The sequence below is a fragment of the Euleptes europaea genome, chromosome 5, assembly GCF_029931775.1.
Source record: "Euleptes europaea isolate rEulEur1 chromosome 5, rEulEur1.hap1, whole genome shotgun sequence".
Classification (NCBI taxonomy): domain Eukaryota; kingdom Metazoa; phylum Chordata; class Lepidosauria; order Squamata; family Sphaerodactylidae; genus Euleptes; species Euleptes europaea.
This window is the reverse complement of record NC_079316.1, coordinates 75973699-76262056: the sequence shown is the minus strand read 5'-3', so window position 1 is coordinate 76262056 and position 288358 is coordinate 75973699. Positions and strand designations below refer to the sequence as shown.

General features: G+C 43.3%; 1 protein-coding gene across 1 annotated transcript; it reads left to right on the top strand.

Moving 5' to 3' along the window:
- The first annotated feature begins 52942 nt into the window (after positions 1–52942).
- TCERG1L (transcription elongation regulator 1 like) lies at positions 52943–264886 on the top strand. Its single transcript, XM_056849627.1, has 13 exons — positions 52943–53242; positions 56868–57014; positions 60779–60959; positions 101063–101230; positions 200638–200763; positions 223690–223784; positions 228652–228740; positions 236009–236163; positions 241802–241871; positions 245939–246065; positions 249190–249279; positions 257549–257667; positions 264286–264886. Exons 1-13 carry the CDS (start codon positions 52943–52945, stop codon positions 264440–264442), a joined length of 1824 nt encoding a protein of 607 aa, XP_056705605.1. The 3' UTR covers positions 264443–264886.
- Positions 264887–288358: the final 23472 nt, after the last annotated feature.

Genomic DNA, 288358 nt, shown 5'->3' with positions numbered 1-288358 from the left:
TTTTTGACAAAGAGTCATTGATTTTGCAAAGGCTCCTACAACCTGCTTTATCTCTAGATGACTGATAAATAGTTTTAATTCTGGTTAAGATTGCAATTGTAGAGTCCAAATAACTCCCACCTGAGTAGGATTAATGTGGAATTAAATGTTTTTGGATACAGAAAGACTAGAAGTTGGAAACCAATGAACTGGTTGGTTAATTCAAGTCATATAGGAAACTCAGCTCCTTCCTAATATCCTTAGCCCTCATTGATCCCTTAGGGTTGCCAGGTAACAATGCTTTTGGGATGGTAGAAGCCACTACTGGAATGATTCTTAAAGGTATAGTAAACCCGTCAGGTCTGATCTCTTCATCTAGCAGTCCATCCCTTTCTTAATAGCGCAGTCCTTGGCTTTTCCTTTCTTTGTGGCTCTTCCACCCATTTTCAGGTTACTGCTTTTCAGTCCCGCGGTTTTGGCACCCCATCTCTTGGCATGCCTCTCTAGTACTCTTACTGCCCACCTAAACATGCAGCCCTTTCTGACCATAATGTTCACACCTTTGTCCCACAAGAAATTGGAATGTTCTGAGACATCCCATAGTCAAGCCTGTTTAGCCAATGTGTGTCAGAGGCTGAGATGATGTCCCGGATTGGCTTCATAATAAATTATAATCAGTATTATCATTCAGAGGACCTATCAGGGGGAAAAAGTTAATTTGACTCCTTTCTATCAGGTCCAGCCTCTTGACTAGAAATCACATCTCTGCAATCTACTTATTCACAATCAATGGTTATGCAAATCACAGAAAGTCTGCTATCCACTTGGGATTGGGCAATGCATTGTAAAATGAAGTGTGAGCCCATCTGCATTTAGGTAGGAAAAATCAAATGCATAATTATAGGATGGGAGAGATTTGTCTTGGCAGGAGTATGTGCGAAAAGGATCTAGGGGTCTTAGTAGACCATACATTGAACATGAGTCAGCAGTGTGATGTGGTAGCTAAAAAAAACAAATGCAATTTTGGGCTGCTTCAACAGGAGTATAGTGTCCAGATTCCGCAAAGTGATGGTATTGCTTTACTCTGCTCTAGTTAGACCTCATCTAGAGTATTGTGTTCAGTTTGAGGCACCACAGTTTAAGGATGATATAGAAAAGCTGGAACATGTCCAGAAGAAGGCAACAAAGATGGCGAGGGGTCTGGAGACCAAGTCATATGAAGAAAGGTTGAAGAAGCTGGGTATGTTCAGCCTGGAGAGGAGATGACTGAGAGGTGAACCATCTTCAAGTACTTAAAGGGCTGTCATATAGAGCAATTTTCCTCCAGGCCAGACTCGCCAGGGATCCTGGAGGATTTTTTTTTTTTTTGCCATCTTCTAGGCATGGAGTAGGGAGTCACTGGGGGTGTGGGTGGAAGGTAGTTGTGAATTTCCTGCATTGTGCAGGGGGTTGGACAGGATGACCGTGGTGGTCCCTTCCAAGTCCAACTCTGTGATTCTACGATTTGAGTAGGCTTGCTCTAGAATTTGTGGTCTGTGTATTCTTCAGCTGTAACTTACATTGCTTTCCGGCTACCATCCAGGTACATTTCTGCTTATGAGCAAATGATGCAGGCAGCCATGTGAAGCAGAGATGTCATGCAGGATAATTTGTCTTCTATAAAACAAAATATATAGTCTGGGAATTTGGCTCAGCTGCAAATAAGCACTGTTAGGCCCATTTGGATTTGCCTGGAGCTTGTAGTGGCATTCAGTATGAATAAAGCGGCAGGTTTGGAAGTCATGATTAGCAGAAATACTTTTGAAGAGACTGTCTTATCCCTGAATTAGAGGCTTCTATCTGGGAAAAAAAACTTTAGAAATAATACAACCTGGTGCCAAAAGACAACTGGACTATGTAAATATCACATTAGCATAGAAAAATTAAGCTGCAGCATTGAGCAGGAATATATTTGTACAACCAGCTCTGGAAGGATCTTATTTGTACATAATCTCTTGCTCATGATTAAATCTTAATATTGAATATAAGCCACCATTACCTCATTTTGCAAAACCTCCAAACAAGCAGAAGCAGTGCTATTTTAAAAAGTGCATTTGCCTGGAGGGCTCTTTTCCTGTTATTCTATTCCAGCCAGAGATAAGTAGATCAAACTAAACCACAATAAATTTGCTGGGTGGGCAGTCAGGGAAAACCATATGCAGTCCTATGATTGTTTACTCAGAAGTAAGTGTAAGAGTGTGAGCTCAGTTTTTAAGTCTATGTGTCTAGGACTGCAGTCGGAGATTAGCAGCAACTGGTTCTGCATAACAGCCCAACCCTAAAGACATTTTCCTGGGAGTAAGCGTCATTGAATAAACCTGAGTAGGATTCTGAGTAGAACTGCTTAGGATTGCTCTCCAAATACTTTCCAAAAAGGCATACTTTCAGTCAAAAAGAAAATATTAACTTCTGCTGGGATTCTGTATTTTAGAGCACACTATACAATGGTAGAAGGGGAATCCTGACCTATTCCACATTAAGGACTTCATTGTATGATCTAGGGGTGCCAACTCTGGGTGGGGAAATTCCTTTTAGATATTTGGGCTGGAGCCTGTTGAGGGTGGGGTTTGAGGAGGGGAGGGAGCAGAGTATAATACCATAGAGTTCACCTTCCCAAGCAACCGGTTTTCTCCAAAGGAACTGATCTCTGTTGTCTGGAGATCAGTTGTAATCCCAGGAGATCTCCAGCCACCAGCTGGAGGTTGGCAAGCCTACTCTTATCTGGTGTTAGTTGTATTAGTATTAGGACCAATAGGTGGCATTGTGCAAGGAGGGTAGAAAAAGCTGGAGAAAAGTTAGTTTCACTGTTAGGTCAATCTGGTGTCTAGACCCTGTGGTAAGAGAAATGATTAACTGGAGTCTCGTCAGGCTACAAAAAGCCTGATAAGAGAGTCAGGAAAGGGGATAGATAAACACACAAAGAAAAGCAAAGACAAAAAGACAAAAGGTGAGGCCTTGACTTGAGAAAGACCAGCCTTCAAGTAACTAAGGTTAAGTCCAAACTAGCTTAAAGTATCTTGAACTGCAGACATGGCTATCCCACTTTCTAAGTAGTTTCGCCAGTAGAAGTAGAATCCCAGAACCCCGATCACTCTGTAGAAACAGACTCTCACCAACCTCGGCTGTGTCATTTTTAAATGAACACTGTTTTATCAGCTCAGCAGCAGAGCATATTATCCTCTTTAAGGGGCTCTTAGAAGTCCAGCAGAAGCGGTTCAAAACAGTCCAACAGGAGATAGATAAGCACATCTCTATGCAATATTTAAATGGGCTTGACTTAATTCTTGCCAGCAGGAGAATCAGTGTCTCATTTAATTATCACTACATATGCCCTAGTCCAATATTGCAGGTGGGGGGACATGGGTGAGAAATGCATCAGGAACAGGCTGGTAGTAGGGCTTGAAGAAAGTTGCCTATATCTGCAAAATGAACCTGACCTTTTACAGTCTATTGCAATTTTACAGTCTGCAGAGTATAGAAAAAAAAATCCTGTTTAATATATTGGTTGTGTGTTTAGTTGTCATTCTTCCTTAGAAAGGGGGTTGCGGTATTAGCTGTGTAAATATCAGGACTGCAAGATGGCAATATGCAAGAAAGCTAAAGGGAAATGGGTGAAATTTGAAATACTGTGTATGGTTCTGGCCACGGACTCTTCAAGAAGGTATTGCAGAGCTGGAAAAAAGTGCAGGCAAAGATGCTTCAGGTGTCGGAGCACCTTTCTTGTGAGGAAAGGTGATAAAGTCTGTTAAAGATGAATGTGGGGACATAGAGGTTTCTAACATTCTGCATGGGGCAATGAAAGTGGATAGAGATAACTTCTGCTCCCTCTCCTATAATACTAGAACTTGGGAGCACCCAATGAACTTGATTTGTGATGCATTCAGGACTGAAGAAAGAAGTTTTGTTTGTTTGTTTATTCCTCATATTTATAGCCCTCCCTCATTCCCACAAGCCAGGATCAGAGCGGGTTACTTAATCAAATAAGTAATTAAATTGCAGAATTAGTTGCCAGTGGATGTAGTGATGGCCATGAGCGTACATGGCTTTGAATGGGGATAAGCCTATTCCTGTAAGATATGTCGACCAATGGCTACTAGCCGTGTTCACTAAAGAGAATATATACATCCATAGCTGTAACCCGTTGTATACCAACGCGAGGAGGCAACTTCCAGACTGGCCTTAGCCTCTATGCTTTGTCGAAGGCTTTCACGGTCAGAGTTCATTGGTTCTTGTAGGTTATCCGGGCTGTGTGACCGTGGTCTTGGTATTTTCTTTCCTGACTTTTTTTTTGCCAGCAGCTGTGGCAGGCATCTTCAGAGGAGTAACACTGAAGGACAGTGTCTCTCAGTGTCAAGTGTGTAGGAAGAGTAATATATAGTCAGAAAGGGGTTGGGTTTGAGCTGAATCACTGTCTTGCAAAAAGTATCAAAGGTAATGTGCTAATCATTGTCCTGTAAGTATCATGATAATGTGCTAATGAGGGTGTGGTATGTTAATATGGAACCATTGTATCCTGAAGTGATCTGTTAACATGTGGAATCCAAAGCTAATCTGCATGGCTATTGTGGACTGTAGTCTTTGTTAGTCTGGAGGTTTTCAGGACAGGAAGCCAAGCCTTATTCATTCTTTAACTCTCTTCTTTTCTGTTAAAGTTGTGCTGATGTTTATGAATTTCAATGGCTTCCCTGTGCAATCTGACAAAATAGTTGGTAGAATTGTCCAGTATTTCAGTGTCTTGGAATAAGACCCTGTGTCCTGTTTGGGTCAGTCCATGTTCAGCCATTGCTGATTTCTCAGGTTGGCCAAGTCTGCAGTATCTTTCATGAAACCCAACCCCTTTCTGACTATATATTACTCTTCCTACGCACTTGACACTGAGAGACACTGTCCTTCAGTGTTACTCCTCTGAAGATGCCTGCCACAGCTGCTGGCGAAACGTCAGGAAAGAAAATACCAAGACAACGGTCACACAGCCAGGATAGCCTACAAGAACCTCTATGCTTCGTCTATTGGCCTTTCAGGGCAACCAGCTGCTGTGTAAAATACTGGATCTGGACGAGATGGGCTAATGGTCTGATCCAGCAGAGGTCTTCTTATGTTCTCATGGGGAAAATGTTGTCTTAGTTTCAATATGGTGTCTGCATACTCTGTTAATTCAGCACTACAGTCATGTGGCTGTGCACCATTTGGCTGTTTGGTACAGGCCTCATATTTGGCAACTAATAATGCTTCAGTAAAGGGGAGACATTCCTCAGGGCGAAATTGTCAGTTTGTTTAGGTGACCTCAAAGAACGGACACTGTAGTTCCAATGCTGGATCAACTCCATTGTTTGCCTATTGGTTTTTTTAACTCAGTTCAGAGTCCTGTTCTTTAAATCCAACCCCACCCACCATATTGTACAACTTTTTGAAGTGGAATCTATGAAGTATGTGTGTATGCAAAGCTTTAAGTGAACCTGCAAAGGTAGTTTCTGTTTCTTCATTCAAGATGTGTAGGAGAGACCCTTCACTTTAGTCTTGTGTTTAAGTCTGTGGTCTCTCAGTGTGTGTGTTGAGGTTCTCCATTAGTCATTGTCCTCTTCCAGATTAAAGCAATATAGAGGCTTGTTGTTGAAGCTACCAGAGTCTTCTGTGTGTTGAACGGACTGAGGTGTGGATTGAAAATACTGCACCTCCAAACCACCAAGACTAGGGTTGCCAGCTCCGTGTTGGGAAATACCTGGGATTTGGGGGGCAGAGCCAGAGGAGGGCAGGTTTTGGAGAGGGGAGGGACTTCAATGCCATAGAGTCAAATTGCCAAAGGGGCCATTTTCTCCCGGTGAACTGATCTCTATCGGCTGGAGATCTGTTGTAATAGCAGGAGATCTCCAGCCATAGGGTTGCCAGGTACCTCTTCACCACAGGCGGGTGGTTTTTGGGGTGCAGCCTGAGAAGGGCAGGGTTTGGGTAGGGGAGGGATTTCAATGCCATAGAGTCCAACTGGCAAAGCGGCCATTTGGTCCAGGTGAACTGATGTCTGTCAGCTGGAGATCAGTTGTAATAGCAGGAGATATCTAGCCATAGGGTTGCCAGGTCCCTCTTTGCCACCGACAGGAGTTTTTTGAGGTGGAGCCTGAGGAGGGTTTTGTTTGGGGAGGGACTTCAATGCCATAGAGTCCAATTGCCGAAGTGGCCATTTTCTCCAGGTGAACTGATTTCTATCATCTGGAGACCAGTTGTAATAGCAGGAGATCTCCAGCTAGTACCTGGAGGTTGGCAACCCTATTCAATCACCACCTAGAGGTTGGCAATCCTAACCAGGACTCAAAGAGTACTGGTACTATAGGATCAATGTGGGATAGAGATTAGAGTGTTGGACTAAGATTTGGGAGACCCAGGTCTGAATTCCAATTTGCCATGAAAGATTGCTAGGTGATCCTGGGCCAGCTGCACACTCTCAGCTTGATCTACCTCACAGGGTTATAGTGAGGATAAAATGGAAGGTGAGGAGAATTATGGGAAGAATTCCCCATTGGGGAAGAAAGTCAGACTATAAATGAAGTGAGTAAATAAATAAATAAATAAATAAAAACACTAAAACGTAACATGCTTTTTAGGACACCCTGGCAAAATAACTCCATGCTACTGTTCTTTTCCCCAGTATAGCAAAGCAAGAATGTCATATCACTTTACAATTTTATTTATTGTTTATATTTTGCATTTACAAATATATAGCTGTATGACATGACCATTTTATACATTCTACTAGGGAAAACCCAAATTTATATATACATCAACTAAGGGAAGGAAGCAAAAATTGCATTTCTGCTATAGTAGAATAGTTGGCACAGTGGCAATGGCCAGGTTTCCCCCCCCCCTGTTATTTTATCAGCCAAGAAGAAAAATAAATCACTTGTGTTGAATTACGTGGTTTCCAGTTAAGTGAAACAAAAACCGAAATGCAACTGCTTTCTGAATTCTTGCTTAACAGCAGTTGGGGAAACTTATGCAGGTGGTATACTACTGTCTACCCTGACCTGCATGGCCCAGCCCAGCCCAATCTTGTCAGATCTCATAAGCTAAGGAGGGATGGCCCTAGTTAGCATTTGAATGGGAAACCACCAAAGAATTCCAGGGTTGCTACACATAGGCAGGTAATATCATACCACCTCTTAGCATAACCTAGGGTTGCCAGGTCCCTCTTCGCCACCAGTGGGATGTTTGGGGGGCAGAGCCAGAGGAGGGCAAGGTTTGGGGAGGGACTTCAATGTCATAGAGTCTAATTGCCAACCTCCAGGTACTATCTGGAGATCTCCTGCTGTTACAACTGATCTCCAGCTGATAGAGATCAGTCCACCTGGAGGAAATGGCCACTTTGCCAATTGGACTCTATGGCATTGAAGTCCCTCCCCTCTCCAAACCCTGCCCTCCTCAGGCTCCACCCCCAAAATCTCCAGATATTTCCCAACCCGGATGTGACAACTCTAATAGAAGCAGACAGCATTTTGAAGTGATCCTCTCTCAGGAAGACTTATCTCATATCTGAACTGACTTTAAGGGGACAATACACTCTTCCAATTTGGTACAGGGCACAAATGTCTGAGTAGAAACTGCATGTATGTCTTGTCAATAATGAAGAGTATGCTCATGTAAAATTAAATGCATGAAAATTTGAAGTGTAGTACCTGGAAACAAAGGACCTGCCCTTCCCCATATGTGGAGTCTGAAAATTTTAAAGGACCGTGCCCCAAATGTTAGGCAAGTGGACCTTTCATATTTGATTAATGGCATCTGTATTTTGCAGCCAGGTATCGGTACCCACATACAAAAGTGTAAAGTGAGAATTTCCCTGTAAAATATCCAGAAGCAAATTGATGTTGATATTAGTAACACCTTCTCAAACTAGTTGTTAGTCAAACAAAAATGTCAATTCTTCCTCTTAAGAATTTACTAGAAGCTGGGAATTTACCATTTGACTGATTTTCAGAAGGTAAGGGGTGAGTGTATTTGAAAGCATGGGCACATAGACTACAATGTCTACAAAAGATTTCTCCTAACAGGCAACTTGGGACTGTATTGTATTCCATGTTCATAGAGAAAATATGCACGAAAGGCGGCAAGGATAATAACCAAATTCCTTTGTCACTTTGTGCATGCGCTTTCATATTGTCTTACCCTTTGAAAGCTGTTTACAAATTCAGGAAGAAATGCATTTGAAATGCCTCCCCTGGAGGGATGCTCAGCCACTCTCTTTGGCTTCTTGGTTTTAAAGAATGAAACAAGGAAGAAAGTTATTATGGAAAGCATAGGAACGGAACATGGGGGTGGAATCCTGTTGTTCAAGGTATGAGGTACAGAAGATGTGAGAAGAATAGCTTCTTTTTCACAGCTGACATAAACAAGGCATATGTGTGTGTGTGTGTGTGTGTGTGTGTATAAAATATATATATATGAATACCTAGTGAAATAGTGGAACAGAGGAATATACAGAAGAATTCCTAATGATACAGCCCGATAACTCATGATCATCCACCATAATTCGGATAATACATGAAGCTGCCTTATACTGAATCAGACCCTTGGTCCATCAAAGTCAGTATTGTCTACTCAGACAGGCAGCGGCTCTCCAAGGTCTCAGGCAAGGGTTTTTCACATCACCTCCTTGCAAGGTCCAGCAGGATCATGAGTAGTGTTGCCAGCTCTGGGTTGGAAAATACCTGGTAAGTTTGGGGGTGGAGCCTTAGGAGGGTGAGGTTTGGAGAGGGGAGGGACTTCAATGAGGTATAATGCCGTAGAGTCCACCTTCCAAAGCGGCCCTTACCCCAAAAATCTCCAGGTATTTCCCAACCTGGAGCTGGCAACCCTAGGGGGCACCATCTTTAGAAGGGGTAAGGAGAAACTGAGAGCTTGATTAGTTTAGTAGGGCTTTTAGTGGGATGTAGGCTGCAGAATTACACAACTTTAAGATTGACAATGAGGAAATTGAAATTGTTCAAGAGTTTCTATTCCTTGGCTCCACCATCAACCAAAAGGGAGACTGCAGCCAAGAAATCAGAAGGAGATTGAGACTGGGAAGGGCAGCCATGAAGGAGCTAGAAAAGATTCTGAAGTGTAAGGATGTGTCACTGGCCACCAAGACTAGATTAATTCATGCCATCATATTCCCTATTACTATGTATGGGTATGAAAGCTGGACAGTGAAGAAAGTTGATAGGGAGAAAATAGATTCCTTTGAAATGTGGTGTTGGAGGAGAGTGTTACGGATTCCGTGGACTGCCAAAAAAACAAATCAGTGGGTTATAGATCAAATCAAGCCTGAACTGACCCTAGAAGCTAAAATGACTAAACTGAGGCTGTCGTATTTTGGTCACGTCATGAGACGACAAGAATCACTGGAAAAGACAGTCATGCTAGGAAAAGTTGAGGGCAGCAGGAAAAGAGGAAGACCCAACAAGAGATGGATTGACTCAATAAAGGAAGCCACAGCCTTCAATTTGCAAGATCTGAGAAAGGCTGTCAAAGATAGGACATTTTGGAGGACTTTCATTCATAGGGTTGCCATGAGTCGGAAGCGACTTGACGGCACTTAACACAGGCTGCAGGTATTTTTAAAGGGTAAAGGGGGATCTACTGAATGCTGTATGTTTTAAATTAGAATTTCCTTTTAGCCATAGGTATTTCCCAAACTGGAGCTGGCAGCCCTATCTTTTTGGCACCTTTCCTGTCTAACAACACATAGAGGGATTCCAGTGAACCACAAACCGTTTAGTGTCAGGGAAACTGGAAACCAACAAATTCTTCCCTCTGGGGGGAACCAAATATTGCTTGCACGTATTTGTGCTGTTACCAGCATTATGTGAACTTGCAGTTGCAGACTTTTATTTTGGAAAGAAAACGAAATAAAAAAAATATTACATTTTGGTTTATCTTTCCACTCTCAGGCCTTGATTACTTGGCTTTATGAGTCACACAGCTAACTGGCATTAATCCTACAATGTTACATATGCATGCTGAGGGATAAACAGCTTCTTAATTATACTTCTGTTTAGGTGGAAGTGTGGAAGCTGAGAGGAATTTGAATGTATAGTCCTGAGAAGAAGGCCTAGGTTTCTCCATGGCTTTGCACACCCAGTTCTGGACACTTCTTTTCACTTCAGCTGGTAAGGGCAGGTACATGGCTCAGAAAAATATTCATAGTTGCCATTGAAAAAGGGGAGCAGTCAAGATCAGCCAGCCTGTTGACATACTGAAGAGCTGCAAGAAATTGATTTTTAAGGTACTTGGGAAATTTCTTCTCATGCTGACTTTCCTAACTCTGCCCCTTAAAATTGAGAGGCTGGACGCACCAGCTTGCCTGCCTGTGATGGCAGGTTATAAACGGGACACAAGTTGACTTCTATTGCAGGGTTGTCACCTGACAGGGAGATGAAGGCAAGGAGATGACAAGGTGTTTCTGAGCCACCGGATGATTTCACGGTTCTTAAGACCTAAGGGAAGCTAGCACCTGGCAAGAGAAGATAAGGTTGGGACCAATGTTGACTGGGGGTAAGGGTAAGACAGACTACAGGGAAAGTACAAATTCATTTGAGCAAAGGACTTAAGGTAATCACTGCTAGCACTGCAAGGTGGAGTCCAAGCTGAAGCGATCGTATGATCCATGCTGCCTGGAATATAAATACTCAGAGATCTCCATTCCTACTCATATCTGATGAAGGGAGCTTTATACCCTGAAAATCTTGTTGATCTCTAAGGATCTACTGGAGTCAAATCTAACTTTTCAACTGCAGACCAACATGGCTCCCCTCTGGAAATATTATCCGTTCTGTATTTGCCAGGCAATGTTTTGATCCATTCAGTCCAGATGCACCTTATGCCTATTTGTTTATTTAAATTAGTGCTCTGCTGAATATTCATAAGGTGCTGTACTCCTCCAACAGTGGCTATGTCTATCTTTTGCACATTTTGGCATCGATTTTCGCCATTATTCCTCCAATCAGCAGGTACTGGAGATAGCTGAAGTTGGAAGGAGCCAGGCTTCTCTCTCATATTTGGAAGAGATGCCCATCCAGATGCTTTTTGGAAGTGATAAACTGCAGGGGGGTTACATCCACCCTGAAATGTACATTCAAATGCATGGGAGAATCAGCCCGTATGCCTCAGCAATCTGCCTGTCCAATGTTTATCTTTCCTTGTTCCAAGGATCTTAGAGCAGTGTTTTTCCCCTCTTCTGTTTTATCAGGTTAAGAGACAAGGCCACACTCCCCGGCTGCAGTCCCAACGTTGCCACCAGCTAGTTGTTCTTCCTCTTAGGATAACTTACTTGGCAACAACTACAACCTGTGCTTTCTCCATCATGGCTGCCACATTAGAATGGGCTCCATGAGGAGATGAATGGGGCATAGGGTTGCCAACCTCCAAGTACTAGCTGGCGATCTCCTGCTGTTACAACTGATCTCCAGCCAAGAGAGATCAGTTCACCTGGAGAAAATGGCCTCTTTGGCAATTGGACTCTATGGCCTTGAAGTCCCTTCCCTCCCCAAACCCCACCCTCCTCAGGCTCCACCCCAAAAATCTCCAGGTATTTCCCAACCTGGAGCTGGCAACCCTAGGCGGGTCACCATCCTTAGGAGGGGTAAGAAGACATTGTGAGCCTGCTCAGCTTAGTAAAGCTTTTTGTAGAGTGTAGGCTGCAGGCATTTTTAAAGGGGAAAGAGGGTTCTACTGTATGCTGTATGTTTTAAATTTGAATTTGTAAGCTGCCTTTAGCTGTAGGGAAGGTGGGCTATATATATTTTAAATAAATAAACAAAAGGTGACATAGTAAGCTTTGTGGTCAAGCAGGGATGCAATCCCAAGTATCAAGTACACTGGGAAAATATTCCCTTTTCTACTTGTTTCTACCCTTTGCAAAAATGTTTTGTACTGTTTCACTGAGTGTTAAGGAAAATGCCAAAAAAATGAAAGACTCATTTTGCAAGGGGCAAACCTGATCATGAAATATCTCTCTTGCTCAGGAAGCAGCACCATGGTCTGGGAAACATTTGACCTAGCAAGAATCTTATACATTCTATTGTATGTCAGTTGTGAAAGAACCTTGAAATGCCTGTTTAATATCAAATTCATTTTTTGCCCTGGTCCTCTTCCATTAAAGTGATGCAAGTTATGCATGATGATCCTCATTTGGGCGAGCCCTTTGTATCTTGTTCCATCAAAGAGTTGTATTATATTCACTGTAAACTAGTACATAAAAGTAAACTATAGCATCTCCAAAGCCCTTTTGCAGCCATAAAAAGCCGGGAACGTATAGCTGGATTGAGAATCAATATTTCAATGCATAGGGGGGAAAAAATGAAAGGTGTAATTCGGGATTTGCCAGAGCTCTTTGTAGCGCTATTTTTCACTTTGAATAGGAGAAATACTCCTTTAAGAGGATTTTGCTGTATGAACTCACAATATGCTTTCATTATGTTCACCTTCTAACACGAGCAGCTTTGCTTCCTTCAGTACCTGACAGCTGACTTTTGCCTTGAAAATCTCGCCTTCTGCCAAAGAAGCAAACTGGAGAAGGTGCCTGATGTCAGTTAATAGCCTGTAGGAAGGCTCATTAAGAGACGGGCTGCTTCACAAGCTGCTTTAAAAACAGAATTGTTCACATAAGCAAAGTTTTTTTTTTAATTTGCTCAACCAACAGAAGCAAAATTGTAATGCACAATGCTGGAGACGCAACATCAAACAGAAACCCAGGATCAAGACGCCTTGGATTAGAATCTAAATGGCTCTGCATATGACCCTGCATAGGCAGCTGCTGTAATTGTACTTGTTTTCTTCTTCCTTTCCTCACCCTGGTGAGCTGCAGAATCATCCCCCATGCATATCAGGTGGGTATGTCATTTCCACAAGCACAAATGTTGGAAACCCAGGGTTTGAGTATTAAATCGGCCGCGGCGATGCGGCGCTTCCGGAAGTAAAACTGGAAGTTATGTCATTGCTCCAGCCACCGCCTGGAGGTTGGCAACCCTAACTGTTGAGCTACTGCACCTGGATGGTGTTAATGGTGGTACAGTGCTCAGCGCCATGACTTCATTTTGGTCAAAGGTCCTAATTCTATCCAACGCTTGCCTTGCACAGCAGACCCTAGATCAGGCCATAAACGGTATGAATTCAACCGGTGAATCTAACACTCCGTCATTTACAAATCTGAGAACGCCAAGATAATTTTTAAAGATCATTTCCTCCCAGTAATGTTTGAACAATGAAAACAGAAAGATTCTCTGCCTTTGGATGTATTCTTTCCAAATGGTGTGCATTTGTCTTATTTTACTTCCTGAGAAGTTCACAGAAATATTTTTCCCAATTTTGAATTACTTGTGAACCACTGTCTGTCTCACATTTCTTTTAGTACCAGATAGATCAGTATTAGAAGAGCTTACATGATCATTCTCACAGGTAGCATTTCCGGTGGCCTTGTCTATTAATTAAAAACAACAACTCAATATTGCTCATGGCTGGTGCAGAACATAGGAGTGAATTAATTTCTCTCCTTTTCCCTTTCAAATTTGAAAATCACATTAGCAAAGACTAATGAATCGGTCTGGTGTATGAAATATCAACTTTATTACGAGCAATAACTTTAAATGACGATTGCAATAGAAGCCTATGAGTGGCCACTCAGTCATTTCCTGGACCCAAGGACCACTTTTATTAGTGATTCCAAGTGAATAGTATTTAACTTCTGCAGTCATTAATGCTGCCACTACGAAAGTCACATGCTCAGTCTCCATGATGTTATGGGTAGCTGATCCTACTGGAGCCTGCAAATAGCTGCTTCTATGTTAGGGTTGCCAGGTCCCCCCTCTCCTTCGGTGAGAGATTTGGGAGGCAGGGATCACACGTGCATGGCCGCACCGCAATCCCATCGCTTCTGGTTTACTTCCGGAAGTGCTGCAGCACAATAGGACGATTCACCACTCAAGCCCCCATTTGAGTGGTAAATCATCCCGTCACACTGCAGCTTTCCGGAAGTAAACCAGAAATGAGGGGATCGTGTTGTTCGCAGCCGAGCACACATGCGATCCTTGCTGACAGTCAGCAGATGCATTGGCAGGCAATTGCCCACCAGTCCAAGCCACCTGGCAACCTGGGTCATCAATCACGCTCATTACAAACTAGCTGGCCCTCAGTGGACTCCAGTATGCTGGTGTTTGCTGTGTAGTCCCTTATTCATTGTTCTTGCTCATCCATTTCTTGTGTTCATTTGTTGTTGTGATTCTGGAACATCATAGAACCTAGACATGGAGGTAACATTAAGGTTGAGGTATGAGTCTTGACATTTGCCCATATTTTTTTCCCCAGTGTTGCTAGCAGAGTGAAATTCCCTTGCCTTGCTGACTGTGAGAGAAATATACTTTATGTTACCTTTAACTTCCATCCTGCCCCTTTACACAACTGGCTTAAGCAGTGTCCTGGGACCAACACAGTAGAGCCAGCGAGGTGTGGTGGTTAAGAGCAGTGGTTAGGAGTGGTGGACTCTAATCTGGAGAACCAGGTTTGATTCTCCACTCCTTCACATGAGTGGCAGACTCTAATCTGGTGAACTGGGTTGGTTTCCCCACTCCTCCATAGGAAGCCAGCTGGGTGATCTTGGGCTAGTCACACTCTTCTCAGCCCCACCTACCTCACAGGGTGTTTGTTGTGGGGAGGGGAAGGGAAGGTGATTGCAAGCCTGCTTGAGTCTTCCTTAATTGTAGAGAAAGTTGGCATATAAAAACCAATTCTTCTTCTTCTTAGTCTGTGTTGCGTTGATGTAACAGTTCTGCCATTTTGTCATATTCACTTTGCCTTGTGTAGGAGACTGTAGGATCAGACTGTAGTGATATCTCATTCAAACTGCATTTCCCCCAGTAAAACTGTATAATTTTTGTCATTCCCTAGTTCTTTTCGGGTGGGGAGGTGTTGCTTTTGTTTGTTAGAGGGATGGCAGATGAGACTGAGGGGAAGGCTGCAAAACAGGCAGTCAAAGGCAGACATGGCTAATCTTATTTAAAGTGGTCATTGCTCCCTTCATTACAGTTCCCAGCTACAATGGTAACATCCCATTCACCTTGAATTAGAGGTGTCTGACAGCACAGAGCTAACCTAAGGGGGCAGTAGAAAATATAGATTGCCCTAAATTGGATTGAAACATTTCCCACCTAATCTGTACTGAGATGTTGCATGGAATATTTAATGTTGGCACTGTCTTGCCCCATAGAATTAGGTCACGACAGGCCCCTTCAATATGAAGTGACTGGAAAATTAGATGTAGAGAACAGCGGGAACCTCGTGATAAGGGAGTGATAGAGGGAGATTCACTGAAGCTGACCTCTTGTTACTTACTGACTTGAATGGATCTGGAAGGATTCATGATATCTGGGCTTACCTTGAGTGGGCTAATGGCACTGGCATAGCCTGTGCATATTTATTGTGTGGGTAATAAAGGGCAAAAGAAAATGAGAGCTTAAGTGAAATCTTTAAGCTTGAGTGAAGTCACCTAAACAAGGTGGGCAGTAGGAGAGGAATATGTCTCAGTTGGAAACTATGGTTGTGCAATTTTTTTTTTGGTAAATTTCTGATTTGGGGTTTTTTGGCCCAATTTATTTTTGTATACCCAAAATAAGCTGAATACCCATACCAGTAAATATGGGTGTTTAGCTTATTTTTGGGTTTTTTGAAAAATTCAGGGCCATTATAGTCAATGGGAATATTTTACAAAGCTCCTGGGGGGGGGGCAAAATCTGAGGTCTGCCTTTGTTTCTGGGTCACTTTGCATGATGTCCACGCAAATGAGCTTCCAAACAGAGGGAAAAGGCTTCAATGCAAGAGAAATAAGGCACGGAAAACATTCCTTTTGGTGGCAAATGACATCCTGTGAGCAGTACTTTAATTTGGTCATGAAAAATCTGATTCCAAGAGATGGTCACAGTGCTGGGAAATGAAGCCTCTACTCGGGGGACCTTCAGTTTGACAGCAGGTTTTTTTTGGGGGGGGGTGAGATTGGAGCCAGCCAAAGTCTTGACCATGGGGGCTGTCTGAAGGAGATAGCTCATCCAAGTAGATGAAGAAATCTTTGGAAGCCTGGTGGTGTGAGCAGCTGTTGAAGCTTGCTCTTTTTATTTGGAGGGTATATCCAGGGTGAGCCCCATCTTTTAATGACTCTTCTGCTTGCAGACTACTCTTCTGTTGGGTGATATACCTGGAAAGTTGGTCAGACCATCTCAACAAGGCCCCCATCTCAAAAAGGCTCCTACTATGGGGCCCTAACAAAACCAGTCAGAAAGAAAGAGAGAAAAAGAGAAAGAGTAGAAATCACAGAGCAATGCCTCTAAGCAAAGGTGAATATCCAAACCCAAAAAGCCGAATACCTATACAGCTTTTTTGGGAATCACCTATTCGGCTTGGGCTTTAACCCCAGGTTTTGGCATTCGGTATACCCAAATCCTGAAATTTACCGAAACGGCTAATTTCGGGTTTATCTTTTGCTTGGGTTTATCAATATGCACAACCCTATTCGAAACTACTTTTTCTAAGGGATACCAGCCCTAATCTGAAGGAAGTCTGCTTAAAATAGCTCAGTGTGTTGCAGATGAGACATGTCAAGTTGTGATCCTGGATTCAGCTGTACACTGTGCCTTGTGCCTTTTTTTGGGGGATGTGAGGGCAGCTTCCCAATACTTAGCTCCAAAGTTGTCTAAGGAAACATTTAATGCATGAGTGCTTCGCAATGCTCACCTTTCTGAAACTTTTATCAAAACGACTTTTAAAGATCCTCTTCAAAATCTATTATTTGTACAGAAATAAAAAATTGATAGTGTAACTTCAATTAATACACCATTGCAGAGAGTGTAAAAGTTTAACGAGGAGAGCATGTGTAATACTTGAATGACTTATGTAGTTAAGTGCTAAATTTTGAACGTTGATGAGGCGGAGAGATCCAGCGCAAAACTGCTTTCGTTTGGGGAGAGAAAGGGAGGATATCAATATTTTAAATGTTTAAAAAACCTTGTGAAGTGGAAGAGTTTTATCTAAATGGCTTCATTTTACTTCCTACCCTTACCTTCTGTTAACTCCAAAGAGAATGAATATTATTAATACATGGTAGGTTAGTGCAAAAAAAAAATTGTGTGTGTGTGGAGAGGGTAAGTTCAGCTTGAAGAATTTCAGACAGGATGACTTGAATGGCTGGTGGTTTGGTGGAGTTCTCCAATATATAGGGAGAACTGTATAAAGCAGGGGTGTTGAATGCAATTGTTATGAGGGGCGGATATGACATAAATGTCACTCGGTCAGGCTGGGCTATGCCTTGCCAGTCCAGATCAAGGGTGTGTGTGTGTGTGTGGGGGTGCCTTGGCTGGCTTGCGGGCCACATAACAGCTCTCAAGAGGCTGGATCCAGTCCCTGGGCCTTATGTTTGCCATCCCTGGTATACAGTGAACTGGGCTGTAGAGAGCTGTGTATGCAGGAATGGTCCTAGGCAAAAGAGACACATAACTGGATGGCATTCTAAGGTGATCCTTAGGAGGTTCACCCCAAAGGCAAAAGTGGTAGTGTTGTAAGCAAAAGAAATGGAACTGAGAAATTTGTCTGGAAGGCAGCATGAATGAGAAAGCAATCAGGTAGCAGGGCAGGCAAAGAAACAGGAATGTGGACAGAATGGACAGGGGGGAAAGACAAGGGGAGAATGGACACTGTAAACCTGACAGACAAAAATACTTGTTCCAGCACTGAGAAGGCATTCAAACAAGGCCACAATCTGGCTGTTGCCAAGGACTGATCTGGATTAATTACTTATGTTATCCCACTTTTTTCTATCACTAAAGTGGGTGATGGTAAAAACATGGTGGGCAAAAACAATAATACAATAATGAAACAAAAACAGCAAAACCAGGAAAATAAAACCCAGTTACAACTGAGCCCTCTCCTCTAAATGTACTTTCATTGCTTTCATGCCCAACAGCTATACATCATTTCAGAGACACCCCCCCCCCAAAAAAAACCCTCTCCTACAGATCTGTTTTACAGCCTCTCTGAAACACAGGCAGATTGGAAGCCTTCCATACTTGCTCTTGGAAGCTCTTCCATAACACAAGGGCCATTTCCAGAATGAGTCTGGTATACGCAGCAGCTGTGGCTCAGTTTGTAGAGCATCTGCTTGGCATGCAGAAGGTCCCAGGTTCAATCCCCGGTATCTCCAGTTAAAGGGAATAGGCAAGTAGGTGATGTGAAAGACCTCCGCCTGAGACCCTGGAGAGCTGCTGCCGGTCTGAGTAGACAATATCGGCTTTGACGACCAAGAGTCTGATTCAGTATAAGGCAGCTTCATGTGTTCATATGCATCAGGGACAAGGAGCTGGCTAGAAGAATGGAGCTGTCACTTGGATATTTATACATCAGGAATATACTGCTGTATGGCTTATATTTTCTTTCTCAAACTTACTACTATTGAAGAGCTTATTGTTATGTTACCCAAAATAAGGTGTTGGCTATAATAAATTTTCTTATGCCAAAGTCTTTTATATAATGTTGTAAATCAAAACAATTTTATACAACAATTTTATCTTCCAGGTGGTGGCTGGAAAACTTCTGGAATACCATTGATCTCCAAGTGACAGAGATCAGTTCACCTGGATAAATGGCTGCTTTGGAAGGTGGGCTCTATGGCATTATACCCCATTGAAGTCCCTCCTCTCCCTAAACTCTGCTCTCCTCAGGCTCCACCCCCCAATTCTCAAGGTGTTTCCCAATTCAAAGTTCCCATGCCAACCCTAAGGCCACATCGGGTCCTGGGACAGCAATAGAATGATGCCCCTTCTTCCTCCACTCTGTAGCTTTGAGCAAGGGTCACTGACATACATTTTGGAAGACTCCCAGTTCAAAGTCTGCTAATCTTGAGATAAGAAAAAGTCCTGTGGTTTAGGGAGAGAGGTAACATTATTAATTATTATATAAAAAGGCCTGCCCAAATCTTGTTGGGTTTTCATTAGAAGTTGGACACATTTGAGAACTTGGTTCATTTGAGAACAATTTCAGACTTTATCACATTTAGACTTAGAGCTGGAAAAATGCCCTTTTCTTTTGCAAATTATTGCAAAACATTGGCCTTTTATGCATTCTCAATTTCCTCGCATTAAACCTCCTGTTTCTTCGGGGTGGGCCAGTTATGCATGCATTTTGCTCCTTCTGATGGTCAATTCGACATCACACAGCTTTAAAAGAAGCTTTTCTCCCTTTATTTTAAATCAGCAGCTTTTTATGCTTCATTAAATTTGGTGTTATATCAAATTGACCACTAGAAGGAGCAAAATGCATGCATTACTGGACCCCCCCCCCCCAAGAAACAGGAAGTTAGACATGAGGAAACTAAGAATGCATAAAAGGCCATTGTTTTAATTGCCTCTCATTTTGGTACAAACATGGGCGAGGAGAGAGAGAAGAAGGCCCTCTCTTCCATCTCCATAATATATTCCAAAATTTGGTGCATCTGCTTTTCTCTTAATGCCAATGGCCTCTTTACGTAAGCAATTTATTAAATACACACAATAATTTGGGCAGGAAGTAGGGTTGCCAGCTCTGGGTTGGGAAATACCTGGAGATTTTAGGAGTGGGGTTTGGTGAGGGGAAGGGACTTCAATGCCATATAGTCCAATTGCCAAAGTGGCCATTTTCTCCAGGTGAACTGATCTCTATCTGCCAGAGATCAGTTATAATCGCAGGAGATCTCCAGCCACCACCTGGAGGTTGGCAACACTAGCAGGAAGTAGTTAAAATGCTTTTGGGGGAACCTGTTATGGCTATGAAATACTGTTTCTGCATCATTAATAGATGTGGCAGGAGGGGCTTTTATAGATAACAGAAATATCATGAGTGCACAAGAAGAGCCTTACTTGGTGAAGCCGAACGTTGGTCTACTGAAGCATCCTATTTCATGCATTGGCCAACCGGATGCTTCCAGGACTACAGCATGAAGGTCCAGTCCGGAACTCAGCATCTTAGAGCAATTTTCAGTTAGATGATTTGAGAAGTCCCCAAAATGAATCCTGTCAGCAGGAGATACTTTGCTCTGTGTCCCATCCATTTCTGAGCAGAGGTTGGTACAGAACAGGGCTTTCTCATTGGTGGCACCCGCAATATCAAACATATTTCCTTGTGTGATGGCAGGAACAATCAGAATTATTGGAAGCAAATTGTGTATGCATGTGAGTTAATTTCCAGTGGTTTGCTACACATACTAATTTGGAAAATCAGCACATCACCCTAACTTATATGTTCGTCCATGCAAGGAATACCAATGTGTGAAATGAAATGGAAAGATGGGCTCTAATGTTCTCCCACCTACGGAGTACAGAAGATTGTTCTTCTCAGCGTGTGTCTTGACAGTGTAGCATGTCACTTTTACGCACAGCTGGAACGAGACACGGGCCTCTGTTGCTAACAGAAAGAGGCATCACTTAAATCAGATTTGCCGCCCTTTAACATCCTTTAACCATCCTTTTTATCCGTACCACCAGAGTATCTCGAGTGAGGAGTGGAGAAGAGTCGTGCGCAGATATGATTGAAATCTAGCACTTCATGCTAATTACTTCAAAAGAGAGAGGCTTATTAACATAGAAAGAGAGCACTCCCATTAGCAGTGCTTTTACTACCTTGTTTGTGTTGGTCAAAGATATAGTTAAAATGCAATAAAGATGAACTAATTCAGAAGTCTTCCAACTATTCAGACCTGGGAAACATTTTTAATCCCAACCTGCTATTTGGTCCCATTTGAGAATTTATTTATTTTTTTTAAAAAAAAGGATCAGCAAAGGGACTAAATCAAAGGTACTTGTGAATTATGAAAATGTATGGTTAAGCATCCAATGCATTTCAAACCTCAAGAGGCTCTTCCTCAACAAACTACAAAAGTAGAGAAATCTTTTTATTTTATTTTTTAAAAAACCCTCATTGGTCCTTTCTGCATGGGTACTTTCACTCACGTTTGCCCCTGGTCTGTCTCGGTTGTTCTTTGGAGTTATGCATGAGTTTTCTGTCCAGTAGAGATGACCTTGCTACCAGCCTTCACAAATCCCAGGACTTCCTGATCCTCTGTTAACCCGATTCTTCCCTCTCCCCTGAGCTCAGTCCTGGTGAAACCTCCGTGCATACGGCAAAGCGTGGGACACCCAAGCTTGGTTTCTCTCACAGCCAATTACAAAGCAGAGTGTAAAGAGGTGGGCATTCAAATGCTTCATGCTTCCTGGGAGCTCTTTCAGAGCAGAAGAAAGCCTTTTTAAAACTGAGGTTTGGATTCCCCCCTTTTCAGATTGCCCAGTTTTTTGTTTTTTGTTCTTAAAATGCCTTTTTATGCTGTAATTTAGATTTGGGGGGAGATTTTCTCTCACAGTAAGCTCTACAAAGTAAGCCAATTACAAAGCAGCATTTAAAGGGGTGGAGACTTGATTTGAGCATGGAGACTGCTGGTGCATAGATTCCCAACAAGAGTGAATCCAGTGAGCAATGAACCTCAGGTAAAACTCCCATGCATAAACGGCCATTATCTACTACTATGAAAATACTCCATATTGTATTTAAATATCATAGGCAATACTTAATATTTATTATTAGAGATACCACAGAGATTATTCAAATCCTATCTTCAGTGAGATAATTTAAAAAGAAATGTGTTATGTCCACTGCACAGTTTCTCTACTGAGTTCCAAAATAATACCCTGATTATTTTTTTTAAAAGCCCTTGCTCCTGGTAGATTCCAGCCTTGCTTCTAACTAGGGTTGCCAGCCTCCAGGTGATGGCTGGAGATCTCCCTCTATTACAACTGATCTCCAGGAGACAAAGATCAGTTCACCTGGAGAAAATTGCCACTTTGGAAGGTGGACTCTATGGCATTATACTCCATTGAGGTCACTCCCCAAACCCCGCCCTCCTCAGGCTCCACCCACAAATATCTAGATAATTCCCAACCTGGAGCGGGCAACCTTACTTCTACTCTGGATGAAATCTGTAATAAGGTCTTGTTGGCAGATCTGCATGAAGACACCATGCTGTGCATATATTTTTGAATGCTTCTAGTCCTTTGTATGCCTCTATAGATTATAAGTCTAGAGGCAAGAATGCTCTGTAATGTATGTCAGTGTTTTACTGATACTCTGTCTTAAAGACATACTTGCACTATCATAATACGAGACAGCGTGATATTTTGTCTAGATTTTCATTTTTTCCTTCAAGAAGAAAAATGTCCTCTCTTCGTTTCTCTGAAGCCAAAATTCATGCGCTGTTGCTAACTTCCTTGGAATAGCATCCATACCTCACAATGTTATCAGCAGAGCACATATTTTGATTTTGAGAAAAAGGGAGGACAATGGAGGGGGGAGGCTTAGAAAGAAGAAAAGAGTTTGCAATTTCTCTGTCAGATATAGAATAAACAAGGACTGCGTATAGATAAATGTTGTTACAGGAATCAGGGATATGTACATATGGATCAGGAATGCTGACTTCCCCTGCCGCCGCTGTTGGGTTGCCAGGTCCCTCGTCGCCACCGGCAGGAGGTTTTTTGGGCAAAACCTGAGGGTTTGGGGATGGGGAGGGACTTCAATGTCATGGAGTCCAATTGCCAAAGCGGCCATTTTCTCCAGGTGAACTGATCTCTCTCGGCTGGAGATCAGTTGTAATAGCAGGAGATCTCCAGCTAGTACCTGGAGGTTGGCAACCTTACCCCACTGAGTGTAATTAATCTGATAAAAACTCTTTGTTGATGTTGATGTTCTCACTTGGGATTCTTCAGGAGTCTCACTGAAGAAGGGAGTGCTCCTTACTTCACAGCAAAATATCAGTTGTAATACCGGGAGATCTCCAGCTAGTACCTGGAGGCTGGCAACCCTAAATCAAAACGTATGCCCTGTCTTTGAGAAACTATTTTAGCTCTTTCACTGGCTAATTTATAAAGTTTATCCTTTTCGTATCATAACTGTTTTTCCTACGTATATTGATGCATGGCTGATTTCTTCTGCCTGCCCCCATTTTTCAAATGCATAATAAGTATTTGAGTTCTTTTACCTTTGAGTCCTATTAGGGGCCCCCACCCAGTTAAGACTGGGACCGTACTGTTTGGTAAATGCCTCTGTAAAACATCTGGTTAATACATATGTATGTTTTCCATTTTAATAATTTAAGAGTCTCTCCCCCTTCCTTGTTATTATGCCCCTTGCCATTTCTTTCTTTAACTACCTTAATTTGAATAACTTAACCCAACAGGACTTCGAACATGCAAAACAGCATGGCGCTCTGTTCTAGATTGCATACGCAATTGGGGGGGGGAAAGTAGTCTTGAAATAGAACAAGCACACTTGACTCTGCAATTCGATATGATTAGCCTGAGCTATGGATTTTAATAAACAGACTCGGTAGTCAGTCTAATATGGGGAGGTAATGGCTGTTTGCTTCCCTCCTCCATCTCCCTTCATTAGGATTACAACAAAATTGAAATGTCGTAACAGCCAGATTCTCTCTCCCGCGCTTAAATGATCAGTGTGATCTTGTGTACATTGTGCATTTGCTCCCGGAGCAACGCCTAGTCACTCGCACATTTCTGATGGTCTTATTATTCTATAAACCACTGGGGGGGGGGCGGTTTAGCTGACAGGCAAGTTAAGCATTCCTCAAAAGCTTTGGAAATTACCGTTAAGATCAGAGTTGCATCCCATTTGGTTCGGTTTTCCCAAGTGGCCCTGGGCTCAGTATGAGCTACACCTGTGATGTGGACTATGCATGAAATGTGCATTCAATCCCATCATTTTAAATAAGAGAAGCTGCAAGGTGGGCCTCCATAAACCCCTTTTCATATTAACCCATTGTGTGATGTGGGCTACACCACCACATTTCTTTACCCGCTCTGTTAATTTCAGCTGGCCATATGGAGAAATTGGCATGTGTTTGTTTTAGGATAATCCTAGGCCTTATGGTCATCCAAGTTTCATGTTTGGAGGAGGACAGTCTGGCTGCATGTAGTAGTAGGGTTGCCAGGTCCCTCTTTGCCACTGGTGAGAGGTTTTGGGGCGGAGCCTGAGGAGGGCAGGGTTTGGGGAAGGACTTCAATGTCATACAGTCCAATTGCCAAAGCAGCCATTTTATCCAGGTGAACTGATCTCTATCGGCTGGAGAGCAGTTGTAATAGCAGGAGATCTCCAGCTAGTACCTGGCGGTTGGGAAGCCTAATGTGTAGGTTTGTTTGTGGGAGGGCAGAGCCCACGTCTCTTTCTCTGTGTGTTGTTGTGTGATTGTGGAGCTGTGCTCATTTGTGTGTGTGTATGTGTGTGAATCTGTTTCTCCCATGCTACCATCTTTTTCTCACTTTACTGTTCCACACACGATATCACAGCTGGACTGCTGTGAGTTTGAAATGGTGGGGATAATTGTGGGTGATTTTGAAAGACATCTAGCCTTGAAGTTGACCCCTTACTCTTTGTAATTATCCTGCCACTCATAAGATTCTAAGGACACTTTCCTGGGAGAAAGCTCCAATGAATAATATGAAAATGATCACAAACTCACTAACTGAACAGATGCATCTGCCTGTACTAGTCTGTTCACAAATTACAGTGATACATGCACAGTGTACAATTGATTTTTCTTTAAAAGAAGAGTTGGTTTTTATATGTTGTCTTTCTCTACATTTTAAGGAGAATCAAACCAGTTTACAATCGCCTTCTCTTCCTCTCCCCACAACAGACACCTTGTGAGGTAGGTAGGACTGAAAGAGTTCAGAGAATTGTGACTGGCCTGAGGTCACTGAGCAGCTTTCATGTGGAGGAGTGGGGAAACCAACCCGGTTCACCAGATTAGAGTCCACTGCTCATGTGGAGGAGCGGGGGATCAAACCCGGTTCTCCAGATCAGAGGCCACCACTCTTAACCATTACACCACCCTGGCTTTTATATACTAGTGTTGAATAATTCTGTTGTTACATTCAACACACATACAGCTGTATGTGTGATTGAACCCCCAGGTACTGGTTCCTGCTTTCATTTGTGAAGTGAATGCACATTGGCTGTTTCTTATGAACAGGAGTATGCACATACAGGCAGGTTGCACATGAGTGTTCACTGTAACATGTGAACATAGCTACTGAATCAGGCCACTGGTCCATCAAGGTCTGTATTGTCTACTCAGACTGGCAGCAGCTGTCCAGGGTCTCAGGCGAAGGTCTTTCACATCACTTCCTACCTGATCCTTTTAACTGGAGATGCCAAGGATTGAACCTGAGACCTTCTGCGTACCAAACAGATGCTCTCTATCGCTTAGTCGCAGCCCTTTCCCTAGAAAGAAGTCGTCTAAAAGTAGTCACTATTATTTCAGTTGTAACTCCTCATCTGAAGTCTGGCCAATAATAATAATAATCTAGATTACAGCTTGGTTGGTATGAAGTACCTTGAAAAATGCTATATAAATAGTATTATAATAGACACTTAAGAAGAGGAATATCTGGATAAATTAACCCAGAGTTAAGTTAAGATGGAACATTTTGTCTGCATCAGTACACGCGGATTTCCGAAAGGAAGGGGAGTGGTGTGATCAGCTCTAATAGTCTGGAGGTATGTGAAACATTCAATTATAAATTATATTAGGAAGATGAATTGCTTAAAAGCAATTGAACCTTCTGCTAGAGCCTATGAGCTAAAATCAGAATGTTTTCCCCCGCGTCACAGCTCTTCACAATTAAGGATTTTGTTGGTTTATTTTATGCCGATTTATGAAGCAGCTTGTGTTTGCCATTGTTGGGAACAAATTGCTGTAATTCAGCAGACTAGACTAATTGTCTCTTTCCTTGTGGTTATTCCCAGGCGCTTATTAGAAAAGCATCAAAATATTCAAACAATGGGAGTTTGTTTAGTTCGCAGAATGTTGCCGTCCCTTTTTAAGGAGGAAAAACACAGCTGGCGTACTGGGATAGACTAACTGTACGAGTGGGGAAGAAAAGAGAGATTGGATTAGCAAAGATTGTGTTTTTTCTGACCAGAGGCGGATCTACTGTGAAACTAATGAAGCTGAAGCTTCAGGGCCCCTAATCCCAGAGGGTCCCCCTGAAGCAACATTTTTTTTTAATGAGTGAATTTCTCAGCAAAATTGATGGAGTTTTTTAGTGATCGAATCATAAGCCAATGGATGGAAGTACTTAATATTGACCTTAGAGTATGCTCTAATACCCATTTCATATGGCCTCAAAATGTCCCTGTAATTGGTCAAATTTCAAAATTTCCTTGGGGGATTGCAGCGCCCGAACCCCCAGCTGTATGGGTTTGCCGAGCTCACCAGAAGCTATGCATAGCCTAAATTTGGGCAGCTGGATCCTCAAATCCTTTGTTGGTGCACGGCTTAATAGTTCTATAGTTTTATTTCGCCACTGTATGGTCCATTTTCAAGGACTCCACCCCACCACCCTGTTCTCTGCCATTTCGGCCTCGAGGTCCTTGCAAGGTCAGCAATGCCCTTTGGACCTTGTTGGATGTTGCCCTATTGTTGCTGGTTGTGAAGGGCCCCCCATAACAGTTCAAGCTTCAGGGTCCAAAAAATGTAGGTCCGCCACTGTTTCTGACCAGGTTTTAATTAGGGATAGACTTTCTGGCTCTTCCTTGACGGGTGGGATCCGGAGCTGCCATGCCCTCTAGGTCCTCTTGTTTGTTGGCTGTGGCCATTTATGCAGGGTCAATTTTGATGCTCGCTCAAAGCTCTCTTTTTAAATGCAACCTTTAAAATGCCTATTCACAGTCCCGATGCAAAAGGAGAAATTCCACACACACACACTCGCCTGCTCCTTAATAATTTCCATAGCCATTAGCAATCACTGTTTGCATAGCTAACGCGCAGCTGTGATTTTGCATGCTTCCTTGAGGGGATTCTTTGAGGTGGGGGCAGAGCAAACACAAAAGGTCGTGTTAAAGGGGCTCTTAAGAAATGTAAAGCAGGTATGCGCTGGCTTCACAGTCTCTTCCTGAAGGACAGTTCAGTGTGAAAAACTCAAAAAAATATGTGAGGCATTTCAGCCTGGAACGTGCTGCTAATTACCAAGCATAAATGGCCTGTGAATTCAGAGAGAAGGGGAGTTGGCAACAGCCTTGGGACCTCTCTCTCTATTCAGAATCCTCTCCCTGACTGACATGGGAGAGGTCTGGCCCTTGGTAGGGTTGCTAGTTCCAGGTTGGGAAATTCCTGGAGATTTGGGGGTGGAGCCTGGAGAAGGTAGGGTTTGGGGAAAGTCCTCAGCAGGGTGGAATGCCCTATAGAGTCTCCCCCCAAAGCTGCCATTTATTCCAGAGAACTGACTTATGTAGGGTTGCCAACCTCCAGGTAGTGGCTGGAGATCTCCCTCTATTACAACTGATATCCACCCGATAGAGCTCACTTCCCCTGGAGAAAATGGCCGCTTTGGCAATTGGACTCTATGACTTTGAAGTCCCTCCCTTCCCCAAACTGCACCCTCCTCAGGCTCTGCCCCAAAAGTCTCCAGGTATTTCTCAACCTGGAGCTGGCAACCCTATGCACAGATATGGCATTTTTAAGTACAGTGTATAACATTGATTTATTGATGCACAAATCATGTAGAAGTCAATGTGTGCATTGTACAGGAAAAGTTTGGTGCAAAAATAAGGATTGATGGGGGCTTGGGTTCAACTCACACAAGGGAGAAGTGAAATCATCTTGGCGGTTTGGGGTTGAAATACCAGCAATTAGCCCTCTGTTTAAATGTTAGCTTCTGAGCTGCTGTTGGATTTGGCAGCAGGGATTCACATGGACTGTCACTCAGGATTTCACATTGACCTGAATGCAGACACATGCTTCATATACACGTAGAAAAAACATTAGGTGGGAAATTCAATATTTATTGTAAACTTCAGTCAGAATTAGACAAAAAATCCACGATGTCAATAGCATCCCGTGCAGACTTCTGACTTCCTCATACTGTGGAAACATTAGATGAGAAAGTAAATACTTTTGCAAGCTTCAGGAAACTATGAGTCTCACATAGCTCAAATGCTGTGTTATACAGGGATATCGATAACTCATCCTTCATATCCATTTAATAAAACAGGCTTCTTGTGATATCTCCTCTGCTAAATCTGAAAGACAAACTGAATGATGATGTTCGTCTTTCTGGCGAGGCTGAGAAAGATGGAGTCTCTACAGGCATTGACACAGCACTGGGTTTTGCAGGCAAAGGGCCCTGGGGTCAATCCCTTGTGATTCCAATGAAAGGATCAGCGGAGATCCACTTCCAGACATAGCAGTCAGTAGAAGTCTAGATCAGCCAGTGGTCTGACTCAGTTTATGGGAGCTTCAGGTGTTCAAAAATCTCTTTTTGCCAGTCCAAGGGGCTTTAACAAAATAATACCCTTTGTACTTCTTATTGCAGTATGTGTGTGTGTTAAGTGCCGTCAAGTCGCTTCCGACTCATGGCGACCCTATGAATGAAAGTCCTCCAAATGTCCTATCTTTGACAGCCTTCTCAGGTCTTGCAAATTGAGGGCTGTGGCTTCCTTTATTGAGTCAATCCATATCTTGTTGGGTCTTCCTCTTTTCCTGCTGCCCTCAACTTTTCCTAGCATGACTGTCTTTTCTAGTGACTCTTGCCTTCTCATAATGTGACCAAAGTACGATAGCCTCAGTTTAGTCATTTTAGCTTCTAGTGTCATTTCTTGCTTGATTTGATCTGTAACCCACTGATTTGTGTGTGTGTGTGTGTGTGTGTGTTTTTTTTGGCAGTCCACGGTATCTGTAACACTCTCCTCCAACACCACATTTCAAAGGAGTCTACTTTCTTCCTGTTAGCTTTCTTCATTGTCCAGCTTTCACACCCATACATAGTAATAGGGAATATGATGGCATGAATTAACTCAATCTTGGTGGGTTGTATTCTTTCATCCCATCTCAGAGTACTGCCACCCAGCTGACAGGGTTGCCAACCTCCAGGTATTAGCTGGCAATCTCCTGCTGTTACAACTGATCTCCAACCGATAGAGATCAGTTCCCCTGGAAAAAATGGCCACTCTGGCAACTGGACTCTATGGCATTGAAGTCTTTCCCATGCCCAAACCCCACACTTCTCAAGCTCCGCCCCAAAAACCTCCCGCCGGTGGTGAAGAGGAGCCTGGCAACCCTACTGACTGCCCAGGAAGAGCAAATTTCTCCCAAAGCAAATTTTTGTTGTCTTGTTGTTTCTGCAACTGTCTTATACGCCACTGCTCTGTAGTGTCAAAACTGAGCTTATTTGTTTGTTTGTTTGTTTGTTTATATATAGCCCACCTTCCTTGCTGAGACTCGAGGCCGATTATACAGTGCAAAACCAATGCAGTCGAATAGCATGAGACGTCAAACAACCATGAAATAGTAGCACTAGCATCCCCAAAATTAGAAACGATGCAAGAACTAACAAACACCCCATAAACAATGCCCCCAAATCGAGTTTCAAAAGTAGAAAATGGTGCAGTAAGAGCAAGATAATACGCACAATAAACAGTGGAATAGACTACAAGCTTGTATAAAACTGCCTTCCATTCCTTTATACTACAGCCTTATCCCCTGTATAGAAATGCCACTCGGAACAATTCTGTTTTATCAGTTTGCAGAATTATTTCTTAATTTAATTTATATCCCGCCTTCCTTCCCAGTGGGGACTCATAGTAGCTTACATCAGCTACTATGAGTCCCCACTGGGAAGGAAGGAGGGATATAAATTAAATTAAGAAATAATTCTGCAAACTGATAAAACAGAATTGTTCCGAGTGGCATTTCTATACAGGGGGTAAGGCTGTAGTATAAAGGAATGGAAGGCAGTTTTATACAAGCTGATCTCCAGCCGATTCAGATCAGTTACCCTGGAGAAAATGGCCGCTTTGCCAATTGGACTCTATGGCAATGAAATCCCTCCCCTCCCCAAACCTTGCCCTCCTCAGACTCTGCCACAAAAACCTCCCACTGGTGGTGAAGCAGGACCTGGCAACCCTAATCATTCTCCTCTTTTCCATTTTATCCTCACAGCATCCTGGAGAGGTAGGTTAGGCTGAGTACGTGTGCCTGGCCCCAGGTTGCCCAGCAAGCTCTGTAGAAGAGTGGAAATTCAGACCTGGGTCTCCCAGATCCTACTCTGATGCTCAAACCATTACACCGTGCCTGAATAACAGAAGCATGGGGCCTTCCTGACTTCCTCAGGAAGTCAATTATGTCAAATTTTGGCTACAATGCTGCAATTAAATAGAATCCCAACTGCAGGTTCCCCAGGTGTATAGAGAAAAGGCATTTAAACATTTTTTAGAACCACAATACAATATTCAGTAATAGAATGGACATTTGTATTTGAAGTTGCCTTGTACTGTACTGAGTTGCAGCATTGATCTTAGGGTTGCCAGGTCCCTCTTTGCCACCTGCGGGAGGTTTTGGGGCCAGAGCCTGAGGCGGGCGAGGTTTGGGGAGTGGAGGGACTTCAATGCCATATAGAGTCCAATTGCCAAAGTAGACATTTTCTCCAGGTGAATTGATCTCTATCGGCTGGAGATGAGTTGTAATCCCAGGAGATCTCCAGCTAGTACCTGAGGGCTGGCAACCCTAATTGATCCATCTGTGCTGGAAATACCTCCCCAGGGTCACAGGCTCTTTCCCAGCCTTAGTGTCTGACACCCTTTTACTTGGAGATCTTGGGATCTTCTATGTGTAAAGCATGTGTTGTGCCACTGAGCTGAGCATTTGAATGGCATCATGGGTTTGAGATTTAGAAGGCACCTTTTGACATCAGCATGCAAGTTTATTGAGCTCTGGTTAGCTTCCTCGATGTTTGATGATGTACGAGAAAAGAAAGAAGACTTTATTTATTATGCCTCATTTTGCACTAATTTATAAATGGATAACATTTCTGGAAAAAGTGTTAGCTGTGTAGCAAAAACTGTGGTGAACTTTCCAGCAAAACAGAAGGACTTCTAGTGCGTAATTCAAGTCCCAGAAATGACCACAAATATCTTAATAATGATGACTTTAGGCTGTAATACAAAACACAAAAATGGATGCAAAATGACACTGGAAAATGCCTAATTAAGGCTTCCTAGCCATTTAAAAAGCAAGATAATACTGTGACCTGGTAATATGACAATAGTTGGCATGTGACAAAATCCTAATTTGAAGCCTGTTTTCCGATGCTAAAAATTTGAATTTACTGGTACTCAGCCATTATTGCTGGTCAATTACTGGCTATCAGCTCTGTCCCCCCACTTTCTCTCACACTCTCTCTTTGCATCCACACACACAAATTCATAGTTCAGTTCAGTTTTTATTGCATATGGCCAATGGCCATTACAAAAAACAAACAGAAAATAAAACACCACAAAACTGGGTGACAATCGTTAATAAAAGTTACATTTTAGTAACTAATTAAAAGCTCTATAACTGTTTCTCTAACCCTCTGGATCTTATCAAAATAAAGCAGATAAAGCATTATTAAATAGTTAGCCTTCGGCGTTATCTTGGTCTTATCTAACATGAAAAAAGCAACAAAACTATTCAAGCCAAGAATTGACTCTGTAAGACGAGGGAAACTCTGTAAAATGGGGAACACAAATTCATAGGTAAGGAGGAAAGAAGAAGAAAAGTTGGTTTTTATATGCCGACTTTCTCTACCACTTTAAGGAAGAATCAAACTGACTTACAATCGCCTTCCCTTCCCCTCCCCTCAACAGACACCCTGTGAGGTAGGTGGAGCTGAGAGAGTGTGACTAGCCCAAGGTCACCCAGCTGGCTTCATGTGTAGGAGTGGGGAAGCAAGTTCAGTTCACCAGATTAGCATCTGCCCCTCATGTGGAGGAGTGGGGAATCAAACCCGGTTCTCCAGATTAGAGTCCACTGCTCCAAACCACCGCTCTTAACCACTATACCACGCTGGCTCTCAATGTGTTAATGTTTCACATTGGTGTTCTATTAGGTGATAATGTACAGATATCAGTAGCCGAAATACTCAAAGGAATATTTTGTAAAGCTGATCAGTATATGTACAATTTGAAAAACGAGATTGTAGTAGGAAGGCTGTGTACCCCACTCCCTTCTGTCTTTTCACACAATGCCAGCAGTTCTCCACATCTTCAATGGCAATGCATCTCAGCTGGGAAATCTGATTTATGTAGTAATTTGACCGCTGCATGTGTCTGAACAGGGATGAAGGAAGAGTGCTTGGATCCTATTTAGTGCATGCACAGCAGTTTTCATGGAAGTGATCTTTGGAGCCTCCCCAATCCAGCTGCAGCCTACTGGGTCCCTCAAAAGTCATGCTGGGGGAGGGGAGGATTCCCAAGAACAACCAGGGGGGCAAAGTGGGAGGTGTCAGAAGTAGGAAAGGGAAATCAACAAAGATGACCCCTTCCCCATGATAGAAGTGGCTTCCATCAGCAGGAAACATGGTTAAGAGCCAAACGTGTAAACGTGTATTCCCCTGGATGGTCATGAGCATGGGTGTCAAACATAAGGCCCAAGGGGCCGGATCAGGCCCCTTGAGGGCTCTCATCCGGCCCGCGAGCCAGCTGAGGCAGCCGTCTCCTCCACTCCCAAACTGGGCTGGCGAGTCTACTGCGGGCTTCCCCAGTTCCAAGATGTCAATTATCAAAGATTGTTAAATAAAAGAAAATACTGTAATTGTAAAACACTGTAAAATAATTATCATTAATTGGCTTTGCCTGTGTCTTCTATAAAGTTTATCTCTCCGGTACCTGGCATTAAATTTTACGGTAGACATGGCCCGGCCCAACCAAGTGACATTTATGTCATATCCGGTCCTCGCAATAAATGAGTTCGACACCCCCGGTCATGAGGGTGGGTTCCAAAAGATTTTCGAGGTATAAGCCCTCAAGAGTCAAAGCTCCCCTTGTCAGATACTTGATGAAGGAGTTTTGATTCTCTAAAGCCCATACCCCGAAGGAACCAAACCACTGTTCTGTTCAAGGACGCTTTCACATATGCTGAATAATGCACTTCCAATCCCCTTTAACCAGTGTTTGCAAGTGGGTTTCGCCATTTCACACAGTAAAAGCCAGCTGCAAAGTTCATGGAAAGTGGATTGAAAATGCATTCTTTGGCATGTGTGAACACACTGCAAATGTCTTCTCTCTATCTGTCTTTCTGTCCCACTTTTACTGCTCTTCTCAGTGCTACTCCATGTGCTTGCAGTAGCCGCTCCCCCATGCTATTCATTATTAGAGTGTGGGCAAAGCATGGAGTCAAGCCATCTCTCTCTTTCTTCAAGTGGTCTTTCAAGCGTTCACGTTTTCTTCCTAACCCTATGCTCTTGGCCTGCTTTCAATGTGATCATGGAGGAAAATGCCATCTTACATGTGCCCAGCATCGTTTTTAGCATTTATTAATCTCTGTGCATAGCCTGAGCGGCTACATGTATAGCTACACAAGTTAAATGATGCATTCCCCCAGTGAGGGCCATATCCAGCATTTTTTTTTTCATGAGGAGCATAAGTAGGGTTGCCAGCTCCAGGTTGGGAAATACCTGGCAATTTTGAGGGTGGAGCCTGAGGAGGGCAGGTTTTGGAGAGGGGACTTCAATGCCATGGAGTCCAATTGCCAAAATGGGAACTGACCTCTGTCGGCTGGAGATCAGTTGCAATGGCAGGAAGTCTCCAGCCACCATCTGGAGGTTGGCAACTCTAAGCGTAAGGGTGGTGAGGTAGGATTGCCTGGCCCCAATTATCCCAAACTCTGAGACTCATTTGGAGTCCTGAGAGAAGTCCAGGTAAGTTGCGGCGAGGAGATTTACGAACAGACACTAGGCTGAGTAAAAGTGGACAGTCCTTTTTTCTGCCCTGCCCCTCCTCCCATGGCAAATTCCCCACTGCAAACATTGGAGGCAACTACAAAACAGTACAGATCTCATTCAGGCTTTCTCCCTGTTGTTGTTTGTCACTGGAGACGATAAAGAGAAGATAGGGTGTCCAAAGCAGGGTGTCCAAAGGGAGGAAAAGAAATGAAGCAAAGCAAATGGATTTAGTCAGGAATAGGGTTGCCCAGTCCTCTTCGCTTCCGGTGGGAGGTTTTTGGGGCGGAGCCTGAAGAGGGCGCGGTTTGGGAAAGGGAGGGACTTCAATGCCATAGATTCCAAGTGCCACAACAGCCATTTTCTCCAGGTGAACTGATCTCTGTCAGCTGGAGATCAGCTGTAACAGTGGGAGATCTCCAGCTAGTACCTGGAGGTTGCAACCCAAGAGGCAGCACAAGACTCCAATGTAAACAAACTACAACTCAAGAAAAATATTTGTATGCTTATGCCAATTCAAACTGTATTGTTAAATAACAATATGAGCATTAATATATATCCTTCTACAATATTCAATATGACAATAAATATTCCTATGTCTAATACAATAAGGTTACTATACTAAGCCACTATATCCTGACAAAATAATATTAACAGCTATAATGTTAATGTCTACAACCCATACTATACTACAACTAAAGTCTCCCACCAAAATGAAAAAATCATGAATGACTGCCAAGAATAATATTACAATGGTGCACCGTACTATATAAAGAACTGGAAATAAGTTCACGTTCCTTAAGAGTAATGGAACGTTGGCCTCCTTCACACTGCGCGTGCACACTTTGAATTGATATCAAAATATCAGCCTCTTTCTCAATAATATGCAGCACGTGCCGTTCTAATGCTGTGTATGCTCTGGATGTGTTGTTTGAAACTCAAAATCATGCGCTCTATGCCGGCAGAAGCCGTGCGTGCTCTCCGTATCAACCCGCTGAGAAGCGGTGAAAGGGAGGTGTAGAATGACGTCAGCTGGGTGACACAGTACGGCGAGAGGACGGAGAGCTCCCTCAAAGAGGTAGCTTTCTGTATTGGAAGGCAGCCTATGGTATTACAGGGGGAGAAAACCTCGCGGGAGGGAGGGATTCGCAAAAAGAAAGCAGCGGCTCTTCCACGAGTGGTCTGCTGGTGTAATGCGATGAGAGTCCTGGCGTGGCCGGGAGCCCCAGAAGGGCTCCGGGAAGATCCCGGAATCCCTGAGGGGGAGTAGAGGAAACGCTTTTCCGGACTAAATTGCGTTTTCGCTATCTAAAATAGCTTTGTCAGCCAATAAATCAGTCAACTTCTGTTTAGAGGATGTGAATCCTTCTGTAACGTGGCCAGATCTGTCGGCTGGAGATCAGTTGTAACAGTGGGAGATCTCCAGCTAGTACCTGGAGGTTGGCAACTCTAGCCAGGAAGGGGTTAACTGACTCAGCTCTCACCCTCTTGCAGTCCCCACTTCTTCCCATGGAATCCAGACGAAACATAAACTTGCATATTTTCACTTCTAGCTTTATAATGGAAAGAGCTCGAGGTGTCCTTTTTAGGAAATGAAAGCTGAGAATTCAGAGAGGGGCTTGGACACTATTCACCTCCCCCTGTTGCTATGGGCTGGAGGCCTTTGGCTGCCAACACCACATTTAAATCTGGCCTTCCTCTGCCCCTTATGCAGTTTGCCTCTTTCCCGTCTTTCATCGGTCCCACTGCCACTGCACTAGCCGCCTTCTCTCATCCCTTTATCCCCATGTTTAACAAAGAGTCTAAGCCCTGTGGACCTGGCCCCTTTTTACGTGCTGTAAAAATGCCTAGAACATTGCCAGTACGTGCTGAATAGATGTTGTAGCACACTGACGCCGTCAGGCATGGCAAATTTATCTTGTTATCATGCCACTTAAAGGTTACACTTGAAACCTGGCATCGTTTCCCTCAGTCCCCAAAAAGGGGTAATTCATGCTGTCAGGTTCCTCCGTGCGAGCTATGTATGCAACTCAGTGCAGAGAAAGTGTGAGTCAGGATGTCGATTCAAAGAAGCTGGAAGCCATCGCCTGGATAGCAGCTGCTGGAAAATGGGCAGCCATTAGTATGGATAGGGTTGCCAGGTCCCTCTCTGCCAGTGGCGGGAGGTTTGGGGGCAGAGCCTGAAGAGGGCGTGGTTTGGAGAGGAGAGGGACTTTGATGCCATAGAGTCCAATTGCCAAAGCGGCCATTTTCTCCAGGGGAACTGATCTATATCAGCTGGAGATCAGTTGAAATAGCAGGAGATCTCCAGCTGTTACCTGGAGGTTGGCAACCCTAAGTATGGAAGTGATTTCCAGCTCCCTGCATGTGCATGTGTAGCCCAGTTTCCAGTAACCTTTCTTTACATGGACATTTCTTTTCATTTTTTAAATTTTTTATTTTTTTCCAGGAATGGGGTACAAAAGGTAAAAAAGAAGGGGGGTGTCTACAATCAATTATTACTCAAACAAAGCCTTTGGTTGATACAATAACGGATATATAAATTGATTATACATTCAGAAAGTTATCAAACATACTGTTTTTAGTTCTGTACTAACCTTTAAAAATATAACTAATCATTTTCAATGATAATTGAATACCTAATTCAGTAATTAAAAAATATTCTATAACAAGCTTATAGTCGTAATAAAAAGGTAAAGATCCCCTGTGCAAGCACCGGGTCATTCCTGACCCATGGGGAGACGTCACATCCCGACGTTTTCTAGGCAGACTTTGTTTGCGGGGTGGTTTGCCAGTGCCTTCCCCAGTCATCTTCCCTTTACCCCCAGTAAGCTGGGTACTCATTTTACCAACCTCGGAAGGATGGAAGGCTGAGTCAACCTTGAGCCGGCTACCTGAAACCAACTTCCGTCGGGATCGAACTCAGGTCGTGAGCAGAGCTTTTGATTGCAGTACTGCAGCTTAACACTCTGCGCCACGGGGCCCCTTTTTAGTCGTAATAGCTACTTATTATTTTTTTAACTCACTGGTGACATATATCTATAAAATGGTTGCCATTTTTCATTAAACTGGTCCATAGTTTTATCCTCAGTTTTATTAATCATAAAAGTCCTTTTTGCCATGTTTGCATATTCTAACATCTCATCTTTCCATTCGTCTATATCTGGCGTGCTTGTTTCTTTCCATCTTCTTGCAAGCACAACTCTCACCACCGTTGTGGCATATTTGAATATATAGGATAGGTCAAGTGCATTATACTAAGCAGGAAACATTTCGGATGGATATTAAAGTCTTCATGAAACATGTCCTGGAACATTTCTTCATGTATGTGTGGGTCTATCCACCAGGCGCATCTTCCTAAGTTTCTCCAGTTCCATTTTAAACCCCACTTTTCATCTTGAACGGCATATGCAGCTTGCTCCTAAGGGCTGCGGCTGTGACTTACGCATCTAATTGTTTTAATTACTTTGAAGAATCCTCTGCTTTGAGTATGACTCCATCTAAGAGGAAGCCGTTGGAGCACTCTTGACTGTTCAAGCTATTAGGCATCTTTCTGGACAAGCTTTGATCTATCCCTTTCGGATTTAAAGGCTTTTCACCCTGCCCCTCAACACCATACTCACCTGAAGTACTGCTCTATTTTTGTCTGAAGCATGATCAAAAATGGAATGGGTAACCAAGGCTTTGTAAGCCAATGTAAGTGAATATATGACTCAGTTGCGCAAGAAAAAGCTCAAATTTATCACCAAATGGGAGATCTATGTCAGGGCATACATGTGTGAGTGTCCCATGTGCCTATCCTGGATCCTAAATCCAAGGGGACATTTTAGTCTTTGCATATACACAGATGTGGCTGGGCTTGTTATACCACTATAGATGAAAGTGAAGGAGTCAAATACTTACCAAGACGGTAACTTTATTGTCATACCAAGAATATAGAGTTGTAGAGAAGAGTCAGAAACAATTTTCAATAAGGTTGTGAAAACATTTTAAAAAAATTGGTACATTTCAGGTTTGGGTTTATTGGGCCTGTTTTTTTGTGTTTTTTTTTTAATAATCCCAGAATAAGCAGAATGCCCATACTGGTAAATTTGTATTTCAGCTTTATTTCTAGGTTTACCGAAAAATTCGGGCCAATTATGTAATATTGGGATTTTTTTGAAGTTCCTGTAGGGCATTTTTGGGGGTAGTCCCCATATTGGGAATCTATGCATTCCCATCACCCCACCTTCCCGCAATGGTGAGTTTAACTTTCTGTAGTGTACTCTTATGTTTTGGAAGGAACTGTGTAGGAAGGCATGACTCCCCACCCCCCTTGGCGTGTATGCACAGTCAGAGCTGTGTTTCTGAAGGTGGGTGATATTCATACCTAGAAGCTAGTTTTCTTTGGGAAGGGGCTGTGGCTCAGTGGTAGAGCATCTGCTTGGCATGCAGAAGGTCCCAGGTTCAATCCCCAGCATCTCCAGTTAAAGGGACTAGGCAGTGAGTGATTGCAGAATGGATGTAATATAAATACACTAGCTAGCTCCTGATAATTACCAAGCTGTGGCATTCTACACCAACTGGAGTCTCTGAGTTGACATAGAGGGGAGACCTATGTAGAGTACATTACAGTAGTCTAGTTTTGATGCTACTGTGGCATGGGTACAGGTAACCAGATCAGCTGAATCAAGGTAGGAGGCCCATTCAAGCTAAACTAATTTGAAAAAAAACACATTTTTTTGTGACTTCACTGACTTGCTCCTCCAGCTGTAATGCTGGGTCTAGTATAATCCACTAGGCTCTTAACTGAGTCAGCAAGGGCCATTGAAAGTGGGGAGCACCATGTCCTTCATGACCTCAGGGTGCCCAGACAGCATTATCTCCATCTTGTCAGGATTCAGTTTGAATTTACCCACATGCAACTGTTAACCACGGCCGGCAGGCAGTGGCTCAAGACCTCTACCGCATCACCAGGAAATTTCATGAGAGACATTGAGTTGAGTGTCATCATCCTAGTGAAGGTGCTCAAGAACTCTACCGCATCACCAGGAAATTTCATGAGAGACATTGAGTTGAGTGTTACCATCCTAGTGAAGGTGCCCAATTCCAAAACTACAAAGGATTTCTCCTAAGGGCTTTACAAAGTCAGTCTGTCAATCTTTATTACAGCACATAAGCCACACAGAAGCAGAAAAAAACACCGTTATTGAGTTAATTACCTACATAAAATCTTGGCGTACATCATTCACCTAGTATATCTAACAGTTTAAGGGTTATAATCTGAGTATACACAGGACGTTATCTCAGCCCATATTCTCATCGCAGAGAACAGAACCATTGCTACAGATACAATAGTTCTTTGCCTTTACAGGCATATTAAATACAACTGTATCCTATTGTACCTCACAGGATAAATCCCACACTGATGATAATGGGTCTCCAATGGCAACACTTTGAGTTCCCTCTGTAAGGAATGATTTAAACCAAGTCCCTTGATACTACTTCTGCCTCCGAATATTTCAATAAGATGGCATGGCCTTATGTGTTGAAGGCAGCAGCTAAATCCAGCAGGAATGGCAAAAAGGCATGATGTTTACATTCATGTCTATGTTCAAACAGAATTCATCAGCTAAAGCCACCAGGACTGCCTCTGTCCCATAGCTTGGCTTGAAACCAGACTGAAATGGACCCAGAGCACAAGAGTTATCCAAGAAAACATGGGCGTGATCTGTTAGGGCTCTCTCTCAGTCCCTTTGCCTAAAAAGGTCAGATTAGAGACTTTGCAATAATTGGCCACATTATTTTTCTGTAAGAATGGCTTGTGAGTATCGGATGGATAACTGCCTCTTTGAGTGGCCTAGCAAAGGCACCCGGAGCCAGTAACTGATTTATAGTGGAGATAAATGACTTGTCAATGTCATCCTTGTATTCATGCTGACACCTGCTTTTTAATCCTTTGTAGAGAAATGGCATAAAAGAAACAGATGAATTAGTAGTAGAAAAGAGTAGGAGTCCAGTATCACCTTAAAGACTAACAAAAGTTCCAGCAGGGTATGAGCTTTCGTGAGCCACCTCTCACTTCTTCAGATATAGCTAGATGAATTAGTAATGCCACAAGAATGGAACCAACAAAATGGCTCATTAAGTCAACATATGAACACGAAAAATAAAGGAAGATGAGAATATCTGTACCTCCCTAGGCAAAAATTAGGAGCATACAACACAAATCGTGTAATGCAAGTCCTCCTATACATCAAGCAAAGCATACTTTGTCCCCAGGTTGAGGGAACAGCCTTATTAACCTGTTTTATTTATAGGCCTCCTGAATAGCAGGTTTTCCTTTTGTAGATTACTATTATTAGGTTGCCAAATCAGGTAGTAATCAGGTTGCCTCCTTTCTTCTCCCTCCTTCCCACTTCCTCTGCCATGAGTTAATTTCTAAAGAAAAATGTGGATCCCCAAGATAAAAAAGAAACAACAAATGCACACAATTAGGAGTGGAACAGCATCCTTCACAGACAGACAGAAAATAGCATTTCTCTGAAGTAAAAAAAAAATCTCCTTCGGGCATAAAAGAAAAATATATGTTCAAAGACTATTATGGTTCTTTTAAACTTTTCTTTCCCTTTGCTGCTCGTGTAAGAAAACAACTTTGAGTACTGTCAACAGTTCTGCTTGGCTTTAATAATAATAAAAAATGCCAGAAACATTAAAGCTCAAGAGCCTTGTAATTATTTTATCCTTATTCACCAAGTACAAATTGGCAAGGAGCAAGTGCAAGCAGGAAAAACAAACATCCTCCACCAACTGCAACTAGGCTGGGGGGACTCTCCATGACGTGCCCCAACTAGTCTCTATGTTTACCTTTTAATCGTTGTTATAGTGAGGATAAGGGACATGGTAGGAGCCCCGTGGTGCAGAGTGGTAAGCTGCAGTGCTGCAGTCAGAAGCTCTGCTCACAACCTGAGTTCGATCCCAATGGAAGTCAGTTTCAGGTAGCCGGCTCAAGGTTGACTCAGCCTTCCATCCTTCCGAGGTCGGTAAAATGAGTACCCAGCTTGCTGGGGGTAAAGTGTAGATGACTGGGGAAGGTAATGACAAACCATCCTGTTAACATAGTCTGCCAAGTAAACGTTGGGATGTGACATCACCCCATGGGTCAGGAATGACCCGGTGCTTGCACAGGAGACTACCTTCACCTTTTAAACAACGTGGAGTTCTGACCTTCCAAGCCAGTAGATCACTGTGAGAAAGTGTGGTTCAGTGGGTCACATTTCACTGGTAGAGCTGTAGAAGGCCTGTGAATCAGTCTCTGTTGTGTGTGTGTGTGAAGTGCCGACAAGTCACAGCCAACTTACACCGATCCCTGGTGGGGTTTTCAAGGCAAGTGATTAAACCGAGGTGATTGGCCATTGCCTTCCTCTGCAGAGCCTTCCTTGGAGGTGTCCTTTCCAAGTACTGGCCCAGCTTAGCTTCTGAGATCTGATGAGATTGCGCTTCACTGTACCATTCCACATCCCTTCATCCCTGTTGTGTGTGTGTTAAGTGCCATCAAGTCGCTTCCGACTCATGGCGACCCTATGAATGAAAGTCCTCCAAAATGTCCTATCTTTGACAGCCCTGCTCAGATCTTGCAAATTGAAGGCTGTGGCTTCCTTTATTGAGTCAATCCACCTCTTGTTGGGTCTTCCTCTTTTCCTGCTGCCCTCAACTTTTCCTAGCATGAATGTCTTTTCCAGTGACTCTTGTCCTCTCATGATGTGACCAAAATACGACAGCCTCAGTTTAGTCATTTTAGCTTCTAGGGTCAGTTCAGGCTTGATTTGATCTATAACCCACTGATTTTTTTTTTTTGGCAGTCCACAGAATCCGTAACACTCTCCTCCAACACCACATTTCAAAGGAATCTATTTTCTTCCTATCAGCTTTCTTCACTGTCCCGCTTTCACACCCATACATAGTAATAGGGAATATGATGGCATGAATTAATCTAGTCTTGGTGGCCAGTGACACATCCTTACACTTCAGAATCTTTTCTAGCTCCTTCATGGCTGCCCTTCCCAGTCTCAATCTCCTTCTGATTTCTTGGCTGCAGTCTCCCTTTTGGTTGATGGTGGAGCCAAGGAATAGAAAATCTTGAACAATTTCAATTTCCTCATTGTCATCCCTGTTACTCCCAGTTAAAAGGTCTCTGGAAACAAGTGCTGGGAAATACCTTTTCTTGAGAGTTTTGAGTAACTCTGCCACTCAGACTAGATAATATCGAGCTCCCTGCCCCAGGATGTAGTGGTGGCTGCCAACTTGGAAGGCTTTAAGAGCGGAGTGGACATGTTAATGGAAGAGAGGGGTATTCATGACTACTAGTAAAAATGAATACTAGTCATGATGCATACCTATTCTCTCCAGGATGAACCAAAAAACAGCCGAATTTCCCCCGATTCGGCAGTTTTTCGGTTCGGATTGAACCGAACTCAAAAAAGGGGAGAAAAAGGGGAGCCAAATTTCGTGAGTTCGGGGTGTTCCCAAATAAATTCAGCGAATTCAGGCCCTTTAAACAGATCTGCGCCTTCCAGAGTCCCGGCAGGGCTGGGGGGGGGGTCTGGAAGCCCTCTGCGCTGCCTGCGCAGACAGCGCAGAGGGTCTTGCCAGCCCCCCGCCAGCCCTGCTGGGAGTCCCGCCAGGGCTGGGGGGGGGCTTTAAATAGATCTGTGCCTCTCGGCCGGGAGGCGCAGATCTGTTTGAAGACCCCCCTGTGCGCCTCCAGGGAGCTTCTCTGGAAGTGCGCAGCAGGCCCTTTAAACAGATTTGCACCTCCCGGCCAGGAGGCACAGATCTGTTTAAAGACCCCACCCCGCGCGCCTCCAGGGAGCTTCCCTGGTGTCGCGCGGCAGGCCCTTTAAATAGATTTGTGCCTCCCGGCTGGGATCTGTTTGAAGCCCCCCCACGCGCGCCTCCAGGGAAGCTCCATGGAGGCGCGCGGGGGGTCTTCAAACCCCTCTGCACTCTCTGCGCAGAGAGTGCAGAGGCGCTTGACAGCCCCCCGCCTGCCTTCCTGGGAGTCCTGGGAGGGGGGAGGGGGTCTTTAAACCCCTCTGCGCTGCCTGCGCAGACAGCACAGAGGGGCTTGTTTAAAGGGCCCCCGCGGGCCTTCAGGGGGCTTCCCTGAAGGCGTGTGGGGGGCCCTTTAAACAGATCTGCGCCTCCCAGCTGGGAGGCGCAGATCTGTTTAAAGGCTCCCCCCGCACGCCTTCAGGAAATCCCCCTGAAGGCACGAGGGGGGGCGAATTTTCCCCCGAAATCCGGATCCCCCCAAATTTCCGGGGATCCGAAGTGGGGGAGTTCGGACTTCGGCACGGCCCAAATAAAAACGGGCCGTATTTTGCCGAACTATACCGAATTTTTTTTTCAACAGCCCTAGTAGTAACACCTTAAAGACCAACAAAATTTTCCAAGGTATAACCTTTCATGAGTCAAAGCTCACTTGGTGAGATGAGAGAGTTTGTTATTTATAGAGTGCTGCACAAAGGGCACAAGTAGACTGGTGAGCCAGCATGGTGTAGTGGTTAAGAGAGGTGGTTTGGGGCGGTGGACTCTAATTTGGAGAACCGGTTTTGAATCCCTACTCCTACACATGAGCGGCGGAGGCTAATCTGGTAAACTGGGTTTGTTTCCCCACTCCTACACATGAAGGGTGACCTTGGGCTAGTCACACTCTCTCAGTCCCACCTACCTCACAGGTTGTCTGTGGTGGGGAGGGGAAAGGAAGGTGATTGTAAGCCTGTTTGATTCTTCCTTAAGTGGTAGAGAAAGTTGGCATATAAAACGCTTCTTCATTTTCTTTCTTTGGGAAATGGTACTGCAGCTTCTGACATTACTTTCAAGGTAAAATCCCCATTTTCTCATTCTGTATTCCAACTGTTGTATACTTGATACAGTCCTGACCTGGATGGCCCAGGCTAGCCTGATCTCGTCAGATCCTGGAAGCTAGGCAGGGTTGGCCCTGGTTAGTACTTGGATCGGAGACCACCAAGGAATTCCAGGGTCACTATGCAGACAAAGGCAATGGCAAACCACCTCTTCTAGTACCTTGCCTTGAAAACTGCATGGGGTCGCCATAAGCTAGCTGCGACTTGATGGCACTTTATACACTCATACTAGATACTACTTTGTTCACACTTGTTGGCATCTATCCCACTGTGAAAACTGGGATTGTCCCAACATGAGAAGATTATGTGAAGTACAACCAAAGTTTATCAGGGGTCATTTGGCACATGACGGAAGGTATGAGCCCTTGATTTATGTCAGTCTGGAGGCTGCATCTCTGAGCCTTCAGACTGATTGTCTGTTGTGTTCCAGCATTTGGTTCTGGGTGCCTGACAGAGATGCATGCATAATAGAAAGTAAAGTGGAAATGGTGCTGCCATCCATCCTTCATTTGACATCTCCTCCCTCCCCCCTCCATCTTGGCACCAAGACAAGCTCCTCTCTGCCAGTCATCGCATGAGGCCCAGAAACAAGTTTTGGGCCATCTCCAAGATACAGGTTGAGAGCCAGCAGAGAGAGGGCATGATTAGAAATCACTCCAATTCATACCCACTGGGTAACATATTAGTTCAGAGAGAAACTGCACCTTGCACCCAGGCCTTAGATAGCTAATCAATTAATCAGAATACATCTAGTAAAAATGATCCAGGCATCATAGCACTCAAACCCTTATAAAGAGCTAAAATCATATTAGCAGGCATGATAACTACCTGTCTGTTTAGGTTCTTCCATTGCCAAATAGGATCCAGTGTGATGTAGTGGTTAAGAGCAATGGACCCTAATCTGAAGAACCAGGTTTGATTCCCCTCTCCTCCACATAAACAACAGACTAATCTGGTGAACTGGGTTGGTTTCACCACTCCTACACATGAAGTCAGATGGGTGACTTTGGGCTAGTCACAGTTCTCTCTGAAATCTCTCAGCCCCACCTACCTCACAAGGTGTCTGTTGTGGGGAGAGGAAGGGAAGGCGATTGTAAGCCGGTTTGATTCTCCTTAAAATTTGGAGAATTTGGAACCAGAATTCAAACCAAGGTGGGCTTCTTTTTTTAATTAATTTTCCCCCCAATTATACAAAACACGTAACACCAAAACAAAAACCAAGCATACCTTACATTACATTAAGGTAAAGGTCCTCTGTGCATTACATTACAAACACCTAAACTAGCATAAACAAAATAGGCTTTAACAGGATGAGCATGTACAGTTTTACTACCCTGTTACCATCTTCCCTGTAATACACTGTTACAACTTTCTGCCATAAATTTTACTGCTTTTTGATAATGAATTAATTGCTTTATATTCAAATCATTCTATCTCTCAAGATAAGTGCTTTAAACTAAGCTAAAACGTAAAGGTAAAGGTCCCCTGTGCAAGCACCGGGTCATTCCTGACCCATGGGGTGACGCCACATCCCGACGTTTCCTAGGCAGACTTTGTTTACGGGGTGGTTTGCCAGTGCCTTCCCCAGTCATCTTCCCTTTAACCCCAGCAAGCTGGGTACTCATTTCACCGACCTTGGAAGGATGGAAGGCTGAGACAATCTTGAGCCGGCTACCTGAAACCGACTTCCGTCAGGATCAAACTCAGGTTGTGAGCAGAGCTTTTGACTGCAGTGCTGCAACCTACCACTCTGCGCCACAGGACTCCTGTTAAACTAAGCTATCCATTATTAATTCATACTGAATACCATATAGTGTTATATAGACTTGTTCATATTCACTAGATTCTATTGTATGCTATTTCTGTATATTAACTTGATGGTTAGCCCATTCCTTCGGCGGCCGGGGACCGTGTGGCAGAGGCGCCGCCATGGTGCCTCCAAAGTTGTTCCCCAGCCACCGAAAGGCTTTGAAAAGCCCTTTGAAGGTTTTGTTTTTTGGGGGGAATGGGGTATTTTGCCCCACTGAAACAACGAGGCTGCACCAGGAAAAAGCTGGCGCAGCCACTCTTTCTTTCTGTCAGCATACCCAGGGTGAAAGGGGGCAGGAAGCTGCCTACTGGCAGCTCCGCCCTCTGGCATGCCCCGGGAATGCCCCCAGGATGCTGGCATGGGGCTTTGCACTGGTGGGAAGCTGGAAGAAGGCCCAGCCAGTGTCCCAGGGTGGTGCTGCTGCATCCGGACATAAGAAAAGCCATGCAGGGTCAGACCAAGGCCCATCAAGTCCAGCAGTCTGTTCACAGTGGACAAGGAGGAGCCTTTAGGAAGCCCACAAACAAGACGACTGCAACAGCATTATCTTGCCTGTGTTAGATAGCACCTAATATAATAGGCATGCTCCTTTGATACTAGAGAGTTCCATATCTCTGCTGGTCAGCACTCTGGTTTCCTTCTGAGAACCCTTACTGCACTTTGTAGGCTTTTCCTCCCTGCTGTGCTGGTTCCTCGCTCTGCTCCTCAAACCTCCACTGTGTCTATCCCTGGACCTCTCTAGACCTTTAAGGTTGTATATCTTTTCCCTAAAACTTCCCAATTTCCTCCTTTCTACCTGTTATAAGTGTGCCCTCTGGCTGATATGGGTGTGTGTGTGTGTGAATACTTAGGGAAGTTCTCAGGTGCTTCGTGCTCGTTCTTTATTATTATTTTATTTTGTCTACAATGGAGCTATTTGTGTTTGTCTCGTCATAGGGTTTTCAAAGTAAAGGTTGGTCAGAAGTGGTTTACCATTGGCCTTCTGCGCAGTGCTAACCAGGGTTAGCTGTAGTGGCACTGCTGTTGTCTATGAAAGATCCTCCGCCATTGTCACCTTCCACTACTGCTGCTGCCCAGAAGCTAACCTTCAAATATTCCTCTGCCCCCATCAGCTTTGGAACTGTCTGTTCTCTTCTGCGGATGTGGCCATTGATCCCTTAAGGAGGCGGTGAATGCATCTTCGTCTGGTGTCTCAGCTGAGACCATTCCGTCTTGAGTGACTCTGCTATGAGTCACTCAAGAGGATCATTCCACATGCTGAAGAAGGGTTCCAGTGTTTAATCAAGCAACAGCAGTGCTAGGCATGTGCCCCCCCCCAATTAATTAATAGGATTGCAGTATTGCGATATTCTACAGCAGTTATGCATGCAGTCCCCCCAATGGGGTGGGGGGAGAATCATGACAGCATGGCAGCAGCACGGGAGAATGGATGCAGTCTGCATCTTATATGAAAGGACAACCACACCAGGACAAGAAAAATGCGGGGGAGAAGGAAAAAAAAGAAAATGGTGCAGTGGGGGAAATCATGTGTTCAATTTGACAATCCCTGCACGTTTTATCTATGCTTTGTCAAGGGGATAAACTATGCAAATATAACAAATTCTAACAAATGATAGACACATGTATTGTCTAAAACACATTTAAAAACAATTTTTAAAAGGCAGTAGCAGCTGACCATCTAAAAATATAGTTGATATATTGATGTCCCAATAGCCAGAAGTCAGTGTAGTGGGACATCAATGTAGCAACTAGATTCTTTCATAGTCAGCTACCACTGCCTTTTAAAAATTATTTTTAAATATGTTCAATTTAGATGATACATGTGTCTATCATTCTGGGAACTTTTTATATTTGTATGCTTTTAGAGATCCCCGATGACGCATAGATGAAATGCAAAAAGATTGTCAAGTTGAATAAATTATTTTTTAGCCAGTACACCAATGGTTTCATTGCTTTTTCTTCTTCTAGTTACTGGTGTGTGGGCCAGCATATCGTAGTGGTTAAGGTGTCAGACGAAGACCTGGGAAACCCAGATTCAAATCCCCACTGGAGCCATGGAAGCTTGCTGGGAGACCTTGGGCCAGTCACACATTCTCAGCCCTGACCCTGGCTAGTATTTGGATGGGTGACCTCGAAGGAATACCATGAGACCTCCAAGGAATACCATGAGGCAGAGGCAAGCAATGGCAAGCCACCTCCAAACCTCTCTTGCCTTGAAAACCTGTAAGTCAGCTGTGACTTGAGGGCCCAAAAAAAAGTTATTGGCGTGCTGTGTGAAACCATCATTGCAAATATTAATGGACCAACAATTGCACGGGCAACTTGGCCAACACATAAAATCTTTTCCATGTGGAACTTCCCAGTCTGTGCAGCCAGCGTGGTGTAGTGGTTAAGAGCGATGGTTAGGAGCGGCTAATCTGGAGAAGCGGGTTTGATTCCCCACTCCTCCACATGAGCGGTGGTCGCTAATCTGGTGAACCGGGTTGATATCCCCACTCCTACACATGAAGCCAGCTGGGTGGCCTTCGGCTACTCACAGTTCTCACTGAACTCTCTCAGCCTCTCCTACCTCACAGGGTGACTGTTGTGGGGAAGAGACCGGAAGATGATTGTAAGCCGGTTTTATTCTTCCTTAAGTGGTACAGAAAGTCGGCATATAAAAACCAACTCTCCTCCTCCTCTTAACTTAGTCATAAAACAGGCTAGCAGCTACCAGGAAAGAGAAGCAGCGGAAGAAAGGTCTTCTTCATTCTGCTCAGGCTGCCCTATTGTGAATTTTGAATTAAACTAGAAAGTGCCCTATTCACATACACATGTACCTGATCATACATGGTAATTATGGGCACTTCCATCTCATCACAGCCAATTTCCCTTTCCCCATGTTATCTGTCCCCTGCCTAAGGTGCCAGGGGCCAATATGACCTTCCCTTTCCTGGGGTGTCCTGAAAGGCGGGGAGCCTCAACGATATGACCCAGCTCTGCATTCTCTAATGGCTTGATAAAAGAGGTCAGAAGTTAAGAAGTCCATTTTTAAAAAGAAGAAGTTCAAAGCAGAAAGCAAAGAGGGAAGTCAGAAGTAATAAACCCAATGTAACAGAAAAGATAATCCTCCCAATCATATTCAATGTCGTATTCTGAATTAGATATTGTAGCTGAGAAAAGAAGTCCCCTGGCAAGTGTCAGTTAAGGTTAGCTGTCTCTGACCTTTTGAGCCGCCTGCCCAGAATGGTTTGCTGGAGGGAAGAGAGGGGAAGCCTGTAGTGCGGCTCTCTTATATGCCCTCGTTAAGTTAAACATCCAAAAGGAAGTTTATCTTACAATTAAATAGATTATCGAATAAGAAATATTGGTTTATGTTCTTATGTTAGAAGGGGATGGCTATTTTCTTTTTTTTCTAAAAATGTGAAATAGATGGGAAGTACAATCTGAGAGTGTTCAAATCTTAATGTCAAAGACTTGGACTGGTATTCCTTGCCAATGAACAGTAGATTGTGTTAAGGGAACAGTGCGCTCAGTCTTCCTCCTGCATCGTCACCATTAAAACAAATGGGAACACAAGGGTGCATTGGCAGAATTTGCATTCATTTCTCAATAATCTTTGTTTCTATTCTGGCTGGGGTTTTTTAATGATGGATTGTAATGAACAATTTTTAATGTTTTATATTTTTAATCTTTTATTTTATAAGCTACTTTGGGCAGGTTCCCCAGAGAAGCAGCATGCTTCCCCCCCTTTCTAAATACATAAATTTCAGTGAATGTCCCGATTTGGATTGTGCCCACAGGTTTCATCTTGAATTGGAACTACAGCTGAAATCTTATGCATGCTTACTCGGGTGTGCATTCCATTTAGGGTTGCCAACCTCCAGGTACTGGCTGGAGATCTCCTGCTGTTACAACTGATCTCCAGCCAGTAAAGATCAGTTCACCTGGAGAAAATGCCCACTTTGGCAATTGGGTTCTATGGCATTGAAGGCCCTCCCCTCCCCAAACTCCGCCCTTCTCAGGCTCCACCCCAAAAATCTCCAGGTATTTCCCAACTCAGACCTGGCAACCCTAATTCCATTGGATTTAGTAGGATTTAGAAGTAAAAAATTAAAAATATTGTGCTGCAAGTCCTACTGGAAGCAGTGATACAACTAGAGCTCACAGGGACAACTGTAATGTGTGAATATGAGATAACGGATATAGACAGAAGTGTTGGTGCTAATGGCTGGCCTTTCCTCACTGCCATGTTCTTTGCAACTGGGTTATATACAAGATTGTCTATTTCACATGTTATGAACATGCACCTGAGGGGGGTAGTTGGGACTCTTTTATGTGGAATGCAATTTATTTTGTGTGTGTGAATCAATCCTTGGTGACATGCTTATTATCCCAACACAAGTTAAAACGGGTATCACTGAACTAGAACTTGGACACAGAAATGGAATAATGGCAGTTAAGCCAAGGCCTCACTATATAGTCTTCAGTCAGAGAGTATTCCTCAGTTCTGCAGCTTTGGAATGGAAGGCATAGAATCATACAGTTGGAAGGGACCACCACGGTCATCTAGTCCACCCCCTGCACAATGCAGGAAATTCACGACTACCTCCCCCACACACTCCCAGTGGCCCCTACTCCATGCCCAGAAGATAGCTAAGATGTCCTCCTTCTCATCATCTGCCTAAGGTTATAGAATCAGCATTGCTGACAGATGGCCATCTAGCCTCTGCTTAAAAACCTCCAGGGAAGGAGAGCTCACCACCTCCCAAGTAAGCCTGTTCCACTGAGGAACCAAGCATGTCCATGGCCTACCTTATGTCGCTCCTCTATAGTTGACTGTGATGAGGCTTTTAAATTGCTTTGCATACAGAAAATGATCTAGAAGTTATTAGTAATGCTTGTCACTCCACTCCTACCCCAGCGGGGTTGCCTCCATGGAGATGCATTCATGTGACAATATCTGCTCTTGTATTTTAATGTTTCTATGATAACTCAGACAGAAGCAGGGACATCATCTCACTTCCCACACACACCCTTCCTACCCACTGTATGACAACTGTGCCTGTCCAACCTTCATTTTGTTTGAACACGTGAAGCTGCCCGATACTGTATCAGACCCTTGGTCCATCAAAGTCATTGTTGTCTACTCAGACTGGCAACGTCTCTCCAGGGTCTCAGACACAGGTCTTTCACATCATCTACTTGCCTAATCCCTTTAACTGGAGATGCAGGGGACTGAACCTGGGACCTTCTGCATGCCAAGCAGATGCTCTACCACTGAGCCACAGCCCATCCCCTAACAGGAGTAATCCCTCAGTTTTCCTACCTCATCCTCACCACTTGGGTGCTGGTGAGAAATCCAAAAGGATGCAAAGAAGAATGAGGACCTGCCATAGGTGAAACACAATGCATCACTCTTGTCAAAGACTGGACATCTCAAAATATAATGTGTAAAAGCTGTGCGTAATTGAAAATAAGTGGCGGCAGAGCTTTGATGATAGGGAGAGGCTGTAAATGTCTGTCACGCTTTTGCTATAACATCTGAATGGTAAAGTGACTCTTCCCTTTGCAGGGATATGTGCCAGCCCCAGAAAGGAGGGCAGCACACACACGTTCGTGTGAGGGCAGGAGAAATTAATGCCCCCATCCAGCATTTTGGGCTTCCTGTAGTTTCTTCTCAGTGGTGTCCAAAACTACCCCATGAGATCAGTTTATGCGGCAGTGTTGGGTCTTTTATGCATGGCTGTTTCCCACGCAGTCACCCCTCCGATTACTTTGGGTCTATGTGTTGATTATGCATGCTGTTTCTGACCATCAGAGGTCGCCTTGCTCTCCCCCTGCATTTCCTCGTGTTTTGAAATTTGAGATAAGACAGGTCTCTGAAAAACCGAGGCAAAATTGAGGGGAAATGCAGGGGGAGAGCGAGGCCACCCCTGACGGTCAGAAACAGCATGCATAATCAACACATAGACCCAAAGTAATTGGAGGGGTGACCGTGAGGGAAACAGCCATGCATAAAAGACTGTAATCATCTGCCTAAATCAAAGGAAGCATGCTTACATTTGTCCTCCTTGAACATCCTTCCTCACAGTTCCCCACCCCTTTGTAATTGCTGTTTTCTCTTCGGTCCTCTCTTGCTTCTCTCTCTTTCCTCCCCCCCTTCTCTTCTGATGACTTTGGGACTGGGTGTAGTAAAGGGGCTCTGCACATGTTCAGAGGCACTTCGAGACTGAACCTTGGTAAATTCAAGCTCACACGTGGACACATGATGCTGCCTTATACAGAATGAGTCCCTTGGCCCATCAAAGTCAGTGTTATCTACTCAGACAGGCAGCGGCTCTCCAGGGTCTCAGGCTGAGGTCTTTGGCATCACCTACTTGCCTGGTCCCTTGAACTGGAGACGCCGGGGATCAGACCCTTGGCCCATCAGAGTCAGTGTTATCTACTCAGACCGGCAGCGGCTCTCCAGGGTCTCAGGCTGAGGTCTTTGACATCACCTACTTGCCTGGTCCTTTGAACTGGAGACGCCGGGGATCGGACCCTTGGTCCTCAAAGTAAGTATTGACTACTCAGACCAGCAGCGGCTCTCTAGGGTCTCAGGCTGAGGTCTTTGACATCACCTACTTGCCTACTTGCCTGTCCCTTGAACTAGAGATGCCCGGGATTGAACCTGGGACCTTCTGCCTGCCAAGCAGTCTAACACTGAGCCACAGCCCCTCCCTGGCTCAAATGAAGCCTGCTGGCGCCCCATTATTATTCTTGCTCACTTTCCTTTTTCCCCCATTCCTCCCTCCCAAGCCCCCCCCCCCCCCGCCCGTATCTTTGCTGGCGCCCCATTATTTGTACTCGTTCACTTTCCCCGATTGTTCTGTCGCCCCGCCATTCATGCAGATCGTCTTCCCGGCCCTGGCCGGTTCTGCGGGGCGCTCCTTCCACCCCCGCCTGCGCGCCGGGCCAGGCTGCGTCGGGCTCTGGGCTGGCCGCGAGAAGCCGGAGGGGCTCCACCACCTCCCCTCCTCGCCTAGTCCCTCTCAACTGGGATTGAACCCGGGACCGTCAGCACGCCAGGCAGAGGCCCTACCAACTGAGCCACAGCCCCTCCCCTCCAAGTCCCAAGCTCCCTGCAACCACCCCACCATCGCCAGCCCCGCCGGCAGCGGCGGCGGCGGGGGGGGGGCGTGGCCAGGCGGGAGGGGCCGCGAGGGGGCGGCGCTTTCGGCCGCGCCGGAGAACGAAGCGGAGCCCCAGCCGGCTCGGGAGCCTCTGCCGCCGCCGCCGCCGCCTCGGAGAGTGGAGGCGGGGGGGGGGGGACCGATGGGCATCGCGGTCCCGCCGCAGCCGCCCCGGAGCCCAGCCGCCCGCCCGCCCGCCTTGTGGCCGTCGGCTGCCTTGCCCCCTGCGAGCGGTGGGGTCGCCCCGTAAGATGTAGGATGCTCCCGGGGCCGAGAGCCCAGCGGCGGCAGCCTCGCCTGTGGCCCGCCGGCGCCGAGCCCCCGGCGCCTCCCTGGATTTGGATGGCCCCGAGCCCGGCGGGGCTCTTTCGGATCGGGGGGGCCGGCGGCGGCGTGGTGCCCCCTCCTCCCCTGCTGCTCTCCTCGCCGCCCCCTCCTCCCCCTGCCCCGCTGCTCCAGGGGGTCTCGGGCTGGCAACTTCCCTGCGATCCTTTCCTGCCTTTGATGGCCCCGGAGCGCCGTTCCGCCGTCCACCAGCTCCCCTTTCTGAACGGGCAGGTAAGGAGGCGCCCTTTTTTCTTTCATTCCCCCCCCCCCCGTTTCTTTCTTTACCGTTTTATCGGTGCTTGAGGAGGACCCTGTTGCAAAAAGCGTAGGAGATATCTATTTAATAGGCGTATAGGCATGGATCGACTTCGTGGCCCTTTATGCACGGGATGTTTTGCCTCGGATGTGCCGCTCTGTAGAGGCGCATTTTCCCCCATCCGCATTCTCCGAACTCCACAATCGGCCCCCAGGCAGAGTTTTGAGAATTCAGGTGGGGGAAATGTGCATCGAGAGAGCGGCAAACCCAAGGCAAAACCTCCCGTGCATAAAGGGCCCGTGATTCCCCGTTTGCCCCCCGTTCTTCCCGTGATCTCTAAAAAACGACGCCGATGGGGGAAGAGGACTTTTCCCTGCGAGGAAGCCTTAGCAAAGGCGGCGGCCGAGCGAGAGCGAAGGGAGAGCAACTTCGGTCGCTGTCCGGCGCGCCGTGGTGCTGAAGTTCGCCTGCAGATCTCCCTGCCGGCGGACGTGTTGTCTGCGCCTCCGGTCCGGGACTGCGCCGCAGCTCCCCCAGACTTTAAGGCCATTTATGCACGGGAGGCTTTGCCTTGGATTGGCCGCTCTCTGCATGCACATTTCGCCCCTCTGAATCCTCAGAACTCTGCATGGGGGCTTGTTGTTGAGTTTGGAGCATTTGGATGGGGGAAATGGGCATCTAAAGAGTGGCAAGTCCGAGGCAAAACCTCCCCGGGCATAATTGGCCCTCAAGGACGAGGCGAGAGAGAAAGACAGAGGCCACATTAACAATTAATGCGAGTCTACCCCTAACGCCGGGGTCTTTCCTTCTCACTCGTAAGCGGCGTTCAATTTTTTGAGCTAAACACACGCAGATGTCTACAAAATACTCCCCCCCCCCTCCACAACAACACTGCTTCTGTAACAAGGTTGCAGTTTTCGGATGTGTCAGAGGCTATCCTCTGCTCATTTACCCTATTGCAATCCATCGACTCCGCTGGACTGCACTTGTGAGCTCTTCTTTTCCCTTACTGCTCATTCCTGTTGATATCTTGATATTGGTATGAAAAGTGGGGTCACGTATGTTACAGTAGCAGCGTGATGTTCGTTTTGAACATTCAGGGCACATTTGGAAGTGTTTACCGTGGGAAAGTCAAAAGAGCTGCGTGGCAGGAACCTACTGCAGATGAATCCCAATACACACACTGGCCAGTGATCTAAAGGCTGTTTTTTTTTTTTTTTTTAATCCACAGTGAAGTGTTTATTCCATACAGCAAATAACCTTCTGTGTAACTGGGAGCCTTTGATAGAGCTTGTTGAAATAAAAGCTACACAAAACTGTTCTGATATTGCAACCAATTGTCATTACCATCTGAAGACAAAAAAAACCCCTTCTCTTTTAAAATATTGGTGCTTTGGACGAACCAATGTGTTCATTAAATCCATGTCACTTTTTACAGTATTTGTGCATGCACCATCAGAATTTCTCAAGGTGTGTAATAGGGTTGTTTTAAAACAAGATGCATTGCAACATCCCTCTCCCCCCCTCCAAGGTGTTGTGTCAGGATGCTGCCACTAGAGGTATTTAGCATCTAAGAACTTGGGTTTCCCTTCATGTTTGGAAATGTACAGAATATTTATTTTAATTATGGAAGAAGCTGGCTGGCTGTTGACGATTCTGCTCATTAGGATTACCCCCCTTCTCATCGTTTTGAATTTGTCGTGATGATGTCTGCTAAATACATAAGGAAAATGCTAACATAAGCCATTACATTCGGTGTCTTCTGCTGTGATAGTCTTCGTTGTTCCTTAACAGACATTAACTGTTCTTGTCACATATTCATTTAAGCAATAAATGTCATCAGCACTTCTGATATGAACATTTCAATTATTTATCAGGATTGTAAGGCAAATGGTAAAAAAAAATAACAGTGGATGTTCAGCTTGGAAATGAGCCTTGAGTATTTTAACACATGCATTATTTTTCACGGACTATGCTAATTTTGATGTTAGAAATGGATGGTGTTTAATTCTTCAACAGAGATTGAATATTGTTTTATTTGAAATTTTGGGCTCTAAGTTCTTTGGATGATTTCCAGCTTTTTTATTGAAATGTCAAAGTGAGAAGCGTTTCCTGGCACTCAGTAGTCTGTGGGAATAAATCCTGATGGTGGGTGAAAGCACACACTCCAGTAGTGAACGAAAATTAATCCATTTGCAGAACTGTGAAATTAGGGAAAAATGCAGGGATGTTCTCCTAGCATGGATGTACATGTGTGTTTTAAAACAACAAGGATTGTGGGGGAGTGATTAGTATGTTTTGCTACGCTAAAAAATTTTGCTTGTTGAAAGTGAGATTTCTTGGAATCTTAAAAAAAAAAAAGTTACAGTCTGTTGGTGTTACCTGTCATTTGCCTGGATGCGTTTAAGAATATAAGATTAATCGGAGGGACTGGTTTATAACAGTCTTGTGCTATGAGTCACTGTGCAGGCAAACAACAAGTTTAGGATGTGATGCTACCCCTGTGAAGGAAAAGGACCTGTAGATCCCTCCTGTCACTGAGATCGAACGGTTTTAGGACATCACACCAGCACTACTGTCATGACTATAGTCACGGCATCTAATATTGTCAGATGTGCCAGCATCACCAAGTAAGGTGTTAGGTAGCACAAAATGGGATGGAAAATAGGCCATGATGAAGCTAAGGCTGGATATGAATGAATGAAAATGACTCTATCTCTAGGAATTCGAATAGAATAGCTTTCTGAAGTCACTCTAAGACTCACAGTGCAATTCTATACACAGTTAAACTGGAGTAAGCCCTATTGGACAATGAAGAAAGCTGATAGGAAGAAAGTAGATTCCTTTGAAATGTGGTTTTGGAGGAGAGTGTTGCGGATTCCCTGGACCGTAAAAAAAAAAAAAAATCAGTGGGTTATAGATCAAATCAAGCCTGAACTGACACTAGAAGCTTAAATGACTAAACTGAGGCTGTCGTACTTTTGTCACATTGTGAGAAGACAAGAATCACTGGAAAAGACAATTATGCTAGGAAAAGTTGAAGGTAGCAGGAAAAGAGGAAGACCCAACAAGAGATGGATTGACTCTATAAAGGAAGCCATAGCCCTCAATTTGCAAGACCTGAGCAAGGCTGTTAAAAATAGGACATTTTGGAGGACATTGATTCATAGGGTCGCCATGAGTTGGAAGCGACTTGATGGTACTTAACACATACACACACAATCCCTATTGGATTATGGATGGATTATGGATCGGACACATTGAATTATTTCTGAATACCTTTTCTTATCATTGCACTGTCATTTATATCCACGCCAGTTTAGCAAGGCTTTTGGCTCTATTGACCTACAATGTTTGCTATATTTAATATAATGTGTTAGATTTTGTGCATCTTTATTTGATCCACAGACATGCCGTATTATGGGTATTCTAGCACAGATCTGATGTATAAACAGTAAATTAGCATGCAGGGCAATTCCGTATAGTGCACTTGCAGGTACAGATTGGCAATATAAATTAGAACTTGATCAATAAAAAGGCAACATTTTATGGACTGATTTATTGGAGCATACTCTTGATATTTACAAATTTTTCTTTTAGTGGATGTTTGGAACTCATTCCCCAGTCATTGGATTTTCACCCTCGTCGAACTTGGAGTTTGTTCCTCTGTTTCCCCATGTGTATACAGCTACTGGGCCACCTCATTCTGGGAAAAGTTGGATAGAAAAGAGGTTACCAAATTGCAAAGTAAGTTTAAAGGTTTCCTCATTCTTTTTTTTTAATTTTTACAGCGAAGTTTGGGAAATATACCTTCTAAAAATCAAACCTTAGTATGCTATAGCTACAGTGATGCAAGCAGCTGCACTAATCACACACACACACACACACACACACACACACAAACAAGATATTTTGCTTATCTCCTCAAAGGGACCCAAAGCGGCTCACAAGAACAATGAAAAATACAATATAAATTAACCAGACAAAAACAATAAATAGAATCATAGAGTAGGAAGGGGCCATACAGGCCATCCTAGTCCAACTCCCTGCTTAATGCAGGATCAGACTAGTGTCTGTCCAGCCTCTGCTTAAAGACTGCCATTTGTAAAGAGAACAAGACATGTAGGACTGATAGGGACTCCATAGTTGACTCATCCAGGGGACGCTGGCTGTAACTTGAGGGACAAAAGTCAAGAACCCTTTTACTCTTGACCTTTGACTCGCACCCAAGGGATTGTGTCTCTGTCCATGCCCAAGTCATATAGTACATTATAAGAAGCCAAACGTAGCCCAGATGGAACTTGGCTGCTGGTAGCTCATTGGCCAGAAAGTCATCCAGATTTTCCAGCCACCCCTGCTAGAATATTTTATTCTGCTTTTCAGGTATAAAATGGCTTCAAAATGGCTCATAAGAGTCAAACTCCAATACAAATTACATGAGAAGTTAAAGCTGAGGATGAGCAACAGAGGGAAGCTTGGCTGCCATTTCCTCTTACTCTGAAGGCCTCAGCGATGGCAACTTATCTGGAGTTGAACATAGGCCTAGGTGGACTCTAATAACACTTCTGAGGTTATGAGAGGATTATATTCCAGCCCTGTCCGGGTATTAGAACCAATTCAGGCTTATTTGTACAGTCCTCTCACAGTTCTCTGCCATCTTGGGATGTATGTGGCAAATTGCTTCTTTCAAGCACTTGTACATGGAAGGCTAGCTTCTTTCCTGCCTATTTCTGACTCTGTTCTTCAGTTATGTATGGGTAGCAAGCTTGTGAAATAGGGATGGCTTCAAGCTAGCAATCCTCCATGTGTAGAGTCAGCTGAGTCCCATGAAGGTAGTACTGTGTGTCCACCTGCACATTAGTTTTCATTTTCTGACATACCACAATTGACTGAGACAATGTCAGGGTTTTATAGGCTTTGTCTCACTATGAAAGGTCTGATATTAAGATCCAGACAGATGCATAATCCTGTTCCCAAAATAAAATGTTCCTGAAGATTCTATGGATTATGGATGGGACACAATGAACTTGGATCCAGAGCTGGGGCATGCCTAGTGGAGTTTTAGATTTTTCATCTTCAATCAGTAGACCTTTGTGTCTTATTACAAATAGCTTTTGAATGTGCTCCTCCCCGCATTGTGATAAAAACAGTTTGGCATGAAAGGCTGCGATTGGAGTAACACTAGCTGAGACTCTGTCTGGTACATGTAACCAGTTGTACAGTTCTTTAGATATATCAGCAGTTCCCTAAGAGTTTCTTTACATGTTACCAGGTTATATTCCCCACTCCTCCACATGAGCGGCGGATGCTAATTGGGAGAACCGGCTTGGTTTCCCTACTTTTACACATGAGCGACAGAGGCTAATCTGGTGAACTGGATTTGTTCCCCACTGCTACGCATGAAGCCAGCTGGGTGACCTTTGGGCTAGTTACACTCTTTCAGCCCCACCTACCTCCTAGGTTGTCTGCTGTGGGGAGGGGAAGGGAAGGTGATTGTAAGCTGGTTTGATTCTCCCTTAAGTGGTAGAGAAAGTCAGCATATAAAAACCAATGCTGCTGCTGCTGCTTCTTCTTCTTCTTCTTCTTCTTCTTCTTCTTCTTCTTCTTCTTCTTCTTCTTCTTCTTCTTCTTCTTCTTCTTCTTCTTCCAAAACCCATGTGTTTGCTGAGCAACAACACAAAGGTTTTGAAGCAGACATTCAAAGGGAGTTTTGTGCCTCCCAGCCTCACATGGGCCCTTTTCTCTAAATGACTGGGGAGCAGGGGCAGAAGAGGCTGCAGCATTCCCCTCGGGGCTGTTTTCTCCTCCTAATATCTCCCTATGGAACAGCTGCTGGTTCCACTGCAGAACTGATGTGCCGCTACATAAGCAATTTGATTTCACAAAAAGGAGCCAATAGTGGTTCCATTGGGTGATTTGAGAAGGAGAAAACAGCATGGAGGGTTAGGATGTAGCCACCTGTTCATTTGCCTGTCACAAGGAGAAAAGGGCATATGTGAGTCTGGAGACTCAAAAGCTCCCACCATTGGCCATTTGCTTCTAAGTCCTTGTAGTGGTACTTGAGAAATACAAGGACTTTGGAACGTGCAAAGAGGACACTTACAGTGCATTCCTAAGGAGAGTTACTTCAGTCTTAAGACCATTGAAATGAATGGACTGAAGTGACTCTCCTTAGGAATGCACTGTTAGCCAGCATGGCATAGTGGTTAAGAGCGGTGGACTCTAATCTGGAGAACCGGATTTGATTCCCTACTCCTCCACATGAGCGGCGGACTCTAATCTGGTGAACTGGATTTGTTTCCCCGCTTGACCACATGAAGCCAGCTGGGTGACCTTGGGCTAGTCACAGTTCTCTCCGAACTCTCTCAGACCCACCTATCTCGCAAGGTGTATGTTGTAGGGAGAGGAAGGGAAGGAGATTGTTAAGCCAGTTTGAGACACCTTAAAAGCTTGAGAAAGTCAGTATATAAAAACCAACTCTTCTTCAAGGAGGCGGGCTCGCTTCAACAGAAGGCTGTAGCAAAATTCAGTCGGTTTTAACAGAGCAGCTGTGCAGCCAAATACATTTAACTCTTGTTTGTATTAAACAAGATTAAACATTGCTTTGATTGCTCTATATAATGGGCTGGATCCAACCATTCTCCAAGGAGCCTTCCTCCAGTCTAAGGAGCCTCTCTCCAACTAAAGTGTCTCTTCCTCCAACAAAAGTACCACCTCAATACCAACACCAACACTAGAACAAATTACAATTTAGTTGAAAACTATCCTGAGTTCAAAAATGTTCCCCATAGTGCTTTCGAACCTTGCAAATTGCTTCTTACAAGTGAGTAGTTTTATTTCATTTAAGGGAAACAATATGGGCCTTTTATGCATGGCTGTTTCCCTCGTGGTCACCCTCTCACGACTGCCAGAGGTTGTCTCGCTCTCCCCTTGTGTCTCTCCATGTTTTCAAATTTGAGATAAAACAGGTCCCTGAAAATGTGGGCAAAACATGCAGAAACGCAGGGGGAGAGTGAGGTGACCTCTGATGGTCGGAAACAGCATGCATAATCAAAACAAAGACCTGAAGTTCTCAGTGGGGTGACCGTGAGGGAAACAGCCATGCATAAAAGGCCATAGTCTAAAAAGGTAAGCCACTGTCCCTGGGTCCTTCATGTATAAAACTCACTGGAATCAAACAGATTTTCCCGTGCATTACTAAAGCCAGGCAGGCACTCACCAAAAACTGTACCCCAGCTTTATCCCCCTCAAAAAAAAAAAAACTATCACTGCAGTTATTTTCTACTCTGTAGTATGTAAGATACATTTGTCTTGACAGTGTTATTGACGATGGCTTGTACTGACATCAGATAACTTGGGGAGACACAGAGAATTCAGATAATTAGGCAGCCAAGGGCAATCTGATAATGGGAGGGTCTAATGAATATTAAAGAAACTAACTGCAGTCAGTGGAATTGTGTTATGCCTCATAAATATATTTCTGCCCCCCCTCCTTCTCCCATTCTGGACAGATCTACTTAAACAATGCATTTGGTCTGGATTCAGCATGGATACATCCTGAGGAAGTACGGATCTACCAAGGACACGAGAAGCCTCTTGTTATGACAAATCAAGTTGCCGTGGCTTTATCTAGGCCAGCTGCTGCCCCCAGGCCTCTTCCTGCAATGGTGTTAACCCCCCAGCCTATTCCAGGTTAGTTATAAATAAATAATTACACCCCCCCCGCTTGAGCTGTATATTTTCTGTCCTGTTTATGGTATTACTAAAACCAACTGAAAAGATGTCCGTTGTTAAGCGGGACGGCCATCTCAGATGAGTGACAGTGCTGTCATATGAAGCAGAGTTTATTATACAAGGTTTATCATAAGCAGAGTTTATCTTGCTACGCCTAGTGTTCATTGAAGTCAACAGTCTTAGACAGGAATAACTCCGTTTTACACTAGGATTACACTAACACAGTGTATCATTGTGTAATGCTTGTCTGAATGCACTCCCCATGCAAATCTCCAGGTGGAAAATGTACATATCAAGGAGAACACTTGGCTGAATATGCAAGAATGTTTTGGATGCAATCCTAAGAACGCTGGGACTTCTGCATAGACTTGCAAAGGATTGTTTCCAGTGAGGTACAGAAACTTTTCAATGATCAGTCTGTGTATTTTGAGATGCCAATGTCACTTGAGAGGATTGTACTACTGTGTCCCATGAAAGGATTGTACTACTGTGTCCCATAAAAACAAACTCAAACTTAAAAGTCTGTTACAGCTTTTTTTTAAGCATCAGAGAGATCCCTTAACACAATGTGGATGCCATGTGCCAATCCTTTGGCAAGATACAGAAATGAAGAGCTTGTAGTATCCTATGTTATAATGTCCTCAACATCTACTTCTGGGTATAGCTATATTGTTATATTGTCCTCAACATCTACTTCTTGGTATCCACATATCTGCAACAATCCATAAAGCCAATGGGATGTAGTGTGCACAGTGCTGATCTAGACAGGAAAGATCTGAGTTCAAATCCCCCCTCAGCCTTTGGGCATATCACTAGCTCTTTATGCGCATTCCAGGCTGAAGTGCCCCACATATTTTTTTGTTTTCCACGCTGAACCATCATTCAGGAAGTGACTGTGAAGCCGGCGCATACCTGCTTCGCATTTCTTAAGAGCCTCTTTAACGCGACCTTTTGTATTTGCTCCACCCCCACACCGAAGCATTTACTGAAAGAACCATGAAAAATCACAAACGCGGCTTAACTATGCAAACGACCATTGCCAATGCCTATGCAAACGAAGGAGCGAAGGAGCAGGCGAGTGGGGGGTGGAATTTCTCCTTTTGCATCGGGACCTTGAATAGGCATTTTAAAGGTACCGTTTAAAAAAAGAACTTTGAGCGAGCATCAAAATTGACCCTGCATTAATGGCCGCTGTCTTTCTGGAAAAACAATAACACAATGCCACACAGGCTGTAATAGGACAAACTGTGGTACTGTGTATGCTAATCCGAGGTCCTTTGCGTAAGGAAGAGATACGAGTATGGCAAGTAAGAAATAATAATGCCACCTGGCTTTTAGGGGGCAGGGGGAATTTGCACCACATGAGCTGCAGAGGCTGATCTGGTGAACTGGAATTGTTTCCCCACTCCTATGCATGAAGCCAGCTGGGTGACCTTGGGCTAGTCACACTCTCTCAGCCCCACCTACCTCTCAGGGTGTCTGTTGTGGGGAGGGGAAAGTAAGGTGATTGTAAGCCGGTTTGATTCTCCCTTAAGTGGTAGAGAAAGTCGGCATATAAAAACCAACTCTTCTCCTCCTCCTCCTCCTCCTCCTCCTCCTCCTCCTCCTCCTCCTCCTTCTTCTTCTCCTCCTCCTCCTCCTCCTCCTCCTCCTCCTTCTCCTTCTCCTCCTCCTCCTCCTCCTCCTCCTCCTCCTCCTCCTCCTCCTCCTCCTCCTCCTCCTTCTTCAACAGATTTCTATGCCACTTTTCCTAAAATGCTTTCAGCAGTTTCTGGACATTAAAAGGTGCCATATATGATAAATAGCTGAAAGGTCACCCACTACTGTTGTGAAACCAATATTCAGCCCAAGGGATCTTCTGAAAAGCTGTTTTGCTTTCCAGAGATATTGGAAACCATGTGAAATTAGCTCCCACAATCCTACATAAAACAAATCCTCGTTGGATTTCAAAAATCTGACGACTGGGATCGAACAGAAATTTGCTGATTTCCCCACCTCTGTCACAGGCATCTGACTCCCCCCATACTTTTCATGAGTTTTCTCTGTCCCCTAGTATTGTGGGGAGAGGCTGCAGCAGGAGAGGAAGTCCTGTTCCCCTGATAGAAATCTCTTCCATCAGTAGAGATTTTCTGCAGGATTTAAGCCATTATCCCCACCACCACCACCACCCTTATAGAGAAATCATTTGCTATGGCACATTTTATGTACATTGAGCTGAAAACTGGGGTCATAATGTGGCTCTTTTGCCACATGCCAAACTCAGCATCACTTATGGTAACCGATGGTTTATGCACAGTAGACCTGAGCTTCAAACTCGGCTTGGGTTCACTGAACGGCTTAGCTTGCTGTTAAAAATTGTGCTGAAGTGCTGACCTGATTTTCTGCATAATGTTAATGACATACACTTATTTTTAGAAGTCCAGTTAGCCTGGGCAGATAATTATTAACAGGGACTGTTAATTAATCCATCAACTCATTAAAGCTAACTGACTCGCCACAAAATGCATGAAATAAATTCCATAAATCTGCATATCTCAGGTACAGTATGAATCCATGCTAGGTGGAACTGGTTTCTTTATAAGCTCTTTCCACTTTTTGTATCTGGAAAGTACTAGAAGATATATCATTCAGAACACTGAGTTTGTAATTGTATTTTATTGATCTCCAAAGTGTATTAATTGGCAATTCTAATAAAAGGCATCTGAACAAAGGTAAGTATGGGAAATAATGCATAGCAAGCCTCTTGGATTTTAAAAGATTTTACAGCTTCTTTTACTCTTTGGTATGATCAAAAATTATTGTATTTCAAACAATAACCAGATGGTAATTGCCCTGTCTGGGTTTTACAACTTTTTTTCTTAATTAAAAAACGTATTGTGCTATTACACTGTTCTTGTATTTTCTCTGGGTAGTTTTATACAATGAGATCAGATAATTTTCTCATGCAGCCCAGGATTTCATTGTTGGGGAATATTCAGTTCTTTGGCAGTTAGCGAGACATACTTATTTTAATTAGCTACAATTCTTATTTTTTGCATTGATACATGTAGAACAAGCCAGATAATTCTTGGAGTTTAATGGCTTTTTCAGATAGCTACAATAAACTGCCTTCTCTTCTTTCCATTATTGACTACTGATCTGCTATTGTGCTGTCCAGCCTTCTACTGTGGATTATAAAAACCATAAACTAGCATGCTGATGGACAGGATTGCATATATATCCCTGTCTGGTGAGAAAGAGAATTGTGGTCTATACCTCAGTGACAATCCATTATTACTAGTTATTCCAGCAAACTGGCAGATTTCACAAGAACACTGGACTGAAATCTATTGTGGCATGTGCAAAGTAACATTTCACTCCTATGTGCATTTTTGTTTTCTTGGACTAATAGGTGTGATTGATCTTACATTCTCTTTTTATATATAACAAAGAAACCCAACATAGAAGTTAAGAGGAGGGGGTGATTATTTTGGCACTAATTCTTGAGGACACCCACTAAGTCCACACCTTATCTGGGCATGTTACTAAATAGGGGACATCTCTTAGAGTAATTTGGGGAGTATCTTAGGGCATTTTAGAGTAGGATAGTTTGTGGAGGACCTTAGGGGAATTGTGGATGGTGTAACACCAGCATCCTCGCTTGAAATTCAGGTGTTGACATTAAGGCATTAAGATTACTGCATTTGAGATATTGGCTGATCTGATATAAAGTTCCTGTGGATTGAAGTACTGGAAGAGAAATTAAAGGGAGGGACAAGACAAGGGCTAGTTCCATGTTTCTCCTCATTTGATTTGTCCCTGGTTTGGGGATATTGACTTACTTGGCTCCTTTTTGAATTGGAAATGACGCATTAAGAATTCTCCCATGTTTGGTCTTTGATCTCCAGAGTTCATGAAGAGTGCCACATATTGGCGGTTTACTGAAGCTTTCATGAGTGTCTTTTCCTTTGCTGTGTTACCAGAGCATATGTATGCATTGCTGAAACACTTCGAAAAGACAATTTTGATGTGATTGTACACACACTTGTCTGTATAGCTTGCTGTTGTATGATCTGCCATTATGCAGGAACACATCTGCACACCAGGAAAACATTGTATAAAGTCAGTTTCGCTGCATTCACATCCAAGTTGCTCTTTTTTTTTGCAGTGTTTTATCAGTTCACACATGTGTATTGGTGATGTAGAAGGAGGGATACAAATGGACAGAAGGAATGGAAAGATCTGTGCATAATCCAGTTTTGGAATCCCCCCTCCCATTCCTCTAGTTAAATTGGAATTAGGGAAGAGTGGAATACAGTGCAGAGAAAACAGCGGCTTTCAGATTACAACTGTTTTATCTTTGACCTAGACAGTCAAACGGAGGAAGATCCAGTCTCATTGGATGGACTTCCTATATATGATGCCGGAGTTAGCTCATGTTTCATTGAGCAGCTCCTCATGCATTCTTATGTGTATTCTTTTGAACTCTGAAGAACATCAAGGTTTGAACATCAAGAAAAGAGAAAGAAGTGGAGGTTGAGGACTATCACAATAAATGTATAAATCTTAGAGAAGCCAAAGGTTTTGAGTGGTTCACATCAATGAGGGTTTTCTAGGAGGAGAAACACAGGTTCAAGGCTTCTGCTTGCACACTCAAGTTGGTATAAACTGGCACACTTCTATCAGTTGCTGCTGTTTCTGAGCCCATGTTTCTGTAGGTTTTGTGCAACTCCACTGTGACAAACCTTTTTTTTTTCCTTCTGAGGGGACGCACACAGCCTCCTAAGTTTTTTTGGGATCTAAGTTCATTTTGAACTATAAGCTTTCCCCTCAATTTCCAGTAGGGTTGTGCAAAAACAAACAAAAAAAAAAAAACCAGAAATTTTGGGTTTGGGTTTATTGGGCCTGATTTGGGGGGGGGGGGTAAACCCAGAATAAGCCAAATGTCCATACTGATAAGTATGGTATTTGGCTTTAAATTCGGGCCCATTATAGTCTATGGGGATTTTTTCAGAGAATTTTAAAAGTACTCACATTTCACAGTTTGAAATGGCTGCCTACTTCATCATCCAAGAATTACGGGAAAAATCAGTTTCCCATGAATTCTTGCAATGGGCTGGCGCAATTGTAAGCATTCATGGGAAACTGGGTTTTCCCATGACTCTTGGGTACGGATGGGCCATTACAGACTGTGAAAAGTAAGTACTTTTAAAGTTCTCCTGGGGGGGGGGGGCATTTTTTGACATAGAGTCACCAAATTCACAGTGTAGCTTCAAGGGACTCTCCCTACATGAACACCAAAGTTGGCTGAGGCACAAAAATTTAAACTGGTTATGACTTCAGAGAGCAGTTAGGCTTTTTTACAATGTTTTCAGGCACAAACAGACATTTATTGACTAGCCACTAGGTTGGATCTCACACACAGGATCCCACCCATATCTTTCCCCAGAGTCTTTCCCCAGAGTCAGACTAAATCATACAAAGTCTGCTCATCTGCTCAGAGAGCCAGTATGGTGTAGTTAAGAGTGATGGACTCTAATCTGGTGAACCGGGTAGGTTTTCCCACTCCTCCACATGCAAGCAGCTGGGTGACCTTGGGCTAGTCGCAGATCTCCAAACTCTCTCCAACCTGCCTACCTCACAAGGTGTCTGTTGTGGGGAGAGGAAGGGAAGGAGATTGTAAGCCGGTTTGCTTCTCCTTAAAAGGTAGAAAAAGTTGGCATATAAAAACCAACTCCTCCTCCTCCTTCTTCTTCTTCTTCTTCTTCTTCTTCTTCTTCTTCTTCTTCTTCTTCTTCTTCTTCTTCTTCTTCTTCTTCTTCTTCTTCTTCTTCTTCACAGGCCTAACAATCTAGCACTCTCTTCTCTCCCAGAGACAGAGCTACACTGCTCTGCCACACTACTAGACAGAGCTACTCTTCACTCTGCTCTTTTTCCTGAGTCAGATCTGAGCTGTGACTGCTCTCTCCCTGAGGCAGAACTTAATTCCCGTTTCTTGTGTGTTCCTTCCAACATCTCATCCCGCTTCTTGACGGTGAATGGATGCTGGAGCAGCACTCCTATGGGCTTATTTGAGTGGCTGATTTTCCCTTCAGGGGCAGGACAGCCTCCTGTCCATCACATCCACCAATTAAACCCACTTGCTCCATCAAAGATGACCAGTGTGAGCAGTGGAAGATGGCTGTGAGAAAGTGTGCATGAGGTACAGAGGCTGAGAAAATGTTTGTAGTAGTGTTTTCTGTAGAGCAGTGATGCTCTGCAATGGCTAAAAGAAGATGAATGGCTGAGTTCTAGTTTTTATAGGTGAACACATGAACACACATAACCCTGCCTTATACTGAATCAGTAGGGTTGCCAACTGCCAGGTAGTAGCAGGAGATCTCCTGCTAATTCAACTGATGTCCAGCTGATAGATATCAGATCACCTGGAGAAAAATGGCTGCTTTGGCAATTTGACTCTATGGCATTGAAGTCCCTCCCCTCCCCAAAGCCCTCCCTCTTCAGGCTCCGCCCCCAAAATCTCCCACCGGTTGTGAAGAGGGACCTGGCAACCCTATGAATCAGACCCTTGGTCCATCAAAGTCAATATTGTCTTCTCAGTCTGGCAGCGGCTCTGCAGGGTCTCAGGCAGGGGTCTTTCACATCACCTACCTGCCTAGTCCCTTTAAGTGGAGATGCCGGGGATTGAACCTGGGAACTTCTGCATGCCAAGCAGATGCTCTACCACTGAGCCACAGCCCCCTCCCCCTCAAGGTGGCTTGAATTGTTTTATGCATAAAACCACACAATCCACTAAGAACTGTTGGTGTGCAGCTTCTGTTCCTTTCATTTGGCCTTCTAGACTGGGTAGATTTGAAATCTATAATTTCTGTATATTGCTGTGGATTAATACAGATACTGAGATAATACCATTTATTTATTTTTAATGTGACATCTTTCATCATAACGATTGTGGTTCTGTTTATATAGATTCATGGCAAGAAACTGAGAATATTGATATAAAGAGTATCACTGTCCATAATTAGCATTTTTTCCCCACTGGAGTGGCAGCCGAGTGAATGAGAAAAGACTGCTCATTCATTATAAGCCATTGAAGGTTGGCAAATACTAACATGCCTGATTTGGCAGTTGCAAACACCCAGGAACAGAAAGTTGTATTCACTGTAAGAAGGAATAATGGGTCATTATATCTTGGAAGGTAAAAGTGGATTGCAAAACCTGGATTATATATCCTTAGAATTTTGTTTATCTAAAATAATGATAGAAGAATAATAACTGTTTTTATCACCCAGAAGTTATGGTTTGTTTTCTCCTAGTCGCAACCAAGGCATCTTTTCTGTATAAGGGAGAGATTGTTTAAAAAAGTGGGGGGGTAGGGTATGCTACTACATCTGGCAGAAAATAGTGAAGACTTGAAATGACTACTGCTGAAACTTAAAAGAGAAAGTGCCAAAGCAGGACTGCAGCTGAACGTCAAGAAGAAAAAAAGTAATGACTACAGGAGAATTACTCAACTTTAAGGATGACAATGAGGAAATTGAAATTGTTCAAGACTTTCTATTCCTTGGCTCCATCATCAACCAAAAGGGAGACTGCAACCAAGAAATCAGAAGGAGATTGAGACTGGGAAGGGCAGCCATGAAGGAGCTAGAAAAGGTTGTTGTGTAAGGATGTGTCACTGGCAATCAAGATCTATTTATCGGTTCTTGCAGGTTATCCAGGCTGTGTGACCATGGTCTTGGCATTTCTTTCCTGACGTTTCGCCAGCAGCTGTGGCAGGCATCTTCAGATAAACTCCAGAAAGCCATCTGGCGAAACGTCAGGAAAGAAAATACCAAGACCACGGTCACACAGCCCAGATAACCTACAAGAACCGATGAACTCTGACCGTGAAAGCCTTTGACAAAGATCAATTTAATTCATGCCATCATATTCCCTATTACTATGTATGGGTGTGAAAGCTGAACAATGAAGAAAGCTGATAGGAAGAAAGTAGATTCCTTTGAAATGTGGTGTTGGAGGAGAGTGCTATGGATACCATGGACTGCCCAAAAACAAGTCAGTGTGTTATAGATGAAATCAAGCCTGAACTGACCTTAGAAGCTAAAATGCCTAAACTGAGGCTATCATACTTTGGCCACATTATGAGAAGACAAGAGTCACTGGAAAAGACAATCATGCTGAGAAAAGTTGAAGGCAGCAGGAAAAGAGGAAGCCCCAACAAGAGATGGATTGACTCTATAAAAAAAGCCCTCAATTTGCAAGACCTGAGCAAGGTTGTTAAAGATAGGACATTTTGAAGGATTCATAGGATCACCATGAGTCAGAAGTGACTTGACCGCACTTAACACACACACGGGGTATGCTTAGAACTGCAGAGTGCAATATGGAGCCAAATTATTGAACGATGAGTTTGATGTCTTTTCTATTACACTTCTTTTATCTGCTCATAAAAAGGGCATGCCCAGAAGAACAGCTCACCATCCATTAGATAACTCTTTATTGGTCATGGCCTACAGGGTTACTTTGGAATTCCACCCAACTCTATAAAGTGGGATTTTTTTTTGGTTTTTTTTGGCTTTCTGGAGTTTATCTTTAATTTTCAAGTAAAGCTATATTTAATTGAATGTTTCAAGATGAGTGACTACCGCTAGTGTTATTCTTTCCTTCCTTGGAAGCTTTACAAGTTTATTCCGTTTCTCCAAATCTCATTTATTTTAAAGTTGAAGTGAATAGTAACATGGCAGAGAATCAAAGGGAATGGGAGAGCCCAAGGAAGCAGGAAGGATTAGAGTGTAAGATCTTTCAAGGAGTATTTTGGTAGCATTGGTCTGTTAAATCTTGATTGCTTAACGGATCATAATCTCTGAATAGATTATGTAGGATTTGGGTCCCTAACATGAAACCTTTACTGAACATTACAGAACTGGTATAATTTAGGTGCTAGAGAGTTGGAGCTGCATCTGTGAGTCTGGATTTAATCTGGCTTTGCCATTCTCTGTCTGCACACGGGGGAAAAGCTGTGATCTGTCACAGTTTTAATCCAGCCCATTTTCTATGGTAGTGAAAAAGGATTTTAGAAAACATGTTGGAAGCAACTTGCAAAAATCAATTTAAAACATTTGTTTTTAATATTGAGAAATCAGAGAAAACAGTGCAAAACACGAAGCTGCAAGAATAATGTAGCAAAAAGGGGATATGATAGGAACAATTCAGCAGGAGGTGATAAGAACAATTCAGTGGTGTATTCTATGTACACATAGAAAATTCAGGAACTAATGTTAACCCAGTGCCCAGACACATAAAAAGTCTTTCCTTTGCACTTAAAACTTAACTTAGTACAACAGGCAACCCATCATGAAGACGACAATACAATACACAGCTGAGGCATTCCTGCTGGCATTCAAAGTCAACATGCTACCCTATTGTGGGCTGCCGCTCACCTTACTTCAGTGGGTGGGGCTCACACAGTATGGCCTCTGATGGTGATCTTTATTGACAGGCAGGTTCATATGGAATAGGCAGTTTTTCAAGTACCCTGGTCCCAGGTTGCTTAGGGCAGGGATGTCGAACTAATTTGTTATGAGGGCCGAATATGACATACATGCCATTGCGGGCTCACCAGGCCAGATCAGGACTGGGGGTGTGTGGCTCCCACAGTGGGCTTGTCAGCCCAGATTGAGAGTGGGGGAGTGGCTGCCTAGGGTTGCCAGGTCCCTCTTTACCACCGGTGGGAGGTTTTGGGGGCAGAGCCTGAGGAGGGCAGGTTTTGTGGCAGGGAGGCTTCAATGCCAAAGGAGGCTTCAATTGCCAAAGCGGCCATTTTCTCCAGGGGAACTGATCTCTGTCGGCTGGAAATCAGTTGTAATAGCAGGAGATCACTAGCTAGTACCTGGAGGTTGGCAACCCTACTCCTGCTTCTTGTGTCTTGGGGAGAAAATCCAAAACAAAAACAGGGAGCTTCAGGTGGTTCCCTACCAGTTGACTGAGGAGCAAAGCAAAGCACCAAGATTATCCTGTGCAGCCCTGACAAAGCCGTGTGGCCTCAGTCTGGCTGCTGAAAAAAGCCTACTGCTTCCCTTTCCTTTGGAACCTGAAAACAAAACAGCATCTCTTCCCCAAAACAAAGAGCCAAGCCTGGTTTTCTTCCACTAACTTGTTTGTTTGTTTGTTTGTTTTGCCATGCATGTGCGATTCTGACTGCCCGTTTGGAAGGAGCTACCTCAGTTGTGGGAGAATGCTTGGCTTGGAACCTCTCATCATGTTTCTGAGGCTCCCAATATTTTGTGATGAGCTCTACCCCCTAAAGCAGCCATTTCACAATTTGACATGCTCTGGGGCAGCTAGGGTTGCCAACCTCCAGGTGGTGACTGGAGCTCTCCTGGGATTAGTGCTGATCTCAAGGCTACAGAGATCAACTGCCTCGGCCTGAGGGCTGGATAAGAGCTCCCAAGGGGTCGGATCCGGTCCCGGGGTCATATGCTTGGCACTCCTGGTTTAGGGCTTTAAATGAAAGAAACAGCAGCACTTCTGTGTGGAAATGAACTGGCAACCAATCAGGTTCTTTAAGTATCAGCGGGATATGATCTCTGCAGGATGGTTTCCACATTCTGAGTCGCAACAGACGTTTCTGAATATTTCTCAAAGGCAGCCCCTATGACGCACCCCCTTTCAACCGCTTCAATATCCCACTCTCTCAGCCCGGCCGTATATGCTGAGGGAAAAGCGTTGGCCTGAGTATATTTGTGAGGAGATTATTTTCCTTCTCCTCCAGTCCCACACCAGTGTTTACCTCAGAGAGAAATATGGCACAAGAGGCTTTTTAACTTAAACAGACAAAACCGGGAAGTTTATTGAAGTGAACTCACAGATTGATTTTCAAGGAAAATGCAGAATTGGAGGGAAAACTCACAGTCAGATTTAACTACACAAGAGTACTTCAGAGAGATAGCTTAGATGTTTTCTTCTCTCAAATTACTTCAGTTCTTAGTTTCAAGCTTAGCTCTGTCCCTCAGAACTGTTACTCAGATTCAGACTCTCAGACTCTGTCCCCAGCCTAGCTCACAGGAGCAAAGGAAGTTTGAGTTCCTTTCCCTCCTCAGAGATCTCACAGAAGTTTGGGGAAGTATCCAAAATCCCTCTTCCAGTTCTCTCCCTGATTACCCCACACCAGTGGCTGTAATCCTCCACACCTCCCTGCTACCGGAATAGCTCTACCTCAGAAACTTAATTCCCCTTCGTGACCTGAGAATGGACCCTCTCTAACGCAGTCCTCTCACTCCTGTCACTCCCACAGGTTGTGTGTTTCAATAGCTTTGGCTTTAACAGAACCCCTCAGGTTCACAGAGTACAGTCTGGCGTCTTCTCCATCTCCTCACCCAGCTCTGAATCTATCACAGCCTTCTCTGGCTGGTTCCAATCTTAGGACTCCTTTCACAGCCTCCTCTCAGGCTGGTTCCTAAGCTTCCAATCTATCACAGCCTTCTATCCAGGCTGGGTCCCAAGCTTCAAATGTTTCTGTCTCTCAGAGCTCAGAGTATCATCTCTCTGGCTCCGCCCGCTCTTGGTCTGTCAGCTCTTGCTGCAGATTAACCCCTTATCCGTCACAGCCCCACATAGAGTGCATACAGTTGTCTAACTGGGCTGTGATCGATGCTGGGATCATTATTGAGTGATCTTACTTTTCAAACAAAGAGTATGGCTGTCATGCCAACTTGAGCCTATACCTGTAAGCATTGATCTAAGAGCAACATCACATTATGAATATTTTTCTTTGGGGAGAGTGAAACCCTATCCAAAGCAGATGAACCCCTTAAACTCGGATTGGCTGCATAATTGATCAACATTACTTGAGTCTTGCCTGGATTTTGTTGACCCTTATTCAGCCCATTACTGCCTCCAGACACTTGTTCAACAGGTTTGATTGGCTCACCACACTGCTGGGAAGGCAAAAGAGATTAGTACAATCTTTATTCTAATGCTGCCTTTCTCCAAACCCCTGGATAATGTCTCCCAGACATTTCTTGTAGAGGTTAGATAATTCTCTGTGCATTGGACGTGACCCGTAGTATAAACTGACTTTTCTTTGGGAGTCAGTGGTTACACTATGATTGATTAAATGCAGGTAGGCAGTATATATTTTAATAAAATAGATTATGGGTCAGATCCAAAGGATCATGAATAGAAGGAAAAGGGATGCTAGCTCTGCTCTACTAATGCTTGTGGAAGACTTCACTCAGTGCTATAATCGGTAGTTCTGTCGCAGTTCTTAGGCTTTTGCTGGATCAAGAAACTGTATGGCACAACTGTATTGCACAACCACTTGCACAAACAAAACTACAAATGTGGATTTAGTTTCACTAGAGCAGTGCTCTAGTTCTCTGTTAAAGCCATCATTCAGTGATTAGCAGTCACTTGCACATATGGAAGGGCACCTTTGGATCCAACTTATAAGAACCAGGTTCTTATGAATAGACTCAGACTTCCTTCCCTCCTCCTTCATATGCTAGTGTTCAAAATGATGGAATGTTGTTGTTGTTTTTAATTTCTAACATCCAATCTTGTTTACATGTAGAAACAATTATATGATACAGTCCCAATAGAACTTTACCATGTAACTATTCGGACAGTGTAGACTGGCACTAAGGGTGTCCTCTTCTCCACTATGAGCCCATACGTCTTTCAGTTTTTAAATGTTTCCGGCTTAAAGTCCAGTGTTTATGTTTGTAGAATACATGATCCAAGGTTTAAAACTCTATGTGTGCATGTTAAGTGCTGTCAAGTCACTTCTGACTCATGGTGACCCTATGAACCAATGACCTCCAAAACGCCCTATCCTTAACAGCCTTGCTCAGATCTTGCAAATTGAGGGCCGTGACTTCCTTAATACAGTCAATCCATCTCTTGTTGGGTCTTCCTCTTTTCCTGCTGCCCTCAACTTTTCCTAGCATGATTGTCTTTTCCAATGACTCTTGTCTTCTCATAATGTGAGCAAAGTATGATATCCTCAATGTAGTCATTTTAAGCTTCAAGGGAGAGTTCAGGCTTGATTTGATCTATAACCCACTTGTTTATTTTTTGGCAGTCCACGCTATCCGTAACACTCTCCTCCAACACCACATTTCAAAGGAATCTGCTTTCTCCCTGCCAGCTTTCTTTATTGTCCAGCTTTTACACCCATACATAGTAACAGGGAATATGATGGCATGAATTAATTTGATCTTGGTTGCCAGTGACACAGCCTTACACTTCAGAATCTTTTCTGGCTCCTTCATGGCTGCCCTACCCAGTCTCAATCTCCTTCCGATTTCTTGGCTGCAGTCTCCTTTTTGGTTGATGAAGGAGCCAAGGAATAGAAAGTATTGAACAATTTCAGTTTCCTCATTATCAACCTTAAAGGTGGGCAATTCTCCTGTAGTCCTGTTTGGCACATTCTCCTTTAACTTTCAACAGTAGTCATTTCAAGTCTTCGCTATTTTCTGCCAGTAAAACTCTACTGATGGCATTTTTGTTGTGCTACTCCTCAGATTTAGAGTTCCATAAGTAAGTTATTGGCTGGATCAAAATGACACCAGAAAACTTTTTTCCACCTTAATGATCCTGCCTCGGCTATCAAATATAGATGCTTCTGCCTCCCACAGCTTAGAACCATAAAAGGCATCTGCAGTGTTCATTGATCTTTTGGAGGAGAAGGTTTTTTTTTTTTCTGATGAAGACTGATAGATTTTCTTTATGATGGCGTGTGTTGCTGTGGTATTGCTGGCTGGAAAATACCTTCAGTGATCGTGATAGAGAGCCATAACCTTATCTTGTAGGTATCACCAATGATCAAGAGCAAGGTTTTTTTTTCTTCCAGAATGTCACATATGCTGGTTAAATCCAGAAACAATTTGACTTGCCACCCAGAGATTTCAGTTAGTTACCTCTTGATTTTGTTTAAAGCAAACATCGAGGTACATCTGGCCTCCTTCCACATTAAAAAAAAACAATATCAGGAAATCCACAAGAAACAAAAGAAGTTTTGATAAAATTGGTGACATTTCTCAGGTGGGTTCTACACATCACTAATGTCAGTTATCCCATTGGATAGAGTGGAAGACAAATAAACAAATACATGCTGCAGATACACCATTTCTTGCTGTCAGTTTCACTTGAACCATCAACATATACTTAAAGTGGTGGTGATCTTTGTATGATTTTTGTACTTCTGGCCTGTGAGTTAGTCCATAGCCTCTCAGTCCATTCCTAGACAACTTTATTCAGAAAGAAGAGCCATTGATGCTGGGAGGTGTGTATTTCCAACTAAGTGTGCTTAGAATTAAGCCTAGAATGGAATTTATTTCTTTGAAGTCAATGGGAAATAAAGAAGAAGAAGAGTTGGTTTTTATATGCCAACTTTCCCTACCTTTTAAGGAGAATCAGACCACTTACAATCTCCTTCCCTTCCTCTCTCCACAATAGACACCTTGTGAGGTAGGTGAGGCTGAGAGAGTTCTGTAAGAACTGTGTCTAGCCCAAGGTCACCCAGCAGGCTTCATGCGTGGAAGTGGGGAATCAAACCCTGTTCTCCAGATTAGAGTGCACCGCTCCAAACCACCACACCACACCACACTGGCTCTCTGGCACCATGGTGGCTGAATGAACTATGTAAATTGAAATGCTTTCACCGACTTCAATAGAGCAAAGCTGGTTTAAATGCATGTACTCTAGTTTAAGTAGATCTCAGTATGAACTGCTTTGTAGAGCAAGGATGCCAATTTAAATGATTTGTAGATTCAGATGTGCTAGATCAGAGTAACTGTGGGGCAATGTCAGCTTTGGCACAGAATCATCGTATATTTGTATCAGGTGGAAATAAGTTCCATGCTTTGCAGTGAGTTCTTAACACTATCAATCCACAAGAGGTTAGAACACATTGTGTGTAGAATTTCAGCATTGGGCTATTACTAGAAGGTACTTGGTCTGCATGCAAAATTACAGCAGAAAATAGAGCTAGGAAACAAGAGATGAAGCATAAAGAGGGCTAGAGGGGAAAATGCTTTGATCCATTTGTTTACTTAACCTGAGGAATGGGTGGAGAGACAGGAACACAATCCAAAGTGGTCAGTATTATTCACTGTTTTCCTGGGGAAGGCACTGGCAAACCACCCCGCAAACAAAGTCTGCCTAGAAAACGTCAGGATGTGACGTCACCCCATGGGTCAGTAATGAGCCGGTGCTTGCAAAGGGGACCTTTACCTTTTACTTTCAGTATTTATGAAGGACAGAAAGAGAATGTGGATACATAATTGCCCCTAGCTTTTGACGTGTAAAAAAGTCTGATAATTCATGGTCTCTACAATGAGTTGCCAACCTCCAGGTGGTGGCTGGCGATCTCCCGCTATCACAACTGATCTCCAGGTGATAGAAATCAGTTCCCCTGGAGAAAATGGCTGCTTTGCCAATTGGACTCCATGGCATTAAAGTCCTTCCCCTCCCAGACCCTGCCCTCCTCAGGCTCTGTCCCCAAACTCTCCAGGTATTTCCCTACCCAGAGCTGTCAACCCTATCCACAACTCCCAATAATTTCCAATGGTAAATGAATTCTGAGGAATGGAGGGTATAATGTACAACAAATGTGTCTGTTAGAATAAACCAGGAGTAAATAGTCCATAATGCTGTCTTGCATATTCATATGAATACAACATTTCTATTGTTGTCATTATGTACTGATTATCTACTTTGGAAATGCACTATTGATAATGCCTCTAAAATACTTCAAAAAATCTGATTGTAGAAAGAACTACTGGTTGCTGCAAAGTATTGACCGACGATTCTGAAATGAATGCAGTTTCAGAAAGGTGATTCATAACTATATCAGATTAGTAACTCATACAACATTAAGCTCTTTGTTTGCATATACTTGCGCGTTGTTGTTAAAACTGTGCTCAGGGAGATCTGGGAGATCTGGGTTCAAGTTTCTGGGAATTAAGTGGCTTGGATCCCACCAATACTCTCCACTGACAGAAAGGTTTTCATCCATGGAGGCTGGTTTTTTCGCCTCTGCCCTCATGCTGCCGCACAAAATGTTGCCAGAAATGTTGTTTGAAGAGAGGTGACCCCCAGGAACAGCATGAGGAGGGAGTAGAAGCTCTGCCGTGGGAGGAAATATCAGCAAAAAGTACCCCCACACCCCTTGTCCATGCAAAAACAATCAGTGGATTCCAATCCATTATGTGACAGTCAGCTATCTCTTAGTTTCCATCACCTCTGTGCAAAATGAAAAGACTAATAGGGCTGTTGAATTAAAAAAAAATCGGTATAGTTCGGATTCGGCTGAATTTGGCCCGTTTAGATTCAGGATATGCCGAAGTCCGAACTCCCCCACTTCGGGTCCGTGCAATTCGGCGGGAATTCAAAGTTCGGGGAAAAATTCGGCCGAATAAAGCCATTAAAAACACAACCGAGGCTTTCTGCGGCTCTGGGGGGACATTTTTGGGGGTAGAGGTCCCAAACTTTCAGGACCCTTCTTGCCAGACCCCCCAAGTTTTGTAAAGATTGGGTCAGGGGGGGCTGAGATATGGGCCCCGAAAGGGGTCCCCCCACCCTTAATGTGCATCTCTCAGCAGAGCTTGCCGCCCAGGCACAAAGCTCCCAGCCCCGACAAACAGCTGATGAGAGCAAGGGCGGGGCAGGTGCTAAGAAGTTTGCAAAGCAACACAACTGCAAAGCAACACTGCAAAGCAACACAACTGCAAAGCAACACCTTTGCAAACATGCAAAGGGCGGGGCAGGTGCTAAGAAGTTTGCAAAGCAACACAACTGCAAAGCAACACTGCAAAGCAACATAACTGCAAAGCAACATCTTTGCAAACATGCAAAGGGCAGGGCAGGTGCTAAGAAGTTTGCAAAGCAGCACAACTGCAAAGCAACACAACTGCAAAGCAACACCTTTGCAACCGTGCAAAGCATGCAAAGGGACAGAGGCAGCTAGCTATGCATAAGGAGCAGGAGGGGGTGGAATTTCCCCTTTTGCATCGGACTGGGACCAGGCAAATGCATTATTTAAGTCACCATTTGAAAACCAGTTTTGAGCAAGTATCAAAATAGACCTAACCGATCTTATGAATGAGGGAAAACCTGAGGACACACTGAAGCCCCCCCTCAAACCAGGGAGAGAGAGACTCTAGGGGGCACACACACCCCAGGCAGAATGGGCAAAAGCCCCCTTTGGCTTCCCCCCCCACCCACAGAAACTGCTCCCTCCCCCCACACACACAGACTCTGCTTTCCCCATACACACACACACAAGAGAAAAAGTATAGATTAAAGCCCCCAAAGGGGTCTTACTGTGGCTGTCTTCTGTTCCATTAGGAGGGGCTGGGAGGAGGACTGGGTAATCCAAGACGATTCCATTTAAGCACAGGACGTTTTGCTCTGGAGATGCATACAGGATCCCATTCATCCCAATAGGGAAAAGGGAAAAGGGGAAAGCCCATATCTCGGGGGGCCCTGACCCAATGTTTACAAAACTTGGGGGGTCTCTTAAGAAGGCTTGTCTGAAGCTCTGCTGAAAGTTTGGGGTCTTTACCCCCCAAATGCACCCCCTGCAGCCACGGAAAGGAGCAAATGTGCACAAGCACACACACCCCCACACACACACGAGGATTTCTCTCACTCTCTCTCTCTCCCCGGCCCGGCTGTGCATCAGCTGATTCCTCCAGTACTCAATCCTGACTGATTGGCCAGAAGAAGACCCAGCTGGCCACTGATTGGTCTCACCATGAGTCGACATCCTTAGTTGTTATTATTATTTTGCCATCAAGTCACTACCAATTTATGCCAATTCGGTAGGTTTTTCAAGGCAAGAGACGTTCAGAGGTAGTTTGCCATTTCCTGCCTCTGTGTAGCAACCATAGCCTTCCTTGGTGGTCTTTCATCCAAGTACTAATCAGGGCTGATCCTGCTTTGTTTCCAAGATCAGGCTATCCAAGTCAGGGCAATTTTGGGATTGTAGTATCTGCTTTGCATGGAGACAGTCCACAGTTCAGTCCTTGAACCATCAGTTGAAAGGGTGTTGGGTGAGAGAAGACTTCTCCTTGAGTCTTTGGAGAGGAGTCAGAGTACCAGCACACTAATTTCATTCAGCGTAAAGCACTGTGTGTTTACATTTCTCAAGCACTGGTACGCTTGTTGCAGAATTTGATTTGTGGTATGGTGTCAGAAGTGCTAGAAGGTGTACAAATCATGACCTCTCCCAATGTCTTTACTCACAGATCATGCCACAACCACAGTAGGTTGAAAGGGTGTTGGGTGAAGGAGGACTTCTCCTTGAGTCTTTGGAGAAGAGTCAAACATAGTATCAACACACTAATTTCATTCAGTGTAAGGCATTGGTAAGTTTCTCAAGCACTGGTACATTCGTTGGAGAGTTTGATTTGTGGTATGGCATCAGAAGTGCGAGAAGGTGTCCAAACCATGTCCTCTCACCATGTCTTTGCTCACAGATCAGGCCACCATCCCACTTACCTCAGATCAGGGAGGAAGGGCATTTGTGAGCACCCCTGTCCTCTTCTTCTTGCCAGCTCCTCTCCTGTATAGCTTGGGGCAGGTAGCTGAGAACATTTTCCTTGGCTACCTCCCAGGGCCTTTGAAAGAGAGCACAGCAAGCCATGCACACCCACTTCAGGCTCCCAGCCGCTTATGAGAGTTTCCTCTCTTTGGAGTGGTCAAGATCTATCCTGGTTGCTGCCACATCACTGACCAGCAATTTGTGTCCCACTCAGTGGCTCACCCAGCCCCATGATGGGATAGGACGATGCATCTCCTGCTTACTTATTGTTTGATATAACTAAATTAGGAAGTATCAAATTAGGGATTTACCAAATAATGATCAATGTTGATCCATTTTGAATCAAATATTGTAATCATCTGCTCTGCAAAGTGATACGAAATTAAAAATTCAAGAATCCTAAATGGAAGCTTACAGACTCATTCATCATGCTAAAAAGACTTGCAATCTATAAAGTTGAGTATTTCTTTCATTTCCTAGCCATATTCATTTTTATGATTCCTTTATAGTATGTTGGAAATGATAGTGGTATTAATTATACATTGGTTTACCTGAAACTGTACTTTAAATCTTTCCAGACATTTTGATTCCTTGTGCAAAGATTGTCTTTCGGCAAACTGACATTTGCGTGAATAATCCGTAAATGTACTTCTAAATACCAGTGGTTTGCAAAGTGTTCATAACTGATTGGTCATGATGAGGCCATGGGGAGGCCAATGGTAGAGTAAAAATGGATACTAGTCATGATGCATACCTATTATCTCCAGGATCAGAGGTGCATGCCTGTTATATTAGGTGCTGTGGAACACAGGCAAGACAATGCTGCTGCAGTTGTTTGTAGGCTTCCTAGAGGCACCTAGTTGGCCACTGTGTGAACAGACTGCTGGACTAGATGGACCTTGGTCTGATCCAGCATGGCCTTTCTTATGTTCTTATGACTCACTTTTCCGACAGAGGGCTCCATATTCAATTCTTTTCATTTAAATAAATCTGTATGTTTATGTTACATATGAACCTGTGGAATTACTTAATACATTGTCCATTCAGTTAGAGCTTTTGACTACTCTGATTAACAGCAGCACTTCAAGTTCTCTTGGAGCAATCTTTTTCATCCATACTATCGAGAACCATTTTTAAATGGAGATATGAACCTGGCACATGCTAAAGGCAAAGGGTTGTTCTGTTATGGAGCAGTAGCCTCTCTTCAGAAATATACAACTAAATACCTGACTAGTATCAGATGTGCCATGTACCCTTTGTTGGGTGGAAAGTGCCATCAAGTTGCAGGCAACTTACAGCAACCCCATAGGGTTTCCAAGGCAAGCGACGAACAGAGGTGGCTTGCCATTGCCTGCCTCTGCAGAGCAACCTTGAATTACATCAGTGGTCTCCCATATAAGTACAAACCAGAGCTGAAACTGCTTAGCTTCTGAGATCTGACAAGATTGGGCTAGCCTGAACCATCAGGGTGCCTTCTCTTGGGGGCAGAAAATTCCCAGCCCCCAACTGGTGGCTTCGTCAAGCAGGGTCTGAGTAGCTGGCATGGGAGAGGGAGACTCTACGGTTTCAGGGTACTGTGGAGAGCAATTATTATTGCTTTATAGTGATGTCAATTAAAATGCAATTGGGAATAATGCCCTTGACTTTCCCTGGTTACTTCTCTCTCCCCCTGATCACCTTTGCTGAAAAAATTCCGCCTACTGATAGGATGATCTGGACTAAAGGGGCGCAGTTGGGATGTGGATGTAGCAGCTGTAGTGATGCTTGAACTAACAATCAGTTTAAAGGCATATCTATCTATCTATCTATCTATCTATCTATCTATCTATCTATCTATCTATCTATCTATCTATCTATATATATATATATACACACACACACATATATATATATACACACATATATATATACACATATATATATATACACACATATATATATATATATACATATATATATACACACACACACCAACACTGCACGCAACTGTGGGTGCTGCTTCATGGATATGCCACATTCTTTACCCAGTACATATTTGATTTCTCGCTTAATGAGACCAATTGCCAGGCTCCATTAACTGTTAAGTTTTGGGATTTGTATTTGTGTTGCTTTGGCTTCAGGGATATTTCTGGCTAGAATGAAAGAACTTCTAAAGACACATGAACACATGAAGTTGCCTTATGCTGAATCAGACCCTTGGTCTGTCAAAGTCAGTATTGTCAACTCAGACTGGTAGCGGTTCTCCAGGGTCTCAGGCAGAGGGCTTTCACATCACCTACTTGCTTAGTCCCTTTAACTGGCAATGCCAGGTCTTGAACCTGGGACCTTCTGCATGCCAAGCAGAGGCTCTACCTCAGCCCCTCCCCTGATACATTTTTGCCATAGCTCAAATGACATGTTCTACAAAGCCAGATTATTTTTGAATCTAACTTCTGAAAGCAGTCTCTCCTTACAAAGGGATTTGAACTGATCTGAGCAAGACAGCTGCTCCCTTCTTACCACAGACACTTACTTCCTCTCTGTTTATTGCCTACCCGCATTCAGACTACAGTCAGCCATGTTAGAAGCTGGGAAAGGTCAGGCCAAGTACGGAGAGGAGAGTTCAACAAGGAGTCATAGTAGAGACCACTGCGGCCAGAGTTGACAGAGCCCTCTTAAGCTTAGCACAGCAACTTCCAGCAGTGATAGTACAAGATAACTAGAATGTCTGGACAAGAGAAGAAAAATTGCAAAACCATGTCCTCCCAGTTCATGCAGCGGGCATGCCCGAAAGGTCATCTTCTGTACAAGCTCTGCGTGCATAAGAAAGTTATGTGAGCAAAGTGACAACTTTTAGAAGGAGAAGCCTGCTGGTGGGTGAGCTGTCCTTGGCAGGCATCCTGGAGAATTGTCTGCAGGCTACCACCAATTCCATTGATCGCTTTAATTGTTTCCATTGACAGTGAGGCGGTGGTGGTGGTGGTGGTGCTTTTTTGAAGGGAAAAAAGGCTAATACTCACATATAAAGTTTGTGCTGATTTCTACCCATTCCCCCTCCCTCTGCAGAACCCCATTAGGTTGTTCGGGGGGGGGGGTCTGCTCTCTCTTTCTCTGGCTGAGTGCTGGTACTTATTCACACACACAAAACCCCCACAAACCTGTGTTGGTAAAGTTGGTCAGGAATATAGAAGGCTGCTACCGGGGGGGGGGGGGAGATTCTTAAAGATGGGGTCTTTAAGGCTGTACATATGCAGCAGGCTTTTAAAAGAGGTCGTAAGCTCATTCATTTGAACAATGGGACTGCCTTATGAGGATTTTTTGAAAAGAAAGAAATAAGAGAAATACTGCTCTTCCAATAAATATGTAGATGTTAGGGATATAACTTTTGAACATACACACGTATAGATGATCCATAAATTTTGCTGTGCGCGAAGTATACATGATGCCTTTACATTTATTATTTAAAAGCTCCAAATACTGATCTTCCCTGGTGTGTAAAACTGTATCAATGCAGGAAAAAGGTATAGGAGATATACTGTACGGGCACTAAATAAGAATCGATTCAACATTATTGTGTAGTTTATTTTAAGATTAGAAGTGTCCTATATTTTGGATTCCTACAAGTATTTTACATTTGAGTTTTGCATCACTTTGGTCAAGGCTGTCTTAAATCCAACTACTTCAACTCAGCAAGGACTCAGTTCAGTGCCAGAGCTTGTAGTAATACTAGGGTTACCAACCTCGAGGTACTAGCTGGGGATCTCCTGCTATTACAACTGATCTCCAACTGATAGAGATCAGTTCAACTGGAGAAAATGGCTACTTTGGCAACTGGACTCTATGGCCTTGAAGTCCCTCCCCTCCCCAAACCCTCCCCTCCTCAGGCTCTTCCCCAAAAATTTCCAGGTATTTTCCAACCTGGAGCTGGCAACCCTAGGTAATAGCCTTCATGTAGTAGGAGCTCTGACCAGGCCTCAGGAATGTGTTCACAACGCCTTATGAATTGTATGCTCCCCATGACTGCACTACTCCCCATTACAAAGGAGAGCACACCCCAAAGCCCTGTGTAGCACCCCTTAGCCTGCCCAACAGGATGCCAAACATGCAGCCACCATCTGTTAGGGCAGGGGCTAGTGGCAGAGCTAGTGGTAAAACCGTCTACTCTACCATATAAGCCTGCCATGGAGTTAGGTGGCATGACAAGACAGCAGAAGAAGAGTTGGGTTTTTTATGCCGACTTTCTCTACCACTTAAGGAAGAACCAAACCAGCTTACAATCACCTTCCCTTCCCCTCCCCACAACAAACACCCTGTGAGGTAGGTGAGGCTGAAAGAGCTCTGAGAGAGCTATGACTAGACCAAGGTCACCCAGATGGTTTCATGTGTAGGAGTGGGGAAACCAACCCGGTTCACCTGGTTACAGTCTGCTGCTCATGTGGAGTAAGGAATCAAACCCGGTTCTCCAGATTAGAGCCTATCACTCCAAACCACTCCTCTTAGCCACAGCACCACACTGGTTACAACATAACCAGTCTGCTGGATCAGACCAAGACCCATCAAGACCAAGACCCATCAAGACCAAGACCCATCAAGTCCAGCAGTCTGTTCACAAAGTGGCCAACCAGGTGCCTCCAGGAAGCCACAAACAAGACGACTGCAGCAGCACCATCCTGCCTGTGTTCCACAGGTATTGATTGCCTGTTTGCTTGGGACAGCCAGGTGGAAAAGGTGTTTTATTATTTCTATCTTCTGTTTTTCCAACTGAAACCACCCCCTCTTAAATTGCTCTTTGCCCTTTGAGTTGGTATGCATTTTTCCTTCTGCAGGACAGATAACAGGTTGGGGAGAAGGCTATTAAAAAAAATTAAACAAAAAAAGAAGCAATAAACAATGATACATACATAGGCATGCTCCTCTGATACTAGAGAGAATAGGTATGCAGCATGACTAATATCCATACTAACTAATTGCCATGAATAGCCCTCTCCTCCATGCATTTGTCCACTCCCCTCTTAAAGCCCTCCAAGCTGGCAGCCATCACCACATCCTGGGGCAGGGAGTTCCACAATTTAACTATGCGTTGTGTGAAAAAAATACTTCCTTTTATCTGTTTTGAATCTCTCACCCTCCAGCTTTAGCAGATGACCCCGTGTTCTAGTATTATGGGAGAGGGAGAAAAACGTCTCCCTGTCCACTCTCTCCAAACCATGCATAATTTTATAGACCTCTATCATGTCTCCCCTCAGCCGCCTTCTTTCCAAGCTAAACAGCCCTAAACGTCTTAACCGCTCCCCATAGGACAGTTGCTCTAGTCCCCTAATCATTTTGGTTGCTCTTTTCTGCGCTTCTCAAGCTCTGTAATATCCTTTTTTAGGTGTGGTGACCAGAACTGTACACAGTATTCCAAGTGTGGTCTCACCATAGATTTGTACAAGGGCAGTATGATATCAGCAGTTTTATTCTCTGTTCCTCGTCTAATTATGGCCATCATGGAATATACCTTTTTTACAGCAGCCGCACACTGGGTTGACACCTTCATTGAGCTATCTACTACCACCCCAAGATCCCTTTCTTGGTCTGTTGCTGCCAGCACAGATCCCATCACTGTATATGTGAAGTTGGGATTTTTTGCCCCAATATGCATCACTTTACACTTACTCACATTGAATCTCATTTGCCATTTTAATGCCCATTCTTCCAGTATGCAGAGATCCTTCTGGAGCTCTTCACAGTCCGATTTTGTTTTAACCACCCTAAATAATTTGGTGTCATCTGCAAATTTGGCTACTTCACTGTTTAACCCCAACTCCAGGTCATTGATGAACTGGTTGAAAAGCTCCGGTCCCAACACAGATCCCTGAGGCACCCCACTGCTCACATCCCGCCATTGTGAGAACTGACCATTGATTCCTACTCTCTGCTTCCTATTTTTCAGCCAGCTCTCAATCCATAAGAGGACTTGTCCTCTTATAAGATTGTCCTCTTATAAGACTTGTGCTCTTATCCCATGACTATGAAGTTTGCTTAGCAGTCTTTGGTGGGGGACTTTGTCAAAAGTTTTCACACAGGGTGGGTGGGGCCTAAATGGGGTAGGACTCGTAAATGCCAGCTTTATCTCTTAGTCGTTGGCCAGGATAGAGGGAGAGAATAGTCCAGCAAAGGAGAAAAATGCACTACTCAGCAAGCATTTAGTTGTAGTGGAAGAAGGGAAATGGAGGATTCAGGACACTGGCTGCTTAAAAGAAACAGCATTCTCCAGCTTAAATACATGGGCAGGACCCGTTGTGTAGGGGTAGTTGGAACAGGTCTGTATATAAGCTGATAGGGATCCCAGAGGTGGTGCCCTGGACATCCTGGCTTTTCTTTTTGAAGGGAATGGGGTGATTAATTGTAACTCCAGCCCACACATTTCTCTGCTTAATGCCATTCTATGTGGTCCACATGCCAAGAACCAGATATGTGAGTAGGATATTTGCACTTAGATGTGTATGTGGAATTCCTTCCATCTCTCAGGAAGGGAGCAAGACACAGTTATTTCTAAATCTGTCGGGTTTGATTTGAGCATCTTGTCCCTTGTGAGAAGTGACCCTTAGTCTATTTTTGCACTGGTTTCTCTTTTCTTACGGAGATGATATGAGAGAGGAATCTTGTCCTCCTGTCAAGCTAAAGGGTGAAAAGAGGGAGCTGGGACTCCAACAACCATGGGGAGGGGGATAAAAAGTGTGCTACTGCCACCAGCCAAGACATTACTTATAATCCATTCAGGTGTTTTTTGTTGTGGGCAAGGGATCTGGCACCTCATTTATGATAGGTTTCTTTTTTTTTCCCCTCTGTAAAAATGTAGTGACACATGAATGTTTTTAAATGGTCCCATTAGTTCATCCTTAGAAGGATAATGCATAGCCTTAAAAGAGCGTAACTGCTTGGGATAGTACTGTAGGCTTCAGAGTATTATGTCTAGCATTTGATATTGAAGACGGGATAAATGAGTTGAGTTAATAAAATACCTCACTCTGGAAAAGAAAGAAGCACCTCTAGCTGAAAAGAAGCAGAAACATACATGTCTAATAGAGAACTGATTTCTATCGTTTCATGTCCCTCAAATAATTCAGCGATGCAGATGAATATGGATGACTCGGAGAGAACTGGGCACTGCTAGTGGGGTTCTCTTTCCCTGTTTTAAAAACATTGATTGATGGCCAAGTGGAGCAAAAGCGAGCAGCCCTAGCTGGATCTCCATCTGAAGTTAATGGTTGTCAGGATTATGCATGTTGTTATTTTGCAATATAAGTATTGCCATGTGGCTCTTAACTGTTGTTGCTGCTATTGCTGGTGCCATATGGATATTGATTGCTGTTACTGTTCTGCTGTCACTTCGGCAGTTTGTCGGCTGCCAATGTTTTAGGAGGCTCCCGCAAATATGAACGCCAGAACTGATGAATTTAAGAGAAATCTGGATATTGAAAACAATCTCCTCCCAGTCTGTTGATAACCACTTTGTTAATTGGAGAGTAATCTACCAAGAGCCCTGACCTGGATGGCCCAGGCTAGCCTGATCTCATCAGATCTCAGAAGCTAAGCAGGGTCAGCCCTGGTTAGTATTTGGATGGGAGACCACCAAGGAATACCAGGGTTGCTGTGCAGAGGAAGGCACTGGCAAACCACCTCTGTTAGTCTCTTGCCATGAAAACCCCAAAAGGGGTCGCCATAAGTCGGCTGCGACTTGACGGCACTTTATACACACACACACAATCTACCAAGAGGTTGTTTCAGAGTAGTGCAGTCAGACACATTGTGACAATATCCAGAATAAATACAGATTCATATTTTGAGAATAATCACTGGGTGCCATTCTGTTGGAAGTGATATAATTCCTATTGCACATGCATGACTGGGTACATTTAAAAAATCCTCCCTGCATATGGAAACATAACATATCAAAGATTATGCTAGGCTACAACCTTTCTCCTTGATAGGCTAGTTTTCTGAATAAAGGAAAGCTTTATGTTGGAACATGGTTAATAATGCAGTGCCCCAATGTACATCTCTCAAAAGGGGTGCAGCACAGGATATTTTTCCAGTATGTCCTAGGAGTAGGGTTGCCAGCTCCAGGTTGGGAAATACCTGGAGATTTTGGGGGGTGGAGCCTGAGGAGGGTGGGGATTGGGGAGGGGAGGGACTTTAATGCCATAGAGTCCAATTGCCAAAATGGCCATTTTCTCCAGGGGAACTGATCCCTGTTGGCTGGAGATCAGTTGTAAAAGCAGATAGTCAGCTCATACCTGGAAATTGGCAACCCTACCTAGGAGCCTAATTCAGAAGATCTCAGAATGGCCTCGTTTCCTTTGGCTTATGCTCTCCACCACGCAGGAGGTGATCATGGAAAGTATAATATAACATTTCCCCTCCATGTTCCAATTTTCAGTGCTAGAGAGAAAAGGCTAAGGAACCCCTAATCTCTCTGGTGCTGCAAACTGAAAGTGTGCTGTAAATCAAGGAGTGATGTTGTACTTGGCACAATCATCTTTATGTGTGCTGGACAGCAACTACATAGAAGAGAAACAGCCTTTGGAGAGGATCCAAATAGCCTTGAGCTGGGTTATTAAAGGAGGCCTTCAGCCATTCTCCAGTTGGTTGAAAAGTATTGGTGTTAAAACAATTGAATAATTTATTTTTGCATTACTAGATATTACTAGAAGAAGAAGAGTTGGTTTTTATATGCCAACTTTCTCTGCCACTTAAGGGAGAATCAAACCGGCTTACAATCACCTTCCCTTCCCCACAACAGACACCCTGTGAGGTAGGTGAGGCTGAGAGAGAATGACTTGCCCAAGGTCACCCAGCTGGTTTCATGTGTAGGAGTGAGGAAACAAATCCAGTTTACCAGATTAGTCTCCAGCGCTCCAAACCACCGTTCTTAACCGCTACTAGATAATTTATCTTTGCATTACTAGATATTACTAGATGCTAGAGAGCCAGCATGGTGTAGAGGTTAAGAGCGGTGGACTCTGATCTGGAGAACCAGGTTTGATTCCCCACTCCTCCACATGAGCAGCAGTTTTTAATCTGGTGAACCAGGTCTGATTCCCCACTCTTCCACATGAGTGATGATGCTAATATGGTGAACCGGGTTGGTTTCCCCATTCTACACATGAAACCATCTGGGTGACTTTGGGCAAGTTACAGCTCTGTTAGAGCTCTCTCAGTCTCACCTACCTCATAGGGTGTCTGTTGTGGGGAGGGGAAGAGAAGGTGATTGTAAGCAGTTTGATTCTTCCTTAAGTGGTAGAGAAAGTTGACATATAAAAACCCACGCTGGCTTCATGTGTAGGAGTGGGGAAACAAATCCAGTTCACCAGATTAGCCTCTGCCACTCATGTGGAGGTGTGGGGAATCAAACCCGGTTCTCCAGATCAGAGTCCACCGCTCCAAACCACCGCTCTTAACCACTACACCACGCTGGCCCTACATGAATATTTGCACTGGGTTGTTACCAATATGTGGATGATACACAGCACTAATCTCGTGTTTCCACCAGATCCCAAAGAGGTTGTGGAAATCTTGAACTGGTGCCTTTGGGATGGATGACAACAAATAAACTGAAGTTTAATCCACATTGACTCCCAATTTGCTTCCTGGCCCAAATTGAAGTACTGTTATTGACTGTTAAATAGGGCTGTCAATTCGGTTCGGCCCGAACTGAAAATCAGCCGAATTTCCCTTGATTCGGCGGTTTTTAGTTCGGACGGATCCGAACTCAAAACTGGCGGGCAACCGGGGGGGCCGAATTCAGCGAGTTCGGGAGTTCGGCGAATAAATTCGGCCAATTCGGCCGTCAGTAAGCAGCATAACCGTCAGTAAGCAGCATTCTCCTCCCCCGGCCAATCGGTGGCCAAGCTGGGTCTTCTTCTGGCCAATCAGTCAGGATTGAGTGCTGGAGGAATCAGCTGATGTGCGGCCGGCCGGGGAAAGAGAGAGAGAGAGGGAAATCCTCATGTGTGTGTGAGGGGGTGCTTATGCACATTCGCTCCTTTCCGTGGCTGCAGGGGGCGCATTTTTTGGGGTACCGACCCCAAACTTTCAGGGGATATTCAGTCAAGGCTTTTTAAGAGACCACCCAAGTTTTGTAAACATTGGGTCAGGGCCCCCCGAGATATGGGCTTTCCCCTTTCCCCTATTGGGATGAATGGATCACCCTCAAGAGATGCATACATATGGATCTTATATTGGATACAAATGGAATCATATTGGATTACCCAGCCTCCCAGCCCCTCCTGCTGGAACAGAAGACAGCCACAGTAAGACCCCTTTGGGGGCTTTAATCTATATTTTTTTCTTTTCTCTGTGTGTGTGGGGGGGAAAGCAGAGTCTGTGTGTGTGTGTGGGGAGGGAGCAGTTTCTGTGGGTGGGGGGGGGAAGCCAAAGGGGGCTTTTGCCGGTTCTGCCTGGGGTGTGTGTTCCCCCTCCAGTCTCTCTCTCCCTGGTTTGAGGGGGGGCTTCATTTTTACTCTTCAGGTTTTTCCTCATTCATAAGATCAGTTAGGTTATTGATGCTTGCTCAAAACTGGTTTTCAAATGGTGCATCTGCCTGGTCCCAAGTCCAATGCAAAAGGAGACATTCCACCCCCTCCTGCTCATTATGCATAGCTAGCTGCCTCTGTCCCTTTCCATGGTATGCAGACTCCCAGGTGTCAGGTGTTGCTATGCACTGTTGCAAAGGTTTTGCATTGCGTGCTTGTGTTGCTTTGCAGTTGTATTGTTTTGCAAAATTCTTCACACCTGCCCCGCCCTTTGCATATTTGCAAAGGGGTTGCTCTGCAGTTGTGTTGCTTTGCAAAGTTCTTAGCACCTGCCCCGCCCTTGCTCTCATCAGCTGTTTGTCGGGCCGGGAGCTTTGTGCGTGGGCGGCAAGCTCTGCGGAGAGATCCACATTAAGGGTGGGGGGGACCCCTTTCAGGGCCCATATCTCAGCCCCCCCTGACCCAATCTTTACAAAACTTGGGGAGTCTTTCAATATACGTCCTTTGAAGCTCTGCTGAAAGTTTGGGACCTCTAAGCCCAAAAATGCCCCCCCCCAGAGCCGCGGAAAGGCGCGGTTGTGTTTTTAATGGCTTTATTCGGCCGAATTTTTTTCCCGAACTTTGAATTCCCGCCGAATTGAACGGATCCGAAGTGGGGGAGTTCGGACTTCGGCACGTACCGAACCCACAAGGGCCAAATTCGGCCGAATCCGAACTGTACCGAATTTTTTTTTTTTGACAGCCCTACTGTTAAAGCCTGGGACCAGCCTTCCTTAAGGACCACCTACTCCCATATGAACCTACCTGACCACTACAATCATCATTGGGGGTTTCAGCCCCACCCTCAACTGAGGATAGATGGGTGGCTACTTGAGAAAAATACTTCTTAATTGTGGCACCAAAATGTAGAATTCTCTCTCCAATATTTGTGTGTCTTTTTCTCTCATTACTTCTACGAGCAGGTGAAGACCATTGGGTATCATTTCCCTTCCCTTCCTCCCCTCCGTCCTGTTTATGTTTTTAACTGTTGTATGTATGTATTGTTCTTAAGGCCAGTTTTTAATTGTTACAACTTGTTGCTGCCTTGAGGACCCTAACTGGGTGGCAAGGTGGAATACAGAATTCTAAATAAATAAAATAAATAGATTACAGTTGTGTTTTAATTTATAGGGTAAATTGGCAGGCAGTAGAATAGGGTCACAGCTTTCTGCACTCTGGTGACTTATCTGATATACTGTGATAAGTAAGAATGAATGATGGCAATCCAGCAGGGAAACATCTACACCAAAAATAGATGGAGGAGGAGGAGAAGAAGAAGAAGAACAAGAAGAGTTGTTTTTTATATGCCGACTTTCTCTACCACTTAAGGAAGAATCAAAACAGCTTACAATCTCCCCTCCCTCTCACCACAACAGACATCATGTGAGGTAGGTGGGGCTCAGAGAGCTCTACAAGATATGTGACTAGCCCAAGGTCACCCAGCTGGCTTCATGTGTAGGAGTGGCAAGCCAACCCAGTTCACCAGATTAGTGTCCACTGCTCATGTGGAGTAGTGGAGAATCGAACCTGGTTCTCCAGATTAGAGTCCACCGCTCCAAACCACCGCTCTTAACCACTACAACCATGCTGGCTACAAATGATTGCTGCCACTCCTGCTCTGCCCCCTCCAGTGTATTGGAGGACAGCCATTTCACCAAATCAGAAGCCAATAATGATCCAGTATACAATGGAGAACAGTTCATATTCCAAGATGTGTGAGATGGGTCTACAAGACCATCATTGTGCCTAAAGCCACAAATACATATTTGATGGGAAAGTGCACATTTGTTCAAACCACAAAAAGCAAAAGAGAACAACAAAAGTAAGAAGGCAGGTAAGAATAGTCTAAGACTAAGACTATTCAGAAAATAGTGAAGATTTGAAACAACTACTGCTGAAAGTTAAAAGAGAAAGTGCCAAAGCAGGACTGCAGCTGAACATCAAGAAAACAAAAGTAATGACTACAGGAGAATTACACAACTTTAAGGTTGACAATGAGGAAATTGAAATTGTTCAAGACTTTCTATTCCTTGGCTCCACCATCAACCAAAAGGGAGACTGCAGCCAAGAAATTAGAAGGAGATTGAGACTGGGAAGGGCAGCCATGAAGGAGCTAGAAAAGATTTTGAAGTGTAAGGATGTGACTCTGGCCACCAAGACTAGATTAATTCATGCCATCATATTCCCTATTACTATGTATGGGTGTGAAAGCTGGACAATGAAGAAAGCTGATAGGAAGAAAATAGATTCCTTTGAAATGTGGTGTTGGAGGAAAGTGTTGCGGATTCCGTGGACTGCCAAAAAAACAAATCAGTGGGTTATAGATCAAATCAAGCCTGAACTGACCCTAGAAGCTAAAATGACTAAACTGAGGCTGTCGTATTTTGGTCACGTCATGAGACGACAAGAGTCACTGGAAAAGACCGTCATGATAGGAAAAGTTGAGGGCAGCAGGAAAAGAGGAAGACCCAACAAGAGATGGATTGACTCAATAAAGGAAGCCACAGCCTTCAATTTGCAAGATCTGAGCAAGGCTGTCAAAGATAGGACATTTTGGAGGACTTTCATAGGGTCGCCATGAGTCGGAAGCGACTTGACGGCACTTAACACACACACACAAGACTATTCATAGTTGCTGTACTCCATGACTTCAGGCCCAGAATCCAACAGAAGCCTCAACTCTGTTCCAATGGACACTCCGAGGAGAAGACACCCCATAGAGGTAAGCAAAAGGAAACCCACCAGGGTGGGGGAATCCAATACATTACTCCCAGGCATCTTCCACACCTCCCCAAGGCATTTAGAGCACTCAGAATGGCAACTGTATTATCCCCCCCTCCCCCAATCTAGTATGCATTTGCGCACTGGCTAGAAAACCCTCTACGCAGCAGGCTATAGCCATGTCTCCAACAACAGGACACAGGATAATGCAGTTTGTATGTACTGATTGTCCCTGCTTGGCTACAAATCCCCAAGTCCCTGTGAGATTCTGCCATTCTTGGAGAAGCACAGGTTCCTGTAAAAAAAAAGAAAAGAAATCTTATGATGCATTTTTCTTTATATGATTTGATCCAGCCCTTAGGGGAGCAGAAATATACCTGGAGAGTTCCCATGCAAGCTCCTAAAATGAAGAGATTAGGATTTTTTCAGTGACTACATCATCTCCCCAACCATTTGACTTCTCAAACATAGACATCAGGGGACTACCAAACAAATGGTGGCTCGCTGAAAAAGCAGCCTGGTTAAAGCTTGTTGAATAGGTAAGGGAAGCGTCCCTTCCCAATGAGCCATTCAATGCATGCCCAGCATATGGCACTGTTCTCATGTTTCTCTTGTTTTTCCACAGGTAGTCGGGAAGCAATGCAACATTCATGGTGCCAGCAACGTTTCCTTCAGTGCCATGCAGCCCGCAAGTGAACGTCTCAGCAGCAGTGACCATGGAGAAGCCAGTTGTTTCCTTGTATGGTTTCCACCTTGTTGTTTTGACAAGAAATGCCTTAGAAAGCCACACAATAGATAGAATGGCAACGGTGGTAGCTTTACCTGCCATGGTGGTGGAGTGATGGGGAAATCTACACCTTTACCTTTCTCTCCATTATGTGGCTTTCAGGGGGAGGGCTAGAGGAAGAAAAAGGGGAAACTTCATTCCTTTGTGATAGATCCACCATCTACCACTGATGTTGTTGAATAAAAGCAGTGTCCATTTTGGCTGTGTTTCTGTTTTTATGATGGCTAGCTGGGCAACCTCCCCCTCCCATTTGTCACCATAAATGGCTTCATATGGCAGAGCAAAGCATTGGGAAAGGGACTGGGAGCCAGCGTAGTGTAGAGTGGCGGATGGCTCTGGAGAACCAGGTTCAATTTCCCCCTCCTCCCCATGAAGTCTGCTGGGTGACCTTGGGCTAGTCACAGTTCTCTCAGAACTCTCTCAGCTGCCTCACAAGGTGCCTGTTGTGGGGAGAGGAAGGGAATGTGATTGTAAGCCACTTTGAGACTCCTTCAGGTAGAGAAAGGTGGGGTATAAAAACCTGCTGTTCTTCTTCTTCAGAAATGGTTGGTGTTGGATTAGGACCAGAGACACCGTTGTTCAAATTCCAACTCAACCACGAATCACACTGGGAAGGCAATCCTGAACAGAGTAATACCTTTGACTGGGCTGAGAAGGACATGACTGTGTTTAAGACTTCACTGTTGGTGACTAGGGGCTGTGGCTCAGTTTGTAGAGCATCTGCTTGGCATGCAGATAGTCCCAGGTTCAATCCCTGGCATCTCCAGTTAAAGGGACTAGGCAAGTAGGTGATGTGAAAGACCTCTGCCTGAGACCTTGGAGAGCCGCTGCCGGTCTGAGTAGACAATACTGACTTTGATGGACCAAGGGTCTTATTCAGTATAAGGCAGCTTCATGTGTTCATGTGTGTACCTCTTAGCCTAACATACCACAAAAGATTGTTGTGAGGATGAAATGGAGGAGAAAGAACTACCGTACATACTGTGCCCTGAGCTCCTTGGAAGAAGAGTGGGGTAAAAATGGGTAGACAAATACCATTGCCATAGCTTGGATTGAAACTGGGCTTAGTTATTTCTCTCATTTTATCTCACCCTTGGTCCAGAGAGCGTTTGTACCTTCCATACTACTGAAAGAGCATCAGACACAACATGGAGTTGACCAGCCCTCCCCATATTTATTCCACTTGAGTGATCCATCTCAATGCAGAATCATTTCTCTGGCCAGATTTAATGTTTTGCCATCTGCACTACTTGAAGGCAGATTTTGGAAAATCCCTCTGTCTGACAAGCTTTGCCCTTGTGACAATAATGGTATCGAAACAGTTGCTCACATCCTATTTTATTGTAGTTTTTATACAGAATCTCGTAATGAACCACTAAGCCCTCTGTTGGTAAATAGACTGAATGTCTCAGACTCTCTTAATGTTTCCTATTTATTGAACAGTCCTTCGCCTCAAATATTGGAGATGGTGGCACAGTTTTTAAAGCTTGCTTTAAAAGCCCGCCAAACAGTTAATTAGATGGCAGCCTCAACAAACAGTATTACTCGATTTAACTGTCTTTTAAAGGTAAAAAAGGTAAAGGTCCCCTGTGCAAGCACCGAGTCATCTTTGACCCATGGGGTGATGTCACATCCTGACATTTTCTAGGCAGACTTTGTTTGCCAGTGCCTTCCCCAGTCATCTTCCCTTTACCCCCAGCAAGCTGGGTACTCATTTTACCAACCGTGGAAGGATGGAAGGCTGAGTCAACCTTGAGCCGGATACCTGAAACCAACTTCCATTGGGATCGAACTCAGGTTGTGAGCAGAGCTTTGGGCTGCAATACTGCAGCTTACCACTCTGTGCCACGGGGCTCCTGTCTTTTAACCTTACTATAAAGGGCACCTTTTAATATTTCCATTCCTTTTGTAATCTTTTGTATTGTTTTTGTTTTATGCCCATAAAGGAATGATGATGATGACGACATAACATGGAGTGAGTAGAAGGTGGAGGCAAAGGGAAAGACTTCCCATTTGTCCATTATTTGTTAGGTTTGACAAACAAGTAAGTATAGTATATATTTCTAATCTGAGGAAAAACAGGGTCTGTTTTTCCCCCCTTTTGATTTCAATGTTTCTCAAGACTGTGCATCTCTGTCTGTGATCAGACCTGAATGCTCCCACGAAAGAACACTGAGTTAGCCAGCAAAAGGGGCAAGGCTCAGCATGAGAGACAAACCTTACAGCTTTTCATCCCCTCTCCAAGCAGAATCAGAACACCTCTTTTGTAAGTCAATAGCAGCAATATCTATTCGGCAGTTGAGGGATGGGGGGCAGCTCTGGGAGGAAGCTGTTCAAGAATGCCCATGTGGAAAGTATTTGCCATCACATCTGAATGCTCATGAATGAACATCGACTCCACCAGGGAAAATGGACAAGGCTAGAATAGGTACCTCTCTGTTCCTCCCTACCTTGTCTATATGTGTGTAAACTAGTGTCGTCAAGTCGCAGCTGACTTATGGTTACCCCTTTTGGGATTTTAATGGCAGACTAACAGAGGTGGTTTGACAGTGCCTTCCTTTGCAAGCAACCCTGGTCTTCCTTGGTGGTCTCCCATCCAAATACTAACCAGGGCTGACCCTGCTTAGCTTCTGAGATCTGACGAGATCAGGCTAGCCTGGGCCATCCAGGTCAGGGCTCCTCCCTACCTTAGTAGGATTGAAATCTCTCTCTTTATTTTATTGTGCTCCTTCAACATATAACAAATATTGGTGGGGGGAAGGTGGGATAGAAATATAATGATAAAGACAAATGATGGATGAGGGACTGAAATGGGGAAATCTGTTTAGGAATGTGCACGCTCAGAGCATTTGTGATCCAATTTCATATGCTCAGGAAAAAAGTGAACATTTTCTCTTGCAATTGCAAACTTATGGCGTTCTGATAGGAGAGGTGATCACGCATCCCTGTCTGTAACTGATTTTTGTGTTAATTTGCTAATGTTCATCCCATTTTGCATCAATGTTCAGCTGCAATTGAGAAGTCGCTTCATCAGGTGTACTAGCTCTTCCCCTTCCTTATTTCCACCAAGACTTAGCATAGACCAGTGGTTCCCAAATGTTTTGGGCCACCTCCCCCTTGGTTCCACAAACTCAATCCCATTGCCCCCTACCCTATCCTATAAAAAGTGTTATTCAAAATAGGGGTTTGCCTGACTCACTAAAGAAAACAATAAAATTTCAAAACAGTAACAATTAATTGCACATCAAAATCAAATTACAACTTTTTAGTTGAAATTTATTCAACAAAACTGATGAACCTGATCCAGTGGTACCAGCTCTTCAAAGTCTGAAAAAAATTCTGATAGTTTCCACCAAATTTGCCAGCATGGTGACATAGCTCCATCTATTGTCAATTAGTGAACAACGCAGTTGAAGGGGCCCACCTCTAGCCCCCCCTGCTTCCCCCTTGCCTCTTAGTGGCCCCCTAGGTAATCCCACCATTCCTCAGGGGGTGGTACTGCCCACTTTGGGAATCACTGGCGTAGACCAAAGACATGGCACTGTGCCAGTGGGGACCAACAAAGGATTTAATGACAACTCTTACTATGCAAACAGGGCTTTCAAATGTTCAACGCACAACACGACATTAGCTTAAATGAGCCTGTAAGGTAAGTCCAATACTCTTATTGTACATATGGCGATGAGACAAAAGGGATAAAAGGAATAGATGGAAGTTAAGGGCAACTGATAGCCCATTTTGGAGGGGCAACCCCACTATTTTGATTTACAGTGAATGTGTTATCTTTGCCTCATCTCCTATGTGCTGGTGTTGCCTACCATGTTGCTAAAGAAAGCTGAAGTGCCAAAATTCCCTTTTTATTACAAGTATGGGAATCCTGTTTGCATTCGTACACTTTTTCAGATTGATGATGGTGGTGATTTACTACCATTTCCTTGCTGAATGATACTTTAGGGTTCTATCTTTTCCCTATTATGTTAAATATCCTTAATCTGGTAACATCAATTTACACTGCCATTCTAAAAGCAGTTAAATTGAAATCGCCAAGACGTTTATTTTCAATACTGCTGTTCTGTTCTGGAGCACTGGTTTGTAGACTGCACTTATGGGCCAAAGTAGATGTGACAGTAGACAATTTCCTACAGAGTAATTTTTTAGGCTTAATAGCAGCCGGGGCAATTTGTGTTTGGGCCATGGAATGGGGGAAAGTGGGGAGTTAACCCTTTCTTACGATACCATTTTCCCAATACACCCAGTTGTTGTTTGCCATGTGGGGTGGGGACGTATTGATACAGGTGGTTTTTTTCCTTAGTTTATGTGCGTATATCCCTCACCATTTCACATCAGTGTTCGAAATATCTTTGCAGGGGAGGAAGGTTGGGAACATGGCATCTATTTTCCAGCTTAATGTGATCTGGTCTGAGTGCCTGTTCCTTCTGTGTTCTAGGTATTTAACCTGGCCTTGGCCAGAGGTGTGAGCCAAAGGGCTAGAGCCAAAGTGTTCTTGGACCTTGGCTCTTAGCCCATTGCCTTGTTGCCTGGGGCCTTGAGTGAGCTGGGCCAGTAGATCCAAAAAAGCCCAGAATGTGTTTATTGTAGCTTGTTTTCTCTTTGTTTATGTACACTGTGATTTTGTACCTTGTAAGCTGCCAAGACTAGATTAATTCATGCCATCATATTTCCTATTACTATGTATGGGTGTGAAAGCTGGACAGTGAAGAAAGTTGATAGTAAGAGAATAGATTCCTTTGAAATGTGGTGTTGGAGGAGACTGTTACTGATACCGTAGACTGCCAAAAAAGCAAATCAGTGGGTTATAGATCAAATCAAGCCTGAACTGACCCTAGAAGCTAAAATGACTAAACTGAGGCCATCGTATTTTGGTCACATCATGAGACGACAAGAGTCACTGGAAAAGACAGTCATGCTAGGAAAGGCTGAGGGCAGCAGGAAAAAAGGAAGACCCAACAAGAGATGGACTGACTCAATAAAGGAAGCCACAGCCCTCAATTTGCAAGATCTGAGCAAGGCTGTCAAAGATAGGACATTTTGGAGGACTTTCATTCATAGGGCCACCATGAGTCGGAAGCTACTTGATGGCACTTAACACATACACACAAGCTGCTTTGGGTCTTCACTAGAGAGAAAAGTGGGGTGAAATTCTTAAATAAATTAATTAAATAAACCAAATAAACAAGGTTTGTCAGAAGAGGCTCTGTCTGGGGCATGATTTTGTTTTAAACTAGATCTGGTGTGTGAGATAGCTATCTAAGGAGTCTGGGGGCATATAGAGTTATTCCCTTAGTAGTCTCTAAGCAGATAGGGGAGATTTTGTCATCCCTGGTGTTTCAACCAGAAAATCCCTCTTTGGATTATTATTTTATACATGTCCCTTGCACATATCAAAGCTGTGATTCTTTATTTTTGTGCCATTTTCTGTTTGGTCACCTTGATTTTCCCCTGTCAAATGTATGTGTTTTTGAAATTATTTTTTCAGCAATAATCAGTGTTATATGTAAGAAGTACAAATTCAAATTCAAATTTAAATAACCTTTAATGGCATAAGATAACAACAAATATATGTAAGAAGTACATTATACACATACATAGCATCTTTAATATGTCTCTCCATTATATATATATATATATATATATATATATATATATATATATATATATATGCATTACATATGTGTGTGTGTAGTATTCAATCGATTCTACAAAACCAGCAGTGTAGAAGGGCAAAGGACTGAAACTTTTGGCACAAAAATGAACGACTATAAACAAAAATGGAACAGGAAGCATGGCTCATCCTGCCTCTTCATCTAGGCCAGCTGGATTTTATCTGTCAGCTGCGGGGGGGGGTGTATTCCCAGTAGTCAAGGGTGGGCAACAAGGAGCAGACCCCAGGGTCTATTTAGCATGCAAAAGAAAACTGAACAAATATACTTGAAAGGGGGGGAGGAGCAATGCCCCCAAACGCCCAAAGTCATGACTCGGTTCAAACAGAGCTTTTTGCAGTTATTTGTTGCCTCTAGTGCCTGAAGGATTTCTGTCTGAACTGCAAACATTTGCTAAACGACATAATAAGCTAATGATTGCTTAATTTTTTGAATGCACAGCTCAGTACAGGGAGGGTAACAGCTGGTGATTGTCAAATTAGCTTTCCTTAAGATTTTTACTATCCATTTCCCTTGTTTAGTTAACATACTTAGCCATGATTGAACGCCGAAGGTCTCCCCCGAAACCCGTTTCCTGTAGAGGTGCAAGTTAGGAAGGAAGAGGTTCATTCTTCTTTATTGCGGCAACACTGTGCTCTTTTTTATAGGGCTCTCATTTCAATTAGCCATATTATTTCTGCCCCTTACAAGGTTGAAACCTGACACTACCCCTCTTTATTACAGTTCATGCTGGAGAACTGGGCTAAAGCTAAAACTAATAGAATGGATTTCAACAAAGATAAATGTAAAGTTCTGCACTTAGGTAGGAAAATCAAATGCATAATTATAGGATGGGAGAGGCTTGTCTTGGCAGTAGTGTAATCAAAAAGGTTCTAGTGGTCTTAGTAGCCCAAACACTGAACATGAGTCAGCAGTGTGATGTGGTAGCTAAAAAGGCAAATAAAATTTTGGGCTGCATCAACAGAAGTGTAGTGTAGTGTCCAGATCACACAAAGTGATGGTATCGTTTTGCTCTGCTCTGGTTAGACCTCACCTAGAGTCTCGTGTTCAGTTTTGGGCACCACAATTCAAGAAGGATGTATAGAAGCTGGAACATGTACAGAGAAGGGCAGTAAAATGGTGAGGGGTCTGGAGACCAAGTCCTATGAGGAGAGGCTGAAGGGATGCAATATAGCCTCCTTTCATTTCATTCTCAAAGCAGCTCTCTGAGGTAGACAGATACTGACTGCAGACTAAAAGTTGAAGTGCCGCGAGTGATGTCATTTGAATGAAGACAGTAACCGAGGGACAAAGAATTCTTACCTCAGTACAGATGCTAATTTTCTGCCCCCAAGTCTTCCCCCTCTGCTCTCATCAAGCTGATTACAGTATGCATTATACCTTTGCACCCTGAGTTCCTTTTTTGTAACAGCGTGGTGTAGTGGTTAAGAGCGGTGGTTTGGAGTGGTGGACTCCAATCTGGAGAACCGGGTTTGATTCCCCACTCCTCCACATGAGCGGCGGCGGCTAATCTGGTGAACTGGATTGGTTTCCCATCTCCTACACATGAAGCCAGCTGGGTGACCTTGGGCTAGTCATAGCTCTGTTAGAGCTCTCTCAGCCCCACCTATTGTGGGGAGGAGAAGGGAAGGTGATTGTTAGCCAGTTTGATTCTTCCTTAAGTGGTAGAGAAAGTCAGTATATAAAAACTAACTCTTCTTCTTCTTCTATCTGCCATCAGGTATTCGAGTAACCAACTTATGGGAATGGCAGAGTTTTCTAGTGTTCACCAAACTTAATACAAATCCTACTTGATTTTTCCATAGGTGGTTGCCTTAAACCTGCTGGCAGTAACCAGAGAATTGCATTTGCTGCAGCCATGGTGTCACTTGACGCAGAAGCCCCTCAGGGACCATCTACAGCCAACGTCCAGCCATGTCACGTCCTCACTTTGTCACCAATCAAAATACCGGTGTTGACATCACCTTTCCCAGGTAAGGGCCTGCCTTTTAAGCCATAGAACTTTACCATTTTGTCTTGGTGGTTCCCAGAGAGGGGACCAGAACAAACTGCTGCATGATAGAGTTCATGAGGTGGATTCCCAAATTAACAGTGATGGAAGCTGGGGTCAGTGAAGAAGGCTTTAAGGCAGCTTCCTTTTTGAGGTCAGGAGTTGAAAATGATAAGGACAGGACCTAAGTACAAAAAAAAAATTCTGATGTCACACATACATGAAGCAGCCTTATACTGAATCAGACCCTTGGTTCATCGAAGTCAGTATTGTCTACTCAGACCACCAACAGATCTCCAGGGTCTCAGGCAGAGGTCTTTCACATCACCTACTTGCCTAGTCCCTTTAATTGGAGATGCCAGAGATTGAACCTGGGACCTTCTGCATGCCAAGCAGATGCTCTACCACTGAGCCATGGCCCCTCCCCACATAATAAAAGATAATGTTTTTGTGCCTGTTTCATTTCTGCCCACTTCAGGGACCTGTGCTAGAGCCCTCTTTTTTCAGTATTCATTTATTCTCTTCAGTTGCTTTAACGGTGGGGCCTTCAGTGATGACTTGACAATGGTTGAAATGATACATTGGCATCATGTGACAACCAGAATGCAGTGTTGTTGTGTGCCTTCCTGGAAGTGTTGACACATGTTGTTTGAAATCCCAAAGTGTGGAGATCAGATGGGCTCTGAAAACACGCATCCTTTTGTTATGAAAGCTGCTGCCAACCACGGTGCAGAAGGAGTGCCAAGAAGTTGTGGAAAAGGATTGATTTTTGGAGGGGGAGCTGTGGAATAATTTTAAAAAGCAACTCATTTGGTGAAACATTCTTCGGCTGCAACATCACAAAATTAGGACATCGAATAAATACTCAAGGCATTGATGCATAATTCAGTGTGTTTCACAAAGAGAATGGAAGGAGTCTGTTATCTAGAGGGGAGAGAAACTGCTTAAAACCTGACAGGGTTTACTGGAGGGACAGAGATCAGAATGAGGTGGCAAGATTGATTGATGGGTGTTATGACCAGAAGGATATAACCTCTTTCTGGTTCACTCTTGAGTCTCTGCTCGAAGTACTGTTCTTTTTCTGAGGTTGGATTTATAGATGGGCAGATATATATATTTTGTTGTTTCTTTCCATTTCTGTGCATAGTCAAAAGACCATTCTGCCTACTTTCTTGGGAAATTTCCCATTTTTGTGTGTGTTTCTTTTATGGTGTTTGTATACCATTCACAGAGCGATCCTAAGGGGAGTGGTAGTTGGGACAGGCCTTGGGATGGCACTGCCACGCTACCTCCTGAGCAGCTTGCTGCCTCAGTACAGCAAGCTGAAAATGTAATTTTAGAAAACTCTGTTCAGCTGCTTCATGCAGTTTAAGGGGGACCCCACCTCCCTTTTTCATCAGTGGAAATGCTGGCTGGATCCACCCCTTCTTCTTAGCTCTTGAGCATACTAGGTATTCACCCTGGAACTCCAGGTTACAGTGATGGGTAAGGTATTTTTTACCAGCTCCGTTGGGATAAAGCATAATCTTGGGCATGTTATTTGTCATTGTAATTCATTCAGTACTACTGGTATGTCCTCTCTGTCTCACCAGCGTGGTGTAGTGCTTAAGAGCGGTGGTTTGGAACGGTGGACTCTGATCTGGAGAACTGGGTTTGATTCCCCACTTCTCCTCATGAACGGCAGACACTAATCTGGTGAACTGGAGTTGTTTCCCCACTCCTACACATGAAGCCAGCTGGGTGACCTTGGGCTAGTCACAGCTCTCTCAGCCCCACCTACCTCACAGGATGTATGTTGTGGGGAGGGAAAGGGAAGGTGGTTGTAAGCTGGTTTGATTCTTCCTTAAGTGGTAGAGAAAGTTGACATATAAAAACCAACTCTTCTTCCTTCTTCTTCTTCCTCCTCCTCCTCCTCCTCCTCCTCACCTGGGGGCCCAAGGTGAGCAAGGAGAGTCATAGGATTTGCTTTCAAATCATATTTGTCTTTGGTCTGGGTGCTGGGACAGGGCCTAGGAAGAGACCTTGGCAGTCCTTGGCAGCCCTGCAAAATGCATTTTTTGAAAATTTACAGCGACTATAACATGTACTCTGTATGAACTACCTGAGGCTCGACAGAAGATTGTAATACCAAGAGCTATTCTATTTCGATAACTGGCTTGGCTTGGCTTTGCAATGATAAACATGTCAGGTTTCGACAGCACTTGTTTTCCTTTGGAAAATAAGGCTGATAGGATATCAAATAGCATGTTAGGAGTGCCTGAGCAATAAACCCATTATCAATCATGCACAAGAAATTGCATTATTCATAGATTTTCTCTCCTGTAGAATTCACAATAAGACTTTGAAATAAGCACAACTGAAAACGGCATTTGAATTGTGCAGACACCTCTGGCAAGCGATGCCTTGTTTGTTCCTGTCCTTTGGCATGTGGCACTCTTGATGGTAATGCAGAAGGACATTAATGTCTGGCATGAATGTGGATTAGGGGTGTCTCTCCAGTCCATCGCGTGCATGTTGCCCCATTCCAAGGCTAGAAACTGTACACTCTTAACAACCCGTGGTCCAACCAGTGGGCTAATGGCTGCAGCTGGAAATTGCTGCACACTTAGGGCTTAATCTTACATGTGGCAGTGGCTGCATATGATGTGCTGGCAGAAAGCTGACAGGCACTACAGTTTTTCGCATGGCATTGCCTATGGCACATCTGTACGTGAAGCATCTGGTTCTAGGGCAGGTAGTTGGATTATGTGTTTTCAGGACTTTTCAGGCACCTTCCGTTCATGGCATTTTTTTATACGTAGACTGTGCTTGCATGCTCTTGGTCTGCCTGTTCCAGATCTCACAGTCCTGCCATCCTGTAGAGTAGCAAAAGAAATAGAACACAGAATGGGCTATGCAAACAAAGAGCTTGATTTTTGGAAGCTGGGTCTATTGGGGTCACAGGCCACAGGTATCAGGTCCACCATCCACCTTAGCTGTATCCTTGAATGCTCTGTTTTGTTTTCCTCATATGAGTGGATGGATATTTGTCACTAACTCCTGTAGAAGATGGTGGAGCTGAACTTCTGGAATTAGTTGCAATGATGGTAGGTAGTGTTGTCTGTCTTGACTCTGGGTAGACTGGATGTTGTTGACAGGGATAACAGGGGAAGGAAGAACAATGTGTGTGTGCAGAATTCAGAGAAATGTGTTGCATCCCACAGGTATCCTTGCAATACACAAGATCTTCCTCCACATGTACCCCTCCTGTGATGCTTTTGTATAGTTTTCTGGTGCAGATAATAATAATAAAAAAAAAGCAGTTCAATATCGTAAAGCATAATAATATTCTGTCTGAAGACAATCCTCTATGATCCATTACAGCTTTGAACAAAATTTTTATTTAGATTTGAATTTCTTTGCTTGTTAGTAATCTTTCTTTTATATTCTTTACTATAATTAATATACATGTTCAGATGATTTATTATACTCTTTATTTATTCCCTATGGTTTCAACTGGTGATATATTTCTGTATAAACTCCCCCCCCTTTCTACCCAACTGGGATAAAATTATCAGGGGCTCAGTGTCTCACCCATGCAATGTCACGTGCTCAACTACAAACAGATGTACAAAAATGAGATAGGAGACTTAAATGGGTGGGACTTAAATCAGCACAATACATTTTGCGTCCCAATCCCACACAACTGGGACCAAATTCTCAGAGAATCACCCCAGGAATCTTCCTCACAAATTTTAAGCAGATACGAGAGAAAAGCATTCCTACTTTAGAGGGGATTAAACTTCCTACTTGTCATGTGAATGGGTTTTGACTCATTGTGAAGATATTCTGAACAACATGTTCAAGAGTCATAATGGTCAGCCCTTCCCTAATTTGGAATTGGGCTTTTTGAATTTTTTAAATGAGCATCAACCCATTTTTAAATGGGCCTCATTCCCTACTTGTAATGAACACCCATGAAGCTGCCTTATACTGAATCAGTTCCTTGGTCCATCGAAGTCAGTATTGTCTACTCAGACCAGCAGCAGCTCTCCAGGTTTTTCACATCACCTACTTGCCCAGTCCCTTTAACTGGAGATGCCAGGGATTGAACCTGAGACCTTCTGCATGCCAAGCAGATGCTCTACCACTGAGCCACAGCCGCTGTGCTCCTGACAGTGCAATTGGGAGCACTGTGAATTTTCCAAATTCCTCTCCTTGGTTTCAAGAACTTCCTACAACAGCAGCAAAAAGGTGGGGAGGAATGTCTTCCTCTAATCTCTACCCCCCCCAATCTCCTTTAATGCTGGTACAGAAGTGTTCCAGGTGCTGGGGGGAGAATCAACTCCCACCTTGCTGTCTTTTCTACAACTGCAGCCAGGCAAGTGGGTGCAGGAGCTCAAGAAAGAAAGGAGCTCTTGGCCACCTCGAAATGGAACCCAAGCAGAGAAGCACCACTGGGAGAATGACTGTTGAATGGCTGGATGAATGTGAATTATGAGTGGGACAGAAGTTTTTTCCCCAAACTGTTTAAGAAGTCGTGGCTTTAGTGGAAATGTTTCTTATAGTAGTATATCCAATACCTATTTTATCCCACAAAGCAGCTTACGCATGATATTTTCTATTGCAAGGAAGAACATCTAACCATCAATTATTCTAAGACCAAGGTGATGGTCTATAGATAATTTCCTGGTCAACCAATGTCGAACTTGTAAATACTTGGGGATCACATTTAGTGACACACTTTCTTGGAAGGGCCACCTAGAAATTACAAAAGCAACAGCTCTCCGGACAATAGGCACCATTTTAAAACCAAAGGGGGCTACCTGATAGATCTGGTAATATATTCCAGAGTAAGGTGATTGCACAGCTCTCATATGGCATTGAGGTATGGGGCTGGAATGATGTTCTTATAGCTAACCTGAAGAGAATCCAAAATCTATTTCGGAAAAAGATTCTAGCTCTACCTCCTAATACTCCAGCTGCCTTAATGAGAGCAGAAATGGGCCTTCCTTCCTTGTGGGCACATGCTTACAAAGCCCTGTTTAATTATTGGTACAAACTGAAGAGAGCTCCAGTGAGCCAGCTCCCAGGTCCTTATTTTGCATTAAGCCTAAAAGAACCCCTATGGCCATCCAACTACAACAGAATCCTTCAATAGTTTCCTTCAGTAGAATCCTACAATAGAATCCTTCTATGATGTTCCAGATGTTGTTGAAGGGGTTTCCCAAGCAGACTTCAATTGCAGAGTCCAGATTTATAGATCATTCTAGGGAACCTTGTCTATGATTATATTCTTTAAATTACGTTCAGCTTTTACTTCAATCTGTTTTCAAACCTTGCAAATGACGATGCTCAAAGGCGATGTCCCAATGACATCGCGATGCTCAGTGGCGATGTCCCAATGACAGTTGCCCAGAGAACATATATTTGTGGAGGCTCAGAACTGGAACACCTATGCCATTCTATGCTGGTTTGCCCTTTATATCTTGCTCCAAGACCAAAATTCTTAGGGACAATCTTGGCCAAGTTGGACCACCGTACAATGAAAGAGAAGGTTCAATATCTCCTTGCAGACACGGAGCCAGCTGTCTCATATAAAGTTGCCCTCTTTGCTCTAGCAGCAAAGAAAATTCGGTCCAGGCTGGCCCAATGCATTAAAATCAATTCAAACTGAACTACAAATCCCATTTACATGAGGTTGGAATGGTAAGAAGTGAGATTCTCTATTCATAGAAGTGAGTTCTAACCAGGCAAGTGTTAAAAGCTACGACTCTAAGTTATGAGCGGCTCCTGTTTTTGGTTGGTTAAATGTTAAATAATTTTGATTGTAAACAATGTTTTATGCTCAATACTTTGATACGTTTCTGCGGTTTAGAGAATTTCCTTTTCTTTGTTTGTGTTTTAATTTGGTACTAAAATGTAAAAGTAATTGTTATCAAAGATTGTTACATGATTTTATTGTGGTTTTATTTTTTGTAACAGCCTTTGGCCACGTGCAATAAACCTGAACCTTGAACCTTGATATTTTCTATTGAACAGTTGACAAGATATTGAAGTGAAATTAAAGTTCCTTCCCTTGAAAGAAAAAAAGAATGGTCAATTGGTCAAAAGTAGTACCCTGCTGCCAAGAACAAAATTACATTTCTGTTTCTCTGCAGAACTTAATGATTGGGAAAACATCAAGAAAACAAATAATCTAATATAGAGATGAGCCCAAGTGTAGAATATATTTTACAGGCAGTCTGCCTTTCGGTGAACAAGATCACTATGTTGACATTTATAAAGCATAACTTATTTGCCCCAACTCTTACCAAAATAAATCTTTGAAAGAACACCATCTGTGAACCCTAGAGACCATTGTATATTTTTATGATCTGATTTGTTGGATAATATGATAATGAGCTCTCTTCCTGTGTTTGCCTTCCATAAAGTCGAGATTGGGCAAGCTTGTCGTAATGTGTACAAAAGTGTAAAATAGAAGAATCTGTCATATGTATCTTCAAGCTATCTATTTAATGCTATTGTTGTCTCTGTGGTTATATAATTGGGTTAGATAGAAGCTGCGGAGTCATTTATACCGAACAACCGTTTTACTGAAATACTTTCCAGTGCATTTGAAGGCATTGAGGAGAAATGTGTTTGATAGATTAGGAAACTAATTGCTCAGTCTTGCTTATCTAACTCTGTAAGAGCCATTGATAGTGCTGGGATATCAATTGCCCCAGTCTGTTGGTCACCAGGGAGAACTAGTTGTGCATGAATTGGTGGCTCCAGAATGGAATGCACATCCTGGTTCATACTAAAACGGTTCTACAGATGCACAGACCTGTTGATGATTGGTTCTTTAGTGGTGTCGTGGTTAAGAGCAGTGGACTAATCTGGAGAACTGGGTTTGTTTCCCCACGCCTACACGAGAAGCCTGGTGGGTGATCTCAGAACTCTCCCAGCCCCACCTACCTCACAAGGTGTAGGGAGGGGAAGGGAAGATGATTGTAAGCCACTTTGAGACTCCTTAAAGGTAGAGAAAACGTGGGGTATAAAAACCAACTCTTCTTTTTCTTCTTTAAGGAATCCAAGTTCTTCCTTCCTGAAGTTCTTTTCCCACAAGCATTCAGTTCAGCTTCCTTGCAGAATGTTAGCTGAAGGTTTCATTCTTGTTTACATCTGTTACTTTTAGTGTTTAGTGCTTTTCCAGTTGATTTTAATGTCTTCTGATGTATAAATTACACTAATGATTAAAAATTAAAGTTTTTTGAGGAAATGCATTGGGGGGCGGGTTCCAAGCTGACTAAACCATGTTTTCCTTTAAACCCAACATTTCCACTTGTAGACAGAATCCCTCTGCTTCCTGTAAACTGCAACTCTTCTTCCTTAATATATAGGGTTGCCAGCTCCGGGTTGGGAAATACCTGGAGATTTTTGGGGGTGGAGCCTGAGGAGGGCGGAGTTTGGGGAGGGGAGGGACTTCAATGCCATAGAGTTCACCTTCCAAAGTGGCCATTTTTTCCAGGGGAACTGATCTCTATCTGCTGGAGATCAGTTGTAATAGCAGGAGATTTCCAGCTAGTACCTGGAGGTTGGCAACCATACTTATATATAACAATTAAGTGAGTAGCAGCTGATAATTGTGAGTCATCAGCATAACAAAAGGGTGAGCAGCCAGCAAAGCCATGGATTGAGGGGAGACTTAATCTCCATACACTGAATAACTGTTATCAATGCTGATTGTCAGTTTTTTCTGTCACTGTTTGTAAATTAAATATATTCAGCAGCTACAACTTCATCCCTCAGTTTACATGGCAGCTGCAGTTTTATCTGCAGTTTAAAAGACTCCACATGAGTCACTGAAGTCTGATTTGAACTAGTGAACATACAAAATAGGAAAGCTTAGGAAGAAAGTAGATTCCTTTCAAATGTGGTGTTGGAGGAGAGTGTTACGGATACCGTGGAGTGCAAAAACAAATCAGTGGGTTATAGAACAAATCAAGCTTGAACTGCCCCCAGAAGCTACAATGACTAAACTGAGGCTGTTGTACATTATAAGAAAACAAGAGTCACTGGAAAAGATAATCATGCTAGGAAAAGTTGAAGGCAGCAGGAAAAGTGGAGGACCCAACAAGAGATGGATTGACTCTATAAAGGAAGCCACAGCCCTCAATTTGCAAGACCTGAGCAAGGCTGTTAAAAATAGGATGTTTTGGAGGACGTTGATTCATAGGGTCACCATGAGTCGGAAGTGACATGATGGCACTTAACACACACACATGCAAAATCCTTTTACATTCCCACGGCTAACCCTGAGCTGCAAATTAGAAGCTAAACTCAAAGATGCCTGCTCTTTACCTCCTCACTCTGCCTTAAGAGGGCAGCGAGATCTATTTCTGAAAGCAGCAATTCCGAAGGTGAAAAATCACATGTTGTGGAGCAAGTTAAAGTAATTTCCTTGGCTTGTGTAATATTTGTGATTCCCAAATCACTTTGTCTGTGAAATCCTTGGGCAGAATCTGCAGGCAGTCCCGAGGTGATTAACAAAGATAATAAAGCAAACATGAGTCTTTTGGCAATACAGGTTGTGAATCAATATCAATACACCTCGTTGTAGGGTCTTTTTAGTCCAGCCAGAGAAATCTGATTCTACATCACTTTGACAGCAGTATAGAACTAAGGGACTTCAGACTGTAATGCTGAAATGAACCGAGATATGTGTGTATTTGGTGAACATTTTCGCCACCCACAGAACACCTTTCTTTCTTTTTCCTTCTTTCCTAGAGTGCTTGCAGTAGAGCCCACTGCCTATTGCTTCTATTTCTACCACAGCTGCCTAATACCACCTTGCCACTGTTGCCCATTTGTCCACCATCTTGTTTCCCATATGCAGTCTTTGTTATATGTCCCTTGTCAGAGAGTTCCTTTTTACTGTGGTTTTTCATTTGTATAACTGCTGAATTTTCTCTGAATTTTTTAATAATCAGTTACTGAGAGCCAAAGTGGTGTAGTGGTTAGGAGCGGTGGACTCTAATCTGGAGAACCGGGTTTGATTCCACACTCCTACACATGAAGCCGTAGGAAGGAAGGCAGCATGGTACAGCCCGATCTCGTCAGATCTCGGAAGCTAAGCAGGGTCAGCCCTGGTTAGTATTTGGATGGGAGACCACCAAAGAATACCAGGGTTGCTCTTCAGAGGAAGGCAATGGCAAACTACCTTTGTTAGTCTCTTGGCATGAAAACCCCATAAGGGGTCGCCATAAGTCGGCTGTGACTTGACGACACTTTACACACACATACACACATGAAGCCAGCTAGGTGACGTTGAGCTAGTCACAGTTCTCTTTGAGCTCTCTCAGCCTCACCTACCTCACCAGGTGTCTGTTGTGGGAAGAAGAAGGGAAGGAGACTGTAACCCGGTTTGATTCTCCTTAAAAGGTAGAGAAAGTCAGCATATAAAAAACAACTCTTCTTCTTCTTCTTCTTCTTCTTCTTCTTCTTCTTCTTCTTCTTCTTCTTCTTGCTAAATCACATTTTCAGTTTTCTCTTCTTTTACTTGACTTAATTTTAGCTCCTGGAACAATTGATGATTCTATTTTTCTTTCTTCGTTATGGTCTTTGAGATTTGATGGAGACGTAGCTCTACCCTTAGCTTTGTTACAGCACAGTCCTATGCAGAGTTACTCACATCTAACACCATGGATATCAATAAGCTTGGCCTGGAGTAGATATGGTTGCACTGTATGAGTCCTTTTCCCCATCCTTTATTGACAATTTGACAGTTCTTCTTTCTCTCTCCATCTGGAACTCCATAAGAATGGTCTTCTCTTTGTCTCCTACCTTTAGGTCTTACCATTTTATTCATTATTTATTCATTATCACTGCCAGTGGGCAGCAGCTCTGCTTTTCTTCTTCTGATCTCTCTATGCCTTTTCGTTGTGATATCTCTGTTGTCTTACTGTTTTTTTGTAAAGGTAAAGGTCCCCTGTGCAAGCACTGGGTCGTTCCTGACCCATCGGGTGACATCACATCCCGACGTTTTCTAGGCAGACTTTGTTTGCAGGGTGGTTTGCCAGTGCCTTCCCCAGTCATCTTCCCTTTACCCCCAGCAAGCAGGGTACTCATTTTACCAACCTCGGAAGGCTGGAAGGCTGAGTCAACCTTGAGCTAGCTACCTGAAACCAACTTCTGTCGGGATCGAACTCAGGTTGTGAGCAGAGCTTTTGACTGCAGTACTGCAGCTTAACACTCTGCCCCATGGGGCTCCTACTGCTTTTTGTACTGGATGTCATTTCTGCCTTAAGTTCTATTCAACTAAAACTGAAATGTTAACCAATTTTCCTCCTTCTCTGCCAGTCCCTTTTCTCCATTATTTCCTTCTGTCCCATGTTTCCATTATTCCCCCCCCCCAGTACAAACCCTTGGAGTCCTCTATAACTCCTCCCTCTCTTTCTAGGGTTGCCAACCTCCAGGTACTGACAACTGCTACTACTAGTTGGTGATAACAATGATATATTCAGTGTAACAATCTGCTACAGTTATAACAATGTGCTACAAAGTCAATAGAGTCAAAAATGTACTATTGAAAGTACAATAGTACATTTTTGACTCTATTGACTTAGTAGCACATTGTTATAACTGTAGCAGATTGTTACACTGAATATATCATTGTTATCACCAACTAGTAGTAGCAGTTGTCTGTACTGAGTTTCTAACCTTAGGTAGAGGTGCAGAGGTGTGTAATTGGGTTGCTCAACCTCCAGGTACTAGCTGGAGATCTCCTGCTATTACAACTGATCTCCAGGTGACAGAGATCAGTTCCCCTTGAGAAAGCTGCTGCTTTGGCAATTGGACTCTATGGTTTTGAAGCCCCCCCGCTCCAAACCCTGCCCTCTTCAGGCTCTGCCCCCAAATCCCCAGGAATTTCCCACCCCAGAGCTGGCAAACCTACAGACATAGCCTTACTATACATTAGGGTTGCCAGGTCCCTCTTCACCACTGGTGGGAGGTTTTTGGGGTGAAGCCTGAGGAGGGGAGGGTTTGGGGAGGGAAAAGACTTCAATGCCATTCAAGTCCAATTGCCAAAGTGGCCATTTTCCAAAGGTGAACTGAGCTCTATCGGCTGGAGATCAATTGTAATAGCAGGAGATCCCCAGCTGGTACCTGGAGGTTGGCAACCCTACTATACATACTACATTTTCTGTAAGAAGTCACAAACGCACACAGAAGTATTGGGTTCATAGCATTATGCCATATTCCACAAAACAGTTGCCAACCTTGTTTATCTCTAGTCTTGCACTGTGAATTTAGCAGATGATAATTTTAAGCATTGGGTGGTATTTACAGAGCTATGATTGTTTCTGTTTTAATTTAGAGAAATTAATGTTGCATGCCATTGTTTCTCTCAGCTCTTTCCCCCCGCCCCGTTCTTCAGTTTTTATTTAGTCATTTGCTTACCTATCCATGGTCCAGACAAAAGGGTGGAAGATGCCAAAAAGAAGCAGGTTTTCTGGTGGCCTGCCTGTAGAAGTACGATCAAGCTATCTGATGGAAACCTTCCGTGCACCTGTCTACTATAAACTTGTTCTCACCTAGAAGGAGAAAAAAAAATCTGTTTGTTACTGTCTGCATAGTAATTTCTGGATCTTTTTTAGACAGAAACGAAAATTGGCATTGGTGTAAGCTTCTGGAACCCACCAACATTCAGATTTGATTCCCATTTGGAAGGCAAGGGACACCTGGAGTTAGAAATTGGTTATATGTTTTATGATCGTTGCATCTACATGAAGCAGGCCAAAGCGTAACGTTCCCTTTTAAGCCGAAAAATTATGGAATTTGTTTTCATACGCCCTCCTACAATTCACTAATGTCTGGAGTGAGAAAGGTAAAATACAACTTGGTAGTTATGGACTCTCGCACTGTAAATTAGCAACGAGTACAAATATTAAAAAAGACACCATCTGCCATATAAACCATTTGCCACCTGTTCTCTTGCTTTCAGACTTATTTAATGGTTTGGATTTTATGTTTTAGCTTGCCACTGAACAGCTGGGAAGTGACTAAGTATTTTTCCTATCAGTAACTTAACGGCCAAACAACATTACATGTAAAAAACGCTCCTTAATGCCAGGGAACTCACCACATGGACTTCCATACATTTGTCAGCTTGCCTCATTAGCAAATTTTGCTGACAGTAAAACAGGATTTTAATAGCAACATTATCCAAGTATCATCAGTGGTTTCTTCAGAGAGGATTGTTCATCCTCTGCAGTAAACAAAACCAGGGCTCCTTTCAGATGGGGCATAATACTTATGACCATTGAAATAATTGCCAGAGAACAAAACATATAGCCATATGATCAACAGTGGATACAATATTCTCACATTTTTGTCATTGGCCTCATTTTGTGGAACAATCATGGAATCATAACCTTTGACCCATGTACAGCCCTCTGTTTCTGACTGTCAGCGTCTGAGACACTGTCCTGTCTCCCTTTTTTGTCTATGTGGACTTATTTTCTTGGGCATGTGACAGCAAAATTTAGTCATGGAAAACATTATTTGGAATGATTCAGCTATGAGAAAAGTTAATCATTTGTGGCTAATTTGCTAATAGATGAAGAGGGGGAAATCAGCTGTTCATTTATTCACAACAGATTATTATTTTCCCACAATTAATGTGGGGCAATGAAGTGAGCAAATGAATCTTTATAGTTATTCAGTGATCATTTCCCATTCAATATATTATTGGGAATGGATCTTTCAGATTAATGTCTGTCCTTGATACTTGTGGTTGGCTTTCCGTAGATAATTTTTGCCTTAGTACATTTTTGTCAACAAACAACAAAAAACAAAAAACAAATCCTACCTTTAAAACCACCCACATATAACTGGTTTAAAAGTCTAGCTGTCATCATTTTCAAATTAAAAAAATAATAATACTGTTTCAAATTGTCAGAGTTGAAATAGAAAAAGAATTTGGCTTCAAACTGTCAGCGGCATTGTATCAAGTCCAAAAGACTATACTGTCTTAAATGCAAGTACTTAGGTCAAACTGGATCAATCTCTTTGAGGTAGGGTTGCCAGCTCTGGGTTGGGAACTACCTGGAGATGTTGGGGGCGGAGCCTAAGGAGGGCAGGGTTTGGAGAGGGGAGGGACTTCAATGCCATAGAGTACAATGGCCAAAGCGGCCATTTTCTCCAGGTGAACTGATCTCTATCAGCTGGGGATCAGTTGTAATAGCAGGAGATCTCCAGCCACTGCCTGGAGGTTGGCTACCCTACTTTGAGGGTTTAAGGTGTTGCCTAATACTAGATCAGAACAGAGGTCTAGCTTGAAGTAGCCTCTTTTATGCTAGGTGAACTCTTTGTGGAAAGCCACTATATAGAGTTAACATCTTGCTGAAGTACTATGACATCATGGTGCTCCATGAAAGAGCAAGACAGTTGAATGGCATTATTGTTACATATCATGTGGCTCTTTTCCAACATCTGCAAGATTTTCCACTAATGAGTTCTATGGCAGACTGTATAGTTTTATTTCCTGTGGATGGGCTTCACATATCTTAGGAATCACGAAAGAATGCATTGTCTGTTTCCAGAATCTCATCATAGTTTACTTTTTGTAGATTGATGGCCTTTTCTATAGCTCAAGCTAACACAAGCTAAGGAAAATGGGCCAGAACACTGATGGAGTCTCTCCCTATCTTTTCTGTAGTGTTTATCGTTGATAAAGTATTGATTTCTGCACATGAAACATAATGGCTAGAAATGCACTTGTCAGCAAATAGTAAATGTTAAGAATATTATCCTACTATAAAAGAGGAACAAATGACCTGTGAAATGGCTGATTGCCCATAGATTGGGCCACATTTAAGCTATAGGATGTTGAAGTAAAGGATGACCCAGGCTAGCCTGATCTCGTCAGATCTCAGAAGTTAAGCAGGGTCAGCCCTGGTTAGTATTTGGATGGGAGACCACCAAGGAAGACCAGGGTTGCTGTGCAGAGGAAGGCACTGGCAAACCACCTCTGTTAGTCTCTTGCCATGAAAACCCCAAAAGGGGTCGCTATAAGTCGGCTGCGACTTGAAGGCACTTTACACACACACACACACACACACACACACACACACGTTGAAGTGGTTGAATTTGCAAATGCCAATGCAAACAACAACAAAAAAAGCCACCTAAAATCATTTTTTTGAGGGAAAAAGTGTTATAGACTTCAAGAATTAAAGTCTTTCTGCTTCCAGCTGAACCAAAAGGCTCTTTTGTCATATTGGGAATTCATAAGTGTTTTTTTTTAACGTTATTAGCCATATATTGGATATCTCGAATAAGAAAACTATTATGTTAAACACTAAGATGGGGCAGTTCACTGGATATTCTCGGCTCTGCTTATTAAGCAGCAATATTTGAAAGAAAACTAGCAGAAAGGGAATACTGTTCTTGAAACAGAACAATAAAAACTGCACATGCTGGAGTTTTCTCTCCCATTTCATTTGGCATATTTATTTGTACTTTGTGTGCATTATTATATTATTCTTCAAGCAACTGTTTTGTGGAGGAAAAAGAGCTTGTCTTACTCTGTGTGAAACATCCTGCTTTAGGTCAAAGATACTGGTATATATTTTTTTAATACTGTGCTTATGAGTTCCGTTTGCAAAACCTAAACTTTTTTTGGTTAAATTTTCTATATTTTTAATATTTTGTAGTTTACAAAATGCCCCAATTACCATGTCAATTTAGTAAACCACTTGAGGAGATAAGAAACAGATCACACTAAATGTATCATGTGCCACAATTATGATATTTGCCAGGAGCAGTTTCTTCCAATTTGAATCACTGCCTCCTGGATCTACTCCTATTCAGATTTCTCCCTTCATTTTAGAATTACTGGCCTGTAGACTTAGCTAAGTTTAAAGCATTCTGCCTCTGAACCTGGAAATAATATTTAGCTCTCTTGCCTGATACTGGTGATAGCCATTCTCTCCATATATTTGTCCAGTTCATTTCTATGCAATGTGGTAGTAGGGATGCCAGCCTCCTGTTGGAACCTGGGGATCTCCCAGAATCTCCCAGAATGACAGCTCATCTCCAGAGATCAGTTACCCTGGAGAAAATTGATATTTTGAAGGATGGACTCTGTGGTATTGTACTCGACTGAGGTCCTTGCCCTCCCTAGGCTCCATTCCCAAGTCCCCAGGAGTTTCCCAGCCTGCATCTGGCAACCCTAACCCCCCATCCACAGTTGGTGGCTGGGGGGGACCTGGCAACCCTATGTGGTAGGCCTGGGGCAGAGGTCCTCTTAAGTCATCCTTCCCTTAGCTGAACATGTCAAGCATCAGCCTTGGGATTCCATACATGCAGCGTCACTGTGCTAGGGTTGCCAGGTGGGTGGTTTTGGTGGGTGATTGCTCACCAATCCACCCAGCTGCTCGAGAGCGGGATCGCACATGCGCACGGCTGCATGTGATGTGATCATGTCACTTCCGAGTTTACTGGGTACCCAAGGTTGGGTAGAAATAATATATATAAATACTGAAAATATAATTTATTAGAAGTGCTATGTAAAGGTTTAAAATATTTTAAAACATTAAAATAGCACAATGGCATTTCCTAGGGTTGATAACTGTAACCACATACCATACGCATTTCGGCCTATTGGGCCTTCATCAGTGGTTAATTAAAACACATGTTCAGCCTGCACACATTTACAGAAATAAATAAATACATATACAAACAGTTCAAACCCAACCAGGCATGTGTATAGGTTGTAAAATCTATTACCAATTACTCAAACCTGCACACATAGTATATGAGAGACATATACTAACCAGTATTACAACTAGAACCAATCCTTCCAAATGTTTGAGTAATTGATAACAGATTAATTGGTAATGCCATTGTGCTATTTTAATGTTTTAAAATATTTTTAACCTTTACATAGCGCTTCTAATAAATTATATTTTCAGTATTTATACACAAACACATATATATTTTCTTCCTACCCAACCTTGGGTACCCAGCTTCTGTTTTCAGGTTGGTTTTTATTCCCCACTTTTTTCTTCCACTTCCGGGTTTACCCCACAAAAGCAGCCGCTTTAACATTCAACCCCCCCAAATGCCAGCATTTGGGGGGTTTGAGTGCCAAAGTGGCTGTTGTGATGTGGTGCTTCTGGGGGTAAACCTGGAAGTTATGTGATTGCGTCAAACACGGCCATGCACGCGTGCAGTCGCTCCACCCTCACCCCAAAAAAACCTTCCAGTGATGGAGAGGGGGGACCTGGCAACCCTACACCGTACTCATCACTGGACTTAGTTGGGGCAGTGAAGTCCCAAACATAGCATATGTGTTTACACAAAAAATGCATGATTTTTGTAATGAACGGGTTTATGTTCAAGTAATATAATATTAGGAGCCCCGTGGCGCAGAGTGGTAAGCTGCAGTATTGTAGTTGAAAGCTTTGCTCACAACCTGAGTTCGATCCCACTGGAAGTTGGTTTCAGGTAGCCGGCTCAAGGTTGACTCAGCCTTCCATCCTTCCAAGGTCGGTAAAATGAGTACCCAGCTTGCTGGGGGTAAAGGGAAGATGACTGGGGAAGGCACTGTCAAACCATCCCGTAAACAAAGTCTGCCTAGAAAATGTCGGGATGTGACATCACCCCATGGGTCAAGAATGACCCTGTGCTTGCACAGGGGACCTTTACCTTTTTAATATAATATTGGTGCATCTACCCCAAATATTTGTGTGATTAAAATAGATAACAGAGGTGAAAGCAAAGTAGAAGTTTTCACTTCTAGCTAACTAGAAGACAGAGCTCATAGTAGCAACATGGGGACACTGGGGAAAAGTTAATTAAGTGTTTTATATGGTAGTTACACAATTGAAAACTAATTGAATTCTCTCATTCAGGCTAAGTGCCATCAATTTACATACAGAATGCCTTTGAAGCCAGAACCTATTTACTCCATAGCTAATCTAAGAAAACTATTTAAGGAGTGTTGTCTGTAAAGTTATGGTACAACAAAAAATTGGGTTAGAGCAGTATTATGGAAATAGCTGTTCCAGTGGTTCTTTGTAAAAAAATTTCATCAGTGTAAAAATTTACTGATGACATTTACTTGGAGAAATAGTGGAAGTTCATGTAAAAAAAGAAGAAGAAGAAGAGAATACTGGTATGAGAACAAAAAGAGATCCGCCTTCTGTTCCCTTTTGTAATTATCCCGATTACAGATAAAAACAGTGATCCAACTCCACTAATGAGAAGCAAAACTATATGTGCCCTTATTCCCAGATACTTTAATTAATCCCTCCTTTTCCCCCGCCTTCATTCATGTCTTTCTTCCTCCGGAGAACCCTTTTTATTTCTGCTCTCTGAATGCTTAAATCATCGCTAGAAAACCTCATTTTGTGAGAACTTATTTAACATCTCACACACATCGATTTGACCTTGATAAGAACATAAGAAAGGTCATGCTAGATCAGACCAAGGTCCATCAAGTCCTGCAGTCTGTTCACACAGTGGCCAACCAGGTGCCTTTAGGAAGCCCACAAACAAGACGACTACAGCAGCACTATCCTGCCTGTGTTTCAAAGCACCTAATATAATAGGCATGCTCTTCTGATCCTGTAGAGGACAGGTATACATCATGACTAGTAGCTATTTTTACTAGTAGCCATGAATAGCCCTCTCCTCCATGAACATGTCCACTCCTCTCTTAAAGCTTTCCAAGTTGGCAGCTATCACCACATTCTGGAGCAGGGAGTCCCACAATGTAACTATGCATTTTGTGAAGAAATGCTTCCTTTTATCTGCTTTGAATCTCTCATCCTGAAGCTTCAGCAGATGACCCCACGTTCTAGTATTATGAGCGAGGTAGAAAAGCTTCTCCCTGTCCACTCTCTCCATACCATGCATAATTTTATAGAACTCTATCATGTCTCCCCTTAACCACCTTCTTTCCAAGCTAAACAGCCTCAAGTGTTTTAACCGCTCCTCATAGGGCCGTTGCTCTAGTCCCCTGATCAAGAGAAGTATGAAATAGGATGGTTTCTAGTCACTATGATTTTAGAACTATGTTTGGAATGCAAGAGGACTATGCAAAAGGGCTGGAAACTGCAAAACAACAACAACCCAATGCTCAGATTCAAATCAGCTTTGTCTTTTCAAAATTCTGAATTGAGTTTTAATATAGGAATTAAAGCTAATCATGTATGGGAATCATCCTGAGTCATTTCCATTCATTTCCATGGGGAACACATTTCTGGATAGTAATTTCACGTACCCACTTATACCATTGTGATGTTGTTTTTAGAGACTGTACCGATTACCCAAAGGTATTGGGTCCTGATAGGAAGAAAATATGCTTCAAAGAGCAGCACCAAACAAGGTAAAGCAGGGGGCACAGAAGTAGCTCGTCATTCATGCACTTTTAAAAATGTAAAAATAGCCCCACTCCCAGTACTCTATACAAGAATAGGTAGACACGTGCATTTGGGGTGCCCCAACAACTGCTTTTGCATATAATTAACATGCTAGAAAGATCTGAGATCCAGAATCTGCAGTTGCTAGGGTTGCCAGGTCTTTCTTCGCCCTTGGCAGGATGTTTTTGGGGTGGAGCCTGAGGAGGGCAAGGTTTGGGGAGGGGAGGGACTTCAATGCCATAGAACCCAATTGCCAAAGCAGCCATTTTCTCCAGGTGAACTAATCTCTATCGGCTGGAGATCAGTTGCAATAGCAGGAGATCTCCAGCTAGTACCTGGAGGTTGGCAACCCTAGCAGTTGCCTCTCGCATAGAGAGATGATCTGAGTCTTCTTTATCACTGGCTTCTCTCTCCTAAGCTGGTGTGCATTTACTATTTACAATAACGGAGGCAGCCTTATGTCTCTGCTTTTATCCCCCACTCTCTCTGCATGTCAGGCAGTCTGCCTGAAACTAGGAAGGGGGAAAGTCTGGGCCTTTGCCTCCCATCTCAGCTTACCAGCCAGCACCCTTCTTGATGGCCGCAGCCACAGACAGCCAAACAGTTTATTCCAATGCAGGCTCTGTTCTCACTTAGAATCCAAAAGTCCTTTCAAAGTCAGTGAGACAGTGCAGCAATTGACAGAAAAGGGAGATTCTATACCCAGAAATGCTAATCAGAGTAATCCTATTTGGCAGGGAGATCAGCTGACTCTTCTGGTTGGATGGCATGCCTGGGAGGCACATGTCTGGTCAGTTACACTTTCCTCTCACTGCTCTTGGTTCTTCCCTGGCCCCGTGAAATGAAGCCAGGCAGTGAGATGTCAGAATAACAAATCAAAGCTTGCCAGTCTCACATGCCAGATGCTTCTCTTACTCCATTACCTATCGGTGCCTGCTGAGGGGCAGTATTTTGCAGCAGAGGTCTAGACTTAATGACCTTTTGATTCCTTCCAGTTACATTAAACAAGGAGGCAGATAGCAGTAAATCCCAGATCACTGGATTGAATCAAAACCAAGATATTAAATGCAAAGGTATTTTTCGTATTTCACCTGAGTGAAGAATACCTATAAATGCAATATTCAATTTCAGTGTTTAAATCTGTAAGGGTTTGAAGGGTAGAGTGATTTTTTTTTTGGGGGGGGTATTTTCAGAGTACTGACTTTCTGCATTTTCACACATGCCAAATAATGCAATTTCAATCCATTTTCAATGCACTTTGCAGCTAAATTTTACTGTATGAAATGGCAAATCCACTTGCAAACGATCATTAAAGTGCATTGAAAGTGCATTATTTGGCATGTGTGAAAGCACCCTTTGTAACAGCTATATTTTAGAATAATGGGTGGATCTAGTGCAATTTTTGCTTTTGCAATCCAAGACGCTGTTTCCTGTAAAGGTGGCTGACCCACAGGGTGACGTCACATCCCGACATTTACTAGGCAGACTTTGTTTATGCGGTGGTTTGCCAGAGCCTTCCCCAGTCATCTTCTCTTTACCCCCAGCAAGCTGGGTACTCATTTTACCGACCTCGAAAGGATGGAAGGCTGAGTCAATACTGATCCGGCTACCTGAAACAAACTTCCTTTGGAATCAAACTCAGGTCGTGAACAGAGCTTGGACTGCAGTACTGCAACTTACCACTCTGTGCCACGGGGCTCCTCAAATTATATTAATCACTTGCAAATGTGATATGCAAAGTAGCCAAGGTCACCCCCCCCCCAATAGTATAGTTCTGCTGTGTGTTGATGTGCAAAGTGAATAATTCAAAATTCATTCTCTTTCATTAAGCACCTGATCATGCATTCTTCAGTTTGTAAATCCCCAATGTAAAGAGTTTAGGTGGGTTAAAATTCTGCCTTGAAAACTTGAACAAAAATAGTTGAAATGAAATAACTGTTTCCCCCCCACACCTCATAAAATACCATATAATATTCTGCAATGCAATAGAACCAACAGTGCTTAACAGTGAATTCGGTAGAGCCTTAACTCTTGCTCCCCAGAAATTTGTATGAATCACATTTAAAAATGCACACATCTTACAGGCCATTGTTCTGCCTTTTTAGATTGAACAGTCACAACTCATTTGCTTTTTACTGAGGAATAAAAACAAGAATAGTGTCCTGATAATGCAAGGCATAAAAGAGAATTAGAAGTATATAACCTGGAAAGTGCTGTTTTCCAATGCACACCGTTTGGAAATATTGAAATATTCACAGCGACCTATTCTGCTTCAGCATCTGTACAATGTAAGAAGACAAGCAGGAATGCATTTTGTGTGCTCAGGCATGGATTCGTTTGGCTGCAGGGAATCTGTCGTTTGCCAAAACGTGCTTCATGAAGCATAAGAAACACAGGTTCAAAGCACGCGGTGTAGGTCATGTGTATGCAAGCACCGTAATTACTCAAACTTATGCATGCTCAGTCAGTCCGTGCAAAGGATCTTTATTAGCCAGCGATATTCAGCTCGCTTTCACTCCATAAATTGTTCTTGTTCAGAAAATACACAGCAGTGAATGTGCCCTGATAAGGTGACCACTAAACACAAAGGAAATAAGAAAGCAACTGGGTAAGTTGATATGTTTTCTCATGGTAGCGACAACACCTCCGCATCTAAAGGGATGTAATGTTTCTGAAAAGTTGAGCACATGGCACTCGAGATTTGGAGCCTCATGTACATTGGCAAAATCAGTTCCAGTTAGAAATATCCTGTCTTGGACACTTGGCTCATGAGCATACCCTCTTCATATGTTCATGTATGAAGGGGGAGAGAAGCAGGATAGTACCCGTGCTCTGACCTCCACACATCCTATACTCCTTGTCGAAATTAGTGAAGCCCTTGCCATTTAAGAGAGGCAGGCATTAGGGCTACTGGCTCCAGGTTTGGAAATACCTGGAGATTTTGGGGGTGGATCCTGAGGACCGTGAGGTTTGGTGAGGGGAAGGACTTCATGGAGTATACTGCCATAGAGTCCACCTTCCAAAGCGGCCATTTTCTCCAGGGGAACTGATGTTGCCTGGAGATCAGTTGTAATAGCAGGTAGGGTTGCCAGGTCACTCTTCGCCATTGGTGGGAGGTTTTTGGGGTGGAGCCTGAGGAGGGCGGGGTTTGGGGAGGGGAGGGACTTCAATGCCACAGAGTCCAATTGCCAACGTGGCCATTTTCTCCAGGTGAACTGATCTCTATTGGCTGGAGATCAGTTGTAATAGCAGGAGATCTCCATCTACCACCTAGAGGTTGGCAACCCTACAAGACATAGCTCAACATTTCTCCTCTGTTTCAGTTGGCCAGCATTTCGCCTGCCTCAAGGAGAGGCACCGATGACACCAATCAAGAAAGCATTGCTCTCACTCTAGCTTGGCTCCATTTGCCCTCAGTGACATTATCTCAGCTACCATGTTGTTCCTAGTTGGCTGGGATCCCACCCAGAAGGAGAGAGGAGAGGCAAAACATTGAGCGGGGGGGGGGGGAGGTACAGAAGTTGTTGACAGCCAGAGAAACAGCAGTCGCTCCCAAGGCACCAAAGAAAGGGAACACCAAGGGGTTCTCAGGAACTGATTTGGCTCCCGCAAAAGCACAACATTCACAGAACATTCCACACAGCCCTACTATCTTCATAAATATATTTCTCAACAGTTGTCTTGTGCTCCATCATAGCTATGCAAATTGCACTGGCCTTCCTTTTTTCCCTTTTCATTCCTGTGGAACACAATGGCTGGTTCGTCTTGTCGCACAATATTGCATGACATATTCTGTCCTTTCATTTATTATTGTCAACAGTTTCACTATATTTACTATGCACCAAGATTATTTTGCTGAAGTTGTGCTTTATTCCCCCCCCCCCTCCTTCCCAATGAATTTGCATTCTGTTTGCTTTCTGGAGGATGGTGTTTGCCTGGTTGCTTAGTCTGAGAAGGCCGCAATCGTTTTTGTGAAGGATGAAGATAGCAACCCTATTGAATTGTTCTGTGGTGAAAAGCAATAATATTGTGTGCTTTAGTTCAGTAAACATTTATTACTGACTGCACATTGCCCGTGTGTTGCGTGAATTAATTTGAATTGCCCTTATGAGCTTGCAGATGTATACAGTATTTTAGTGATGGAAATGCACAGTGGTGCTTGGGCTCCTTAGTTAAAATAGATAATGTAACTAAAAATTAGGCAAAGAGAAAAAAAACTAAATTCTCCTTTCTTACGATTACAGCTAATGAACTTTCACTGATATATCTAGGCACAAAATAGCTGTTGTCTCTTATATTTAAGAATAACAAAAAAATGATAGCAAGATGCTCTCAGTAATACAAGAAAGCAATTTACAAAGTATAACTAGATACATTTAATGAAGATGAGAATAGGTTGTTTTATGGTTTCTCCTTTCTTCTTTCTTAAACCTCAAAGCCACCCCCCCTCCCAATACAGTGCTGGTTCTATGCCTACCATTGATCCACCCACTATTTCCTTCTGCTATTAGTATTGAGCCATATCCATATTACCATCAGGCCAATTCCTTGCTATCTCTGGCCCTTTTTGCTTTGGTAACCACATGTGAAGAGACATTATGCTACTTTTACAAACATTCTCAGTTACAGGAAGGGAGCATATGTGTATTCTTCCAAGGTGCATAGACTGTGTACTCATGAGCTGGTGATTGCACATAGGTATGGGTGGAGTTGGTGAACTTATCTCTATTGGCTGGAGATCAGTTGTAATAGCGTGAGATCTCCAGCTACTACCTGGAGGTTGGCAACCCTACTAAGGCATGACATAGCATAATGAAGGAGTGTGGTATTGTGCTGACATCTCAGGCCCATCAACCAAGCCACACACTTGATGGCATCTTCTAAGCTAGCAATACTTACTCAGTGGCTCAGGAGCCATATGTGGTTCTTTGCCATGCCACCTGTGGCTTTTCTGAGCACCCTTCCCCATTGTGGCATTTTTCCATGTTCCATAAAAGAGGGCAAGGCAATTGCCCCATGGCCATGAGGCTTGTGTAAGGTTGCTAACTCTGCATTGGGAAATACCTGGAGATTTTTGGGGCAGAGCCTGAGGAGGGCAGGGTTTGGGTAGGGCAGGGACTCAATGCCATAGAGTCCAATTGCCAAAGTAGCTATTTTCTCCAGGTGAACTGATCTCTATCAGCTGGAGATAGTAAAAATGGATATTAGTCATGATGCATACCTATTCTTTCCAGGATCAGAAGAGCATGCCTATTATATAGGTGCTTTCGAACACAGGCAGGATAATGCTGCTGCAGTTGTCTTGTTCATGGGCTTCCTAGAGGCACCGGTTGGCCACTGTGTGAACAGACTGCTGGACTTGATGGACCTGGGTCTGATCCAGCATGACCTTTCTTATGTTCTCATGTTCTTGGGAGATCAGTTGTAATAGTGGGAGATCTCCAGCTACTACCTGGAGGTTGCAACCCTAGGCTTGTGGTTGGCAGGTGGATTCCACCTTGAAACAACTGCTGTTGGAGGACAGGTAGGCTGTGAGCTTCCCTGAGTGTGGCCCTTGTGCCAGGAATGGTAGCAGGGCTTTTTTTTTGTGGTGGTGCTCACTCCTGCTGAGTACCAGTGCCTCTTTAGGTCCTCAGGGGTAACTGGTAGAAATTGCTGTAACCTTATATGCAAGTACCAACACTTTTTTTTAACTTAAAAAGCACTGGGTGGAAGTAAAAGGCCTGTCCTCTTCAACAACCCTCCAACCTTCTCTGCAGCCTCCTCTTCTCTCGTGCCAGCACCTGGGCAGCAGCCAGGAGGAAAACAAGCACACTTCAGAGAAGAGAATAAAACTACGGCCATCACGGCAGCCAGCCAGGACAAGAGCAAGCAGGCCTCAGGGGGAGTGTTGTTTTTAAAACACTACACAACTAGCCCATGATGATTATATCAAGGTTTAAAATGCTGAAAGGTAGATTTTATTTCTGATCCTCCCCTCCCAATTCATGATATTTCGGAAATTAATATTCTGCGCTCAGTTGTCCACCGAGTTTTCCACATGGCTTTTCTGTCACCACAGTTTAAATGCTTAAATAACCCTAGACTACCAAGATGACCCTCAAAGGGTTTCTAGTTTTATGACAGAAAAAAACAACCTGGAGATTTTTACAAGGCTCAAAATTGCAAATGTTTTGCTTTGTCCAACTGGTTCTACAACATGTTGAGAAATGCACAAGACTTCTGAGGAAATGGTTTTGGAAGGGAGTTAGATGGAAAACCATTTGCTGCTTACCAAAGGTTTCAAAATGGGTACAAGAAGAAAGAAGGCCATAGGTGTATCATGGGAGAAAAATCCTCAATTTTCAACATAGAGTATCTAAGAAGAAGAAAAAGAAAACACATGTACTATGATTTGGGTGATAGTCATTACTTGGCTATTTCTTGCTCACAGTTCAAAAGGTGTAAGAACTTCAGTATAGCATGTATAGTGTTCCTGTTAGGACAGGTCTGAAAGATCAGAAATCCTGGGGTTGTCAAGGCCATAAAGGCGACTGTCTTCTACACGCCATGAGGAGCAAATCCTATGGAATGTAGTTCAGTTTGCTTGCAAGCTGCCTTCAGCTTATGCAAAGGCAGCCTATAAGATATATAAATAAATAAAACACAGGAAAAGCAGCTTAGCTCAGTTATGGTTTAGTAATCGATTGGACAGCAACCCCTTTGAAAGAGGCTGCACTCAGCCCTTTTGGAAGGGCAGAATAATTGACTATACCTGTATTAATTTAGCCTTGTGCTGTAAACCAGTTATGACAGAACTGCTTTTGCATTACCCTTTTAAGACTGTAATGTAGGCCACGTGAACCAGATGTATAGCAATAATGAGAGCATGGCAGGAACAGCTGAGGCTTCAGTTTTATACCTGTTTAAATACTCCGTGGATTTCCCTGCTAAAGGACTCTGTTCCCTAATAGCAGACAAGGCAAAACTGTGGCAGGAGAGCTGGAGCAAACCTGAGACTTCTCTGTCAAAGGAAGATGAGTTAATTGTCTCCCTGCTTCGTATTGGGAAAGCAAGCAAAATGCATGTCTTTGCATTTTACGCTGTAACCGGATTAATGGGATTTCTGAGTTTGCAGTGGCTCAAGGGATCTGTTCTCCGAGGGAGCTTCAGGACTTTTCATAAATCATGACACCAGGAATAGAAAGAGGTGAGCTTCAGTTCTCTTTCCCGTTTAAAATCCTTGAGTACAACTGAGTGCACAGACACACCTGTTCCAGATGCTTCCTTCACTCTGTCCAGATATTATGAAATTTTTTACCAATGGGCTAGTTATTTACAAGGCAATCTTGAGTGGGGGTGTGTGGTTATGGCAGGCTCAGGGATGGCACAGCTGCGCCGCCCCTTGAGTGGCTTGCTGCTGAGCACAGCAAGCCGAAAATGTTAGTGTAAAGAAAACCCTGTGAAACTCTCCACTGAGTTCCATGGGGCTACACTGTTACCTAAACTGCTCTTTTAGGGGGAGATTAGCATGAGCAGAAGGTATTAATTTATTAAGCGGGGATCGCCCAATGTCTACGAGGGTTGTTTTCAGTGACTCCCAAATAAAGACAGACTGAAGATTTCCAGATTAAAAGGGTGTTTATGTATATTCATTCATTCAATGTTGCAAATACATACATACAAGAAACTAGGAATAAAAATAAAGGAGGTAAGCTAGAGACATTGAGGGAGTTATTAATTAGGGGATACTTTACCAATCTCTAGAAGTGGAGATGTTCCAAAATCCGTGGCTTCTATGCAAAACAAATACAAAGGGAGATGGAAGAGGAATGCACACGGAGCCTTGAAATCAGCCAAGTCACCGGAGGGGAGGGGAAGTGTGGAGATCCATGGAACTCAACACACAAGAGAGACAGGATAGAGTTAAGGGGAAGGTCTGTACTGAGCCTTGTTGGGTAGGGCAAAATATACCCTTTTCTGGGGGTAGGGGAGGGAGTGCGATCTCCCAGATGGCTCCTTCCAACAACAAAAAGAGATCAAAAAACTTTTTCTATGGCTAAGGCTATCGGGCCAAGTGACAATTTGTTTATTAAGCTAGCCCCAATGATTTACACACATCCTGGGATGGTTCGGTTTTGATCTTCTCATGTCAGGAAGCTGTAAATCTTTACACTTCAGGGAGGCAGCAGGGGAATCCTTTAATATAGATTGCTGAGGATGCTTTCCCACAGGATACAACAGGATACAGGAGGGGGGGAATGAGCATCAGGAGGAGGCGTGATGCTTTCACTTTGCAATAATGGCTTCTACAGGATAAAGAGACAATCAGGATTATGGCAACTCTTTTGCTGGTTCTGCAGGTGACCTGGTCTCTCATCCTGGAACAGCCTGTTGTTGCAATGGAGCACTAGCCCAGGGCAACGGACTGATGGTGCTTTAGACAGTACATAGAGTTTCTGATGTGGTTGCCATAACCAGGGCTGGAGGGTCAGGCAGCGCATATCGTAACAACACCACCCTTTTTGCAGGCGTAACTTGGAGCCTGCAAAAAAAGGGGTGCTCCTGGGCTGAAATGGCTTAGGAAGCTAACTAGAGTCAGCTCCGCCACCTGGAAACACCCCCTTTGGTGCCAGTACAAGCCCCTGCGCTGGAGTCACGTTCCTGCGGTCGCTCTGCCATTGCCCAGCCAAGACACTGCTGCGCTGCACCTCCTCGCCGGCATAAGTTCCTCTTCGCTGACGTAGATGCCAGTTTAGATGGTGTTAGTGGCATCTACGCCGGCGCTGGGGTCACACCAGCTCCTATGCCCTTTCGCTCCCTCCCCCCACCCAGCTGACTTTGTAACCAGGAATATGACAGTATGGCTCAATTCAGATGTCACAAAAAGTGTCAGTTTGTTCATGACAGGCATCAACTTAGTTAACTGCATGCTCTCTGACTCCTCTTCTTCATGTGAAGATTGAAGATGGATGTCTTCAGCTAATTCATTTTGTTCATGACAGCTGAGTGAGGTTTTCTTCCTTCCTATAACTGGAAGTCTTTCTTTCTTTCTTTCTTTCTTTCTTTCTTTCTTTCTTTCTTTCTTTCTTTCTTTCTTTCTTTCTTTCTTTCTTTCTTTCTTTCTTTGCGGATTGCACAATTTAACACAATGTAATAGGAGTGCTATAATACAACCACCCAACAATGCAAACAAACAAACAAACAAACAAACAAAATACCAACAACAACTGGATAAAAACTTAGAGAACAATGCAAAAAAAATAAGTATTCAATGAACAAAGCAGTGAATACTGATGTCATGACCTCACTGAGCCAGGCTCAGGCTCATCAGAGGAAGATTCAGTTTAGCTCCAGGAAGAGAGAGGGTTCCTGTCTGAGACAGGTTAAGGGACCCCCAGCTGCTGAGGCCATGTGCCATGCTGAGCCTGCAGTTGAGACCTTGACCCCAGGAGACCTAGCAGATGTTTTAGAAGTACTGACAGCTAACCCAAGGCCAGGCCAAGCAAGTTCTAAAACCACCAGCCCTCCATGCTCTGCTACCACCTTAGGGTAAAATCTCCAGGTATTTCCCAACTCGGAGCTGGCAACCCTGTACCACCTGCAAGGAGCAGCAGAGGCAGCTTGACCTTACAGAAACAAGCCAGCAGAAATGCTGTGCTAAACTTGCAGCCTGTGCTCCAGATTTTGGGCCAGACCATGGTTCCAGTGGATGCAGTCCTTGGCAGGATTCTGGCCCCAGTTAAGCCTTGACAAGATGAGTGCCATGTGCTTCCTCCAGAACAGGTGGCTGCTTCCTTCTCAGCCTGTTTTAGCCTTAGACTGGGAGGGAATCTTGCTGAGTCAGCCTTGTGTTCCAGTGCTCTAGTCCTTGTGTTCCAGATGCAGGCTACGCAGGAAGACCTTTCTTGCTGCTATGCCAGGAATCAGGACAACTGCCGAAAACTGATGTTTGAATCCTGGTTGAAATTTCCACTTAACGGAAGTTACGGTCCTTAGTGAAGGTGCTCATACCTGGACATCTTGGCATGTTTTGTGGGGAGATAGGAGGGAGCTTACAAGCTCAACTGCATGTCCATCAAGAGAAAACCATGTTATTCTTTTTAATTTGACTATTTTTGTTATTCACCCTGTAACGGGTAGGCTACAAATCAAACATGGCTACAAAAATGGCATTAATAAAATTGAACAATGTATGATTTAATAGGTACATGTGACAACTTTTATTATTCCTGGGTTTTTTTTTTAAACCCATTTTCTTCAGTCAAAATCAAGCTAATAAGCTAAACTGTGTACCATCCGCTGCTATTGATAAACTGAGGAAGAAAGAATATAGAACTGCCTGCAAATTCCAATACCTTATGAATCACATTTCTTTCCCTGTGGCCATGAACTATCAGGCAATTAGAGTAGAGTTCTTAATAAAGAGCAAGCATAGCACTAATCCTGTTGCTAAATGTATTTTTTTGTCTAAAAATTGACTGATTTCTACAGAACGATAAATAAAAGTATACATTATTGGTGTATGTTTCATAATTTGTTCTAATTTGTTCTAATTCAATCTACTGTGTGGGGAGTCAGTTCAATATAGAGCGATTATGCAATTGAACATCTAGGGCATGGGTGTCAATCCCCCGGGCCAGATCTGGCCCCTTGAGAGCTCTTATCCGACCCACGAGCTAGCTGAGGCACCCACCACCCCCAGTCCTGAGGTGTCAATTATCAAAGACTGTTAAATAAAAGAAAGTAAGAGTGTTATTACTTTAAGCGGGTTTGTATTTTAAGTAAACAATACAGTAAAAAAAACACAATATCATTAATTGGCTTTGCCTGTGTCTTCTATAAAGTTTGTATCTCCAGTACCTGGCATTGAATTTTATGGTACCCATGGTCCGGCCCAAGTGACAAATGACAAAGTGCCAAGTGACAAATGAGTTCAACACCCCTGATCTAGGGTCTCCTTGCAGAGTGCAGAGACCTTTCCCCTCTGTTATCCCTGAGGAGACAACAGATAATCAGATGGAAACTGTCTTCTTTATTCTGCATAGGCTGCATAGAGGAGTGTATGCCTTAGTGATAGTAATACCTGCCTACCTGAGCCCATAGGCAGGCCCTACATGGTTCACCTCGTTTCCTTCATCAACCTTGGTGTTAAATTTCAACCACATGGTTAAAACATTTGCTACCTCAGGGCCTATGTAACTTCAGGACAAACTTCTTCAATGGCTTTTGTGTGCATGTGTGTGTGCCATTAAGTCATTGCTGACTTATGGAGACCCCGTAGGGTTTTCAAGGAAAGAGACATTCAGAGGTGGTTTTGCCATTGCCTGCCTCCATGGGGGCTGAGAGAGTTCTGAGAGAACTGTGACTGGCCCAAGGTCACCCAGAAGGCTTCATGTGGAAGAGTGGGGAATCGAACCCAGTTTTCCAGATTTGAGTCCATCGCTCTTAACCACCGCTCTCTCGGTGGCTTTTACATACCCTATTTATAATAATAGTCATTATTGTCTATGTTCTCCTAGGGGAGAACAATTTGACAGAAGGGAATACATTTGTGGCACTGGTTCACTTGATGTAATTGTTGAAATTCTTACCAAAATGATTGGATTGTGGAACTCCCTGCCCCAGGATGTGGTGATGGCTGCCAGCTTGGAGGGCTTTAAGAGGGGAGTGGACATATTCATGAAGGAGAGGGGTATTCATGGCTGTTAGTTAGAATGGATACTAGTCATGCTGCATACCTATTCTCTCTAGTATCAGAGGAGCATGCCTATTATTTTGGGTACGGTGGAACACAGCAGGATGGTGCTGCTGCAGTCGTCTTGTTAGTGGCTTCCTAGAGGCACCTGGTTGGCCACTGTGTGAACAGACTGCTGGACTTGACGGGCCTTGGTCTGATCCAACAGGGCCTTTCTTATGTTCTTATAATTTTAATACTGAAACATGTCAAGATTAAATTCTTTTCTGCTGTGTAAGATCAATGTGGGGACAGTTACACACATGCACTTTATCACTGGCTGGATGCATGACTGCATGCCTGATCTTCAAAGTCCTGTGGTAGCTTGAAGCAAATGGGGTTTGAACCAGATGAATGCCTTAGGGATTAGAATCTAAGAACCTTGATATGATTCATCATTAATCATCTTTCTATGAAGCCATTAGGCGCAAGCCAACTGATACTAGGACTTCTATCTTCCTTTAATATTTAATTTACAAAACACATCTTAGAAGCCTAGTTAATCACAAATCAGTGATGCCACTCATTGGTTGTGATGTTCAGTGTTTGAAAGCAGTGTTTTTTGGATGCAGAAGACATTTTTTAACCACTGAAAATGATAGCAGTGAAAAACTGGAATTGGAATATGGCTTTTAAATCTTGCGACCAAAGCTTAAAGCAGCAAGAGATAGTTATTTTTAATGGATGATTCCTGCTTTTGAAAGCAATTTGTTTGTTTCAGAATTATTTTAACCTTGATTCTTTAATGTTTATGATACAGAAACAATGAAAGCATCATTTAAACAGTATACAACCACCACAAAATGCCATGCCAATGAAACTGCCCAAAATACAACAAAAATACTTCAGCTCAGCCCAATCTGATAGTTACCCTAGAAACCTCATCCATGAATATAAAAGTGTGACTCTGAACTCAGTCCAAAGCTATATAAATCAACAGCCAACAGATAAGATCTGCTCTAATAAAGCAGATTAATGCTTTCTCAGTCTTTCCAGGGAAGCCACAGACTGTTCCACATGGTACAGGCTGTTACCGAGAAGGTGGTGACCCCATGAACCTACCTTCAATTGTGTCAAACCCTTGATCTATCAAGGTCAGTGTCTGATTGGCCGTAGCTCTCCAGGAAGAGGCTTTTCACATTGCATGATTATTTTAACTGGAGATTGACTGTTGCACCTTCTGTGTGCAAAGCCGATCTTCTACCACAGAGTCACACCCTTGGGTCGATATTACGAAGGTCAGGTGAACCTGCTGAAAGGCTGAGACCTCTAACCATAAGAAACGGGCTGACCTAGGCTTCAGTGCAGGCAATTGAGTAACAATAGAGCTAGTCCTTCAGTGAAAGATGTGACGAATGATGCTGCAGAATCTGTGGAAGGTTTGAGAACTCAAGGATGAAAACCCTATGGGGCCACCATAAGCTGGTACTTTACGTACACACATTTTGTATCCCAAATGGAAAAAATATCAACTAGGTTTGGGGGGTGGAATTCTCATATGCTGGATGCTGTAAAATATTGGGTTCCCTGTAAGCAATAAATTTGGAGATGAGATCTGGGTACATTGATTTGTTAGCAACAGACCTTTTGCTCGGCAGGCTTTGTTACCCGAAATGCTTCTTTCATTGGGGAATTAGCGGAGCACACAGTAACTTATAATATTTATATAGCAGGATGCAACCAACTATACCAGAGCCCGTAACTGTGACCTTAGAATAACGACAGAGCCAAGGGATTCCAAATTAAGAGAGTTTATGTTTTTCAAGCATTCAAATAGTGCAACACAAACATACAGAGAATCTCAGAATTAAAAGGGAGGACAGCTTACATGTTGTGTATTGCTCATACAGAGTTGCTAAAAATATATGTCAGGAGTAGGGTTGCCATCCTCCGGGTACTAGCTGGAGATCTCCCACGATTACAACTGATCTCCAGCCAATAGAGATCAGTTCACCTGGAGAAAATGGCTGCTTTGGCAATTGGACTCTATGGCATGGCCCTCCCCTCCCCAAAACCCACCCTCCTCAGGCTCCACCCCCAAAATCTCCAGGTATTTCCCAACCCAGAGCTGGCAACCCTAGTCAGGAGTCAGCCCTGTTCAGAGTATTGTTGCCTCAGGTTCTTAAATCCAGGATGTAGCAAAGCTTAACTGGATACATTGGAGCAAAAATAAATATCAAGGCAACATTGAAACGCCTTGGTCATATGACGGCACTGTGAATTCTGGTTGTGTGCATGTTTCTCTTTTCATCACAATTGTCATGGATCCATCACAAGTTTCCAAAATCACGGTTTTGATTTGGAGCTCTACACCTCCTCTTTATTTTATTAGAAAAGAAACACTGGCATACAGCAGAGAATGGGCTTGAAAGATCTGGACACTTGCTTACAAAGAGGAATGGGGACACCATTGCTTTATTGGAGTTGGTAACAAATTGTAACCTGACACATTTCGTGCTTAGTTGCAAATATTTCATCCAAGTAAAATGAGAACTGTTTGAAGGAAAGTGAAAGACTCAAGCTTGCAGGAGGGATATTACTTGAAGGGAGCACAGTGCCCTTTATTACCAAACAATAATACTTCAAAAGAAAGAAAGCATAAAAATCTTCTGGAAGGAAACTCTTAAAAGCATCTTTCAAATAATGTGCTCCCACTCTTCAGAATATAACATCCAAGCTGTTTTCTGAAAGCGAGGATACTTTTAACTGTCAACAAATATTTTTGTCTGTCTTAAAAGCAGAAGCAAATCTTCAAGACACATATTGACCAAACACTTAGCTTTGTAAATATAATGCAACAGCTCGCTCCAAATAAAACTGACAAGAGCACTTTGACTATTTGTTATTTTCCTCAATACACAGTAGAGGTGTGCAGCCCAAAATTTACTAATTAAGATCCAACCCAAACAGCTCCCACTCATAAATATTAGAAATAGTCCAAATCAGTAGAAAATTCATTTGGACATTTGGGAATGATTGACAACCTTTGCTGTCTGATTTCAATTACCTGGGCAGTGGGTAGGATTGTCAGCTCTGTGTTGGGAAATACCTGAAGATTTTGGGGGCAGAGTCTGAGCAGGGCAGGGTTTGGGGAAAGGTGGGATTTCGATGCCATAGAGTCCAATTTCCAAAGTGGCTATTTCCTCCAGATAAACTGATCTCTATTGGCTAGAGATCAGTTTTAATAATGGGAGATCTCCAGCTACTGCCTGGAGGTTAGCAACAGGTCCCTGAAAGCCCAGGCAAAACACTTGGAAACCCAGGGGGAGAGCAAGGCGACCTCTGATGGTTGGAATGGAATGCATAATCAAAACAGGGACCTGACATTGTCAGAGGGGTGACCCCAAAGGAAACAGCCAAGCATAAATGGCCTACGCTTCTGTGCACCCACCCCACCCCATGAAATGTACGTGATCAGTGGTGAGGAAGGAGCAGATAATTTAGGATCTGAGATTTTTCAACTTCTATTAGTTTCATTTTATCTGAAAACTATGGGACACATTTCTGTCTGGGTTAGTTTGGGCTGCATTTTTATACCTCTCTTTGTCTATAAAATGGTGAATTTTCCACCTGTAATGAAAATCTTCCTATTATATGAGTGATTACAATTTAGAGGTTGAAGAGAGTTCAAGGACTGCTATGCTAGTCTCACCGATTTTGTAATTGAAACTATCTTTGCAAACAAGCTCTTAATTTCACATTCATACTTGAAAGCAAATCCCTACTCCAGCTCTGCATCAAACATATTTTTACCCTCAGTGTTATTTTTGAGATTTAAATGAGATAAATAGCATAGTTTCAATTTCTCCAGTTTGCGAGGAACAGTCCCTGTTTTCTGGTATCTGTTCCTTGTAAATAATTGCCCTTGTTTTCTCTTTAGGAGACATTTCAGGGATGTATTTACTTTAAATGTGACTTGCTAGAGTTACCACTCATCAGGTTTCAGACTTCTCCCTGGTCTCTAGCAGTTAAATCTCTGAAGACAGTATAAGGTATATGTGTGTGGGTTAGGGTTGCCAGGTCTCCCCTTGCCACCCGGGGGAGATTTGGTGGAGGGTGCGATTTGCAGGCACACATATTCCTCCAAAAACTCTATGGTTTCCATAGAGTTTTTATAGGGACGTGTGATAGTGTCCCTGTCACTTCCAGGTTTCATGGGGCCACTCTAGTACATTCCTCCAAAAATGCTATGCTTTCCAGGTTTACCCCGGAAGGGACATTATTGTGTGTATGTGCTGTGCGCTCGCAAATTCCAGGTTTATTGTACAACCCTTTAGCTGGCCTGTTTCCCCTGCCAGCCAGCTGAGGGGTGGCAGGCAGGCCTGTTAATTGGCGAACAATTGCCCACTATTAACAGGCACTTGGCAACCCTAGTATCATGCATACTCTTGGTCCCCAGAATGGCGGCGGCATCTTTGGCAGCATGGGCTGTGGCCAAGGGAGCCTCCTCAGCCTCAGACCAGTCCGAGGGGGAGTCTGAGCTGGACGTTTCTCCAGGTGATACCAGGGTGCTGGACAACACAGCCTCAGTAGCCTGTGGACTCTCCACCCCGGCCTCCACTCACAACTGGCCTTAAATAGCCTGCAGGCCAGCCTAAACCTTCCCTTGGCCCTTCCCCCCGTCTCCACACACACAGAGAGAGTCCATAAAGGGCCTTCTACCATGAGCTTCACTTAGCCCTCAGCTGGCCCACGTGCAGCCGCAAGTTGTCCAGGGTCCTCGTTTCTGTCCCGCCCTCACTCTTCGGCCCATCAGATGTTTGACGGCAAGCGGGGCTCTTGCAGCCAGTGAGATGGCATGGGGGAGCTCGCTCTTCTCTGCTCCTCCCAGCTTGTTGACAGACAGAGGCAGCCACTCTCCCTTCCTTCCCAGGTCACAACCAATGCCTCCTGGGGAGAGAAGAGGACTTGGTGGGCCTCAGATAGAGGCTCCTTGGGTGGCCGACCTGGAGGTGGGATGCTGCCTGGAGGCCTCGGCAAGGCAGGTAAGGATTCCAGGGTGACGGACTATCTGTTTCCCCGAGACATCTAGTGTGGGTTCATTTTATGCATGACCGCAAACTAATAGTGTACTGCTTCTTCCACCAACAACAACCCATAATTGTCAATGTTACTGAATGTCCTTGTGTCATCGCTATTCTGCATTCAGTTCAACCAGATCTAATCGGAAGGTAAATACGCTATCAAAAAAATTTAATTCATTAAAAGAACATTCTTGTTGTTATTTTACGAATGCTCTTTCTTTGGAAGTCAGTGCAGCCTAGTTAGTTGCAGAGTAAACAAGCAGCAGACAGCAAAGGGCCTCCATTCATTTATTTAACACATTTATCTGCCAGTCTTTCTCTGAGAAAGGGGTCCTGTATTGCCTTCAGCACTATGGCTGCACATTGGTTGGAACAAGGAGACTCAGGAAATTATCCTTGGCTATGTGTAAGCAGTGGGCAGAAGAGAGGACGTTTCAAAACTCTACCTGGCCAGGGGGTACAGTGGGCAAGGCAGCCAGAGCAGGGCAAGTGGAGAGAGGCTGACATCCAATCCTGGCATGGGACTCGAATTTCTCATCCTTGCTGTTTTGATACCTAAATCCCTGTTCCAGTTCCAGTTCTCCTTGGTGAACATCAAACCCATGATTCTTTACTTGCTCGTCATTATGTTTCCTCACACCAAAATTTCTCCATAAAAAGCGCTTTCCAGCATTATTTGTGTGTCAATAGATTATCATGATACCGGGCATTGTAGTGGTTCGAGTGCTGAACTATTAGCTTGGAGATCTGGGTTCTATGTAGGGCTGCCAGGTCCCCCCTCTCCTCCGGCGGGAGGCTTTTGGGGCAGAGCTGAGGGGATCGCATGCGCACGGCCATGCCAACGTGCGTTCATGTCAGTTTCGGTTTACACCCAGAAATGCTGCATCGCAAGGGGCCTTTTGACACTCACAGTTTGAGTGGTAAAGAGTCCCTTGCGATGTGGCACTTTCAGGTGTTATCACATGGCAAGGGGCCTTTTACCACTCAAACTGGGAGTTTGAGTGGTAAAAGACCCCTTGCCATGCATTTACACCCAGAAGTGCCACATGGCAAGGGGCCCTTTACCACTCAAACTGTGAGTGTGAGTGATAAAAGGCCTCTCACAATGTAGCACTTCCGGGTGTAAACTGGAAGTGACGTGCCATGGTGCGTAGGCATGTGTGCACGTTTGCCCCCGACCCTCAGGTGGTCGGCAGGCAGGAGGGTTGATTGGCGGGGGTTTGCCTGCCACCACCAGGCACCTGGCAACCCTAGTTCTAATCTCCACTATGCTGTGAAGCTTTCTGAGAAACATTGGGCCCCTTGTCCTCTGCCAGCCTCCAGGTGGTGCCTGGGGATTTCCTGGAATGACAGCTTATTTCCAGAGTACAGAGATAAGTTCCCCTGGAGAAAATGGATGCTTTGGAGCAGGGGTGTTAAACTCATTTGTTATGAGGGCTGGATGTGACATAAATGTCACTTGCCCAGACTGGGCCATGCCTCATTAGCCCAGATCGAGAGTGAAGAGGCTGGCTCGCGGGCAGGATAAGAGCTCAAGGGGCTGAATCCAGCCCCCAGGCCTTATGTTTGACACCCCTGATTTGCAGGGCGGACTCTACAGCATTGCACCCCACTGAGCCTCTCCAGGCTCCACCCGCAAATCTCCAGGAGTTCCCCAACCTGGATCTGGCAACCCTACCCCCCTGCTCCCTGCTGGTGGCCAAGGGGACCTCTCTCAGTCTAATCGATCTTACAGGGTGGATGTGAAGATAAAATGGGGAAGAGACAATGATGCAACCCTGAGCTCTTGGAGGAAGTGTGGGACAAAAATGTGATAGACTATATGTATACCTGATGTAAAAGTATATAAAGAACATAGAGTCGGGTTCAAAGACTCTGCTCTGTTAATGGTGAGGCGTTTCTTGTACATGAGCCTTCTACTGAAGGCAGGCTTTTTGTAGCGGTGGAAGACTCTGCTATTAGCAGTACAGAAGTTTTACATCCAGCCCCTTCCAGAATGTGAATGAAATCTTTACAAGGCTTATTAGGGTTGCCAACTTCCAGGTACTAGCTGAAGATCTCCTGCTACTACAACTGATCTCCAGCCAATAGAGATCAGTTCAACTGGTGAAAATGGCCGCCTTTGGCAATTGGACTCTATGGCATTGGAAGTCCCTCCCCTCCCCAAATTCTGCCCTCCTCAGGCTCCACCCCAAAAACCTCCCGGTGGTGGTGAAGAGGGACCTGGCAACCCTAAGGCTTATGCACGACGAGAACAAAATCCAAAAACCATCAGTGGGGACACATGATCACAAAAATGAATATTTAAAAAATTGAAACATTTACTCATGCTTAGATACAACTACAGAAAAGTCCTCAATTTTTCGACATAAAAGGGTGTGTTCTCCCCCCTTGCTTTATTTACATGAGCAGACTGAAATTGTGCGTATTTTCTGTACCTGAGAAATTGCATTGTCTCTCTCGCTCTCTGTGTGTGTACTGAACAATACCATTTTGAAGTCATACCTTACAGCAAGGTTTTCTTTCTTCTGAGTTTGTGCCCGCTCATTATGTTTATCTGCAATATTCAATGGGATAGATAATAAGAACAGTTTCTAACGTGAAAGATTCAGCCAGACAATTTTGTTTTCAGCCTTAGTCTTGTCTGTACCTCCCCCCCACCCCGGAAAGTCTCCTAAAATTGCAGGAACATTCACTACATAATGAAGAAACATAGATAACAGGAATTTTTATCCAATATCATAAGTAGCTGATTAGATAGGCACTGACATTTTATTTTGGGTTTGTACATTTATAGATATGGTTGCCAGAAGAGATGTTTTTCCCCTTCTGTATGACTTCAGTTCCCACTTCAGTGAGCAATTTGGCTGCCTTGCTTATTTGCTCCCCACTTTTCTGAATAAAAGAACATTCAAGTGAAAAATTAAAAAAATCTTTCAGAAATGCCAGCGCAGAAGTTACTTCTGCTTCACAAAAAAGCAGAAAGCAATCAACAAACAAAGCTCTTAGGATTCAGTTGCACTTAAATATAATATTTAGACAATGGTTCTAAGGGAGCTGAGGAAGCAGAGTGGATGAGGGCCTGCCCTCGCCTCCCATGCGATTAAGGTGCTGAGTCTTTCCTTCCTGTGCTGCTCTGCTAACCTAGGAACCTCAGGGTTATGAGGAGGGAGTAAATTGCCCCACAACTCCATGGCAGAATGATGTTTGTGTGGGTATTGAAATTCAGCCTTGGGAGTATTTATTTCTTTGATATATTTATATTGTCTTTGGGATATATGACATTCAAATTTGGTTTACAGCGTAAAACGAGAAGATGAAACACTAGAACAACAGAAATGGTTTAAGGCCATAGGTTGTCTCCTCAACAAGTGTTGGTAGGAACCGCCTAGTCTGGGCTTGTTTTCTCTTCTTTTCCCTCTAGTCACACAGGTCTTTTAGTAGTCTCTGAGAAGAAGTGGAAAGGGGCCACTTCTACTGGTTTTCTTTGGGCCATTGGTGGTCTGTTCAAAAGCTGGTGGTATAATCTGCTTGGTCTGTGATTTTTCTCTGTATATGTATCAGCTCCTCTCAGATGGCCTCAGGTTTCCTAAATTACCAAAGTGGCACTGAGATTATATATGACCAAATCATAGGAATTGAGTTATGAGCCAAATGTCTCTGATTCAGATGTCACCTCAGTCATGACTTTGACTGTTCATTGCCTGCACTGGGAGATGGCTGTGGGGAGTGCAGCCCTGTTGACCATCTTGTACTTCTCAGCAGCTTTCATTACTATTTATCATAGTATCATCCTGGACTTCCTTTTGAGTTTAAGACCGGAGGCTCTATGCTGCAGTGCTTTCAGTTGTACCTTGAATGTAGATTTCAAACAGTAGGGCAGGGGGACTGCCACTCAGCCCCTTACTGTGGAGTCCTGTGAAGTTCCATTTTGTCCCCCATGCTTTTTAATATCTACATGAAACCACTGGGGGAGGTAATCTGGACATTTGGGCTGGGCTGGGGTTGTCACCAACATGCAGATGATAGCTCTATTGTGTGCTTTCAGAAGATTCCAGGGAGGCTAGAAAAACATGAACCCATACCTGGTTGAAGTTCTGAAATGAATGAGACCTAATAAACTCAAGCAATCCTGACAGAACAGAGGTGTTACTGGTGGGTGGTGGAAGAACTGGCCCAGGAATGGATACATTTCCTGTTCTGGGTGAGGTGTATTCCATTAAAGCCAGCGTGGTGTAGTGGTTAAGAGCAGTGGTTTGGAGTGGTGGACTCTGATCTAGAGAACCAGATTTGATTCCCTGCTCCTCCACATGAGTGGCGGAGGTTAATCTGGTGAAATGGATTTGTTTCCCCACTCCTATACATGAAGCCAACTGGGTGACCTTGGGCTAGTCACACTCTCTCAGCCCCACCTACCTCACAGGCTACCTGTTGTGAGGAGGGGAGGGGAAGGTGATTGTAAGCTGGTTTGATTATTCCTTAAGTTGTAGCGAAAGTCAACATATAAAAACCAACTCTCCTTCTCCTTCTCCTTCTTCTGGAGCAGGTTCATAGCTGTGGAGTGCTGATGGACCTTGTCTTCCTGCTGGATAAGCAGATGGCAGTGGTACCCAGAGATTCCTTCGTGAGTTTCACCTGATGAGCCAGCTGTGGCCTTTCCGGGGCATAATAGAACTCACATGCCCTGGAAACATCTAGATTAGACTACTGCAATGCATTGTGCACTGGGCTCCCTTTGAAAAATGTTTGAAAGCTACAGTTGGTACAGAATGAGGGACCCAGAATGCTGATTGGAGTGGCTTGTAGGGACCACATCATTCCAGTCTTGTTCCACCATCCCAACTGGCTCCCAGTTACTTCCCAGGACCAATTTGAGGTGTTGCTACTGACCTTTAAAAGCCCTATATGGCTAGGGATTGACATACCTCCCTTCCTATGAATTTACCTGGATACCCTCAGGGGCCCTTTTTTGGGTACCCCCACTTTTAAGGCTAAATGAGTAGCAAACCAAGATAGTGCCTTCTTGGTTATGGTACCAAAATTATGGAGCTCCTTCCCCAGGGAGGTTCATCTGTCCCCCTCTAATTATTGTCTTCAACAAGCAGGTGAAATCTTATCCATTTGGTCTGGCATTCCCTCATTGATGCTTCCCCACCCCACCCCCCGGTATGTGTGTTTTAACTGTGTATATGATCATGTTTGTTATTTTAAATTTTTTGTACCTTGTATTTTAAAAGATTGCTTTGATTGTTCACCACTTGGGGACTCTCAGCTGGGTCGAAAGATGTTATGAAAATGTTTTAAACAAACATGTTTTAAATAAACAAACTAGGTGGCCTAGTCACCAACTTCTGCCAACATAAAATAAATTATCTCACAGCTTTATCTGCTCATTTGTAATGTAGAGATAATAATTCTGGCCTGTTTGACAGAATTTTTATAAAATTATTGAAATATTGTGTGAAAAGGGCTTTTGGGTTGTGGGGAAAGCACCAGATACATATTTGTACATGGTTGGCAAGCTGAAAATAACAATATAATGCGCAGATCCAGGCTCAGCCACTACACGCACAATGTAACATGGGCATTGGAGTCAATTGCCATTCCTGCATTCCTTCCATCATTTTTTGGAGATGGAAAGATCAGGGGAGTCATTTGAGAATCAGACCATCTATATTACATAGGGCTGTCAATTCGGTTCGGTCCGAACTGAAAATCAACCGAATTTCCCCTGATTCGGTGATTTTCAGTTCGGACGGATCCGAACTCAAATCTGGCGGGCAACCGGGGGGGCCGAATTCAGCGAGTTCGGGAGTTCGCGAATAAATTCGGCCAATTCGGCCCCCCCTTCAGGGGAGCCCGCTGAAAGGCGCGGGCTGCCCTTTAAACTGATCTGCGCCTCCCAGCTGGGAGGCTCAGATCAGTTTAAAGGGCAGCCCGCCTCCCTTCAGCGGGCTCCCCTGAAGGGAGGCGGGCTGTCATTGAAACTCATCTGCGCCTCCCGCCCGGGAGACGCAGATGAGTTTCAATGACAGCCCGCCCCCCTTCAGGGTAGCCCGCAGAAGGGAGGAGGGCTGTCATTGAAACTCATCTGCGCCTCCCACCCGGGAGGCACAGATGAGTTTCAATGACAGCCCGCCCCCCTTCAGGGTAGCCCGCTGAAGGGAGGCGGGCTGTCATTGAAACTCATCTGCGCCTCCCGGAGCCCGCTGGAGAGGCGCGGCTGTCATTTAAACTCATCTGCGCCTCCCAGCTGGGAGGCTCAGATGAGTTTAAAGGGCAGCCCGCCCCCCTTCAGCGGAGCCCGCTGAAGGGGGGCGGGCTGCCCTTTAAACTGATCTGCGCCTCCCAGCTGGGAGGCTCAGGTCAGTTTAAAGGGCCCCCGCGCGCCTTCAGGGAATCCCTGAAGGCGCGCTTCGGCCGAATTTTCCCCCGAACTCCGGATCCCCCCGAATTACCGGGGATCCGAAGCGGGGGAGTTCGGACTTCGGCACGTACCGACCCCACAAGGGTCAAATTCGGCCGAATCCGAACTGTACCGATTTTTTTTTGACAGCCCTAATATTACATAATTCATCTTTCACATTCCACCCTTTTCCATATTTCCTGTCATAGTCAACATAGCAACCTAATCATAACAGCTGAGATCTGAGAGGTCTCAAGTCAGATATCACCAGGACTTAGAAACATCTTTTCCTAAGATTTTAAGAAACTAGTCAGAGGAATCTGTGCTGGAATAGGTGCACCAATGTTGTGAAGCAGTATAAGGTACTTTTATATACTGAGGTACATGTGAAGGAACAGAAGGAAATATGTCTAGCGTTATCACACTATCTTGTTTATGGGATGAGAGACAATTTAAGGATTCTCTCAAGTTACTCCAGAGGAGGAAGTTAGCTTTAGGGAGACAAATGCACAGAGAAAACAGGATAAGCCCAAGGACACTTAAACTGCCATTTGGGCCAGGACTGTTTATGTGGTAGGATGGATGGTTTGTAATTTCCGGATGTGGAATCATCAACCTTCTTTAGCACAACAGGTGAATTATTGGCTAATTGAGTCTTGGTTGGAAGACCCACGTAGTTCTGACAGAGTCCACAAAGACCCAGTTTTTGGAGGGGCTAAAAGATGGGGGGTTAAAAGGGGTTAAAACTGTCAGCTTGACTAAGAGGAATGGGGAGAACAAAGGCTGCCAGCAAGGTCTATGACTTTGTTAATTTTGTTTTTGCCGTCAAGTCACATCTGACTTATGGTGGGGTTTTCAAGGCAAGAGACATTCAGAGGTGGTTTGCCATTGCCTGCCTCCGTGGAACAATCTTGGTATTCCTTGGAGGTCTCCCGTCCACATACTTGACAGGGTCAGCCCTGCTTAGCTTCTGAGATCTGACGAGATCAGGCTACCCTGGGCTATCCAGATCAGAGTGCTAAGTTTCTACTTGAGCTCATTTCTCTGAGAGAAATGCTGAGGTAAAGGCACCTGGTTGGCCCTGTATGAACAGACTGCTGGACTTGATGGGCCTTGGTCTGATCCAGCAGGGCTTTTCTTATGTTCTTATGTAAAGCAGTGGTGAGTGTAGAATTAGCAAGATTTTAGGTTTTATTTCTTTTTAGTAATCAGCATCATCTCTAGCTGTGGTCTGATGAATTCCCATTTACCTGTGTTCAATTAATATAGAATTTATGTTTACTAATTAGAGCTCTTTAGCTTTAAAGATGCTTGGTATTTGCTTTTTGCTTGTAATGCTTACCTGTGTGTCCAGGTACTCATCCACAATGGAATACTCAGACTTAGTCAAACTAGAGGGATAGCTCAGGAAAGAGGACAGAACAGGTTCCTTCTCTCACACATAAACCCTGTTGTTAGTGACATAAGGCACTAGAAAAGAGGAGGACAGGCAGAAATTGCTCCCTTGTCTGGTGGCAGTTCAAAAAGAAGAGCTATCTAACCTCAGGGAAGGGGGTGGGAGGTAGGGATTTCCATAAGGAGGGCTGGGATACCCACACAAGTTCACAAATGAACTCTATTGTTCGCTCACTGGGGAGAGACAAAGGGAAGGGTTGAGAAGCTTACGTCATGACAGGAAGCACTATTTTTATAAGTGTATTTTCCATGGAAGTAATTAAAAGAGAAATAAAGCCTAGGATTGGTGGTTTCCAAGGATGGAAGCTTTTGAGTGCATGGGCTTCATTTGTTAATGGATCAGACTTGGGTTCTCGTCAATTTAAGGTGATTTTTTTCTTCATATTTTCGTTAAATGATTGGACACAATCCAGCTGTAAATGTCCAATCCCCTGCAAAAGGCATTGGGAGGAAAGCACATTTATGATCTTACTTAGATACCATTTGTTTCAACATGGTTTGCTCCAGGCCAGTCCCTAATAGTTTGTGCCCTTTACTTGTACCAGCGAAAAATACATGTCAATTGAATTTAAACCCGGAACATTTTACAGCAGTGTTGTAATGTTCAATCAAATTAAATGTGCGAGGCAAACATTTTTTCTAGTGTTAAATGAACAGACAGTTATCATGACATCCAGCTTGTCTCCGCGGAAAGACATATGGTGAGAGACAGCTGAGGATTTTGCCAAAAAACAAACAAACAAACAAAAGAGCAATCTACGCAATAACTTTATCCCAGTTGAGAATGCCTGTGCACTGGCTGTTCGATCTTGCCTAGAAGGAACAGGAAAAATGGAGAAAAGTCTCTACAGAATCAGTCAATGGCTGTTTATGGGATTTAGATCATGTCTTTTTTTTTTTTAATTGGTTGTTCATGCTGTTGCAAGGGCAGGCACAGGGGCACCCAATCACCACTGGGAATCTTCTGCAGCTACAGTGAAGATCTGCATCTAGTGCAGTGTCAAAATTGCTGATCTCATGTATGCATTTAAGCAACCGTGCGAGCTTATTGCTGAGGATTACAGTCCATAATATTGATAAGTTACTCTGCAGCATTAAGGTATGGTACGAAAACTGTGGAACTACTGTGATCTTCATCCCATAGTGTTGGTGGCAGTGGGCCTTTTCAGCTGCTGCTAGGAAGGGCAGATTTGCTTTCTGCTGGTACCCAATTTGTTTGCTGCTTTTTCTTTTTTGCCATCAAGTCACAGCTGACTTATGTCAACTCAGTGGAGTTTTCAAAGCAAAAAAACAAGATCCATCCTGTGGCCAACCAAGCTTACTGCAGTCTGCTGTCCATGTATAGCTAGGGTTGCCAGGTCCTCCCTCTTCACCAGTGGGAGGGTTTTTTGAGTGGGGCCTGAGGAGGGCAGGGTTTGGGGAGGAGGATTTCAATGCCATAGAGTCCAATTGCCAAAGCAACCGTTTTCTCCAGTGGAACGTATCTCTATCAGCTGGAGATCAGTTGAATAGCAGGAGATCTCCAGCTACTACCTGGAGGTTGGCAACCCTAGGTGGGAGGTTTGGGGGGGCAGGGTGGATGGTCATGCATGATGTGCTTATGTCACTTCTGGGTTAAAGTCCCGGAAGCACCACATTGCGAAGGGGATCTTTTACCACTCCGTGGTAAAGGGCCCCATCACGATGCAATTGCCCGCTGGTTCCCCCAACCTGGCAACCCTTTGTATAACCCAAGTAATCTCCAGGAGCCCAATAAATCTCCTATTTTGCAAGCCTGGAATAGACATTCTAAATTGGACCGAGGTAGGGTTGCCAGGTCCCTCTTCGCCACTGGCGGGAGGTTTTGGGGGTGCAGCCTGAGGAGGGTGCAGTTTGGGGAGGGAAGGGACTTCGGTGCCATGGAGTCCAATTGCCAAAGCATCCATTTTCTCCAGGTGAACTGATCTCTATCAGCTGGAGATCAGTTGTAATAGCATGAGATCTCCAGCTAGTACCTGGAGGTTGGCAACCCTAGACCGAGGCAAGCACATGGCAGGTCACCATACTTGTCTCCCATCATCTTTGGCTTGATGGCACAAAAGTCGTACAGGCCTGCTTTAAACTACACAGACACCAAAGCAAACTCCCTGACCCAGAAAAAGTGGGTCAGTCTTACAGTGCATTACAGTGTATTATGGTGCACAGGCAGCCCTGTGAAATCAGCTTTCAGCATTTCAGAAATGGTAAGGCTGATGTATGGATGTTATATGGAAGAATGCTTAGTTTTATCTCAATGGAGAAAATATTAGGCAGGGTTCGTCCAGAAAATAGCTCCCCACATGTGTTTGGCAGAGCTTGAAACAGAATCTGAAGAGGGCATCTCTAAAGAAAAAAAATGGGGGAAAAATCTCCTCACCCTTCCCCCATGAAACCATTTTCCGTAGAGCTTTCTCCACACCCTTTTATCCTTTCATCTTTTGTAGTTAATTTTAAAGTTAAATTTTAGGGTTAATGTACTCAAGAAACCTGGATGCAAGAGAGAGACTATATTGAAATGCATTGTTATGTAAGATGTAATAAAGAAAAAAAGAAAAAAAGAAAGAAATGGGAATCTAAAGAGGATATCCCCACAACATACAGATCTCCAGGTTTGTCTTAATGTAGTGCTTCTTACAGTGCATTCCTAAGGAAAGATACTCCAGTCTAAGCCCATTCATTTCAATGGAGTAACTCTCCTTAGGAATGCACTGTTAGCCTCAAGGACAGTGCAGTCTACCCTGGGACAATCCACAGTACCTGTAAAGTACAGGACACATCTGTATTCTGTACATTTTGGAAAATATCATTGTATAGACGTATCCAACTGTAAAGCATCTCAGAAATAAAAGTGGTGGTGACCCCTGTATGTTACATATTTTAGAACATTCCTTCCTCTTAACCAGCATGTTTAGATTGGTTTCCTTTTTTTTTTTTAGCTTATTGAATGAGGGATAATGATAATCAACAGCAAAATTTTCACTGTGGTCTTTGATGGCCATAGGTGTCCTACAACTATAAAGCTACTGAGGAACTTCTTTGGTACCTGATGAAATTCCCTTCACATAGACTTTAATGGCTGAAGTTAATTATCTAGCAGCGGGAGGCAATGCCTTTATAATTTTGGTCAAAGGTATTTACTAATCTACCAGCTAGTGTATGATACTGGGAGAACTTTTTTTTAACATAAACTTTTGAAGATGTAAAACAATTTTTTATAGGGTCTCATGTTATCTTGGTGAGATTACACACTGGTAATTACTGTGTTATCTCAAGCTGGCTGGGCTCCTTAATGCACCAACTTGAATGATTTCAAAACATCACAGACTTCTAGCTTGTGAGTTGTTTTGAAAATTTAAAGGGCTTGTGATTGTGCCCCACATGACAAGGAGATAACTGCCTGCCACAAAGGAAAAAAACAGGAAGTTGCCACTGTGGTTTTTCTGTCTGGTACCCAATATATTACCTTCCCCTAGTTCTTCATGTTTTCCTTATCGAAGGTACCGACTGTGACACAGATTAGTTTTGAAGACAATGTTTCTTGAGCAACAAAAGTGCAGGAAGAAAATACAAAAAGCTCCCCGGGATTTGTATTGAACACGCACAATAATAGCATCATAGTTTTGCTTTATAGATTATTAGACACGGGGAAAGCACAACATGTAAGATTCATTCTTTTTATCTCTACTTTACTTTACAAGGACTGTCGATTTACTGATGTTGATTAGAAATAGTAGGACTGTTGGGAGACTATTTCATTCCACATTTGTAGAAGACTCGGTGTTAGACCCAGAGTTCCACCCAATCCATCCCATCGTTCTAATTCAGCAAAGCACAATGGATTATGTATGTTTGATCATGGATATGAAGTACCACACATGGGGGATGGGGAGTAAAAGGCCCCAATTTTACTAAATAGGTGTTGTTTTAAAAAAGGATCTGTAGCAGGCAATCTAAACCATTGAACCACAAGGTCAACTACAGGGCAAGTAGCTAATCTGTTGAGGACAAGGCAGATGTAGGCATCTCCTGTCATCTAGCATCCCCATCTGGGTGACTTGACTGTGTTCTGAACACTTAGATGATCTCCAGTAGTGCCAGTGTGGTGTAGTGGTTAAGAGTGGTGGACTCTAATCTAGAGAATGGTGTTTGACTCCTTCGCCTCCACATGAGCGGCAGACTCTAATCTGGTGATTCAGGTTTGTTTCCCCACTGCTGCACGTGAAGCCTGCTGGGTGACCTTGGGCTAGTCACAGTTCTCTCAGAACTCTCTCAGCTCCACCTACCTCACAAGGCGTCTGTTGTGGGGAGAGGAAGGGAAGGAGATGATTGCTTGAGACTACTTTTGGTAGAGAAATTCAGGGTATAAAAAACAACTCTTCTTCTTCTTTGACCCCTCACAGCCAATCCTCATGGCATTCAAGGGGGATGTGTCCATGTCTCTATTTCTCTACTGAGTTTTGGATAGAGGAAGCAGATTTACCCCAAAGAGGGTTCCTATCCCAGTTCCCCAAGCCACAGATGCTTGAGTTATTGATGCCTAAATGGGCTTCCTATTCTAGATTTGCTCCTGTAAACTGTGACCAATCTTAGTTCAGTGAAACCAACCAATTCTTCATCTAATGGGGAGGGGAAGTATTCCCCCCATAGCATCAAAAGGGAGTGCAGACCAAAACATCTCTTTCTATCACCATATTTAGGTCAACAAATTCCAGATGGGCAGCTAGGTAAACTTGTCAAATAACATTAGAATAGTTGGTGGCTGTTGTATGGAACTGGAAAAAAAACCCAGAGATGTGGACCATGATTAAATATCTGAAGTGAGCTCACCTCCCATTGACTGCTATGTGTGAGGCATAGCCTTAGTGCAACTGCACTAAGCAGTCCTAGGGGACTGTGTGCAAAATTATCTCTCAGACACATTTGGGATATTTTTCTTAGATGCAGAATATTGGTTATCTCACAAAAACATTGTGGAATCACTCACTTATATGGGATCGAAATTGTAAACTAAGGAAGAAAGAATGTTAAACATAAAATTATGCTCCCAGTTATAGGGCAGGTGATTGTCAAACACAGCCCGTGAACGCACAAGCCACTTACCTCGCAAGTTACACGCGTCCAGTACGCAAGTATCCAAAACGCCTTTAAATTCCTGTTCCCACCGCACCTCCTTTCTCCGCTGCATTTGATAATCCCCAGACCGGCACGCTCCCACGCATGCCCAAGCAAGGGCACTCCAAGCAAGGGCGGCAATTGGTCAGCATTACTAAGGGAGGCGGGGGGAGTGCGGGGATTGGCTGGCAGTAGGAAGTGGGCTGGCAGCAGGAAGTGGATTTAATACTCATTGCATGTTCCCACTGTAAGGCACCGGGTGTGGAGGACGTTTTATTTTTTTTACTTCGCCGTATAAGCGGATGCGCTTAACGCGGCGAAATTGCGCTCTGGAGACGTCCTCGGAATCCTTCAGGTGAATTGCAATGGGAACATGCAAGGAAAGCCCAGGGAAGCCGGAGCCGCAAATGGTTAAGTGCGGACATGGCCACAGTTTCCTTTTCACATCTTGTCAGGGACAAATTAAACAGTTGAATCAAAACGACCAAAATGATTGAAATTTTGAACTGGAGACTTCCATGCTTGGTTTAAATGAAGGAATGACTCTTCCTTTGCCCATTTTTTGGTGGATATTTACTCTTCCAAAGTTGGAACTTTGAGCTGCTGCATATGTAACATTTGCAACTATCATACCATGGCTGTAACATCGGTGACAGCTGACCACAGGGACCTGTGTTAAAATGTGAAGCGTTTTCACATCCCTGCTGGCTGCCCCTGGCAGTTGCCACAGAAGATGACTCTCACTATGATAGTGATGACCTGTACATCAGAAGTCATAGTCATGGTACAGAGAACTCACCACAGGGATCTTGTTTTCAGCGATCTTCCCCAGACATGACATACAGTTACTGTCTGCACTGGCCCTAGTCAATGGCAGAAGAGATTTAGTGTCAGCACATGCATCTGTAGCATCTGTACTGTCTGTTAGTAGGAAGTAGGGTTGCCAACCTCCAGGTACTGCTGAAGACTGACACAGCAACTGACCAATGCACAACTCACAGCTAAATGTGAGTAGGTTCTCAGGCCGTCTGGTTTGATCATCTACCGGCTTGATGGTCTGAGGACCTACTGATCTCCCTGGACTTCCGGTGCTGATGCTGGGCTGATTGCCACGTCCTCCCAGGGGCTCCTGGGGAGAATCCAAGTTTGCGTGTAATTTGGGGTGTTTTACCGCACCCCAATCCAGCCCTTGCAAGTGGGCTGAGAAGCAGGAATTCCCTGCAGCCATATATGCGGTTTGATCTCCTGAATACTCCGAGGAAGCTTCATTAAGTCCCCCGGAGTTTCAGACGTTTGATCCCGTGGGCACGAAGGGATTGAAATCGCCAGCGCGCAACTTCAGCTTTAGAATCTACCCTCCAGCACCTTATAAACATCATAAGGACTACATCAAGATTAAAACCTCACCTCCAGACGCCCAAGTGAGTAGATAAGAATCCTTCGCTTTTCACTGGCGTTATCGAATAACAGGGGGTTGAAGAAAACATTCCTGGTAACCGTTTCCCTCCCTTAATTGAACTGGATGATTTTGCTGCATGAGATCCATCAGACAAAGCAGCAGGAGCCTTATCAAACTGATCAACTTAAACTAAAACAACGAGCTTGAATGATTGACGTAAGATCTGCCAATCCGACGCGTTCTTAAAGGAAGGGGAGGGAGAAACCTTTGAGAATTTGCTTGGGGTAAAAAAGGTCCTCCAGCCACGTTTTACAACAAAGAGGATTTCTTGACCGGAAGACTCTGTGCTTCATTCAATATCCCTCTCTATTGTTCTACAAGCAAATCAACAGGAAGAAGGTCGTAGGACCAGAAATTCGTCTTACTCGTGTTACACCAAAACCATTCCTGAAGGTAACAACCATAGAGAAGAGACGATAGAAGGTCCGCGATGAGGCAACTCCTGGAATACTTCCTGGTTCTGCCGATCTAGAGCATCTGGTAAAACTCGTTGGTATTTTCAACTTTAAAAAGTTATTTTAAGCTTAAATACTCACTTCTTCAACCCGAAAAAGATATTAAGCTGGTCAATGAAATATTCTCTATCAACTACATGTAATGGACTCCTGCTAGATGACCATCAATTTTTAAACTAAGTTACATATGTAAATGTCTGGAACCTCTCCCTGATCTGGCTAAATTCATAGCCCTGCCCTTATGAAATTAAAGGAAACTTTACAGAATTTAACCATGGAAAAAAAAGTACAGGACATGCTTGCTAAACATTCTGAGGCTACAATTAAACAATTAAAACAGATATCAACACAGATGGCTCAACTGATTTCAATGATGATGACTCTTGACCAATCATCACAGGTATGTAATCAGAAGTTGGATCTGGTTACAGAAGACATAAAAGTCATGAAAACTCAAATGATGGCCACAAATACAGACATACAAGTAATGGATTCTTCTGTCCAAAAAGTCATGGAAGAATACAAGGATACAAAGAAGAAGACAGAAGTCCAAGAAGGTAACCAGCTGGTGACAAAGAGATCAGACATACAAGAAATGGACTTTTCATCTAAAAAAGTCATGGAAGGACGTGTGGATATAAGGAAGAAGAGAGCAGGTCAAGGAACACAGATTGAAGCCATGATGGAGATGAAGCCCAGAAAGAATTATTTTTGGATACGCACCCTGTCTGAGGAAATGAGAGAGAATAAAGAAATCCTGTTCCCATACCTGACTGACTTATTTCAGTTGCAGAAGGAAGTATTAGACCATGGTTAAAGGACTGATTTAAATATGATTGCTGGATTGGAAGGCTTTGACAGTGTGGATGGGTGGCATGGCTATTAACGATGTAGTGGAATTAAGATTTAGACATCATTTTGGGATTATGTAAACAAGTCCTCCTTATATAGACTATCAATTGATATAAAGGTATACTGGAATATGTGATTATTACTTTAAGGAAAATGTTGGAATGTACTAAGGATATTGGTTTTTTCTCCTTTTTTATAAGGGGTGGACTTATGATATGGATTTGGGATATGATTTACACTGAAATAAGATCTATTAAACAGGAAATATCCCTAAAATATTGGAGAGGATGTTGTTTAGTATGATTAAATTTATGTTATACTGGCTGCAATCTTTTGCAGCCAAATGGAAAGGGACAAAGGTTTCAGAATAAAGGGATTAAATCATTTAAATGTTAGAACTGGTAGAGTTGGAGAAACTAGGGAAAAGGGGAGAATTGAAGGAATCATTGTGATAATGTATAAGATCTGGGAAAAATGGAAGGTTACTTTTTACTCTGATCCAGAATGTAAAATTTTATATAACATGAAACTTTAGAATGAGATTAATACTAGGATCAGAATATGTTAACGAAGGATAATAACACTTCATTAAGAGGTAGATGGAGGTGATGGGGAAGTCGATTTATTTTTTATGTTTAATGGTAATCAAGACAACAATTAATGTAATTGTGATTGTGATATTATTTTTACATTGTTGTTAAAATTATGAAGAATTTATAGTTTTAAAAAACCAATAAAAATTTATTAAAAAAAAAAGGACCTACTGATCTCCCTGTGGAAGGAAATACAGAATCACACATTTATATTAAGCACAGAACTATAAGTTTGTATTTTGTGAAACTTACCTTGCATTTTGTACATTGTGATACTTACCTGGGTGGTTGCAGTCGTTTCAGCTGTAAGTCGGTCATGCTGTATATGTCTTATTTGTAATTGTTCATGGCTTATATTGTGATATGTCGATAAATCGCAGCACTTCAGATTAATACATACGGTTGTATTCATTTTGGAGAGATATTTTGTATACAGCACATTGAGCTGTGAGTTGTGCATTGGTCAGTTGCTGTGTCAGACTTCACCAGTAACTTTGTTGTACACAGTGGTGTCTATTGTTCAGCAACCTCCAGGTACTAGCTGGAGATCTGCTATTACAACTGATTTCCAGCCAATAGAGATCAGTTCCCCTGGAGAAAATGGCCGCTTTGGCAATTGGACTCTATGGCATTGAAGTCCCTCCCCTCCCCAAACGCCGCCCTCCTCAGGCTCCGCGTCAAAAACCTCCCACCGGTGGCAAAGAAGGATCTGGCAACCTGAGTAGAAAGCAACTTTCTGGATTAGGCTGTTGGACTGCTGGATGGCTCTGCCTTTTGTGTACTGTGTTATAATGATGGCTCTTTGGCTCCAAAGAACCATAGCACTTTAATAGGACCCTATATCCCCATTTTATCATAATGATCTCCCACAAGAGAGACCACCAAGAAGGACCACTATCAGTCTCCATTTGTTTGAATTTACTTCACATGCCATGTGAGCCAGAGGGGGCCGGCACAGTATTTTTCCTGACAAAATCTCATTTTGAAGCACCATCGGGCTGAACAGTAAACCCTAAGTAAAGGACATACCTGTTCTGATTTTGGAAGAAAATAAAGATTTATGGATGAACATCTGCAATACCAGCCTGCAGGAAAATAAATAGTTGATGTTCTTACATCACAGTATTTGATTTGTTTGGTTTTTTTTAAAAAAATGAAATTAATATAAGCTGCTGTGGGGATCGGTTAGAATGTATGTGAATTTTGGCCTTGACTTTAGTGGGAATTAGACTGCACCGGAACGTAAACCTTTCCTATACACACAAATGGCTAATTCACCCTGAATATAGTGTTCGTGAATTTAAGTCTCATCGATCCTTTTGGCTTCATATGGTTGTTTGCTTAATAAGACTATGCCTCTGTGCTTCAGCTACAGAGCAGAAAATCTGTTTTCCCCCCTCCTCCTGTAATACAGATCTTTATGGCTATAATTCCAATTTTTATGGTTCTGTAAGGAAGCCTGGAAAGCCTAGCTGTGCCCAGACTCACAGTTGCCCTTGGAACAAAACAAAACTTGCTCCTGAAAGCTCTTTTCAAGGGACAAATTCATAAGTGTTTTGTATCACTGAGCAGAATAAGAGTCAACTTGATTTTGGCTTCTTTTTGGAATTGCAGTTAGCATTGCACAATTGCATTCTTTTGCTCCTTAGTTTGTTGGACATTGAATTAAATGGTAACCACTGTATACATTCTTATAACTAATGGTAGCATATTGGATATCTTCCAAAAATACCAGTTCGGAATGAATGATCAAAAGAGCCAGATGTTGTCTGGTGAGATATACCATTGCTGTAGAAGGTGGGGAGGGTCCCCAACCTTTTTGAGCCTGTGGTAACCTTTGGAATTCTGACACGGCATGGTGGGCGCAACTACAGAATGGCTGCCACAGCTTTCATTCACACAGTGGAGATCCTTGTGCTGTAGGGGCAGCTGCTGCTAAAGCAATGTTTTTAATCTCCGATGGCCAACGAGAAGCAAAAGCCTCACCTGTCCCCACCCACTTTCTCAAAACACTTTGTGAGCACCAAGAAGGGCATTGGTGGGTACGATAGCTAGGGTCGCCAGGTCCCTCTTCTCAACCGGCAGGAGATTTTGGGGGCGGAGCCTGAAGAGGGCGGGGTTTGGGGAGGGGAGGGACTTCAATGCCATAGAGTTCAATTGCCAAAGCGACCATTTTTCTCCAGGTGATCTGATCTCTATCAGCTGGAGATCAGTTGAATTAGCCAAAGATCTCCTGCTACTACCTGGCAGTTAGCAACCCTAACGATAGAGCTCACAAGTACCAGCTGGGGACCCCTGCTATAGAACAATCCCATCCCATACCCAAGTGGCCAGTGTGAGATGATGACTGTTTGGACCATACATTAATCTTTATCATCTCTATAGCTAGACAACATACCATACACTGATGTTCATCAGCTCTAAAATATGTAGAAAAATTTGGAAGGCAAAGGTAGCATCTTATTGTCTGTGTAATCTAGGGAGGTCTTTCCCATATCTTCATATGGTAATGACCCTGACATGGGTATTTTTTGTGATGGTACTCACTGGTGCTGAGTACCAGTACCTTTTTTCAGGGCTCTCCCAAGTCCTTAGGGGGGAGTTGGTGGAAACTGACATAACCGTATATATCAGTATCAGCACCTTTTTAACAACAATAACAACAACAACAAAACCACTGAGTTTGAGCAATCTGCACCATATAAAAAACTTCTTGCACCTCATCTTTCAACTCGTGAACAGCTTTGTGTGTATTTCTAGTACATTTTGGTCAGCTTTGGATATGTACTTGTCATATCTGAAGCCACGTGTGTGCGTGCATGGGGCTCAGCACAACACTTATAAAAGTGCATCCAAAATCCATGTGCCCAAGACCTATCTGGCAACCTCCTACAATGCAGTGCACATAACCCAGTTTCAGGGGGATGTGATACTTCACAATACTACTTGAAGTATTTGCACGCATGAGTTTTGTCATGGTGCCAAATCAATTCCTCGTAATCTAAAATGCCTAATCTGTTTCTAATGAACGATAATGAGAACAATTTTAAAAATATGTTTAGCATAATTTAATAATGATCACATATTTTTGGCTCTCTTGTTGTAAGCAACCCCCTGTCAAAACTGTTCTGTTTATTTTTCTTTTCGAAATGCCATTGAGTGGTTACAGTCCAACTCTATGATTCTATGATTACCTTGTGTGTGTGTGTTCAGGGGGGGGGGCTGCAGTGCAGGGGACTCCATGACTGCCTCAGGAGCTTTGTAGTTACCAAGTTTACAGCTCCCTTCCCCAGAAAACATATGACTGGTGATTGTGAGAAACTTTTACTCTATACCAGGGGTATCAAACATACGGCCCAGGGGCTGGATCTAGCCCTTTGGGAACTCTTATCCGGCCCATGAGCCAGACAAGGCAGCCACCTTCCCCAGTCCCGATCAAGACAGGACCCCCCGCCCCCGTCCTGATCTGGGCTGCCGAGTCCACTGTGGGCTTGTGAGCTGCGGCATCCACCCCCCACACACACTTTTGATCTGGGCTGCCGAGCCCACTGTGGGCTCACCAGCCAAGGCAGCCCCCACCCCTGTTCCCGATCAGGGCTGGCGAGGCATGTTCCGGCCCGACGAAGCAACATTTATGCCGTATCTGGCCCTCATAACTAATGATTTTGACACCTCTGCTCTACACAGCATCCCATAGTGTACTCATTTATTACTTAATACATCTTTCCTTGTGCTTAGGGCAGTTCACAACATAATAAAAGATACATTCTTATAAAAATTTAGAAACATAAAACTAAGCACATGTAAACAGCAGTATTTACAAAAACAACTCTAGAATTGTCCAGAATAGGGTTGCCAGGTCCCTCTTCGCCACCGGCAGGAGGTTTTTCAGGCGGAGCCTGAGGAGGTTGGGGTTTGGGGAATGGAGGGACATCAGTGCCATAGAGTCCAATTGCCAAGGTGGCCATTTTCTCCAGGTGAACTGATCTCGATTGGCTGGAGATCAGTTGCAATAGCAGGAGATCTCCAGCTAGTACCTGGAGGTTGGCAGCCCTACATTGGTTGCATCACAACTGAGTTTTCCTCTCAAAAAGAAAACAGAAAAGTATGTTACCAATGTTCACATCTCATTGCCTAAAGTATTCCCAAAAGACTCCAGCAATCAAAATTTCCCACAAAGAATACTGACATTTCAAAGTGCCAATGGAGAACAGCATGTAAGAGACTGGCTTGTCAACCAGCATTATATTGTTTTCCATGTCGATTATTTTGGTACACTAGCACCTCTGTGTCTAAATCTGCACTGGCATCAGATGAAGGCTGGATGACTAGTGGGAAGTGGCAGAAACTATGCAACAGGATCCCAGAACATGAAAAAAGCAATAGCCACAGAGAATGTTACCTAGCTTGGCAAGAACTAGAAAGGCACCTGCTGTCTGGGACAGGAGTTAACACCATCTTAGAAGCATCAATCAAAACTGAAGCTGTGAAATAGTACAATATTTTAAGGCACATCATTAGGGTTGCCAGGTCCCTCTTTGCCATTGGCGGGAGATTTGGGGGGTGGAGCCTGAGGAGGACGGGGTTTGGGGAGGGGAGGGACTTCAATGCCATTGAGTCCAATGGCCAAAGCAGCCATTTTCTCCAGGTGAACTGAACTCTATCGGCTGGAGATCAGTTGCAATAGCAGGAGATCTTCTGCTGTTACCTGGAGGTTGGCAACCCTACACATCATCGATGATGTACTCTTCTTGGGAGAGCATGGTTTGGCTTTTAATGGTTCATCCCATCGGTGATTCAAACAATGGAAATGTTCTAGGACTCATAGAACTACTCTCCAAATAGGATCCCATCAGGAGCATGTGCTAAGTGTAGAGGAGTCACAGAGGAGGGGTGGACAACTTCAAGTTCATTATCTGTCTCCTGACTCACAAAATGAATTTATTGCAGAATGCTCAAATCTTGTGAAACAACATGTTTTGCTTGAGAGGCAGTCTGCAAAGTACTCCACAGCAACAGGAGATGTCTCACCAGATTCCTCACATAGAGAACAAAGAACATTTCTTTTGAGATTCGTAATTTTAAAAGAAACACGGTATGAAATTCAAGAAAGATTTCTAAAGTTTGCAGATTGTAGCAACAAAAGAGGGGAAGAAATTGCTCAGCTGATAACTGATACTATTCCTCTGATATTATCCATTGATGCTATTCCTCTCAGTGATTGTAGAGCTCAGGCTTATGACAATGGACCAAATATGGCTGGAAGATACAATGCCTAGGGTTGCCAGGTCTCTCTTTGCCACCAGCGAGAGGTTTTTGGGGTGGAACCTGAGGAGGGCAGGGTTTGGGGAGGAGAGAGACTGCCAAAGCAGCCATTTTCTCCAGGTGAACTGATCTCTATTGGCTGGAGATAGTACTTGGAGGTTGGCAACCCTACACACAAGCAAAAATACAAGAACTGTGCTTAATAGAAATGTTTTCATCTTGCAGTTGTCACCCACTTAACTTATGTGGAAATGGTGCTGCTGAATGCATACCTGAAGCAATAACCTTTTTTTTTTTTTTAGAACAATTCAAACTATCTACCACTTGTTTAGTTCCAGTCCCAAGCACTGGGAAATACTTGAAAACTGCATAGGCTGTTCTCTTCATGGTATGTCTGAAAAAAGATGGTCTGATCATGTTGAAAGTGTAAAGCCTTTTTGCAGCTCACCTGCCTGAAATTAAATTAGCACTGCAAGACCTCCTAGAGCTAAATTTCATATCCAAAACAAGAAATGAAATCCAGGGAGTTTTATTCTACGTGACATCTTTTGTCTCTGTGTTAATGTCAGCTGTGGGGTACAAAATACTAGCTTGCATAGATAACTGCAGTAAGGTAATAATCCAAGCCAGAAATGCCACATTGGATGTTGAAGCAGAAAATATTGAAACACTCCTCACAGATCTTACAAAACTTCAGAACGACTGGAAATGCATGTGGAATGAAGACAAAATTGTTGCATTGTCCCTTAAGATAGTAATAAAATTATTTCATGGATGTGGTGGAGTTACGCACAAGAGAGCAAGGCTGCGTGATAACAGACCTGATGGTAATTTGCTGTAAATGAATGGCACAGATGATTCTCCAGAAGAAGCCTAATTCAGAAAATCTGTGTTTTATGTTTTGGTAGACAGTGTTATAGCAGGATTTACTGTGAGATTCAATGCTGTGAATCAGCTGGCTGGAAGGTTCGATTTCTTGTGGAAATATCTCACCATATCTGAAAGTGATTAGAAAGGGAAAGCTTTATTTTTATCAAAGCAATATCCTGATGACCTTAATGATGAGGATTTTTTTTTTGACAGAAACCATTGGATCTGTTGAACATATTAACAAAATACAGACTTGGTGACCTGTTTCCAAATGTTTGGGTCTGTTTACAAATTCTTTTAAACAATTCCAGCAACAGTAGCTTCTGCAGAGAGATCATTCAGCAAACTCAAGCTGATTAAGAATTTTTTTTTTAAGGTCTACAATGTCTCAAGAACATCTTGTGGATTCGGTCAGGCTGAATATTGAATCAAACATTGCCAGAACAATTAATTTTGATACTATCATTAGAAATGTTTCCCAAAAAAAGCAAGGAAAGCTCACTTCTAAGTATATACAAAGCCTGTTTAAACTTTTGAATTATAATTCTTTTAACTTATACACATTGCAGAATTGTAGTATAAATAAAAGGATGAGCAAATGTGATTTTTTTCCCCCTCTTGATCTGCGTGGTAGCATATAAAGATGTTCAAATGTGCATTCTTCTCTCTGACCCTTCTTTTCACTCTTTATCATGTAGGAGGGAATATAGGGGCTTAAGGCCTCAGATGCAGAAAATCAGTGAAGCGCTCCATTCCAGTCTCTCACCTTTTATACATTTTTGACCTCGTGCTTAAAACCATTGTAAATTAAAAATGGTGGCTAATGGAGCAGGAAAGAGGCCTTAGAATTTTTTTGCATCACCTCATAAAATTCCTCTCAGAGGTCCTGCATTGGTGATGTTCTCTAAATAAAGCAATGTCAAGGCATTATGAAATGAGTTTCTCTGTGATATAAAATGCATGGCCTTCTCTGTATTTAGGGTTGCCAACCTGCAGGTACTAGCTGGAGATCGCCTGCTATTACAACTGATCTACAGCCGATAGAGATCAGTTCACCTAGAGAAAATGGCCACTTTGGCGATTGGACTCTATGGCATTGAAGTCCCTCTCCTCCCCAAACCCCACCCTCCTCAGGCTCTGCCCCAAAAACCTCCTGCCGATGGTGAAGAGGGACCTGGCAACACTATCTGTATTATCAGCCCAACAAAAGCAAGTCTGTAGAGATTCCCATAGCTTATTTTATATGATTCTAAAAGAGTGTACTGTAAATTATTCTTCATAAAAACAGTCAAATGAGTGATTATTATTATCCTTATCGACTGAACTATTTTGCATGCAAATATTGATTGGATTAAATGGTCTGAAAATTTTAGCACTGAGTTTTTATTTCAAAATAAGCCAGAAAGCTGTTCAGATCAGTCATTTTAACCTACTTAGCAAATTGTAGCAAGATTTGAGGCCCAGGAAAGGAACAGCTGCAGTCAAAGCAGTTGCTTGGCTGGGAATCATCTGCTGAAAATAGCACAGGTGGAAACTGACCTCAAGGTATTGGTTGACGTTTAAATTTGGCTGGACAACTATGGACAATTCAGTATATCAATTGGCCATAATAGGAGTAAAGGATCAAGGTGTGACAATCACCCTTACATGATGGCTTCAAGGGATGTACCGTATTTTTCGCTCCATAAGACGCACTTTTTTCCTCCTGAAAAGTGAGGGGAAATGTCTTTGCGTCTTATGGAATGAATGTGCATCTTATGGACCCTAGCCCAGTCCATCTGGGACTCCCAGAGCCGGGCGGAGGGACCCCCGCCCCACCTGCCAGCCGGCTGGGTGCGCCGGAACGGCGCGAGCTGGCGTTTCCCGCCCCGACGGCCAGCTGGGAGGTGGGCGGGCGCACAGAGCTGGGCACGTGGGGACGGCACAAGCCGGCGTTCCCCGATCCGACGGCCAGCTGGGGGGGGGGGTCTTATGGTCAGGTGCGTCTTATGGAGCGAAAAATATGGTAAGTCCCAGCCTCAGAAAGAATGCCTGCTTCCCCACCACACACACAGACACATACATAGATCTCTGATCCAGTCATCCCGGGGAGGTGTATTCCACTAAAGCCAGAGTGGTGTAGTGGTTAAGAGGAGTTGTTTGGAGTGGTATATTCTAATCTAGAGAACCAGATTTGATTCCCCGCTCCTCCACATGAGTGGAGGCTAATCTGGTGAAATGGATTTGTTTCCGCACTCCTACACATGAAGTTAACTGAGTGAACTTGACGTTGTATATATACATATTTCAATCCATTGCTGATCAAGAAACATAGCAATGATCATCGTAAGCTTGCTTTACAGAACACCTGAGAGTCAGCATGGCGTAGTGGTTAAGAGCAGTGGTTTGGAGCGGCGGACACTAATCTGGTGAACTGGATTTGTTTCCCCACTCCTACACACGAAGCCAGCTGGGTGACCTTGGGCAAGTCATTCTCTCTCAGTCTCACCTACCTCACAGGGTATCTGTTGTGGGGAGGGAAAGAGAAGGTGATTGTAAGCTGGTTTGATTCCTCCTTAAGTGGTAGAGAAAGTCAGCATATAAAAACCAACTCTTCTTCTTCTTCTGTCAGAGGAATTCACCACCATTCACAGAAGATATCTGTCGGATCCATCCCACTTTTTAAAATGGTGTTTTCTGCCAGGAACATGTGCCTAGGATTATAGTCTTGATCCCTGCCCCATCTATTGGAAGACATTTTTTTTAAAAAAGTAACACTTTACATATTTTATGCAAAACCCAATAACTTAACTGTGTAGGTCATGGGGGTACACTAGAGGTTACTTTTAATTTAATGTAAATATTTTTGAAAGTGCTTTTACTTGATGCTGTTCATCAAAAATATTCAGACATACTGTTCAAACATCTGGTTGAGTCATTTTAAGCTAGTTTTTGAACTCCTGGAGTGCTGAGCACAGCTTTATTTCTGCAGGGCAGAAATCTTTATGAGTTGACTTCGTATTCATGTTGAAAATATAAGATTTGAAGGGATGCTAAGGACCCCCAAAATCTAGCACATATGGTTTGGGAAAAATATGAAACTGTAGTTGAGATTTTTTTTAAAAAATTGCCTGCAAGTATAGATCTAGAGAGACTGAATCCAAACATGAGCATTAATCCCCCAGAGGGTAAGCATATGGTAGAGAAGTCATGCCGTAGGTATGAGAAAAGGCAACTAGTGATCAGTCATTGAGTCAAACTAGCATATTTCTGTAGGATATGAACCATCTGTCACTAGAGAAGCCTGATAGTGGAATAATTGCTAATAAAATGGAATCATTCTATTTACAGTTCTCTAATTTGGACATGAGAACACTGGGAGAAAATATGAAGTTTCAGATGAGGACTGTGAAAAAAAATAGATGAATTTAATTCAAGTTTATTGGGCCCGCTTTTTTCCAATAAACCCAGAATAAGACAAATACCCATACTGGTAAAGGGGTATTTCGGCTTTGTTTCTGGGCTTACCCAAAAAATTCAAGTCCATTATAGTTTATGGAGATATTTCGAAGCTCCTGTGGGGGCATTTTGGGAGGCAGGGTCACCAAATTTGCAGCATAGCTGCAAGGGACTCTCCTTAGATGGACACCGACATTTGGTGAACTTTGGGACAGGGGATCCAATTTTATGGGCCCGCAAAGGGGTCACCGCCATCCCCCAGGCATTTGGGAGTTGAGCTATCCATAGGTTTTCAGGTTCAGAAGTTCAGTGATACCGAGGACTGGTGGAAAGAGCTGAGTGGCAGGCTGGCACTCCAAAGTCTGAGGGCTCCTTTTGTATCTGGGGCACATAGCATGATGTTCATGCAAATTAGCTTCCAAACCGAGGAAAGGGCTTAAATGCAAGAAAAATAAGGCACGGAAAATATTTCTTTATTATAGTCATCAAAAATCTGATTTCAAAAGTTGGTCATGGTGCCGGGAAATGAAACCTCTACTTGGGGTGACCTTCAGTTTGAGAGCAGGTTTTCGAGGGTGGGTGATATTGGAGCCAGCCAAAGTCATGACCAAGGCAGCTCTTGTGAAGGAGATTACTCACCTGCACAGGTGATTAGTCTTCTTCAGAACAAAGCTTGTTCAGCAGCTGTTGAAGCTGGTGCTTTTTAGTTGGAGGGTATATCCTTCCGGATGGGACTGGGTGAGCCTCATCTTTTAAATGACCCTTCTGCTTCCAATCTATTCTGATCCAGAGCACTCCACTGAATGGTGATAGATAGTTTGGTCAGACCAAATTGGCTCCAAGTACATGACCCCTAACAAAACTAGTCAGAAACATGGGAGAAAGCATAGAGCTGTGCATCTGGGCAAAGGCGAATAACCAAAAGATGTAAACGCTGAATATTCGGCTTTTTCAGGATTCTCCTATTCACTTTCAGTCAGATTCCGAGGTTTTGGTGTTCGGTCTACCCAAAACCTGAAAATTGCCGAAACGACTAATTTCGGGTTTATTTTCGGTTCGGGTATATCGATATGGAGAACCCTATTTCAGACTATCTAAAAACACACACACAAAAACAGGGTCGGAGCAGTATCTGTGTAATAAATACAAGTAAAGAGTGCAGTTTTGTACCAGTCAAAAAGACATTTTCCTTTGTTGTACAAATGCTCTCAAATTTAGTAAATCATAGTTCACCAAATAAATAATCTAAGTGTTATGGATTTGGAGTTGCAAGGTATGAGAGTATATACATTCTCTGGAGCCAGCACTCGATTTGCACAGTGTTGCAGATGTGTGACACATTTTCATATGTGACACATTTTCCTCTCTTCCTCAGAGAAAACATGTACTGTGAACTGAGTGCTCTGAGTAAATGCCTCAAAAGTGTGTTGGGAGAGGGACATCATATAAACCAGACATTTGATGATCTGATATACTTGGATCCTGTTTCATTATGTTGCTCATGGACCACTTTCCACCCAGGATTCATTCTGCCCCTCTATCAAATAAATGAGTCTTGAGGAAGGCATGAAATAGTATATAGCATGCTGAGGAAGGAATTGTCGTATAGCTAAATTGCTGACTCTGTAGGGGGGTTTGTGTGTGTGTGTGTGTGCGTACGTGCATGTGTGTTCTCTTGAGAAATTTGGCAGACTGTAGATGCTTGGGCCATTTAAGTTCTAAGTAACATTAATGTCTTATGTTAACTTCTTACATGATATATTTTCATTCATCTCTGGTGTCTGATTGCTGCACGGTTACAAAAAGTAATCTGCAATTAATGCCTGATCATGTAGCATTGAGGGGTGGGAGGCAGGGACACAGGGTGATTTGGTGACCTCACTGCCATCACTGTGTCACTTCTGTGTACAACCCAGAAGTGACAATGGGTAGCTCTAGGAATCATCAGAAACTCTGTGATTCCAACAGCAGCCCATTGTCACTTCCAGGTTGTACCCAGAAGTCATATACCTGTGCAGAGGCTGGTGGGCTTTGTTGTTTTGTTTTGTTTTGACTTTTCTCCTGCCACTGCTCAGAGTGGCAGCAGACAATGGCAACAATTGGTGGGAGGCCTCTCACCATAGCAGGAGACCTGACAACACTATATCTTGCCGCAATGCTACAGAGTACATTATTGCTTAAGTAATGTATTTTTTTTTATTTTTCTCATATGAAATAACAATAAAACAATGAACAAAAATAGCATCAAAATAGAATTCACTGTAACGGAAGATTTAATTAAATAATGCAATGCACTTGTATACAGTATTGGTTGTTTTCTACCACTCTGCTCAGATAACAGAAGCACTTGCTCTAGTACAAGTAGCTTTTTGCAGGCTTTATACTAGAGAAAAAGTGATGATTCATAGAACTCCCCTCCCCCCTTTGCTTTATCTTCCATTTTTATAGTATATGGATGGCTTTTCATTGAGCTGTGATTGATTAAAATACCTCTGTGAAAGATATGCATACATATACAGAGCGACTAGTTTGTCATGGTTGACAGCCATTCAGTTCTTGAAAATACTGTAAACTCAATATCTGATTGATTCACATATTAAAGTTCCTCTAAAGCATGCAACAGAATGATAGAATTGTTGTAAGCTTAACTGATATTGCTTAGCTAAAAGAAGGGGCTGCAATCGAGGAGGTTGCTGGATCAAATCTTGTCTGAGCCAGAAATTCTCTGGGTTTCCTTCAGGGAGCTTCTTGTGCTCACCTTTGCCCATCTACAGTATGAGAGTAATAATATCAGCCTACTTTATAGAGCTCTTCTTGCAAGCATGACTCTCAGTGGGCTAGATCCCACCATGTGATAGTGGTAGAGTTTCACTTAATGCCCTTCCAGTCCAAGAGCTGCTGGAAGATCGAGCACTCGTTTTTCATGTCCAATCCATGTTGCTAGGTCCCAAAATCAAAATTCTGTTTGCTGAAGTACAATCTGAATGTGAGATATGATTTGATCAAATGAGGTAACGGTCAGGAGAGGGTTGCTGAAATACTTACCTATTACTGGCCTTTTTGAAATGATTTTTTTAATGGCTTTATTTTAATGGTTTGTTTTCAGTATTGTGGCATAGAAATATCCCAAGTAAATAAATAAATATGTCTTGTGCAAGCCAAAACACAAGACAGGACAAGACGTTGTTAACCATGCAGGCATTCTTTGAGGCTTGGCAGTGCCTCTCCTAGCCTGTGGTTTTAAATAGCATCCTAGCATCCTCTAGGGATTTGACTCTCTTGTGTTTCCCTTTCAGCTTCCTGTTAACTATTGTCCTCATTTTTGTAAAGTTCCCTCTTTTGAAATCAAATGTTACAGCTTTAGGGGTAACTTTCCATTGACATGAAGTCTGAACGTAATAGCACTGCAGTCACTGTTACCAATTGGTGCAACAACATCTACATCTCTCACCAGGCCTTGATCCTTGCTTAGAACCCAGTTCAAGATCATTACCCCTCTGGTTGGCTCTGTGACCAACTGTCTCTGTGCACATTCATTTATGAATCTAGGAATCTCATTTCTACAGCATGACTCCAGCACATGTTTACCCAGTCAGGGTAGTTGAAGTCTCCCAGTTTCACAACATCATCTGCTTTAGTCACCTCCTTTATTTCCGGTTTGCTGGCCTGTGAGGCAGTGGGCTCAGTTGCCGCGTTCGGGCATCATCTGTTGGATGTGGCTCGTCCAAGCTCCTTCCCCCACCCGTCAACTGATGGGTGGGCCTTGCTGCGGCAGCTAAAACCCCTAGCCCGCTCGCCAGCTCGGGAACCAGTGGGCAGCCGTTTGCTGCTTGGGGCCCTTCCTCGCTTCTCCCCCGGTAAGTGGGGTTCTGGGGTTCTGTCCTCTCTTCCACTGCTCCTGCCTCTCCCGGGTGGGGATGGTTGGACGTCCCGGGAATCCGGGAGGGAGGGTGACGTGGGACACTGTATGCATTGGCTTAAATGATCAGGGACAAAACTGTGTGCTAATGGAGGCATGAATACAGAAAAGCAGTCTCCCAAGCTCAAATCAAGTCCCACCCCTTTAAATGCTACTCTGTAATTGGCTTACTTTGCAGTGCTCACCGTGAGAGATTTACTTCCCCCCAAACCCAACTGCCACACAAAAATGCATTTTAAGAACAAAAAACAAAAAAAATGGATCATTCTGAAAGAAGTGTGTGTGCGCGTGTGTGTGTGTGAGAGAGAAATCCAAACCTCATTTTTAAAAAGACTTTCTTTTGGTCAGAAAGAGCAAGGTAGCGGGAAGCGGGAAGCACTTGAATCCCCGCCTCTTTATACAATGCTTCGTGATTGGCTGTGAGAGAAGCCAGTCTTCTGTGTTTCCCCCTGTTTAGTCATCTGCACGTTGCTTTGTGCTGGGCTGAGCTCATGGGAGAGAGAAAAGTCAGATTAACAGAGGAACGGGAAGACCTGGGTTGGTTTTGTGTCAAAACAGCGTTGTGTTACCAAGGAATGGGATATCATGTACACTGAAAAGTTAGATCATGGCTGAAACAGGGAATAAAGGAGTTTTTCTTGACCCTCACTTTTCTGTTCTAAATCCCAAAAATACTATGCATGTTGTTTCCTCTGGAGAAAGTCCTGGGGTTTCCAGAGTACTGTAGAATCACCAACAAAAATCCAGAAGCATCTCACTCCCCGCCCCTTGAAAATACTGCTGTGTAATTGGCTGTAATGCTTACTATGAGAAAAATGTCACCACCACCACGCGCTCCCTCTCTCACTCATGGAAATGGGGACGATTTGACCAGAGCTGATCTCACAGGAGATCAAAGAGTCATGATACAACAGGATTGGGAAGACCTGGACATTGTGTGAGCTGGGCTCTAAGGGACGGAAAACTCATGCATAACCTCAACTAAAAACCGAGTCAGAGCGGTCGAGAAAATAAGTCAAAATGCCCATGCATAAAAGACCCATCAAAGAACACCTCACAGAGGCAACCAAAATCATCTTCTCTGTCATATCATCCCTAGGAAACAAGTGTCATATCATCCCGAGTGTCATATCATCCCTAGTGTCAAATCATCCCTGGGAAACAAGAGGTATTGACATATTTCCTACTGAGACTCCAAACTGAGCCAAGTTCAGTAGGATTACCTCTGAGGCAAGACCAAGAACTTCATGCTGGCATGTCTGTATCCTGCAACTAACAATTATGATTAAACCTTCAGCACCCTTCTCTATGCCCATCAATCCAAAAATATCCAGAACAAGCCCTGCACCAAGGATGATCCCAAGGATGCTCTGCTGAGAGATATCAGGAGGAGATCAAGATGTTGAGGATCATTTTGGCTCAGAAGATAAATGAAACTGATTTGCAAGTGGAGTTGCTTCACCTGTTATCGTCTAAGGCTACTCAGCTTGAGGTGAAACCAGAGCTCTCTTCTGAATCTCAGATGTAAAGGGAGAAAAGCAGCTAATCCAAGAAGAGTATGAGGAAAAGTTGGCCAAGCTGAAAGCTGATTGAAACTGGACAGAACTCTCTCATCTTCATTGAGGGTGACAGCAACAGCTTGAGGTAAGCAGAAACCACACAGACAATAGAAACCTTTCATGACCAAGTGTCTCAAGGCCCTGTTTTAGAAGCAGCAGTATCAGTCGCAGAGTTTGATGCAGCAGGACTTCATGTTCAAGCCATCACATAGACATAGTGATCAGACCACGGACTCCTGGAAATGGCATGACTGAAAAAATACCTCTCAGGGCCGGTTCAACAGGTAGAATCAACACGACAAGCCCTGCGGGGCAGTTAGGAGCCGTTTGTGCTGTGGACATGCTGATGAAGCCTTTAGAGGCGAAAACGTGCAAAACAATCCGGAAGGCGTTCCTATTTTCCTTTCTGGCTGAGAAGATTAACTGAGAAACTAACTCAACTTCATCTTTAGCCCTACGGGCTAGACAAAAGAAAACTTGTATTTGATGCACTATTTAAAATTTGTGGAATTATGATACTGGAATCTTGAGCAAAATCTTCTTTGAAGCTTATTGAGAGATTTTTCCATGTTTGTATTTTCTATGTTATTTGTTTGATCACTAATTGGGTGGTATTCACATTTGTCACATTGCTTGTTGTTTGTAATATTTTCTATTTAATATAACTTTGGCAATTTGAATATTTACAGAGCCTTCTGCTGCTGCTGTTGTTGTTTTTTGCTAACCTCCAGGTACTAGGTGGAGATCTTCTGCTATTACAATTGATCTCCAGCCAATAGAGATCAGTTCTCCTGGAGGAAATGGCCACTTTGGCAATTGGACTATATGGCACTGAAATCCCTCCCCTACCCAAACCCTGCCCTCCTCACACTCCACCCCCAAAACCTCCCGCCGTTGGCCAAGGGGGACCTGGCAACCCTAGCCATAAGTCAGCTGTGACTTGATTGTGCACACACGCACACACACACAAACATAAAACCTCATTTTCAATTGCAAAAATTATATGTCTATATCTATCTATAAGGAGCCCCGTGGCGCAGAGTGTTAAGCTGCAGTACTGCAGTCAAAAGCTCTGTTCACGATCCCGACGGAAGTCGGTTACAGGTAGCTGGCTCAAGGTTGACTCAGCCTTCCATCCTTCCGAGGTTGGTCAAATGAGTACCCAGCTTGCTGGGGGTAAAGGAAAGATGACTGGGGAAGGCACTGGCAAACCACCCCGCAAACAAAGTCTGCCTTGCAAACGTCAGGATGTGACATCACCCAATGAATCAGGAATGACCCGGTGCTTGCACAGGGAACCTTTACTTTACTATCTATCTATAATTTCTGCAAATATGAGATTCCTTGAGTTACTAGGGAAATATGGCGTATCAATATTCAAATAAAATAAAAAATGAATTCCCTGTAAGGCTGCTTTTGTAATCTAACGTTGTGATCCTCTTGAGCATAGCCTGCTAATCATAAAAAATTTGCTCTAAATAGTATGCTACTTTATAAGACGTGAAATATGTCTTTTAGGAATTGGATTGACGCATCAGATGAAAAATGATCCTGTTTCATAGGATGTAAAAGCAGAACTCAAACATTAATAGGAGATGAGCAATGACTGCTTTAAGTATTTTGCTATTGAACTGTGAACAATTCATTTATTCTTTTTGAGGGGAGGAGAGAAGTAAACACCCAGTGCTGCAGAGCTTTGCTGTTTCCCATGACCTTGCCATAGGCCCTACAAAAAGGGAAGCCGCCACAACCGCCGGAGAACTGGAAAGAAAGACTGACCACTCCTTCTCCTCATTCCTCTGCAACCACCAAGCAGAACCTGGGACATGGCCAGGACAGGCTCTGCCCCCTACGGGAAATCTACATCTGGTGTTGCCAGCTCTGGGTTGAGAAATACCTGGAGGTTTGAGGGTGGAGCCTGGGGAGGATGGAGTTTGGAGAGGGGAGAGACCTCAGCAGGGTACAATGCCATAGAGTCCACCCTCCAAAGCAGCCATTTTCTCCAGGGGTACTGATAGGTTTGCCAACCTCCAGGTGATGGCTGGAGGTCTCCCACTATTACAGTTGATCTCCAGGTAACAGAGATAAGTTACCCTGGAGAAAATGGCTGCTTTGACAATTGGACTCTATGGCATCAAAGTCCCTCCCCTTTCCAAACTGCACCCTCCTCAGGCTCCACCCCCCAACTCCAGGTATTTCCCAACCTGGAGCTGGTAACCCTAGGTACTGATCACTGTTGTCTGGAGATCAGTGGTAATAGCGGGAGATCTCTAGGCCCCACCTGCAGGTTGGCAGCCCTATGTTGAGGACTGCTCTGCAACAATTATCTTGGGTGAGGATAATACTTCTCCTAGACCTGCAACTGGACTGTTAGGGTTGCTAACCTCCAGCTGGGGCCTGGGGATCTCCCAGAAAAACAACTGACATCCAGGGTGTGGGGATCAGTTCCCCAGGACAAAATGGCTGTTTTGAAGGGTAGACTGTAGCATTATATTCTGCTGAGGTCCCTCCTTTCCCCCCCAAATATCACCCTTGCCAGGCTCCAACCCCAAATCTCCTGGAATTTTCCAATCCAGAGATGGCAACCCCAAGGAAAGAGCAGCAACTGGAAAATTTAAAGGCCTGGGGAGAAGGACTTGAATCATCGCAGACACTCCAGTGCCTCTTTCTTCTACTGCAACTGATTTATTTATTTTTAATTGTGAATTGTTTAAATTAACTTTATTATAAACTTTTTGGGGAGCCATTTTGGCTGAAATGTGGTCTATAAATATAACGAATGAACCCATGAATAATACATGGAAACATGAGTAAAAACATGAAAAGGTAAGGTAAAAAAGTGCTTTGTGGCATCTTGAAGACTAACAGATTTATTTGACGTAAGCTTTCTTGATCTAGAGCCCATTTCATCAAATGCATGGAGTGTGACCTTAATTGACAGACACATTGATACAGGGGGAAATATGTAAAAAGTTTTTTTAAAAATGCACTTGAAACCCATATGGTGTGGTAGTATGGTTGCCAGCTCTGGTGTGGGAAATTCCTGGAGATTTGGGGACAGTGGATGTGATGCCGTAGAGTCCACTTACCAAAGCTGACATTCCCCCCAGGGCAACTGACCCCTTTATTTGTAATTCTGGGAGAACTCCAAGCCCACCTGGAGGTTGGTAGGAGTCATACTACAATCTTGGAAACCCCCAGGTTTAGGTTAACCGATCTCTTAGAGTTGTAAGGATAAAATAGAAGGATGGAGAATGGTCCTCAACAGATTAGATGAGGGGCAGGATAAAAATGTACAATAAAATAAACTCATGTGTATACAGAGCATAGTAATCATTTGAAACAGTGGTAACAGTTAGCAATTCAGTCTTCTTAGCTTCGCTAAACTAAGGCCTGATTTACACATACAGGATAACAAGATGAGAATAAAGTGGTCAAATTACCACTTGTGCAGTTCATGAGAGGGAGGGCATCTTGGGCATCTTTTGGGCATGGAGTAGGGGTCACGGGGTGTGCGGGGGAGGTAGTTCGGAATTTCCTGCATTGTGCAGGGGGTTGGACTAGATGACCCTGGTGGTCCCTTCCAACTCTATGATTCTATTCTATGATTCTATGAATGCTGAGGTGGTAGAATGGACTGCATCACTCCAGGCTGCAGGTGGTGGATCATAGAGGATCACATTTTAAAATGCTCCCCTATGTTTAACCCCCACCCACCCACAAATATTTTTTTAATGTGCACAGTAAATAGGGGGTTATAGACAATTTCTCCCTGTTGGGCTAGTTTTCTCTTTGCATGGAGTTGTTTATATGAAGGAATCCACTACCAGCTGCATGAAGTTGTATATTCTATTCTTTCACTTCAGTTTTTGGCTTTCTTAAACTGGGCCTTATTTAATATCTGTGGTGGGTGATAAAATCAGTATTGTTCTCGAACTTCTTCACCTTTGTGTAGAATTCTCACAAGTCATGGTTCATATTAGACCACTGCTCCAGGATCCACATTGGCTTCCTGTAATCTTCTGGATTCAGTTTGAGGTGCTTATTTTGCCATTAAGGAGTATGTCTGGTTGCCAGCTCTGGGTTGGGAAATATCTGGAGATTTTGGGGGTGGAGCCTGAGGAGAGCAGGGTTCAGAAAGGGGAGGGACTACAATGCCATAGAGTCCAATGACCAAAGTGGCCATTTTCTCTAGGTGAACTGATCTCTTGGCTGGAGATCAGTTGTAATAGCAGGAGATCTTCAGCCACCACCTGGAGATTGGAAACCCTATACATATGTAAGCAGCTTCCCCTTTGGCCCCTGCAGATATTTGAGATTAATCAAAAGCCCTTTATGTATGCCATATCTCAAAAGCATCAGTGCACTATAAACGAATAACAGAGACAGTCTCAAGAAGGCCTCTTTCAATTCTTGGTCTTTCTCTTGAGATTTATAAATGCCTAAGCATCTTCCAGAGGTGATATAAGAACTTGCTATACATCCAATATTTAGTGGCTTGTCAGAGATAAGAAAACCTATTTATGAAAAGCTCTCTCTCCCCCCCTTCTCTCTCTCTGTATGTCTTTATGTGCCTCTATCTGTAGATAATATATGCATAATTTCTTTTGAATTGACTGTTTTAATATAAAGCTTACTATTCAACTTGAGACGTTGGGAATAGGATGTTTTCTCAGTCTAAATTAATAACATGTTATTTATATGTCTCATTATAAATCTGCACATTTTGTGGGCAATTAAACATTCAGAAGTTTAATATGTATTTTCTGTACCTGTGAGAAGGGTTTGGTGTAGAATGTGGTTGTGAATGTAGAGTCTTTTAAACCTCAGAAACACCTTTGTTACAAGTGCATTGAAAATTTTAAATAGCAAATGCTTCTGATTTAAATTCTTTTTATTGTTTGTTTATATTTTAATGTGTGAATTCTTCCCTTTTCCTTTATCCCTACTCCTGTAGGCAGTACAAAACTCCTTCCAAAAACAGCCCTGCGCTGGGGGTGTATACTTCAAACATTTTAATTTCATTTTCGTATTGCAGAAAGGGAGTGATTACCGTTGCCCTAAAATCTCAGGAGTATTCATACAATTTCGGGAATCCGTTCCGAGTAATTGTTTTTCGGGTTTGGGAATTTCATGTATCAGTAGACCTGGGTGGGTAGACTTAGTGTCTGGACTCTGAAGGCCAGGTCTACTGCTGCTGTTCTTAATGGGCAGTAGACTTGGTGTCTGGACTCCACTGACAACAGTGAAACCTTCAAAATTAAAGGTAATTTAAAGGGTCACAGCAGTGCCAGTGATTCAGCAGCCCAGTCTCAGTACACTCATTCTCTCCCTGTTCTCCTGCCTCTCCAACTGCCTTTACTGCCTATGTGGGCAAACAGGAAACCGCAGCTGGGCTGGAGGCTTGAGCTGGCACCCTTCCCATCCCCATAGGGCTCCCAACCTCCAGGTACTAGCCAGAGATCTCCTGCTATGACAACCGATCTCCAGCCGATAGAGATCAGTTCCCCTGGAGAAAATGGGTGCTTTGGCCATTAGACTTTATGGCATCAAAGTCCCTCCCCTCCCCAAACCACGCCCTCCTCAGGCTCCACCCAAAAAACCTCCCTACTTCCCCACCAGCCAGTACATCTGAGCAACCCAAAGCACTCCCAAAATTTCAGGAGACAAATTTTCAGTAATCCTAACAGTGTTAATTGGCAGTGTTTTGAGTTCTTTCAGGTATTCCCAACCTGAAACAAAATAGGAATTTCAATTTGGGAATATCTGAATACACAGCCCTAGCCTGCAGAATGAGCACCTTTATTCCTACCCCCATAGGCTATTCAGATCCTGTTCTGGGTCAGGCCTGCTCAAAGATCCACTGTGCACCTGTAAATTTTACCCACAAACTCAATGTATACCCACTTTTCAAACTGTTTAAAACATGCTCTTCTACACAAAGAGACCCACATTTATGTATGTATGTATGTATTTGAATAGAACCATATTTATTTAGCCCTGACCTGGATAGATCAGGCTAGTCAAGTCGCTTCTGACTCATGGCGACCCTATGAATCAATGTCCTCCAAAATGTCCTATCTTTGACAGCCTTGCTCAGATCTTGCAAATTGAGGGCTGTGGCTTCCTTTATTGAGTCAATCCATCTCTTGTTGGGTCTTCCTCTCTTCCTGCTGCCCTGAGCTTTTCCTATCATGATTGTCTTCTCCAGTGACTCTTATCTTCTCATAATGTGACCAAAATATGATAGCCTCAGTTTAGTCATATATAATGAGTTTCCATATATAATGAGAGGTGGTAAAGCAGAACCCATTCCACTGCCATTTCTATTTATCAAGTCTTGGGCAAAAGATCTCAATGAGAAGAATCTATTTGAAAATCAAATTCATCCTGGCCTCCATGTAATACCATCCGTCATCCCTTTTGCCATTCTGATTGTCAGTTATATATGTATGTTTGTGTCCCTGCAACTTTTCAGAGCTTTTAAATGAAAAAGAATGCAATATTAGTATGTTCCAGACCAATAAACACGGTGAAATATTACAAAACTTTGTGCCATACATCATTGTTATTTTTCTGTAATTGCTTTCATAATAGACACTAGATACAATTATGAAAAATAATTGCCAAGATTTTATTCAGCCTACAATGTGTTTATGCGAGTAAAGATTTTTAATTATTTTTCATTCATCGAAAGAATTCCTACCGAAATAAAGATTTAATAACATAGGAGGTGTCCTGATTTAACAACTGCAAAGGATTTTATGTACAATTATTTTCAATGCTTGTCAGTATTTGCCAGTAAATATTACAAATGCCAGATATTACAGTTATTATGGATATTTCCCAACATGGCGACCATGGGCGCCATGGTACCCTCTTAGGGTTGCCAACCTTCAAGTACTAGCTGGAGATCTCCTTCTATTACAACTGATCTCCCGCCGTTAGAGATCAGTTCACCTGGAGAAAATAGCCACTTTGGTAATTGGACTCTATGGCGTTGAGGTCCCTCCCCTCCCACCGGTGGCAAAAAGGAACCTGGCAACCCTATACCTGCTAGTACTTCTCTTGGTGCTCACTGAGCTTTTCAGAAAGTGGGCAGGGCCATTGTATGGCAGGGGTGGTTATTGCTTGCCCTAATTCAAACGAAAGGCTGCAATAGCAGCTGCGGCCACGGGAGGATCAGGAAGACTGATAAGCACCAGGGCTGGTGGTTCCATTCCCCTGTGAGGTTTTCCATCTTTTTTATTCCTCCTTTCTTTTTCTCCCTCCCTTAGGCTTTCCGTCATTGTTTTGTTGTTATTGTTATTCCCCTTCTGTAATTCTTTTGCAAAGCTAGGAGAAAGATGGGTTTGACTCTGCCTCTTGCAGCAGCCATTTTGGGATGGGGCTCCAAAAGTGCCCCCAGGCTCAAAAGGGCCGGCCTTTGGCACAGAAAAAGCAATGCTAGCATAATGTTGGATCTGACCTTTGGCGTAGTAAGATCAGAGGCCTCAAAATGGCTCTTAACTTAGTTCAAGCAGAGTTGTTTCTAACACACCCATATGTTAGGGTTGCCAGGTCCCTCTTCGCCATCGGTAGGAGATATTTGGGGCAGAGCCTGAGGAGGGCAGGGTTTGGGGAGGGGAGGGACTTCAATGCCATAGAGTGCATTTGCCAAAGCGGCCATTTTCTCCAGGTGAACTGATCTCTATTGGCTGGAGATCAGTTGTAATAGCAGGAGATCTCCAGCTAGTACCTGGCAGTTGGCAACCCTACCATATGTATATATGTATTAATCTATTTCTTTTTAAAATGTATCTTCAGCTATTCTTCCAAAGTGATCTAGGGGTGTGCATTCATTCGAAAAGGAATGGGAAGCAAAACAAATGAGCCCCATTCATTTCTGTAGTTTTTTTTACAATAGAAATATGTGGAGAAAACCAACATTAATGAAAAATCTTATTTGTTATTCATTTCTTTTATTACTTTATTTTGGCAATGAAAAACAATGCAGTAGAGGCATTTCTTGGAGAATGTGGGAAACTACTGATTGCTCACTCTGATAGCAGAGAAGATGTTACAACAGATTATACAACAGATTATACAAATTCAGTCTCTAAGCATCTTCAAAACAATGATGTGCCAACCTGTATTTTTCAAGAATCTGCTAATGTAATAGAATGTTGTCATGTTTTTGATGGTTTACCTGCACAGTAGTTTATACATAATGTACTTTGCTTTCAACAAGGCATTCAGCAAAGTCCCACATGATATTTGGGGGGGGGGGGGTTAAGTGCCGTCAAATCGCTTCCGACTCATGGTGACCCTATGAATCAAAGTGCTCCAAAATGTTCTGTCTTTGACAGCCTTGCTCACATCTTGCAAAATGAGGGCTGTGGCTTCCTTGATTGAGTCAATCCATCTCTTGTTGGGTCTTCCTCTTTTCCTGCTGCCCTCAACTTTTCCTAGCATATCTTTACCAGTGACTCTTGTCTTTGATATTTTAGGTATCAAACTATTTATCTGTGTGCTAGATTCTGGTACTATTAGGTGGATTCACAGTTGGAGAACTGTGTTCAAGAAGCGCTTATCAAAAGCAATTCACCATTCTGGGCAGAGGCCTTAAGTGGGCTGAGGCAGGGCTCTGGCCTTGGTCGGGTACTTCAGCATGTTTACTAATGACTTGGATGACTAGGGTTGCCAGGTCCTGCTTCGCAACTGGCGGGAGGTTTTTGGGGTGGAGCCTAAGCGGGCAGGGTTTGGGGAGGGGAGGGACTTCAATGCCATAGAGTCCAATTGCCAAAGTGGCATTTTCTCCAGGTGAACTGATCTCTATCGGCTGTAGATCAGTTGTAATAGCAGGCGATCTCCAGCTAGTACCTGGAGGTTGGCAACCCTATGGATGATGGAGTGGGGGGAATCCTTATCAGATCTGTGGATAACTAGGTTTGCCAACCTCCTGCTGGAATATGGTAATTCCTTTTTACACTCAGTTATCAAGGCAGGGAAAGGAGCTGACATATATAGATATCTTTAATCCACACTCCTATTAACCCTTCACAACTCCTCCGTCTCACTCCCAACTTCTGTGTAAAAACCCAGCTGTCAAAAACTTAACTCCCTCTTTTGCAGAACTCAGCTACAAAAGGTTGTTTCCAGGGACGGCTTTCATTGGCTCCTGTCTTGCTGGGGGTAATTTTCACTTCTTTACCTGTCATCACATCTGGGCAGCAGATTGCCCATTTTTTTGGGCAAGTCTCCCATTTTTTTTATATTCTAATGAAATAATTTAAATATCTTTTGGAATTTCCCATCCAGCTAAAACGGTGCATCAAAATCTGACATCCTTCTGACAAGTCTATCAACCCTTTGTCCTGCTATGTTTACAGTGGTCCGTGAACCACCTTAAACATCACTAAACAGATTATGTTGTCATTGTTTTGACGTTCCAGATTCAGCTGTATTGAAGCAGCAGCATGGGTGCAGTGTTACCCCACACACACACACACACACTTAGTGTCAAGACCATTGCAATGCCACCCTAAGAGCCCTTGCCTGGGCGTCAGTCCCATTGAGTAGAGTTAAGAAAGATTCTGAACAGAACTGCTAAGAACTGGTCTTTGGTCTGTCAAGATCAGTACTGTATACTCTATAGACAGCAGTTCTCCAGAGCCTCAGGTTGAGGTCTTTCACATCACCAACTGCTTGGAAAAAAATCCCAAGTGAAGATATCAAAGACTGAACCTGGATGTTAGGCATGCAAAGTGGATGCTCAACTACTGAGTCACAGCTTTACCCCCGCCTTTTGTGTGGTGTACTCTAAGAGCGGTGGACTCTAATCTGGAGAACAGGGTTTGACTCCCTACTCCTCCACATGAAGCCAGCTGGGTTACCTGGGGCTAGTCACAGTTCTCTCAGAACTCTCTCAGCCCCACCTACCTCACAATGTGTCTCTTGTGGGGAGAGGAAGGGAAGGAGATTGTAAGCTGGTTTGATTCTCCTTAAAAGGTAGAGAAAATTGGCATATACAAACCAACTCTTCTTCGAATCATAGAGTTGGAAGAAACCACCAGGGTCATCTAGTCCAACCACCTGCACAATGCAGGAAATTCACAACTACCTCCCACACACACACACAGTGCCCAGAAGATGGCCAAGATGCCCTTCCTCTGATGAACTGCCTAAGTTCATAGAATCAGCATTGCTGACAGATGGCCATCTAGCCTCTGCTTAAAAACCTCCAGGCAAGGCGAGCTTACCACCTCCCAAGGAAGCCTGTTCCACCGAGGAACTGCTCTCCTCCTTCTCCTTCTCCTTCTTCTTGCAATCTGCACAGATTTGGAAAAAAAAAAGAGGGGCCCTAGAAATCTCCCAACATTTTGCCAGAGAAGACACCCTTTTAACCACTTGTGGAACACTGTTTCACAAGATAGTAGGAAGATTAGAGATGTCCACTGAATGTAGAGGACAAATACACCTTTTGATAGGAAATCATATTCAGAAGAAAGTTGTGGGCCAAATGAAGGGGGTGAGTAGGTCTATATAAATAGAGGTGGTACTTCAGATATCAGGGTCCCTGGTAACAAGTGCTTTAAATGCAAAATGTAAATGTAAAGTGGAAGAAAGGCGACCCATGTAAGCTGATTTGGCTGCCCATTGAGGAGACAGATAAGAGTATAATGAAGTAAAAGAAAATAGATAAAATTTTAAAGGTTAAAACTAGCACTTTGATGTGAGCCCAGAAACAACCCATGTTAACAGCTGTAAAATTGGTGTTATATGCAAGCGCTAGTCAGCGCCTGTCAAAAGATGCATCGCTACATTTTGCACAAGTTGAAGTTTCCATGTTATCTTCAGGGACAGCCCCACAACGAACCATTTTATGGGGAAAAATCACTTCATTATCTTGAGCAAAGCAACTAGTACACGGATGTGCAAAAGGATTCAAAATTCAGGAGTTTTGTTTTTGTTTTCCAAATTGAGGAACATCTAAATTATTTCATTCAGCTCTGGAAGAAAACGCACTGAGAATAAGTTTGTTCCTCCTGCTATTGCATATAGAGACTGGGTTCTGCTGTAATAATCATGAGAAGATTCTTACTGTATTTCAGAAGAGACAACTACAAAGCAGCCATTTATGTTTTTTCATACAATAGACAGTACGTTCTTATTAAATATGAATGCAAGTAATGTTTGAAGCTGTTGTGCTTTGCCTTTTCATTCTTTTTTTTAAAGTTATGAACTAATTAAGCTTAGGCATTTTTATATGTGGGATCTGCATTAAGCCCATTGTTGTCTTTGAATTTTTTCATTAGATTTCATTTCTGCATATAAAATGAGAATACATATTGTTATGCTTGGTCTCCGGGACCACATTTGTCTTTTCAATTTAAAAGCATACAGTGAAATTGGAAAATCGGTGGGCCGGATCCAGTTTTGTGCAAACTGGGGATCCTAATCTGGCTAAAGATGATATCATGTGCTTTGTATAGAGAAGGTCCCAAGCTCGATCCCCAGTGTGCCACTTGCCTGTATTAGAGAGATCATTACTAGTTGGAGTAAATACTAGTAGGAGTAGGGGTTAGTTTTTATACCCTGATTTTCTCTATCTTTAAGGAGTCTCAAACCAGCTTACAATCGTCTTTCCTTCCTCTCCCCACAACAGACACCTTGTGAGGGAGGTGAGGCTGAGACAGTTCTGAGAGAACTGTGATTAGCCCAAGGTCACCCAGCAGGCTTTGTATGAAGGAGTGGGGAAACCAACCCAGTTCAGCAGATTAGAGTCCGCCGCTCATGTGGAGGAGTGGGGAAACAAACCCGGTTCTCCAGATTAGAGTTCACCGCTTTTAACCACTAGGCTATGCTGGCTCTCGTAGTAATAGATAAGACCAGTGGTCTCATACACTTTAAAGTTGTCCAGATATTCTAAACTTGCAGAAAGTTCCCATATGGAGTACATATTAGCATAATGAAGATATGAAGTTGCATTGCACTGAACTCGACCATGGGTCCATCTAGCCCAGTCCTGCCTATTGTGACTGGCAGGGTCTCTCCCAGATGCCAAGCATTGTTGTTTCTCAGCCCTTCTGGTTGAGATCCTATCAGTGAACATGCTGGGAAGTAACTGGGGTTGCCAACCTCCAGGACCTAGCTGGAGATCTCCTGCTATTACAACTGATCTCCAGCCAATAGAGATCACCTGGAGAAAAATGGCTGCTTTGGCCATTGGACTCTATGGCATTGAAGTCCTTCTCCTCCCCAAACCATGCCCTCCTCAGGCTTCACCCCAAAAATCTCCAGGTATTTCCCAACCCGGAGCTGGCAACCCTAGAAGTAACTGATTGTGTCGTGCAACTGTTCATAGCTGTATATGCCCAGTGCTGGGCATTCCACAGTCCCAGGGCCCAACTGGACATGACAGCATTTAGTGGTCTGACCTGTATATACTACTGCCATTTTAAAGTGAATTAAAAATTCTGCGAGGGCCCAATCCTGATTAGACCGGCAGCTCAGTGGGCTGAGGGGAGGGACTTGGGGAGTGGAGGGACTTCAATGCCATAGAGTCCAATGGCCAAAGCAGTCATTTTCTCCAGGTGAACTGATCTCTATTGGCTGGAGATCGGTTGTAATAGCAGGAGATCTCCAGCTATTACCTGGAGGATGGCAACCCTAGATGCACGCACAGGTCTGACCCATGGATCCGTGGACACTGACGGCATTTTAAAGGGATCTAAAAATGCCACAAGGGTTCAATTCTGATTAGGCCCACAGGGAAACAGCTGCAAGGGGGATCGGGCCCTCATGGCATTTTTTAAATTTCCGTGGATGCTGTCATCCCAAGTTTGGCCCTGAGCAACCTCAATCTAGAGCTGCCACAGGTTGCGATGTGTGAGATACAATCACCCAAAGTGGCAATTAAAATTGTGTCAGTACTTTCAATCATGGGAGATTCTCAAAGGAGACAGCACTGTCAGGTACACCAAAAGATCAGCCCAAGTGTCCAGGGGCTGATTCTCTGCAAGGTACCAGAACTTGCTGTCAGTTGTATATTGCATATGAGTCGATGGATATATACAATTAGAAAATAGATCTACAAATGTGGGAAGATGGCAAAGTCGACAATGTCAAAGGTTAATTTGTACAGTTTTACAGATGAATGGGGAGCATCGCACAGGTCCTAGATCATTTAAAAAAACTATTAAGAAAGAAATTGCATACAAGTCTGGATAGCTTTGAAAGTGAACCTTAGTTAAAAAGCCTTTCAGGTATGGAATCACTGAACTTCAAGGTCTAGTAGTTAAGGCTAATATCTAGACTCTGCAGCAGAAGGAAGGGGGGGAGTTTGTTTTTTTAAGAAACTCTGTGCATCACGAAAGAGACCGAGCAGTTAAATATGTATAAGCGATAATCCTGAACTAAGCCCAGTTTTTTTGGCGATTTTCTTTGGATGAAAATCAAACTCAATCACTTCTCAACCATGCTCCAAAATCTCTTTCCTTTTTAATGACATTGGAGACCTTGGAATTGGTTTGCCAGCATTACTGAGTGCAGGGTTGCCTGTAGGCATCCAAAATTAACAATTCCTCAGAGGTAAGAAATTCTTCAAGCATGTTCAAACTCAGTGAATGCGTGCTTTTCCAACATGCACATGCAGAATTTATGGCTTCCTCCCCTCAAAGTTGCAGCCAAACACCTGGCATTTTAATATTTTCCCTTCCTGTCCAGCTGAGTACTGAGAGAAGGGCTGTGGTTCAGTGGTAAGTAAGGCTACCATCCTCCAAGTGGTGCTTGTAGTTCTCCTACAGCAGTGGTGGCGAACCTATGGCATGCGTGCCAGAGGTGGCACTCAGAGCCCTCTCTGTGGGCACGCACGCCATCGCCCCAGCACAGAGTTAGCCTGAGTTCATTTCCCCTGCTGAGGAGGCTGGGGACCAGGCTACAGATATCACTTCCCATGGAGAAATAGCTGCTTTAGAGGGTAGACTCTATGGCATTACTCCACTGAGGACCCTTCCCTCCCCAAATCCCACTGTCCCCAGTCTCCACCACCTAATCTCTGGGAATTTCCCAACCTGAATTTGGCAACCATACTGGTAAATCATATGATTTGCAAAAGGCCCCAGTCTCCCTGGCATCTGCAGTTGAAGGATTGTAGGCAATAGGTGCTGGGAAATACTTTCCCCTGCCTGAGTCATAGAACTGCCTCTCTGTTCAGACGATACTAAAGAGCTTTTTCAGCTTGAGAAAAGGCTGCACTCAACTAGATGGACCAGTGATCTCACTTGGGTTCATATGAGTTCATATAGTCATACAAGCACTCAGATTCTGAATTTTCCTCACGAGGGGCAAATGGGAAGGTTGCAGAATTAGATTCAAATTCACAACCAGTGTATCTCTGGGAAGAGCTGGAGATGTAAACACTGTGTTCCATTGCCTGGAAAAATCAATAGAGTGGGCTTTCTTCTTCTTCTTCTTCTTCTTCTTCTTCTTCTTCTTCTTCTTCTCTTCTTCTTCTTCTTCTTCTTCTTCTTCTTCTTCTTCTTCTTCTTCTTCTTCTTCTTCTTCTGGATAATCAGTGGCAATATGCATGTTGTTTTCAGGTTACCTTGTTTATTGTTGGTGCTCTTCTTGCTGAAAAGGTTCCACTTCACTGGTAAACTTCTAAGGAATGCCAGGACTCTACAGAACATTTTGGGGGAGAAAACATTGATCTAAAATAATCAACAGATTGAAGGAGCAGTGAACACTATAAACGGGGGAAGGCAATAAGTGGAAAGGAGAACCTAATTCCCAGCAGTCCATTTTACAATAACCCCTGAAACATGGTTGTTTATTCCAGTTTGAGAACTATAGCCCACTTGTTTCAGTTAAAAGAAGAGGAAAATGGAATTGTCCTTCACTGAAATTAAACTCAATAATTTTGGTTATGTGTCATCTAAATGAGCTGTGAAAATAAATATGTCAGAGGTTATCAGTACCCCAAATGAAAGACATCAGTGATATATTAAAAGTAATGAACACAACTGCCACTCACATAGTCTCTAGCAAGTTTACTTCATTTAATCCAGACAGATGGAATGACAGGAAAGAACCTGCCATTGCAAAATCCATCGAAAGGAAGATGACAATGGTTTTCTTTTCTTTTTTTAATTAACATATTTATTAGTTTGATGGTAGGATTGTATTAAAATTTGAAGTCTGTTCGTTTTCTGGGTAGTTAAATGGCAGGTAGCCTTAATGAGTGTTCATGAATACAATCAAGACTCAGAAAGCCACTTTTCCCCCTGAAGCTCCATGTTGGGGGGGGAGGGGCGGGTCCACAACTGATCTAGTTTCCAGGAAGCTGGATTTATAAACTGTAACCAGGATCTCATTATAAAAGGAATTTTATTTATCAGTACTTTTTGTAGGCCCTGACCTGGATGGCCCTGGCTAGCCTGATCTCGTCAGATCTCAGAAGCTAAGCTAGGTCAGCCCTGGTTAGTATTTGGGTGGGAGACCACCAAGGAACACCAGGGTTGCTGTGCAGTAGAAGGCACTGGAAAACCACGTCTGTTTGTCTTTTGCCATGAAAACCCCAAAAAGGGGTCGTCATAAGTCAGCTGCGACTTGACGGCACTTCACACACACTCAATTTTTGTAGATTTCAGTATATAGCATTTTGTCCATCTGCTTTCTGTATCAGTATATGTTTCGTCTTATGCTATTTCCAAACATTAGCATGCCTGTGGAGCTCTCATCTAAGCTTTTCTGAGGAATTCAGAGGCAAGTTAGTAGTTTTTTAGTGGTTTTTGTGTTAGTACTATTCCCATTTCATTGTTGGTGAATCAGCACGTAAGCAGCAGGATCCCAGGAAAACATCGCAATGATTCTCTATGGAGGAGGGGGCGAGCCCTTCCAGACCCCATAAAATCGGACCCCTGACCCAATCTTCGCCAAACTTTGGGGGTCGTGCAAGAAGAGTCCCTTCAAGCTATGCTATGAATTTGAGGGCTCTACCTCCAAAAATGCCCCCCCCCACGAGCCTGGGGAAAGCTGAACCCAAAGAGGCTGAATTGTATTACCGTAGTTTTTCCCCCCCCTGGCAATTGCCTATTTGGCTTCAGCTTTCTCCCCAGTTTGTGCATTTGGTAAACTCGAACCCGAAATTTACCGAAATGGCTAATTTCAGGTTTATTTGGGGTTCGGGTTTATCTATATGCACAAGCCTCCTTAGCATTTTATCAACTTGTGATACTAAAGTCTTCTGTTGGAGGACCAGGTAACCAATTCATAAAGTGAATCTGATCTAGGCGAGAGAGTATTACAAGCCTGTAAAGGGCATCGTGGAATCTGAAGGGGGCAGCTTAATAGCATTCAGAATTCTGTGTTGTGGCTTATGTGCTGTTTTTCCCAACTTCAAACAGTATGTGGTTCATTTACACCCTGAAGCATAAAATCATTTATGCTAGAAGAGAAAATGAATGATAATATTCTCAAGCACAGCAAGATGGGATTTATGCTCATAGTTTCATTAAACAGTAGTGGGAGTTTTGTGTATAACTCACTACATGTGTCTTGTTAAATTCTTTCTGTCTCATTACAATGGAAACTCACTTTTGAGTTATTAATTTGCTTGTTATAGGCCAATATAACAACAATATAATCAGGCATATGGTAGAGGTTTAAGCTGTTGTGATGAAAAGCAAATGCATGTAGACAACCCCATAACAATCCTCTGTTTTCTTTTGAATTACATTTTAGTTTTTTTGTGGATGATAATATCCCCAAGCAGTAGAACAATAACCTTTTCTTTTTAAGATTTGGGATGTTCCTTGGAGCCAGTTTGGATGATTTTATCAGGCTAAAATGCTATTTAAGCCTGTACTATTTACAGCTGTCAACACCAAACTACAGCACTTTCTATGTAACATAATCCTTTGTTAGCATTTGTTTAAAAGAAAAAGTGCTTCACATTCAAGAAATGTGGATTATATCCCCCATGAAATGATAGTTCTAAGATAAGGTTGCCAGCTGTGGGTTGGGAAATACCTGGGGGGGTGGAGCCTGGGGAGAGCAGTGTTTGAGGAGGGGAGGGTATGCATAGTATGGAGAGAGTGGACAGGGGGAAGTTTCTCTCCCTCTCTCGTAATACCAGAACATGGAGTCATCTGCTGAACCTGGAGGGTGAGGGATTCAAAACTGATAAAAGGAAGTATTTCTTCATACAACACATAGTTAAATTGTGGAACCCCCTGCCCCAGGATGTGGTGATGGCTGCCAACTTGGAAGGTTTTAAGAGGGGAGTGGACACGTTCATGGAGGAGAGGGGTATTCATAGCTACTAGTAAAAATGGATACTAGTAATGATGCATACCCATTCTCTCCAGGATCAGAGGAGCAAGTCTAATATATTGGGTGCTCTGGAACACAGGTAGGATAATGCTGCTGCAGTCATCTTGTTTGTGGGCTTCCTAAAGGCACCTGGTTGCCCACTGTGTGAACAGACTGCTGGACTTGATGGACCTTGGTCTGATCCAGCATGGTTTTTCTTATGTACTTATGAGGGACGTCCACAGGGTTCAATGCCCTAGAGTCCACCCTGCAAAGCAACCATTTTCTCCAGGGGAACTAAGGTTGCCACCCTCCGGGTACTAGCTGGAGATCTGCTATTACAACTGATCTCCAGCTGATAGAGATCAGTTCACCTGGAGAAAATGGCTGCTTTTGCAACTGGACTCTAGGGCATTGAAGTCCCTCTCTTCTCTAAACCCTGCCAAAAATCTCCAGGTATTTCCCAACCTGGAGCTGGCAAACCTAAGGGGAACTGACCTCTGTTGTCTGGAGATCAGTCATAATAGTGGGAGATTTCCAGGACTGATCTGGAGGTAGGCAACCATATTATAAGGTAAAGTCTAAACCCGAAGGTGTGCAATGTACTTTTGTAATTATTTCCATACAGCATTCATGCATTTCTCCCAGTGAAAGTAACAGGATATCTATGATCATGAAAAAACAAGAGCGGATCCCTTTTTAAAAAAAGGCCGAAAAGGAGGGAAAGACAACCACAATGCAAATTTGCACATCATTACTGTAATTTAAATAAAAATGCAGCTTGCCATAGTGGAAGCTCTATCTGGGGGAACAGCTTGTCACTGGAATGTTTACAAAGAGCATCCCTAGGGTTGCCAACCTCCAGGTACTACCTGGAGATCTCCTGCTATTACAACTGATCTCCAGCCGATAGAGATCAGTTCCCCTGGAGAAAATGGCCGCTTTGGCAATTGGATTCTATGGCATTGAAGTCCCTCCCCTCCCCAAACCCCACCCTCTTCAGGCTCCAAAAACCTCCTGCCGGTTGCGAAGAGCAACCTGTCAACCCTAAGCATCCCCCTCAACAAAACCCACTCCAGCTGAGCTTATGGACAGTAGCAGAACCCAGATATTTCAGAAGGCAGGCCTTTAATAAAGGGGATGTCTCCAAACAACAACAACACAGGACCACCCTTGTTCAAGCCTAAAAGTTAACCTATGAGAGAAAGTGACTGGCCCAAGGTTACTCAGTGAGCTTCAGGAGTAAGAATTTAAACTTGGATCTCCCCAAGCTTAGTAAAATGTTATTGCTGTTGGTTTGCCTTTCCTCACATTACTTACTGCAAAGGGAGATCTGGATTTCAGGTCCAGATTTTGTTCTGCATTGCATTGCGTTGCGTTGCGTTGCGTTGCGTTGCGTTGCATTGCTTTCCTTCTTTCTTTCTTTCTTTCTTTCTTTCTGTCTGTCTGTCTGTCTGTCTGTCTGTCTGTCTGTCTGTCTGTCTGTCAAGACACAGCTGACTTAGAAGTTCAGAGGTGATTTGTCATTGCCTGTTTCTTTGTCATGACTTTGGTATACCTAGGAGGTCTCCCATCCATATACCAGCCAGGGTCAGAGCTGAGAGTGTGTGACTGACCCAAGGTCATCCATATGGTTCCCAGCTGCCCGCTAATGGTGGGCAGTTGCCTGCTGATTCCTGCCACTGCCCACCGATACTCAGCTGGTCAGTGGGCAGAAGCAGGCTACCAGAATGGGGGGAAGCGACCTGTGTCCCCACGTGATGACATCACTTCCATTGCAATGCGGAAGTGCCGGCATCACACCAGGGGGACGCTCTAATACTCTCCCCAAAGACCCTATGGAAACCATAGAGTTTGGGGACAAGTGCTAGAGAGCCTCCTGATGTGATGCCAGCGGCGCTTCCACACCACTCCAGAAGTGGTGTCATCGCACAGGGTCACGGATCGCTGCCTCCTGTTCCCACCTCCAAAAAGCTCACACTGGTTGCCAGAAGGTTCTTGGCAATCCTAGTCACCTAGCAAGCTTCCATGGCACGAACGGAGATTTGCACCTGGGTTTCCTAGGTCTTAGTCCAACACCTTATCCACTAGTCCAATACCTTAAACACAATTTTTGCATTCATAGCAATATCAAAAAAGCCTTAATTAGGAATGCTTCATATCCAGGTGAGAGAAAAAAATAGATGCAGTTTCATATGCAACAACTTTTACAACATAGTGAACTGTACCCAAAAAACAATGGTGGAACTGATAATCCGCCCCCTCATCAGTCTTAACCTTTACACTGAAAGGACTTCTCTTGATTCACTGAAAAAGTGAAGAAAATGTCTGTTTCACCACTGCCCTTTGCAACTTTTGTACAGGGACTAGATTATGTGCCCTTAGTGCTGGAAATGCAGGTGACATGGTAAACAACCAATAACATTGTGCATGAATTTGAATAAACTCACATGCACCTTACCTCCACTGTATTGTGCATTCATGTATGTATGTATGTATGTATGTATGTATGTATGTATGTATGTATGTGTCCTAACCTGGATGGCCCAGGCTAGCCTGATCTCATCAGATCTCAGAAGCTAAGCATGGTCAGCCCTGGTTAGTATTTGGATGGGAGACCACCAAGGAATGTCAGGGTTGCTGTGCAGAGGAAGGCACTGGCAAACCAACCTCTGTTAGTCTCTTGCCATGAAAACCCCAAAAGGGGTCGCCATAAATCGGCTGCGACTTGATGGCACTTTACATACACATACATGTATGTATGTATATATTTTGTATACCCTACCTTCCACAGCACTGCCGGGCTCAGGGCAATTTACAACAATAAATACAGTAAAACAAACAGTAAATACAGTAAAATGTTTACACAAATTGAGGGACTTTTAAAAAATACCCTAGCACAAGGTGTTCCCAGTAGTGAGGATATACTGGTCCCTTTAGCTCTGCACATCTCTAATAGGTAGGTAGGTAGGTAGGTAGGTAGGTAGGTAGGTAGATAGATGGATAGATAGATAGATAGATAGATAGATAGATAGATAGATAGATAGATAGATAGATAGATCTACCTGCTCCACCCATGGCTGAGCACACAGGCATTGCTCCTTCATGTTTGCTTAGACCTGGGCATTCCTCACCATGAAGATAGCATCCATGTGTTGTTTGGACTCATGTAGACACGGTGACCCACATGCTGCAAATCCATACAGTAGAGGGCAGAACCAGCACCCTTGGCCATGAGCAGGGTAGGGCTGTCAAGCTCATTTTCTTTCCCCATATACACATATTGGTGTTGTACTCCTGTGTATTATGTAGGCTTTAGAATGGAAAGGTAGACAACTCTGCAGAAAGCTAAGGGCAGGTTTTACACATCCACAGCCTAACTGGGCACCACATTTCCCATGGAAAAACACAGGATGTCTCTTTCTTGTATATGCTGTATGACAGAAGAATAACTCATTGACAAAAACAGAAAGAAGAAACTCTGGAGTACACGCAATACCTATCCTTGGGCTAGATTAGTAGTATTATCAATTCTGCTTCCTATTCATGGCACTTATAATGAGCATGCAGTTTTGTATTGGTGGTGCAAAATCACACATACTTGCAGCCCCTTTAATACAGTCTAGATAGGGTTGCCAACCTTCAGATGGTGGCTGGAGATCTCCTGCTATTACAACTGATAGAGATCAGTTCATCTGGAGAAAATGGCTGCTTTGGCAATTGGACTCTATGGCATTGAAGTCTCTCCCCTTTCCAAACCCTTCAGGATCCGCCCCCAAAATCTCCAGGCATTTCCCAATCCAGAGCTGGAAACCCTAAGTCTAGACACACTTGAATCCCTGTTGATTCCCTGGAGCTTTGTCTCTCTCTGATTTTGGAGTAGCATCATGGTTGTATAAGATTCAGGGAAGCTCGCACTTCTGATCAGGGAACCGAAATATTGTTGTTGGATGTTGATGTTTGATGATGAAAACTAAAAGATTGGTGTTGGAAACACAGAGTGTAAACCTGCTGTGTGAGTGCTCTGCCGCTACTAAATAATAATGATGAAAAAGAAATAGCTGTCCCAGTATTCTTTCCATTTTTCAGTGGTGGGTGGGGGTGCCTGAGCCCTCTTTGTTTTGTGCTGCCAGACAGTTGATTTCATTAAAAAAAAGTCTGCGGTGGCTGCAGCACTATCTCATTTTTATTTGCTTTTAAATTGCCTGATTTGAAAACCAATTACTCCACTTTTGACAGAATAATGGGAAATATAGAACTCTGACTCTTTGCTAGGTAGGTAAACAAAGTAGCAAAATATAAGCTAATTGGCTGAAAGGAAACTTTATCTTTTATCCTTTTAAGAAACTTTGAAAGCCGCTTCAAGTATGTTTTGTAAAAGGAACTACATAAGTAGTCCTTTCCCCTCTATGTTTTGTTGTTCAGACAGAGCTTTAATCCTCCGCTATCCCAGTTTATAACACTTAGTACCAATTAACCTAATAGCACCACAGACAAGAACAACAAAATCACAAACAAAAATAAAAGTACCAGTTAGCCCTATATGCCTAGGGTTGCCAGCTCTGGGTTGGGAAATACCTGGGGATTTGGGGGGTATAGCCTGGAGAGGGTGGGGATGGGAGAAGAACCTCAACAGGGTATAATACCATAGAGTCCACCTTCCAAAGCAGCACTTTCTCCAGGGGAACGGACCTTGGTCATCTGGAGAACGACTGTAATAGCAGGAAATCTCCAGCTCCCAACCCATAAGTCACTTTATCTTCTTGTCATACACCTTGTAAAAGTACCTCTAACTGCAGTTAGGAACATGGAAAAATAATGTGTCTGTTGTATAAAGTGTACTCTTTCTTTCAAAACAAAACAGACATAGCTTTTTCAAAAAAACAAAGGGGAAATAGGCCTATGTCCATGTCTGCCATTTTGAGTAGGGGACAAGAGGATTTGCTAGGGCTGCCAGGTCCCTCTTCGCAATTGGCGGGAGATTTTTGGGGCGGAGCCTGAAGAGGGCGGGGTTTAGGGAGGGGAGGGACTTCAATGCCATAGAGTTCAATTGCCAAAGCGGCTCTTTTCTCCAGGTGATCTGATCTCTATCAGCTGGAGATCAGTTGAATTAGCAGGAGATCTCCTGCTACTACCTGGCAGTTGGCAACCCTAGGATTTGCTCATTCCTTACTATCACATTTTCATCCCATCGGTCCTCCAAGGAGCTTTCATGGCTGTTCCCTCTTCATCTCCACATTATCCGAACAACAACACTATGAGATAGATAGGGTTGCCAACCTCCATGTACTAGCTGGAGATCTGCTATGCCAGCGTGGTGTAGTGGTTAAGAGCAGTGGCTTGGAGCAGTGGACTCTGATCTGGAGAACCGGGTTTGATTCCCCACTCCTCCACATGAGCAGTGGAGGCTAATCTGGTGAACTGGATTTGTTTCCCCACTCCTACACATGAAGCCAGCTGGGTGACCTTGGGCTAGTCACAGCTCTCTTAGAGCACTCTCAGCCCCACCTACCTCACAGGGTGTCTGTTGTGGGGAAGGGAAGGTGATTGTAAGCCAGTTTGATTCTTCCTTAAAGGGGAGAAAAAATCGGCATATAAAAACCAACTCTTCTTCTTCTGTTACAACTGACCTCCAGCCGATAGAGATCGGTTCACCTGGAAAAAAATTGGACTCTATGGCAATGAAGTCCCTCCCCTCCCCAAACCCCACCCTCTCCAGGTATTTTCCAACCCGGAGCTGGCAACCCTAGCTGAGAGAGAGTGACTGTCCCAAGATCCTTCAGGGAGCGTCAGTGGGGATTTGAAACCAGATCATGCCTGTCCTCACTCTAACTCAGGGTTCCCCAACATGGCATCTGGAACCCGGAACTGGAATCCCAGTTCTATGGTGCCTGCAGGCACTTTCCCAGGTGCCTGTCATGAGCTTCAGGAAAGCCACTGGTTCTATTGTGAAGGTTAGACAATTGTGTGTTCTTTACCTTCCCTCCTGCCCTTGGGACTTTACTCTCTCTGTGTGTGTCCTCCTTTGGTCTCCTTCTCTGTGTGTATGTTTATCCTCTGTTTCCCTTATTAGTCATCTTCTGGGTGTATATTAACCGCCCCCTTCCCCGCCCCGTGGGCTTCTTCTGTGTCTCTGTGTCCATATAGTCTCCATCCTCTTTCCTCTTGTGAATGTATGTGTGCTTGTCTCCACCTCCTGCGGCAGACATTTTGTACTGGTACCTGCCATCCTGCATCAAAATTCCAGAGGTGCCCACAGGCTCAAATGGTTTAGGGACCCCTACTCTAACTACAACACCATACTGCGTTATTCCTTTATTGTCATGGAAGTATACTACATGCTGTATTCTGTTCCTCTTGGTATAACAACAACACATTCTAATACCACTTCCAAAAGAGAAGCATGCTCAGTAACTCACTTTCAGTTCTTTTCAATGAATGTTTATCCATTTCCCCTCTTAGAGAGTAATCTTAAGCAGGTCGACTCAGAATCCTACTGAGGTCTATTCAGTGGGATATACTCACAGGAAAGTGTTTTGGGGGTTATACCGCTAGTTACCAAATTACTATATGAAATTAAATAAAACTGTGCGCACACACAGTCTTGATACAATTGAACATTCTTGAGAAACCCAAGTAATTAGAACCATCCTTTCTAAATGGTCAAGGACTGACTGACTGATGATTTGTTCGAAAACTTTTCCCGGTATAGATGTCAAGCTGATGGGTCGGTAGTTACCCGGATCCTCCTTTTCCCCCTTCTTGAAGATGGGGACAACATTTGCCCACCTCCAATCTTCTGGCACCTCACCTGTTCTCCAAGAATTCTCAAAAATTATGGACAGAGGCTCAGAAATTACATCTGCAAGTTCTTTGTACCCTTGGGTGCAATTCATCTGGCCCTATTATTTCTTAAAAGCGCATGAGTTCTTTATCAGATAATCTTATTATTAAAAGGCAGGGAAGTAAGCACAACAACAAAATTTGCCCAAAGTTAATAGAAAGAATCCTGATTGCTTGGTTTATAGTTAGGTCTTTTATGGATTATGTTTAGGTATGATTTCTACCCTTGAGAGTTATAGTCACTTCATTCTGAATGCTTCTGTTACATTGTAAGATTGAACCAAATCCTTAGTGCATATTTAGTATTTGAATTTCAAAGCAATCTATTGTAGAGATTGCTTTTCTATAAGCATGTACTGTTAAAGTGCACAAATATTTATTCCTGAAAGGTTATGATAGCCTTAAATCAATCAAGCATATTGAGCAAGCATAAAGTACATTTAAATCAAGCAGTTGTACTTTTTCATTATATGGTAATTTTACATGTGTGTATGTTTATACACATACATATATACTTAAATGAACTGTAGATGCAAACTGTGAGCTAATGTGTTTTTTTGCACAGTGAGAACTGCACAGTTTATGTACATGTAGCCAGCTGTGGAAAAGATCAGAATGTTTCAAAGAAATGAGAACCATGATATCTGGAGTTTGACTGAATCACAGGGAAGTGCTGTTTAAACACTGAGAGACTTTATGCTCTATGTTCTCTTTCTTGGCAGCCCAATAAAGTTGACCACATGTTGTCTATCACTTGATACATTATAGTGCACAAGTGCCATGGTAAGAAAAAAACCCCATCCTAACCAAGTGACAGACCAAGGAGACCTTTCCCACTCTAGCCACTTTGGAGGTGGAAACCATTGACACTGGTCCCATCACTAGCACATACTGCCATGGTTGGTCTGTGTGCAGGTGGAGATATTTCCCCCCCCCAAAAAAAAAATGCTTTATGGTGGTGTGGGAGGGCCGTGTATATTTTTATGTAATCCTTGGCCAACAACTGACTGCTATCAAGCTGTAGCCAACTTACGGCAACCCCAGCAAGGGGTTATTGAGGCAAGTGATTAAGCAGAGGTGGTTTGCCATTGTTTTCTTCTGCATAGTCTTCCTTGGAGGACTCTATTCTCTCTAGTATCAGAGGAGCATGCCTTTTATATTAGGTGCTGTGGAACACAGGCAGGATGCTGCTGCAGTTGTCTTGTTTGTGGACTTCCTAGAGGCATGGGTTGGCCACTGTGTGAATGAACTGCTGGACTTGATGGACCTTGGTCTGATCCAGCATGGACTTTCTCATGTTCTTATGTCTCCATCCCAAGGGCTAACCCTGCTTAGCTTCTGAAATCTAATGAAACCAGGCTATACTGTGCTGTAGGGTTGCCAACTGCCAGGTAGTAGCAGGAGATCTCCTGCTAATTCAACTGAACTCCAGCCGACAGAGATCAGATCACCTGGAGAAAAATGGCCGCTTTGGCAATTAGACTCTATGGGATTGAAGTCCCTCCCCTCCCCAAACCCTGCCCTCCTCAGGCTCCTCCCAAAAAATGTCCCACCGGTGGCAAAGAGGGACCTGGCAACCCTACTGTGCTGCCTTCCCTCCCATTCTCTCTCTATACTGCCCTCCAAAGGTACCCACATAAAAGCTTCTAGGAAGGAGAATAACTTAGCCGATAAGCTGGTTAATGTAATCTGGTCACAACTTCAAGTCAGTGTTCCGTGTAGGGCAGCAATGAAACGGAACACTCTGTCGAGCGGCACTGACCATAAATTGCCTTAGTGAGGATTTCAATAAACTAGAGCAGGGGTGTCAAACTGAGTTGTTACGAGGTCCGGATATGATATAAATGTCACTTGTTTGGGCCGATCCATGCCTCACCAGCCCAGTGGGGGGGGGGCTGCCTCGGCTGTCTTGCGGGATAGATAAGAGCACTCAAAGGGTCAGATCCGGCCCACGGGCCTTATGTGTGACACCCCTGAACTAGAGCTTTCTGTGGTGGGTTTAATGACTGCCCACCTACACAGAGTTACTCATCTGCCCATGGCTGCAATGAACAGTTATAGCACTGGAGGATCTTATTTGCCATCCTGGCCACTGACCAGGTAGCTACATAGAAAGACTTTGCAGTATAGGAATTTGCCCTCTGCTGCCAGAAGATAAATAATTAACTAATTAGTCATGCCAAGTAGAGGAGTTAAGTTTTTATTTCCAAATAAAAGCTTAAGAGACAATTAACATTTCGCTATTTTCCTTTGGTGCAAGCTCATGCTGTTCTCCAAAAGAGAACATTTATAGATGTTTACAGGGGCTTTTGCCTGTTTTTCTACAAAAAGAAAGCACTTTCATGGCAAAGAAATTCATCATCGTTCCTTCGGACACTCATTAGCATGGAAAGAAATCTTAGGCATGCAGCTCCCACATCTTGCTCCTCCTCTTAAGAGTTCAGGCAGAGTTTTTGCTCACAATGTCCCTGTGATGTAGGTTAGACTGACAATGAATGTCCCAAGGTCTCCCACTGAACTTCACAGAAAAGTAGGGATTTAAACCCCAGTCTTCCCAATCCTAGTCCAATACTGTAACCACTACACAATATTGGTTTTCCATCAGTGTAATTGTTTGCCACTCATCAGCTCTTTAATTTTTTGCTGTTGGTTTAGTTTTGGGGATCTATCTGCTGAGCCCTTTTATCCATGCCCCAGACTTATATAGGCATGTTCTCTCTGCTTTCCATTAATTTGTCCATTGATGAGATAAAATGATCATCTAAAGGCAATAATTTAAATATTTGGGGGAAAGAGTGATAATGAGGAATGTTCATTCAGTAGCAGTTATGTAAGCCTATCTATAATATTTTAGAACACTATTGTTGAAATATCTTACTGTCTTTTTCTGTTAGGGTGTTCCAAACTTCATAGCAAAGATGTTCAGCCGGCACACATAGCATTTTCGACCACCACAATCACTCATGAGCCAAGCCTTAGAAATACTTGCCTCGCAGCCCTCCATTCTGAACAGCTGCTAAACAGCTTTGCCGCTGTGCAGTAGCTGTGGTGGTAGAGTTTCCATTTCCTTCTGCCTTGCAGCTGGTTTTGCATCTGTGATGTAGGTGGAATTGATTCCCCCCCCCCCCCATGGATGGTCAGGCCAGGTAATTAAATGATGTGGGGAGAGAGGGGTGATGACTCCCATTAGGGTGTGTGAAAATGTCTGTGTGCACAGAGAGCCAATGTGGTGTAGTGGTTAGAAGCAGTGGACTCTAATCTGGACAACCGGGTTTGATTCCCCACTCCTCCACATGAAGCCAACTGGGTGACCTTGGGCTAGTAACCGTTCTCTTAGAGCTCTCTCAGCCCCACCTACCTCACAAGGTGTGTGCTGTGGGGAGTGGAAGGGAAAAAGATCGTAAGCTGGTTTGAATCTCCTTAAAATGTAGAGAAAATCGGCATATAAAAACAAATTCTTCTTCTTCTTCTTCTAGTATTGATAACATAGTAAGATGTTTGAAACAAGCACATTGTTTATAATACCTGAGTGAGAGACTGGTTTGCTTACTCTATTTAACAATTTAACAGAACTCCCATCAGGCTGTGTGAGAGCGCAAATGCATGAAATGCTACTGATTGAACTGTTGAATATGCAGACCAGACCATAGCTTGCAGGCTTGAACTGCTCACAACCAAACTGCTAGATGAAAAGTGAGCTCCCCACACATGATCAGTGACCAGAACTTGAACTGCACTGACAGGTGTTTGAGCATCCATAGTAATTACACAGTTTCCCGTAGATCATGGCAGAACTGTGATTAAGAACTCAGTAGTTCTGGTTTCCAGTCTCTTGAGAAAGTCAGTAATGATATCTTGTTGGAATACATAGGCGGTCTGTAACTGAATCAAGAAAAGACAGGATATTGTGATTCAGGAGACAATACAATTGTAAATGCTAGTTTTTTTGTTAATTTGTCACAAGATCAATGGAGACTTGGAAGTCTGATGGTGTCTTAAGTATAATAGCCGCATTGCAAAGCATTTCCTACTTTACTGTTGCAGGCAGAGAAGCTTGATCATGTGGAAGGTTTAGATTGCATGACCACAAATGGTGGTCAGCACAGTTGAACTTTTCACTTTGTTTGTATTCAAGAATTTAACATGCACAAAAGAAAAGCCAATTGTTAGGGTTGCCAGGTCCCTCTTTGCCACCGGTGGGAGGTTTTGAGGGCAGAGCCTGAGGAGGGCGGGGTTTGTGGAGGGGAGGGACTTCAATGCCATAGAGTCCAATTGCCAAAGTGGCCATTTTCTCCAGGTGAACTGATCTCTATTGGCTGGAGATGAATTGTAATAGCAGGAGATCAGCTAGTACCTGGAGGTTGGCAACCCTACCAATTGTACATGTGAATTCTTGTGCTGGTTCCTACAGCTTTTCCTCTCCTCCATCTCCACCCCTTCCCCTCTCCATCTGCCGTTCTCTGCATTCAAGAATACAAAACATTTACATTTCCCAGTGAGTGCCTTACAGATGTGAGGTCTCACCCTCTGTCCCTTATGACTGCCTTATCTGATGCTTGGTAATAGAAAAGGCAGATGAACTGTCTAGATCAGGGATAATTTGGATATGTGCATTGTCACAGTGCTAGTTGCAGTTATTCTATCTCCAAAACCATTTTCTGCTCAAAGTGGGGGGGGGGGACCTACTTACAAAAGAGGTTGTCTCTCCATTAAGGATGAGCTTGCCATTGCCAGGAGCTTCCCCCTCTCCCTTTGTTCCCACCTGAAGGTGTGCATATCCATGGCTAAGAAGGCCAATTTCATTTCAGATTTTTAGGCTCCAAGCTGTGTTTCTCCAGGCTAATAAATGAAAATTGCTTAGTTTGGTGTTTCTTGAAATTTTTGAAGCCAGTCCCACTGCTAACATTAGTGACGTTTAAGGACGTACTTGCAAAATAATTCCATGCTGCTTTCCTCTTCCCCAACCTAAAATGCAGAAATTTATTTTTCATTCTTAAAGGTATAGAGTCTTAAGTGTACACTGCATGCAAATTGTACATGTGAGCCTTTTCACTTCCCAGTGAACACACAATGAACATACAATCTGCATTCAGCGCATACTTAATCCCTCTACACATAGCTCCAGGTTGGGAAAGACCTGGAGATTTTTGAGGTGAAGCCTGAGGAGGGCAGAATTTGGGGAGGGGTGGGACTTCAATGCCATAGAGTCCAATTGCCAAAGCGGCCATTTTCTCCAGGTAAACTGATCTCTATCGGCTGGAGATCAGTTGTAATAGCAGGAAATCTCCAGCCACCACCTGGAGGTTGGCAACCATATCTACACATGACCTTTTGTGCATTCATTGAATGCATGGAATTGGTGGTGTCTATTAAAGTTGCCAATAGGGCTGTTGAAAAAAAAATCTGGTAAAATTCGGATTTGGCAAAATTCGACCCGTTTTGATTCAGGAAATGCTGAAGTCCGAACTCCCCCTGATTCGGATCCATGGAATTCGGTGTGAGATTCTGAGTTCGGGGGAAAATTGGGTCGTTTAAAGCCTTTAAAAACACATTTGCACCTTTCCATGGCTCTGGGGGGGCATTTTTGGAGGTAGAGGTCCCAAACTTTCAGCGTAGCTTGAGGGGACCCTTCTTGCAAGAACCCCTGAGTTTTGTAAAGATTAGGTCAGGGGGTCCCGAGATATGGGGCCCGGAAGGGGTCGCCTCAAAATCGCCAATTGGAACAAAGGCATTAAAAACAAACTCGTACCTTTCTGCGGCTCTGGGGGGCATGTTTGGAGGTAGACATCCCAAAATTGTAGTGTAGCTTCAGGGGACCCTTCTTGCAAGAACCCCCAAGTTTTGTGAAGATTGGGTCAGGGGCCCCCATTTTGATTCTTCCTTAAATGGTAGAGAAAGTTAGCAAATAAAAACCAACTCTTCTTCTTCTTCTAGTTGACTAGCACCTTGTGTGTGTGTGTTTAATGTGGTGTTTGGAGGCCTCCGCCCTTAGGAGCAACTCCTGGTCTTGCTACATTATCTCTCATATTTATTTTCCCCTCTTTTTTGATTCCTGTCTTCATTCTATGAGAGCATAGGATTGCAGTGACATTTTATGCCAAGATATTGCAAAGAAGAACCATAAGACTGACCTGTAAAATTTCATGTGAAATGCCTATGCATAAATTGTCTATGAAATTTCAAGAACATCCACTTTCTAACATTTCCCCACTGGATTGCTCTGCCATTTTCCAACTGTATATCAGCAATTTCTTTTGTAGTCCTGCATATCTTTATCACTTTTGTGGGCTTTATGGGGCTCTTTTTGCCACTTCTACAACCATAAAAAATGGAGTCTTAAAAAATGCTAAGTATTATTAAAGTGATTTATGGTCTTTTAAAAACAATCCTCCTTCAGCTCTTAGGAACTAGATATAATGCTGGTTTATAGCCTGCATTCCAAACTTGTCTTGTGAAAATGTAATTGATAATGCAAGGGGGGAAATGCATTAAAATGGCAACTCTAAAATGCGCTCAATGAGCAAAAGCAATAAATACTGGGCAGTGGATGCCAGCTGTGAATGCCTGTAAAGAACCCTGACAAGTCCCAGGTTAGGGGGTGGGATAAGGAAGGAAGAGGCAGATGTTGTCAGTTTCCTGTCATTCAAAAGTGCTCAAAAAAAGTTGCCAGAAAATGTTTCCCCTCATCCAAATTGTTCTTTCTCAGAACCGATTCAAGCAGTACTTTCCTCATATGGAGGAAATGTTTCCTCATATGGTTGCCAGATCCTTCTTTGCAACCGGCAGGAGGTTTTTAGGGCGGAGCCTGTGGAGGGTGGGATTTGAGGAGGGGAGGGTCTTTCGAGGTGGAGCAAAGGGTGGAGATGATGTCATGTGACATCATGTCTAGGCAAAAACCCAGGTGTGACATCACATGTTGCTGGATATCATCTCCGTTCTGACATTTCTCCTGCAGGTCCAGGGATCAAAGGCAGGAGGGTGAGCCTAACCAGTGACAATCTTCCTGCCACCAGCTGTCTTTCTGAAGCTGAATTCAGAAAGAGAAGGAAATATTTTGACCCCTCCTCCATGATATACCTGTCTGTGGTAGCCAGGCTAACAAATATCAATGGCTATGAGCCCATTTACCTTTTCCCATAGGTATGAATGGCAGCCATTCAGTTATTTATTTACATTAGAGAGTTGCAGATCCACCAGGGACAGGGGCATGTTGCAGCTGCCAAAGATCAGATATAACAGGAATTGTGAGTACTTAGTTAGCGACTATCTTTAGGTTTTATTTTATTAATTTACCTAGATTTTGTCCTTTGCAATACCCTGAGTTTGTGCTTTGCAGAAATAAAGTTTGTTTAACTTGAGAAAGTCTGCATAAGTTCTTACCTACCCACCTGGCTTCTTGGTGCTCGCTATAGAGCAATACCTGTGAGGTTGGCTTTGGGCAACCCACTTGAGAAAGAAGGGGGATAGGATTTTACCCAAAGTGGTGGCAGCAATAAAGGGGGGCTAGTTGCCCCACAACAATACAGAGACCATGACATTTTAAGTAAAACTAGTTTAGTTAGGATGCTCTGATAATCCACCAGGCCCGTGAACGCACTAGCAATTTACCTCTCAATTTACACTCGTCCAGTACACAAGTATCCAAAACAACTGTAAATTTCTGTTCCCACCGCACCGCCTTTCTCCGCTGCATTTGATAAGCCTGAAGACTGGCACGCTCCCACGCATGCCCAGTCGGCGCTCCAAGCAAAGAGTGTGGGGGTTGGCTGGCAGCAGGAAGTGGGCTGGCAGCAGGAAGTGGATTGAACACACATTGCATGTTCCCACTTTAAGGCACCGGGTGTGGAAGACGTTTTATTTTATTAATTCGCTGTATAAGCGGATGCGCTTAACACGGAGAAATTGTGCTCTGGAGACGTCCTCGGAATCCTTCGGGTGAGATGAAGTGGGAACATGCAAGGAAAGCCCGCAGAAATTGGAGCTGCAAATGCGCAGTGCGGACATGGCCCAGGTTAGTTTTCTAATACAGAAGTAGGTGTCCCACTGATACAATCACCATTAACATTTTTATCCTAAATGCTATTTGAGTTGCATTCCATGTAGCTAAAAATGGCCGTTAGATGCTGACATAACAGTGAAAGCCCAAGCTCCTGGACTCACCCAGGAGCTTGTTTTGCTGACATGGGAGGAGGAAGGTGGAAGGAAGCTGGACGAGGCAGAGAGGAGCAGCACGCATGGCTTTCCCGTGCCAATGAAAGGCTCGACAATCAGCTCTTTGTTGGACCTTTCGCGCGCCTTTGGTAATGGCGGGAAAGGGCTTAGAACAGCCCTATCGGCTGGCTTGGGGGGTTGGACCGTTGCTTCGATTAGTAGAGAGTTTTCACTCCTGTCCGTTCCCTGAGCATTTAAGGGGTGGCTTTCCCCTGCCTCCTCAGTCAGCAATGGGCTTTAGCAATAATAATAATAATAATACTAATAATAATAGCAATAACAATAGCAATAGCAATAATAATGATAGTAGTAGTAGTTGTTGTTATTTAAATATTTTTGGTAAATACTTTAACGCTTTATAAAACATTTGCTTTTTTTTTCTTTGCTTTTTTGCAACAGCATCTAATGATGCCTAAAGTCTTTGGAAACAATCTTGTCTCTGAAAATCAACATTTGTACTTTATTTAGTGTAAACAGTAATGGATTCTTCATTCATTTCTTGCAGGTGGTCCTTCGAGAATGGATACGCGCATGAGTTCCCTGATGCCAACTCAAGTCACCAGGGTAGCGGCTATTTCTTCGCCATCTGTGACGTTCATGGCAACCAATTTGGTGGATCAGACCTTAACAGGTGTGTTTATGTTTCACTGTACTGATGATACTGCAAAACATATGGTACATGCTCACATGCTTGAAAATAAATCGTTTCCCGTGTGGCACAGTAACGGAAGCTCTTTTTTATAGAAATATTTTGAAACTGTACACATTCATCATTGTTGAAATTGCATGGAATCTGTTGTCATTACGTAGCATCTGATAATGAATGTATACAAACCAGATACCAGTAAAGTGTTCTTTTCCAGTGTCTTGTTCTTCCCCCACCTCACCCCAAATAATGCATAATGGACCTCTCCATAATAAGACTTGATCACTACTCAGTCTTCTTAAGGCTCTGAGCACAATAAATCCCTTTAGTTCTTTATAACTCTCTGTGTACCACATTTTATATCCTAGGCTTCCTCCAGGAAGCTCAGGATAACATACAAGGCTCCTCCATTTTATCCTCACAACAACTCTGTTAGATAGGTTACGTTGAGGTAGGAGAGAGTGACTGGCCCAAATGAGATCCATGGCAAAGTGGTGATTTAAAGCCAGGTCTCCCGGGGCCTAGTGTAACCCTTTACTACTACACCACACCGGCTCCCAACTATGAGGAATCTAGAGAAATCTCGGGAAGATCAATAATTGGATATCCTGTGCATTAGTAGCTGGGCAGAGGAATCCTGAAGGGCCCCCCCGAAAGGGATTGGAGCTGCTGTGATCCCTGTGTCGGCATTTGTGCCACTTGTGCCAGCTAAAGTGGCACTAATGCTTGGGACTGGGCCACTTATGACCGTGCTGGGGAGCTACCGTGCATGGGTGCCAGCACACCAAGCATGGCAGCATTTCCCTCATGTTAGGGCTCACTCCAGAACAAAGGGGATGTTCCTGGGGCAGGGCTGACTTTAGTCAATTCCCTGAGGCCTTCTGCCCCGGGAATGCCCCCAGCGTGGTGTAGTGGTTAAGAGCAATGGTTTGGAGCAATGGACTCTGATCTGGAGAACTGGGTTTGATTCCCCAATACATGAGCGGCGGAGGCTAATCTGGTGAACTGGATTTGTTTCCCCACTCCTCCAAATGAAGCCAGCATGGTGACCTTGGGCTAGTCCCACTCTCTCAGCCCCACCTGCTCGGGAGGTGGCACAGCTGTGCTGTCCCCAGGACCATCCCAAATAGGATTTCGCAAACAGAGGTGCTTCTTCTGAAAGGCATTTAAACCCTTCCCCTCCCCACACCCACTATGTAGCCTGACCTCAAGTGTTGCCCAGTTCTGCCATTTTCCATAATGGGGGAAATATATGGGCTGAACTGATGTTTTCTACAATGTAACAAATAGCAGCTCCAGAGGATTCTTAGAGGTTGGTGCAGTGAAGTAGACTGGGGGATGGCGGAGTGTTGGGCTGGTGGGGGGCAATCTGATTCCAAATCCTGATCCCGTCAGGAAGTTCACTGGGTAATCCTGGGCCAGTCACACTCTCTTAACCTGGCCTGCTTCACAGGGTTTTATTGTGGGGATAAAATGCTAAAATATTCTGAAGATCTGGTTGGAGATCAGTATCTTATTTAGCTGTCCCTAAGAGAAGAAGGCCAGCTGTTTCTCCAGTAGGTTAAAAAATATTCTAGTTACAGGAGCTCTGTGTTAACTGAACAATAGGCTGGGGATTCTCAGCCTGTTTCTGCATTTTTAAAAAAATCTTCTCTACCACAAGGCTCACAAAAGTAGCTAGCTACCACACTGACATAGGATTACTTTCTTTCTGCATTCTGCTAAACACACCAGTCCTGTTCCTGTAGCTTTAACAGAAGCCTAAGGCAAAAATTATTCAAACTGTGGAAGACTCATGAATCATGAACATTAACAATTAAATGGGTTTGGTTAGGTCTAGAAAGTGTAACATGGGTGACCCTTGCCTTTATTTTACCCTAAGATCCCTAAGAGCCCCGTGGCTCAGAGTGGTAAGCTGCAGTACTGCAGTCCAAGCTCTGCTCACGACCTGAGTTTGATCCCAACAGAAGTCGGTTTCAGGTAGCCGGCTCAAGGTTGACTCAGCCTTCCATCCTTCCAAGATTGGTAAAATGAGTACCCAGCTTGCTGGGGGTAAAGGGAAGATGACTGGGGATGGCACTGGCAAACCACCCCGTAAACAAAGTCTGCCTAGTAAACTTTGGGATGTGACTAAACGTCGGGATGTGACATCACCCCATGGGTCAGGAATGATCCGGTGCTTGCACAGGGGACCTTTACTTAAGATCGCTTTCTTTAAAGGTATTTTCCTCCCACTTTGAATCTTTCCTTCACTCTGCATTAGGGGGATTTGGCATGGGCAGTTGGGGTCATGCATCACCATTTCTTGTATATTCTGAAACGACAAGTTGTTAGTAAAGTGAAATAAATAGTATCTCTACATGATTTATAGTAAGCCCAGTTAAATAGGTAGTAACACATTATGTTTTATAGCATAATGTTCCCTCTCTCATGTTCAGCAAACAGTGTCTTTTAGTGTGGGTTTTTTCACATTTTGGAATGTAATTTCTGTCTATGTGTCATGGAAGTTTTGCCAGGGGATAACAGTGATGTCCAAACTAGGAAGAAAGATGTCCAAACTGGGAAGAAAGTTGTACTCATATTTATTTGCAGAGGTTTCCACCCCAGCCTATAATTTTGCTCATGTTTGGGGACTATGGCTAGTTCTGTTGCTATAGGACACTCTTAATACAGTGATTAATCTCTCCTCAGGGACTTCTGTTTACTTAGAAGTAAATTGCATGAAGATTAATATAAACATCCACGTAAATAGATATGGTTGTTAGTCTGCTAAAAAGCTCTAGGGTTCTGGAATAACAGGCTTCAGGGGCCTTCAGTCAGGAACATACACAAGCTTTGTTTCTCTAGTCACATCAGGAAAAAAAGTTGCAATGCGTAACATCTGGCAGCAACATCTTGCGGCTCCTTGCATGTGTCTCTTTGTCTTCATCCTTCCCATGACTTTCTGGCCCTTTATCCAAAGTTATTCTCTCCTTGTTTGAAATGTTGGATAAAAGGGTGAAGTGGCATGGGAGGATGAAAATACATTGACAGAATGAAGACTCACACAATTCAGACCTTAGGTTCCAGCTTGAGTATGGAGGAGAACAGTCTTAGCATCATTGCTCTCATAATATACACTTGCTATTAATTGTGAGAAATGATGGATATATCTGAGACTGGGATATACCAGCAGTTTTGCATTTTGGGTGCCAGAGTTATTATTAGACTCGGTCAGTTCTTTTAACTTGCTGTATTTTCTTACGCCTGTGCTATGTATCGGTGGTACAGGGATGTTGTTCTTGCTGTAACCATTGGTTGAATCAGAGGTCAGTCTCAGGAGAGGGGGTGGAATAAAACTGAATAGATGCCCGTTCCTCAGATGGCTTCTGGCCATTCCCATCCCCTTTCCTAAAAGCTGCTGCTTTTCCAAACAAATATATTGGCATTTTCAGGAGAAGGGGGTTGAATCAGTGGCATTTCCACAGCACAGAAAAGTTTCATGCTTTTGTCTTAACTAACACTGTCATCTCTTCAGTCATTTTTACCTTCAACTCACTCTCACCTGCAGCTATTTAGTGTAATTGGTGCCTGTATCCTAGCTGTGTACAGGTTGTGATGTGGATTTAATTTGTGCCTGTTGTTGGTGATTATTACTTGTCAGATGCACCAACATGTTGCTGACCCAGCAGTGTCTGTTTCATCTGAGAGGCTAATAGTGTAACATCATTGTGTATCCTGAATACTGAAATGCTAAAAAAAATGATTTAGTAGTTATATTATTTGTGCCACTAAAAGCATAGGCAGTTCTGGCCCCTAAATTTGAAGTTGTGTTTTGGGGACTGTGAGGAGGAAAATGTGCATTTTGAAGACTTCACTGTAAGTGTATGTCTTTCTTGGCTTCTCCTTGATGTGTTCTAAAACTAGTATTAATTGTACATAAAACATGTATAATTTCTGCTGCCAAATGCTAGAAGTGAAATGTTAGATTTCTACAGATCCTGTGATGGACACTCGGGATGTGTGTTTGTGTATAAATATATACAAAAATAAAAATATACAAAAACTTCTTATCAGCACTTTTTTGATATATTCAGCTCCCCAAATATATCTGGGAATTTTCGGGTCCCAAAAAATTCCAGAAATATTTGAATTAACCAGGAATATCAGGAGCCAAGACAGTCAGCATGGTGTAGTAGTAAAGAGCGGTGGACTCTAATCTGAAGTACCAGGTCACAATTCAATCATCATCATCATCATCATCATCATCATCATCATATCCCACCCTCCCCCGGCAAACTGAGCACAGGGCAGCTAACATCACAATATAACTAATATTACAACAATTAAAACATTCTAATAATGCTGAATAATCATAGAATCATAGAGTTGGAAGGGACCACCAGGGTCATGTAGTCCAACCCCCTGCACAATGCAGGAAATTCACACTACCTCCCCCACACACACCGGGGGGGGGTGTATTCTTGCATTTTACTTTGAGCAGATGACCTTGTGTTCTGGTATTATAGGAGAGGGGAAAAAGCTTCTCCCTGTCCACTCTGTCCATGCCATGCATAATTTTATAGACCTCTGTCATGTCTCCCCTTAACCTCCTTCTTTCTAAGCTAAACAGCCCTAAATGTTTTAACCGCTCCTCATAGGAGCTCTAGTCCCCTCAACATTTTGGTTCTCTTTTACATTGTTTCTCCGTACCCCATTGCCACCATGTCCTTGGGGGGAAGCCCATGAGGGAAGGTCCTGCAAAGGACTCACAGAAAGCCTCTTACCAGGAGCTACTAAATCCTGAAATGTTCCCTGTCTTCAGACATATTACTACAATTCCAATGTTCTTATATGATAGGATATCTTGGTGTAGATCATCTAGGCTAAAGAGTGTGGCAGGAAGTCAAGTGGTTGTGTGGTCCTTCTTTGTGTTCTGAGATTTTACAGCTACATGAAGGATTTTTTTTCCTGATCTCAGTAGTGAGCTGTAACACATACAACACCTACCAAGTGGAGAAATTTAAAGCTGCCTCCGGGCTGTGGCCATTTTGTATGCACTCCTCCAAAGGGTCGGTTGTTCTATGAAAAATTAGCATGTCAGAAACAATACCTAGACAGAGCTGGCTAAGTGAATGTCTCCCGTTTTACCAAAATGAAGATGAACAGCCAGGTCTAGAAATGTGTAATGTAGTTTCGATAGCATTGTTGTCATGCAGAAATCCATTAATGGATATATGGGCATCCCTGGAATTCACTGTATGTGGCAGCTCTTCAAAAGCAGGCTCTTTTGATTTATTATTTGTAATCTGTATATCATTCTCTCTTGCACACATGATTTCACTCTGCATTCTGCCATTAATCACGCTGTTTTTATCAGAGGCGAGTGCAGAAATGCTCGCGTTGATATGCTCCACTTTTTTAAAAGGAAGGGGAGCTTTTCAATCATCGGCTACTTGTTTTTCAGTAGCACCGCCACTTCTGTCACTTGAAAAGTTATGCGCTTTGGGAGCCCGCTAATCCATGCTGATCAATCACTAGAACTGTACAAAGTTTGTTTCCTTTTTGGAAAGAGCTCCTTTCAGATGGATTTGCAAAAAAGAATGCAATTGACGTACAAAATCTTCATGAAGCCCATTGGCGTGATAAACTACTGATTACTGCTTCCGTTACTAAGTATCATTAATCACCTTATCACTGTTTTATTCACCATGTCACAGAGTATTTTGACTATATTAAACCTTTCAGTGGAAATAATTTTCATATAATTCCGATTCTGCCCTGACCATTTGTCAGTAGATTAAACTTTTTTATTGTTTTAATGTGGCCATCATAACTTAATAGATCATCGTATAAATGCAGCATATATTTGATTGAAATTTTTTGCTTTCTGGACAGATCCCCTGATTCCCCTTGGAGTAGCTGGGAACCTTAGAATGTTTACAACCTTGTACCAACTAGGGGCAGAATGGAGATTTGTAAGCAATTGGTCAAGGACCATTTCCACATTCTGGACTTACTCCTGATTTTCTTGGGAGTTGATCCACAAGCACTGGAATCAGTTTGGCCAGGATTCCTCCACATGTCTGACTTCCCTGTGTGTTTTTTTCTAGTTGTGGAGTTTGTTTCTTTTCTTCTGCGCATGACTTAAATAATGAGGCTTTTCAAGGGAGGGTGCTGTCGCCATTGGTGGCATTGGTGTCATCACGGCACCGCCCCCTAAGTTTTCTTTTTAAACAATGGCCCTAAAATATGAATATAACACTGTTTTGCTATACTGATAGCTTAAGCAGGTTCTCTGAATTCTGAGCTCTCATTAAAAAAAATGTAAGTCTCTAGCCTCTTCCCTCATGGAGATATGCCTTTCCCCTTATATCTCTGTGAAGGAAGGAGATAGAGACTTACTTTTATTTATTTTAAAAAATGAAACTTGAGAATTCAGAGAACCTGCTTGAAATATTAGTATGCAATCAAAAATCAACACCTCTGCACCATTACCTAACGTTAGAAAATTAGTACAGAAACAGGCTGATAACAATGTGTAATGACAATAGTATATTGAATGTAACAATGAGCTACCAAGCCAATTGCATATATACAACAAAGTATTTCTCAGTCCTGGGTATATAACATGCTAAAAAAACCAGTTGCATATATATAACAAAGTATTTCACAGTCCTGGTACAGTAACAATCAATCTGAGGCCGATGTCTTCAAGTGAAGAAGGGTAGAAAGGGATACGATTGTTTCAATTCTTCCTCAGTCCCGTTTCTGTACAAATATGTATATATTACAATAAACAATCTCTCATAAACATTCTCTCAAATGACTTAAACAATATAAATAAAAGAGTACTAACATATATTGGTGTCAAAATGTACTCATTTCAATGTAAGCTTCTGTAGCTTCCAAAAAAAAAATTCTTAGACTTCTAAGCACCACCCTTGTAGGGATAAAGTTGCAACCATGTGTATTTTTTAGCTTATCTATTCCAACATCAGGATATCCATTGAAACAAGGTTGCACAGACAAATTTACAGTTTCCACATTCCCAAATGGGATACAAGTATTAGTATGGCAGTGTTATATATGTATCTTAGGGCCAATTTTTTAAAAATTGAAATCACTGTCGGGGGGTGGGGGAGGAATGGTTTAACAATGACAGCAGTCCAATAATTTAGAAATGGGCTAGAGGTAGGCAGGACAAAGAAAACCAATAGAAACATCACACACTAGGAAAAAGCTGCCTCAAAAATGGCTTCCAGAAAAAAACATTGGAGTAAAAGTAGTCTCAAAAGAGACAAATCAGGGGCTGGGAGTGGGGGGCGGACAGGACAAACAAGAAAGCAAAAAAAGAAGTGAAAACTACAGGCACAAAAATGTGTGTGGAAATCAGAGGATAGACCGAAGCAGTATGGGGCCAGAACCAATGAAAAAACCCATGCGGAAAAACCCAAGGTTTGGCTCTGATCCAATGATCAGGCAATTTTAGTAGTTGCAGTGAAACCAGAATACAGCCTTGGGTAAAAGGGAACTTACCATCCAATGCATTTGTTGTCAAATAAGAATTTTAAAGGCTTTATAAATACAAAGAAGTGAGGCTGAAAGGCAAAGTGATTTAAATGGGTATAAGGCAGCTGTTTTTTTCCAGATCAGTGTGTCAACGATACCAGGAGAAATCCATTCCTTATGCTCCAGTAACCTGTGAAATTTTGAAAACAAATATTTATTTGATAAAACTTCTTAACCACCTCTCCTTAAAAATAGATGGCATTTGCTGCCTCGCATACCCAAGTGTCAAGAATGTCACACGGATTATCAATTTGCATTCTGTTCCAGAAAGAAAATATTTATTTTTAGCATACATTTTCTGTTTCATAAACCAAATGACCTTGGGTATCACATGAAGGACTTGAGGAGATTAAGATTGGCTCTGAAACATTCAAGATTGGCTCTGAAACATCTGCAATTCCAATATCCTTAAATCTGAACAAACTAATTGGAAAGTACCCCTTCTTTTGTTCTTTCAAAAACATATATACATTATCTTTACAGACTTTGTCCCCTAATTGTATATTGATCAAGGGCTAATGCACATATGAAGCTTTATGTGTGAGTGTGTACATGTTCAATTTTTGCTGATTAGATATACATGCTCATTACTTGATTATGCTTGGTTACTCTTTGCTGAATGCATGAACTGATACCATTAAAGATGTATTGTGCCAGAGGTGATTTTCCTATCTGTGGCTGGATGATCTACTCCCCACCCCAGCCCAGCTGCCCGATCTACTCCCTTGCCCCAGCCGTACAGTCTACTCAACAGCAGCAGACAGCACGAGGGACCCGCCCGTGGCTGGAACTTGGAACAGGAGTGCCACGCCAAGTTCTTCTTGCTGCCCTCACCTCAATCCGTGGTTGACTCAGCAATCACACAGCCGCTGCAAATGGCACTAAGCCAGCCTCCCTCACCTCGCTGCCATGTGCTTGCCCACCCCCTGGCCTCGTCCTCCTCGCACAGCTGGTGCTGCTTGGTTCCCTTCATGGCCGTAAGCAGTAGGCATGGGTGACAAGGAAGGGCAGGCAGCTGGCTAAGTGCTTCCTGAGGGTGGGCAAATGGCACATGCACCAGCTGGGCTGCAGTGGTGCTCCTATTCTGCCCATGCCCACCCTGCTGGTGTGCCCCTACTCTTTATGCCCAGAAGACTACCAGTACCTACACAAGCATGGCTTTCTGAAGGCAGGTGGCCTGTGTACCAGCCGGGTCACAAGCAGGCAGATGCACCTGTGCCATGGCGGTGCTCCTCCATGCCCACACTGGCTCCCCCTTGCGAGCGGGGCAAGTGCCCCTGCCAGACCTCCCCCCCCCCCAAGATCCAGCCCTGCTGCAGTGAAAGCTCTGCTCATGCCCTCAGTTCAATCTCAACAGAAGTCGGTTTCAGGTAGCCAGTTCAAGGTTGCCTTAGCCTTCCATACTTTTGAGGATGGTAAAATGAGTAACCAGCTTGTAAAGTTTAGACAAGTGGGAAAGGCAATGGCAAACCACTCCGTAAACATAGTCTGTCTAGTAAAAGTCATCACCCCATAGGTCAATAATGACCCGGGGATTGTGCAGGGGACTACCTTTACCTTTATGGCGGCTCTCTATGCAACATCAAGAATGCTTCAAAACCCACTGAAATGTTGCAGGGCTAGGGTAACTATGCTCATCTACTATTTCTATATATATACTACTTCACCTGCTGCAGGAAGTGACCTCAGGGATGTCATTTAGGAATGGCAGTGTAGCTGTTTCTCCTCCTGAATTTCAGGCTGCAAATGGTTATTTGTCATGAGCCCATGTGTCTCCAGCCAAAGCAGAGCTTCTATATACTGAATGTCAAATTGTGCTAACCAGTACCTGGTTTGGACCATTGTCCCCCAAACCTATCTTTCTCATACAGCCAGTCGCACTAAGGTGCATTAAGCTTGCCAGCTATGGGTTGAAAAATACCTGGAGAATTTTGGGGCAGAGCCTGAGGTGGGTGGGGTTTGGGGAGGGGAGGGACTTCAATGCCATCGGGTCCAATTGCCAAAGTGGCCGTTTTCTCCAGGTGAACTGAGCTCTATTGGCTGGAGATCAGTTGTAATAGCAGGAGATATCCAGCTAGTACCTAAGGTGCATACATTTCTATTCATGTACTTTTGAAAGAGCATTTATGCTTCCTTAATCAAATTCCTATTTTCAGTATGGTGGCTTGCTGCGCTTTCTTCTGTTTTTCAGCCAGGAACATTTAAATAAAATTGTGCAAATGTCAACAAATGCCATCAGAAAGAGAAAATGATAAAGGAAGGTTAAGATGTCCACAACACACAGCAGAAGTACACAAATGTTCAGGGACATCTTGCAGTTTCCCTCGCCCCACTAAGTATCAGTAAAACAACCGTAGAGGAACACTTGTACTGCAGAACAACAGTCATTGTGCTGAAAACGTAATGGCGCCGCGTTTATCATGCTGTGAAATATTTTCTGTGCTAGAAACTTAAGTGGGAATGACTTGAATGAGGAGAGAGAATATGCAGAAGCAGAGTCAATAAAGAGCCAGAGTAAGTGAACACTTATTTGCTCCATGTTTTTCAGTTCCAGCTGGGGCAAATAATTGCTTAGAATAATATAAAGCTGCCCAGGAAGATATTCGTTCCTAGTGCAAACAATAGCATTGAAAAGTACATTTTTCCTGTACAGCAGCCTGGCTGGATTCAACCTCCCTATTTTACTTCTACCCTACTGCTAGACCCACCAAAGGGGGGGGGGGAACAGTAAGAGAAGATCTTGTTTTCTTTCAGTCTTTGGCATAAGTTTATGGCATAAAATAACAACATTTTGTTGCATTTCAAAATTAGGCAACAATTCATGACAGATTTTTAAAAAAATTCTTGGGGCCTTTATGTAGTAAGAAGCAGCTAGAAGTTTGTTTGTTCTTCATTGATTTAATTCAACTAGTTTTTTTTCTATTTATATCCTACAAAGCATATGCGGTCCCCTGGATCATTCATACCCTTTGGTCATTTGGCACTTCTAGACTCAGAGGAAATTAGGGGAACCCTAATGTGTACATGAACACCTGCACTTACCCACATTCATCTTTTGATCCCCATTTGTTGTTTGGTCCTCTGAGTGGCTTGGGGGGAGGGGCCATGGCTCAGTGGTAGAGCATCTGCTGGGCATGCAGAAGGTCCCAGGTTCAATCCCTGGGACTAGGCAAGTAGGTGATGTGAAAGACCTCCACCTGAGACCCTGGAGAGCCACTGCTGGTCTGAGTAGACAATACTGACTTCAATGGACCAAGGGTCTGATTCAGTATCAGGCAGCTTCATGTGTTCATGAGAACTTCTTTAGATAGTGTTGGGACTCTATTCCCAATGCTTACCTTGCTGAGATTAAAGTTGCTACTGATGTAACAGTAGTGGTAAAAAGCAGTTTTAAAAACTAAAGTATGAGGAAGTAGGAGTTTTGTAGTATTGTTATTGGGAGTGGAATTTCTTTCTTTTTCTTTCTTTCCAAAATTCACTTTTTTTTAGATATAGCCATTCCATTAATTCCGCTTATTTTCTTGTTCTTTTTCAAAAGAATAATTTCTCTTTGGTTTCTCTTTGTTGTCTTCTATGCACCCTTTTGCAACTTTTGTAACTTCATCCCTTTCAGGTGTTTTTTTTTAATGCTACACACCACAGGGTGGTGCTGTAGACGGAGGGCAGGATGGGTTCGGAAAGACTTTGCCTGCCTCTGAACATCTGCCCAGTGAAATTCTGAAATTTTGCAGAACCTGCCTTCTTGCACCCCCCTCTCTTCAAATGTATTTTTTGGATCAAAACAGAATTGACTCGAAAGAGACTCTGAATTCCTAGGGGGAGGGACTGTTGCTCGGTTCGTAGAGCATCAGCTTGGCTTGCAGAAGGTCCCATGTTCAATCCCCGGCATCTCCAGTTAAAGGAACTAGGCAGGCAGGGGATGTGAAAGACCCCTGCCTGAGACCTCGGAGAGCCGCTGCTGGTCTGAGTAGACAATACTGACTTTGATGGACCAGGGGTCTGATTCAGTATAAGGTAGCTTCATGTGTTCGCGTGTTCCTAAATGGAGGAAAAGAAATGGATTTTTGGTTTTCAGGGAGAAACTGGGTAAAGAGAAGTTAAGAGAATTTCCCTTAACAATGCTAATGTTTTGGGAACATTTTCATCCAATGTGAAATCTTGCCTTTTAGGACTTTGGGGGGAGTACACTGGAAAAAAAATGTTTAGAGTTACAACAGACATTGTGCAAGTGCTTTGTTAGCTTAAAGGAAATGATCCTGCCGCACTGTCCCTCCCCTTCTCCAAACTAGCTAATTTGCAGGTATGGAGCTCCAAGGGGGGGGGGTCGTGCTGTGTGTTGCCTCCTGTAAACTGGCGAGGGACTTGCAAACTGAGGCATTCCACAGCAGATGTGCAGCATAATCTCTCATCTGTTTTCAGTTCGTCAGTAATTTGCCTGCCTAGAGAAGTGATATGTCCTATTTTGATAGGTGCTTTTAAGCTTATGCAGTTTGAGGATGTGGACAAGATACTTGAGAAGGGGAGGCTGGGAATGTGAGGCCTTTTATGCATTGCTGTTCCCCTCACTGTCACCCCTCCGACGACTTCGGGCCTTTGTTTTGATTCTGCGTGCTGTTTCCGACCGCCTGAGGTCGCCTTGCTCGCCCCCTGCCTTTCCCCATGTTTTGCCCGCATTTTCAGAGACCTGTTTTATCTCGAATTTCAAAATGCGAGGTGACCACAAGGGAAACAGCCATGCATAAAAGGCCTAAAAGAACTTTGATGTGGACTGTTTAAAACTGGGGGATCCATCTTCAGTTGCCAAACCTTCTCAACATACAGGCAAATGATGACAAAAATGTATGTTTTGGTAATGATGCGTATTGTCCAGAGTTTGGGGATTAAGGTGTTGTTGTTTTCTCTTAACCTACAGCCTCTACTAGATAGTTCTTGTTTCATCTTGATGGCTAAGAACAGTGCACTGATGTTGCTTGATGGATTTTAGATGTTGGGACACAGGTGTTAACTGTTAGGAGGAGCCCCACAGAAAATGAGTGACTTCTAGTTCAGGGGCAGCCTAGACCAATGGGCAATTGCCCCAACCAGCCTTGGCCTTACTTGGCCCATTGGGTGGGGGGGGAAGGAAGAACAGCAGTCTCCCACTACCACTAGTCATACCTACCCTGTTTGGGGCTCAGGCGACCACCTTGCAGTGATGGCCACTTGTACCTGACCTACCTGGGGCATGGGCAGCTGGCTTCCAGTGGCAATGCCAGTGGCAGCTCCTGCCTGCCTGAGACAGGGCAAGGGCTGCCCCTTGCTTGGCCCTGCTCAGGAGAGGGGTGGTGGCAGGGAATACTCTGTTCACCTCTGTTCTGGCTAAACGTAGATTAGGCTACAGGAGAGTCCTTCACCTTGGAACTGAATTTGGCCTTTTATGCATTCTCAGTTTCCTCATGTCAAGCTTCCTTTTTCTTTGGGGGGTGGGTCAATTATGCACACATTATGCTTCCTCTAGTGGATGGTTTGATATAACACCAGTTTTTATGAAGCACAAAAAGCTGCCAATTTAAATTACAGGGAGAAATGCTTCATGTAAAGCAGTGCGATGTTGAATCGACCATCAGAGGGAGCAAAACACATGCAGAACTGAAACCCCCCCCCCCCAGAAGAAACAGGAAGTGAGACTAGAAAACGGAGAATGCCTAAAAGAAGAAGAGTTGGTTTTTATATGCCAACTTTCTCTACCTTTTAAGGAGAATCAAACTGGCTTACAATCTCCTTCCCTTCCTCTCCCCCCAACTGACACCTTGTGAGGTAGGTGAGGCTGAGAGAGTTTGAAGAGAACTGTGACTAACCCAAGGTCGCCCAGCTGGCTTCATGTGTTGGAGTGGGGAAACCAACTTGTTTCACCAGATTAGCATCCACCACTCTTAATCACTACGCCACCCAAGGCCAGTTGTGACTTGAAGATGCTGCTTGTAGTTGCAAAATCCATGTTATTGCTTTGATTTCTGTTAAATCAGCTATTTGTAATTCCAACAGCATTTCAATTGTCTAGCATCTTGTGCTGTCATGATTTATTGCCATGCTTTCAAACCAGGGATCATTTGATGACAAAATCATCAGAGTTAGTGGAAGAGCACAAAGCAAAGAATACTTAGACATGTCACAGAGTTCTGTAGCTTGAGTCCTTAGAGAGCAGTTCAATAGGCTCAGAGCTGGGAGAACAGGCAAAGCACCAGTGCCAATTATGTGTGTAAAAAGCCTTGGCTATGCAGGTTGATTTCCACGTCTCTGTAGCTGCAACAAAATCAATGGCTGTTAAAGAAGTATTTCCTGCAAATCAAATAGCTCTGGCTTTTTACAGCTTCTCACAGACTCGATTTCCAGCAGGAACAATAAGAATATATTATTCAAAATGCTTTGTCAGTCAGGGTGCAGTGTGTAAAGAGCACATTAATTTGTTAGTTGCTCCTGGAGTCTCAGATAATGCAAGGAAGAAATATCAGAGTCTTGAATGCAATTTTTTTCCAAATAAACATGTTGTGATATGTAAATGAAGCTGAGTTTTGTTTTTCAAGTGTTCACAGGCATGGTAGTGAATAGGGTTGCCAGCTCTGGGTTGGAAAATACCTGGAGATTTGGGGGGTGGAGTCTGAAGATGGTAGGGTTTGGGGAGGGGAGGGACTTCAAGTAGACAGTATTGACCTCGATCAACCAAGGGTCTCATTTAAGGCTTCCTTGAGGGAGGGGCTATGGCTGAGTGGTAGAGCATCTGCTTGGAATGCAGAAGGTCCCAGGGTCAATCCCCTGCAGCATCTCCAGTTAAAGGGATCAGGCAGGTAGGTGATGTGAAAGACTTCTGCCTGAGACCCTGGACAGCTGCTGCCGGTCTGAGTAGACAATACTGACTTTGATGGACCGAGGGTCTGATTCAGTATACGGCAGCTTCATGTGTTCAATCCGGTCATTGACACTTTAGAATGCGCAAGTATAATGCCATAGATTCCACCTTCCAAAGTGGCCATTTTCTCCAGGTGAATTCGGGAAGGGCCATAGCTCAGTGGCAGAGCATCTGCTTGGCATGCAGAAAGTCCCAGGTTCAATCCCCGCCATCTCCAGTTAAAGGGACCAGGCAAACAGATGATGTGAAAGACTTCTGCCTGAGACCCTGGACAGCTGCTGCCGGTCTGAGTAGACAATACTGACTTTGATGGACCAAGGGTCTGATTCAGTGTAAGGCAGTTTCATGTGTTCATGTGTTCATCTTTGTCACTCGGAGATCTGTTATAATAGTGGGAGATCTCCAGCTAGCACCTGGAGGTTGGCTTACCTAGTAGGGAAGCTAGTCCAGTGAATGGAAGCCACTGATGGCTGAGTCTGTTACCAAGTGTAGACAAAAGATGCATGTATTCCAGGCACAGTGTGGATATGGCCCACTTACCAAATCCAGCTCAAATCCTAACTAAATGGGATGATCTAGGCTGATCCTGCATTGAGCAGGGTGTTGGACTAGATGGCTTCTAGAGCCCCTTCCAACTCTAGGATTCTATTATTGCAAGCATGAACACAAGGAATAACATTTTCCTTCTACTGCCTTTCACTCCAAAGAGCTGCAGTCCTGGGCCAAACTACATGAGACATTTTTTAATGAGTCAGGTCCAGGCTCCTGAGGTGCGACCTGCTTTCCCCAAAGCCACACTGCAGCTGTAGGAAGGAGGGGCTTCTGCCTTTCAGAAGTGAAAGCCTGGGGGGAGAGTTATTTGCCCTTCATTGTAGCTGCACATCAGGAGCCCCCCCCCCCCCGCACAGCAGCTCCGGCTCGAATTGGGCCCTTTAAACTCATTCTAAAAGGCTCATGTTGTTTGGCCCTTATGTTGAGCTTTAAGGAGCACCCTTAATCTGGAAAAGGGGAATCTTTCATGAGGTGCCTCAGCAAGGTTGGAAGGAACAGAGAATCTCAATCAAGTGGGCCAGAAGGAAAGTTTATTGGTAGGGTTGTTAGGTCCCTCTTCACCACCGGCGGGACATTTTTGGGGCACTGCCTGAGGAAGGTGGGGGTTGGGAGGGGAGGGTCTTCAATGCCATAGAGTCCAATGGCCAAAGCAGCTCCATGCACATCCTGACCTTTCCCCATCTTTCCCAAGGTCTTTCCCAAATCCACTTTTCTGTGATGTTTTGGGAAAGATCCCAGAAAAGTTTGGGATGGTACCCACATGGATAGGAAAGTCCAAATCTTCCTGGCCCCACCTGCATCAGTGACATTTCCCCTACCCAGTTCTCTTGTGGCAGCCATTTCCCTTACCACTTGATTGCTTTTTTGTTTTGTTTTTAAATGCATAGTTAAATATTGTTATATCGTAATAACATTATAATAATTGTTCTGTTTGATTTCCTGCATTCTCAGCTTTCATTATTGTTTTTTTAAAGTATGTGTCTAGCCCTTTTCATTGTAGAGATATAATTTCCCCTCATATCTTTGCAATGAAAGTGTCTAGAGACTTTACAGGGGATTCAGAGGACCCAATACACAGATGGTTATAACAGCAAAATAATATTCAGTTGAAGATTGGCAGCCTCAGCAGCAACAGGGGAACCAGACAAACCCGTCCCTGTATGGAAAACATCATTGAGGAGAATAATACAAAGCTCTAGACTGGGGAATTAGCAAACTCCTACTCTGACCTTTCTATTGTTCAGCCAGTTTCTAATCTACCAGAGGACCTGTCCCTTTACTCACAATTGCTTACTCAGGAGCCTTTGGTGAGAAAAGCTTCTTGGAATTCCAAAGATATCATATATGCAGGATCATTAGGGTTGCCAACCTCCACGTAGTACCTGGAGATCTCCTGCTATTACTACTGATCTACAGCCGATAGAGATCAGTTCACCTGGAGAAAATGGCTGCTTTGGCAACTGGACTCTATGGCATTGAAGTCCCTCACCTCCTTCACACCCCACCCTCATCAGGCTTCACCCCAAAAACATCCTGCCAGTGGCAAAGAGGGCTAAGCAAAACAAACAACCTGTGCTGTAATAGGTAACCTTAGGAAACTGGCAGCACGAAGGCTGCACAAAGAACACAGTGCAAAAATTACACACCTACTGAACTATTTACAAGCATTCAACAATGTTTACTGAGCACTGAATTCATGTCCTGTTGAAACCAAAAGAACAACCAAAGTATTACATTCATAACAATGGAGTATCAAAAGGTAACAAAACTACCCCTGGAGAGAGAGGCTATGTACTCACACATATCCCTCTGGGAACAAAAAATGCACATTTAGCCACAAGGCGATTTACCAGCAGCATACAGTGCAATATGCCATGGAATGCTCAAAAAACATTCTGAAAAGAGCTGACGAAGCCACCGTGAAACGTGAAGTGACTGGTCTCACGTCTTGAAACGTGAAGTGACTGGTCTCCCATCCTGCAACTTTTTGAGGCTTTTGCCCATGGACTTGAGTTACACTGGTACTTTATTGCTAGTTTTGTTACCATTTGATACTCCATTGTTATGAATGTAATACTTTGGTTGTTCTTTTGGTTTCAATAGGACATGAATTCAATGCTCAGTAAACATTGTTGAATGCTTGTAAATAATTCAGTGCTTGTGTAATTTTTGCAGTGTGTTCTTTGTGGAGCCTTCGTGCTGCCAATGGCAAAGAGGGACCTGGCAACCTTAAGGATCATCGTTATGCACATGTGAATTAATTTTCTTAAAGAGGTCCAAAAATTTGGCGAGATAAGACTTCCTTCTTCTCTTTCTTGCTGATTTTTTCAGTAGGGCTTTTTGATTTTGAACTGTAATTTTCAGCCCTCAGAATTACTATTCATTATCAAGATTCTGTCCCACTGTTGGCATACAAATAGTCTGGTGGCAAAATGCCAATGCATCATTCTCAAGCCTGTAATTTGCTATGCCCAGAGAGTAATTTCTGGGAGCTTCATGAAGGTCTATCTATGAAGTTATATAGGCTTTTCCTATGTAGTACCTGGATAGAAGACTGATTTGGAATTCTCTGTATTGTTCTTTGATCACCTTGAAAGAAGAAAAGAGTACATGCTTAAAAACTGTCAAATACTTCCTATATTTTTCTAAACTACGAGCTAAAAATGCTCATTATCTGTTCAAATTCAGAAACGGTCACCAGGCATGTGTTGTGGGTTCTCTGTTGTTGTTTTTATTCCAGAGGGATATCTGGTTCATCTGTTGCAGCCAACGTAACAAAGAGTCTTTGGCACCTTGAAGACTGAACAATTTCTGGCGAAAGCTTTCATGAGTCAGCCAGTGTTATCAGATGTATGAAAGTGTTGAATTCCTTTGGCAGAGATATATCTGCCCAAAGTGAGAAACAGCAAAAGGGGGAGAGGGTAGCAAAGTAGAATGCATTGTCATAGTGTACAGAGGTTTGTACGGAGGGACAATTAGGATTGCCAGGTCCCTCTTTGCCACCGGCAGGAGGTTTTCAGGGTAGAACCTGAGAAGGCCGGGGTTTGGGGAGGGACTTCAATGCCATAGAATCCAATTGCCAAAGCAGCCATTTTCTCCAGGTGAAGTGATCTCTATCGGCTGGAGATCAGTTGTAATAGCAGGAGATCTTCTGCTATTACCTGGAGGTTGGCAACTCTAGGGGCGATTACTTTCTGTCGTGAGCTCCACCTTCGCAGTTCTTGCTGAGTCCAAGCGTGATAGTATCAGTTTTTAGATTTGCATGTCCATTTTTGCTTGTGAGTAGTTTTTCCAAGGTGGGGAGAGATGTCTTGAAGAAAGCACTGGGCTAACACCCTTGCACACAAGGCCCTTGAGAGGAAGGGACATCCTTTCAGGAGAATTTGCAATTTCAGTATTCTGGGCTGATGGTGAGACAAACAAGAAGCATTCCTCACTGGGCCCGCCCTGTAGAAGTTGACTCTCCATACTGTCTAGCTTTATCAGTAGGGTTGCCAGGTCCCTCTTCACCACCAGCGAGAGATTTTGGGGGCGGAGCCTGAGGAGGGCAGGGTTTGGGGAGGGGAGGGGCTTCAATGCCATAGAGTTCAATTGCCAAAGCAGCCATTTTTCTCCAGGTGATCTGATCCCTATCGGCTGGAGATCAGTTGAATTAGCAGGAGATCTCCTGCTACTACCTGGCAGTTGGCAACCCTATTTATCAGACTGTTTCCTCATTTCTTCAGGTGGATATTGTAGTATTGGGAATACTTGGTATAAAGCTGCATGTGTTTGTTCCTTGTCTGAAGGACTGGTTCAGATGAAATTGTTTCTCAGGGCTTGGCTATTGTAGCCTAACTGGTTGCCAATCTCCTGGACTGGTCATGGCAACCCCGGCAGATGTGTGCAGCAGCCTCTCCAGACCAAGTGGCAAGCCTGTGCCGCCATGGAAAGGACTTCTCTTCATCCCTCGAAACCAGCAGTCAAAGAGCAGCAGCCAAAGTAGTCCCTCCAGCAAACCAGAGGGCAACCATGTTCCTGTGTATCCTGCTCTAGTGAAAGCCATGTTCCTGTATAGGCTCTATTCCAGCTGCAGCCATGTCAAGAGAAGCAGAATGTCAGGAAATCAGTGTCAAGCACCCCCCCCCTTGCAACATCCACCGCTTAATGGATCAGCAGCAGCCATCCAGATATCCTGATGACTCATTCCTCCACCTCAGCAGCAGCGACCCCAGGACGTTTGCACAGATCGCTCCCATTGTTCCTGAATGCTAATCTCGTCAGCAGAGAAGTTCCAGTTGCAAAAGCCATTGGAATCAGAATAGATTTCCAAATTCTCACTACCCCACAGCTTAATCCTTTGTCACCTGGGAACCTAGGAGGGGTAAAACCCCTCTCCCCGCCCCCAGAAAAACAGTATAACTGGGGTGCTCTGAGCCCATTCGCTCTCTCTCCTCCTTGGGCCTTCCCCTCCATACTGCCTGGCACTCTGCCAGAGTGGGTGTTCATGCTTGGACACCTAGCCCCCCCCCCCCCCGTGTCCCCTTTTTATCCCCCAAAGCTGCATGGAATTCAGGATGGACAACTAATCTGCAAGAGAGGTGCAGTATATTTCCTCCTCTGCCTGCCACATGGCAAAAGTCTCTATTCCTCTCTTTGATTCCTAGACTCTGTATGTTGTGTGACGTGTATGTGTAGTTTTGTATGTGCGTGTGAACATATAATCTGAGTAAATTACTTTTAACCTAATTCCATTGCTTCTGCCTCTTTACTGGTCATGGTATGGACTCTGGTAGATAAAGGTTGCATCCCAGCTCAAGTTATGCCCATTGCCGGTTATTGATTCGCTAATTCCCCCATATAACAATTCATAACCGGGCATTTTGGCTAACACTATGGACGATAGATCATGTGGTGTGATCTGGAGGGTGGTTGGAAGCATACATGTAAATGTAGTGAGCACTGGATTTATAGTATAAAGTGATGTGTGTGTGTGTATGTGTATTCATCATGTAGTTTTGCAGCGGTGTTCAGAAGGTTGACCTTCAAGCTCAGAATGAAGGCAGGATGGAAATTATTAAAGTCCTGGTGGAATTTCTTGAACAGCCCATCCCATTGGTCCAGATGATTAAAATGTCACAGTGAATCTTAAGAACGGGATAATTGCTAAGAAAATGTTATTCTAAAACTGCTGTAAATATGTTTCCATAGTGTGGGGCCCTTTAGTACCTGAAAATGTAGAATACTCCCAAATCTGAAGTATTTGTGTGTGAGATCTGGCATTATCAGGAATGACAAATTCCTGATGTCTTGTCCTTGTGTGGAATCTTTGTAAAGGGATTCTGTATCCATAGTGGCCAGATTGGTGCTTTTGTGGGAAATTTTCAAGAGCATGATGGAAATACTCCTTCAGGCGGAAATAGCAACCATAAGCTTCCAGATGTCTCCCATGTATTCTGCTTGGATTGCCAGGTCCCACTTTGCCACTAGCGGGATGTTTTTGGGGTGGAGCCTGAGGAGGGTGGGGTTTGGGGAGGGGAGTGACATCAATGCCATAGAGTCCAATTGACAAAGCAGCTATTTTCTCCAGGTGAACTGATCTCTATCGGCTGGAGATCAGTTGCAATAGCAGGAGATCTCCAGCTAGTACCTGGAGGTTGGCAACCCCAAATTCTGCCCACCAACATCTTCCCAAGTAGATGTTGCCTGGATTTTGGCACTTAGGCAAAATAAAATTTTAAAAAGATTGATTGCTCCTGCCCTAACCAATATGCTATGCTGACACTTACCCCAGTGTTGTAGGGTTAAAACTGCGTATTAATTTATATGTGTAAAGATCTATTTATGCATGTGCCATTTGTGCGTAGGCTGCAGGTGGGTAAGCAGTACATTATTATAACCCACTTTAATGGATGTTTGAATAAGCCCATTATGGATGCAGTAGAGACAAACTGAACCTACTTGCTATCTGGTTGTCCTGGACACTGTCCCTTTTGGAATATGGTTACTCTGTAAGATTCTTACAACACAATCCTAAGGAGAGTTACTCTAGTCTAAGGCCATTGAAATGAATGGGCTTAGACTGGAGTAACTCTCCTTAGGATTGCGCTGTAAATCTTGTGCCGGTTAAATTACAAATGAATTCAGAAAGGCAACCTTCTCAGTGGGGAGGATTATATTTTCTCCATTTGACCCCCTGTTAACCTCCCATTATCTTCCATTTGCTGTACAATAAAATATTAATACATCAGATAAATTCTAAAACTGGATACAGGATCAAGGATTGTTTTTCAAGCTGTCTGTCTCTCTGCAATAAGATAAGATACATCTTTATCTCTTGCAAAGAATTAATGTTAATTTCTGTGAGTTTTTCTAATTATTCAAAGTTATATTTAACGGGTAGGGTAAAAAATAATGAAGCTCTTGATGTAGATTTATCCTGTTCTCCACTGTGGATAATTTATTTTTAGAAAGCTTAGGAAGAAATTCTAGTCTTTTGTTTCCAAGCATCAAGGGAAATGCCCCTAGCCCTGAGAAAATGTATCTGCCAACATTCTGACAGTGGTTTTGTCCCAGCACGAATCTCAATTTGCAGAGTGAAAGTGAGATTAACTAGCCTAAGAGCCAGCAGAAGCTAGATCTTTATGTTCATAGGAAGGCTCAGAATTGTGACTGTGATTCCTTTGCTCTTTGTTGTGTACACAGCTGATACATCACACCAGCAGCCATGCCTACAGCCATTCTCTTTGTTACACAAGAGTCACCAAGAATGCCAGAGGCAGAAATTCACTTCTTGATTGCCATTTTTATCGTGTGCTTCCAGAACAATGACATTATCTTATAGGTGCCTTGTTCAGAATTAACATCTGTTCTTTGTTGGGACTGGGCATGCCAGGTCTCCCACTTCAGTGGCTGCCTGCAGTGTCCCTTGCCTGCATTCCCCACCAGCATTTCCAAGGCCAGCAGGAGAATAATAGTGTGTGTGGAGGCGGGCGGTATTACGCCACTGCACAACATCACTTCCTGCAAAAAAAGGAAGTGACATCATTATGTCAGAGGCAACACTCTAGAATGTGCCTGAAAGTAGAGTTTGGGGCAAATCCTAGAACATCGCCCCTGACATAATGATGTCAGTTCTGGTTTTTCACCAAAAGTGATGTGTACTGGCACAACACTGGCACACCTATCTCCACCCGCCAATCTAAGCACAGATCACAACCAGCCCTACTTAGCTTCATCATGTGCCTTTTAACCAAGAACTGTGTTGCTAACCAGAATGTATTTCCATCCTCTCTCAATAATGAGTATAAATTATGGGCGGAAAGGTAATGGCTGGACATTAGGAATTTTTTTTTACAGGAGAGTAGTTTAGCAGTGGAATCAGCTGCCTATGGAGGTGCTGAGCTCCCCCTCTCTGGCATTCTTCAAGCAGTGGCTAGATGAGCACTTGTCAAGGATGCTCTAGGCTGTTCCTGCATTGGGTTGGACTAGATGGCCTTATGGCCCATATGAACACATGAAGCTGAACACATGACCACATGAAGCTGCCTTCTACTGAATCAGACCCTTGGTCCATCAAAGTTAGTATCGTCTACTCAGACCAGCAGCTGCTCTCCGAGGTCTCATGCAGGGGTCTTTCACATCACCTGCTTGCCTAGTCCCTTTAACTGGAGATGCCGGGGATTGAACCTGGGGCCTTTTGCATGCCAAACTGATGCTCTACCACTGAGCCACAGCCCCTCCCCATAGAGTTGGCCCCTTCCAACTCTATGATAATTCATTTGGAATATTGTAGAACTGATAATTCCTACACATTTCTGTTAAACCACAAACCATCTGCTTGCTTGACTTTTGCCTTTCAAACTGAACTCTAAAAATTCTAAATGACTGGATACAGACATATATTGTATTGTTATTTATTTATTTCTTATTTTCAGTTTCAGATAAAGGCAAAGAATCAAACAGGACTTCCTGCCCACCGACCCTGATTTTGCATACTGAAATACAAAACAAGCCAACAGAGAATGAAGACGAGAAGGTTTGTTTTTTCCTTTTATTCTCATTTGGAAAGATGTTGATCTGAAGTGATGAAAAATACATTTTGTAAAAAAGATTGACTGTATCATGGCTTTGTCTTGGTGAGTCAGACATAATGGTCATTTCACACATTCAGATAGATCCCATGGTGCAGAATTCCTGGGACTCTATCACTGAAGACCTCTTGGCTGAACATTCTTCCATTATTTATTCATTTATGAAAAACTTTTCTTAGCCACCATAATAAAATGTCCCTGCTCAAGGAAGGCTCTTCCCTGGTGTGCTACCTTTTAATAACTTTTTAATATGGAGGTGCTTTTTGACAATATAACCAATCCTCCCTGCAAGTCCTCCTTCTTTGTAAGTGCCAGACTAGGTAAGCAAAGTCTCTTATGGGCTTTTTAAAAGATTAGGTGTGATACTAAGCAGAGCTGTACCATTCTAAGTCCATTGAAGTAAATGGGTTTAGAAGAATATAACTCTGCTTAGTCTGGTGCTGTGAAACAGCTGTAGGGAGGGGATAAATTTGATCAACGCCTCAAAACTGAGGAAAATGGGTTAACATTTCCTCTCTGATGCATACTTCCAATTTTAAAAGTCTCCCAAAGCCAATCAGGAAAAAAAATTGTAGGACAAAACTCACACATCCCCAACACCGTGGCCCTGATCTGATTCAGCCTCGAAAAGTTCCTTAGCATTCCCTTCATAATTTGGTTCTGAAACCCAAACAGATTGGAGCATAGATCACTAAATGACCCAGCACACATCCCTATTCACTGAATTTATGAAATGTTCATTTTGTAATAGACCATACATTTGTTCAAGTCATTAATGAGAGATAAACAGCTCAACAAGTACTGTGCTACTATACAGAGTAGCTAACTACTAAAGTTCCACCGTCTGGTCAACTCACTAGAAGGATGTCCCTACTTTTTTTTTCAGTGTACATCAGTCTAAGATGATCTTCTCTTAATTCTTCCTTTTACTTTTCAACTTCTTGCTACATTTCTGAAGACTTGGATCCTATACCTTTGCTCCATGCTCTCTTCTCTTTGGGTGCTCTGGAGGCGGTCCTCCTCCTCAGGATGTGTTGCTCATGTTGCTCATAAGGGGCTCTTTGAAAACATTGGTGTGGTTCAAACAGAAGAGCCTCGTGCCAAAGGCTGGTTCCATGCAGGGCTGGTTCAGGTTTTTTGGGGGGCCAGAGCAGACAGTGCCCAAGGCCCCCATCTGCATACCACCAGTGCCCCCTCATGCTTTCCTTTCTGCCCCCACACCTGCATGCCCCAACTGCATGTGCACCCTTCGCCCGCTTGCAAGTTCTCTCATCGCCCACACTCAGCTGCCTGTACCACCTGCACACCCTTTCCACAACAGCACTGGCCAGTGTATGCAGAGGGGAGAGTTGCTGCCCTTGCCCTCAAGAGTATCATTACTGTGCACCACCCACATGCCCTTCTGCAAAGATGGTGGGTAGTTTGGAGGACAGGTGCAGAGAGGTGGCAGGGGAGGTGCATGGGTGGGGGTCAGAGGCAGGAGGCCCTGGCAGGGGTCCTACTTCAGGGTATGCTAATGCTGGCATTGTCTCTTCAACAGAGGACAACCTCCACAGTGTCCAGAGAGAATTCTGCATGGTATAGGATCCAAGTTAGAGAATCTAAATATTTGCTATTGTTTTGTTTAGGAGAAGGTTGAACAGGTGTCCTTGCTCTTTTCCTTACATTCCCGGAGGCCTTGGAGAGTTCTTATGCATTCATGGAAGCATGATCTTTGAGATCACCTTTGCTGTATGTCCCCAGTATCACTAGTGGATAGATGAGACACCGAAATACTTAAAATTCCATTAAGTAATTTTGAAGATGCAGAGACTGTTTAAGTGTATTCTTGTTTTATTAATCACTCTCAGGCAATAGCCCTTATAGACATGCTGTTCATTCATTCATGAACTAGCTTTAATCTTCTGAAGAATTACTGCAATAGGTCTTCTCAAAGATTGGATGGATAAATACTATGATGTGATTTGTTGATCTTGAGGATCTTTAGAATTTAAATGGAATATAAAAGCAAAAGTTGAGAGTTGACAAAGAATTATGGGAAGGGGATAAACTATTTGGAAATCTCCTTTTCCATGATATTATTCATGGCTAGGTTTGCCAACCTCCAGGTACTAGCTGGAGATCTCCTGCTAATTCAAGTGATCCAGCTGATAGAGAGCAGTTCACCTGGAGAAAATGGCTGCTTTGGCAATTGGACTCTATGGCATTGAAGTCCCTCCCCTCCCCAAACCCCACCCCCCTAAGGCTCTGCCCCAGAAACCTCCTGCTGGTGGCAAAGAGGAACCTGGCAACCCTATAAATGGCTAGCAATGCAAACAGGCCAATTTTGCCTCACTCCTTTATTTTCCTTCTTTTCCCCTCTAACTTGTACTCAACTATCCTCACCATATTCTGCATTTCCACAGGGCAATGAACATGCTTAGTCCAAATCATGCCATTTCTTTCATTTTCTTTATTGAATTTAAAAAACCTAAGTATTCAGGAACCACTGTCTATAGATTTTTATTCCCTGTTAGGTACTGGATCACCAATTTATTTATTGATTACATTTTTATTCTGCCATTCCTCTAAGGTGCTCAGGCCTGCACACCTTGATCCCTCCTCCTCTATTTAACCCTCACAACAACACATCCTAGGCCAAAATTCTAAGCATTACACTATAGGACGAGAACGCATGGTCGCTTTAGCGTCCTTTAATCCCTGTTTCATCCAGGATTCAGCCCGGATCGAACGCATGTGTTTCGCCGAATGTGCGTTCGATCCTGGCTGAATCCTGGATGAAACAGGGATTAAAGAAGGCTAAAGTGACCATGTGTTTTCGCTCTATGTTGGAGGGAATGGTTCAGTAATGCATAGTTCCTCCCACAGCCCACTTGAGTCCTTAGAGACTATTGGAGGACCATATCCATATAGCTAGAACCCAAGGATGCCATCTTGCTACTGATACAGGATGTAGGTTCTGGCACCTGCTGTGGAAACTCAATGGGTAAATTTGGGCCAGTCACATGTTCTCAGCCTAACCTACCTCACAGGGTTATTGTGAGGATAAAATGGAGGAAAGGAGAATTATGTAAACTACTTTGGGTCCCCATAGTGGAAAAAGGCATGGTATGAATGAAGTAAATAAATATCAATATAGCCAAAGGTGAGGGACAGATAAAAGTTGGGTTGGTTGGTGAGTGGGAAGGTGAAAAAAAGCAAGAAAAAGTGAGAATGTGGGATTCCAGGAGGAAGGAAAGATGAAATAGAGGGGGGGGGATAGAGGGGAAAGTAAGGTTCCCCCTGCAAGTACTTGTGGATTCTCCATTGTAAAACTAGGCCTGGTGGCCACCATTGCACACCTGGGCCATAATTTTTCCCCCATGTAGACTCTGCAAGAAGGTGGGAAAGAGGGCAGTGGGGACAGGGAAAAAGGGATAGGGAAGGGGGGCAGGGAAGGTAAGACTGGGAACGGAGGCCTGGGAGGGGGACCAGGGAAGGAGGGCCAGGGAAGGAGGGCCAGGGAAGGAGGGTTAGGGGCCCACGGCATTTGGACTGGGCCCACCTACCCCAAGGAAGGGGAGGGATAGGATTAGGGCCAGGGAAGGGGGGCCAGGGAAGGAGGGTTAGGGGGGACAGGGAACAGGGGGTGCAGACAAAGGTAGGTTGGCTGCTAGGTGGGAAGGAGAAAAGTAAGCAGGAAACCAGGAGAGGCTATGAGGACTGCCAGGGAAGGAAATAGGAAATAGTGCAGGGGGGATTAATGAGATACCCCTACAAGTCATTGTGGGCACTGAGAGAATCTTTTTAACCTACTGTGGAAAATATCACATTCGAAGCCTCATCTCCCTAACATATTTTTTTAAATATTTTTTTCTTTTCTTTTTAAATATTTTTTTGATCTCCCTAATATTAATGGCAAAATAATGTCTTCCTGCTTGTATATATTATATTATTCAAGCACTCTTCAGGAAATGATGAACTTACCGTTTGTTTAGGTTTTACGGTTCCTGGTTGGGAAACACCTGGGGATTTTGGAGGAGGAGCCTGAGGAGGGCAGGGCTTAGAGAAGGGAGGGACTTCAATGCCATAGAGTCCAATTGCCAAAGCAGCCATTTTCTCCAGGGGAACCGGTTTCTATCGGCTGGAGATCAGTTGTAATAGCAGAAGATCTCCAGCCACCACCTGGAGGCTGGCAACCTTACATTTGTTCCATGAACAAATTCAGTGTTTATGCCAGCAGAAAGTGACTTACTGAAGGCAAGCTTCGTGTTGTCTTCAAGAGCACGTATAGTGCACTTGCAGTGGAGAGTGCTGCATTTGGATTCAGGGAAACAGGTTCTAATTCTTTCTCCAACCCAAGCCCAGCCTGATCAAGCTCAATAACTGTTCATGGCATTTTGCTGCCCCATGGGCACTGAGAGAATCTTTTTAACCTACTGTGGCAAATATCACATTCAAAGCCTCATTTCCTTAATATAAATGGTAAAATAATGTCTTCATGTTGTATCTGTTTTGACACAACAGAATGGAGTCATAACATTGAGTCAATTGGTTCTTTTCGGTTACAAATCTCTTCCATTTTTTTAAATTCCGATTGCATGGTTTCGACAAAGCTATGCTATTCTAGGGGATAAGTATGGAAGAACAATTGCCTCATTATCTCAACTGGCATATGATTCTAATTCCCCACCCCCAGCCTAATCTAGCTAATGTGTAGAGAGATGCATCGCTGGGATGGCCACAAAATAATATGATTAACATGAATAAATAGAGCTCATAGAGTTAACGATGCCTTTTTGTTGGTTCATCTCTATTTGTTTCCATGTGAAGAGTTGTTCTATAAAACTGTTCCCGGAAGATAGCAGTGCTTCAAATGTGAACAAGCCTGTGGCGTCCACTCCAGTTCCAGGATCTCCTTGGTAAGCAGATGTAGGCTGTTTCTCATTCCTTGACCATAAGTACCGCTGTCAAGCATAAATTACGGTGCCATCCTAAACACAGTTGCACCCTTCCTGGCCCACTAACTTCAGTTGACTTGGAAAGGTAAAACTCTGCTTAGGATGCCACTGTAACAGGTCTACGCAGAATCCTACTAAAGTCTACTCAATGGGGCTTGCTCCCAGGAAAACATTCTTAAGATTGCTCTGTTCATGACTTACCTTGCCATGCCTAATACAAGGAAAGGAAAGGAAAGGAAAAAATAATAATCCTGGACATTATACTGGTTCACTGTTTTCTTTTATAAATGGCCATTGTGAATTTATACCATGCTTCACATAACTGCACAAAAATGGGGTGGGGGGAGATTTAAAAAAATATATTTACTGAAATATTTATACTTGTAGCTGTTTCAAACTTGAAGTTTCAAACTGGGTCACCACTCTATGCACTTTTAATTATCTAACTAGAAAGAAGGCTAAAGACATATGTGAAATTCTCATACCTGTTTAAACGCTGGAGTCTGTGCAGCAAAAAGCAAATCCAAATTGATAGGTCTAGCTCTGAAAGAAGCCTAGGATTTGGTTTGCCTCTCGGGAAATGCTGTCATGATGGGTTTGGTGATCAAGAATTACATCCGTTGAGCTTCATGCTGATTCCATCAGATGATCCATCACAGAATCACCCTGAAACATGGAGCAAACCTTTAGGGAGTATCATCTTCTTCTATGCCTCTTTTGATACAAAAGCAGCACATTTACAAAAGTACATTCTTGTATTAACATTCATGCCAAAAAATTCGCTTAAATTAATACACCTAGCAAAAACCTGGAATTGATGCCAAACCCTCTCCACTCATAGGTTGGCTCCATGCTTCTGATGGATTCTGTGGTTGATGTGACATCAACTGGCATATGCTAGGATGTCATTCGGGAGCAAGAGCAGGCTGGCTGAGTGGGATTCCGGGTTGTTCAGCTTAAAACAAATGAAAAAGGTGAGTTGTTTGATTGCTTCTCTGCAGACTGCCCTGCTCACACTGTCTTTGTACAGGCATTCAAAGCATAATACAAATAGCAATTCTCCCCCCCCCATTTTGATCTCCCCAGTTGCTTTCCTGCAAGCATCTTTGTCAAACATTCCAAAAAGCAGTAGAAAAGAGTTAGAGTCCAGTAGCACCTTAAAGACTAGCAAAATTTCTGGCAAGGTATGAGCTTTTGTGAACCACAGCTCATTTCTTCAGATGCCCTTCAGGTATCTAAAGAAGTGACCTGTGGCTCATGAAAACTCATACCCTGCCAGAAATTTTTATACCCACCTTTTTTCTACCTTTAAGTGGCTTACAATTGCCTTCCCCTCCCCACTATACTGCCTTTTTGCCTTGTTCAGGAATGGGCTGAATGTCTGTCAATAGCAGTAGAAAAGAGCAAGAGTCCAGTAGCATCTTGTGAGGTAGGTGGGGCTGAGAAAGTTCGGAGAGGACTGTGACTAGCCCAAGGTCACCCAGCAGGCTTCATGTGGAGGAGTGGGGAATCAAACCCAGTTCTCCAGATTAGAGCCCACCACTCTTAACCACTACACCACGCTGGCTCTCCAGCGAACACATTATGATACACTACGGTTGTGCAAAAAAACCCCAAAACCAGTAAATTTTGAGTTTGGCCTTATTGGGCCTGATTTGTTTTGGTAAACCTGGGGAAAAGCTGAATACCCATACCGGTAAAGGGGTATTTGGCTTTATTTCTAGGTTTACCGAAAAAATTCGAGCCCATTTTCATCTATGGGGATTTTTTTCCAAAGCTTCTGTGGGGGCACATTTGGAGGTAGAGCTCCCACATTTTCAGGGTATCTTCAAAGGACTCTCCTTGCATGAACTCCAAAGTTTGGTGAAGATTGGGTCAGGGGCTCCAATTGTATGGGGTCGCTAAGGGGTTGCCCCCTCCTCCATAGAAAAGCATGGTAAAGTTTACAATCTTTTCTATGGAGGAGGGGGTGATCCCTTTGGGACCCCACAAAACTGGACCCCCTGACCCAAACTTTACCAGACTTGGGGGTTCATGCAAGGAGAATCTCTTGCAGCTACTCATCAAATTTGGTGACTTTACCTTAAAAAATGTTCACGGGAGAATTTTAAAATTACTTACTTTTCATAGTCTGTAATGGCCGCTTCCTTGCCAAAGGCTCATGGGAAAACTAAATTTCCCATGAATGCTTGCAATGGGCCTGCACAAAGCTATTGCTCCCCATAGCTTTATGCAGGCCCATTGTGAGCATTCATAGGAGACTGAGTTTTCCCATGAGCCTTTGGTGAGGAAGTGGCCACTACAGACTATGAAAAGTAAGTAATTTTAAAATTCTGCTGGGGTGGCATTTTTTGAGGTAGAGTCACCAAATTTGCAATGTAGCCACAAGGAACTTTCCTTGCATGAACCCCAAAGTTTGGTAAAGTTTGGGTCAGGGGATCCAATTTTATGGGGTCCCAAAGGGGTCAACCCCCTCTTCCATAGAAAAGCATTGTAAACTTGACCATGCTTTTCTATGGAGGAAGGGGGGTGACTCCTTTGGGGCCCCATAAAATTGTATCCCTTGACCCAATCATCATCAAACTTCAGGGTTCATGCAAGTAGAGTCCCCTGAAGCTATTCTGAAATTTTGGGAACTCTACCTCAAAAAATGCATTACCCAGAGCTCATTAAAAAAAATTCCAATAGGAAAAAGCCTGGGAAAAGCTGACGCTGAAAAAAGCCGGATACCTATTCGGCTGATTTGGCAATCGGCTATCCAGGTTCGGCTTTATTGCCAGTTTTAATATTTGGGTTAAATTAAACCCGAAGGAAGCCGAAAAGGCCTTTTCGGGTTTATTTTCAGTTTGGGTTTATCAATATGCCCAGCCCTATTGTACACATATGGTATTCTGAAACAATTTTAATAGAATCAAACCATAATCAACATTGATCAACGGCCATCTGTTCATGGATCTGATTCAGCATGGATTTCCACACACACAATCCCAGAATGGATGTATGATTGTACATCACCTTTCCCCATTTGCTCTTCCCCATCCTGAAAATGGTCATGGTCCTTGGACTGAAGCAGTTAGTTAAGAATAAAAAAAAAAAACACTAATAAGAATAACTAAAAATAATTCCTATGTCATCTTAATGAGTAACACTTTATTGCAGAAATAGCTTTGCTGACTAGAGCTGTTACATCAGGTATAGATGGTGAAGAAAACAATCAGAACATCACATCAAAGAATTAATATTTTCAGTGCACTTGTAAAAACGTCCTTGCAGCATGTTCCCAAATATGTCCCACAGAATTCAATAGGACACATGCTCTGGTAAAATCTGCTTAGAATTCTGTCCTTAATTTTAAGAACACCCTATGTTCCTCATGCTACTATTACCACCATTTTTAACTAGTTGCCCTGTGATTGAAATAAAATTACTGTAACTTTTGCATTTGAATAATTGAAACCTTTATTATGCTGAATAGGGACAAGCAAAGTGTGATGCTGGGAGATGAGACTGATAATTTTTAAATTAAATGTCAAATTGGGTTAGTAATGGAAACGTGAAGAGATTTCTTGAGGGAGCTGCCATTTGGTTCCATTTTTAATGTCTCTCCAGAGGTGTTTGCTTGGTCTTTCAATCAGACGTGGAAATGGGCCATTTCCATTTAAGTTATTACCTTGCTTTTATTAGATAAATGCCTAGGCTTCAGCTGGCCACACAATGAATGCATTTGTAGTTGGAAATGAATTCTCCCATCAGCCAAAGTGATGGGGACAATCTGAGTCATAAACCAAAATCTTAGAATTTAGGAGGAGGAAAGAGTGGGTTATGAAATGATTGAATACATGATTCTAGAGCAGATGAAGGATCAATTATGTTACTTTTTAAATTAATCTACATGGAGTGCTGAGAGGTTTTACCTCAGTATATTTTAATAGCCTCAAGTTTTAATAAGTTCTGAGGTTTCCCCCCATACTTAGAAACTCTAATTCTAAATAGATATTTTTGTACAATGGGAAAATATACATGAAAATTGTTACATTGGAATACCTTATCATCATGAAAGATCTGTGAACATATACCTGCTGTCTTTTCTTTGGTCGATATTATACTTGCATGTGGATTTTTTTAATGTGCATTTATAAATGTGGGAGCCAGCGTGGTATAGACGTTAAGAGCGGTGGTTTGGAGCAGTGGACTCTGATCTGGAGAACCGCGTTTGATTTCCCACTCCTCCACATGAGTGGTGGAGGCTAATCTGGTGAACTGGATTTGTTTCCCCACTCCTACACATGAAGCCAGCGGGGAGACCTTGGGCTAGTCACACTCTCAGCTCCACCTACCTCACAGGGTGTCTGTTGTGGGGAGGGGAAGGGAAGGTGATTGTAAGCCAGTTTGATTCTTCCTTAAGTGGTAAAGAAAGTTGGCATGGCATATAAAAACCAACTCTTCTTCTAAATTAAGGAATAGAGTCTGCAAAATGATCACAGTTGTAGATGGGAAAACATATATAAATGGAGGTATACAAAGTCTTAATTTTTTTTCCTGCAATATTTTGATCCTCAAGAAAGAATAGGCTCCTTATTTGAAGTACTCATCTACAAAAGTGGATATATAATTTCCACAAGGGCAGGATTTTCATGAATTATGTTGTATTCTAGTTAATGTGCACAGGCTGTTGTGCTTACTGTTCAGCTAATGCTGAGCTATTGCACATCACTGATCCCCTTTCCAATAACTGATCGCTTTGTATTGTGCCAAGCACAAAACCAGGACATTTATTAGCACATGGTAGGCTTCATTCATCTGAGTCAGTCACTAGCTGTGTAAGCTTGACAGGGCTGACTAGAGTTCAGTCAGCCAATGGGTCAGAACAAAGGAAGATGAACGAAAATAGGTTCCGGCTTGGGCATAGGAGGACAAGGCAGGCACATTGATTGCTGCCTGGGGAGATCTCTAGAGAGCCATCATTCCAGCATTCCTTGATTTTTACTGATGCTAGTAACAGGAGTACCGTTCAGTATTTAATGGGGGCACTCAACTTATAGCAGGTTCAGAGCCCGTTTGCATCATAAAACCTTGATACTTTAGCAAAAATGGGAAGTTTAAATCAATTAAATGCTGATTTGTTCACCATATCTAACATCAACTGGTAACACTTTATTGTGCATGCTCCCATGCCTATGATGTTTATAGAAACTTGGCTTCTTGCTTCTAAAACTTTCTGTCAATTTCACAGTGATATACTGGGAGCCAAAGACTCTGGTCAGTGATGCGCTTACACTTTCTGAGAGGATTAATAGTGTTGATGGTAGAATTAATGACCATATCATTGAAAAACAAAACAAAAATCCTTTTCCCCCTGAATTTTATTACGTTCCTTATGGGATGATTCTGTAGCTAGAATATGAACAGTACGTTAGAGAACAATAAATGTTAATATTTGAAATGTAGCCTTTCATGTTTTGTCCTTAATTTTGATTCCAATAGCAGGCCAACCTTTCATGACACATAATATGTATGAAAATGTTAGGAAAATAGCTTATTTCTATAGACAATCACTCTTATCAATTATCTGGGGGATTTGGGTAACCATTTAATTATTCAGCATTTACTGTATGATAATTTCTTCTTCCCACTACATAAGCTGTGGCTTTCAGCATTCACCGGTTCTGGCTATAAATTTCATTTTTCTTATGGTTGTTGGATATCTAAATTTTCATTCCCGCATCCAGTTACATTTCTCTATTTGAGACCTATCAGATATGAGAGAACCTCAGCTGTGTACATCTCATGTGGAGTATTTGACAGACAGTGCATTCCTGAGCTGCTGGCAGCTGGGAACGGGGGGGAGGAGGCGCCGCTGCGGCACCTCCTAAGCCGTTCCACGGCCGCCAGCAGCTCAAAAAAAGCCTTCCCCCATTGAGAAAAGCGAGGCAGCCTCGCTCTTCTCGCCACCAGCATACCTGGGGCGAAAGGGGACAGGAGGCTGCCTAACGGCAGCTCCTTCCCCCGCCCTACCCCAGTAACACCTCCCAGGATGCTGGAACACACACCCCAAACACCGGCGCAGGCCTTTATGCTGGTGGGACGCTGGTGTCCTGGGGAGGCTCTGCCATGGCAGTGCCAGGAGGGTGGCATTGGGACCTCCCTGCCAGTGTTGGGGCCACTAATGCCAGTGTAAGTAGCAGAGACACCAGTGTGGGGGGAGGGTACAACATCAGCACGGCCCCTTCCTGGCCTCCTAAGGGTTTTCACCCTCAAAGGTCAGGAATGCACTAAGAAGCTTTTAAAAAAAAATTCTGTCCCCAAGTTCGTATGTCAGGAAATATTTTCAGCTTTTGATCCTGCAATTAATTTTGTCATCAAGATTCCACTGTATAAAATCAGAATTTAAACTCAAAAATTAATTTAAACATTGCAATCAGATTTTACATTTAAGAATGGTTTTATTTTACTTAAGTTAAAGTATCTCTCATAAAGTCTAGTTATAAACTGACATACAGCCCATTCCTGAGGGGGAGGGTGGCTACATGGCAGTTAGGAGCCGCACAGCCGCGCCGGCTCCTCGGAGACTTCCTGGCTGCAAAAGAAGTAAATAAAAAGAAAAGAAAATAGAAAATCTCCGAAAATCCCCCATTGTGTTTAGCGAGGCTCCCGCCACCTGTTTTGTTGGCACAGCCACACTGCAGCGTGAAGGGGCATTCCTGGCATGAAAGGGGTCTGGAAGCTAACATTAGCTCTGCCCCTGGGAATGCCCTGGAAACCCCCCCCCCCTCATGTCAGTGTGGGATTTCCCTTCTGGGATTACTCTGCCGACGTGGGAGCACAGGCAGTGGAGGCCGGTGCAGCTCTATGGCTTCCCCGGGGCTGGTGTGTGCCCCATAGTAAAGTGGCACAGATACCACCGCGGGGTCATACGCTCCTATGGAGCTTCCCCCCCCCTTAAGATTGCAGCCATAAGCATTCATAACACATGGTATTTTGCTTAAGATCTTAGCCCACCAAATGAAGTCTCAGCTTTCTAACCACTTAATCAGCAATGCGTTTACGTATGATGGAATCACCTGCAGGAGCATTCCCAATGGACGTATCTTGTAGAAGTGGTACAGCAAGCTATGTTTGGGTGCAGGTAGCATGCACTTACAGAAAATAGCCATTTAGCTATATGGTTAGTAATTTTTGCCCCCAATTGTATTTGAGATTATCTAAGCCTAGTTTATTAATTAAAATAGGTGTGTAGTCTGGACTGGAGATGACCGAGTCTTCTTCTTCAACCCTACAATGCAGTTGTCAGTATGGGAGAAACCAGTGGATCTAAAGAATCGCGGTGATATTAACAGAATCATTGAAGACCCACCTCATAAACGCAAACTGGAAACTTCAGCAAGTAACTAATGCTGTGATTATTTCAATCTATTTAAATTCAAATGACACATGAAAGAGCTGGTAAAATGTTGAATGGTTGTAAATTGAATGTTCATTTTTGTGTCAGTTCAGGTTGTTATCCTTGGTTGGTGATAAATTCTGATTTATCATAAAAAGTCTCAGATTAGGGCTGGCATTTTCCTATTACTAGAAGAGAGCCAAGAATTCATTGTACTCTTGTGCTTAATAATCCTTGATTTACACATTCATCCTGTTGTTCCAAAGGAAGCAGGCTCCATGGATTTCAATGGGATTTACTTCTGCCAAAATATTATTAGTTGGTCTATTAGCTGAAACAGGTTTTGGTAGTTTGCATTTCATGAAGCCACATTTCAAGCATGTGTTTTACAAATATCTCAGCATAGTTTCTTTTACCCAGATGTCTTCTTGACCATGTTGTCCAGGGGAGCTGCCCTGTAATAATAATTATTTAACCCAGCTGTAGGAAACAAATCTCAAAGGTCCATCTCATTGGAATGATAGAAGAGCTGGCAGAAATGTAGTTACTTCAGTCCAAATGTGGCATTGATAGTCAATCCTCAGACACCAAAGACTCCTAAATGATATTCTTGGCACTAAGGAAGAATACTTTCTACTCTCACTGACATATTTTAGATATATATATTTAAACATCAACCTTGTAGCTAAATCATAATTGTTTTTATCATCTACTGGAAAAAAATCCAACATAATTTTCCTAGTTTTTTGTATTTCACCAAGATCAAAATTCAATGTACATCTCATTTAGAGTTGATTTTCACATGAACAATTTGTCTGCATGACTTGCCATTCATAAAACCAAACACAATTCACCACCCACATTCACCTCCTCATGGGCTGTGTTACTTGATGGGTCATAATGTGCAGGCCTGGTGTAAACCGACTCTAAGGATCTAATAGTACGTGCACCCTATTTCTTGCATGCCCTGACCTGGATGGCCCAGGCTAGCCTGATGTTGTCAGATCTCAGAAGCTAAGCAGGGTCGGTTCTGGCTAGTATTTGAATGGGAGATCGCCAAGGAATACCAGGGTTGCTATGCAGAGGAAGGCAATGGCAAACTCCCTCTGTTAGTCACTTGCCTTGAAACCCTACCAGGTTGCCGTAAGTCAGCTGTGACTTGACAGCACTTTAAAAAAGGTAAAGGTCCCCTGTGCAAGCATCGGGTCATTCCTGACCCATGGGGCGACGTCACATCCCGACGTTTCCTAGGCAGACTTTTGTTTTATGGGGTGGTTTGCCAGTGCCTTCCCCAGTCATCTCCCCTTTACCCCCAGCAAGCTGGGTACTCATTTTACCGACCTCGGAAGGATGGAAGGCTGAGTCAACCTTGGCCAGCTACCTGAAACCAACTTCTGTTGGGATCGAACTCAGGTCGTGAGCAGAGCTTGGGACTGCAGTACTGCAACTTACCACTCTGCCACGGGGCTCTTTGACAGCAGTTTACACACACACAATTTTTGCATGGTAGCCCAAATGATGGGACCATTTATAAGTGAAAACCTTAAAACCAAATAGCATAAGCTAAGAAAATATTTAATGAGTTACATACAATGTAAACTAACATACGGATGAATAAAAATGATTCTGTATTGGCAACTCCTACTTAGGTAAACTCATCAAGAGTGTGATGGTATTGCTGCTCCAGACTCTTCTGGAGGACACTTATTATCTAGACTAATTTCATTCTGATTTCTGTCCAGGTTGTAGAATCTTAATTGCTTTGTTTACTCTTTGGATTATCTGTACCAAGTGAGAATTATGGATAGCGTTGCTGTTGATTCTCTTGCACATTCGGCGAAACGCATGTGTTCGATCCTGGCTGAATCCTGGCTGAGACAGGAAATAAAGGAGGCTGAAGCGACCATGCATTTTCGCCCTTGGTGTCTTGGCAGTTTTTGACATCATCAACCATTGTATTTTTTTAGATGTTTGCCTGAGTTGTTGATTGGAAGCATCATGCACTTTTGGTTCTGTGGTCATCAGAGAGAGGACTTTTTGTGGTGGCATTCCAGTTATGGAACTCAAATTGTCTTAGTACCTATGCTATTATCTTTTAGGCATTATGTGACATCTGTTCTTTTCACCTTGCTTGTAGCAGTTGAACAGGGCAGAGGATCTGATATTGGTGTTCAATTTTCAAGGCTGAATAGAGGCATAAAATGGTCCAGAGCTGTAACCGGAAGCTTCATGTCAAATCTTTCCCCCCCTTTCTTCTTCCATGTCTGTTTCCCTTTTATGTAACTCAATAGAATTTGATGGTGTTCCATTATCATATATCATTGTAACTTGAGTTAGATATTAGTAGAAACATTAGTAGAAAATAGGATGAGGGAAAATTTTTTTTCCATTTTGAATAATATATCAGGCAGACCTGCTTGAACTTTGTATATTTGTTATGTTGCTGTTGGAGAATATGTTTTCAAGTTCTATTTAATTCTGGCAAGTGGATGATTCCAGCAGCACCCTTGCTAAACTGCTTAGCTTTCCACATCCTCTTTATCCGATCTATCTGTTCTCACACTGAGACAAAGAGCTTTTAAGTGTATCATGGAGTCTGTCTAGACAGCTCTGAGAGGCCTACGGGGTGATAAAGGTTTTACAGATGTTCAGTCTCAGATGCCTGCTAATGTGTTGCAACTTAACTTAGATAACTTGCAGTAGATTTTTGTATGTCCTTGATGGCCGTGGAGCACGGGTTTTTTTAAGCCAGTGGCACTATTTTATACAGATAAAATTAGACTTATTCTATCATTAGAAACGCAGCATGTTTAGTGGTTAGAGTGTTAGACTAGTATCTCAGAGACCCAGGTTAAAATCTCTGCTCTACCATGGAAGCATGCTGGGTGGCCTTGGGGCAGTCGCATACTCTCAGCCTAACCTATCTCACCGGTAGGGTTGCCAGCTCCAGGTTGGGAAATACCAGGAGATTTTGGAGGTGGAGCCTGAAGAGGGCGGGGTTTGGAGAGGGGAGGGACTTCAATGCCATAGAGTCCAATTGCCAAATCGGCCATTATCTGTAGGGGAACTGATCTCTGTCGCCTGGAGATCAGTTGTAATAGCAGGAGTTCTCCTGCCACCACCTGGAGGCTGGCAACCCTACTCACAGGATTGGTGTGAAGGTCAAATGGAGGAGAGGAGAACTAGGTGAAAAGCTGTAAAAAAAGAATTCTGGATAGCTCTGGATAGTGTGGTGTGCACATCCAAAGAAAACCCAAATTGGAGAAGCTACCAAAGCTAGGTCTCAGAAGAAATATGGTGGCACTGCAAAGTGCCATGGAAACTCTTCTCTGAATGAGAGGTCCTCCTCTACAGCAGATTGTCAATTCTGATAATGCTGACCCCTCCTGGGGGAAAAAAGAGTTGTAGATGTTATTCTAGCAATTTGTGATCATTCTGTTCAAAGTGGACATTGCTGCCCATTTGTTCAACACAGTATGCCTAGGCCAGGATTAGCATTCAGCAACTCAAATTAAATTTAATATGTCAGACTGCAATCTGTGAAAAAAATTCAAAGTAAAACTTCAGACTCATTTTATAAACAGACTTATCCTAAGGAGGGGTATTTAGTTGGCAGCCAGGGATGGCGTAGCCGCACCACCTCCTGATAGGCTTCCCGGGCTGTGAATAAAAATAAAAAATGGACTTAAAAAAAAAAAACCTGGAGAAAATCTCCCATTGAGTTTCATGAGGCTATGTCACCTATTTTGCAGGTGTAGTGACACCTGCAAAATGGCACATTCCTGAGGCAAAAGGGCTTTGGAAGCTGCCTAAAGGTAGCTCAACCCCCAGGAACAACCCTGTAACACCCCCCGGATGCTGGCCTGAACACTCGTGGTGGAAAAATGCTGCCAGGGAGGCAGCGCTGGCGCACGAGCCTCATGCTGCTGTGTTGCTCCCGGAGCCAACGTAAATCACCCTGTGCCAGCATCTGTGCCATTTTGGATGGTGCAAGTGGCATGGACGCTGGTGCTAGGGTCACGCCGGCACTTAAGCAGCTCCACCCCCCCCACATAATTGCATGTTTAGTGTATGTTTTATTGTATCAGGTGCAGTAATTTTGATCAATGGCACTGGTTGCCAGTAGCCTTACAGGCTCAATTCAAGGTGTTGGTTTTGAAGTTAAAAGCCTTTCTTAGGGACCCTCTTTCTGTATAGAAGCCTCCATACCAGGTGCATTCTAAAACTCAGGTCCTGTTTCATTTCCAGTAGTGCATGAAGTGAGAATTGTAACCAAAGAAAAAGGGTGTTTACAGTTGTTGCCCCAACGCAGCAAAATAATCTTCACCTTGAAGTTAGCAGTTGAGTTTTTCTGCCTAGGTTTTGGCATGGCAAGCTAGATGTTATCTAACATAAAGTCGTTTACTCTTCTTTTGTGGTTCATTTTAATATAGAGGCCAGTATTAGGGACCAAATGATTTTTCTACTCTACATTTCTGTGCCTGAAATAATCATGTACAGATTTTAAAGATGGGAATGGGGATTAACTTTGAACATAAGAACAGATCAGACCAGTGGTCCATCTAGTCCTGTGTTCTGCTTCATGCATTGTCCAGCCAGATGCTCCATAGGTCCTACAAGTAAAGGGAACAGGTCTCCTGCTATAGTGGGAGACCTCCAACCCACTACCCCATGCTGCTGCCCAGTGCAGCAGTGGGAGGATTTGGTGGAAATAATATGTGGCAATGTCATGTTGTCACTTCTGGTCACATAACCAGAAGTGATGTTGTGGTGATGCCGTGCTTCCAGCCTACCTATTAGCAAGGCATAGAGGCCAAAGCTTCCTATGGCTGTTGCCTCTGAACATGGAAGTTCTTTTTAGTCATCATTGTTAATATCCATGGACCAACTTGGAAGGCTTTAAGAGGGGACATGTTCATGGAGGACAGGGCTATCTATGCTACTTGTCAAAATGAATACTCGTCATGATGCCTAACTATTCTCTCTAGTATTAGAGGAACATGCCTATTATATCTGGTGCTGTGGAACATAGGCAGGATGCTTTTGCAGTCATCTTGTTTGTGGGCTTCCTAGAGGCACCTGGCTGGCCACTGTGTGAACAGACTCCTGGAGTGGACTTGATAGGCCTTGGTCTGATCCAGCATGGCTTTTCTTATGTTCTTATGACATATCCTCCATAAATTTGTACTTGCCTAATCCCCTTTTAAAGCCAGTTGAACTAGTGGTCATCACAACCATTGAGACTCAATAATATCTAGATTGATCACGCTGCCAATTATTACACAGTGTGTCAGGTTTAATTGCAAAGTGATTTTATATTTCAGCTTTGTATGAATAAAAGGAATTTCTTTGAAATGAAAAATAAATAAATCTTTTAGCTTCTCCAATTTAATGCAATAATGTTACAGGATTATGTTTACGTTTTTACTTTTGGGTTACCTACTGTTCAAATATCACTGCAGAAACTTACAGTGAAGAAGACTCACTCTGACCTCAGGATCTGTAGTACAGACTATTAAAAGACATTTTAGTGACCAAAGGGACAAATATATATTTTAACAATATAAAGGGAGAGAAGTTAAACAGCATGTGGTCTAAGGGCATATTGACCATTTGTCTAACTATGTGCTTTTCCTTTTAGCAGATAGAAGTGATGGCTCTTCTCCAGAGGACATAAATGATGATCACAGTACCAAAACCAAGAGAAATAGGTAAGTATTGGTAATATTAAAAGAATCATGCAAAAAATGTGTTTTTGCCAGCACTAGATATATTAACATCTAGTGCTGGCAAAAACACATTTTTTGCATGATTCTTTTAATTACAAAATATCTGGGATACATTAATTTCCCCGACACAGAGTAGGTGGTCTCTCTATGAACAGAAATGGAGAAAGTGCTTCCGGATTTCAGAAATAGGCACTGTGCCAATGGAAATCATGTTACTCCTAATGAACAATTATGTCCAAGAATAATTTGTGCGGCAGTATGCAGGTCAAAATAGGAGTGGATAATTTTGTAGGGAAGAACTATACATTTCAAAAACATTAATGCCTTTTATATAGGCTTCTGTACAGCCCCTCCCATCCTATTTGACTGTACTTTACCAGGAGTAAGTTAGGTTCTACCTACTAATGTATAAATTTATTGTGATGCCAAACTATATTTGATGAGAATGCATTAAGACGTTCTTAATGAAGCAAGCACCAAACCTATAATAAAACATATCCATTTAAATACAATTGCCAATTTCCCCCTTTGAATTTCCTTCCCCAAAACTGCAATGTTAAATGCCAATGGAATGATTTTACTATTAGAGGTGGGGATACCGGCCTAAACTTCAGCTCTTTTAGGTTGGGGTTTTTCCACAGGCTTGCTGAGACAAGGGGCTGCACTGTTTGTGCTGTGCTCTGGAATAGAAACTAGTAACTGAGAGATCCATTCAACAGTTACCTGGAACTCTATAAACTACCCTTTGGGATTTTGTTCACAGCTTCCTCAAACTGTGAGTAGTGTCCAGGAACTGGAAGAATATGGATGAAACTAGGAAGACCACTTGGATATGTTAAGGTGAAGACATTGTTACAAATCAGGAAAGAGAACTTAGGAAGATGCAACTCCGCCCCCTGAGCATTCTTCATGCTCAGAAATAGTACACCAGTTCTGAATCAGCTACTGAAAACCAAACATGCGGATAAATCAACTTTTAGCCAGAAATGCTGAGAACCACAAAATAAAAAACAACTGAAATGGTTTTAATAGATTGTTTAGCCTTAAATAATACAATGCCTTTCTAGGTCACCTTGACGAGGTGCTTGTGTTTAAAACCAACAAATCAAGAAGGCTTTGTATATGTGGAGTGGTAGCTGTCAACATGGTTGTGTGGTGTAGTGGCTAAGAGCGGTGTTTGGAGCAGTGGACTCTAATAAACTGTGTTAATAATTGCACTGATTTTGTGCTTGGGCAGTTTGTGCCATTCATCAGTTGGTGCCAGTGGGCATGTTGGCGCATGTTCAGAACTTGCAGGACTGAATTACTGTTCCCAGTTAGCAGTCCAAAAATATGTCATTCTTTTGTGGTCCATGCTGTGTTGATCATGGCAAATCAGGCAGTCAGAATGGGAAAGGAATAGTAGGCAGTCTAGGCACGTGGTTTCTCTCCATCCCCACTTTGCAGAACCAAGACTATGAAGGGAAGCATCTTTCATGAGATATTTCTTTCTATCAGGTGGATGCTTTGGGAAGATAGGTGGAAGGAGAAAACATGCATGCACAGACACAGTCAATTGTCTAAGAGCACACTTGAATGTTCAAAGAAAAACTCAAACTTCTTTTCAAACATTGAACTGATCCAACAGCACTTTTCAAGCAATGAGCAGTCCAAACACAGGAGCATCAGAACATCTGTACTTTTAACTCAGCCTATTATTTTTGGAGCTGAAGATCACATATGCAGCAAGAATTATGTTTAGAAATATCTGAGAAAATACCCAATTTTTTCTGCCAACTAGTTTATATATTCTGGGTAATAAAATGGTTTCATGTGACACATTTTGGTTTACTTTTAAATAGCAGTTTAAAAAAATAGAGATTAATGTAAATCTAGGTACTTTTCATCATTTTAAATTATACATTTGCTTTTTTATGACAACATCTGTCTTTTAGTATGGTTTGAAGAGTATGAATGGACAAAACATTCAATTTTCTGTATCATTTTTAATTTATCACATTAAAGAAAGAGACTGTTTCTTCTGTTGCCTTTGCTGGTAGTTTCTGGATTTTCATTCATTGTGCTATATATAGAACCCATTTGTGGTTGTTACCAGAAATTGGACTGGAAGTTGCCTAGATCATATTACAGAATAGTATAATCTGAGGAGAATGAAAATGGCTAATACAATATTGAAGTCAGCCTTATAACATGAAGAGTGACAATTTTATGCCTTTGGAGCTACTAATAAAATACAATACCCATTTTAGTATAATTTAAGAATAAAATTATGTGATACAATTATTGATGGCAAGAAGATAATAGGCTGGAACTTGTATTGCTTTACGACATAATGCAATTTATTAGCTGAAAGCTGTTTTTAACATTTTCCATTTCAAGTTGTACAATTTAGAATCTTCCGAGAATAAAAACATATTTCGGTCTGATGGCTAAAAGTTTCTAATGTGGTACAAATGTAGTTAGTTCACTTGGTGTTCAGATTGGTTTTGCCACTGAAAATCAGTTCACTTATGAAAGTTTATATAACATTTCTCATGGGATCCCCTGCATACTTAACTCACTGATTTGAGAGCAAGAATATGAGAATACTTTTGGTCCAGTTTTCTCACAGATTTGGTTCTCTCTAGATTTCTAATGGTATTTAGATGAATATGTGGCTCCCTTGAGCATAAGGGTAACTCCATTTATTTCACTGCAGAGATCTGATGTGTAGGGCATCCAGTTCACTTTTTGGAGAAGAGGATTCAAAATGTTACAAGTCTTAAGAACCAGTTTTTCCAATAACATTATTTTTTTCTTATTATTTTTTTCCATTGCTTATGATCCTTTTAGTAGCCCAGAAATCCAACCTAGCACTTTGTTGTTCAGTAGCAAGTCTATTGGATTGACTCAATCAAGGAAGCCATGGCCCTCAGTTTACAAGACCTGTGCAAGGCTGTTAATAATAAGACATTTTGGCAGCCAATTCATAGGGTCTCCATTAGACTTGAAACAACTTGATGGCACTTAACATACACAGTAAGTCTAGGTGGAGTGTCTACTGAGCATGTTAAGCAAACCTAAGTCCTGTTAGCCTTGTTGCTAACCTGCTCCAGTGTAGGAGGCAGGTGTATGAATGGAAAGAGAGATGGAGGTTGTTGCTTCAGATACTTTGGAAACAACAGTAGGACAGCTGGAAGTTAGATACTTCTTCAAACCAAATTCTTCCTTTTAATCCTAGGATTAACCACTTTCCTTAGCCTTTCCTAACTAAATATATAGTGGACATATGTGATTAAAAAAAAGGTGGCACCTCATCAATTTGAGGGGTCTGTTCAGTGTAAGCTCAGATAAAAGGAATTTATTACATGAATGGCTGTGAAATTCTACCACCTCCAGTCCCCAGAATAGAATATCCTCCATGGTATTATTAGGGTTGCCAGCTCTAGGTTGGGAAACACCTAGAGATTTTTGAAGTGGAGCCTGAAAAGGGTGGGGTTTGGAGAGGGAAAGGACTTCAATGCCATAGAATCCAATTGCCAGTGGCCATTTTCTCCAGGTGAATTGATCTCTATCGGCTGGAGATTAGTTGTAATAGCAGATCTCCAGCTAGTACCTAGAGGTTAGCAACCCTAGCTATTATTCATTTCTGTGTTTTAAGAATATAAAATGCATTAGGAAAAAAAATATTGCCTGAAATACAGAAAATGAGGACTCCGTCTGTTCTAACTAGAAAAGGGGAGACACATTCCTCCCAAACCAATCAATAAACCCACAGCATCCAAGTAAGGTGAATGCCCAAGTAAAACAGTTCTAGCATTTAAGCTCCAACATCCCAACTCAAATTAACTCAGCCTTTAATGACTCAAAAGAATGGGATGGCCCCAAAGTCCTGGGGGAATTGCACACCTTTGGGCAGAAGCAAAGTTAACTTCAGGTGCCAGATTTAAACTTAGTTAAAAAATTCCTAATACACCGTGTACTAAGAGAGGCTCCTTTTTTATTTAACCATTTCCTACTAGTGCCCCGTTAATCATTTACCGTATTCTGTATATCTTTTATTATTTAAGGCTGGAAGATCCACAGAATGCTGAGCCAGAAAAGGAAGAGAAAAATGTGAAAGCATCAGAACATCAGATTATGCTTCCATTGGAAGATCGTATTACCCATTTTCGAGATATGCTTCTGGAAAGAGGGGTAAGAAATAAAGTCAGGTTGCCTTAATTTCAGTATTCTATGAGAAAACAACAGAATCAAGATTTGTAATACACATATTGGAACTTTGTCCCTGTAAGGTCTAATGGTGCTTGTTGTTCCTGGAAATATGTTTAAATGCTGCTTTCTTATCAGCATTTTTCACTGCTGGATGTTTTTGTGTTATTGACATTTATTATACAAAAGCCTAGGTGATGTATGGATCTCAAAGACAACGTTACTTCAGCCCTAGGCATTCCTAATCTTTCTTACATCCAAATCCTTATTTGTTTAGTCTGTTTATAGGCTACCTTTTAACTAAAGGCCCTTAAGGCGGTTTAATGCATTCATCATCAAACACAATAAAATCAAACTTAAAGATCAATGAACCACATTATGGCAACATAATATAATTCATTTACAAGAGACCCAGTCTCTGACATGGATGTCGTCTGAAAAATTTGTGACTACAGTACCACTCTTATTTCTGAACATTCTGACACATATTACGAAAAGAGAACAGAACAATCCGACTCGTGTGTTTGATATGCATTGGATAGCTATTTGCCTGTGGTTTTCTGAAATAAATGAATATTTGAAGCATATTTTGCATGACACCTGTGAGCTGAACTCCAGGGATACTTCTACACTGGCTAGATTGGCTTACATTCTGTTCACTAGTGTCAATCAAGAAGCTGATTAACCCACAAGTTGTTTGTGTGTTTCTAATTTGCTTGCCTCTGTTCACAGAAACAGGCTACTTACAGCCATCAGGACCTGACTGCCCCCTGATGAGGGATCAGCTGGGAGTCAGATTCTGATCTCCTACTGGGGAAATTTTGTTATATACCCAGGGATATACAGCACTGTGGTGGAGGAGCCAGCTCTCCGCTGATTGCAGAAATCAGCTAGAAATCAGGTTCTTCTGATGTCTCAGCCTGGAAAATTGTGTGGTGGGGGGGGGATCATCAGAAGCCCAGCTGATTCCCTTATTTTCTCTCCACCAGAAATTGTCAGTTTGGCCAGAAGCTGAAAGTGTAAGATTTGGGAAAACAGAAGGCTCATTCTTTTCTCTCCACCTGAAACTGACAGTTTGGGCTGTGGAAAACAGGCATTATGTGCCCCTATCCTCTGTAGCCCAAGATGACAGCTTGAGATGGGCGAAAGAGAAACATTCCACATCCCCCTCCCCAGCTGAGACTTTGGAATGAGAACAGGATCCCCCCCCTTCCTCCAAAATTACAGCTTGTGCATGTGGAACAAGAGTAATCTGCTTGTATTCTGCATAAAGGTTATGGCTTTTAAAGCCTTACATGGTCTGGGACCGTCGTATTTACGGGACTGTCTCTTCTGGTATGTTCCCCAGAGAAGTTTCGTTCCTGTAATTCCAACTTGCTGGCAATCCCTGGCCCAAGGAGTATCCGGCTGGCCTCGACCAGGGCCAGGGCTTTTTCAGCCCTGGCCCCTGCCTGGTGGAATAGCCTCCCTAATGAGATCAGGGCCCTGCGGGACCTTCAGGAGTTCCGCAGGGCCTGCAAGATGGAGCTATTCCGCCAGGCTTATGGTTGAGGCCAGTGACGGTTCTCATTATAATTACTAAATGCAAGAAAAACAAGGCACATAAAACATTTCTGTTGGTGGCAAATGATATCCTGTGAACAGTCCTTTATTATAGTCATAAAAATCATGAAATTCACCATAAAATACACCTACCACACTCTTGAGATGCTCCATTTATCAGCACCCTTCCTCCTAGACAGATGGTGATTGAGTGGGCAAGAACCATGGGATCATCCCATTCAACTTGCATCTATACTGTGTCATACTATGGGGAAACACTACATGTGAAAGGGTCCTTAGAAAGAGACTGTTCACTTATTACAAACTGGTACACTTTGAAATCAATTATATTACTCAAAAGCTCTTTGTAGCTTTTCAGTATTTGAAGTGCCATTTATTTCTGTTGTACTCACAGATTGCTTTGAGGATCCAGCTGATGGATTTGTTCCATGTTATCTAAAAATTATTCTTCAGAGTCATACTGTGTCACCATTCTATTTTTCTATATTTGGAATTCAGTATTTTTGTGAAACGGCCACATTTTGGGCTTCAATTAAAGGTCTGCAAACAAGTCAAGGTTAAGGACACATGAGTGATGAAATGAAACAGATACACACACATTCATGGCTACTAGTAAAAATGAATACTAGTCATGATGCATACCTATTCTCTCCAGGATCAGAGGAGCATGCCTATTATATTAGGTTCTTTGGAACATAGGCAGGATGCTGCAGCAGTCGTCTTGTTTGTGGGTTTCCTAGAGGTACCTGGTAGGCCACTGTGTGAACAGACTGCTGAACTTGATGGACCTTGGTCTGATCCAGCATGGCCTTTCTTGTGTTCTTATGTTCCGACACACACACACATACACACACAGAGAGAGAGATAAAAAATCATGTGGCAAATGGATCTATAATTATGTTACCAGGAGCAAGTATTCAGTCACAACAAAAATAAGACAGTATTGAAGGCCTGAAAATGAATAAAAGATGAATTAGGACATGGGTATAGTTGCTGGACTGTGATGCCTGTTAAATAGAAAAAAGAACTGAATTGCCTAGAGAAGTGGGTATGAAGGATATATCATATTGATTATGTGTTGACCTTACCTTTGAACTTTGGGACAAAAATGCCATCTTGTTCTGTCTTGATTTTTATCCCAGTCGATTATGTACTCATATATTTCTTCCTTGTTCAGTTCTTCGAGCCAGGTCTCCTTTAATCCTGATTTCTGTGATTAATTCCTGTGATTCCTGCTTCTTTTTCAAGCTGCTTTCCAGCAAATAATTTTGCTTGTGGCATTCCTTCAGTGTACCCTGAAGGAAGACCAACATATTTCCACCTGGGATGAAGATGGTTTGAACATTCCACTCACTACCCTGAGAACAAATACTGCAGAATGCTGACAAAATTGTGTTCACACCATTTCCATCAAGACCCCTCTATCAATCTCTTGAATGTTGATTTGTCTGTCTTTACCTGTCCTCTGAAAGAAAATCCTGCTTTCTGGTTAGTCCCAGGACCTTTGCAAAATGATTTTAATCCCTTTCATTCATACTTTTTTCAGGTATCTGCATTTTCCACATGGGAAAAAGAGTTACATAAAATAGTTTTTGATCCACGCTACCTTCTGCTTAACTCAGAAGAACGTAAACAGGTAAGTTAGATGACTATTAACAATTCGTGTCCCAATTCAGATGTTTATAGAAAATGTATGTATTACTTTAAAACTCAGGTGCATGAAGCTCTTGCAGTATACATGGAATAAAAGTGGAAATCGACACAGTTTTTTCTTGCATTTTGAGCCATATATTTCTCCACAAACTCCTTGGAGAAAGAATGAGATTTTTTTAAAAAGTAAACAACTAGTGTTCCTGAAGTATTCATGAGAGGGAATCCCATTGCACCCTCCCCATATGATCTCTTCCTAACCAGTTTCCTTGGCGCCAAAAACTCAAATAAAGCCATTGAAAGGCTTTTAAAATTTTAAATGAGCTTTTTGCCCCATAGAGAAAAGCGAGGCGATCTTCTCGCTGCTGGCATACCCGGAGCGAAAGGGGATAGGAGGCTGCCTAACAGCAGCTCTTCCCCCCAGCCCACCCTGGGAACGCCTCCCAGGATGCCGAAATGCCCCCCGGAATGCCAGCGTGGGCTTTTATGCCGGTGGGATGCCAGTGGAAGGCCCCATTGGCGTCCTGGGGTGGTGCTGCCATGGCAGCACCCGGAGACCAGTGTTCAGGCCTCCCTGACAGTGTTGGGGCCACTAACACTGGCATAAGTAGCTCGGACACTGGTGCTGGGGGCCCTAACACCTGTGCAGCGCCTTCCTGGCCTCCTAAGGGCTTTTGCCCTTAAAGGTCAGGAATGCTCTGAAATCAGCTAAGTTTAAAATATAAGCATGAGTTATCCTTTAGATGACCTCACTTATTTCTAATGGTGGTAGTTAAAATGCTTTAATCACTTCTCTGCATCATCAGGAATCAAAAATTTTTTCCTTGTCTCACTATACTGAAAAGAAGAACTTATAAAACAAGGAGAAGAGAACACTATTTATACCTTCAGTGATTTCAGCAAGGGCACAGTTTAGACCTTACCCAGTCAATCAAGCATTACTGCTCCTTTCATTTATCAACCATATACACGACATAATAAAATTACTTAATGAACACTTGGTAATGCTTATACTGAGATATTAGCTTTGAAACATTGGTGATGTGGGCCTCATTTGTGGAATATATGACACACTCAAGGAAAATGACTATGAAAAGCAATTTTCATTTCTTTTTTACATAGAAGATTAAAGGGGTGTTCATGCTACTGAAAGGGGAAACAATCTAACATGGGAGGGGGGAAATTGTGAAGTGGTAAAATGTTTTTGTCATCAGCTTGGAAGATTAAAGTATTAATCCTCTCACCTTTCATAAACCCTCCTTCAAATAGGCACTCCTCAAGAAGCAAAATAAATAAATAAATAGAGATGGGTAAAAGCCACACAAGATAGTCCATGGTGAAAGCTTTCTGCTTGAATTAGGGAGCTAGATTTTCTGTGAATGTCCTGAACAGTTACAAGTGGGATGGGGTGGGGTGGGGGATTTACTGGAATCTGTGGAAGTCAACCTCCACCCTGTGGTAGAAATGAGATCCTGCAGTCACCATGTTGACCATGGGCATAGTGGACCTTACTCAGTTGGTTAAGGTCTCAAGATGCTAGATCCCAAGGAACAATTCATTTCTCCAGATTTGATTCCACCACCATCACCCACATGTCTCCGATTCTTTTTCACTGCTATTGGCAGACTGGGAGTTACAGGTGTTCTTAATCTGATAGATTGAAACACAGACCATCTATACCTGTCTCTTAAGAGACCCTCCTTGACATCAAGAATCATCCTCCTACTTCAAACCATGATGAATGTAGGTAGAATCCATGGAAATGTCAGTTATTAGTTACTCAAATCTCACAAATTTTCCTTTGTACCTTGATAAGTGCAAACCAAGATAGCCTTTTTATAGATGGGTGTAGAAACTGACCACATAACACCCATTTTAGGAAAAGAAAAAATATATTTCATCGCAAAAGCAGTTGTTTATAGAAAGGAAAAACAAGTTGAACAGCACCTGAATAATAACATCTATGCAAAGGAAACTAAAATCAGTGGTAAACACAGTTCATTCCCTATGTCTAAAACTTTCTCTGTGATAGTGGGTTAGGCCAGTGGTCGGCAAACCACGGCTCGTGAGCCGCATGCGACTCTTGGGCCCCTTGAGAGTGGCTCTCAAGGAGGAGGAGGAGGCGGCACGCTGAGAGCGGCCGGCGAGCAGGCGGCCGGCTGTCGCCTCACCTCTGCTGTCCCCTGGCTCGTGGCCCTCCGCCAGGGGGCGGAGGTGCGGGGTCGTGGCCCGGGCAGTCCAGGCCGGCTGGCCGGAGGAAGGGCTGGGGAAGCACGCCCCCTGGAGCCGGAGGGCGAGGAGCCGCAGGGAGTCGGCTGCGGCCGAGGTAGGCTTTAGGCAAAGGCAAAACCCACTGCAGCTCCACGTGCGGAACAACTGCCCTGTTCCCGTCACCTGGAGAGATCACTTCCCCTTTTCCTCATTTTATGGGCATGGAGTAGGGGTCACTGGGGGTGTGGGGGGGAGTAGTTGTGAATTCCCTGCATTGTGCAGGGGTTGGACTAGATCAGAGGGCGGCTGAAAAGCGCAAGCTGGAGCCCGGCCAATTGCGCGCCATCATGTCGCCAAGAGGAAGCCTCCCGCACGCCTGGTTGTTGTGTACACTTTGGGAAAGATCTCCAGGGAACCCAAAACACCGGGAGGCAGACGGAGGGAGGCGGCGCGAGACGGTGAGGCAGGGAAAAGGCTGAGCCACTGCAGATCCCAGCTGGGGAACTGCCGACTCACCAAAAGCGAGGCCCAGACAGGGCAGCACTGTGCAAAAGTGCTCCAAAAAGAGAAGGCAGCATAAAGGGGGGGACTACAATTAATAGGAGGGTCACAGAGTGGACAAAGGGGTTTTGATGCTGTTGACATGTGGCACCGAAACCGTTCCAGCAGATGGAGAAAGCTCCTTCCTTGGGAGGGTTCGTTTAGTCCTTGGAGAATGGATGGACTCTATAAAGGAAGCCACGGCCCTCAGTTTGCAAGTTCTGAGCAAGGCTGTTAAGGATAGGACACTTCGGAGGACATTGATTCATAGGGTCGCCATGAGTCGGAACGACTTGACGGCACTTCACACACACACACACACACACACACACACAGATGCACATTTCCCCCCATCCAAATTCTCAAAACTCTGCAGGGGGGCTTAATTTTGAGTTTGGAGGACGCGCATGGGGGAAGATGTGCATCTGCAGAGCAGCAAAGCTTAAGTTTAAGTTTAAGAAATTTGGCTCTCAAAAGAAATCCCAATCGTTGTACTGTTGATATTTGGCTCTGTTGACTAATGAGTTTGCCTACCACTGGGTTAGGAGAATGATATTAAGGTTTTTTGGCTTCTGTTCAGGTCATTTTCTCTACCGTTTTGTTGGCCTCCTTCCTCTTTGAGGTCTGACTTACCTCAACCTTCCAGAATCATTCCAGAATCACTCTTCACATTCCACCACATGTTCTGAACTCTCTCAGATGGGCAGAGATTCTGTGTCTAGTCTATGACCCACACCCCACCTTCCTAGTGGAAAATTACCAGCCAGATTCCAGAATGTTCCAGTCACCTCCACTGAATAGTGGCTGCTCCTCAGCCCCCACTCCAAGGTCTTCTGTTATTCTGTCTAACTCCATCAACATATGAATTAGCACCCTGCTACATTTGCAAACCAGAAGATAAAAGGAAAGACTTGTTCTGCAGACTTTTGCTACTTATAAAGATAATTTTAATTCTGAGCATTCACAGAGTGCAAATGTAACCTTTACCTTGCCCAGCTGTAAACACCAATACCTGTGATGAAATGTCATAGCAGCACATGCACTGTGAAAAATAAGGGATAGAATTTTGAACTTCAGACTGCAGATCCTATTTTTTGTTAAATACAGAATTTGTTTGGCATATAATGTGCTAAATAATTGATGTGACCTCTTTCTTTAAGGATGAGGAAATGTCACATTTATCACTCTATCTATTGAAAGAGGCTGCCCAGGAACAGAAGGATATATTCTTAGATCATCTTTAGGTTGCCCAAAAGGCCAGCAAATTAGATTTTAGCTTTTGCAGGGACCAAGCATCTAAGCACAGCTACCTTGCAGTTATCTAACGAATGGCCTCCTTTTGATTAAACACAAACTCTTCTTGTGCTTTCTTATGGGGCCATTATTTATTGATCATTATTTCCCAACAGATTGCTATTGTCATTGCCCACACTGATGCTACCTTCCCGAGAACAAAGGGATAATTGAATGGGGCGGACTTTGTGTCTAGAAATAGTGTTGCATTCAGGGGCTCAAATGCTGAGATAATGAGCCATTTATTAATTTCAGCCTGATGTGCTCATCTATTTTTGCCCTCACAGAGGGCTGTTTCCTGTAACTCTAATCAAATATGCCTGTTACTACACTACTCTTTGGCAGGCTCCAGAAGACCAGAAAATAATGGAAGATTACATTCTGTTTCTGTTTTGCGGTCTCCCCCCTTCCCATACTCAAGAGAGAAGGTTTCAGTAAAAATTGTATTAAAAAAAAAAAAAAAACTTAGCTCTACTAAAAAAAAAAAAAGAGTTCTCGGGAAAAGTTGACCCTAATGCAACTCTGTGTGTTACAAATAAATTGCCATTGTAATGATAATCCATCGGAGGGGGAGAAGGTCTGAACAGGGCAATCTCAATCCAACCCCCATCCGCTTTCCCCATCCTAATTAGCTGATTGGTGCAAATGAAAGGACTACACGTGCACACAGATGTACTGGATTTGAGTGTTTGCCCATGTAATTCCTCATCCAGCTAGACATAATGACATGGCATTGTGCTTTTGGGCTCCATCTGAATTGGCACCTTGTTTACTCTTATTGAATGAGCTACTGACTTCCAGGGTAGCATCTATTCATTGTGGCAATGTTGTTTGGGTTCATCAGCCTATGACCTTGGTTGTAAAAATAACATTATTCTTAATTTGTAATGTTGGCCTTTACTTTTGGAATTCCTTTTTGTTGTTGTTGTTACAGATTTGCTTTCCCCTTTATTCACTGGGTTTTTCTGTGTGGCGTTTTTCCTCGGCTGTGGCCTCATATTGCTTTGGATTATTCTCTGATTTCTGCATGCATTTTTGTGCCTTTAGATTTCACTTTGTTTTGCTGTTGTTTTGCTGTTCCCTGTTTTTTCCAACTCTTTTGAGACCACCTTTACCTTGATATTTTTCTGGAAGCCAATTTTGAGTCAGCTTTCTCCTAGTTCATAATGTTTGTATCAGTTTTCTTTGTCCCACCCACCTCTAGCCCACTTCTTAATTACTGGACTCTCGTCATTGTTAAACCACCTCCCTCCCCCCCCCCGACAAGTGATTTCATTTTTTAAAAAATGGCTCTAAAATAATGATATAATGCTGCAATATTACATTGTTCCCCCATTGAAAACAGGGAGGCTGTGCCAGGAAAAACCTGGCAGAGAAACGCTGTTGTTGGAGGGGGCGTTCCCAGCCTGAAAGGGGTCAGGAAGGTGCCTATTGGCAGCTCTGCCCCCAGAACACCCCGGGAACACCCCTTGGGACAACAGCACGGGGATGACAACGTGGGACAGCCAGCACAGGGAGGCCAGTAGTGCCCCAATGCTGGCGTCCCTGCCTCTCTCAGCTGTGAAGTGGCTCGGGCGCTGGTGCGACTGGCCGTGCCTCCTGAGCTCTTTTGGTCCCAGAGCTCAGGAATGGGCTGCTCATTGGTGCCAGCATTAAGTCATTTGCTGAACTGAACTGAACTATGATGCCATCCCCTTCCAGAGTACTTATGGTACATGGAATAATCTTCAGGCTGCTTTCTTGCCAGCCATCCACTTGAAAGCCAGATATTCTAGAACGAAAGAGATCAGCTTTCTCCTAGTTCATAATGTTTGTATCGGTTTTCTTTGTCCCACCCACCTCTAGCCCGCTTTTTAATTACTGGACTCTCGCCATTGTTAAACCACTCCCTCTCCCCCCCCCCGACAAGTGATTTCATTTTTTAAAAAATGGCTCTAAAATAATGATATAATGCTGCAATATTACAATGTTTCCCCACTGAAAACAGCGAGGCTGTGCCGGGAAAAACCTGGCAGAGAAACGCTGTTGTTGGAGATGAAACTGTTCTATATTGCCTCAGACCATTGGTCCATCTCATCTGTCACTGTCCACTCTGTTCGGTAGTAGCTCTTGAAAGGCTTTCTGCAGAGTTCCTCCCTCCCAGCCAGCTATGTGTGACCCTTTTAATTGGGAATGCTGGGCACTGAACTAAGCTCAGAACCATATCCATATAAAGCATGCGCTCAACCACTGGCCTTCCTTTCCCTATCTCACCCCCAGATTGCATCTTTTAAGTCTCTTGAGCTTTAAAAAGCATATTGAAGTGTCGCTATACACTAAAAAGAAGCACAGATAAAAATTGTATAATAGCATCATGACAATTTCCTGTTAAGCTGTTCTCAAGTAGCAATAGTTCCAAAGTTGACCTTGTTTGGAATACCAATTTGCCGAACTCGTAATGCTCAGGTATATATGACAAATAACACCATTTCCCTGAGAAGTTCCAAATAGACTCATAATATAAAACGAGAGTCTGCACATATGCAGAATGTGTTTTTTTTTTAAATTTACACCTCTTTTTATTGAAGTGAAAAAAAATTATCTTAGAACTAAACTCCTGAAGGATAATTTTAACTCTGCCAGAATTATTCAGAATATTACACTAAAGCTTGGGGAAGGAACATTTTCGAATTGATCTTTAGCTACGAATAGTCATAAAATGGATGTCAGGGCCCCTTTAAGAGGGGGGATGGGAACAGTAGCTCTGGGTGGAAACACATCACTCCACAGCATACTTCAGTTTTTGAATGGGCCATGTCCTTTCCCTTTCAAGACATTACCCTGGTGAATGAGAATGTGACCCCTGAGTCAGGAATAATAAGGGTGTGCCCCAGGCTTCATTTAGTAGGATATTGTCTTCAGTGGAAGGATCTGCTCTTTTCATCCAGTTGTTTGGCCTAGAAAGTAAATGATTATATTCTATTAACTGCCTCCCTCCCAGCTGGAGCCAACAGCAGCAAAGAATACTTGCTGACTCCACTTGAGCTCTTGATATGTGGCATTGCCTTTTTTTTTTTTTTTAAGAATCTCACTACCTTGAGAGCCAGCATGATGTAGTGGTTAAGAGCAGTGGACTCTAATCTGGAGAATGAAGTTTAATTCCCCACTCCTACACATTAGAAGTGGACTCTAATCTGGTGAACTGGGTTGGTTTCCCCCCTTCTACACATGAAGACTCCTTAAAGTGGAGAAAATAAGGGTATAAAAAACAACTTTTCTTCTTCTTCTTCTTGAGATCCAAAAACTACAAAACCAATAGGATGATGCCATTTGAAGAAGGATCACTGTTGACAAATGAAGCAAATAGTATTTTTCTTCTTTTTAGATTTTGAGACTTAAAATCTTCAAACAGCGGTATTAATTTGTCGAGTACAGATGTTGAATACAGATTGTTTTGTTTAAAGAACATTATATGCACATTCATTTGTTTTCAACTGCGAAGAAATGACATTGCATGGGGAGGGAGAGGTATGAGTCTCTTTAGAACTCTCATGAAAAAGCACCATTTTCTCAAGCGTTTTTCCATGGAAGTGTAGGTCAATAAACTGATTCCGAATTTTATTTTATGTTTATTTACTTATTCCCCAGTGGGGACCCAAGGCAGCTTACATTGTTCTCCTCTCCTCCATTTTACAATCACAACAGTCCTCTGACATAAGTTAGGTTCAGTGTGTGTGCCTGGTCCAAGATAACCTAAGAATAGGGTTGCCAGCTCTGGGTTGAGAAATAACTGGAGATTTTTAGAGCGGAGCCTGAGGAGGGCGGGGTTTGGGGAAGGTTGGAACTTCAATGCCATAAAGTCCAATTGCCAAAGCAGCAGTTTCTCCAAGTGAACTGATCTGTATCAGCTAGAGATCAGTTGTAATAGCAGGAGATCTCCAGCTAGTATCTGGAGGTTGACAACCCTACCTAAGAAGCTTCTGTGGCAGAGTGGCAATTTGAACCTAGATCTTCCAGATGGGTGAAGTTTATCTTTCATTAATATTGCACCACTCACACACAAGCACACATAGAAAGGTAGTAACATGAATGACACTTATTTTAAATTTAAAAAACTCCATGTGTCCCTCAGATGTGTCTTGTCTTGTGTTCTAGAAGCAAATATGAAGTTAACTGAATGGCACTCTTTGACTAGATGACTAGTTTGATGATATTGTTTGATTTATTTGAAGATCTTTGAGCAGTTTGTCAAGACCAGAATACGAGAGGAATACAAGGAAAAGAAAAACAAATTACTACTAGCCAAAGAGGAATTTAAAAAACTGCTGGAGGAATCCAAATTATCACCCAGGTATGAAGCTGCTTTCGGGCTCAGATCCTTCTTGAAAGTCTTCTAAATTAAAATGCTGGCTAGATTTAGCTTGTGCTCTAGTGACCTAGAAACCAACGCTGTATTAAATGTGGATTAAATGTGGATATTCAGAATGTACAGCTTCATGTGCAATTCATCACATCTTGCTGTTGTAGGCAGACTTGTGCAGGTAGCATTATAATGAATGGAGTTTGCATGTCAGCTGTGTCCTGTATTTGAAAAATAAAATCTAGTCTCTCCATAAAGCAGAATGAGGTTGCAAAGTCCTGATATTGGAAGTGTTACTTTAAACAAAAAAAGGTTCCCCCCTTTTTAAAATTCTCCTTGCCAAAAGAAACCTTAACACAGCCCTAAGCAAAAGATACCCTCCATAGCCAGTGTAACTCATAATGGTCCTTGTATGTTATATATCTACCTTTTCTATATTTTAATGATGCAGAAAGAACTAAATTTTGTGGCTAGAATCAGTTCTGTATGTTAAATGTTCACATATTTATTTTAGGCATCCTGTTTATAGAATCATAGAGTTGGAAGGCGCCATACATAGGGTTGCCAGGTCCTACCTCTTCATCACTCCAAGCAGGCTGCTCCCAGAACTGCTTGATGGTCATAGTCACAAAAGATTCATATTTTTAGTGTACTATCAATGCTATCCTATGAACACTTTCCTGGGACTAAGCCCCATTGAATAGACCTGAGTAGTAGGGCTGTTGAAAAAAAAAATCTGTAAAATTCTGATTTGGAAAAATTCGGCCCATTTTTATTTGGGAAATGATGAAGTCTGAACTCCCCCTTTTCGGATCAGTGGGATTCAGCATGAAATTCAGCGTTCCCAAATTAATTTGGCCAAATAAAGCCATTTAAAGCACATTCATAGCTTTCTGTGGCTCCTGGGGGGGGGCATTTTTGGAGGTAGAGGTCCCAAACTTTCAAGGTAGCTTGGAGGGACCCTACTTGCAAGAACCCCCAAGTTTGGTGAAGATTGGTTCAGGGGTCCCGAGTTATGGGGTCTGGAAGGGGTCCCCCCTCCACCCATTGGAATGAATGGGAGCCGGCAATCCTTAATGTGCATCTAGAGAGTGGCAAATCCAAGGCAAAACCTCCCATTGTTTCTGGGGCAGCCAGAGAGAGACTCACTGACCCACACTGTGAAGCCAGTGAAAACAGTAACAATCACACTCGCAAAGAGGAGATCAAGCCCCCCCCCACCTGGACAGGTAAGGTAACCCCCCCTTTGGCTCCCCCACACACACAGTAGAAGCCAGTCCATGGCTTCTAAGAACTGATGTAACACAAGCAAGAAAAGCTTTCATACTATGCTGAAAGTGCATCCAACAACGCTCAAAGCGTAAGTATATAGCGCAACTAGCATGGGTGACGTATCTTTTCATTTCAACACAGCCAAAGTGCATCTTATAATGCTACTAGTGTACGTGCGACCTGCGCAACTTGTGTATCTTCAGTATCAATAGATTTCATGCTGCTGGATTCAAACTTTCCACAACAACAATCACACTCGCAAAGAGGCAATCAGCCCCCTCCCGAGGACAGGTAACCCCCCCAAATCACACCCCACAGAGGCAATCAAGCCCCCCCCAGCAGAACAACCCCCACCCGAACCAGAAGACGCAAATTCCAAATGAAGGAGAAGAACAGGCCAGACAGAGAGAGACTCACTGACATGGGGTGTACTAAAACGAATGATAGGCTAGCCCATTAGAAACAACGGGAATGGCTGCACAGCTGCACTCAACTCCAGGTGAGGGTGGCAAGGGGCAAAAAAGGCAGAACGCACACTCCCGCAGAGGCGAGCGGGCACCCCCCCCCCGGCAGACAGGCAAAAGCCCCCCCTCAGACCAGTACAGCTCAACCCCAAACAAATGAACCAAGGAGAAGGAGGCGCAGGTGCTGAGCAGAGGGAGACTCACGCCGCACTGCTGCACTGACTCAACTCCAGGCGAGGGTAGCAATGGGCAGAAAAAGGCAGAATGCACACTCCTGCATAGGCGAGCGGGCACCCCCTTGAACAGGCAAAAGCCCCCTTTGGCTTCCCCCCAACCCACAGAAACTGCTTCCCCCGCACACACACACACACACAAGAAAAGGTATAGAGAAAAACCCAAAAAATCAAACTGTGTGGATGTCTTCCAGCAGGAGCAGGGAGAAGTAAATCCAATCCTATCCTAATCCAGTAAGAAGGATCTCTCAGGAGCAGCAGCACCAAAATGGAAGGAAATGAATACAGACTCGGGACGGGACGGGAGTTTTTATACTCTTCTCCTGGCCAATTCAAAAGGGAGAATCCCTGCTCTGATTGGCCAGAAGAAGACTCAGCTTGGGCCACCATTGGCCACGGGAGAATGCTGGTTCGGGGACACCGAATTTGCCTGAATTTATTCGGCGTCCGCCCAAACTTGCCAAATTCGGCTCGTCGTTTTTCCGCCTTTTTTTACTTTGGCTCTATCCGAACTGGAAACCGCTGAATAGGGGAAAATTCTGCTGTTTTTCATGCTGGATGGAACCAAATCGACAGCCCTCAGAGTAGGATTCTGAGAAGACATATTTAGGATTGCTCTTTAAACATCCAAGACAGATTTTTAAAAAAAAATCAAGACCTAAATATTGTCAAAGGCTTTCACGGTCAGAGTTCATTGGTTCTTGTGGGTTATCTGGGCTGTGTAACCGTGGTCTTGGTCAGGAAAGAAAATACCAAGACCACGGTTACACAGCCCGGATAACCCACAAGAACCAAATCAAGACCTAATTGGTAGCCATATGATAATGTTACAGAACTTATCCATCTCTGTTACTTCATTGTATTAAATGGGCCATTAAAAATCCATCTTACTAGTTCATTTTGCTATTAAATAAGGGAGTCAGTTGCAGATGTGATTAGCGCTCGCAGCATGTTCATGTCCAGTAACCAAGTTATGAGTCTTTATCATGTAAAATCACTGAAGTATTTTCTTTGTCAGTCTTTTGACAAAACCCAAATTACATTCACTCATGACTATATTATTAGCACTTTTCCTGCACTGCAAAAATCCGAGTTTGAATTGTTGCTTGTTTACTGTTCTTAGCTTGGTTCCTTGCCTTTTTACCGTGTGCCACATGAGAATTACAAAATAATAAGTGAATTTCATCTTTCTGAATTTCCAATTTGTAAATCATCAAGATGAAGTGGCCTATTCTTAATTTTAATGTAGTTTATCTGACATAGCTAAGTAATGATACAGAAGTTCACTGCTACTAATATTTAGAATAATAAAGCAGTTCTACCTGCTTTGGCACAAACAAATGTATTTTCTCCTTCTATTGATGGTATGATTATAAACCAAATGGAAAATACTCCAGAATAATGCGATAGCTGGACAAGTGTGGCAGAAGCCGATCTGTGTTCCTTTTGTACAAGAAGAGATCCTCACTGGAAACTCTTGCAATATTCATGGCCAACATGAGAGACCAGAATTTAATCCATGTTGAGTTTGCCTAGTTCTGCTATGCTATTTAGCAAAAAAAAGAAGTAATATTCTCTTCTTTAAACATTACTTGGCCTGCTTCTGGAAATGCAGTGAGAACATGGTAAAGAAGAGCTGGAATGCAAAATGATTTCATGCATCACAGAGAATAAATGCTGCTGAAAAAAATGTGGACTAAAAGGCCTCTGAATATTTCCCTACAGACATCAGACCGGGGTGATAGTGATAAGAAACAGGGAAAGGTTGGCTGGGCACCGTGGTGTTGTGGTTAAAAGTGGTGGTTTGGAGTGGTGGACTCTAATCTGGAGAACCAGCTTTGATTTCCAACTCCTCCACATGAGAGGCAGATGCTAATCTGGTGAACTGGGTTGGTTTCCCCACTCCTACACATGAAGCCAGCTGGGTGACCTTGGGCTAGTCACAGTTCTCTTAGAGCTTTCTCAGCTCCACCTACCTCACAGGGTGTCTGTTGTGGAGAGGGGAAGAGAAGGTGATTGTAAGCCAATTTGATTCTTCCGTAACTGGTAGAGAAAGTTGGCATATAAAAACCAACTCCTCCTCCTCCTCCTTCTTCTCTTTCTCCTTCTCCTTCTTCTTCTTCTCCTTCTTCTTCTTCTCTGGCAACCCACACCTTATTTTTCTAAGCACCATAATGGGAGCCTATCTGGAATGAAAGGAAGACAAAATGGTGCTCCATCCCACTCAGCTCAGAGTAGAAATTTGTCTCCATCCCTCAGAGTGGTGATATTTGCCCCAACCAAGTGAGCACTTGTGTGGGAGAACATTGGCCTGGATCCCTCAGCTTGCCATTGGCAAAGGTTGTGAGGCAGATGTTGGACAATAAGACCCTCTCATACATCTTTGCACTGACCACATTACTGGATAAGATGCAACAGGGACAGAAACAGTCTCTACCTACCACTCAGAGAAATGATAATGGCCTTCCTCCCTACAGTCCAGTCCATGGTCCTCCCCCTCCCAACAAGGTATTTTTACACCTGGGCGATGGTAGCAATTGTTTGAACATCTTGTTGAAGATGTGAGGGCAGGGCTTCCTTGTCTACCATGTGCAGGCATGAGGAGGTCTTTACTTCAGGATCTCAAAAAAATATACTTAAAATAAACTTTCCCCCCCCCCTCTTTTTTATTTTTTAATATGATGCCTGATGAAGAGTTTTGAGGAACTCAAAACCTTTCACACTGTTATGGGTCATAAAGTATATTTCATGGATTGTGGGCTGAGGGTAGAAGGGAGGGAGCAAGGGTGAAAGGAAATAATACAGGATAAGTCCAGGGTCATTACTTGTGTTCAGGGTTTCCCCCTTCTGCTACTGCCTCATTAAAGCTGCTGGCAGCCATTGCCTTCAACCAGCCATTCAAATAGTCCTGCCCTTAACCCGTCCCATTGTTTGGTCCAGCTCATAATAACCATGAGGAGCTATAGGCGTTTTAAGGCTTGTTGATGTTTTAAGTTATGTCAAGTTTAAGCTTTACCGAAATATGGTAATTTTGTAATTTTAGTGTTTTTTTGGATTTGGCAGGCACTTATAATTTGAGACCCTTGTCTGTAGCCTACACAGCTTGTGCATGAATACAGCTCTGTTAGGAGGTCAGGAATTCTTGGTTGTTTGGTATGAAATATACATTGTGTTCCACATATACATGCCTGGGGGGAGGACAGTTCTGGGGTTTTAACTGAGTCATGAACTTAAGCATTTGATAATCCTAACTGTCTGTACCCTACACGAACTTTTGCTCAGAGTTCTGAAAATCTATTATTTTTTTATGTATTTATCAGTGTAAAGTTATGGCTGTGGGAAGGAAGACAGTATGGTATAGCCCAGTCTCATCAGATCTTGAAGGATAAGCAGGGTCAGTACTTGGAAGGGAGACCTACAAGGAAGACTCTGCCCAAGAAGGCACTGGCAAACCACCCCTGCTTCTTCTTTGAAAGCCCCTTGCTGGGGTTGCCATGAGTTGGCTGCAACTTTACACCTGCACACAAGTTATGGCTTCAACTTTCTCCTTTTTCAACCCATGACAATGGTGCCCTTCCCACCCCACCCACGCACACTCATAACAAACATAAGAAAAGCCATGCTGGATCAGACCACGGCCCACCAAGTCCAGCAGTCTGTTCACACAGTGGCCAACCAGATGCTTCTAGGAAGCCCACAAGCAAGATGACTGCAGCACCATCCTGCCTGTGATCCACAGCACCTAATATAATAGGCATGCTCCTCTGATACTATAGAGAATCTGTATGCCTCATGACTAGTAGTCATTTTAACTCACAGCCATGGATAGTCCTACCCTCCATGAACATGCCCACTCCCCTCTTAAAGCCTTCCAAGTTGGCAGACATAAGAAAAGCCATGCTGGATCAGAGCAAGGTCCATCAAGTCCAGCAGTTACGTGTGTGTATATATAAAATGCCATCATGATTCAGCCGACTTATGGCAACCTAGTAGGATTTTCAAGGCAAGAGACTAACAGAAGTGGTTTGCCATTGCCTTCCACTGCATTGCGACCATGGAGTTCCGTGGTGGTCTCCCATCCAAGTGCTAACCTGGGCTGACCCTGCTTAGTTTTGGAGATCTGTCAAGATGAGGTTAGCCTGGGCCATCCAGGTCAGGGCACTCACTCAATTAGGAGTCACAAAATATGTCACTAGTGACAGTGCAGTCCTTTGAAAATTGTTATTCTGACAAAGGTCTCTGTCCTCAACAATGTTGGAGGAAGGAGGAAATCCAGCCGGAAGTAACTGCTGATGGAAAGCTTAAGCTAAAGAAGAATTTATGGTCTAATTTTTTTGAGAATCCCACGTAATTACACTGGATGATCCTCAGTGAACTAATTATTAATCAAGTTGCCCAGAATCGATAGAGGTATACATGTTCTGTGGAATGGAAATAATGAGTCGGAATAAAATGTCAAGTAGATCAATGAGTACCGCAAACTTTGATTTTATGCTGCCATCGTTGCTGGTGGGCCTGTGATAGACCCAGTAACACCCTTTTCAGTGCAAAGGGGTTGAAGGTATATGTAAAGGTACAAAAATGTATTGATGAGCCTTGTGACATCGTAGTTTATGTTTGGTTATCCCTTCCTCCCCAAGGACGACATTTAAAGAGTTTGCAGAGAAATACGGCAGAGATCAACGATTTCGGCTCGTTCAGAAAAAGAAAGACCAAGAGCATTTTTTCAACCAGTTCATACTTATCCTTAAAAAGAGAGACAAAGAAAACAGAATACGGCTACGGAAAATGAGATAAAAAGAAAAGAAATCTGCAATAAGAATGCAAATCAAATACTGAGGTTTCTACGGTGGACAAAAATGAAGGGCATGCGTTGTGTGTCATCTTTTTTGAGTTCATATCCCAGCAATTTTAAGAAAAGCCAGACAACTTGAAGACCCATTTCTGTGCCCAAAGGTTCAATGAACGCATGTTAGGTTTAAGGCTGCGCTGCAGGAATCTGTAGGATATTTCATTCTCAGAGACTTAATGTTTCATATTGAAGCTCTCTTTTTTACAACATTCAAGTTTGATGCATTTCTAATTACCATGATATGTCAGTCCCTTAATTGTTTTAATTATGCAAATTACTTGTAATATACACAAATTTTGAATCCAATGTGATTTGTAATTAAGCAGCAACAGATGCCATCCATAACAATCTCAAGTCATTATTTTTCATCATTAAAACAGTTTACTGAAGTCTGCAATCCCATGCACATTTACTTGGAAGTAAGTCCAGTGAACTCAGTAAGTCCAGTGGGTCTTATTTCCAGGCAACCATGCTTAGGATTGTACCACACCACAATGTTTTTTTCAGCATTTTACATTCAACATGAACGGTTCAGAAGTCCAGTGAATTGAGGATATCATTACTCAGTGTTCATAGGTCTAAGTCTAGTTTTCTGAGTAGTAGTAGTAATAGGGTATTAATTGTAAACCATAGTGAAGAGTGTGAATATCTTGGCACCTTTCCCGTAGAACAATGTATAAATCTTAATTTAAAAAGAAAAGAAATGAGTTTGTAAGTAAATTATTCTGGATGGTGCTCCAAGCACACCGAAAAGAGCGGCACTTCTCTATTAAAAGCTACTATAAAGAAGTTATTTTGTAAACCCATCCTACTAATATTTGAGTTATTTTTATTGTATGCAAAGAGTTTGCATGAGATTTGTCTCATCTTTGTATAAACAAATATTTTAACTTTTTTTTAATTAATAAATATTTTAAGACTATTGGTCAGTTTGGTTTGTACAAAAAAAGAAATAGTAACCGTCTCTAAAAACACAGTCACTGGGTATATTAAGAACCTAAGAAAAGCCATGCTAGATCAGACCAACGTTGATCAAGTCCAGCAGTCTGTTCACACAGTGGTCAACCAGGCGCCTCTAGGAAGCCCACAAACAAGCAGCATTGTCGTGCCTGTGTTCCAATATAATGGGCATACTCCTCTTATCCTGGAGAGAACAGGTCTGTATCATGACTAGTAGGGCTGTTGAAAAAACAAATTCGGTAGAATTCGGATTCGGCAAAATTCAGCCCGTTTTTATTCAGGCCGTGCCGAAGTCCAAACTCCCCCGCTTCGGATCCCTGAAATTTGGGGGGGATCCGGAGTTCGGGGGGAAATTCGGCCCCCCGCTCGCCTTCAGGGGGATTCCCTGAAGGCACGCGGGGGGCCCTTTAAACAGATCCACGCCTCCCAGCTGGGAGGCGCAGATCTGTTTAAAGGGCCCCCCCAACAAGCCACTCTGCGCTATCTGCGCAGGCAGCGCAGAGGGGTTTAAAGACCCCCCCCCCAGCCTTGCCGGGACTCCCGGGAAGGCTGGCGGGGGGCTGTCAAATCCCTCTGGGCTCTCTGCGCAGAGAGCACAGAGGGGTCTAAAGACCCCCCCAGCCTTGCTGGGAGTTCCGGCAAGGCTGGCGGGGGGCTGTCAAGCCCCTCTGGGCTCTCTGCGCAGAGAGCGCAGAGGGGTCTAAAGACCCCCCCCCAGCCTTGCCGGGATTCCCGGGAAGGCTGGCGGGGGGCTGTCAAGTATCCATTTTGACTAGTAGCCATGGATAGCCCTCTCCTCCATGAACATGTCCCCTCCCCTCTTAAAGCCTTCCATGCTGGCAGCCATCACCACATCCTGGGGCAGGGAGTTCCACAGTTTAATAGTGATTCCTTTCCTTTAATGGTATGGCTTTATTGGCCAAAGCCTTAATTTAAAACCTGGTATCTGGGGATGCAGCGTGAGATCTCTTTTGAGCTTCAACACCAGTGACATGACTCAGTGTGAGCCAGGCATGAAAATAATTACTTGCCTGGTACCCTGTATATAAGTAAAAATCAGTTTTGCTTTTCAGACAGATACCTGATACTAGATACCTGAGCAGCATATACATTTTCCAAATACATAAATATAAACCTGGCCTTCTCTCCTTATCTGGACAATAGAGCAATCCCTTCTGCACTTTAGCTGCCAGGTTCAGTCCCAGCTAGGGTTGCCAACCTCCAGGTGGTGGCTGCAGATCTTCTGCTATTACAACTGATCTCCAGCCAATAGAGATCAGTTCACCTGGAAAAAATGGCTGCTTTGGCCATTGGACTCTATGGCATTGAAGTCCCTCCCCTCCCCAAACAACACCCTCCTTGGGCTCTGCGCCTTCCCCCAATTTTTGATATTTCCCAACCCGGAGCTGGCAACCCTTGTCCCAGCAGCTGATCATAAAAACCACTGGAATGGAGAATGTAATTATACACAGAGATCATGTCATCCCAGTGCTGAAAGATCTGCACTGGATGCCCATTTGTTTCAATTAAAAATGCTGGTTCTTACTTTTAAAGCCCTAAATGGCTTGGGGCCAGGTTACCTCAAAGGCCGTCTCCTTCCATGCTATCCAGTCCACCAGTCCTAATCTATCTCTCAAGCCCTTCTCTCTGTGCCCCCGCCTTCAGGGGGCAACCAGAAACAGGGGTTTTTCAGTAGTGGCACCTCATTTGTGGAATGTCCTCCCCCTTCAGATGCCAGGCCAAAATGTTTCTGTTCACCCAGGCTTTTGATTAAGGGGTTGTTTTTTAAACAATATTTTTTAGACCGGAAACTGTTGTTTTAAGCTGTTTGTTTTAAGCAGTCCATGGCCTTTCTTTGGTGTGATCTATGATTTAATGCTGGGCTGGAGCTTTTTTCATGCTGGATTTTAATTAATTGTTTTTAATGGGTTTTTTAAATTATTTTTTATTTTGTAAGCTGCCTCGGGCAAGAGTCCTGGAGAAGCAGAAGCATGTTTTTTCTAAATACAATAAATAAATATTTGGCCATTGACTGCCCTAGATGAAGTCCCTGACAGATTCACTTTATAGCCATCTTCCTGTCTCTTGAAATATTCGCTTGTTGTCTTTTCGCACGAGATGGATCAAGGCAGGTGACGTGGCAGGTCAATTTTATGCAGCAAACAGATTAGCATGTAATGGGGGGTGTCATGTGTTTTATCATATATATTAGCATGCCCCAGGCCATCACAAACAGTCAAAGGAGTGGCCCTGATCCTCAATTTTCCAATTAAGTGGATACTCTGAAGCTTTTGGACTGGGATCAATCTACCTTGGATTTAAGCATGCAGGCTTATAAATATAAAAGGTGTGGAGTAGAGGTTGATACCCTACCTTATTTGAGCTTATTTAAGAGGCTAATTCCAGACATAGTTAATGCTCCTGACCCACTTATTGCTTTAAAATCATCCGAGGACTTCTTGGAGGCCTTTGAACCACTATTTAAAGGATCCTTGCACCCCTCCCAATTTAAGGGGAAGCACGCCTGGTATGATGGGAAAGCCATCAGTTGAGGAAGGCTAACCAAAGATCTGTCAGGAATTTTAGGTCTTTGGGGCATTCTAGGAATTTTAAGAAATTATGAGCACTTGAGATTGTTACTCCAGCTTAAAAGAAAATATAGAAACGTAACAAAACTAAAAACAAAACAGCAGTATATCCCAAAAGAGTGGGACCTACTTATTGACGCCATTAGGAAAAAAGACACAAAACAATTTTGGTCCCTGATCTGTAAAGTGAGTCATCATCCTTCAATGGGGAGCTCGATTTCTTCTCAAAAGGGGGTTCAATACTTTTTGGAGCTTTTTATGCAATATAAAGGGCAAATGTGGACATAAATGTATACAAAGGGCAAATAAGGTGACATCCCTATCAGGTTTTACGGCTCTAATTGTACTCAGATCAAAAGAAAGAGGCACATAAGTATTGTGGAAAGATGTACTTAATGAGCTCAGCAGCATCTTGTGGGGGGGGGGGGGGAGGAAGCAGACTTTGCTAGGGAACTGAAGACATTATGTTGCAATGTCCTTAGATCTAGTTTTACCCACTGAAGCATCTGTAGTTGTTTTCCTCCTTGTTTCCTTTGAAGAATCAAGCTTTTCACCGCTCTGAAAAACAGCACAATTTCCTTGACTCAGAGTGCCGAATAATAATATGTTTAAAGAGCATCAGCAGTAAAAATAGCAAACATCTGAGAAGGATCTCAATGTAAAGGTGTGTGTGTGTGTGTGTGCTGTGTGTTTGTGTTCTGTTTGTATTAAAATTTATTTCCTACCAACTGTTATTTTGTTCCCCAAAGAAGACAGTATTGATTTAATAATGGCGGGGAAATGTTATATAAGCAGCCAGAGGTTGGAAATCAAAAACAACGGGGCATTTTTCATGTATTTACAACAGTTAAAAAAACAGATATAAAACCCTTTTCCCACAAAGACAATCCTAAGCATGTTCCAATCAGCTCTTGCTTGCATTTCATCTATATGGTACTTGCTGGTAAGCACAAAAGTTTATGGGATCTCTAACTTTTTGGTGGTGGTGCAGCAGACCTGTGTGTAAGCACCAATATTGTTAATAAAAGAGAAAGGAAAATCTATTTCCTCCTGAGTGTGATGGAAGAGACTGATTAAAGAAAATACACAAGCAGAAAACTCTAATGGACAGATACTTTACTGGCCTCCCATCTACATTTCGACAAGGAGAGAAATAAAAGCGTGGTGAAACCACTGGAGTTTCATGAATCTTTTGTTCTTCTATCACAGTCACTAACAGGGGAGCAAAACAAGAAGCAGAAAATGTCTGCTTCAGTTTCTCAGCTCATGCATGATCTGTTAGGTGAGTAGGGTTGCGAACCTCCAGGTAGTAGCAGGAGATCTACTGCTATTTCAACTGATCTCCAGCCGATAGAGATCAGTTCACCTGGAGAAAATGGCCGCTTTGGCAATTGGACTGTATGGCATTGAAGTCCCTCCCCTCCCCAAACCCCACCCTCCTCAGGCTCCACCCCCAAAACCTCCCGCCGGTGGCAAAGAGGGACCTGGCAGTCCTGTAGGTGAGCCACCCTGTTAGCCTTAGCTGACATCTGTCTTGTGATTATGAGAATATTTCTCTATCAACCACACTTTATCCCCACTCTGCACCCTATTTCCTCCGAGAAGCACAGGACAGCATCAGTAGTTTCTTCCCTCTGTTTTGTCCTCCCAACAACACTAGGTTAGGCTGAGAGAGAGAGAGAGAGAGAGAGAGAAAGCAGGCTGAAGTCACTCAATAAGCCACACAACTGAGTGAAGATTTGAACTCGGGGCTCCCTAGTCACAGTCAAACACTTTGATTTCTGCTTCACGCTGACTGTCTGACAGGGCTATTGCCAGGATTACTGAGATAATTAGTGCAATCTTAAAAATATTTTCCTGTGAGTAAGGTCCACTAAGTATATTTCAGTAGGATACTGTGCACACCAATGTAAGATTACACTGTGAGTGTATGAAATGCTTTCAACCATAACACACTGCTCAAATGATGATGGTTGCATTTACCTATAATCAGTCATGCTATTTACAGGATTCTGTAGTTTTGCCCATGCATGAGTTTTCAGTTCATTCTGTTCCTGTACCTTTTCTCTCTCTCTCTCTCTCTCTCTCTCTCTCTTTTTTTTTACTTTTGGAGCAGATAGCCATTTTTCTTAAAGGATTTGGGTGTAATGCTAAGCCCAGGAGTAGGGTTGCCAGCCTCCAGGTGGTGGCAGGAGATCTCCTGCTATAACAACTGATCTCCAGCCAAGAGAGATCAGTTCACCTGGAGAAAATGGCCACTTTGGCAATTGGACTCTATAGCATTGAAGTCCCTCCCTCCCTAAACCCCACACTCCTAAACCCCACCCTCCTCAGCTTCTGTCCTGCCGGTGGTGAAGAGGGACCTGGCAACCCTACCTGGGAGGGTTCTTAGGGCTGCAAGCTCAGGGTTGGGAAATAACTGGAGATTTTTGGGGCAGAGCCTGAGGAGGGCAGGGTTTAGAGGTGGGAGGGACTTCAATGCCATAGAGTCTAATTGCCAAAGCATCCATTTTCTTCAGGTGAACTGAACTCTATCGGCTCAGTTGTAATTGCAAGATCAGTTGTAATTGCAGGAGATCTCCAGCCACCACCTGGCAGTTGGCAACCATATTCTTCTATGAGTTGGGCCAGCATCCGAGGATTCATTTTGATCTGAGTGGAATTCCTAGCTATAGGAGTTGTGCCAGGTTTCTCACTAAACCCGGAAAGATTCCTTTATCTGCTTATGTTGTACATATGTGTGTGTAAAGTGCCGTTAAGTTGCAGCTGACTTATGGCAAGTGCAACCCCTTTTTGGGGTTTTCATGGCAAGAGACTAACAGGTGGTTTGCCAGTAGGGCTGTCAAAAAAAAAATTCGGTACAGTTCAGATTCGGCCGAATTTGGCCCTTGTGGGTTTGGTACGTGCCGAAGTCTGAACTCCCCCACTTCAGATCCGTTCAATTTGGCGGGAATTCAAAGTTCGGAAAAAAAATTCGGCCGAATAAAGCCATTAAAAACACAACCGAGCCCCCCGCGGCTCTGGGGGGGGCATTTTTGGGCTTAGAGGTCCCAAACTTTCAGCAGAGCTTCAAAGGACGTATATTGAAAGACTCCCCAAGTTTTGTAAAGATTGGGTCAGGGGGGGCTGAGATATGGGCCCTGAAAGGGGTCTCCCCCACCCTTAATGTGTATCTCTCAGCAGAGCTTGCCGCCCATGCACAAAGCTCCCGGCCAACAAACAGCTGATGAGAGCAAGGGCGGGGCAGGTGCTAAGAACTTTGCAAAGCAACACAACTGAAAAGCAACACCTTTGCAAACATGCAAAGGGCGGGGCAGGTGTGAAGAATTTTGCAAAACAATACAACTGCAAAGCAACACAAGCACGCAATGCAACACCTTTGCAACAGTGCAAAGCAACACCTGACACCTGGGAGTTTGCATACCATGGAAAGGGACAGAGGCAGCTAGCTATGCATAATGAGCAGGAGGGGGTGGAATTTCTCCTTTTGCATTGGACTTGGGACCAGGCAGATGCATTCTTTAAGTCACCATTTGAAAACCAGTTTTGAGCAAGCATCAAAATAACCTAATTGATCTTATGAATGAGGAAAAACCTGAAGAATAAAAATGAAGCCCCCCCTCAAACCAGGGAGAGAGAGACTGGAGGGGGAACACACACCCCAGGCAGAACCGGCAAAAGCCCCCTTTGGCTTCCCCCCCCACCCACAGAAACTGCTCCCTCCCCACACACACACACAGACTCTGCTTTCCCCCACACACACACACAGAAAAGAAAAAATATAGATTAAAGCCCCCAAAGGGGTCTTACTGTGGCTGTCTTCTGTTCCAGCAGGAGGGGCTGGGAGGCTGGGTAATCCAATATGATTCCATTTGTATCCAATATAAGATCCATATGTATGCATCTCTCGAGGGTGATCCATTCATCCCAATAGGGAAAAGGGGAAAGCCCATATCTCGGGGGGCCCTGACCCAATGTTTACAAAACTTGGGGGGTATCTTAAGAAGCCTTGTCTGATGCTCTGCTGAAAGTTTGGGGTCGGCACACCCAAAAATGCGCCCTCTGCAGCCATGGAAAGAAAAAGGGGGGAGCCCATATCTCGGGACCCCCTGACCCAATGTTTACAAAACTTGGGTGGTCTCTTAAGAAAACCTGTCTGAATATCCCCTGAAAGTTTGGGGTCTGTACCCCAAAAAATGTGCCCCCTGCAGCCACGGAAAGGAGCGAATGTGCACAAGCACCCCCTCACACACACATGAGGATTTCCCTCTCTCTCTCTCTTTCCCCGGCCGGCCGCACATCAGCTGATTCCTCCAGTACTCAATCCTGACTGATTGGCCAGAAGAAGACCCAGCCTGGCCACCGATTGGCCGGGGGAGGAGAATGCTGCTTACTGAAGGTTATGCTGCTTACTGACGGCCCCGAATTGGCCGAATTTATTCGCGAACTCCCGAACTCGCTGAATTCGGCCCCCCCGGTTGCCCGCCAGTTTTGAGTTCGGTTCCTCCCGAACTAAAAACCGCCGAATCAAGGGAAATTCGGCTGATTTTCAGTTCGGGCCGAACCGAATTGACAGCCCTATTTGCCAGTGCCTTCCTCTGCATAGCAACCCTGGTATTCCTTGGTGGTCTCCCATGCAAACACTAACCAGGGCTGACCCTGCTTAGCTTCTGAGATCTAACGAGATCAGGCTAGCCTGGGCCATCCAGGTCAGGGCATGTTGTACATAGTGAAACACAAATGCTGCATTATTACTTTTTTCATCCAGTGATATGAGTAGCAGAAGACTGGTAGTGATGGACATCATTGTTAAACCTGCATACTGAATAAACACTTTTTTTTATTTCAGACACACAATTAAAATCAATATACTGAAATGAATTGGAAAGATTTAAATGTTTTGGCTGCACTGTGCTCATTTTATCTATACACAATTGTACAGCTATATAGGGACGAAAAACGAATCTCTTTGTTGCGCCTTGATTCTCTGAATTGTCACTGTGAATGATTTTAGTCCAGCTATTTTCATTGCTAATGTTTGTGATTCATTTGTTTAGTTTGAATGCTGAGTTACTGAGGCACATATAATGCTGAAAACTGCGTAAATTTTCTGAGAACAATTCGGAGCATGGAAATGGAACGTGGCATAAAAATAAAATATTTTGTAGGTCAGTTAACGTGACGGAAAATCAAAATCAAAATGAGGATTTTTTAGATGAATCAATAGTTGAGAAATTCAATAGCACCCCTAGAAATAATAGGAATATACAAATACACCCTTTTCTGTGTCTTTGTGTGTGTGTGTGTGTGAGTGTTTTGTCATTGTTGTTGTGAGCTTTCTTTCTCCTCCATTCATTGATGGCATCCTGGATTTGTGTATATTTTCCCATATTACCAATGCACATAAATAATTCTGAAAATATTTGCATTTTGCAGGAATAATTCAGGACGAGGAAACACGACGATGCCCAAATTAAATGCATGGGTTTGATTCTCACAAGATAGAAACAAAATCGAAATGGGGAATTTTGAGGCAGATCAGGAAGAACGGAAAACTCAAGAGCATCCCTAGAAATATGTAGTGTGCATTGTCATGGTTTGTGACCACATTGTTCTTCATAAAGCCATATGAGTCTTATGCATCACCTGCATGCACACAAAGTTCTATCCGTGAACTTTTCAGCCAAGTGAGGGTAATGCAGTATACCGAAAACCCTAAACCATTCTTAACACCCACTACATTACGTTAGAAACAATGAGAATAAAATCATAGACACTGGGGATTGTTTCATTTACTTTCCAATTTCTAAGTGTCAAATGTTGCCAACAAATTAGGTTATCTCCTTACCCATGAGGGTGAGAAAAGCACTGATTTCATTAAAAATGAAAGCAGAAAGACTCAAGATTCTAATAAGAACCCAGAGGTCAAAGAAATGTGTCTCAGGGGCTACTCCAGAGTTGCACCGTTGGCCTAACCTTTGCCTTGGCTTTTTCCTCTAGGAATTTTATGATGTGCAATCGAAAACTGCAAGGATAGAAAACAGCACAGAAAACACACACACGTATTTCCCCTTACACAAGTAAATCCAGCAACCAAGCCAGGCATTTTATATCTGTATAAAAATATCAATTTCAGAATCAGTAGTACATCTCATGTTATATTAAGAACATAATGGGCACACTCTTAAAAGTCATATAAGTCAATAGGGCAATCTGTACTGCATAATGTAGCATATATTGTTATGATTGCACTGAAGTCTGGGAAAGACTGAGAAGGCACATGAATGACAAAATTTGCATTGGTAGGCTTAAGAAAGAATCAAACCGGCTTACAATCACCTTCCCTTCTTCTCCCCGCAACAGACACCCTGTGAGGTAGGTGGGGCTGAGAGAGCTCTAAGACAGCTGTGACTAGCCCAAGGTCACCCAGCAGGCTTCATGTGGTGGAGTGGGGAAACCAACCTGGTTCACCAGATTAGCCTCTGCAGCTTATGTGGAAAAGTGGGGAATCAAACCTGGTTCTCCAGATCAGAGTCCACCGCTCCAAACAACCACTCTTAACCACCACACCATTGTTCTGCCCTGTGTCAAGCAATGTTAAAAGTTTTTTTGGGGGGAGGGGGTTTGGCTCATAAGATGATTACTTTGTGTCTACATTTAATTATTAGCTGGCCTATGTTTAACACTGGATCTAATTTATGTCATTGAAAAATAGCAAACTAGCCATTGAAATGTGGCTGGACAGTCACAATTATTTTTGCCTCTCCATTCAGGAAGGCACCCCTATGTAACATAGCAAGGCACTTCCATAATTAATTCATTGCTTCATAGACAAAATATGTGATCTTTTGCACACAAGAAACATCTTCACATCCTCGTCCAATTTCAATATGTTTAATGGTTGTTCGCCACATCAGTTTGCTTTCATCATTTCTAAGGTTGCTAACATTTGTTTTCCCAAGGTGAACCCTGAAACGTTAGTTGCCTAACAGACAGAAAGGTAGCTACTGAAACAATAATACTATGCAACTATTAAAAGCACAAGTGCAAAGTCTAATTTTTTGTTGTTTGCAAAATCTCAGATCTCTAACTTCGTTGAGTTTCAGCCTTCCCCAAATACAGCAGTTGTGGAGTGGGCTAGAATCCCCCCACCATGATGCTAGCAGCCGCCAATGAGTTTGAATTGGTGACATATTTGCACATGGACAATTTTGTGAAAACCCAATAGAAGCCAGTTTGCAGGCATTTGTGGGAGATCCAAATTATGAGCCTCCCACATCACATGTAGTTTAGCCCGAGGACACCAGATGTTTTTAATAAATAAACAAAGGAGTAATATGAAGTATATCTTAAAATGGTTCTGTTATTTAAATGGCTAAAAACTTCCCAGTAGATCATGTTAAGAGCAAGTCTTTTAATACTTGCCACGTATATCCACACAATTCCGCACAATTCACATTACAATATACCAATATACCAATCTATATACCAATCTAGCTAAGCAATGGTCCCAGACTCACCTGGGGCTGCATTTGCTGCTCGGGGTCAGGAGCGATCAGAAAGAGATTGAGCCTGCTGGCTCTGTGCCAGCAGCATGTGTAGGGTTGCCAACCTCCAGTTACTTGAAGTATCCCTAGGGGAACCCATGAAGCTTAGGAAGATACACTAGCCTCTAGAAGGCAGAAAGAATTTATTACTACCCATGGGGAGTCTGTTGAATGATTTTGAGTAACATAAAGCATTTATACCAACTGGAGAAATAAGGTGTCAGAAGAGGAACTGAAGAAGAACAGAAAAGGCCGTCTTCCTCTTCTGCCTGACATCTGTAAAAAGAACATATAATGGATTAGTCCCATCAGGACACTATACTATTACTATTAATAAGAACTATAAGGAATGAAAATTGTGTTACTTACCTGTTATATGTATATTGTATACCTGCTTGGATAAGAAAATTGGTTGCACTGGTTAGAGTATATAGTCTTGTGTTTGTTAGTGGAATGTGAATTGTTATTATGAATTTTTTCTATTGAAATTTTGCAACTGATGTATTGGAATCTGTGTTTTTTTTGGTTGTAACCTCCAGGTACTAGCTGGAGATCTCCTGCTATTACAACTGATCTCCAGCCGATAGAGGTCAGTTCACCTGGCCTCTTTGGCAATTGGACCCTATGGCAATGAAGTCCCTCCCCTCCCCAACCCCCACTTTCCTCAGGCTCTGCCCCAAAAACCTCCCACCAGTGGCAAAGAATGACCTGGCAACCCCTGAAGAGGTGGAGGACCTACACCCGTGACTGTGCCAGTTTGCACAGTGCAAGTGGCCCGGACGCTGGAATAGGGGTCACGCCAGTTCCTATGTGGCTCTGCCCCCGTCAGGATTGCACGGTTAGGGTACATCTCCCCCCTACACAAGTTCTCCCATCTGTTAACGATCATCTAAGTATCCCTTGTTTCAGATACCATTCATCCATCTCATGAAAATCCATTATGGTTTATAGCATAGAAGATGACCCTATGATACAAAGAAAAATGCTACAGATCTTGAATCAATCACAGTGCCTTCCAAAACAGAGTCACGATGTTCTAATTTCATTGAAGTTGATGGTCTTAGAAAAGTATAACTCTGTTTAGGGTTACACTGTAGCCAAGTAGTGTAGCTAGGCTCTTACAAGCCCATTCCAAAGGCTGATAGGGCAAAATGTTGGGAGTTTCTTCCTGTGGCTGCTAAAGATCAGGTTACCAGATGAGCCACATTGCCGGATGTATGCAAATTCCCAGTAGCCCTCTTGTTTGCTACCAGAGTAGCTGTACTTCATAATCATATCCAAAGTTAAGAAGAGCCACTCAGTTGACGTTCCACTAACATTTTCAAATGAGAATAATTTATGAATGGAACCTGTTCAGCACCTTCAAGGGTATTCACTATAAAATATGCCCTTGTTGGATTACATTGTGGGGGAGGGAAGGAAAAACGTTAGCCTTGTTCCCAATATAGGTGATATGCCTTATGTTATCCAAGCTGAGTTTTGATACTGACCAAGGCTGCTCTGAGTACTATCATTTTGGGATTTTCTTCTCATTTCCTAAAAGAAGACTCCGTTTAATTTGAGGGACATTTATAAAATTGCCACTGAATTTCCCAATTTTTTTAAAAAAAATACATTATTTATAGCTTGCCTTTCTCACTGAGACTCAAGACAGATTACACAGTGTAAGTCAATGCCATCAAAAGGACAGATGTCAATGCAACCAACAGGATGGGACATCCAATGAGCAATGTAAAAGGATTAGGCCTGCAGAAATCTGAAATCAAGCAGAGATCTGACATAAAGCTGAAACAAAGAGTAAGTATTCACATGACATGTTAAATTATGCAGAAATCACATAGTAAGGTTTGCACACAACATTCATCTCTATTTAAATGACCTTCACATCTGCTCCAGTATTTTTGTCCTTACATCTGTATCTCTTGTTACACTTAGCATAGCCAAGGGACTCAGCAGTAGGAATAAGTTATGGCCATCATTTATAGGTGTTTGTTTTGAATATAGCATAACACATTTATTGAGTTGTTCTGCATCTAGTTTCAGAAGCACCAACTTCATTTGTAATGCCACAATTTAGCATTTTATTGACCATCTTAGTACATCTAGCATACAGGCCAATATGCTAAAAGTGGGATCAAAAAGTCTTAATGAGAGAGTTTCTGAACTCTTAAGAGTTGGCCATTCATTCATATTCTAAGAACAGAAGAACATTAAGAAAAGTCATGCTGGATCAGACCAAGGTCCATCAAATCCAGCAGTCTGTTCGCACAGTGGCCTACCAGGTGCCTCTAGTAAGCCCACAAAAAAAGAAGACTGATTCTGTCTCCTTGAAACACAAAATAAAGGATTAAAACCCAATAAAAATTTTAAATTATTTAAACGACAGAAGAGTGGGTATATTTAAAAGTATCTATAAAAGAGATTGGCAACTTTACATATGGTTTTGGGAAAGATGATCTGGTATTATACTCCCAGAAGGCTGCAGAAAATATTTGGGATTCTGAATTATTTACATGGTATATTCTTATGATGGTATTGTAAACCTGTTTAGAATGATTGAAAAGCTATATTATGATACATTCACACCATTCAATTATTTTAAATCCAATTGTGGTACCATTGTTATTATAAGGTATATAGTGAAAACATTACAGATTGAACAATCTGGTAACAAATACATTCATTCTAGCAAGTATTTGGCTATCTGGTTTTTTGGAAGCAAAGCAAATTACTTTAAAAAAATCATAAAAACGAAGGATTTGGCTTTATATCACTGAGTAAACTGACTTTCTCTAAACATCTTTGGGAAGAGATGATTGACTCTAATTTTACAAATTGCAAACCAATGATATCCTTTTATCTGATATTGGGACAGTACTATCCCACTGAAAAATGTTAGACAAGAAGTATTGGCTTTCATTTAATTGATTTGGTTTGGTTTGTTTCTTGAATGCTTCAGTTGGATATTTCATTTATTCTGTATTCCTCAATTAGTTTCTGACAAGAACCATTGACTTTGATTGAACTGATACGGTTTATTTTTTGGTATGATACTTTTTGAACTATTATATGTTTGTTAACAAAGCCCTGGCAGAATTATTAGTGCTGTGTGAGTTGCTCGACAATATATTTTCCCTCTGGGGTCTCCCTTATCCTTTGCTGCTATCTATTAGCCTCTCTCTACTGTCTCTCTTCCATTTCTAGCACATTTCACTTTCAGCAGCTCTGTCAGGGGGGGAAAAGCCCCTTTTTTCTGCTTGCTTGTGAACATGCATTGGGAGGCTTGCCTATGCTGCTCAGAGAGGTCATTTTTATTAGCGGCATCTGTTCAGAGAGCAAGAGGCAGCACCATCTCTTGGCTTCCATGACTCCGAGTCAGTGTCAGAAGGCACGGTAGCTTGTAGCCTTTCACTGATCTAGTGGTACAGTTGTCACTTATGCCCTAAGGAAGCCATACAGAAAAAAAAGAAAGAGTGGGCAATGGGCAGTGTTAAGCGAGGCAGTGATGACAATAAGCCAGCAATAACTCGGCAGCAATTCCTGCAAAAAGAAGATAAGGGTGGTCATTTCGAGTAGGATTTGAAGAGACAATGAATTATCAGCCAGGACAAATGCTGGGGTTTGTGCATGAATGCCCCCCCCCCCTTTGTGCAGCAAAAGGAGAATAGGTTATAAGCAAATCTAAAAACAACCACAACAACCCTGAGGTCTTTACCTCTGCAATAGTACAGATGCCTGAAGATGAGCCATTCATCTCCACTACACACATTGCATAGAATTGTTTAACTACAGAAGACAACTAATTGCCCCGGGTAAGGAACAGTAGCATAGATGGGAACAGATAAATATGTCCTTCCCCCTAAGAGGCTGCTTTGTTAATGAAGCTTGCCTCACGTACACATGTATTCATTTGAGAAATGCACCTTGCAGGCACTACACTGGCAAAGCCCAGGGCACAGAGGTCAATGGCAATGCTTGCAGGACATACCATTGTCCAGCACCAGATCTAGGGATAAAGCAATGTTTCCTATTCTGTTTCTTTGGATATATATTTCTAGTTTTGTCAGCCATTTCAGTTGTGTTTTCCATGGGTGGATTTGAAAATGTGTTTGTGATATGTACATATATTGTACAGTTTCCTGTATGCAGTTTATGCAGGATTTATACGTGCAATGTGTATAATTTATATGTAAATATGCATATTGTATAATGCTGATTCATTGATGCACAAAGTTGCATTTAAAATATGTACATTTTTATGGAGGGAATGTTGCGCAAGCAAACAGTAAACGGTGTGATTGAACGGAATCAAAGTTCCGTTCACACAAGGGAAAGTCTAAATGGAAATAGGCCTTTGGGGGATGAAGCAGCAGTGATAACATATTTGAAACTGTGTCCTAGCCAGATCACATACAGGAGAGCCAGCATGGTGTAGTGGTTAAGAGTGGTGGTTTGGAGCAGTGGAGTCTGATCTGGAGAACCTGGTTTGATTCTCACATGAGCTGCAGAGGCTAATCTGGTGAACTAGATTTGTTTCCGCACTCCTGCACATGAAGCTCCGACTTTGGGCAAGTTATAGCTCTGCTAGAGCTCTCTCAGCCCCACCTACCTCACAGGGTGTCTGTTGTGGGGATGGGAAGGGAAGGTGATTGTAAGCCGGTTTGAGTCTCCCTTAAGTGGTAAATGAACCAGCATATAACAACCAACTCTCCTTCTTTTTCTTCTACTTGTATCACATCTCAAGTTTATTCTCTGATGACTGCAGTCACAGAGTCCCAAACACTTCTGCTTGACACTCTTGGGAGCAATAGCCAATCGGTTTAAGCTGTACATGTTGGTGATCTTGCTCAGAATAAAGGGCAGAGCAGATGTTATGGTGGGCACAGGCCCTATCCATGGCTGCTGATACCATTTTTTAGACAAATTAAAACATTTAAAAATGCCTTAAAGGCCCAATCCTGATCAGGCCCTCCCCCATGGCTTGTCCCGAGAAAACAACCTAAAAAGAAATGATAGGTGTATGGACTGCCCAAAAGCTACCAAAAGATGCAGAGGAATGATTAGATAAGGATTTGGGGGATAAGAAGGAAAGGAGTTCCTAACCTGGTAGGGATGCTATGGGAAGTCTTTAGGGTTGCCAGGTCCCTCTTTGCCATCGGTGGGATATAGTCAACCATTGAGTTGTTGCAACATTTTCCAAACTTTCATCAAGGTGAACAAGAATTTTTCCAGAGAGATGCAAGGTTGATGAAGCCTCTTTTGGTGAAAAGCAAAGACTATCCGGGATCTGCGTTCTGTCTTGACATTCTGAACGACTCCTTGTGAATTTGAACCATATTTGGACTGAGGTCCCCACCGCACAATTTACATTACCTTTTTAAGGGACTTATTTCAACCTCAAGACCATGAGTGAAACCAAGGGAGGGCTACTTTGCTCCCGACTAAATCTGTGAATATTGGTCTACTCCGGGTCGAAAAGATTTTTTCCCCTACTGATTTTGCATAAGTGAATTGTGGGACCACGTTCACATTTTCATTGTAAATAGTGTATATATTTCTAGTGGTCGTGTTGTTCGGTATCTGTTGTATTTTGTATTTGTACATTTGCATGCTCTAGGTAGTGAGGTATTCTTTTCATTCTTGTAACCTTGTTATTAATACACTGTATTTGATTAACATTCAGTGTGCTATTTTTTATTATCTCTCAGTACAGCACCAGGTGATTGTTATTTTGATAGTATTCTGGGGTGCAAAAAGACCCAGTTTCAGGAGAGCAAGTATGTTAAACAAGTATGTTTAAGCACATTGATTCCACTGGGTTTAAGCATATCTAATTCTGTATGGAATTGTGAGCTGTTTCTGGAGTCCATAGTGGGTATATCCATAGGTAATCAAGTCAACCATTCCAACTGTAGGAGTTAGAATGATTTTCAGCTCCAAACATGATGTGTTTCCCCCCCAAAGAGGACAAAACTCTCAAATACCAAATAAACTTGCAAATGATTTTATTTTTCTCTTCAAATAGCAGCAGCCAGATTACTGGCAGACATGAAGTCCCTGATGATGTTATAGCCTCTTTAAGAAATTCAAGTGTCTTATAAGGACTGCAGCTGTTGAAAAGTTAGGTATGTCTTTTGAGATGCTTCATCCACCTGTATCCAATTAGATGTTACAAGCCCATTCAGAAAGGTGAAATACATTGCTGGATTCTGAATTGTCTATCAGCAATTCAGATGCAGGGCGAAACTACTATGGGGAAAGAAATATTCCCAACTATTGATGTTGCTGTACTCCGAAAGGGTGAATACAAATGTTCAGATCATAGCAGAGACGTATGCTGAATGGTAAGGTGGCCTTACATCTGATCATAAGGTAGCATGGCCTTTTAGGCTACATTTGCAGTGTGTTAGATTTGTCTGCCTTCATGCAGAACAGCTGAAAAGCAACTGTGCTTGGATTTTTTTCCCCACAGGAAAATAATCCTACATTAGGGCTTCCTGTCTCCAGGAGCAACATTTTGAGGAACCCAATGGACCACAGCAAGAGGGAGAGAGGCAGGAATATATTCTACTGACAGTAGTGCCTTGCACCAGCAGAACATTTTGTCAGGATCCAGCCCCATATATGCCTTAACTGTGTATAGAGATTAGGGTTGTCAAAAAAAAATTCAGTAAATTTCAGGTTCGGGTTTATTGGGTCTGGTTTTTTCAGTAAACCCAGAATAGGCCGAATACTCATACCTGTAAAGGGGTATTTTGGCTTTATTTTTGGGTTTACAGAAAAATTTCAGGTCTATTATAGTCTATGGGGATTTTTTCAAAGCTCCTGTGGGGGCATTTTTGGAGGTAGAGTTCCTTCATTTTCAGGGTAGCTTGAAAGGGACTCTCCTTGCATGAACCCCAAAGTTTGGTGAAGATTGGGTCAGGGGTCCAATTTTATGGGGTCCCAAAGGGGTCGCCTTCCTCAGCCATACAGAAGCAAATGATCCAATCTTTACCATACTTTGGGGTTCATGCAAGGATAGTCCCTTGAAGCTACCCTGAAAATTTAGGAACTCTATCTCCAAAAATGTCTCCCCCAGAGCTCATTTAAAAATTCCCATAGGAAAAAGCCTGGGGAAAGCCGAAAAAGCTGAATACCTATTCGGCTGATTCAGCAATTAGTTATTCGGCTTTGGCTTTATTCCCAGGTTTTGGTATTTGGTAAAACCAAAAACTGAATATTGCTGAAATGGCTAATTTTAGGTTTATTTTTGGTTCAGGTTTATCAATATGCACAACTCCACTAGAGAAACAAGATTGAAGTCACTGACTCTGCCCCTAGAAGTATGTATGTATGGCTGAATATCTGCAGGGAACAGACCTGCAGCTTCTCCGTGCATCCCTGATCATGCCTATGAATGCATTCCTAAGCAGGTGTACTCAGACGTAAGTCCCATTTTATTCAATAGGGACTTGGTCCTCTTTAGGTTTCTTAATATTGCAGCGTGTGTGCAACATATAAGTTGGTACCAGAACTAGAGTTCACCACACTGGAGTTGTATATGGCCAGTCTAATGTCATATTTTAACCACACAGTTCTTATTTCGCTAAGAGTAATAACCACATTGAACCATGGTTGCATTGTTTGGATATATCATTGAAATGTCATGAATTACCTGGTCTTTTTTCCTTCATAGAATCAACACCTTTTGGACTCCAGTGTTTCATTTTTTTTATTTCTGATTTGGTAAAGAGTGTTGTGCATGCATGGTTCATTACAGCTTTCCATTCCTTCAATTCCTTAATTTCCCCCTCTACCTCTATAGCACCAAATAACATGTGTATATTAATAAAACACTACAAAATAATCACCAGTCTTGTTGGAATTGTATGTACAGTTGCAACTTGCATCTTGATTCTTTTTGTGCAGTGTTTTGACAATGTATAAGAGTACATATGTGCATCAGTAAAACACTGCATTAAAAAAAGAATCTTCATGCAATTCTATGTATGATCTGAGCAAAGTTTTTCTTTTTCTTTTTGCAACTTTTCATCAGTGTTCCTTGGCATACTGATACAGAAGAGAGGGGAAAGATGCTAATGAACTGAAGGAATGGAAAGTTAAGGTAAAATGCAAATGCTGCAGTTCTGGAATTAATTTGATAATTTCTCCAAATTAAACTGAAATTAAGAATGAAATGCAGCCCAAACTAAACTTCCAAAATAAAAAAGAAACAGAACAGAGGAAATCTACTTATCCATATTACAAACTAGCACAATGTCTCATTGTGCATCAGTGCTTCTATATATAAACTGGCAGCCTCTGAGAAGTGTATGATTTCAGGCAGAAGAATGGTGGGATATGTTAAGATAGGTGATAGAGGAAAGAGCTATGAACATATAACAAGAGGTGTTCAAATGATCTCTTAGCCTTCCTCTTTGGCTAGACACCATTTCTGTCATCCTAACTGACCTCACAATAAGAATAAAATACGAAATGTTTGCACATACTCTCCTTGAAGAATCCATTTGAAAATTAGGTATTTTAAGTATGTTTACTTTACCTTTTTTCTGTCTCTGGAGACCAAGTCCATGATATTCCCCATTACTATGTATGGGTTTGAAAGTTGGATAGTGACGAAAGCTGACAGGAAGAAAATTGATTCATTTGAAATGTGGTGTTGGAGGAGAGATTTACAAGATACCACTGACAGCCAAAAAGAAAAATATGTGGGTTCTAGATCAAACCAAGTCTGAAATCTCCCTAGAAGCTAAAATGGCTAAATTGAGGCTATCGTACTTTGTTTGCATGGGGCACTGAAGTAGAATCTGAAAGATTCCCCCTGAAGAAACACAAAACACACTGGAGTAAGTTACAAAACTTATTAAAGTATAATTTCCTTGCACCAATTGTTTCTTCGTCTTCATTCTGCTTTGGTGCACCCCCTTTTTCTCACATTATGAGAAGACAAGAGTCACTGGAAAAGACAATAATGTTAGGGAAAATTGAGATCAGTAGGAAACGTCAGAAAGAAGGCAATATGGATTTGTGGGCTCAGCACTGTGCACTGAGGAAGCATTGTATAGTCTCGATGGAGATCTCAGCCTGGGCTGGGAGAAGCACTGGACAAGGGTTGTGCAAAAAATATATATATATATATCGGTACAGTTTGGGTCTGGGTTTATTTGGGCCGATTTTTTCAGTAAACCCGAATACCCATACCAGTAAATATTGTTATTTGGCTTTTTTCCGGGTTTACCAAAAAAATTCAGGCCCATTATAGTCTGGGGGGGGGGGGATTGAAGCTCCTGTGGGAGTGTTTTTGGAAGTAGAGTTCCCAAATTTTCAGAGTAGCTTGAAGGAACTCTTCTTGCATGCACCCTGAAATTTGGGTCAGGGATCCAATTTTATGGGGTCTTAAAGGGGTTTCCCCCATTCTCCATAGGAAAACATTGCAAAGTTCACACAAGAAGACACTAAACTGCCAAAATACCCTATCTCTAAATTCAACAATGAGGTTGGCAGCCCTAATATTACAGCTTCCTTTGGTTTGGTGGTAGTGTGGGGCAAGCTAAGCTGCCTGCCTCCTGTGGTGTTTAGGCATTGGTTGGAGGACATATTACAGGTTGTGCATGACCATAAAGGAGATTTCCCCTTAAGGGGCTCTGAAGGCTGGGTACATAAGAGCCAAACGTAAGGCTAATACATTGAGCAGGCCCCCAGGAGGCTGGAGATGGGCAGGCACAGTGGCTTTTGCTGCTTCTGGCCCTAACATCAGCCGTCATTTCTTGGTTACCCCCAACAGATGGGTTGGAGGGGTTGTTGACAGCAATCGGGCTGTCTCCTGCACCCATTGTTCCCAATCTTGGCTGCACTAAGATCAGATGAACCTCTAACCAATAAAGGAGTGGCCTGATTTTACCCGGTTGTGTCCTGATTCTGCCCCCCCCCATTGGCTGGCCCCTACTTAGGGTTGCCAGCTCCAAGTTGGGAAATACCTGGAGATTTTGGGGGTGGGACAGGGTTTGGGGAAGGGAGGGACTTCAATGCCATAGAGTCCAATTGCCAAAGCAGCCATTTTCTCCAGGTGAACTGATCTCTATCGGCTGGAGAACAGTTGGAATAGCACGAGATCTCCAGCCACCACGTGGAGGCTGGCAGCCCTGTCCCTACTCCAGGAACAACGTTAAGATGTTTTATACTAGTGAGTTGGGGAAAGTTTTCTCCCTAACTGTGAAAGACTTAAAATTGTCTTAAAATTGAACATCTGGTCTTCTTTACACCACTGAATTTCCTACTATCATTGTGTATGCAGGTACATGACTATGTAGGCAGGCTAGTGTGACTTATCAATAGTTTCTGAGTGATAGAGAAAGGGAAAGAATAAAAGCCAGTGAAACCAAATCAAACTATTTTTTGCCCTGAATAATTGAAAATCCAGACAAAACAAGCTTTTTGCAAGCAGTAATCATGCTTGAACAAATTATACACGAGAGAAAGCATTTAAGTGCTATCTTAGGTGGAACCACTTGTTACTTTAGGAAAAACATGTTCCCAAACCCATGTTTGCACCTGTGAGTGAGCATAGGTCATTTGAAGGAGGGATCTGATGGGGGAAAGAGATGCTTAACTCTACAGTGCTTTTTCCCCCATTGTTCCCTGCAAATGCTCCCTTTTTCCTGTCATTTTCCATTAGTTAACTGCATTAAAACAGCCCAAAACTTCAAGAGGAAAAGAATCAAGCATTCTAAGGTTAAGCAACCCATTCTCCTCTTCCAACTCTTTTCTGTGGTCGTCACTCCCCAGCATTTGCTTTACAAAGAAAACACTTGTTATGGAGAGACTCATGTTTTCTTCATAACGTATAGTCTACCCTCAGACTCTTTAGATGAGAGAAAAGTTGTTTATTTTCCTCAACTGGCATTTACTACTTTTGTGTTCATCTCTATGGAATTGGAACATTTCAGCCATAGTATATGGGGCACAAATACCCCTATTTACCTGACAGGAACACCAGTTTTTTTTCCCCAGGAATGCCATCAAGAAAAATAGGGAGGTCGCTTACATTCACATACACGTTACGTTTATGTACAGTAATAAAAACTATTTGTGTATAATCTTTTTATGAGAGTCATCTTACGTCCAGGGTCATCTTCTTTTCAAGTAAATATGATACTTAAAGATGACATTTTTAATGCATTTGGGCACTGGAATGTCAATAACGAAAACCATAGCTGAAGGGATTCAGAAAATCAAGTAGCCATTTTACAAACAAATGTCCTTATGGGATAACTTTCAAAATTCTAGTCAGAGGGAGGGAAGGTGTAGCTGAATATGCAGAAGGATCCATAATTTGAAATCACAGCCCCAATCGCGATCTGTTTGCATATCTGTACTCGTACTGCTACAAAAGCTTCCTGCTTCACCTAACAGACGATCAGAAGCATTTGTTGTGACAAAGGGATCACTGTCATGGAAGGAGACTGAGAAGCATATAATCAGCTGAGGCCTGAGGTTCCCCTGCACAAGTGATCAGCCCTGTCAGAGATGACAACACAGATCATCTCTTTGGTAATTTGCATGCCATTTACAGAAACACTGTGCCGAGACTCAGGTGTTGGCTGTTGGATTTCCTCCCCTGCCCACCAGCAGCAAAAAAAAAAAACCCAACAGAATAGATTGCAGTCCATTGAATGAGTTAATCAGGGTCACTGGAAATGATAATTTTAGTAGACCCTAGTATAAAATAAGACAAATATTGAGGCTCTCAATCTGAACTACACACCTGTGTATGTTTTACAATAAATTCCTGAGGGGGGGGGGAGAACTCCGTTTGAGGTGGCATGATCCCTATGCCAAACTCCGTGCCACTTGCACCATGCAAACTGGCATGGACGCCGGCGCTGGGGCACTTACATTGGCCTCCCTAGACCGTGGTGGCAGCGCAACCCTAGAATGCCAGCATGGCCTCCCCCCATACGTCCCCATGCCAGTGTCCCGGGAGGCGTTCCCGGGATGTCCTGGGGGTGGAGCTACCGTTAGACAGCTTCCTAACCTCTTTTGCGCTGGGAATGCCCCCTAATGCAGTGGCCACTTTTGATGGCACAGCATTGCTGTTTGCAATGAGGCCTTTCCCCCCAATTTTAGGGTTTTTAAAAATAAACCCCCCTTCTTTCCACTGCAGCAACTGCAAAATCTCATTGGATGCGCTGCTGCAACAGCGCAGCCACACCATCCCCGGCCGCTGTGGCTCTTAGGAATGGGCTGTTAGTCACCAGTCTTTCCAAAATATTCATGAGCATGGACCTGACTCTTTCCTGATCACCACTTGCATATATTTTAAATGGATAATGGGGGGGATATGATAATGCAATAAAAAAGTTTTAAGGTAATCTTTCAAAAATCTTAGCTATCTTATTTAAATCTCTAAATCGCATTCTTGAGCCTGAAGGGCGAAAGGCCTTAGGAGGCCAAGAAGGCACTGCAACGGCATCCGGCCCCCCCGCACTGGCATCCAGGCAACTTAAAATGGTGTTAGTGGCCCGAATGCCGTCAGGAAGGCCTGGATGCCAGTCGTGGGGTACTGCCGCAGCAGCGCCACCCCAGGACACCCTGCCAAAGCCCGTACTGGTGTCGTGGGAGGCATTCCCAGTAGTTGTTCTTGGGCGTTCCGGTGTCGGACTGGGGGAGGAGCCACCCTTAGGTGGCCTCCTAAGCTCTTTCAGGCCAGGAATGCCCCTTTTATATTTTTGGAAGATATGCCACCTTTCTAGGAGGTGTATCT

Bases quoted from the DNA above. Each gene is read 5' to 3' on its own strand.
- TCERG1L (XM_056849627.1), top strand. From the start codon at position 52,943: ATGCTCCCGGGGCCGAGAGCCCAGCGGCGGCAGCCTCGCCTGTGGCCC. The intron at 223,785-228,651 runs GTTTGTTTTTTC...TTCCATGTGAAG, and splicing joins CAGAGAATGAAGACGAGAAG to AGTTGTTCTATAAAACTGTT. The intron at 257,668-264,285 runs GTATGAAGCTGC...TTCCTCCCCAAG, and splicing joins GAATCCAAATTATCACCCAG to GACGACATTTAAAGAGTTTG.